The sequence below is a fragment of the Macaca nemestrina genome, chromosome 17 (genome assembly GCF_043159975.1).
Source record: "Macaca nemestrina isolate mMacNem1 chromosome 17, mMacNem.hap1, whole genome shotgun sequence".
NCBI lineage: Eukaryota > Metazoa > Chordata > Mammalia > Primates > Cercopithecidae > Macaca > Macaca nemestrina.
In genome coordinates this window covers 66601759-66885689 of record NC_092141.1, presented here as the reverse complement: position 1 = coordinate 66885689, position 283931 = coordinate 66601759, and the positions used below count along the sequence as shown (strand labels likewise).

Below are 283931 nucleotides of genomic sequence, written 5' to 3'. Positions count from 1 at the left end.
CTCTTTTTCAGGCTGTATAGCCTCATTTCCGGGCTGTGTAGATGGAAGGTGGGGGGCCCTGTAGCAGGGCTGAGGAAAGATAGGAGGGTCCGGCCACGACGACGGCTGTGGATAGTATATTTCGGTTGGATTCTGCTGGTTGGGGGCGAGGACATCATTTGAAAGTTCATCGTAAAGTGATGATGGGGGCACGGCAGGCTCTGGTGTGGGCGGCGGGGCCCAAGGAATGTCAGAATGGAGGTCCGTCTGTAGAATCACGGCCTCAATCTGTGCAGTATCCTCAGGGGAAAGAGAACTGAGAATTTCCTCAACCTCCTCAGAGGAGAGGAAAGAGGGATCAGCCTCCACGTTGTCCACCCGAGTCTGCAAGGAGTCTAGGACAGAGCGAACCGAAGCCCAGACTGGCCAAATAGTGGGCGGAATAACGTGTCCCCCTTTATGAGCAATTTTAAATTGTCGGCCAATTTCATCCCAATGTTTGAGTTCTGAAGTTCCCTCAGTAGCAAACCAAGGGGAAAGGAGATCTACGACCTCGAACTGGTTTAATTCACTTATTAGTAGAAACTTTTACACCTCCGTCTTTAAGCAGAGTCTTTATAACATTTAAATAAGCCGAGTACTTGGTACCGGCCTGTCCCATGGTGTCCCCGGGATACTCTGAGTGCCCAAGCTTACCGCCCAGCCTATTGACCGCAAGCCTCAGGAATCTGTCGTCGGTAGTCCCCCGCTGAGTTCCGCGCTCAAAGTGCACCTTCACACAGCGAGAGAGAAATCCTCGTTGGGTGCCAGATGTAGGGTCCAGCCCTACGGGGCCTGTGGGTTTTCTCTTCGTGTGCGGAGACGAGAGATCGTAGAAATAAAGACACAAGACACAGAGACAGGATGAAAGACAGCTGGGCCCGGGGGACCACTGCCACCAAGCGCGGAGACCGGTAGTGGCCCCGAATGCCTGGACGGGCTGCTATTTATTGTATTCGAGGCAAGGGGGCAGGGTAAGGGGTGTGAGTCATCTCAAATGATTGAGAGGTCACGCGAGTCACGTGTCCACTGGACAGGGGGTCTTTCCCTTTGTGATAGCCGAGGCGGAGAGGGAGGACGGCATAGGTCAGCATTTCTTCTACGCACTTATCAGAAGGATCAAAGACTTTAGTACTTTTACTAATTCTGCTACTGCTATCTTCTAAGAACTTAAAAGGAGGAGCCAGGTGTACAGGCGGAACGTGAAAGTGAACAAGGAGCGTGACCACTGAATGAAGCACAGCATCACAGGGAGACGGTCCAGCCTCCGGACGACTGAGGGCGGGCCTGGCTAATGTCAGGCCTCCCACAAGAGGTGCCGGAGCAGAGTGTTCTCCATCTCCCCTGGAGAAAGGGAGATTCCCTTTCCCGGTGTGCTAAGTAACGGGTGCCCTCCCGGGCACTGGCGTTTTACCGCTAGACCAAGGTCTGTTAAGTAACGAGGGCCTTCCCAGGCACTGGCGTTACCGCTAGACCAAGGAGCCCTCGAGCGGCCCTTATCCGGGCGTGACCGAGGGCTCACACGCTTGTCTTCTGGTCACCTCTCACCGTGTCCCTCCAGCTGCTAACTCTCTATGGCCCGGTTTTCCCTAGGTTAAAACAACAGAACAGAGATTCTTACAGTAATAGAACAAAGAGTAATGCTGCAAACTAATGATTAGTAATAGTCATATATAATCATATCTGTATCCTATTTCTGGTATAACCTTTCTTATTCTGATTATTTTCTTTATTATACTGTAACAGCTTGTGCCTTCAGTCTCTTGCCTCGGCCCCTGGGTGGCTTCCCGCCCACAAGGTAAGATACATTGCATTGAACCATAGTTTGTGTTGATTGCCGAAGGGTTTGGGGCGGGGGGGGGCACCCCCTGAAATTCCGCCCTGGAGGAGTGGCCTCACCCTAACCCCGGCCGTGGCTAATGATAAGGCCCACCTCTTACGGCCTTCGGCCGTCGAGTGAAATAAATGTTGGAGGTAATGCGCCTAAAGCCCTCAGCCCTCAGCTCTCCGCCGAAGTTGGGTTAGGAAGGAGGAAGGGAGAGGTAAATGCTGACCCCGCAGGCGGCAGTCTGTGCCTCGGAGAGAAACTTTATCGCAACCTTGCCGGGGGCCTTGACGCCCATCCTCCCGCAAGAGCACCCCGGCAGTCACCCCTGCCCTCTGGTGTCCTGCCACCCCGAGCCCGACCTTCCCCCTTTACCCCCGCGCGGGGCCAGTAACCTCCTAACTGCGTCTTCTCTGTTTCGGGCTGTCGTGCTCATCACGTTTGCGTCGTTTCTTCGCTCCACAAACGTTTACTGAGCGCCTTCCACACGCCAGGCACCAGACTATCGCCGCCGGGAAACGGGGATAAGTTCTGAGGAGGGGTCCCAGCCCTCAGTGATGGGATTTCAGAGGGGGAGATAAAGGATTGCCCAGAAGGGTGGTGAGTGGAATAGTTGATATAAACAACGGGGGTGCGACGAAATACAAAGGAGGGCTGCTCGTCACGTATGGGGTGGGTGCCCAGGGCCCTTAATTAAGGGAGGCTTCCTGGACGGGTGACACCCAAGCGGAGTCCTGACAACCTGCGTCAGGAGTAGCCAGGCGAGGAGGAGGTGAAAGGAATCCACGTCCCGGGCAGAGAGGCAGCTTTCCCTGCACAGCACAGGACACGGTCCGTGCACAGAAGCCACAGGAGACGCAGGCACAGGGGCTGGGGAGAATCCTTGCCGGGCCCTCGCCATCCACGCGCCGCCTCCCTCTGCCGGGTGTCTGGTGTCAGCCTCCCGCCCGGCAGAGGAACTCCAGCCCCTGCTCCCGGAAGCGCCTCCAGGCCGTCGGCTTCCCCGACTCCCTGAATGGGCCCCTCGTCCGGCGGGTACGAGGCCGGTCTCCCCGCCCGCTGGTGCCGAAGTAAAGGCCCGGCGCCGCCCGGGCTCCTGCCCTGGGACCTCGTCTTTCTCCAGGAAAACGTGGACGGCTCTCCGCCGAGCGGTCTCTTCCACAGACCCCTCTCGCCTTCGCCCCCAGTCTCCTTCGGTTCTGTCTTCGCGCCGGCTGGATAGAAACCAGGAAGTCGCCCCCAGCGGAGCCCCGGCTCCCCCACGCAGAGGCGGCCCCCGGGGGCGGAGTCAACCGCGGAGGCCGCGCCCTCCGTGAAAGGGCGGGGTATGCAAATTGGAAATGAAAGCCCGGGAACGCCGGATCCAAGCACGGGTGTAAGATTTCCCTTTTCAAAGGTGGAGAATAAGAAATGAGCCCGAGTGTGTAACGGCGTCCATAGTGGGGTGGACGAGACAGAGGGGATGGGGCAAGGAGCGCGGGTGGGGCTCTCACCGCGACTTGAATGTGGATGAGAGTGGGACGGTGACGGCGGGCGCGAAGGCGACGGCATCGCTTCTCGGCCTTTTGGCTAAGATCAAGTGTAGTATCTGTTCTTATCAGTTTAATATCTGATACGTCCTCTATCCGAGGACAATATATTAAATGGATTTTTGGAGCAGGGAGATGGAATAGGAGCTTGCTCCGTCCACTCCACGCATCGACCTGGTATTGCAGTACCTCCAGGAACGGTGCACCCCCTCCGGGGATACAACGCGTTTGCTAAAAGTAGAAGGGGCGAGAGAGAGAGAAAGAGAGCATGGGCGGGGCGGCTTGCACGCCAAGCGTCTGTGATACGCCGTCTTGCCGGCTCGGCTCAACTGCTCGTTGGAGTACCGTGGGGTTTCTGACCTGCGGGCGGCAGACGGTAGGCCTTGCGGCACGCTTCCATTTACGCTGTGACGGCAGCGCTTTGGGAAGGCTACGACCCCCCCGCAGCCGACTGACTACTCCCTTGGAGGTCGTTAGATCTCAGCTTGGCAGTCGAGTGGTGGTGACCTTTTAAGGGAATGGGATCCACCCGGAATTGAACTCACTCCCTTCCTTCCTCTCTCTCTCTCTCTCTCACTGTCTCTCTCTCTCTCTCTCTCTCTCTCTCTCTCTCTCTCTCTCTCTCTGTCTCTCTCTCTCTCTCTCTCTCTGTCTCCCCCCCTCCTTTTTGGTATCCCCCCTCCGCCCCCCCACAAGTTCTGGGGTACATGTGCAGGACGTGCACGTTTGGAACATAGGTGTACGTGTGCCACGGTGCTCTGCTGCACCTATCAACCAGTCATCTAGGTTTGAAGCCCTGCATGCGTTGGGTATTTGTTCGAATGCTCTCTCTCCCCTTGCACCCCACGCCCCGCCAGGGCCCGGTGTGTGATGTTCCCCTTCCTGTGTCCATGTGTTCTCACCGTTCAACTCCCACTTAGGAGTGAGAACGTGCGGTGTTTGGGTTTCGGTTCCTGTGTCGGTCTGCTGAGAATGAAGGACATGAACTCATCCTTTTTTATGGCTGCCTAGTAATTCCATGGTGTATACGTGCCACGTTTTCCTTATCCAGCCTATCGTTGATGGGCATTCGAGTTGGTTCCAAGTCTTTGCTACTGTAAATCAACATACGTGTCCATGTGTCCTTCTAGTAGGAACTTCTTCCTCTTCGGCCCGCTGAGTAGCTGGCACTTGAAGGCAGGTGCCAACGCACCGGCGACACGCTTCCGTGTTTGCCCAGGAAAAACTGCGGTGCAGGTAATATAAGCCATGTATCGGGGAACGCACAGGAGCAGAACTCGAGTCCAAGCATCGTGGCTCCGCCGTTCATGCTTGATGCATCTGTAGGCTCCGTTCTAGGTATGCACATCGTTTACGGGATCAGCCACCGGCAGTTGCCTTGCAACCGTGATGACAAATCTCTGCCGGCTCTTTTGGGTCTCATCCCTGTATCTATAAATTGCATCCCAACATAAAGATCGGAATGTTCCTTTTGCTGGCCCAATCTCTCACCCTTTCCAAACTCCAGAAATCTTGTCTGTCCTCCGCAAAACTCCCCCTGCTTCTTTCTCTGAAGGCGGTCTTCAGGCCGGGCACACTGGGAGGATCGCCGGAGCCCGGAAGGCCGCAGCGAGGTGAGGTGAGATCACACCATTGCACTGCAGCCCCGGCTGCAGAGCCGGAGCCCCGTCTCGAAACAAACAAACAAACAAACACACAAAAAGAAAGAGCCCAGGCAACCTAGTGAAACCCTGTTCGGGCTGGGGCGTATCTGCACCCCAGCTATTCCAGAGGCTGAGGCAGGAGGATGGATGGAGGCTGGGAGGTGGGTGCTGCACTGAGCAGTGACTGCACCGCTGCACTCCAGCCTGGGTGACAGAGCCAGACCCCATCCCAAATCAATAAACATAAAAATAAAGGAACCAGTTTGTAGAAAGCGGGAGAGGGTCCCATTGAACTTGAAGCCTTCAGGCTACAGCTGCGGCTGGACAGGTTGGAGCAGCAGGCTGGAGCAGTGGCCATCTTGGCAGGGATCATTGACCCTGATCTATCATCGGGAGGAGGAAGAGCTGATCTCATGCAGGGAGGGCAGGTGGACTACGTGTGGACTCTGGTGATCTGTTTGGGTGCCAGGTGTTGCTCCCAGGGCCACCTGTAACTGTGAATGTGCGGGAACCCTGACTTGAGAAGGGCGTGGCCACGGCGAGCCTCGGCCCCTCAGGGATGAGAGTTTGGTTCACGGTACCCAGGGAAACCACCAGCATCGGCAGAGGTGATAGCTGAGGAGGAGGGGGGATTTGGAGGAGAGACACAGGATGAGTAGCAGGGGCAGCCCTGTGATCAACAACTGCTGCAAGAGGGGCCGTTTGTTCGACTCACTAGTCTTCTGCGGCTCTATGCAGTACTGAAGAGCAGAAGACAGAAGACACAAAGACCACAAAAATTAGCCGGGCGTGGTGCTGTGCGTCCATAATCCCAGCTACTCGGGAGGCTGAGACAGGAGAATCGCTTGAACCCGGGCGGCGGAAGTTTCAGCGAGCCTAGATCACGCCATTCCAGTCCAACCTGAGCATTCGAGCGAGACTCTTATCTCAGAAAATAAAGACAGAATTAAAGAGCCCGGTGCGGTGGCTTACATCTGTGATCCCAGCGCTTTGGGAGGCCCAGGCGGGCGGATCGCCTGAGGTCAGGAGCTCGAGACCAGCCTGGCCAACGTGGCGAAAGCCCCGGAAAAAATACAAAAATCAGCCAGGCGTGGTGGCCTACACCTGTAATCCCAGTTACCCGGGAGGCTGACGCAGGAGAATCGCTGGAACCCGGGAGGTAGAGGCTGCACTGAGCTGAGATCGTGCCACTGCACTCCAGGCTGAGTGACAGAGCAAGACTTTGTCTCAAGAAAACACAAGACAAAACAAAACAAAACAAAACAAAACAAAAACAAACAGCAACAAAAAACCCGGGCGCGGTGGCTCACGCCTGTAATCCCAACACTTTGGGAGGCGGCAGCTGGGCAGATCACCAGAGGTAGGGAGTTGGAGACCAGCCTGACCAACATGGAGAAAGCCCGTCTGTACTAAAAGTACAAACTTAGCCGGGCGTGGTGGCGCATGCCTGTAGTCCCAGCTACTCGGGAGGCTGAGGCAGGAGAATCGCCTGAACCCGGGAGGCGGAGGGTGCGGTGAGCCCAGATCGCGCCATTGGACTCCAGCCTGGGTAACAAGAGCGGAACCTCCGTCAGAAAAAAGAAAAAAAAAAGGAAAAAAAAAATTGTGAGAGTTGTACTCATCCTGTCTTCAAAATCCCATGTGTATTTGACACTTACGGCACAGCTCCGTTAGAACTGACCACATTTCCAGGGCTCCCTAGATACCTGTGGCTAGCGGCTGCCATAGTGCACTGCGCTGGGCAGTAGAATGGGGGATGACAAGACAGGGCGGCGGAGATTGGGATGGCGTGAAATGAGGGAAACACTCGCCGGTGGGAGAAAGCAAAATAGTAAGGGGGCACCGAAAGATTCAGTAGTCCACGTGAATATCTTGATTATCTTATAATCGAGATAATGTGGGGTCCAGCTCTACCGGGTCTGTGGGTTTTCTCTTCGTGTGCGGAGACGAGAGATCGTAGAAATAAAGACGCAAGACAAAGAGATAGGAAGAAAGACAGCTGGGCCCGGGAGACCACTGCCACCAAAGCGCGGAGACCGTAGTGGCCCCCAATGCCTGGACGGCGCTGCTATTTATTGTATTCAAGGCAAGGGGGCAGGGTAAGGAGTGTGAGTCATCTCAGATGATTGATTGATAGGTCACGCGAGTCACGTGTCCACGGGACAGGGGGGCCTTTCCCTTTGTGGTAGCCGAGGTGGAGAGGGAGGACAGCAAACGTCAGCATTTCTTCTATGCACTTATCAGAAAGATCAAAGACTTTAGTCCTTTTACTAATTCTGCCACTGCTCTCTTCTAAGAACTCAAAAGGAGGAGCCAGGTGTACAGGCGGAACGTGAAAGTGAACACGGAGCGTGACCACTGAAGCACAGCATCACAGGGAGACGTTTAAGCCTCCGGACGACTGCGGGCACGCCTGGCTAATGTCAGGCCCTCCCACAAGAGGTGGTGGAGCAGAGTGTTCTCTAACTCCCCTGGAGAAACGGAGATTCCCTTTCCCGGTGTGCTAAGTAACGGGTGCCTTCCCAGGCACTGGCGCTACCGCTACACCAAGGAGCCCTCAAGCGGCTTTTATCTGGGCGTGACCGAGGGCTCACACTCTTGTCTTCTGGTCACCTCTCACTGTGTCCCTTCCGCTCCTAACTCTGTATGGCCTGGTTTTTCCTAGGTTATAATAAGAGAACGGAGATTATTGTAATCACAGAACAGAGAGTCATACTACAAACTAATGATTAACACTGTTCACATATAATCATATCTGTATCCTATTTCTAGTATCACTTTTCTTATTCTAATTATTTTCTTTATTATACTGGAACAGCTTGTGGCTTCAGCCTCTTGCCTCGGCACCTGGCTGTCTTACCGCCCCCATCGCCCCCCTTTTTATTGACCAGGATCGTCACTGCCATCATTGCTTGTCCTTGACTTCAGACTTGTCCTCGGACCCCTCGGAGACATCTGCAGACTAAAAGCGGCCAACATAAACGTACCGACGTTAATAATGGCAAAGACAACAGTGGTCTTCTGAGGGGTTTGATCCATTTAAAGGGATTTGGATCAGATAACCCTTTGGTTATTCCTTCAAAGATGTCTGATCCAGGAATGGTAGTTAAGTGAGCCTGCGAGTCCTCAAAAATTTGTTCTCTAAGTTTTGAGAGGCCGGGCGCGGTGGCCCAAGCCTGTAATCCCAGCACTTTGGGAGGCCGAGACCGGCGGATCACGAGGTCAGGAGATCGAGACCATCCTGGCTAATATGGTGAAACCCCGTCTCTACTAAAAATACAAAAAACTAGCCGGGCGAGGTGGTGGGCGCCTGTAGTCCCAGCTACTAGGGAGGCTGAGGCAGGAGAATGGCGTAAGCCCGGGAGGCGGAGCTTACAGTGAGCTGAGATCCGGCCACTGCACTCCAGCCTGGGCGACAAAGCGAGACTCCGTCTCAAAAAAAAAAAAAAAAAAAAGTTTTGAGATACCTAACGTTAGGTTATCATCCCAGGCTTTTAAATTTAAGTCTCACGACTTTTTCCAGCTATGCTGATCTTTATTATAAGCATAAGGCCTTATGTAATAATCAGAAGTATTCCAATCACATTGTAATTGCATACGGTGTTCCAAATTCATAACTCTATCTCCCAGCCATATCATACTCTGGCGGAGATCGTTAATTTGATTAGCCAATTTTTGATCAGCCTGAGCCTGAGAATTCCGGAGTCTAGTGGAGTTTTTCTGCCATGCTTCCACATATTGAGCGGTCTGGACAGAATTGTGGATAGCAAGTCCAGCGGCCGCTGCCGTGGCAGTAACCGCAATTAATCCCGCAATGACTGATGACTGCAGTAAGAGTAAAGATGAACCTCTTAGTTGTCTGAAGGGTACGTCTAAGAACTTCATTGACTATGTGAATAGAGGGAGAAGACTCCCATGGACGGTGTAAGGAAACTGGTATCCATACCCCCTCCCTAGCCCTCACCAGGAGAATACTTGTTCTGGGATCAAAAGGGGCATCAATACATGTGAAGAGTTTGCAATCATCACATTCTATAGTTTGTCTATTGGGAGTGACATTTATAATTCCAACTAACAGCATATAAGGGGGTTATCCCTTATAGGCTCCTGATAGGTATTACCTGTTCTGACATTACAGTGACTTTAAATATGGGTGTTTTGGTATTGGTGGGAGAGATTTGGTAGGTAGCGTCCCATAGTCTGATTCCGGTCGTGGCCGCAGCTAATTTCCGTAATCGAGGATGTTCTGGGGTAACAATAGGATGAATCGTTTTTGGTCTAGGAGGAACGATTCCTGAGTCCATCCATTTGAATGGGTAAGGAGACACCCATTCCCTCAACCTGCAGGACTGCCATCCGTCTCGTACGCGATGTATCAAATAATTGAACTCAGAGCAGTGGGTATTTTGGCCGGAGTAGTTCCGCCAATAATACCCTCTTGGAGCCCAGTCCATAACAGCTCCTGTAACTAGGCTCCGTAACACTACGTACGGCTTTTGGAGCATTACAGTCATTCCATATGATTGAGTTCCCTAAACAAGTTCCCTTGGTAGGCTCTCTTGAACAGTCTGGCAGTCCTTTTGTTGTATTATTTTTGGTGGTGACGGGAACTCTCCATTCCTCATGAGGATTAAGTTCAACAGCCATGATCTGAAAAGAATTACTACTGAACGCATTATGTACTTCATAAGAATCATTACTAGAGGATGGTACGGTCCACATCCAATTTTGATTAGAGCAAGCCAAGCAGCCAGGTGACATTGCTATGCACAATGGCGGGAATTTATATCCAATTGACAAATTAAACTGCATACCCTTTTCCTCTGGTTGAGCGGGAAACCTGTCATCGTTAGGGACTGGTATAAGTGCGCTATTACTAGTATACAGGCAGCATTTGCGAAGCTGTGGAATGACCTCATCATTTAGTATAGTTTGATTTGTAGTTGCAGGCCATTGCCCCCTTCCCAATAACTGGTCAGCTGCAACATTAACAGGAGGATTAGAGCCTTGATTAAGCTGAACTCGATCCTGGACAGCATCGACCCACCAAGTCCCGAATTGTAAATATTGGGATTTAGATAATACCGATTTTGCTAGAATTTACCAATCATAAGGCACCAAACTGCTGTTTATCTTCTGCGAGGGCTTTTAATGTGGACCGGACAAAAGGGGAGTTGGTGCCGTATTGCTTCACTGATTCTTTGAAATCTTTGAGGAATTTAGAAGAAAAACTTTCCCAAGAAGCAGGGCGTAGCTGGACCTGGCCTGGATGAAGAGGATCTGGTTGGACTACTGCCCGGACTGCAGGTATACCTGGAACTGGCTGCGCCGCAGGCAGTTGTGGAGCCTGCTGATTTGCCTGAGGAGCCTGACTGTCAGGCTGCGGAGCTTGAGGAGCCTGAGGAGCCGCGGGCTCAGCCACCTGCTGGGCAGGATCAGCGGGCTGTGGCTGATCCTGTGCCTCAGGGACGGGGGCGGCAGGCATCGGAGGTTGTAAAATTACAGGAAATTGCCAGGCTTCGGGATCCCCGTATTCCCTTGCCTGAGAGATGGCCCTCATAAGAGGAGTATCATTTTAAGGAATGTATGTGATTTGTTGCTCGTGAGCGGCCATGGTGGTGGCGGCAACCGCAGTGGTGACCGGACCAGAAGCAGAAAAGAAATGAGGGTTTTGAATAGAGGAAGAATTGAGAACCTGTAAGCCAGGTGGAGGCGCGAGTACCTGCTGAGCAGGTCTTTCAGGGGCCTGAAGTCCAGGCTGCCGGCGGTAACTGCAGGACAGGCTTCAAGCGAGCCTGATACTCCGAAGGAGAAGCAGAAGTGAGAGATGGATAACCGGGTTGAGTAGGGATAGGGTTGAGGGCCTCGTTACCGGGCCGAACGGGCGGAAGGTGGAGAGGCCTGCGGCAGGGCTGAACAGAGACAGTGTTGAGAGCCTCACTGGCGGGCTGAACAGGCGGAAGGTGGAGGGCCCTGCGGCAGGGCTGAACAGAGACAGTGTTGAGGGCCTCATTCGCGGGCTGAGAATTGAGAGCCTCCGTACCAGGCTGCATAGAAACGTAGTTTAGAGCCTCTTTTTCAGGCTGTATAGCCTCATTTCCGGGCTGTGTAGATGGAAGGTGGGGGGCCCTGTAGCAGGGCTGAGGAAAGATAGGAGGGTCCGGCCACGACGACGGCTGTGGATAGTATATTTCGGTTGGATTCTGCTGGTTGGGGGCGAGGACATCATTTGAAAGTTCATCGTAAAGTGATGATGGGGGCACGGCAGGCTCTGGTGTGGGCGGCGGGGCCCAAGGAATGTCAGAATGGAGGTCCGTCTGTAGAATCACGGCCTCAATCTGTGCAGTATCCTCAGGGGAAAGAGAACTGAGAATTTCCTCAACCTCCTCAGAGGAGAGGAAAGAGGGATCAGCCTCCACGTTGTCCACCCGAGTCTGCAAGGAGTCTAGGACAGAGCGAACCGAAGCCCAGACTGGCCAAATAGTGGGCGGAATAACGTGTCCCCCTTTATGAGCAATTTTAAATTGTCGGCCAATTTCATCCCAATGTTTGAGTTCTGAAGTTCCCTCAGTAGCAAACCAAGGGGAAAGGAGATCTACGACCTCGAACTGGTTTAATTCACTTATTAGTAGAAACTTTTACACCTCCGTCTTTAAGCAGAGTCTTTATAACATTTAAATAAGCCGAGTACTTGGTACCGGCCTGTCCCATGGTGTCCCCGGGATACTCTGAGTGCCCAAGCTTACCGCCCAGCCTATTGACCGCAAGCCTCAGGAATCTGTCGTCGGTAGTCCCCCGCTGAGTTCCGCGCTCAAAGTGCACCTTCACACAGCGAGAGAGAAATCCTCGTTGGGTGCCAGATGTAGGGTCCAGCCCTACGGGGCCTGTGGGTTTTCTCTTCGTGTGCGGAGACGAGAGATCGTAGAAATAAAGACACAAGACACAGAGACAGGATGAAAGACAGCTGGGCCCGGGGGACCACTGCCACCAAGCGCGGAGACCGGTAGTGGCCCCGAATGCCTGGACGGGCTGCTATTTATTGTATTCGAGGCAAGGGGGCAGGGTAAGGGGTGTGAGTCATCTCAAATGATTGAGAGGTCACGCGAGTCACGTGTCCACTGGACAGGGGGTCTTTCCCTTTGTGATAGCCGAGGCGGAGAGGGAGGACGGCATAGGTCAGCATTTCTTCTACGCACTTATCAGAAGGATCAAAGACTTTAGTACTTTTACTAATTCTGCTACTGCTATCTTCTAAGAACTTAAAAGGAGGAGCCAGGTGTACAGGCGGAACGTGAAAGTGAACAAGGAGCGTGACCACTGAATGAAGCACAGCATCACAGGGAGACGGTCCAGCCTCCGGACGACTGAGGGCGGGCCTGGCTAATGTCAGGCCTCCCACAAGAGGTGCCGGAGCAGAGTGTTCTCCATCTCCCCTGGAGAAAGGGAGATTCCCTTTCCCGGTGTGCTAAGTAACGGGTGCCCTCCCGGGCACTGGCGTTTTACCGCTAGACCAAGGTCTGTTAAGTAACGAGGGCCTTCCCAGGCACTGGCGTTACCGCTAGACCAAGGAGCCCTCGAGCGGCCCTTATCCGGGCGTGACCGAGGGCTCACACGCTTGTCTTCTGGTCACCTCTCACCGTGTCCCTCCAGCTGCTAACTCTCTATGGCCCGGTTTTCCCTAGGTTAAAACAACAGAACAGAGATTCTTACAGTAATAGAACAAAGAGTAATGCTGCAAACTAATGATTAGTAATAGTCATATATAATCATATCTGTATCCTATTTCTGGTATAACCTTTCTTATTCTGATTATTTTCTTTATTATACTGTAACAGCTTGTGCCTTCAGTCTCTTGCCTCGGCCCCTGGGTGGCTTCCCGCCCACAAGGTAAGATACATTGCATTGAACCATAGTTTGTGTTGATTGCCGAAGGGTTTGGGGCGGGGGGGGGCACCCCCTGAAATTCCGCCCTGGAGGAGTGGCCTCACCCTAACCCCGGCCGTGGCTAATGATAAGGCCCACCTCTTACGGCCTTCGGCCGTCGAGTGAAATAAATGTTGGAGGTAATGCGCCTAAAGCCCTCAGCCCTCAGCTCTCCGCCGAAGTTGGGTTAGGAAGGAGGAAGGGAGAGGTAAATGCTGACCCCGCAGGCGGCAGTCTGTGCCTCGGAGAGAAACTTTATCGCAACCTTGCCGGGGGCCTTGACGCCCATCCTCCCGCAAGAGCACCCCGGCAGTCACCCCTGCCCTCTGGTGTCCTGCCACCCCGAGCCCGACCTTCCCCCTTTACCCCCGCGCGGGGCCAGTAACCTCCTAACTGCGTCTTCTCTGTTTCGGGCTGTCGTGCTCATCACGTTTGCGTCGTTTCTTCGCTCCACAAACGTTTACTGAGCGCCTTCCACACGCCAGGCACCAGACTATCGCCGCCGGGAAACGGGGATAAGTTCTGAGGAGGGGTCCCAGCCCTCAGTGATGGGATTTCAGAGGGGGAGATAAAGGATTGCCCAGAAGGGTGGTGAGTGGAATAGTTGATATAAACAACGGGGGTGCGACGAAATACAAAGGAGGGCTGCTCGTCACGTATGGGGTGGGTGCCCAGGGCCCTTAATTAAGGGAGGCTTCCTGGACGGGTGACACCCAAGCGGAGTCCTGACAACCTGCGTCAGGAGTAGCCAGGCGAGGAGGAGGTGAAAGGAATCCACGTCCCGGGCAGAGAGGCAGCTTTCCCTGCACAGCACAGGACACGGTCCGTGCACAGAAGCCACAGGAGACGCAGGCACAGGGGCTGGGGAGAATCCTTGCCGGGCCCTCGCCATCCACGCGCCGCCTCCCTCTGCCGGGTGTCTGGTGTCAGCCTCCCGCCCGGCAGAGGAACTCCAGCCCCTGCTCCCGGAAGCCCCTCCAGGCCTTCGGCTTCCCCGACTCCCTGAATGGGCCCCACGTCCGGCGGGTACGAGGCCGGTCTCCCCGCCCGCTGGTGCCGAAGTAAAGGCCCGGCGCCGCCCGGGCTCCTGCCCTGGGACCTCGTCTTTCTCCAGGAAAACGTGGACGGCTCTCCGCCGAGCGGTCTCTTCCACAGACCCCTCTCGCCTTCGCCCCCAGTCTCCTTCGGTTCTGTCTTCGCGCCGGCTGGATAGAAACCAGGAAGTCGCCCCCAGCGGAGCCCCGGCTCCCCCACGCAGAGGCGGCCCCCGGGGGCGGAGTCAACCGCGGAGGCCGCGCCCTCCCTGAAAGGGCGGGGCATGTAAATTCGAAATGAAAGCCCGGGAACGCCGGATCCAAGCACGGGTGTGAGGTCATACCTCACACCCGTGCTTGGAGGTCGTAACTACAAAGGTCTTTCCTGAAGGGGAGTGTAAATTCCTTCTGTGTCTAACAGTGCTTATCACCCCTTGGCTATAGTTGAGGACAATAGCTCGATAGCTCCGTGGAGTGAATCATCCTGAGGTCCTAGCCCCACCCTACAGCCATTAAATTAGAATCTTTGGGACAGGGCCTAAGGCTGTTGTACTTCACAGCTTCCGGGGTATTTCCCTGGGACCAAAAGCACCTCTTAGAAATGTCCAGTGAAGACAGTAGTGAGCTTGGTCTGGAACAACGAATTTTCCCCGGAAGTGAAAGTGTTCAACAGGAGGCACTCAGTAACCAGTGTGTGTAAATGAGAGAGTAGCAAATCCCTTGGTTTTGTCACTGACAAGAGGCCACCCAGTCCAGTGAGGAGGCTTTTCCACCCAAATTGGAATATGTGCACAGCAAGTCCGACAGCTTCTGTGCTGTTCCCACTCTGCAGAACTAGATGGACCCCACCGCCACTACTGACCGAAAATTTATTTTGGAAATTGAGACTGGTGACACCACACAGGGACCGAGAAGGCGTGAAAGGCTTATAACTCACAAAATGAGGTGTTCTGGGAGATCAGAGTGGCTCCCAGGCAGGTCGGAAAACGACTTGAGAGCGAGGAGACTGGGTTGGTGTTTTGATGGGGGTTTGGGAAGGGGCAGGATGGAGGGCTCTGGGAGCGGGGGCTGGTGCTGCCTGCTGGGTGCCAGTGGGGGGAGCACCCGAGTTTTGTCGTCAGCTTGTTATCCCCACTCATAGAATGGGAGCCTCTTGTCATCTCCACTGAGATTGTCGGGACCTATTAATACACTTGGCTCTAAGAGGAGGAGGGCTGTGAAGGAACGCTAATGCCTACAGCGCCTTGGTCATTTAGGCTGAGGTTAAGTGCGGGACTTGCACTGTCAGTTACCGTTATTTCGCATTACATCAGCAAAGGAGATCTCTAAACGCTGTCTGCTGACAAGGTGGAATGGGAGGTTCTTTCGTTACCTCCACGCGTTTGCATTGGATCGTCGGGGCCTGTTAGCACACTTGTGTGTATATAAGTCAGCAGCGTGTACTTTGGAGAGTGTGGCTGCTTTAGATTTCACTTGGTTTAGTCACATGCGGTGTGACGATCGTTGGATTAAAGGTTACCGCACCTACATCAGTATCCGTGTTCTGACTGGTCTCTGCTATTACTTGGCACACTCAGATGCGATATTCGGATCGTTATGTTTAAGTTTAGCGCCCCTACTTTACGAAGCGGGATGGTTTTTTTTTTTCATTTACGTGTCTCTATCCGAGGCAGTATAAACATCTTTCCATTCGAGTTTACCGCATGTGTTTCACCATCCAGAGTCGGACTGCTTTTCGATTTACGTGGCTGTGTGGGATGCGGTATGAAGATCGTTGCATTCAAGTTTGCTTTAAAGATAGTAATATGGGACTGGGTGCCGTGCCTCAGGCTTGTAATCCCAGCACTTTGGGAGGCCGAGGTGGGTAGATCACCTGAGGTCAGGAGTTGGAGACCAGCCTGGCCAACATGTTGAAACCCTGTCTCTACTAAAAACAAACAAACAAAAACAAAAACAAAAACAAAAATTAGCCAGGCGTGGTGGCGCGCTCCTGTAATCCCAGCTACTCGGGAGACTGAGGCAGGAGAATTACTTGAACCCGGCAGGCGGAAGTTGTGATGAGCCGAGATCGCTCCATTGCACTCCAGCCTGGGCCAACAAGAGCAAAAACTCTTTTCGTGTGTATTTCCTGTTTCTTTAACTCTTCCAGGGGCCCCTTTCCCAAGGCTCCGCCCAGCCCTGGAACCAGTCAGAGCATGTGCTCCCCCGGGGGCTGCACCCTGGCCTCTTCGAAAACTTGCCGGACCAGACAGTTGAGAAAGGGCTAGAGGGACGAGACCTGAGTACCTGTCTCCATGTGTGCAGCTATAGAAAATATGCAATTACGTGTCTGTAACACATAATAAAGCAAGTACAGCAAGATGACTTTAGGTGATGGGCATACGGGTGTTCACCAAACAATTCTCTCAACGTATGTGTGAATAAAAGTTTAAAGAAATGTCGGATGCCGGCTAGGTGAGGACGAGAGGGGGAGGAGGAGGGAGAGGGAGGCGAAGGGAAGAAGGAGGGAGGGAGAGGGGAGGGGAGGAGGGAGGGGGAGGAAAGAATAGCCCCATAGAGTTCTTCGTGTCTTTTTCGTTCTGGGTTTTTCCTCCTGAAGGGCAATGAAGCCGAAGGAGCGTTCCCAAGATCCCAGTGATTTACAGGCTCTTTTCTGTTCAGCAGTTGGCAGGCAGGGCACGGCGCGTCTGGGGCGGGGCGTGCAAATTTTAAATGGCTGTTTCTCTCGGGAGTTATGGGAGCAAAAAAGGAAAGTGAATGTCCTCCGAAATAGTAACAATATTACTCAGGCAAGTTTTAAAATTTGGATAAAGATACACAGTTTCAACGTAGGAGAGAGAGTTATTGAGGGTGATATCTGTCACCCTGAGCTGAGGATGTGTGGAGAAGGAGTGCAGTGGACGATAGGTTCAATTCTACGGAGCCTGCTCTGACGCCATTTACGCTGTAAGGTTCCCAACGCCCTTTACCCCATAAACGCCATCATCTTCCTCGCCCCCGAACGCCTTCTGCGCCATAAACGCCGTAAGGCTCTCGTGGACAGTCTTCGAGCCTGTTTCACGCCGTTTGTGCCGTAAGGCTCACAACGCCGCGTACGCCATAGGCTCGCATCGACGGTCCCAGAGCCTGCTTTATGCCATTTACGCTCTAAGGCTCCCAACGCCCTTTACGCCATAAACGCCATCATCCCCCCAACGCCTCCTGCGCCATAAACGCCGTAAGGCTCACGTCGACTGTCTTCGAGCCTGTTTTACGCCGTTTGTGCCGTAAGGCTCACAACGCCGCGTAGGCCATAGGCTCGCATCGACAGTCCCAGAGCCTGCTTTACGCCATTTACGCTCTAAGGCTCCCAACGCCCTTTACGCCATAAAGGCCATCATCCTCCCAACGCCCTCTACGCGATAAACGCCGTAAGGCTCACGTCGACAGTCTTCGAGCCTGTTTTACGCCATTTACGCCGTAAGGCTCACATCAACAGTCTTCGAGCCTGTTTTACACCGTTTGTGCCGTAAAGCTCACAACGCCGTTTACGCCCTAAGGCTCGCCTGGACAGTCCCAACGCCGTTTACGCCATAAGGCTCGCATCGACAGTCCCAGAGCCTGCTTTACGCCATTTACACTATTAAGGCTCACATCGACAGTCTCCGAACCTGCTTCACGCCCTTTACGCCATAAGGCTCACAACGCCGCCTCTGTTTTTACATTGGCCGCCTGTGCTTTGGAGAGCTTAGTTGCTTTCGGTTTCACTTGGTTGCGGCGTGACGATCATTGAGCTAAAGATTACTGCACTCACATCGGTCTCCATCATTCTCCGTAATCTGACTGCTCTTTGCTATTACTTGGTTTACTCACATACAGTATGCAGATTGTTCCATTTAAGTTCAGCGCCCGTACTTCACTATCCCGAGTGGGACTGCTTTTTCATTTACGTGTCTCCATCCAAGGCAGTCTAAACATTTTTCTATTCAAGTTTGCCGCATGTGTTTCACTATCCAGAGCCGGACTGCTTTTCGATTTACGTGGCTTTGTGGGATGCGGTAGGAAGATGGTTGCATTCAAGTTTGCCGCCTCCACTTAACTGTGCAGAATCTGACTGCAGTCAGATCTGTATGACAGATGTTGCACTCGTTTTCTGCGGGTACGTCACTATCCAGTCTACTTTTTCCATCAACGTGGCTGAGTCATATGTAGTATGACTGTCAGAGGCGTTGGAACCCGAAGCGACCCCATTTTGAGTGAGGGCTAGAAAAATGAGGCCGGGATTTACGGGCGTGCATTCTCTGAAGGATATTCCTAGCTGTCAGATGTTTACGGTTAAGGGAACAAATTAATGTTTACTAAGGAGACCCGAGTGTCCAGATAGCTGGATATCTGGAGAACAAAGACGTTCCTAATTTTGCTTTAAAGATAGTAATAGGGATTCTTGCACAATATAATAATTAAAATTAATCCTTTATCACAAACCCTTGTAGCAGAGCACCTCTCCCCATGTGTACACGCATTGTACCTAGGGTGGATACGTTCCGTCTCTTAGTTTCGGGAACGTCCTACTCTGTCTTTGGAGTAGCTGTTGTTTCACTTTACTTTCTTAATAAACTTGCTTTTATTTTGCACCGCGGACTTGCCCTGAATTATTTCTTGCGCGAGATCCAAGAACCCTCTCTTGGGGTCTGGATCGGGGCCCTTTTCCTGTGACATATTTCTGGCGACCACAGATGGGACGGTAGTGCTTTGGGTAAGTGTTGGGGCCCTATAACATATTTCTGGCGAACGACGGAAGGGAGGATACTGAAGAAACTCACCCAACCCAAAGGAAGTAGATTGCAGCACTGATTGGACGACTTTGGGTAAGGGGTGGAGTGCCCGGGTAAAGAATGGGATTGGGTTAGAGACCCAACTTAGTGGAGTTAGAGTCTTTCCTAAAAGAGAGTGGGTTAGAGGCCCCTCTTAATAAAAGGCAAGGATGCTTGACCTCGGGTTAGAGGCCCAACCTAGGAGGGTTAGAGTCCCTTCTAAGATTTAGGGGGTTAGAGGCCCCTCAGTGAAGTCCCTCTCGGCTAAAAAATAGGTTTCACACCGCAAGCTATGCTCTTGGTATTAATCTGCCTCGTCCTCCTTGTCTTGGTTGCTGTCTCCGTTTCACTGTCATTTGCAGGAGACTTCATTTAACTGGTCTTAGGGATTTTACCTTATTCTTCTCCTGTGTCCTTCCCGATTTCTCTCCGTTTGCTTGTGAAACACTGAGAACAACAAGCATTGGAGGATCCGTCTCTAAAATTGCTGATTGAGATTTGGTATTTAACAACTATGAGCAATAAGATTAGATAGATATGGTTCTGTTTTGTTGCTGCTATGCTAAGTGTGATTGAGAAGCATTACGATGGAAATCAGGGGACTTTTCTCCTTGCTGTTTTGTTTCATTTTGCACACTAAAAAAGCTCCTTCATGGCCAAGTGCGGGGTCTCACGCCTGTAATCCCAGCACTTTGGGAGGCTGAGGTGGGCCAATCACCTGAAGTCAGGAGTTCAAGACCGTCCTGTCTAACACGGTGAAACCCCGTCTCTACTAAAAATACAAACACTACTCGGGTGTGGTGGTGCACGTCTGTAATCCCGGCTTCTTGGGAGGCCGAGGCAGGAGAATCGCTTGAACCTGGGAGGCGGAGTTTGCAGTGAGCCGAGATTGCACCACTGCACTCCAGCAGCCTTAACAACAGAGCGAGACTGTCTCAAAACAAAAACAAAAAAAACTTCCCTTTCCTGGGTTCGGGCAAACCGGCTTCGCTTTGCTTTTCCAATCCATACTGCTGCTATTGCTTGCTCTGGTTGTTCTTATCTAAATCCTCTTCATTTATTGTGCCTTATTTGACATTTTTGTCGAAGTCCATGTTGTGGTTTATCTAAGATTCATGGCTCAGCTCACTTATGTTATTTGGATAATGTGAATCATGTTTGATGAGAGGAAAAGAAGAAAAAGATCTAGACATACTAGGTGATCCTTTAATGCAAGCCCCGCCGTGGTTCAGCGGGCATTTTTGGGTGGAGCAGAACCTCCTTCTGTCAGTTCCGAAGGTTCAGATGTATCAGTTCTTTCTCCCTCTAGTCCACCTGAAAGTTTCTGAGAACCCTTCGTCCCTTCTCCTTACCCAGCTAGTCCCACTCTATACCTACCACTCCCCACGGAACTCAACCCAGCGAGTACTACTCATAGTGGGGCCTCCTATCATCCTATCAACCTCCAAGGGGAAATCTTTGTCCACTTAGAGAAGTGGCAAACTGGGAAGAGGGCACTGTGAGAGTACATGTTCCCTTTTCTACGTCTGATTTGCCTCTATATGTAGAGAAGGTTGGTAATTTCTCTGAAGATCCAGGACAATTTATAGATAGGTTTGAGAAATCAACTCTGACCTATAGTTTAACTTGGTAGGATCCGCATGTTTTGTTGTCTCTGTGTTGTACAGTGGAAGAGAAACAATGCATTTTGGGGACAGCTAGGACCCATGCAGATGAGGTATTGGCTCGCGACCCGAACCATATGATATATCAGGCAGGAAGTATAGCAGTTCTAGATCAAGATGCAGAGTGGAACTATCAAAGGGGCAGTGAGGACTTGGGGAGGAGAGATCATATGGTCACTTGTTTGTTGGAAGGGATGAAGAAATGGATGAAAAAGCCTATTAACTATGAACAGGTTAAGGAAGATTCTCAGGATAAAGATGAGAATCCAGCTTTATTTCGAGGGCATTTAGTTGAAGGAATTAGGAAGTATATCACTGATCCTGCCTCAAAGAAAGGACAAACCCTTTTGGGAGGATATTGTATAACCCAGTCTGCCCCTGATATCCACAGGAAACTACAAAAAGCAGCTGTGGAGGCCGGGCACGGTGGCTCAAGCCTGTAATCCCAGCACTTTGGGAGGCCGAGACGGGCGGATCACGAGGTCAGGAGATCGAGACCAGCCTGGCTAACACGGTGAAACCCCGTCTCTACTAAAAATACAAAAAACTAGCCGGGCGAGGTGGCGGGCGCCTGTAGTCCCAGCTATTTGGGAGGCTGAGGCAGGAGAATGGCGTAAACCTGGGAGGCAGAGCTTGTAGTGAGCTGAGATCCGGCCACTGCACTCCAGCCTGGGTGACAGAGCGAGACTCTGTCTCAAAAAAAAAAAAAAAAAAAAAAAAAAAAAAGCAGCTGTGGGAGCCGGTGTGGTGGCTGAAGCCTGTAATCACAGCACTTTGGGAGGCTGAGGCGGTGGATCACTTGAGGTCAGGAGTTCAAGACCAGCCTGGCCAACATGGCGAAACCCCGTCTCTATTAAAAATACAAAAATTAGCCGGGCGTGGTGACAAGTGCCTGTAATCCCAGCTACTTGGGAGGCTGAGGCAGGGGAATTGCTTGAACCCATGAGGTGGAGGTTACAGTGAGCCCAGATTGCGCCATTGTACTCCAGCCTGGGAGACAGAGCAAGACTCTGTCTCAAAAAAAAAAAAAAAAAAAAAAAAACCCACTATGTGGCTATGTGTCCCTAGACTCCTACGAAACAGCTTTTGGATATGGCATCTTTAGCTTTTAATAACAGGGGCAAAGCAGAGACTCTCCTTTGCAGCACTATAGAAAGGATATTACCTCTATTTGACAGATGAGAAGTGATTTTCCCTAGTGCTCACATAAGGCTTTCCTTCCTCTAGGCCTGGCATTTCCACAAGAAGCTTCCCAACTACCCAAATCAGAGAGGTGTCATCCTTATGCCCACGCTACGATTGCAAACCATGAGACTGCATATGGTTAACAGGTGGCTTGGGTTCAAATGCTGACCTTGCTTCCTTTTAGGCAAGTTGCTTAGCCTCTCTGAGTGTCACTCTACACAGTGCTGTTCCCTAGAAATATGAACCTCACATGTAACTTTAAATGTTGCAGTAGCCGTATTTTTGAAATAAAATAAGAACAAACAAGGAAATTAAGTCTAATTTCATTTAACTCAGCATATACAAAATATCACTTCGACAGGTAACGAACAGCTTTGGAAGGCCGGGGCAGGAGTATCACTTGAGGCCAAGAGTTCCAGGCAAAACTAGGCAACATAGGAAGACCGTGTCTCCATAAGAATTAAAAAACGGGTCAGGCGCAGTGGCTCATGACCGTAAGCCCAGCACTTTGGGAGGCCCAGGCAGGAGGTCAGGAGTTAGAGACCAGCCTGGCCAACATGGTGAAACCACATCTCTACTATAAATAGAAAAAATTAGCCATGCATGGTGGCACGTGCCTGTAATCCCAGCTACTCGGGAGGCTGAGGCAGCAGAATTGTGTGAACCCGGGAGGCAGAGGTTGCAGTGAGCCGAGATCACACCACTACATGCCAGCCTACGTGACACAGCAAGACTCTGTCTCACAAAAAAATAAATAAATAAAACACTTAGTTCGGGAACAGTGGCTCAGGACTGTAATCCCAGCATGTTGGCAGGCCGAGGCAGGTGGATCACTTGAGGTCAGGAGTTCAAGACCAGCCTAACCAACAAGATGAAAGCCAACCAGTACTAAAAATACATGAATTAACTGGGTCTGGTGACCCGCACCTATAATCCTAGCTACTCGAGAGGTTGTGGCAAGAGAATCGCTTGAAACTGGGAGGCGGAGGTTGAAATGAGCCCAGATCGCCCCATCGTACTTCAGACTGGGCAACAAGAGTGAAATTCCGTCTCAAAAAAAAAAAAAAAAAAGGCTCACGCCTGTAATCCCAGCACTTTGGGAGGCCGAGGCGGGCGGATCACAAGGTCAGGAGATCGAGACCATCCTGGCTAACACAGTGAAACACCGTCTCTACTAAAAATAAAAAAAAATTAGCTGGGCGTGGTGGCGGGCGCCTGTTGTCCCAGCTACTCGGGAGGCTGAGGCAGGAGAATGGCGTGGGCCCAGGAGGCGGAGCTTGCAGTGAGCCAAGATCGCGCCACTGCACTGCAGCCTGGGCGACAGAGCGAGACTCTGTCTCAAAAAACAAAAAGCAAAAAAATCTTAGTATGGGTACAGTGGCTCATGATTGTCATCTCAGCACTTTGGGAGGCCGAGGTGGATGGATCACTTGAGGTCAGCAGTTCCGGACCAGCCTGGCCAACAAGGTGAAACCCAATCTGTACTAAAAATACAAGAATTGGATGGGTGTGGTGACCTGTTCCTGCGTCCCCAGCTATTAAAGAGGCTGTGGCACCAGAATCATTTGAACCCGGGAGGCAGAATTTGCAATGAGCCGAGATCTCATCACTGAACTCCACCCTGGGCCACAGAGCATGGCTATATCTAAAAAAAAAAAAAGAAAAAAAAAATAGGCCAGGTGCAGTGGCCCACGCATGTAATCTCAACACTTTGGGAGGCTGAGGCGGGCAGATCACCTGAGGTCGGGAGTTTGAGACCAGCCTGACCAACATATAGAAACCCCATATCTCATAGAAATACAAAATCAGCCGGGCATAGTGGCCCATGCCTATAATCCCAGCTACTGGGAAGGCTGAGGCAGGAGAATCACGGAAACCCAGAAGGTGGAGGATGCGGTGAGCTGAGATGGCTCCATTGCGCTCCAGTCTGGGCAGCAACAGCAAAACTGTCTCAAAAAAACAAAACGAAAACAAACCAAAAAGGCCGGGCACAGTGGCTCAGGTCCATAATCCCAACACTTTGGGAGGCTGAGGCGAGTGGATCACCTAGGGTCAGGAGTTCGAGACCAGCCTGACCAACATGGTGAAAGCCCATCTCTATTAAGAATGCAAAAACATTATCAGGGCGTGGTGGTGGGCGCCTGTTATCCTAGCTACCAAGAAGGCTGAGGGAGGAGAATAACTTGAAACCGGTAGGCAGAGATGGCAGTGAGCCAAAACTGCGCCATTGCACTCCAGCCAGGGCGACAGAGCAACAATCCATTTGAAAAAACCAAATATATATATATATATATATATATATATATGATATACGTATATATATGTATACATACAATATATACACATATATGTCACATATAAAGATAAAATTAGCCAGGCATGGTGGGAGGCTGAGGGAGGAGAATTGCTTGAGCTCAGGAGTGGAAGGTTTCAGTGAACTGGAATCCCTCAACTACACTCTAACCTGGGCAAACGGGTGAGTCGCTGTCAAAAAGGAAAACAATAGTAAACAACATAAAATTTATTTTTGAGAGTTTTAATCATTTTATATTGTTTTCTAAATCCCATGTGTATTTTAAACTTACAACACAGAACCATTAGAATTGACCAACATTCGAGATAATGCGCCTAAAGCCCTCAGCCCTCAGCTCTCCGCCGAAGTTGGGTTAGGAAGGAGGAAGGGAGAGGTAAATGCTGACCCCGCAGGCGGCAGTCTGTGCCTCGGAGAGAAACTTTATCGCAACCTTGCCGGGGGCCTTGACGCCCATCCTCCCGCAAGAGCACCCCGGCAGTCACCCCTGCCCTCTGGTGTCCTGCCACCCCGAGCCCGACCTTCCCCCTTTACCCCCGCGCGGGGCCAGTAACCTCCTAACTGCGTCTTCTCTGTTTCGGGCTGTCGTGCTCATCACGTTTGCGTCGTTTCTTCGCTCCACAAACGTTTACTGAGCGCCTTCCACACGCCAGGCACCAGACTAGCGCCGGCAAACGGGGATAAGTACTGGGGAGGGGTCCCAGCCCTCAGTGATGGGATTTCAGAGGGGGAGATAAAGGATTGCCCAGAAGGGTGGTGAGTGGAATAGTTGATATAAACAACGGGGGTGCGACGAAATACATAGGAGGGCTGCTAGTCACGTATGGGGTGAGTGCCCAGGGCCCTTAATTAAGGGAGGCTTCCTGGACGGGTGACACCCAAGCGGAGTCCTGACAACCTGCGTCAGGAGTAGCCAGGCGAGGAGGAGGTGAAAGGAATCCACGTCCCGGGCAGAGAGGCAGCTTTCCCTGCACAGCACAGGACACAGTCCGTGCACAGAAGCCACAGGAGACGCAGGCACAGGGGCTGGGGAGAATCCTTGCCGGGCCCTCGCCATCCACGCGCCGCCTCCCTCTGCCGGGTGTCTGGTGTCAGCCTCCCGCCCGGCAGAGGAACTCCAGCCCCTGCTCCCGGAAGCGCCTCCAGGCCTTCGGCTTCCCTGACTCGGAATGGGCCCCTCGTCCGGCGGGTACGAGGCCGGTCTCCCCGCCCGCTGGTGACGAAGTAAAGGCCCGGCGCCGCCCGGGCTCCTGCCCTGGGACCTCGTCTTTCTCCAGGAAAAGGTGGACCGCTCTCCGCCGAGCGGTCTCTTCCACAGACCCCTCTCGCCTTCGCCCCCAGTCTCCTTCGGTTCTGTCTTCGCGCTGGCTGGGTACAAACCAGGAAGTCGCCCCCAGCGGAGCCCCGGCTCCCCGAGGCAGAGGCGGCCCCGCCCCGGGGGCGGAGTCAACCGCGGAGGCCGCGCCCTCCGTGAAAGGGCGGGGTATGCAAATTGGAAATGAAAGCCCGGGAACGCCGGATCCAAGCACGGGTGTAAGATTTCCCTTTTCAAAGGTGGAGAATAAGAAATGAGCCCGAGTGTGTAACGGCGTCCATAGTGGGGTGGACGAGACAGAGGGGATGGGGCAAGGAGCGCGGGTGGGGCTCTCACCGCGACTTGAATGTGGATGAGAGTGGGACGGTGACGGCGGGCGCGAAGGCGACGGCATCGCTTCTCGGCCTTTTGGCTAAGATCAAGTGTAGTATCTGTTCTTATCAGTTTAATATCTGATACGTCCTCTATCCGAGGACAATATATTAAATGGATTTTTGGAGCAGGGAGATGGAATAGGAGCTTGCTCCGTCCACTCCACGCATCGACCTGGTATTGCAGTACCTCCAGGAACGGTGCACCCCCTCCGGGGATACAACGCGTTTGCTAAAAGTAGAAGGGGCGAGAGAGACAGAGACAGAGAGAGAAAGAGAGCATGGGCGGGGCGGCTTGCACGCCAAGCGTCTGTGATACGCCGTCTTGCCGGCTCGGCTCAACTGCTCGTTGGAGTACCGTGGGGTTTCTGACCTGCGGGCGGCAGACGGTAGGCCTTGCGGCACGCTTCCATTTACGCTGTGACGGCAGCGCTTTGGGAAGGCTACGACCCCCCCGCAGCCGACTGACTACTCCCTTGGAGGTCGTTAGATCTCAGCTTGGCAGTCGAGTGGTGGTGACCTTTTAAGGGAATGGGATCCACCCGGAATTGAACTCACTCCCTTCCTTCCTCTCTCTCTCTCTCTCTCACTGTCTCTCTCTCTCTCTCTCTCTCTCTCTCTCTCTCTCTCTCTCTCTCTCTCTCTCTCTGTCTCTCTGTCTCTCTCTCTCTCTCTGTCTCCCCCCCTCCTTTTTGGTATCCCCCCTCCGCCCCCCCACAAGTTCTGGGGTACATGTGCAGGACGTGCACGTTTGGAACATAGGTGTACGTGTGCCACGGTGCTCTGCTGCACCTATCAACCAGTCATCTAGGTTTGAAGCCCTGCATGCGTTGGGTATTTGTTCGAATGCTCTCTCTCCCCTTGCACCCCACGCCCCGCCAGGGCCCGGTGTGTGATGTTCCCCTTCCTGTGTCCATGTGTTCTCACCGTTCAACTCCCACTTAGGAGTGAGAACGTGCGGTGTTTGGGTTTCGGTTCCTGTGTCGGTCTGCTGAGAATGAAGGACATGAACTCATCCTTTTTTATGGCTGCCTAGTAATTCCATGGTGTATACGTGCCACGTTTTCCTTATCCAGCCTATCGTTGATGGGCATTCGAGTTGGTTCCAAGTCTTTGCTACTGTAAATCAACATACGTGTCCATGTGTCCTTCTAGTAGGAACTTCTTCCTCTTCGGCCCGCTGAGTAGCTGGCACTTGAAGGCAGGTGCCAACGCACCGGCGACACGCTTCCGTGTTTGCCCAGGAAAAACTGCGGTGCAGGTAATATAAGCCATGTATCGGGGAACGCACAGGAGCAGAACTCGAGTCCAAGCATCGTGGCTCCGCCGTTCATGCTTGATGCATCTGTAGGCTCCGTTCTAGGTATGCACATCGTTTACGGGATCAGCCACCGGCAGTTGCCTTGCAACCGTGATGACAAATCTCTGCCGGCTCTTTTGGGTCTCATCCCTGTATCTATAAATTGCATCCCAACATAAAGATCGGAATGTTCCTTTTGCTGGCCCAATCTCTCACCCTTTCCAAACTCCAGAAATCTTGTCTGTCCTCCGCAAAACTCCCCCTGCTTCTTTCTCTGAAGGCGGTCTTCAGGCCGGGCACACTGGGAGGATCGCCGGAGCCCGGAAGGCCGCAGCGAGGTGAGGTGAGATCACACCATTGCACTGCAGCCCCGGCTGCAGAGCCGGAGCCCCGTCTCGAAACAAACAAACAAACAAACACACAAAAAGAAAGAGCCCAGGCAACCTAGTGAAACCCTGTTCGGGCTGGGGCGTATCTGCACCCCAGCTATTCCAGAGGCTGAGGCAGGAGGATGGATGGAGGCTGGGAGGTGGGTGCTGCACTGAGCAGTGACTGCACCGCTGCACTCCAGCCTGGGTGACAGAGCCAGACCCCATCCCAAATCAATAAACATAAAAATAAAGGAACCAGTTTGTAGAAAGCGGGAGAGGGTCCCATTGAACTTGAAGCCTTCAGGCTACAGCTGCGGCTGGACAGGTTGGAGCAGCAGGCTGGAGCAGTGGCCATCTTGGCAGGGATCATTGACCCTGATCTATCATCGGGAGGAGGAAGAGCTGATCTCATGCAGGGAGGGCAGGTGGACTACGTGTGGACTCTGGTGATCTGTTTGGGTGCCAGGTGTTGCTCCCAGGGCCACCTGTAACTGTGAATGTGCGGGAACCCTGACTTGAGAAGGGCGTGGCCACGGCGAGCCTCGGCCCCTCAGGGATGAGAGTTTGGTTCACGGTACCCAGGGAAACCACCAGCATCGGCAGAGGTGATAGCTGAGGAGGAGGGGGGATTTGGAGGAGAGACACAGGATGAGTAGCAGGGGCAGCCCTGTGATCAACAACTGCTGCAAGAGGGGCCGTTTGTTCGACTCACTAGTCTTCTGCGGCTCTATGCAGTACTGAAGAGCAGAAGACAGAAGACACAAAGACCACAAAAATTAGCCGGGCGTGGTGCTGTGCGTCCATAATCCCAGCTACTCGGGAGGCTGAGACAGGAGAATCGCTTGAACCCGGGCGGCGGAAGTTTCAGCGAGCCTAGATCACGCCATTCCAGTCCAACCTGAGCATTCGAGCGAGACTCTTATCTCAGAAAATAAAGACAGAATTAAAGAGCCCGGTGCGGTGGCTTACATCTGTGATCCCAGCGCTTTGGGAGGCCCAGGCGGGCGGATCGCCTGAGGTCAGGAGCTCGAGACCAGCCTGGCCAACGTGGCGAAAGCCCCGGAAAAAATACAAAAATCAGCCAGGCGTGGTGGCCTACACCTGTAATCCCAGTTACCCGGGAGGCTGACGCAGGAGAATCGCTGGAACCCGGGAGGTAGAGGCTGCACTGAGCTGAGATCGTGCCACTGCACTCCAGGCTGAGTGACAGAGCAAGACTTTGTCTCAAGAAAACACAAGACAAAACAAAACAAAACAAAACAAAAACAAACAAACAGCAACAAAAAACCCGGGCGCGGTGGCTCACGCCTGTAATCCCAACACTTTGGGAGGCGGCAGCTGGGCAGATCACCAGAGGTAGGGAGTTGGAGACCAGCCTGACCAACATGGAGAAAGCCCGTCTGTACTAAAAGTACAAACTTAGCCGGGCGTGGTGGCGCATGCCTGTAGTCCCAGCTACTCGGGAGGCTGAGGCAGGAGAATCGCCTGAACCCGGGAGGCGGAGGGTGCGGTGAGCCCAGATCGCGCCATTGGACTCCAGCCTGGGTAACAAGAGCGGAACCTCCGTCAGAAAAAAGAAAAAAAAAAGGAAAAAAAAAATTGTGAGAGTTGTACTCATCCTGTCTTCAAAATCCCATGTGTATTTGACACTTACGGCACAGCTCCGTTAGAACTGACCACATTTCCAGGGCTCCCTAGATACCTGTGGCTAGCGGCTGCCATAGTGCACTGCGCTGGGCAGTAGAATGGGGGATGACAAGACAGGGCGGCGGAGATTGGGATGGCGTGAAATGAGGGAAACACTCGCCGGTGGGAGAAAGCAAAATAGTAAGGGGGCACCGAAAGATTCAGTAGTCCACGTGAATATCTTGATTATCTTATAATCGAGATAATGTGGGGTCCAGCTCTACCGGGTCTGTGGGTTTTCTCTTCGTGTGCGGAGACGAGAGATCGTAGAAATAAAGACGCAAGACAAAGAGATAGGAAGAAAGACAGCTGGGCCCGGGAGACCACTGCCACCAAAGCGCGGAGACCGTAGTGGCCCCCAATGCCTGGACGGCGCTGCTATTTATTGTATTCAAGGCAAGGGGGCAGGGTAAGGAGTGTGAGTCATCTCAGATGATTGATTGATAGGTCACGCGAGTCACGTGTCCACGGGACAGGGGGGCCTTTCCCTTTGTGGTAGCCGAGGTGGAGAGGGAGGACAGCAAACGTCAGCATTTCTTCTATGCACTTATCAGAAAGATCAAAGACTTTAGTCCTTTTACTAATTCTGCCACTGCTCTCTTCTAAGAACTCAAAAGGAGGAGCCAGGTGTACAGGCGGAACGTGAAAGTGAACACGGAGCGTGACCACTGAAGCACAGCATCACAGGGAGACGTTTAAGCCTCCGGACGACTGCGGGCACGCCTGGCTAATGTCAGGCCCTCCCACAAGAGGTGGTGGAGCAGAGTGTTCTCTAACTCCCCTGGAGAAACGGAGATTCCCTTTCCCGGCGTGCTAAGTAACGGGTGCCTTCCCAGGCACTGGCGCTACCGCTACACCAAGGAGCCCTCAAGCGGCTTTTATCTGGGCGTGACCGAGGGCTCACACTCTTGTCTTCTGGTCACCTCTCACTGTGTCCCTTCCGCTCCTAACTGTATGGCCTGGTTTTTCCTAGGTTATAATAAGAGAACGGAGAGTATTGTAATCACAGAACAGAGAGTCATACTACAAACTAATGATTAACACTGTTCACATATAATCATATCTGTATCCTATTTCTAGTATCACTTTTCTTATTCTAATTATTTTCTTTATTATACTGGAACAGCTTGTGGCTTCAGCCTCTTGCCTCGGCACCTGGCTGTCTTACCGCCCCCATCGCCCCCCTTTTTATTGACCAGGATCGTCACTGCCATCATTGCTTGTCCTTGACTTCAGACTTGTCCTCGGACCCCTCGGAGACATCTGCAGACTAAAAGCGGCCAACATAAACGTACCGACGTTAATAATGGCAAAGACAACAGTGGTCTTCTGAGGGGTTTGATCCATTTAAAGGGATTTGGATCAGATAACCCTTTGGTTATTCCTTCAAAGATGTCTGATCCAGGAATGGTAGTTAAGTGAGCCTGCGAGTCCTCAAAAATTTGTTCTCTAAGTTTTGAGAGGCCGGGCGCGGTGGCTCAAGCCTGTAATCCCAGCACTTTGGGAGGCCGAGACCGGCGGATCACGAGGTCAGGAGATCGAGACCATCCTGGCTAATATGGTGAAACCCCGTCTCTACTAAAAATACAAAAAACTAGCCGGGCGAGGTGGTGGGTGCCTGTAGTCCCAGCTACTAGGGAGGCTGAGGCAGGAGAATGGCGTAAGCCCGGGAGGCGGAGCTTACAGTGAGCTGAGATCCGGCCACTGCACTCCAGCCTGGGCGACAAAGCGAGACTCCGTCTCAAAAAAAAAAAAAAAAAAAAGTTTTGAGATACCTAACGTTAGGTTATCATCCCAGGCTTTTAAATTTAAGTCTCATGACTTTTTCCAGCTATGCTGATCTTTATTATAAGCATAAGGCCTTATGTAATAATCAGAAGTATTCCAATCACATTGTAATTGCATACGGTGTTCCAAATTCATAACTCTATCTCCCAGCCATATCATACTCTGGCGGAGATCGTTAATTTGATTAGCCAATTTTTGATCAGCCTGAGCCTGAGAATTCCGGAGTCTAGTGGAGTTTTTCTGCCATGCTTCCACATATTGAGCGGTCTGGACAGAATTGTGGATAGCAAGTCCAGCGGCCGCTGCCGTGGCAGTAACCGCAATTAATCCCGCAATGACTGATGACTGCAGTAAGAGTAAAGATGAACCTCTTAGTTGTCTGAAGGGTACGTCTAAGAACTTCATTGACTATGTGAATAGAGGGAGAAGACTCCCATGGACGGTGTAAGGAAACTGGTATCCATACCCCCTCCCTAGCCCTCACCAGGAGAATACTTGTTCTGGGATCAAAAGGGGCATCAATACATGTGAAGAGTTTGCAATCATCACATTCTATAGTTTGTCTATTGGGAGTGACATTTATAATTCCAACTAACAGCATATAAGGGGGTTATCCCTTATAGGCTCCTGATAGGTATTACCTGTTCTGACATTACAGTGACTTTAAATATGGGTGTTTTGGTATTGGTGGGAGAGATTTGGTAGGTAGCGTCCCATAGTCTGATTCCGGTCGTGGCCGCAGCTAATTTCCGTAATCGAGGATGTTCTGGGGTAACAATAGGATGAATCGTTTTTGGTCTAGGAGGAACGATTCCTGAGTCCATCCATTTGAATGGGTAAGGAGACACCCATTCCCTCAACCTGCAGGACTGCCATCCGTCTCGTACGCGATGTATCAAATAATTGAACTCAGAGCAGTGGGTATTTTGGCCGGAGTAGTTCCGCCAATAATACCCTCTTGGAGCCCAGTCCATAACAGCTCCTGTAACTAGGCTCCGTAACACTACGTACGGCTTTTGGAGCATTACAGTCATTCCATATGATTGAGTTCCCTAAACAAGTTCCCTTGGTAGGCTCTCTTGAACAGTCTGGCAGTCCTTTTGTTGTATTATTTTTGGTGGTGACGGGAACTCTCCATTCCTCATGAGGATTAAGTTCAACAGCCATGATCTGAAAAGAATTACTACTGAACGCATTATGTACTTCATAAGAATCATTACTAGAGGATGGTACGGTCCACATCCAATTTTGATTAGAGCAAGCCAAGCAGCCAGGTGACATTGCTATGCACAATGGCGGGAATTTATATCCAATTGACAAATTAAACTGCATACCCTTTTCCTCTGGTTGAGCGGGAAACCTGTCATCGTTAGGGACTGGTATAAGTGCGCTATTACTAGTATACAGGCAACATTTGCGAAGCTGTGGAATGACCTCATCATTTAGTATAGTTTGATTTGTAGTTGCAGGCCATTGCCCCCTTCCCAATAACTGGTCAGCTGCAACATTAACAGGAGGATTAGAGCCTTGATTAAGCTGAACTCGATCCTGGACAGCATCGACCCACCAAGTCCCGAATTGTAAATATTGGGATTTAGATAATACCGATTTTGCTAGAATTTACCAATCATAAGGCACCAAACTGCTGTTTATCTTCTGCGAGGGCTTTTAATGTGGACCGGACAAAAGGGGAGTTGGTGCCGTATTGCTTCACTGATTCTTTGAAATCTTTGAGGAATTTAGAAGAAAAACTTTCCCAAGAAGCAGGGCGTAGCTGGACCTGGCCTGGATGAAGAGGATCTGGTTGGACTACTGCCCGGACTGCAGGTATACCTGGAACTGGCTGCGCCGCAGGCAGTTGTGGAGCCTGCTGATTTGCCTGAGGAGCCTGACTGTCAGGCTGCGGAGCTTGAGGAGCCTGAGGAGCCGCGGGCTCAGCCACCTGCTGGGCAGGATCAGCGGGCTGTGGCTGATCCTGTGCCTCAGGGACGGGGGCGGCAGGCATCGGAGGTTGTAAAATTACAGGAAATTGCCAGGCTTCGGGATCCCCGTATTCCCTTGCCTGAGAGATGGCCCTCATAAGAGGAGTATCATTTTAAGGAATGTATGTGATTTGTTGCTCGTGAGCGGCCATGGTGGTGGCGGCAACCGCAGTGGTGACCGGACCAGAAGCAGAAAAGAAATGAGGGTTTTGAATAGAGGAAGAATTGAGAACCTGTAAGCCAGGTGGAGGCGCGAGTACCTGCTGAGCAGGTCTTTCAGGGGCCTGAAGTCCAGGCTGCCGGCGGTAACTGCAGGACAGGCTTCAAGCGAGCCTGATACTCCGAAGGAGAAGCAGAAGTGAGAGATGGATAACCGGGTTGAGTAGGGATAGGGTTGAGGGCCTCGTTACCGGGCCGAACGGGCGGAAGGTGGAGAGGCCTGCGGCAGGGCTGAACAGAGACAGTGTTGAGAGCCTCACTGGCGGGCTGAACAGGCGGAAGGTGGAGGGCCCTGCGGCAGGGCTGAACAGAGACAGTGTTGAGGGCCTCATTCGCGGGCTGAGAATTGAGAGCCTCCGTACCAGGCTGCATAGAAACGTAGTTTAGAGCCTCTTTTTCAGGCTGTATAGCCTCATTTCCGGGCTGTGTAGATGGAAGGTGGGGGGCCCTGTAGCAGGGCTGAGGAAAGATAGGAGGGTCCGGCCACGACGACGGCTGTGGATAGTATATTTCGGTTGGATTCTGCTGGTTGGGGGCGAGGACATCATTTGAAAGTTCATCGTAAAGTGATGATGGGGGCACGGCAGGCTCTGGTGTGGGCGGCGGGGCCCAAGGAATGTCAGAATGGAGGTCCGTCTGTAGAATCACGGCCTCAATCTGTGCAGTATCCTCAGGGGAAAGAGAACTGAGAATTTCCTCAACCTCCTCAGAGGAGAGGAAAGAGGGATCAGCCTCCACGTTGTCCACCCGAGTCTGCAAGGAGTCTAGGACAGAGCGAACCGAAGCCCAGACTGGCCAAATAGTGGGCGGAATAACGTGTCCCCCTTTATGAGCAATTTTAAATTGTCGGCCAATTTCATCCCAATGTTTGAGTTCTGAAGTTCCCTCAGTAGCAAACCAAGGGGAAAGGAGATCTACGACCTCGAACTGGTTTAATTCACTTATTAGTAGAAACTTTTACACCTCCGTCTTTAAGCAGAGTCTTTATAACATTTAAATAAGCCGAGTACTTGGTACCGGCCTGTCCCATGGTGTCCCCGGGATACTCTGAGTGCCCAAGCTTACCGCCCAGCCTATTGACCGCAAGCCTCAGGAATCTGTCGTCGGTAGTCCCCCGCTGAGTTCCGCGCTCAAAGTGCACCTTCACACAGCGAGAGAGAAATCCTCGTTGGGTGCCAGATGTAGGGTCCAGCCCTACGGGGCCTGTGGGTTTTCTCTTCGTGTGCGGAGACGAGAGATCGTAGAAATAAAGACACAAGACACAGAGACAGGATGAAAGACAGCTGGGCCCGGGGGACCACTGCCACCAAGCGCGGAGACCGGTAGTGGCCCCGAATGCCTGGACGGGCTGCTATTTATTGTATTCGAGGCAAGGGGGCAGGGTAAGGGGTGTGAGTCATCTCAAATGATTGAGAGGTCACGCGAGTCACGTGTCCACTGGACAGGGGGTCTTTCCCTTTGTGATAGCCGAGGCGGAGAGGGAGGACGGCATAGGTCAGCATTTCTTCTACGCACTTATCAGAAGGATCAAAGACTTTAGTACTTTTACTAATTCTGCTACTGCTATCTTCTAAGAACTTAAAAGGAGGAGCCAGGTGTACAGGCGGAACGTGAAAGTGAACAAGGAGCGTGACCACTGAATGAAGCACAGCATCACAGGGAGACGGTCCAGCCTCCGGACGACTGAGGGCGGGCCTGGCTAATGTCAGGCCTCCCACAAGAGGTGCCGGAGCAGAGTGTTCTCCATCTCCCCTGGAGAAAGGGAGATTCCCTTTCCCGGTGTGCTAAGTAACGGGTGCCCTCCCGGGCACTGGCGTTTTACCGCTAGACCAAGGTCTGTTAAGTAACGAGGGCCTTCCCAGGCACTGGCGTTACCGCTAGACCAAGGAGCCCTCGAGCGGCCCTTATCCGGGCGTGACCGAGGGCTCACACGCTTGTCTTCTGGTCACCTCTCACCGTGTCCCTCCAGCTGCTAACTCTCTATGGCCCGGTTTTCCCTAGGTTAAAACAACAGAACAGAGATTCTTACAGTAATAGAACAAAGAGTAATGCTGCAAACTAATGATTAGTAATAGTCATATATAATCATATCTGTATCCTATTTCTGGTATAACCTTTCTTATTCTGATTATTTTCTTTATTATACTGTAACAGCTTGTGCCTTCAGTCTCTTGCCTCGGCCCCTGGGTGGCTTCCCGCCCACAAGGTAAGATACATTGCATTGAACCATAGTTTGTGTTGATTGCCGAAGGGTTTGGGGCGGGGGGGGGCACCCCCTGAAATTCCGCCCTGGAGGAGTGGCCTCACCCTAACCCCGGCCGTGGCTAATGATAAGGCCCACCTCTTACGGCCTTCGGCCGTCGAGTGAAATAAATGTTGGAGGTAATGCGCCTAAAGCCCTCAGCCCTCAGCTCTCCGCCGAAGTTGGGTTAGGAAGGAGGAAGGGAGAGGTAAATGCTGACCCCGCAGGCGGCAGTCTGTGCCTCGGAGAGAAACTTTATCGCAACCTTGCCGGGGGCCTTGACGCCCATCCTCCCGCAAGAGCACCCCGGCAGTCACCCCTGCCCTCTGGTGTCCTGCCACCCCGAGCCCGACCTTCCCCCTTTACCCCCGCGCGGGGCCAGTAACCTCCTAACTGCGTCTTCTCTGTTTCGGGCTGTCGTGCTCATCACGTTTGCGTCGTTTCTTCGCTCCACAAACGTTTACTGAGCGCCTTCCACACGCCAGGCACCAGACTATCGCCGCCGGGAAACGGGGATAAGTTCTGAGGAGGGGTCCCAGCCCTCAGTGATGGGATTTCAGAGGGGGAGATAAAGGATTGCCCAGAAGGGTGGTGAGTGGAATAGTTGATATAAACAACGGGGGTGCGACGAAATACAAAGGAGGGCTGCTCGTCACGTATGGGGTGGGTGCCCAGGGCCCTTAATTAAGGGAGGCTTCCTGGACGGGTGACACCCAAGCGGAGTCCTGACAACCTGCGTCAGGAGTAGCCAGGCGAGGAGGAGGTGAAAGGAATCCACGTCCCGGGCAGAGAGGCAGCTTTCCCTGCACAGCACAGGACACGGTCCGTGCACAGAAGCCACAGGAGACGCAGGCACAGGGGCTGGGGAGAATCCTTGCCGGGCCCTCGCCATCCACGCGCCGCCTCCCTCTGCCGGGTGTCTGGTGTCAGCCTCCCGCCCGGCAGAGGAACTCCAGCCCCTGCTCCCGGAAGCCCCTCCAGGCCTTCGGCTTCCCCGACTCCCTGAATGGGCCCCACGTCCGGCGGGTACGAGGCCGGTCTCCCCGCCCGCTGGTGCCGAAGTAAAGGCCCGGCGCCGCCCGGGCTCCTGCCCTGGGACCTCGTCTTTCTCCAGGAAAACGTGGACGGCTCTCCGCCGAGCGGTCTCTTCCACAGACCCCTCTCGCCTTCGCCCCCAGTCTCCTTCGGTTCTGTCTTCGCGCCGGCTGGATAGAAACCAGGAAGTCGCCCCCAGCGGAGCCCCGGCTCCCCCACGCAGAGGCGGCCCCCGGGGGCGGAGTCAACCGCGGAGGCCGCGCCCTCCGTGAAAGGGCGGGGTATGCAAATTGGAAATGAAAGCCCGGGAACGCCGGATCCAAGCACGGGTGTAAGATTTCCCTTTTCAAAGGTGGAGAATAAGAAATGAGCCCGAGTGTGTAACGGCGTCCATAGTGGGGTGGACGAGACAGAGGGGATGGGGCAAGGAGCGCGGGTGGGGCTCTCACCGCGACTTGAATGTGGATGAGAGTGGGACGGTGACGGCGGGCGCGAAGGCGACGGCATCGCTTCTCGGCCTTTTGGCTAAGATCAAGTGTAGTATCTGTTCTTATCAGTTTAATATCTGATACGTCCTCTATCCGAGGACAATATATTAAATGGATTTTTGGAGCAGGGAGATGGAATAGGAGCTTGCTCCGTCCACTCCACGCATCGACCTGGTATTGCAGTACCTCCAGGAACGGTGCACCCCCTCCGGGGATACAACGCGTTTGCTAAAAGTAGAAGGGGCGAGAGAGACAGAGACAGAGAGAGAAAGAGAGCATGGGCGGGGCGGCTTGCACGCCAAGCGTCTGTGATACGCCGTCTTGCCGGCTCGGCTCAACTGCTCGTTGGAGTACCGTGGGGTTTCTGACCTGCGGGCGGCAGACGGTAGGCCTTGCGGCACGCTTCCATTTACGCTGTGACGGCAGCGCTTTGGGAAGGCTACGACCCCCCCGCAGCCGACTGACTACTCCCTTGGAGGTCGTTAGATCTCAGCTTGGCAGTCGAGTGGTGGTGACCTTTTAAGGGAATGGGATCCACCCGGAATTGAACTCACTCCCTTCCTTCCTCTCTCTCTCTCTCTCTCACTGTCTCTCTCTCTCTCTCTCTCTCTCTCTCTCTCTCTCTCTCTCTCTCTCTCTCTGTCTCTCTCTCTCTCTCTGTCTCCCCCCCTCCTTTTTGGTATCCCCCCTCCGCCCCCCCACAAGTTCTGGGGTACATGTGCAGGACGTGCACGTTTGGAACATAGGTGTACGTGTGCCACGGTGCTCTGCTGCACCTATCAACCAGTCATCTAGGTTTGAAGCCCTGCATGCGTTGGGTATTTGTTCGAATGCTCTCTCTCCCCTTGCACCCCACGCCCCGCCAGGGCCCGGTGTGTGATGTTCCCCTTCCTGTGTCCATGTGTTCTCACCGTTCAACTCCCACTTAGGAGTGAGAACGTGCGGTGTTTGGGTTTCGGTTCCTGTGTCGGTCTGCTGAGAATGAAGGACATGAACTCATCCTTTTTTATGGCTGCCTAGTAATTCCATGGTGTATACGTGCCACGTTTTCCTTATCCAGCCTATCGTTGATGGGCATTCGAGTTGGTTCCAAGTCTTTGCTACTGTAAATCAACATACGTGTCCATGTGTCCTTCTAGTAGGAACTTCTTCCTCTTCGGCCCGCTGAGTAGCTGGCACTTGAAGGCAGGTGCCAACGCACCGGCGACACGCTTCCGTGTTTGCCCAGGAAAAACTGCGGTGCAGGTAATATAAGCCATGTATCGGGGAACGCACAGGAGCAGAACTCGAGTCCAAGCATCGTGGCTCCGCCGTTCATGCTTGATGCATCTGTAGGCTCCGTTCTAGGTATGCACATCGTTTACGGGATCAGCCACCGGCAGTTGCCTTGCAACCGTGATGACAAATCTCTGCCGGCTCTTTTGGGTCTCATCCCTGTATCTATAAATTGCATCCCAACATAAAGATCGGAATGTTCCTTTTGCTGGCCCAATCTCTCACCCTTTCCAAACTCCAGAAATCTTGTCTGTCCTCCGCAAAACTCCCCCTGCTTCTTTCTCTGAAGGCGGTCTTCAGGCCGGGCACACTGGGAGGATCGCCGGAGCCCGGAAGGCCGCAGCGAGGTGAGGTGAGATCACACCATTGCACTGCAGCCCCGGCTGCAGAGCCGGAGCCCCGTCTCGAAACAAACAAACAAACAAACACACAAAAAGAAAGAGCCCAGGCAACCTAGTGAAACCCTGTTCGGGCTGGGGCGTATCTGCACCCCAGCTATTCCAGAGGCTGAGGCAGGAGGATGGATGGAGGCTGGGAGGTGGGTGCTGCACTGAGCAGTGACTGCACCGCTGCACTCCAGCCTGGGTGACAGAGCCAGACCCCATCCCAAATCAATAAACATAAAAATAAAGGAACCAGTTTGTAGAAAGCGGGAGAGGGTCCCATTGAACTTGAAGCCTTCAGGCTACAGCTGCGGCTGGACAGGTTGGAGCAGCAGGCTGGAGCAGTGGCCATCTTGGCAGGGATCATTGACCCTGATCTATCATCGGGAGGAGGAAGAGCTGATCTCATGCAGGGAGGGCAGGTGGACTACGTGTGGACTCTGGTGATCTGTTTGGGTGCCAGGTGTTGCTCCCAGGGCCACCTGTAACTGTGAATGTGCGGGAACCCTGACTTGAGAAGGGCGTGGCCACGGCGAGCCTCGGCCCCTCAGGGATGAGAGTTTGGTTCACGGTACCCAGGGAAACCACCAGCATCGGCAGAGGTGATAGCTGAGGAGGAGGGGGGATTTGGAGGAGAGACACAGGATGAGTAGCAGGGGCAGCCCTGTGATCAACAACTGCTGCAAGAGGGGCCGTTTGTTCGACTCACTAGTCTTCTGCGGCTCTATGCAGTACTGAAGAGCAGAAGACAGAAGACACAAAGACCACAAAAATTAGCCGGGCGTGGTGCTGTGCGTCCATAATCCCAGCTACTCGGGAGGCTGAGACAGGAGAATCGCTTGAACCCGGGCGGCGGAAGTTTCAGCGAGCCTAGATCACGCCATTCCAGTCCAACCTGAGCATTCGAGCGAGACTCTTATCTCAGAAAATAAAGACAGAATTAAAGAGCCCGGTGCGGTGGCTTACATCTGTGATCCCAGCGCTTTGGGAGGCCCAGGCGGGCGGATCGCCTGAGGTCAGGAGCTCGAGACCAGCCTGGCCAACGTGGCGAAAGCCCCGGAAAAAATACAAAAATCAGCCAGGCGTGGTGGCCTACACCTGTAATCCCAGTTACCCGGGAGGCTGACGCAGGAGAATCGCTGGAACCCGGGAGGTAGAGGCTGCACTGAGCTGAGATCGTGCCACTGCACTCCAGGCTGAGTGACAGAGCAAGACTTTGTCTCAAGAAAACACAAGACAAAACAAAACAAAACAAAACAAAAACAAACAAACAGCAACAAAAAACCCGGGCGCGGTGGCTCACGCCTGTAATCCCAACACTTTGGGAGGCGGCAGCTGGGCAGATCACCAGAGGTAGGGAGTTGGAGACCAGCCTGACCAACATGGAGAAAGCCCGTCTGTACTAAAAGTACAAACTTAGCCGGGCGTGGTGGCGCATGCCTGTAGTCCCAGCTACTCGGGAGGCTGAGGCAGGAGAATCGCCTGAACCCGGGAGGCGGAGGGTGCGGTGAGCCCAGATCGCGCCATTGGACTCCAGCCTGGGTAACAAGAGCGGAACCTCCGTCAGAAAAAAGAAAAAAAAAAGGAAAAAAAAAATTGTGAGAGTTGTACTCATCCTGTCTTCAAAATCCCATGTGTATTTGACACTTACGGCACAGCTCCGTTAGAACTGACCACATTTCCAGGGCTCCCTAGATACCTGTGGCTAGCGGCTGCCATAGTGCACTGCGCTGGGCAGTAGAATGGGGGATGACAAGACAGGGCGGCGGAGATTGGGATGGCGTGAAATGAGGGAAACACTCGCCGGTGGGAGAAAGCAAAATAGTAAGGGGGCACCGAAAGATTCAGTAGTCCACGTGAATATCTTGATTATCTTATAATCGAGATAATGTGGGGTCCAGCTCTACCGGGTCTGTGGGTTTTCTCTTCGTGTGCGGAGACGAGAGATCGTAGAAATAAAGACGCAAGACAAAGAGATAGGAAGAAAGACAGCTGGGCCCGGGAGACCACTGCCACCAAAGCGCGGAGACCGTAGTGGCCCCCAATGCCTGGACGGCGCTGCTATTTATTGTATTCAAGGCAAGGGGGCAGGGTAAGGAGTGTGAGTCATCTCAGATGATTGATTGATAGGTCACGCGAGTCACGTGTCCACGGGACAGGGGGGCCTTTCCCTTTGTGGTAGCCGAGGTGGAGAGGGAGGACAGCAAACGTCAGCATTTCTTCTATGCACTTATCAGAAAGATCAAAGACTTTAGTCCTTTTACTAATTCTGCCACTGCTCTCTTCTAAGAACTCAAAAGGAGGAGCCAGGTGTACAGGCGGAACGTGAAAGTGAACACGGAGCGTGACCACTGAAGCACAGCATCACAGGGAGACGTTTAAGCCTCCGGACGACTGCGGGCACGCCTGGCTAATGTCAGGCCCTCCCACAAGAGGTGGTGGAGCAGAGTGTTCTCTAACTCCCCTGGAGAAACGGAGATTCCCTTTCCCGGCGTGCTAAGTAACGGGTGCCTTCCCAGGCACTGGCGCTACCGCTACACCAAGGAGCCCTCAAGCGGCTTTTATCTGGGCGTGACCGAGGGCTCACACTCTTGTCTTCTGGTCACCTCTCACTGTGTCCCTTCCGCTCCTAACTCTGTATGGCCTGGTTTTTCCTAGGTTATAATAAGAGAACGGAGATTATTGTAATCACAGAACAGAGAGTCATACTACAAACTAATGATTAACACTGTTCACATATAATCATATCTGTATCCTATTTCTAGTATCACTTTTCTTATTCTAATTATTTTCTTTATTATACTGGAACAGCTTGTGGCTTCAGCCTCTTGCCTCGGCACCTGGCTGTCTTACCGCCCCCATCGCCCCCCTTTTTATTGACCAGGATCGTCACTGCCATCATTGCTTGTCCTTGACTTCAGACTTGTCCTCGGACCCCTCGGAGACATCTGCAGACTAAAAGCGGCCAACATAAACGTACCGACGTTAATAATGGCAAAGACAACAGTGGTCTTCTGAGGGGTTTGATCCATTTAAAGGGATTTGGATCAGATAACCCTTTGGTTATTCCTTCAAAGATGTCTGATCCAGGAATGGTAGTTAAGTGAGCCTGCGAGTCCTCAAAAATTTGTTCTCTAAGTTTTGAGAGGCCGGGCGCGGTGGCCCAAGCCTGTAATCCCAGCACTTTGGGAGGCCGAGACCGGCGGATCACGAGGTCAGGAGATCGAGACCATCCTGGCTAATATGGTGAAACCCCGTCTCTACTAAAAATACAAAAAACTAGCCGGGCGAGGTGGTGGGCGCCTGTAGTCCCAGCTACTAGGGAGGCTGAGGCAGGAGAATGGCGTAAGCCCGGGAGGCGGAGCTTACAGTGAGCTGAGATCCGGCCACTGCACTCCAGCCTGGGCGACAAAGCGAGACTCCGTCTCAAAAAAAAAAAAAAAAAAAAAGTTTTGAGATACCTAACGTTAGGTTATCATCCCAGGCTTTTAAATTTAAGTCTCACGACTTTTTCCAGCTATGCTGATCTTTATTATAAGCATAAGGCCTTATGTAATAATCAGAAGTATTCCAATCACATTGTAATTGCATACGGTGTTCCAAATTCATAACTCTATCTCCCAGCCATATCATACTCTGGCGGAGATCGTTAATTTGATTAGCCAATTTTTGATCAGCCTGAGCCTGAGAATTCCGGAGTCTAGTGGAGTTTTTCTGCCATGCTTCCACATATTGAGCGGTCTGGACAGAATTGTGGATAGCAAGTCCAGCGGCCGCTGCCGTGGCAGTAACCGCAATTAATCCCGCAATGACTGATGACTGCAGTAAGAGTAAAGATGAACCTCTTAGTTGTCTGAAGGGTACGTCTAAGAACTTCATTGACTATGTGAATAGAGGGAGAAGACTCCCATGGACGGTGTAAGGAAACTGGTATCCATACCCCCTCCCTAGCCCTCACCAGGAGAATACTTGTTCTGGGATCAAAAGGGGCATCAATACATGTGAAGAGTTTGCAATCATCACATTCTATAGTTTGTCTATTGGGAGTGACATTTATAATTCCAACTAACAGCATATAAGGGGGTTATCCCTTATAGGCTCCTGATAGGTATTACCTGTTCTGACATTACAGTGACTTTAAATATGGGTGTTTTGGTATTGGTGGGAGAGATTTGGTAGGTAGCGTCCCATAGTCTGATTCCGGTCGTGGCCGGAATCAGCTAATTTCCGTAATCGAGGATGTTCTGGGGTAACAATAGGATGAATCGTTTTTGGTCTAGGTGGAACGATTCCTGAGTCCATCCATTTGAATGGGTAAGGAGACACCCATTCCCTCAACCTGCAGGACTGCCATCCGTCTCGTACGCGATGTATCAAATAATTGAACTCAGAGCAGTGGGTATTTTGGCCGGAGTAGTTCCGCCAATAATACCCTCTTGGAGCCCAGTCCATAACAGCTCCTGTAACTAGGCTCCGTAACACTACGTACGGCTTTTGGAGCATTACAGTCATTCCATATGATTGAGTTCCCTAAACAAGTTCCCTTGGTAGGCTCTCTTGAACAGTCTGGCAGTCCTTTTGTTGTATTATTTTTGGTGGTGACGGGAACTCTCCATTCCTCATGAGGATTAAGTTCAACAGCCATGATCTGAAAAGAATTACTACTGAACGCATTATGTACTTCATAAGAATCATTACTAGAGGATGGTACGGTCCACATCCAATTTTGATTAGAGCAAGCCAAGCAGCCAGGTGACATTGCTATGCACAATGGCGGGAATTTATATCCAATTGACAAATTAAACTGCATACCCTTTTCCTCTGGTTGAGCGGGAAACCTGTCATCGTTAGGGACTGGTATAAGTGCGCTATTACTAGTATACAGGCAGCATTTGCGAAGCTGTGGAATGACCTCATCATTTAGTATAGTTTGATTTGTAGTTGCAGGCCATTGCCCCCTTCCCAATAACTGGTCAGCTGCAACATTAACAGGAGGATTAGAGCCTTGATTAAGCTGAACTCGATCCTGGACAGCATCGACCCACCAAGTCCCGAATTGTAAATATTGGGATTTAGATAATACCGATTTTGCTAGAATTTACCAATCATAAGGCACCAAACTGCTGTTTATCTTCTGCGAGGGCTTTTAATGTGGACCGGACAAAAGGGGAGTTGGTGCCGTATTGCTTCACTGATTCTTTGAAATCTTTGAGGAATTTAGAAGAAAAACTTTCCCAAGAAGCAGGGCGTAGCTGGACCTGGCCTGGATGAAGAGGATCTGGTTGGACTACTGCCCGGACTGCAGGTATACCTGGAACTGGCTGCGCCGCAGGCAGTTGTGGAGCCTGCTGATTTGCCTGAGGAGCCTGACTGTCAGGCTGCGGAGCTTGAGGAGCCTGAGGAGCCGCGGGCTCAGCCACCTGCTGGGCAGGATCAGCGGGCTGTGGCTGATCCTGTGCCTCAGGGACGGGGGCGGCAGGCATCGGAGGTTGTAAAATTACAGGAAATTGCCAGGCTTCGGGATCCCCGTATTCCCTTGCCTGAGAGATGGCCCTCATAAGAGGAGTATCATTTTAAGGAATGTATGTGATTTGTTGCTCGTGAGCGGCCATGGTGGTGGCGGCAACCGCAGTGGTGACCGGACCAGAAGCAGAAAAGAAATGAGGGTTTTGAATAGAGGAAGAATTGAGAACCTGTAAGCCAGGTGGAGGCGCGAGTACCTGCTGAGCAGGTCTTTCAGGGGCCTGAAGTCCAGGCTGCCGGCGGTAACTGCAGGACAGGCTTCAAGCGAGCCTGATACTCCGAAGGAGAAGCAGAAGTGAGAGATGGATAACCGGGTTGAGTAGGGATAGGGTTGAGGGCCTCGTTACCGGGCCGAACGGGCGGAAGGTGGAGAGGCCTGCGGCAGGGCTGAACAGAGACAGTGTTGAGAGCCTCACTGGCGGGCTGAACAGGCGGAAGGTGGAGGGCCCTGCGGCAGGGCTGAACAGAGACAGTGTTGAGAGCCTCATTCGCGGGCTGAGAATTGAGAGCCTCCGTACCAGGCTGCATAGAAACGTAGTTTAGAGCCTCTTTTTCAGGCTGTATAGCCTCATTTCCGGGCTGTGTAGATGGAAGGTGGGGGGCCCTGTAGCAGGGCTGAGGAAAGATAGGAGGGTCCGGCCACGACGACGGCTGTGGATAGTATATTTCGGTTGGATTCTGCTGGTTGGGGGCGAGGACATCATTTGAAAGTTCATCGTAAAGTGATGATGGGGGCACGGCAGGCTCTGGTGTGGGCGGCGGGGCCCAAGGAATGTCAGAATGGAGGTCCGTCTGTAGAATCACGGCCTCAATCTGTGCAGTATCCTCAGGGGAAAGAGAACTGAGAATTTCCTCAACCTCCTCAGAGGAGAGGAAAGAGGGATCAGCCTCCACGTTGTCCACCCGAGTCTGCAAGGAGTCTAGGACAGAGCGAACCGAAGCCCAGACTGGCCAAATAGTGGGCGGAATAACGTGTCCCCCTTTATGAGCAATTTTAAATTGTCGGCCAATTTCATCCCAATGTTTGAGTTCTGAAGTTCCCTCAGTAGCAAACCAAGGGGAAAGGAGATCTACGACCTCGAACTGGTTTAATTCACTTATTAGTAGAAACTTTTACACCTCCGTCTTTAAGCAGAGTCTTTATAACATTTAAATAAGCCGAGTACTTGGTACCGGCCTGTCCCATGGTGTCCCCGGGATACTCTGAGTGCCCAAGCTTACCGCCCAGCCTATTGACCGCAAGCCTCAGGAATCTGTCGTCGGTAGTCCCCCGCTGAGTTCCGCGCTCAAAGTGCACCTTCACACAGCGAGAGAGAAATCCTCGTTGGGTGCCAGATGTAGGGTCCAGCCCTACGGGGCCTGTGGGTTTTCTCTTCGTGTGCGGAGACGAGAGATCGTAGAAATAAAGACACAAGACACAGAGACAGGATGAAAGACAGCTGGGCCCGGGGGACCACTGCCACCAAGCGCGGAGACCGGTAGTGGCCCCGAATGCCTGGACGGGCTGCTATTTATTGTATTCGAGGCAAGGGGGCAGGGTAAGGGGTGTGAGTCATCTCAAATGATTGAGAGGTCACGCGAGTCACGTGTCCACTGGACAGGGGGTCTTTCCCTTTGTGATAGCCGAGGCGGAGAGGGAGGACGGCATAGGTCAGCATTTCTTCTACGCACTTATCAGAAGGATCAAAGACTTTAGTACTTTTACTAATTCTGCTACTGCTATCTTCTAAGAACTTAAAAGGAGGAGCCAGGTGTACAGGCGGAACGTGAAAGTGAACAAGGAGCGTGACCACTGAATGAAGCACAGCATCACAGGGAGACGGTCCAGCCTCCGGACGACTGAGGGCGGGCCTGGCTAATGTCAGGCCTCCCACAAGAGGTGCCGGAGCAGAGTGTTCTCCATCTCCCCTGGAGAAAGGGAGATTCCCTTTCCCGGTGTGCTAAGTAACGGGTGCCCTCCCGGGCACTGGCGTTTTACCGCTAGACCAAGGTCTGTTAAGTAACGAGGGCCTTCCCAGGCACTGGCGTTACCGCTAGACCAAGGAGCCCTCGAGCGGCCCTTATCCGGGCGTGACCGAGGGCTCACACGCTTGTCTTCTGGTCACCTCTCACCGTGTCCCTCCAGCTGCTAACTCTCTATGGCCCGGTTTTCCCTAGGTTAAAACAACAGAACAGAGATTCTTACAGTAATAGAACAAAGAGTAATGCTGCAAACTAATGATTAGTAATAGTCATATATAATCATATCTGTATCCTATTTCTGGTATAACCTTTCTTATTCTGATTATTTTCTTTATTATACTGTAACAGCTTGTGCCTTCAGTCTCTTGCCTCGGCCCCTGGGTGGCTTCCCGCCCACAAGGTAAGATACATTGCATTGAACCATAGTTTGTGTTGATTGCCGAAGGGTTTGGGGCGGGGGGGGGCACCCCCTGAAATTCCGCCCTGGAGGAGTGGCCTCACCCTAACCCCGGCCGTGGCTAATGATAAGGCCCACCTCTTACGGCCTTCGGCCGTCGAGTGAAATAAATGTTGGAGGTAATGCGCCTAAAGCCCTCAGCCCTCAGCTCTCCGCCGAAGTTGGGTTAGGAAGGAGGAAGGGAGAGGTAAATGCTGACCCCGCAGGCGGCAGTCTGTGCCTCGGAGAGAAACTTTATCGCAACCTTGCCGGGGGCCTTGACGCCCATCCTCCCGCAAGAGCACCCCGGCAGTCACCCCTGCCCTCTGGTGTCCTGCCACCCCGAGCCCGACCTTCCCCCTTTACCCCCGCGCGGGGCCAGTAACCTCCTAACTGCGTCTTCTCTGTTTCGGGCTGTCGTGCTCATCACGTTTGCGTCGTTTCTTCGCTCCACAAACGTTTACTGAGCGCCTTCCACACGCCAGGCACCAGACTATCGCCGCCGGGAAACGGGGATAAGTTCTGAGGAGGGGTCCCAGCCCTCAGTGATGGGATTTCAGAGGGGGAGATAAAGGATTGCCCAGAAGGGTGGTGAGTGGAATAGTTGATATAAACAACGGGGGTGCGACGAAATACAAAGGAGGGCTGCTCGTCACGTATGGGGTGGGTGCCCAGGGCCCTTAATTAAGGGAGGCTTCCTGGACGGGTGACACCCAAGCGGAGTCCTGACAACCTGCGTCAGGAGTAGCCAGGCGAGGAGGAGGTGAAAGGAATCCACGTCCCGGGCAGAGAGGCAGCTTTCCCTGCACAGCACAGGACACGGTCCGTGCACAGAAGCCACAGGAGACGCAGGCACAGGGGCTGGGGAGAATCCTTGCCGGGCCCTCGCCATCCACGCGCCGCCTCCCTCTGCCGGGTGTCTGGTGTCAGCCTCCCGCCCGGCAGAGGAACTCCAGCCCCTGCTCCCGGAAGCCCCTCCAGGCCTTCGGCTTCCCCGACTCCCTGAATGGGCCCCACGTCCGGCGGGTACGAGGCCGGTCTCCCCGCCCGCTGGTGCCGAAGTAAAGGCCCGGCGCCGCCCGGGCTCCTGCCCTGGGACCTCGTCTTTCTCCAGGAAAACGTGGACGGCTCTCCGCCGAGCGGTCTCTTCCACAGACCCCTCTCGCCTTCGCCCCCAGTCTCCTTCGGTTCTGTCTTCGCGCCGGCTGGATAGAAACCAGGAAGTCGCCCCCAGCGGAGCCCCGGCTCCCCCACGCAGAGGCGGCCCCCGGGGGCGGAGTCAACCGCGGAGGCCGCGCCCTCCCTGAAAGGGCGGGGCATGTAAATTCGAAATGAAAGCCCGGGAACGCCGGATCCAAGCACGGGTGTGAGGTCATACCTCACACCCGTGCTTGGAGGTCGTAACTACAAAGGTCTTTCCTGAAGGGGAGTGTAAATTCCTTCTGTGTCTAACAGTGCTTATCACCCCTTGGCTATAGTTGAGGACAATAGCTCGATAGCTCCGTGGAGTGAATCATCCTGAGGTCCTAGCCCCACCCTACAGCCATTAAATTAGAATCTTTGGGACAGGGCCTAAGGCTGTTGTACTTCACAGCTTCCGGGGTATTTCCCTGGGACCAAAAGCACCTCTTAGAAATGTCCAGTGAAGACAGTAGTGAGCTTGGTCTGGAACAACGAATTTTCCCCGGAAGTGAAAGTGTTCAACAGGAGGCACTCAGTAACCAGTGTGTGTAAATGAGAGAGTAGCAAATCCCTTGGTTTTGTCACTGACAAGAGGCCACCCAGTCCAGTGAGGAGGCTTTTCCACCCAAATTGGAATATGTGCACAGCAAGTCCGACAGCTTCTGTGCTGTTCCCACTCTGCAGAACTAGATGGACCCCACCGCCACTACTGACCGAAAATTTATTTTGGAAATTGAGACTGGTGACACCACACAGGGACCGAGAAGGCGTGAAAGGCTTATAACTCACAAAATGAGGTGTTCTGGGAGATCAGAGTGGCTCCCAGGCAGGTCGGAAAACGACTTGAGAGCGAGGAGACTGGGTTGGTGTTTTGATGGGGGTTTGGGAAGGGGCAGGATGGAGGGCTCTGGGAGCGGGGGCTGGTGCTGCCTGCTGGGTGCCAGTGGGGGGAGCACCCGAGTTTTGTCGTCAGCTTGTTATCCCCACTCATAGAATGGGAGCCTCTTGTCATCTCCACTGAGATTGTCGGGACCTATTAATACACTTGGCTCTAAGAGGAGGAGGGCTGTGAAGGAACGCTAATGCCTACAGCGCCTTGGTCATTTAGGCTGAGGTTAAGTGCGGGACTTGCACTGTCAGTTACCGTTATTTCGCATTACATCAGCAAAGGAGATCTCTAAACGCTGTCTGCTGACAAGGTGGAATGGGAGGTTCTTTCGTTACCTCCACGCGTTTGCATTGGATCGTCGGGGCCTGTTAGCACACTTGTGTGTATATAAGTCAGCAGCGTGTACTTTGGAGAGTGTGGCTGCTTTAGATTTCACTTGGTTTAGTCACATGCGGTGTGACGATCGTTGGATTAAAGGTTACCGCACCTACATCAGTATCCGTGTTCTGACTGGTCTCTGCTATTACTTGGCACACTCAGATGCGATATTCGGATCGTTATGTTTAAGTTTAGCGCCCCTACTTTACGAAGCGGGATGGTTTTTTTTTTTCATTTACGTGTCTCTATCCGAGGCAGTATAAACATCTTTCCATTCGAGTTTACCGCATGTGTTTCACCATCCAGAGTCGGACTGCTTTTCGATTTACGTGGCTGTGTGGGATGCGGTATGAAGATCGTTGCATTCAAGTTTGCTTTAAAGATAGTAATATGGGACTGGGTGCCGTGCCTCAGGCTTGTAATCCCAGCACTTTGGGAGGCCGAGGTGGGTAGATCACCTGAGGTCAGGAGTTGGAGACCAGCCTGGCCAACATGTTGAAACCCTGTCTCTACTAAAAACAAACAAACAAAAACAAAAACAAAAACAAAAATTAGCCAGGCGTGGTGGCGCGCTCCTGTAATCCCAGCTACTCGGGAGACTGAGGCAGGAGAATTACTTGAACCCGGCAGGCGGAAGTTGTGATGAGCCGAGATCGCTCCATTGCACTCCAGCCTGGGCCAACAAGAGCAAAAACTCTTTTCGTGTGTATTTCCTGTTTCTTTAACTCTTCCAGGGGCCCCTTTCCCAAGGCTCCGCCCAGCCCTGGAACCAGTCAGAGCATGTGCTCCCCCGGGGGCTGCACCCTGGCCTCTTCGAAAACTTGCCGGACCAGACAGTTGAGAAAGGGCTAGAGGGACGAGACCTGAGTACCTGTCTCCATGTGTGCAGCTATAGAAAATATGCAATTACGTGTCTGTAACACATAATAAAGCAAGTACAGCAAGATGACTTTAGGTGATGGGCATACGGGTGTTCACCAAACAATTCTCTCAACGTATGTGTGAATAAAAGTTTAAAGAAATGTCGGATGCCGGCTAGGTGAGGACGAGAGGGGGAGGAGGAGGGAGAGGGAGGCGAAGGGAAGAAGGAGGGAGGGAGAGGGGAGGGGAGGAGGGAGGGGGAGGAAAGAATAGCCCCATAGAGTTCTTCGTGTCTTTTTCGTTCTGGGTTTTTCCTCCTGAAGGGCAATGAAGCCGAAGGAGCGTTCCCAAGATCCCAGTGATTTACAGGCTCTTTTCTGTTCAGCAGTTGGCAGGCAGGGCACGGCGCGTCTGGGGCGGGGCGTGCAAATTTTAAATGGCTGTTTCTCTCGGGAGTTATGGGAGCAAAAAAGGAAAGTGAATGTCCTCCGAAATAGTAACAATATTACTCAGGCAAGTTTTAAAATTTGGATAAAGATACACAGTTTCAACGTAGGAGAGAGAGTTATTGAGGGTGATATCTGTCACCCTGAGCTGAGGATGTGTGGAGAAGGAGTGCAGTGGACGATAGGTTCAATTCTACGGAGCCTGCTCTGACGCCATTTACGCTGTAAGGTTCCCAACGCCCTTTACCCCATAAACGCCATCATCTTCCTCGCCCCCGAACGCCTTCTGCGCCATAAACGCCGTAAGGCTCTCGTGGACAGTCTTCGAGCCTGTTTCACGCCGTTTGTGCCGTAAGGCTCACAACGCCGCGTACGCCATAGGCTCGCATCGACGGTCCCAGAGCCTGCTTTATGCCATTTACGCTCTAAGGCTCCCAACGCCCTTTACGCCATAAACGCCATCATCCCCCCAACGCCTCCTGCGCCATAAACGCCGTAAGGCTCACGTCGACTGTCTTCGAGCCTGTTTTACGCCGTTTGTGCCGTAAGGCTCACAACGCCGCGTAGGCCATAGGCTCGCATCGACAGTCCCAGAGCCTGCTTTACGCCATTTACGCTCTAAGGCTCCCAACGCCCTTTACGCCATAAAGGCCATCATCCTCCCAACGCCCTCTACGCGATAAACGCCGTAAGGCTCACGTCGACAGTCTTCGAGCCTGTTTTACGCCATTTACGCCGTAAGGCTCACATCAACAGTCTTCGAGCCTGTTTTACACCGTTTGTGCCGTAAAGCTCACAACGCCGTTTACGCCCTAAGGCTCGCCTGGACAGTCCCAACGCCGTTTACGCCATAAGGCTCGCATCGACAGTCCCAGAGCCTGCTTTACGCCATTTACACTATTAAGGCTCACATCGACAGTCTCCGAACCTGCTTCACGCCCTTTACGCCATAAGGCTCACAACGCCGCCTCTGTTTTTACATTGGCCGCCTGTGCTTTGGAGAGCTTAGTTGCTTTCGGTTTCACTTGGTTGCGGCGTGACGATCATTGAGCTAAAGATTACTGCACTCACATCGGTCTCCATCATTCTCCGTAATCTGACTGCTCTTTGCTATTACTTGGTTTACTCACATACAGTATGCAGATTGTTCCATTTAAGTTCAGCGCCCGTACTTCACTATCCCGAGTGGGACTGCTTTTTCATTTACGTGTCTCCATCCAAGGCAGTCTAAACATTTTTCTATTCAAGTTTGCCGCATGTGTTTCACTATCCAGAGCCGGACTGCTTTTCGATTTACGTGGCTTTGTGGGATGCGGTAGGAAGATGGTTGCATTCAAGTTTGCCGCCTCCACTTAACTGTGCAGAATCTGACTGCAGTCAGATCTGTATGACAGATGTTGCACTCGTTTTCTGCGGGTACGTCACTATCCAGTCTACTTTTTCCATCAACGTGGCTGAGTCATATGTAGTATGACTGTCAGAGGCGTTGGAACCCGAAGCGACCCCATTTTGAGTGAGGGCTAGAAAAATGAGGCCGGGATTTACGGGCGTGCATTCTCTGAAGGATATTCCTAGCTGTCAGATGTTTACGGTTAAGGGAACAAATTAATGTTTACTAAGGAGACCCGAGTGTCCAGATAGCTGGATATCTGGAGAACAAAGACGTTCCTAATTTTGCTTTAAAGATAGTAATAGGGATTCTTGCACAATATAATAATTAAAATTAATCCTTTATCACAAACCCTTGTAGCAGAGCACCTCTCCCCATGTGTACACGCATTGTACCTAGGGTGGATACGTTCCGTCTCTTAGTTTCGGGAACGTCCTACTCTGTCTTTGGAGTAGCTGTTGTTTCACTTTACTTTCTTAATAAACTTGCTTTTATTTTGCACCGCGGACTTGCCCTGAATTATTTCTTGCGCGAGATCCAAGAACCCTCTCTTGGGGTCTGGATCGGGGCCCTTTTCCTGTGACATATTTCTGGCGACCACAGATGGGACGGTAGTGCTTTGGGTAAGTGTTGGGGCCCTATAACATATTTCTGGCGAACGACGGAAGGGAGGATACTGAAGAAACTCACCCAACCCAAAGGAAGTAGATTGCAGCACTGATTGGACGACTTTGGGTAAGGGGTGGAGTGCCCGGGTAAAGAATGGGATTGGGTTAGAGACCCAACTTAGTGGAGTTAGAGTCTTTCCTAAAAGAGAGTGGGTTAGAGGCCCCTCTTAATAAAAGGCAAGGATGCTTGACCTCGGGTTAGAGGCCCAACCTAGGAGGGTTAGAGTCCCTTCTAAGATTTAGGGGGTTAGAGGCCCCTCAGTGAAGTCCCTCTCGGCTAAAAAATAGGTTTCACACCGCAAGCTATGCTCTTGGTATTAATCTGCCTCGTCCTCCTTGTCTTGGTTGCTGTCTCCGTTTCACTGTCATTTGCAGGAGACTTCATTTAACTGGTCTTAGGGATTTTACCTTATTCTTCTCCTGTGTCCTTCCCGATTTCTCTCCGTTTGCTTGTGAAACACTGAGAACAACAAGCATTGGAGGATCCGTCTCTAAAATTGCTGATTGAGATTTGGTATTTAACAACTATGAGCAATAAGATTAGATAGATATGGTTCTGTTTTGTTGCTGCTATGCTAAGTGTGATTGAGAAGCATTACGATGGAAATCAGGGGACTTTTCTCCTTGCTGTTTTGTTTCATTTTGCACACTAAAAAAGCTCCTTCATGGCCAAGTGCGGGGTCTCACGCCTGTAATCCCAGCACTTTGGGAGGCTGAGGTGGGCCAATCACCTGAAGTCAGGAGTTCAAGACCGTCCTGTCTAACACGGTGAAACCCCGTCTCTACTAAAAATACAAACACTACTCGGGTGTGGTGGTGCACGTCTGTAATCCCGGCTTCTTGGGAGGCCGAGGCAGGAGAATCGCTTGAACCTGGGAGGCGGAGTTTGCAGTGAGCCGAGATTGCACCACTGCACTCCAGCAGCCTTAACAACAGAGCGAGACTGTCTCAAAACAAAAACAAAAAAAACTTCCCTTTCCTGGGTTCGGGCAAACCGGCTTCGCTTTGCTTTTCCAATCCATACTGCTGCTATTGCTTGCTCTGGTTGTTCTTATCTAAATCCTCTTCATTTATTGTGCCTTATTTGACATTTTTGTCGAAGTCCATGTTGTGGTTTATCTAAGATTCATGGCTCAGCTCACTTATGTTATTTGGATAATGTGAATCATGTTTGATGAGAGGAAAAGAAGAAAAAGATCTAGACATACTAGGTGATCCTTTAATGCAAGCCCCGCCGTGGTTCAGCGGGCATTTTTGGGTGGAGCAGAACCTCCTTCTGTCAGTTCCGAAGGTTCAGATGTATCAGTTCTTTCTCCCTCTAGTCCACCTGAAAGTTTCTGAGAACCCTTCGTCCCTTCTCCTTACCCAGCTAGTCCCACTCTATACCTACCACTCCCCACGGAACTCAACCCAGCGAGTACTACTCATAGTGGGGCCTCCTATCATCCTATCAACCTCCAAGGGGAAATCTTTGTCCACTTAGAGAAGTGGCAAACTGGGAAGAGGGCACTGTGAGAGTACATGTTCCCTTTTCTACGTCTGATTTGCCTCTATATGTAGAGAAGGTTGGTAATTTCTCTGAAGATCCAGGACAATTTATAGATAGGTTTGAGAAATCAACTCTGACCTATAGTTTAACTTGGTAGGATCCGCATGTTTTGTTGTCTCTGTGTTGTACAGTGGAAGAGAAACAATGCATTTTGGGGACAGCTAGGACCCATGCAGATGAGGTATTGGCTCGCGACCCGAACCATATGATATATCAGGCAGGAAGTATAGCAGTTCTAGATCAAGATGCAGAGTGGAACTATCAAAGGGGCAGTGAGGACTTGGGGAGGAGAGATCATATGGTCACTTGTTTGTTGGAAGGGATGAAGAAATGGATGAAAAAGCCTATTAACTATGAACAGGTTAAGGAAGATTCTCAGGATAAAGATGAGAATCCAGCTTTATTTCGAGGGCATTTAGTTGAAGGAATTAGGAAGTATATCACTGATCCTGCCTCAAAGAAAGGACAAACCCTTTTGGGAGGATATTGTATAACCCAGTCTGCCCCTGATATCCACAGGAAACTACAAAAAGCAGCTGTGGAGGCCGGGCACGGTGGCTCAAGCCTGTAATCCCAGCACTTTGGGAGGCCGAGACGGGCGGATCACGAGGTCAGGAGATCGAGACCAGCCTGGCTAACACGGTGAAACCCCGTCTCTACTAAAAATACAAAAAACTAGCCGGGCGAGGTGGCGGGCGCCTGTAGTCCCAGCTATTTGGGAGGCTGAGGCAGGAGAATGGCGTAAACCTGGGAGGCAGAGCTTGTAGTGAGCTGAGATCCGGCCACTGCACTCCAGCCTGGGTGACAGAGCGAGACTCTGTCTCAAAAAAAAAAAAAAAAAAAAAAAAAAAAAAGCAGCTGTGGGAGCCGGTGTGGTGGCTGAAGCCTGTAATCACAGCACTTTGGGAGGCTGAGGCGGTGGATCACTTGAGGTCAGGAGTTCAAGACCAGCCTGGCCAACATGGCGAAACCCCGTCTCTATTAAAAATACAAAAATTAGCCGGGCGTGGTGACAAGTGCCTGTAATCCCAGCTACTTGGGAGGCTGAGGCAGGGGAATTGCTTGAACCCATGAGGTGGAGGTTACAGTGAGCCCAGATTGCGCCATTGTACTCCAGCCTGGGAGACAGAGCAAGACTCTGTCTCAAAAAAAAAAAAAAAAAAAAAAAAACCCACTATGTGGCTATGTGTCCCTAGACTCCTACGAAACAGCTTTTGGATATGGCATCTTTAGCTTTTAATAACAGGGGCAAAGCAGAGACTCTCCTTTGCAGCACTATAGAAAGGATATTACCTCTATTTGACAGATGAGAAGTGATTTTCCCTAGTGCTCACATAAGGCTTTCCTTCCTCTAGGCCTGGCATTTCCACAAGAAGCTTCCCAACTACCCAAATCAGAGAGGTGTCATCCTTATGCCCACGCTACGATTGCAAACCATGAGACTGCATATGGTTAACAGGTGGCTTGGGTTCAAATGCTGACCTTGCTTCCTTTTAGGCAAGTTGCTTAGCCTCTCTGAGTGTCACTCTACACAGTGCTGTTCCCTAGAAATATGAACCTCACATGTAACTTTAAATGTTGCAGTAGCCGTATTTTTGAAATAAAATAAGAACAAACAAGGAAATTAAGTCTAATTTCATTTAACTCAGCATATACAAAATATCACTTCGACAGGTAACGAACAGCTTTGGAAGGCCGGGGCAGGAGTATCACTTGAGGCCAAGAGTTCCAGGCAAAACTAGGCAACATAGGAAGACCGTGTCTCCATAAGAATTAAAAAACGGGTCAGGCGCAGTGGCTCATGACCGTAAGCCCAGCACTTTGGGAGGCCCAGGCAGGAGGTCAGGAGTTAGAGACCAGCCTGGCCAACATGGTGAAACCACATCTCTACTATAAATAGAAAAAATTAGCCATGCATGGTGGCACGTGCCTGTAATCCCAGCTACTCGGGAGGCTGAGGCAGCAGAATTGTGTGAACCCGGGAGGCAGAGGTTGCAGTGAGCCGAGATCACACCACTACATGCCAGCCTACGTGACACAGCAAGACTCTGTCTCACAAAAAAATAAATAAATAAAACACTTAGTTCGGGAACAGTGGCTCAGGACTGTAATCCCAGCATGTTGGCAGGCCGAGGCAGGTGGATCACTTGAGGTCAGGAGTTCAAGACCAGCCTAACCAACAAGATGAAAGCCAACCAGTACTAAAAATACATGAATTAACTGGGTCTGGTGACCCGCACCTATAATCCTAGCTACTCGAGAGGTTGTGGCAAGAGAATCGCTTGAAACTGGGAGGCGGAGGTTGAAATGAGCCCAGATCGCCCCATCGTACTTCAGACTGGGCAACAAGAGTGAAATTCCGTCTCAAAAAAAAAAAAAAAAAAGGCTCACGCCTGTAATCCCAGCACTTTGGGAGGCCGAGGCGGGCGGATCACAAGGTCAGGAGATCGAGACCATCCTGGCTAACACAGTGAAACACCGTCTCTACTAAAAATAAAAAAAAATTAGCTGGGCGTGGTGGCGGGCGCCTGTTGTCCCAGCTACTCGGGAGGCTGAGGCAGGAGAATGGCGTGGGCCCAGGAGGCGGAGCTTGCAGTGAGCCAAGATCGCGCCACTGCACTGCAGCCTGGGCGACAGAGCGAGACTCTGTCTCAAAAAACAAAAAGCAAAAAAATCTTAGTATGGGTACAGTGGCTCATGATTGTCATCTCAGCACTTTGGGAGGCCGAGGTGGATGGATCACTTGAGGTCAGCAGTTCCGGACCAGCCTGGCCAACAAGGTGAAACCCAATCTGTACTAAAAATACAAGAATTGGATGGGTGTGGTGACCTGTTCCTGCGTCCCCAGCTATTAAAGAGGCTGTGGCACCAGAATCATTTGAACCCGGGAGGCAGAATTTGCAATGAGCCGAGATCTCATCACTGAACTCCACCCTGGGCCACAGAGCATGGCTATATCTAAAAAAAAAAAAAGAAAAAAAAAATAGGCCAGGTGCAGTGGCCCACGCATGTAATCTCAACACTTTGGGAGGCTGAGGCGGGCAGATCACCTGAGGTCGGGAGTTTGAGACCAGCCTGACCAACATATAGAAACCCCATATCTCATAGAAATACAAAATCAGCCGGGCATAGTGGCCCATGCCTATAATCCCAGCTACTGGGAAGGCTGAGGCAGGAGAATCACGGAAACCCAGAAGGTGGAGGATGCGGTGAGCTGAGATGGCTCCATTGCGCTCCAGTCTGGGCAGCAACAGCAAAACTGTCTCAAAAAAACAAAACGAAAACAAACCAAAAAGGCCGGGCACAGTGGCTCAGGTCCATAATCCCAACACTTTGGGAGGCTGAGGCGAGTGGATCACCTAGGGTCAGGAGTTCGAGACCAGCCTGACCAACATGGTGAAAGCCCATCTCTATTAAGAATGCAAAAACATTATCAGGGCGTGGTGGTGGGCGCCTGTTATCCTAGCTACCAAGAAGGCTGAGGGAGGAGAATAACTTGAAACCGGTAGGCAGAGATGGCAGTGAGCCAAAACTGCGCCATTGCACTCCAGCCAGGGCGACAGAGCAACAATCCATTTGAAAAAACCAAATATATATATATATATATATATATATATATATGATATACGTATATATATGTATACATACAATATATACACATATATGTCACATATAAAGATAAAATTAGCCAGGCATGGTGGGAGGCTGAGGGAGGAGAATTGCTTGAGCTCAGGAGTGGAAGGTTTCAGTGAACTGGAATCCCTCAACTACACTCTAACCTGGGCAAACGGGTGAGTCGCTGTCAAAAAGGAAAACAATAGTAAACAACATAAAATTTATTTTTGAGAGTTTTAATCATTTTATATTGTTTTCTAAATCCCATGTGTATTTTAAACTTACAACACAGAACCATTAGAATTGACCAACATTCGAGATAATGCGCCTAAAGCCCTCAGCCCTCAGCTCTCCGCCGAAGTTGGGTTAGGAAGGAGGAAGGGAGAGGTAAATGCTGACCCCGCAGGCGGCAGTCTGTGCCTCGGAGAGAAACTTTATCGCAACCTTGCCGGGGGCCTTGACGCCCATCCTCCCGCAAGAGCACCCCGGCAGTCACCCCTGCCCTCTGGTGTCCTGCCACCCCGAGCCCGACCTTCCCCCTTTACCCCCGCGCGGGGCCAGTAACCTCCTAACTGCGTCTTCTCTGTTTCGGGCTGTCGTGCTCATCACGTTTGCGTCGTTTCTTCGCTCCACAAACGTTTACTGAGCGCCTTCCACACGCCAGGCACCAGACTAGCGCCGGCAAACGGGGATAAGTACTGGGGAGGGGTCCCAGCCCTCAGTGATGGGATTTCAGAGGGGGAGATAAAGGATTGCCCAGAAGGGTGGTGAGTGGAATAGTTGATATAAACAACGGGGGTGCGACGAAATACATAGGAGGGCTGCTAGTCACGTATGGGGTGAGTGCCCAGGGCCCTTAATTAAGGGAGGCTTCCTGGACGGGTGACACCCAAGCGGAGTCCTGACAACCTGCGTCAGGAGTAGCCAGGCGAGGAGGAGGTGAAAGGAATCCACGTCCCGGGCAGAGAGGCAGCTTTCCCTGCACAGCACAGGACACGGTCCGTGCACAGAAGCCACAGGAGACGCAGGCACAGGGGCTGGGGAGAATCCTTGCCGGGCCCTCGCCATCCACGCGCCGCCTCCCTCTGCCGGGTGTCTGGTGTCAGCCTCCCGCCCGGCAGAGGAACTCCAGCCCCTGCTCCCGGAAGCGCCTCCAGGCCTTCGGCTTCCCTGACTCGGAATGGGCCCCTCGTCCGGCGGGTACGAGGCCGGTCTCCCCGCCCGCTGGTGACGAAGTAAAGGCCCGGCGCCGCCCGGGCTCCTGCCCTGGGACCTCGTCTTTCTCCAGGAAAAGGTGGACCGCTCTCCGCCGAGCGGTCTCTTCCACAGACCCCTCTCGCCTTCGCCCCCAGTCTCCTTCGGTTCTGTCTTCGCGCTGGCTGGGTACAAACCAGGAAGTCGCCCCCAGCGGAGCCCCGGCTCCCCGAGGCAGAGGCGGCCCCGCCCCGGGGGCGGAGTCAACCGCGGAGGCCGCGCCCTCCGTGAAAGGGCGGGGTATGCAAATTGGAAATGAAAGCCCGGGAACGCCGGATCCAAGCACGGGTGTAAGATTTCCCTTTTCAAAGGTGGAGAATAAGAAATGAGCCCGAGTGTGTAACGGCGTCCATAGTGGGGTGGACGAGACAGAGGGGATGGGGCAAGGAGCGCGGGTGGGGCTCTCACCGCGACTTGAATGTGGATGAGAGTGGGACGGTGACGGCGGGCGCGAAGGCGACGGCATCGCTTCTCGGCCTTTTGGCTAAGATCAAGTGTAGTATCTGTTCTTATCAGTTTAATATCTGATACGTCCTCTATCCGAGGACAATATATTAAATGGATTTTTGGAGCAGGGAGATGGAATAGGAGCTTGCTCCGTCCACTCCACGCATCGACCTGGTATTGCAGTACCTCCAGGAACGGTGCACCCCCTCCGGGGATACAACGCGTTTGCTAAAAGTAGAAGGGGCGAGAGAGACAGAGACAGAGAGAGAAAGAGAGCATGGGCGGGGCGGCTTGCACGCCAAGCGTCTGTGATACGCCGTCTTGCCGGCTCGGCTCAACTGCTCGTTGGAGTACCGTGGGGTTTCTGACCTGCGGGCGGCAGACGGTAGGCCTTGCGGCACGCTTCCATTTACGCTGTGACGGCAGCGCTTTGGGAAGGCTACGACCCCCCCGCAGCCGACTGACTACTCCCTTGGAGGTCGTTAGATCTCAGCTTGGCAGTCGAGTGGTGGTGACCTTTTAAGGGAATGGGATCCACCCGGAATTGAACTCACTCCCTTCCTTCCTCTCTCTCTCTCTCTCTCACTGTCTCTCTCTCTCTCTCTCTCTCTCTCTCTCTCTCTCTCTCTCTCTCTCTCTCTCTCTGTCTCTCTGTCTCTCTCTCTCTCTCTGTCTCCCCCCCTCCTTTTTGGTATCCCCCCTCCGCCCCCCCACAAGTTCTGGGGTACATGTGCAGGACGTGCACGTTTGGAACATAGGTGTACGTGTGCCACGGTGCTCTGCTGCACCTATCAACCAGTCATCTAGGTTTGAAGCCCTGCATGCGTTGGGTATTTGTTCGAATGCTCTCTCTCCCCTTGCACCCCACGCCCCGCCAGGGCCCGGTGTGTGATGTTCCCCTTCCTGTGTCCATGTGTTCTCACCGTTCAACTCCCACTTAGGAGTGAGAACGTGCGGTGTTTGGGTTTCGGTTCCTGTGTCGGTCTGCTGAGAATGAAGGACATGAACTCATCCTTTTTTATGGCTGCCTAGTAATTCCATGGTGTATACGTGCCACGTTTTCCTTATCCAGCCTATCGTTGATGGGCATTCGAGTTGGTTCCAAGTCTTTGCTACTGTAAATCAACATACGTGTCCATGTGTCCTTCTAGTAGGAACTTCTTCCTCTTCGGCCCGCTGAGTAGCTGGCACTTGAAGGCAGGTGCCAACGCACCGGCGACACGCTTCCGTGTTTGCCCAGGAAAAACTGCGGTGCAGGTAATATAAGCCATGTATCGGGGAACGCACAGGAGCAGAACTCGAGTCCAAGCATCGTGGCTCCGCCGTTCATGCTTGATGCATCTGTAGGCTCCGTTCTAGGTATGCACATCGTTTACGGGATCAGCCACCGGCAGTTGCCTTGCAACCGTGATGACAAATCTCTGCCGGCTCTTTTGGGTCTCATCCCTGTATCTATAAATTGCATCCCAACATAAAGATCGGAATGTTCCTTTTGCTGGCCCAATCTCTCACCCTTTCCAAACTCCAGAAATCTTGTCTGTCCTCCGCAAAACTCCCCCTGCTTCTTTCTCTGAAGGCGGTCTTCAGGCCGGGCACACTGGGAGGATCGCCGGAGCCCGGAAGGCCGCAGCGAGGTGAGGTGAGATCACACCATTGCACTGCAGCCCCGGCTGCAGAGCCGGAGCCCCGTCTCGAAACAAACAAACAAACAAACACACAAAAAGAAAGAGCCCAGGCAACCTAGTGAAACCCTGTTCGGGCTGGGGCGTATCTGCACCCCAGCTATTCCAGAGGCTGAGGCAGGAGGATGGATGGAGGCTGGGAGGTGGGTGCTGCACTGAGCAGTGACTGCACCGCTGCACTCCAGCCTGGGTGACAGAGCCAGACCCCATCCCAAATCAATAAACATAAAAATAAAGGAACCAGTTTGTAGAAAGCGGGAGAGGGTCCCATTGAACTTGAAGCCTTCAGGCTACAGCTGCGGCTGGACAGGTTGGAGCAGCAGGCTGGAGCAGTGGCCATCTTGGCAGGGATCATTGACCCTGATCTATCATCGGGAGGAGGAAGAGCTGATCTCATGCAGGGAGGGCAGGTGGACTACGTGTGGACTCTGGTGATCTGTTTGGGTGCCAGGTGTTGCTCCCAGGGCCACCTGTAACTGTGAATGTGCGGGAACCCTGACTTGAGAAGGGCGTGGCCACGGCGAGCCTCGGCCCCTCAGGGATGAGAGTTTGGTTCACGGTACCCAGGGAAACCACCAGCATCGGCAGAGGTGATAGCTGAGGAGGAGGGGGGATTTGGAGGAGAGACACAGGATGAGTAGCAGGGGCAGCCCTGTGATCAACAACTGCTGCAAGAGGGGCCGTTTGTTCGACTCACTAGTCTTCTGCGGCTCTATGCAGTACTGAAGAGCAGAAGACAGAAGACACAAAGACCACAAAAATTAGCCGGGCGTGGTGCTGTGCGTCCATAATCCCAGCTACTCGGGAGGCTGAGACAGGAGAATCGCTTGAACCCGGGCGGCGGAAGTTTCAGCGAGCCTAGATCACGCCATTCCAGTCCAACCTGAGCATTCGAGCGAGACTCTTATCTCAGAAAATAAAGACAGAATTAAAGAGCCCGGTGCGGTGGCTTACATCTGTGATCCCAGCGCTTTGGGAGGCCCAGGCGGGCGGATCGCCTGAGGTCAGGAGCTCGAGACCAGCCTGGCCAACGTGGCGAAAGCCCCGGAAAAAATACAAAAATCAGCCAGGCGTGGTGGCCTACACCTGTAATCCCAGTTACCCGGGAGGCTGACGCAGGAGAATCGCTGGAACCCGGGAGGTAGAGGCTGCACTGAGCTGAGATCGTGCCACTGCACTCCAGGCTGAGTGACAGAGCAAGACTTTGTCTCAAGAAAACACAAGACAAAACAAAACAAAACAAAACAAAAACAAACAAACAGCAACAAAAAACCCGGGCGCGGTGGCTCACGCCTGTAATCCCAACACTTTGGGAGGCGGCAGCTGGGCAGATCACCAGAGGTAGGGAGTTGGAGACCAGCCTGACCAACATGGAGAAAGCCCGTCTGTACTAAAAGTACAAACTTAGCCGGGCGTGGTGGCGCATGCCTGTAGTCCCAGCTACTCGGGAGGCTGAGGCAGGAGAATCGCCTGAACCCGGGAGGCGGAGGGTGCGGTGAGCCCAGATCGCGCCATTGGACTCCAGCCTGGGTAACAAGAGCGGAACCTCCGTCAGAAAAAAGAAAAAAAAAAGGAAAAAAAAAATTGTGAGAGTTGTACTCATCCTGTCTTCAAAATCCCATGTGTATTTGACACTTACGGCACAGCTCCGTTAGAACTGACCACATTTCCAGGGCTCCCTAGATACCTGTGGCTAGCGGCTGCCATAGTGCACTGCGCTGGGCAGTAGAATGGGGGATGACAAGACAGGGCGGCGGAGATTGGGATGGCGTGAAATGAGGGAAACACTCGCCGGTGGGAGAAAGCAAAATAGTAAGGGGGCACCGAAAGATTCAGTAGTCCACGTGAATATCTTGATTATCTTATAATCGAGATAATGTGGGGTCCAGCTCTACCGGGTCTGTGGGTTTTCTCTTCGTGTGCGGAGACGAGAGATCGTAGAAATAAAGACGCAAGACAAAGAGATAGGAAGAAAGACAGCTGGGCCCGGGAGACCACTGCCACCAAAGCGCGGAGACCGTAGTGGCCCCCAATGCCTGGACGGCGCTGCTATTTATTGTATTCAAGGCAAGGGGGCAGGGTAAGGAGTGTGAGTCATCTCAGATGATTGATTGATAGGTCACGCGAGTCACGTGTCCACGGGACAGGGGGGCCTTTCCCTTTGTGGTAGCCGAGGTGGAGAGGGAGGACAGCAAACGTCAGCATTTCTTCTATGCACTTATCAGAAAGATCAAAGACTTTAGTCCTTTTACTAATTCTGCCACTGCTCTCTTCTAAGAACTCAAAAGGAGGAGCCAGGTGTACAGGCGGAACGTGAAAGTGAACACGGAGCGTGACCACTGAAGCACAGCATCACAGGGAGACGTTTAAGCCTCCGGACGACTGCGGGCACGCCTGGCTAATGTCAGGCCCTCCCACAAGAGGTGGTGGAGCAGAGTGTTCTCTAACTCCCCTGGAGAAACGGAGATTCCCTTTCCCGGCGTGCTAAGTAACGGGTGCCTTCCCAGGCACTGGCGCTACCGCTACACCAAGGAGCCCTCAAGCGGCTTTTATCTGGGCGTGACCGAGGGCTCACACTCTTGTCTTCTGGTCACCTCTCACTGTGTCCCTTCCGCTCCTAACTCTGTATGGCCTGGTTTTTCCTAGGTTATAATAAGAGAACGGAGATTATTGTAATCACAGAACAGAGAGTCATACTACAAACTAATGATTAACACTGTTCACATATAATCATATCTGTATCCTATTTCTAGTATCACTTTTCTTATTCTAATTATTTTCTTTATTATACTGGAACAGCTTGTGGCTTCAGCCTCTTGCCTCGGCACCTGGCTGTCTTACCGCCCCCATCGCCCCCCTTTTTATTGACCAGGATCGTCACTGCCATCATTGCTTGTCCTTGACTTCAGACTTGTCCTCGGACCCCTCGGAGACATCTGCAGACTAAAAGCGGCCAACATAAACGTACCGACGTTAATAATGGCAAAGACAACAGTGGTCTTCTGAGGGGTTTGATCCATTTAAAGGGATTTGGATCAGATAACCCTTTGGTTATTCCTTCAAAGATGTCTGATCCAGGAATGGTAGTTAAGTGAGCCTGCGAGTCCTCAAAAATTTGTTCTCTAAGTTTTGAGAGGCCGGGCGCGGTGGCTCAAGCCTGTAATCCCAGCACTTTGGGAGGCCGAGACCGGCGGATCACGAGGTCAGGAGATCGAGACCATCCTGGCTAATATGGTGAAACCCCGTCTCTACTAAAAATACAAAAAACTAGCCGGGCGAGGTGGTGGGTGCCTGTAGTCCCAGCTACTAGGGAGGCTGAGGCAGGAGAATGGCGTAAGCCCGGGAGGCGGAGCTTACAGTGAGCTGAGATCCGGCCACTGCACTCCAGCCTGGGCGACAAAGCGAGACTCCGTCTCAAAAAAAAAAAAAAAAAAAAGTTTTGAGATACCTAACGTTAGGTTATCATCCCAGGCTTTTAAATTTAAGTCTCATGACTTTTTCCAGCTATGCTGATCTTTATTATAAGCATAAGGCCTTATGTAATAATCAGAAGTATTCCAATCACATTGTAATTGCATACGGTGTTCCAAATTCATAACTCTATCTCCCAGCCATATCATACTCTGGCGGAGATCGTTAATTTGATTAGCCAATTTTTGATCAGCCTGAGCCTGAGAATTCCGGAGTCTAGTGGAGTTTTTCTGCCATGCTTCCACATATTGAGCGGTCTGGACAGAATTGTGGATAGCAAGTCCAGCGGCCGCTGCCGTGGCAGTAACCGCAATTAATCCCGCAATGACTGATGACTGCAGTAAGAGTAAAGATGAACCTCTTAGTTGTCTGAAGGGTACGTCTAAGAACTTCATTGACTATGTGAATAGAGGGAGAAGACTCCCATGGACGGTGTAAGGAAACTGGTATCCATACCCCCTCCCTAGCCCTCACCAGGAGAATACTTGTTCTGGGATCAAAAGGGGCATCAATACATGTGAAGAGTTTGCAATCATCACATTCTATAGTTTGTCTATTGGGAGTGACATTTATAATTCCAACTAACAGCATATAAGGGGGTTATCCCTTATAGGCTCCTGATAGGTATTACCTGTTCTGACATTACAGTGACTTTAAATATGGGTGTTTTGGTATTGGTGGGAGAGATTTGGTAGGTAGCGTCCCATAGTCTGATTCCGGTCGTGGCCGCAGCTAATTTCCGTAATCGAGGATGTTCTGGGGTAACAATAGGATGAATCGTTTTTGGTCTAGGAGGAACGATTCCTGAGTCCATCCATTTGAATGGGTAAGGAGACACCCATTCCCTCAACCTGCAGGACTGCCATCCGTCTCGTACGCGATGTATCAAATAATTGAACTCAGAGCAGTGGGTATTTTGGCCGGAGTAGTTCCGCCAATAATACCCTCTTGGAGCCCAGTCCATAACAGCTCCTGTAACTAGGCTCCGTAACACTACGTATGGCTTTTGGAGCATTACAGTCATTCCATATGATTGAGTTCCCTAAACAAGTTCCCTTGGTAGGCTCTCTTGAACAGTCTGGCAGTCCTTTTGTTGTATTATTTTTGGTGGTGACGGGAACTCTCCATTCCTCATGAGGATTAAGTTCAACAGCCATGATCTGAAAAGAATTACTACTGAACGCATTATGTACTTCATAAGAATCATTACTAGAGGATGGTACGGTCCACATCCAATTTTGATTAGAGCAAGCCAAGCAGCCAGGTGACATTGCTATGCACAATGGCGGGAATTTATATCCAATTGACAAATTAAACTGCATACCCTTTTCCTCTGGTTGAGCGGGAAACCTGTCATCGTTAGGGACTGGTATAAGTGCGCTATTACTAGTATACAGGCAGCATTTGCGAAGCTGTGGAATGACCTCATCATTTAGTATAGTTTGATTTGTAGTTGCAGGCCATTGCCCCCTTCCCAATAACTGGTCAGCTGCAACATTAACAGGAGGATTAGAGCCTTGATTAAGCTGAACTCGATCCTGGACAGCATCGACCCACCAAGTCCCGAATTGTAAATATTGGGATTTAGATAATACCGATTTTGCTAGAATTTACCAATCATAAGGCACCAAACTGCTGTTTATCTTCTGCGAGGGCTTTTAATGTGGACCGGACAAAAGGGGAGTTGGTGCCGTATTGCTTCACTGATTCTTTGAAATCTTTGAGGAATTTAGAAGAAAAACTTTCCCAAGAAGCAGGGCGTAGCTGGACCTGGCCTGGATGAAGAGGATCTGGTTGGACTACTGCCCGGACTGCAGGTATACCTGGAACTGGCTGCGCCGCAGGCAGTTGTGGAGCCTGCTGATTTGCCTGAGGAGCCTGACTGTCAGGCTGCGGAGCTTGAGGAGCCTGAGGAGCCGCGGGCTCAGCCACCTGCTGGGCAGGATCAGCGGGCTGTGGCTGATCCTGTGCCTCAGGGACGGGGGCGGCAGGCATCGGAGGTTGTAAAATTACAGGAAATTGCCAGGCTTCGGGATCCCCGTATTCCCTTGCCTGAGAGATGGCCCTCATAAGAGGAGTATCATTTTAAGGAATGTATGTGATTTGTTGCTCGTGAGCGGCCATGGTGGTGGCGGCAACCGCAGTGGTGACCGGACCAGAAGCAGAAAAGAAATGAGGGTTTTGAATAGAGGAAGAATTGAGAACCTGTAAGCCAGGTGGAGGCGCGAGTACCTGCTGAGCAGGTCTTTCAGGGGCCTGAAGTCCAGGCTGCCGGCGGTAACTGCAGGACAGGCTTCAAGCGAGCCTGATACTCCGAAGGAGAAGCAGAAGTGAGAGATGGATAACCGGGTTGAGTAGGGATAGGGTTGAGGGCCTCGTTACCGGGCCGAACGGGCGGAAGGTGGAGAGGCCTGCGGCAGGGCTGAACAGAGACAGTGTTGAGAGCCTCACTGGCGGGCTGAACAGGCGGAAGGTGGAGGGCCCTGCGGCAGGGCTGAACAGAGACAGTGTTGAGGGCCTCATTCGCGGGCTGAGAATTGAGAGCCTCCGTACCAGGCTGCATAGAAACGTAGTTTAGAGCCTCTTTTTCAGGCTGTATAGCCTCATTTCCGGGCTGTGTAGATGGAAGGTGGGGGGCCCTGTAGCAGGGCTGAGGAAAGATAGGAGGGTCCGGCCACGACGACGGCTGTGGATAGTATATTTCGGTTGGATTCTGCTGGTTGGGGGCGAGGACATCATTTGAAAGTTCATCGTAAAGTGATGATGGGGGCACGGCAGGCTCTGGTGTGGGCGGCGGGGCCCAAGGAATGTCAGAATGGAGGTCCGTCTGTAGAATCACGGCCTCAATCTGTGCAGTATCCTCAGGGGAAAGAGAACTGAGAATTTCCTCAACCTCCTCAGAGGAGAGGAAAGAGGGATCAGCCTCCACGTTGTCCACCCGAGTCTGCAAGGAGTCTAGGACAGAGCGAACCGAAGCCCAGACTGGCCAAATAGTGGGCGGAATAACGTGTCCCCCTTTATGAGCAATTTTAAATTGTCGGCCAATTTCATCCCAATGTTTGAGTTCTGAAGTTCCCTCAGTAGCAAACCAAGGGGAAAGGAGATCTACGACCTCGAACTGGTTTAATTCACTTATTAGTAGAAACTTTTACACCTCCGTCTTTAAGCAGAGTCTTTATAACATTTAAATAAGCCGAGTACTTGGTACCGGCCTGTCCCATGGTGTCCCCGGGATACTCTGAGTGCCCAAGCTTACCGCCCAGCCTATTGACCGCAAGCCTCAGGAATCTGTCGTCGGTAGTCCCCCGCTGAGTTCCGCGCTCAAAGTGCACCTTCACACAGCGAGAGAGAAATCCTCGTTGGGTGCCAGATGTAGGGTCCAGCCCTACGGGGCCTGTGGGTTTTCTCTTCGTGTGCGGAGACGAGAGATCGTAGAAATAAAGACACAAGACACAGAGACAGGATGAAAGACAGCTGGGCCCGGGGGACCACTGCCACCAAGCGCGGAGACCGGTAGTGGCCCCGAATGCCTGGACGGGCTGCTATTTATTGTATTCGAGGCAAGGGGGCAGGGTAAGGGGTGTGAGTCATCTCAAATGATTGAGAGGTCACGCGAGTCACGTGTCCACTGGACAGGGGGTCTTTCCCTTTGTGATAGCCGAGGCGGAGAGGGAGGACGGCATAGGTCAGCATTTCTTCTACGCACTTATCAGAAGGATCAAAGACTTTAGTACTTTTACTAATTCTGCTACTGCTATCTTCTAAGAACTTAAAAGGAGGAGCCAGGTGTACAGGCGGAACGTGAAAGTGAACAAGGAGCGTGACCACTGAATGAAGCACAGCATCACAGGGAGACGGTCCAGCCTCCGGACGACTGAGGGCGGGCCTGGCTAATGTCAGGCCTCCCACAAGAGGTGCCGGAGCAGAGTGTTCTCCATCTCCCCTGGAGAAAGGGAGATTCCCTTTCCCGGTGTGCTAAGTAACGGGTGCCCTCCCGGGCACTGGCGTTTTACCGCTAGACCAAGGTCTGTTAAGTAACGAGGGCCTTCCCAGGCACTGGCGTTACCGCTAGACCAAGGAGCCCTCGAGCGGCCCTTATCCGGGCGTGACCGAGGGCTCACACGCTTGTCTTCTGGTCACCTCTCACCGTGTCCCTCCAGCTGCTAACTCTCTATGGCCCGGTTTTCCCTAGGTTAAAACAACAGAACAGAGATTCTTACAGTAATAGAACAAAGAGTAATGCTGCAAACTAATGATTAGTAATAGTCATATATAATCATATCTGTATCCTATTTCTGGTATAACCTTTCTTATTCTGATTATTTTCTTTATTATACTGTAACAGCTTGTGCCTTCAGTCTCTTGCCTCGGCCCCTGGGTGGCTTCCCGCCCACAAGGTAAGATACATTGCATTGAACCATAGTTTGTGTTGATTGCCGAAGGGTTTGGGGCGGGGGGGGGCACCCCCTGAAATTCCGCCCTGGAGGAGTGGCCTCACCCTAACCCCGGCCGTGGCTAATGATAAGGCCCACCTCTTACGGCCTTCGGCCGTCGAGTGAAATAAATGTTGGAGGTAATGCGCCTAAAGCCCTCAGCCCTCAGCTCTCCGCCGAAGTTGGGTTAGGAAGGAGGAAGGGAGAGGTAAATGCTGACCCCGCAGGCGGCAGTCTGTGCCTCGGAGAGAAACTTTATCGCAACCTTGCCGGGGGCCTTGACGCCCATCCTCCCGCAAGAGCACCCCGGCAGTCACCCCTGCCCTCTGGTGTCCTGCCACCCCGAGCCCGACCTTCCCCCTTTACCCCCGCGCGGGGCCAGTAACCTCCTAACTGCGTCTTCTCTGTTTCGGGCTGTCGTGCTCATCACGTTTGCGTCGTTTCTTCGCTCCACAAACGTTTACTGAGCGCCTTCCACACGCCAGGCACCAGACTAGCGCCGCCGGGAAACGGGGATAAGTTCTGAGGAGGGGTCCCAGCCCTCAGTGATGGGATTTCAGAGGGGGAGATAAAGGATTGCCCAGAAGGGTGGTGAGTGGAATAGTTGATATAAACAACGGGGGTGCGACGAAATACAAAGGAGGGCTGCTAGTCACGTATGGGGTGGGTGCCCAGGGCCCTTAATTAAGGGAGGCTTCCTGGACGGGTGACACCCAAGCGGAGTCCTGACAACCTGCGTCAGGAGTAGCCAGGCGAGGAGGAGGTGAAAGGAATCCACGTCCCGGGCAGAGAGGCAGCTTTCCCTGCACAGCACAGGACACGGTCCGTGCACAGAAGCCACAGGAGACGCAGGCACAGGGGCTGGGGAGAATCCTTGCCGGGCCCTCGCCATCCACGCGCCGCCTCCCTCTGCCGGGTGTCTGGTGTCAGCCTCCCGCCCGGCAGAGGAACTCCAGCCCCTGCTCCCGGAAGCGCCTCCAGGCCTTCGGCTTCCCCGACTCCCTGAATGGGCCCCTCGTCCGGCGGGTACGAGGCCGGTCTCCCCGCCCGCTGGTGCCGAAGTAAAGGCCCGGCGCCGCCCGGGCTCCTGCCCTGGGACCTCGTCTTTCTCCAGGAAAACGTGGACGGCTCTCCGCCGAGCGGTCTCTTCCACAGACCCCTCTCGCCTTCGCCCCCAGTCTCCTTCGGTTCTGTCTTCGCGCCGGCTGGATAGAAACCAGGAAGTCGCCCCCAGCGGAGCCCCGGCTCCCCCACGCAGAGGCGGCCCCCGGGGGCGGAGTCAACCGCGGAGGCCGCGCCCTCCGTGAAAGGGCGGGGTATGCAAATTGGAAATGAAAGCCCGGGAACGCCGGATCCAAGCACGGGTGTAAGATTTCCCTTTTCAAAGGTGGAGAATAAGAAATGAGCCCGAGTGTGTAACGGCGTCCATAGTGGGGTGGACGAGACAGAGGGGATGGGGCAAGGAGCGCGGGTGGGGCTCTCACCGCGACTTGAATGTGGATGAGAGTGGGACGGTGACGGCGGGCGCGAAGGCGACGGCATCGCTTCTCGGCCTTTTGGCTAAGATCAAGTGTAGTATCTGTTCTTATCAGTTTAATATCTGATACGTCCTCTATCCGAGGACAATATATTAAATGGATTTTTGGAGCAGGGAGATGGAATAGGAGCTTGCTCCGTCCACTCCACGCATCGACCTGGTATTGCAGTACCTCCAGGAACGGTGCACCCCCTCCGGGGATACAACGCGTTTGCTAAAAGTAGAAGGGACGAGAGAGACGGAGACAGAGAGAGAAAGAGAGCATGGGCGGGGCGGCTTGCACGCCAAGCGTCTGTGATACGCCGTCTTGCCGGCTCGGCTCAACTGCTCGTTGGAGTACCGTGGGGTTTCTGACCTGCGGGCGGCAGACGGTAGGCCTTGCGGCACGCTTCCATTTACGCTGTGACGGCAGCGCTTTGGGAAGGCTACGACCCCCCCGCAGCCGACTGACTACTCCCTTGGAGGTCGTTAGATCTCAGCTTGGCAGTCGAGTGGTGGTGACCTTTTAAGGGAATGGGATCCACCCGGAATTGAACTCACTCCCTTCCTTCCTCTCTCTCTCTCTCTCTCACTGTCTCTCTCTCTCTCTCTCTCTCTCTCTCTCTCTCTCTCTCTCTCTCTCTCTCTCTCTGTCTCTCTCTCTCTCTCTCTCTCTGTCTCCCCCCCTCCTTTTTGGTATCCCCCCTCCGCCCCCCCACAAGTTCTGGGGTACATGTGCAGGACGTGCACGTTTGGAACATAGGTGTACGTGTGCCACGGTGCTCTGCTGCACCTATCAACCAGTCATCTAGGTTTGAAGCCCTGCATGCGTTGGGTATTTGTTCGAATGCTCTCTCTCCCCTTGCACCCCACGCCCCGCCAGGGCCCGGTGTGTGATGTTCCCCTTCCTGTGTCCATGTGTTCTCACCGTTCAACTCCCACTTAGGAGTGAGAACGTGCGGTGTTTGGGTTTCGGTTCCTGTGTCGGTCTGCTGAGAATGAAGGACATGAACTCATCCTTTTTTATGGCTGCCTAGTAATTCCATGGTGTATACGTGCCACGTTTTCCTTATCCAGCCTATCGTTGATGGGCATTCGAGTTGGTTCCAAGTCTTTGCTACTGTAAATCAACATACGTGTCCATGTGTCCTTCTAGTAGGAACTTCTTCCTCTTCGGCCCGCTGAGTAGCTGGCACTTGAAGGCAGGTGCCAACGCACCGGCGACACGCTTCCGTGTTTGCCCAGGAAAAACTGCGGTGCAGGTAATATAAGCCATGTATCGGGGAACGCACAGGAGCAGAACTCGAGTCCAAGCATCGTGGCTCCGCCGTTCATGCTTGATGCATCTGTAGGCTCCGTTCTAGGTATGCACATCGTTTACGGGATCAGCCACCGGCAGTTGCCTTGCAACCGTGATGACAAATCTCTGCCGGCTCTTTTGGGTCTCATCCCTGTATCTATAAATTGCATCCCAACATAAAGATCGGAATGTTCCTTTTGCTGGCCCAATCTCTCACCCTTTCCAAACTCCAGAAATCTTGTCTGTCCTCCGCAAAACTCCCCCTGCTTCTTTCTCTGAAGGCGGTCTTCAGGCCGGGCACACTGGGAGGATCGCCGGAGCCCGGAAGGCCGCAGCGAGGTGAGGTGAGATCACACCATTGCACTGCAGCCCCGGCTGCAGAGCCGGAGCCCCGTCTCGAAACAAACAAACAAACAAACACACAAAAAGAAAGAGCCCAGGCAACCTAGTGAAACCCTGTTCGGGCTGGGGCGTATCTGCACCCCAGCTATTCCAGAGGCTGAGGCAGGAGGATGGATGGAGGCTGGGAGGTGGGTGCTGCACTGAGCAGTGACTGCACCGCTGCACTCCAGCCTGGGTGACAGAGCCAGACCCCATCCCAAATCAATAAACATAAAAATAAAGGAACCAGTTTGTAGAAAGCGGGAGAGGGTCCCATTGAACTTGAAGCCTTCAGGCTACAGCTGCGGCTGGACAGGTTGGAGCAGCAGGCTGGAGCAGTGGCCATCTTGGCAGGGATCATTGACCCTGATCTATCATCGGGAGGAGGAAGAGCTGATCTCATGCAGGGAGGGCAGGTGGACTACGTGTGGACTCTGGTGATCTGTTTGGGTGCCAGGTGTTGCTCCCAGGGCCACCTGTAACTGTGAATGTGCGGGAACCCTGACTTGAGAAGGGCGTGGCCACGGCGAGCCTCGGCCCCTCAGGGATGAGAGTTTGGTTCACGGTACCCAGGGAAACCACCAGCATCGGCAGAGGTGATAGCTGAGGAGGAGGGGGGATTTGGAGGAGAGACACAGGATGAGTAGCAGGGGCAGCCCTGTGATCAACAACTGCTGCAAGAGGGGCCGTTTGTTCGACTCACTAGTCTTCTGCGGCTCTATGCAGTACTGAAGAGCAGAAGACAGAAGACACAAAGACCACAAAAATTAGCCGGGCGTGGTGCTGTGCGTCCATAATCCCAGCTACTCGGGAGGCTGAGACAGGAGAATCGCTTGAACCCGGGCGGCGGAAGTTTCAGCGAGCCTAGATCACGCCATTCCAGTCCAACCTGAGCATTCGAGCGAGACTCTTATCTCAGAAAATAAAGACAGAATTAAAGAGCCCGGTGCGGTGGCTTACATCTGTGATCCCAGCGCTTTGGGAGGCCCAGGCGGGCGGATCGCCTGAGGTCAGGAGCTCGAGACCAGCCTGGCCAACGTGGCGAAAGCCCCGGAAAAAATACAAAAATCAGCCAGGCGTGGTGGCCTACACCTGTAATCCCAGTTACCCGGGAGGCTGACGCAGGAGAATCGCTGGAACCCGGGAGGTAGAGGCTGCACTGAGCTGAGATCGTGCCACTGCACTCCAGGCTGAGTGACAGAGCAAGACTTTGTCTCAAGAAAACACAAGACAAAACAAAACAAAACAAAACAAAACAAAAACAAACAAACAGCAACAAAAAACCCGGGCGCGGTGGCTCACGCCTGTAATCCCAACACTTTGGGAGGCGGCAGCTGGGCAGATCACCAGAGGTAGGGAGTTGGAGACCAGCCTGACCAACATGGAGAAAGCCCGTCTGTACTAAAAGTACAAACTTAGCCGGGCGTGGTGGCGCATGCCTGTAGTCCCAGCTACTCGGGAGGCTGAGGCAGGAGAATCGCCTGAACCCGGGAGGCGGAGGGTGCGGTGAGCCCAGATCGCGCCATTGGACTCCAGCCTGGGTAACAAGAGCGGAACCTCCGTCAGAAAAAAGAAAAAAAAAAGGAAAAAAAAAATTGTGAGAGTTGTACTCATCCTGTCTTCAAAATCCCATGTGTATTTGACACTTACGGCACAGCTCCGTTAGAACTGACCACATTTCCAGGGCTCCCTAGATACCTGTGGCTAGCGGCTGCCATAGTGCACTGCGCTGGGCAGTAGAATGGGGGATGACAAGACAGGGCGGCGGAGATTGGGATGGCGTGAAATGAGGGAAACACTCGCCGGTGGGAGAAAGCAAAATAGTAAGGGGGCACCGAAAGATTCAGTAGTCCACGTGAATATCTTGATTATCTTATAATCGAGATAATGTGGGGTCCAGCTCTACCGGGTCTGTGGGTTTTCTCTTCGTGTGCGGAGACGAGAGATCGTAGAAATAAAGACGCAAGACAAAGAGATAGGAAGAAAGACAGCTGGGCCCGGGAGACCACTGCCACCAAAGCGCGGAGACCGTAGTGGCCCCCAATGCCTGGACGGCGCTGCTATTTATTGTATTCAAGGCAAGGGGGCAGGGTAAGGAGTGTGAGTCATCTCAGATGATTGATTGATAGGTCACGCGAGTCACGTGTCCACGGGACAGGGGGGCCTTTCCCTTTGTGGTAGCCGAGGTGGAGAGGGAGGACAGCAAACGTCAGCATTTCTTCTATGCACTTATCAGAAAGATCAAAGACTTTAGTCCTTTTACTAATTCTGCCACTGCTCTCTTCTAAGAACTCAAAAGGAGGAGCCAGGTGTACAGGCGGAACGTGAAAGTGAACACGGAGCGTGACCACTGAAGCACAGCATCACAGGGAGACGTTTAAGCCTCCGGACGACTGCGGGCACGCCTGGCTAATGTCAGGCCCTCCCACAAGAGGTGGTGGAGCAGAGTGTTCTCTAACTCCCCTGGAGAAACGGAGATTCCCTTTCCCGGCGTGCTAAGTAACGGGTGCCTTCCCAGGCACTGGCGCTACCGCTACACCAAGGAGCCCTCAAGCGGCTTTTATCTGGGCGTGACCGAGGGCTCACACTCTTGTCTTCTGGTCACCTCTCACTGTGTCCCTTCCGCTCCTAACTGTATGGCCTGGTTTTTCCTAGGTTATAATAAGAGAACGGAGAGTATTGTAATCACAGAACAGAGAGTCATACTACAAACTAATGATTAACACTGTTCACATATAATCATATCTGTATCCTATTTCTAGTATCACTTTTCTTATTCTAATTATTTTCTTTATTATACTGGAACAGCTTGTGGCTTCAGCCTCTTGCCTCGGCACCTGGCTGTCTTACCGCCCCCATCGCCCCCCTTTTTATTGACCAGGATCGTCACTGCCATCATTGCTTGTCCTTGACTTCAGACTTGTCCTCGGACCCCTCGGAGACATCTGCAGACTAAAAGCGGCCAACATAAACGTACCGACGTTAATAATGGCAAAGACAACAGTGGTCTTCTGAGGGGTTTGATCCATTTAAAGGGATTTGGATCAGATAACCCTTTGGTTATTCCTTCAAAGATGTCTGATCCAGGAATGGTAGTTAAGTGAGCCTGCGAGTCCTCAAAAATTTGTTCTCTAAGTTTTGAGAGGCCGGGCGCGGTGGCCCAAGCCTGTAATCCCAGCACTTTGGGAGGCCGAGACCGGCGGATCACGAGGTCAGGAGATCGAGACCATCCTGGCTAATATGGTGAAACCCCGTCTCTACTAAAAATACAAAAAACTAGCCGGGCGAGGTGGTGGGCGCCTGTAGTCCCAGCTACTAGGGAGGCTGAGGCAGGAGAATGGCGTAAGCCCGGGAGGCGGAGCTTACAGTGAGCTGAGATCCGGCCACTGCACTCCAGCCTGGGCGACAAAGCGAGACTCCGTCTCAAAAAAAAAAAAAAAAAAAAAGTTTTGAGATACCTAACGTTAGGTTATCATCCCAGGCTTTTAAATTTAAGTCTCACGACTTTTTCCAGCTATGCTGATCTTTATTATAAGCATAAGGCCTTATGTAATAATCAGAAGTATTCCAATCACATTGTAATTGCATACGGTGTTCCAAATTCATAACTCTATCTCCCAGCCATATCATACTCTGGCGGAGATCGTTAATTTGATTAGCCAATTTTTGATCAGCCTGAGCCTGAGAATTCCGGAGTCTAGTGGAGTTTTTCTGCCATGCTTCCACATATTGAGCGGTCTGGACAGAATTGTGGATAGCAAGTCCAGCGGCCGCTGCCGTGGCAGTAACCGCAATTAATCCCGCAATGACTGATGACTGCAGTAAGAGTAAAGATGAACCTCTTAGTTGTCTGAAGGGTACGTCTAAGAACTTCATTGACTATGTGAATAGAGGGAGAAGACTCCCATGGACGGTGTAAGGAAACTGGTATCCATACCCCCTCCCTAGCCCTCACCAGGAGAATACTTGTTCTGGGATCAAAAGGGGCATCAATACATGTGAAGAGTTTGCAATCATCACATTCTATAGTTTGTCTATTGGGAGTGACATTTATAATTCCAACTAACAGCATATAAGGGGGTTATCCCTTATAGGCTCCTGATAGGTATTACCTGTTCTGACATTACAGTGACTTTAAATATGGGTGTTTTGGTATTGGTGGGAGAGATTTGGTAGGTAGCGTCCCATAGTCTGATTCCGGTCGTGGCCGGAATCAGCTAATTTCCGTAATCGAGGATGTTCTGGGGTAACAATAGGATGAATCGTTTTTGGTCTAGGTGGAACGATTCCTGAGTCCATCCATTTGAATGGGTAAGGAGACACCCATTCCCTCAACCTGCAGGACTGCCATCCGTCTCGTACGCGATGTATCAAATAATTGAACTCAGAGCAGTGGGTATTTTGGCCGGAGTAGTTCCGCCAATAATACCCTCTTGGAGCCCAGTCCATAACAGCTCCTGTAACTAGGCTCCGTAACACTACGTACGGCTTTTGGAGCATTACAGTCATTCCATATGATTGAGTTCCCTAAACAAGTTCCCTTGGTAGGCTCTCTTGAACAGTCTGGCAGTCCTTTTGTTGTATTATTTTTGGTGGTGACGGGAACTCTCCATTCCTCATGAGGATTAAGTTCAACAGCCATGATCTGAAAAGAATTACTACTGAACGCATTATGTACTTCATAAGAATCATTACTAGAGGATGGTACGGTCCACATCCAATTTTGATTAGAGCAAGCCAAGCAGCCAGGTGACATTGCTATGCACAATGGCGGGAATTTATATCCAATTGACAAATTAAACTGCATACCCTTTTCCTCTGGTTGAGCGGGAAACCTGTCATCGTTAGGGACTGGTATAAGTGCGCTATTACTAGTATACAGGCAGCATTTGCGAAGCTGTGGAATGACCTCATCATTTAGTATAGTTTGATTTGTAGTTGCAGGCCATTGCCCCCTTCCCAATAACTGGTCAGCTGCAACATTAACAGGAGGATTAGAGCCTTGATTAAGCTGAACTCGATCCTGGACAGCATCGACCCACCAAGTCCCGAATTGTAAATATTGGGATTTAGATAATACCGATTTTGCTAGAATTTACCAATCATAAGGCACCAAACTGCTGTTTATCTTCTGCGAGGGCTTTTAATGTGGACCGGACAAAAGGGGAGTTGGTGCCGTATTGCTTCACTGATTCTTTGAAATCTTTGAGGAATTTAGAAGAAAAACTTTCCCAAGAAGCAGGGCGTAGCTGGACCTGGCCTGGATGAAGAGGATCTGGTTGGACTACTGCCCGGACTGCAGGTATACCTGGAACTGGCTGCGCCGCAGGCAGTTGTGGAGCCTGCTGATTTGCCTGAGGAGCCTGACTGTCAGGCTGCGGAGCTTGAGGAGCCTGAGGAGCCGCGGGCTCAGCCACCTGCTGGGCAGGATCAGCGGGCTGTGGCTGATCCTGTGCCTCAGGGACGGGGGCGGCAGGCATCGGAGGTTGTAAAATTACAGGAAATTGCCAGGCTTCGGGATCCCCGTATTCCCTTGCCTGAGAGATGGCCCTCATAAGAGGAGTATCATTTTAAGGAATGTATGTGATTTGTTGCTCGTGAGCGGCCATGGTGGTGGCGGCAACCGCAGTGGTGACCGGACCAGAAGCAGAAAAGAAATGAGGGTTTTGAATAGAGGAAGAATTGAGAACCTGTAAGCCAGGTGGAGGCGCGAGTACCTGCTGAGCAGGTCTTTCAGGGGCCTGAAGTCCAGGCTGCCGGCGGTAACTGCAGGACAGGCTTCAAGCGAGCCTGATACTCCGAAGGAGAAGCAGAAGTGAGAGATGGATAACCGGGTTGAGTAGGGATAGGGTTGAGGGCCTCGTTACCGGGCCGAACGGGCGGAAGGTGGAGAGGCCTGCGGCAGGGCTGAACAGAGACAGTGTTGAGAGCCTCACTGGCGGGCTGAACAGGCGGAAGGTGGAGGGCCCTGCGGCAGGGCTGAACAGAGACAGTGTTGAGAGCCTCATTCGCGGGCTGAGAATTGAGAGCCTCCGTACCAGGCTGCATAGAAACGTAGTTTAGAGCCTCTTTTTCAGGCTGTATAGCCTCATTTCCGGGCTGTGTAGATGGAAGGTGGGGGGCCCTGTAGCAGGGCTGAGGAAAGATAGGAGGGTCCGGCCACGACGACGGCTGTGGATAGTATATTTCGGTTGGATTCTGCTGGTTGGGGGCGAGGACATCATTTGAAAGTTCATCGTAAAGTGATGATGGGGGCACGGCAGGCTCTGGTGTGGGCGGCGGGGCCCAAGGAATGTCAGAATGGAGGTCCGTCTGTAGAATCACGGCCTCAATCTGTGCAGTATCCTCAGGGGAAAGAGAACTGAGAATTTCCTCAACCTCCTCAGAGGAGAGGAAAGAGGGATCAGCCTCCACGTTGTCCACCCGAGTCTGCAAGGAGTCTAGGACAGAGCGAACCGAAGCCCAGACTGGCCAAATAGTGGGCGGAATAACGTGTCCCCCTTTATGAGCAATTTTAAATTGTCGGCCAATTTCATCCCAATGTTTGAGTTCTAAAGTTCCCTCAGTAGCAAACCAAGGGGAAAGGAGATCTACGACCTCGAACTGGTTTAATTCACTTATTAGTAGAAACTTTTACACCTCCGTCTTTAAGCAGAGTCTTTATAACATTTAAATAAGCCGAGTACTTGGTACCGGCCTGTCCCATGGTGTCCCCGGGATACTCTGAGTGCCCAAGCTTACCGCCCAGCCTATTGACCGCAAGCCTCAGGAATCTGTCGTCGGTAGTCCTCCGCTGAGTTCCGCGCTCAAAGTGCACCTTCACACAGCGAGAGAGAAATCCTCGTTGGGTGCCAGATGTAGGGTCCAGCCCTACGGGGCCTGTGGGTTTTCTCTTCGTGTGCGGAGACGAGAGATCGTAGAAATAAAGACACAAGACACAGAGACAGGATGAAAGACAGCTGGGCCCGGGGGACCACTGCCACCAAGCGCGGAGACCGGTAGTGGCCCCGAATGCCTGGACGGGCTGCTATTTATTGTATTCGAGGCAAGGGGGCAGGGTAAGGGGTGTGAGTCATCTCAAATGATTGAGAGGTCACGCGAGTCACGTGTCCACTGGACAGGGGGTCTTTCCCTTTGTGATAGCCGAGGCGGAGAGGGAGGACGGCATAGGTCAGCATTTCTTCTACGCACTTATCAGAAGGATCAAAGACTTTAGTACTTTTACTAATTCTGCTACTGCTATCTTCTAAGAACTTAAAAGGAGGAGCCAGGTGTACAGGCGGAACGTGAAAGTGAACAAGGAGCGTGACCACTGAATGAAGCACAGCATCACAGGGAGACGGTCCAGCCTCCGGACGACTGAGGGCGGGCCTGGCTAATGTCAGGCCTCCCACAAGAGGTGCCGGAGCAGAGTGTTCTCCATCTCCCCTGGAGAAAGGGAGATTCCCTTTCCCGGTGTGCTAAGTAACGGGTGCCCTCCCGGGCACTGGCGTTTTACCGCTAGACCAAGGTCTGTTAAGTAACGAGGGCCTTCCCAGGCACTGGCGTTACCGCTAGACCAAGGAGCCCTCGAGCGGCCCTTATCCGGGCGTGACCGAGGGCTCACACGCTTGTCTTCTGGTCACCTCTCACCGTGTCCCTCCAGCTGCTAACTCTCTATGGCCCGGTTTTCCCTAGGTTAAAACAACAGAACAGAGATTCTTACAGTAATAGAACAAAGAGTAATGCTGCAAACTAATGATTAGTAATAGTCATATATAATCATATCTGTATCCTATTTCTGGTATAACCTTTCTTATTCTGATTATTTTCTTTATTATACTGTAACAGCTTGTGCCTTCAGTCTCTTGCCTCGGCCCCTGGGTGGCTTCCCGCCCACAAGGTAAGATACATTGCATTGAACCATAGTTTGTGTTGATTGCCGAAGGGTTTGGGGCGGGGGGGGGCACCCCCTGAAATTCCGCCCTGGAGGAGTGGCCTCACCCTAACCCCGGCCGTGGCTAATGATAAGGCCCACCTCTTACGGCCTTCGGCCGTCGAGTGAAATAAATGTTGGAGGTAATGCGCCTAAAGCCCTCAGCCCTCAGCTCTCCGCCGAAGTTGGGTTAGGAAGGAGGAAGGGAGAGGTAAATGCTGACCCCGCAGGCGGCAGTCTGTGCCTCGGAGAGAAACTTTATCGCAACCTTGCCGGGGGCCTTGACGCCCATCCTCCCGCAAGAGCACCCCGGCAGTCACCCCTGCCCTCTGGTGTCCTGCCACCCCGAGCCCGACCTTCCCCCTTTACCCCCGCGCGGGGCCAGTAACCTCCTAACTGCGTCTTCTCTGTTTCGGGCTGTCGTGCTCATCACGTTTGCGTCGTTTCTTCGCTCCACAAACGTTTACTGAGCGCCTTCCACACGCCAGGCACCAGACTATCGCCGCCGGGAAACGGGGATAAGTTCTGAGGAGGGGTCCCAGCCCTCAGTGATGGGATTTCAGAGGGGGAGATAAAGGATTGCCCAGAAGGGTGGTGAGTGGAATAGTTGATATAAACAACGGGGGTGCGACGAAATACAAAGGAGGGCTGCTCGTCACGTATGGGGTGGGTGCCCAGGGCCCTTAATTAAGGGAGGCTTCCTGGACGGGTGACACCCAAGCGGAGTCCTGACAACCTGCGTCAGGAGTAGCCAGGCGAGGAGGAGGTGAAAGGAATCCACGTCCCGGGCAGAGAGGCAGCTTTCCCTGCACAGCACAGGACACGGTCCGTGCACAGAAGCCACAGGAGACGCAGGCACAGGGGCTGGGGAGAATCCTTGCCGGGCCCTCGCCATCCACGCGCCGCCTCCCTCTGCCGGGTGTCTGGTGTCAGCCTCCCGCCCGGCAGAGGAACTCCAGCCCCTGCTCCCGGAAGCCCCTCCAGGCCTTCGGCTTCCCCGACTCCCTGAATGGGCCCCACGTCCGGCGGGTACGAGGCCGGTCTCCCCGCCCGCTGGTGCCGAAGTAAAGGCCCGGCGCCGCCCGGGCTCCTGCCCTGGGACCTCGTCTTTCTCCAGGAAAACGTGGACGGCTCTCCGCCGAGCGGTCTCTTCCACAGACCCCTCTCGCCTTCGCCCCCAGTCTCCTTCGGTTCTGTCTTCGCGCCGGCTGGATAGAAACCAGGAAGTCGCCCCCAGCGGAGCCCCGGCTCCCCCACGCAGAGGCGGCCCCCGGGGGCGGAGTCAACCGCGGAGGCCGCGCCCTCCCTGAAAGGGCGGGGCATGTAAATTCGAAATGAAAGCCCGGGAACGCCGGATCCAAGCACGGGTGTGAGGTCATACCTCACACTCGTGCTTGGAGGTCGTAACTACAAAGGTCTTTCCTGAAGGGGAGTGTAAATTCCTTCTGTGTCTAACAGTGCTTATCACCCCTTGGCTATAGTTGAGGACAATAGCTCGATAGCTCCGTGGAGTGAATCATCCTGAGGTCCTAGCCCCACCCTACAGCCATTAAATTAGAATCTTTGGGACAGGGCCTAAGGCTGTTGTACTTCACAGCTTCCGGGGTATTTCCCTGGGACCAAAAGCACCTCTTAGAAATGTCCAGTGAAGACAGTAGTGAGCTTGGTCTGGAACAACGAATTTTCCCCGGAAGTGAAAGTGTTCAACAGGAGGCACTCAGTAACCAGTGTGTGTAAATGAGAGAGTAGCAAATCCCTTGGTTTTGTCACTGACAAGAGGCCACCCAGTCCAGTGAGGAGGCTTTTCCACCCAAATTGGAATATGTGCACAGCAAGTCCGACAGCTTCTGTGCTGTTCCCACTCTGCAGAACTAGATGGACCCCACCGCCACTACTGACCGAAAATTTATTTTGGAAATTGAGACTGGTGACACCACACAGGGACCGAGAAGGCGTGAAAGGCTTATAACTCACAAAATGAGGTGTTCTGGGAGATCAGAGTGGCTCCCAGGCAGGTCGGAAAACGACTTGAGAGCGAGGAGACTGGGTTGGTGTTTTGATGGGGGTTTGGGAAGGGGCAGGATGGAGGGCTCTGGGAGCGGGGGCTGGTGCTGCCTGCTGGGTGCCAGTGGGGGGAGCACCCGAGTTTTGTCGTCAGCTTGTTATCCCCACTCATAGAATGGGAGCCTCTTGTCATCTCCACTGAGATTGTCGGGACCTATTAATACACTTGGCTCTAAGAGGAGGAGGGCTGTGAAGGAACGCTAATGCCTACAGCGCCTTGGTCATTTAGGCTGAGGTTAAGTGCGGGACTTGCACTGTCAGTTACCGTTATTTCGCATTACATCAGCAAAGGAGATCTCTAAACGCTGTCTGCTGACAAGGTGGAATGGGAGGTTCTTTCGTTACCTCCACGCGTTTGCATTGGATCGTCGGGGCCTGTTAGCACACTTGTGTGTATATAAGTCAGCAGCGTGTACTTTGGAGAGTGTGGCTGCTTTAGATTTCACTTGGTTTAGTCACATGCGGTGTGACGATCGTTGGATTAAAGGTTACCGCACCTACATCAGTATCCGTGTTCTGACTGGTCTCTGCTATTACTTGGCACACTCAGATGCGATATTCGGATCGTTATGTTTAAGTTTAGCGCCCCTACTTTACGAAGCGGGATGGTTTTTTTTTTTTCATTTACGTGTCTCTATCCGAGGCAGTATAAACATCTTTCCATTCGAGTTTACCGCATGTGTTTCACCATCCAGAGTCGGACTGCTTTTCGATTTACGTGGCTGTGTGGGATGCGGTATGAAGATCGTTGCATTCAAGTTTGCTTTAAAGATAGTAATATGGGACTGGGTGCCGTGCCTCAGGCTTGTAATCCCAGCACTTTGGGAGGCCGAGGTGGGTAGATCACCTGAGGTCAGGAGTTGGAGACCAGCCTGGCCAACATGTTGAAACCCTGTCTCTACTAAAAACAAACAAACAAAAACAAAAACAAAAACAAAAATTAGCCAGGCGTGGTGGCGCGCTCCTGTAATCCCAGCTACTCGGGAGACTGAGGCAGGAGAATTACTTGAACCCGGCAGGCGGAAGTTGTGATGAGCCGAGATCGCTCCATTGCACTCCAGCCTGGGCCAACAAGAGCAAAAACTCTTTTCGTGTGTATTTCCTGTTTCTTTAACTCTTCCAGGGGCCCCTTTCCCAAGGCTCCGCCCAGCCCTGGAACCAGTCAGAGCATGTGCTCCCCCGGGGGCTGCACCCTGGCCTCTTCGAAAACTTGCCGGACCAGACAGTTGAGAAAGGGCTAGAGGGACGAGACCTGAGTACCTGTCTCCATGTGTGCAGCTATAGAAAATATGCAATTACGTGTCTGTAACACATAATAAAGCAAGTACAGCAAGATGACTTTAGGTGATGGGCATACGGGTGTTCACCAAACAATTCTCTCAACGTATGTGTGAATAAAAGTTTAAAGAAATGTCGGATGCCGGCTAGGTGAGGACGAGAGGGGGAGGAGGAGGGAGAGGGAGGCGAAGGGAAGAAGGAGGGAGGGAGAGGGGAGGGGAGGAGGGAGGGGGAGGAAAGAATAGCCCCATAGAGTTCTTCGTGTCTTTTTCGTTCTGGGTTTTTCCTCCTGAAGGGCAATGAAGCCGAAGGAGCGTTCCCAAGATCCCAGTGATTTACAGGCTCTTTTCTGTTCAGCAGTTGGCAGGCAGGGCACGGCGCGTCTGGGGCGGGGCGTGCAAATTTTAAATGGCTGTTTCTCTCGGGAGTTATGGGAGCAAAAAAGGAAAGTGAATGTCCTCCGAAATAGTAACAATATTACTCAGGCAAGTTTTAAAATTTGGATAAAGATACACAGTTTCAACGTAGGAGAGAGAGTTATTGAGGGTGATATCTGTCACCCTGAGCTGAGGATGTGTGGAGAAGGAGTGCAGTGGACGATAGGTTCAATTCTACGGAGCCTGCTCTGACGCCATTTACGCTGTAAGGTTCCCAACGCCCTTTACCCCATAAACGCCATCATCTTCCTCGCCCCCGAACGCCTTCTGCGCCATAAACGCCGTAAGGCTCTCGTGGACAGTCTTCGAGCCTGTTTCACGCCGTTTGTGCCGTAAGGCTCACAACGCCGCGTACGCCATAGGCTCGCATCGACGGTCCCAGAGCCTGCTTTATGCCATTTACGCTCTAAGGCTCCCAACGCCCTTTACGCCATAAACGCCATCATCCCCCCAACGCCTCCTGCGCCATAAACGCCGTAAGGCTCACGTCGACTGTCTTCGAGCCTGTTTTACGCCGTTTGTGCCGTAAGGCTCACAACGCCGCGTAGGCCATAGGCTCGCATCGACAGTCCCAGAGCCTGCTTTACGCCATTTACGCTCTAAGGCTCCCAACGCCCTTTACGCCATAAAGGCCATCATCCTCCCAACGCCCTCTACGCGATAAACGCCGTAAGGCTCACGTCGACAGTCTTCGAGCCTGTTTTACGCCATTTACGCCGTAAGGCTCACATCAACAGTCTTCGAGCCTGTTTTACACCGTTTGTGCCGTAAAGCTCACAACGCCGTTTACGCCCTAAGGCTCGCCTGGACAGTCCCAACGCCGTTTACGCCATAAGGCTCGCATCGACAGTCCCAGAGCCTGCTTTACGCCATTTACACTATTAAGGCTCACATCGACAGTCTCCGAACCTGCTTCACGCCCTTTACGCCATAAGGCTCACAACGCCGCCTCTGTTTTTACATTGGCCGCCTGTGCTTTGGAGAGCTTAGTTGCTTTCGGTTTCACTTGGTTGCGGCGTGACGATCATTGAGCTAAAGATTACTGCACTCACATCGGTCTCCATCATTCTCCGTAATCTGACTGCTCTTTGCTATTACTTGGTTTACTCACATACAGTATGCAGATTGTTCCATTTAAGTTCAGCGCCCGTACTTCACTATCCCGAGTGGGACTGCTTTTTCATTTACGTGTCTCCATCCAAGGCAGTCTAAACATTTTTCTATTCAAGTTTGCCGCATGTGTTTCACTATCCAGAGCCGGACTGCTTTTCGATTTACGTGGCTTTGTGGGATGCGGTAGGAAGATGGTTGCATTCAAGTTTGCCGCCTCCACTTAACTGTGCAGAATCTGACTGCAGTCAGATCTGTATGACAGATGTTGCACTCGTTTTCTGCGGGTACGTCACTATCCAGTCTACTTTTTCCATCAACGTGGCTGAGTCATATGTAGTATGACTGTCAGAGGCGTTGGAACCCGAAGCGACCCCATTTTGAGTGAGGGCTAGAAAAATGAGGCCGGGATTTACGGGCGTGCATTCTCTGAAGGATATTCCTAGCTGTCAGATGTTTACGGTTAAGGGAACAAATTAATGTTTACTAAGGAGACCCGAGTGTCCAGATAGCTGGATATCTGGAGAACAAAGACGTTCCTAATTTTGCTTTAAAGATAGTAATAGGGATTCTTGCACAATATAATAATTAAAATTAATCCTTTATCACAAACCCTTGTAGCAGAGCACCTCTCCCCATGTGTACACGCATTGTACCTAGGGTGGATACGTTCCGTCTCTTAGTTTCGGGAACGTCCTACTCTGTCTTTGGAGTAGCTGTTGTTTCACTTTACTTTCTTAATAAACTTGCTTTTATTTTGCACCGCGGACTTGCCCTGAATTATTTCTTGCGCGAGATCCAAGAACCCTCTCTTGGGGTCTGGATCGGGGCCCTTTTCCTGTGACATATTTCTGGCGACCACAGATGGGACGGTAGTGCTTTGGGTAAGTGTTGGGGCCCTATAACATATTTCTGGCGAACGACGGAAGGGAGGATACTGAAGAAACTCACCCAACCCAAAGGAAGTAGATTGCAGCACTGATTGGACGACTTTGGGTAAGGGGTGGAGTGCCCGGGTAAAGAATGGGATTGGGTTAGAGACCCAACTTAGTGGAGTTAGAGTCTTTCCTAAAAGAGAGTGGGTTAGAGGCCCCTCTTAATAAAAGGCAAGGATGCTTGACCTCGGGTTAGAGGCCCAACCTAGGAGGGTTAGAGTCCCTTCTAAGATTTAGGGGGTTAGAGGCCCCTCAGTGAAGTCCCTCTCGGCTAAAAAATAGGTTTCACACCGCAAGCTATGCTCTTGGTATTAATCTGCCTCGTCCTCCTTGTCTTGGTTGCTGTCTCCGTTTCACTGTCATTTGCAGGAGACTTCATTTAACTGGTCTTAGGGATTTTACCTTATTCTTCTCCTGTGTCCTTCCCGATTTCTCTCCGTTTGCTTGTGAAACACTGAGAACAACAAGCATTGGAGGATCCGTCTCTAAAATTGCTGATTGAGATTTGGTATTTAACAACTATGAGCAATAAGATTAGATAGATATGGTTCTGTTTTGTTGCTGCTATGCTAAGTGTGATTGAGAAGCATTACGATGGAAATCAGGGGACTTTTCTCCTTGCTGTTTTGTTTCATTTTGCACACTAAAAAAGCTCCTTCATGGCCAAGTGCGGGGTCTCACGCCTGTAATCCCAGCACTTTGGGAGGCTGAGGTGGGCCAATCACCTGAAGTCAGGAGTTCAAGACCGTCCTGTCTAACACGGTGAAACCCCGTCTCTACTAAAAATACAAACACTACTCGGGTGTGGTGGTGCACGTCTGTAATCCCGGCTTCTTGGGAGGCCGAGGCAGGAGAATCGCTTGAACCTGGGAGGCGGAGTTTGCAGTGAGCCGAGATTGCACCACTGCACTCCAGCAGCCTTAACAACAGAGCGAGACTGTCTCAAAACAAAAACAAAAAAAACTTCCCTTTCCTGGGTTCGGGCAAACCGGCTTCGCTTTGCTTTTCCAATCCATACTGCTGCTATTGCTTGCTCTGGTTGTTCTTATCTAAATCCTCTTCATTTATTGTGCCTTATTTGACATTTTTGTCGAAGTCCATGTTGTGGTTTATCTAAGATTCATGGCTCAGCTCACTTATGTTATTTGGATAATGTGAATCATGTTTGATGAGAGGAAAAGAAGAAAAAGATCTAGACATACTAGGTGATCCTTTAATGCAAGCCCCGCCGTGGTTCAGCGGGCATTTTTGGGTGGAGCAGAACCTCCTTCTGTCAGTTCCGAAGGTTCAGATGTATCAGTTCTTTCTCCCTCTAGTCCACCTGAAAGTTTCTGAGAACCCTTCGTCCCTTCTCCTTACCCAGCTAGTCCCACTCTATACCTACCACTCCCCACGGAACTCAACCCAGCGAGTACTACTCATAGTGGGGCCTCCTATCATCCTATCAACCTCCAAGGGGAAATCTTTGTCCACTTAGAGAAGTGGCAAACTGGGAAGAGGGCACTGTGAGAGTACATGTTCCCTTTTCTACGTCTGATTTGCCTCTATATGTAGAGAAGGTTGGTAATTTCTCTGAAGATCCAGGACAATTTATAGATAGGTTTGAGAAATCAACTCTGACCTATAGTTTAACTTGGTAGGATCCGCATGTTTTGTTGTCTCTGTGTTGTACAGTGGAAGAGAAACAATGCATTTTGGGGACAGCTAGGACCCATGCAGATGAGGTATTGGCTCGCGACCCGAACCATATGATATATCAGGCAGGAAGTATAGCAGTTCTAGATCAAGATGCAGAGTGGAACTATCAAAGGGGCAGTGAGGACTTGGGGAGGAGAGATCATATGGTCACTTGTTTGTTGGAAGGGATGAAGAAATGGATGAAAAAGCCTATTAACTATGAACAGGTTAAGGAAGATTCTCAGGATAAAGATGAGAATCCAGCTTTATTTCGAGGGCATTTAGTTGAAGGAATTAGGAAGTATATCACTGATCCTGCCTCAAAGAAAGGACAAACCCTTTTGGGAGGATATTGTATAACCCAGTCTGCCCCTGATATCCACAGGAAACTACAAAAAGCAGCTGTGGAGGCCGGGCACGGTGGCTCAAGCCTGTAATCCCAGCACTTTGGGAGGCCGAGACGGGCGGATCACGAGGTCAGGAGATCGAGACCAGCCTGGCTAACACGGTGAAACCCCGTCTCTACTAAAAATACAAAAAACTAGCCGGGCGAGGTGGCGGGCGCCTGTAGTCCCAGCTATTTGGGAGGCTGAGGCAGGAGAATGGCGTAAACCTGGGAGGCAGAGCTTGTAGTGAGCTGAGATCCGGCCACTGCACTCCAGCCTGGGTGACAGAGCGAGACTCTGTCTCAAAAAAAAAAAAAAAAAAAAAAAAAAAAAAAGCAGCTGTGGGAGCCGGTGTGGTGGCTGAAGCCTGTAATCACAGCACTTTGGGAGGCTGAGGCGGTGGATCACTTGAGGTCAGGAGTTCAAGACCAGCCTGGCCAACATGGCGAAACCCCGTCTCTATTAAAAATACAAAAATTAGCCGGGCGTGGTGACAAGTGCCTGTAATCCCAGCTACTTGGGAGGCTGAGGCAGGGGAATTGCTTGAACCCATGAGGTGGAGGTTACAGTGAGCCCAGATTGCGCCATTGTACTCCAGCCTGGGAGACAGAGCAAGACTCTGTCTCAAAAAAAAAAAAAAAAAAAAAAAAAAACCCACTATGTGGCTATGTGTCCCTAGACTCCTACGAAACAGCTTTTGGATATGGCATCTTTAGCTTTTAATAACAGGGGCAAAGCAGAGACTCTCCTTTGCAGCACTATAGAAAGGATATTACCTCTATTTGACAGATGAGAAGTGATTTTCCCTAGTGCTCACATAAGGCTTTCCTTCCTCTAGGCCTGGCATTTCCACAAGAAGCTTCCCAACTACCCAAATCAGAGAGGTGTCATCCTTATGCCCACGCTACGATTGCAAACCATGAGACTGCATATGGTTAACAGGTGGCTTGGGTTCAAATGCTGACCTTGCTTCCTTTTAGGCAAGTTGCTTAGCCTCTCTGAGTGTCACTCTACACAGTGCTGTTCCCTAGAAATATGAACCTCACATGTAACTTTAAATGTTGCAGTAGCCGTATTTTTGAAATAAAATAAGAACAAACAAGGAAATTAAGTCTAATTTCATTTAACTCAGCATATACAAAATATCACTTCGACAGGTAACAAACAGCTTTGGAAGGCCGGGGCAGGAGTATCACTTGAGGCCAAGAGTTCCAGGCAAAACTAGGCAACATAGGAAGACCGTGTCTCCATAAGAATTAAAAAACGGGTCAGGCGCAGTGGCTCATGACCGTAAGCCCAGCACTTTGGGAGGCCCAGGCAGGAGGTCAGGAGTTAGAGACCAGCCTGGCCAACATGGTGAAACCACATCTCTACTATAAATAGAAAAAATTAGCCATGCATGGTGGCACGTGCCTGTAATCCCAGCTACTCGGGAGGCTGAGGCAGCAGAATTGTGTGAACCCGGGAGGCAGAGGTTGCAGTGAGCCGAGATCACACCACTACATGCCAGCCTACGTGACACAGCAAGACTCTGTCTCACAAAAAAATAAATAAATAAAACACTTAGTTCGGGAACAGTGGCTCAGGACTGTAATCCCAGCATGTTGGCAGGCCGAGGCAGGTGGATCACTTGAGGTCAGGAGTTCAAGACCAGCCTAACCAACAAGATGAAAGCCAACCAGTACTAAAAATACATGAATTAACTGGGTCTGGTGACCCGCACCTATAATCCTAGCTACTCGAGAGGTTGTGGCAAGAGAATCGCTTGAAACTGGGAGGCGGAGGTTGAAATGAGCCCAGATCGCCCCATCGTACTTCAGACTGGGCAACAAGAGTGAAATTCCGTCTCAAAAAAAAAAAAAAAAAAGGCTCACGCCTGTAATCCCAGCACTTTGGGAGGCCGAGGCGGGCGGATCACAAGGTCAGGAGATCGAGACCATCCTGGCTAACACAGTGAAACACCGTCTCTACTAAAAATAAAAAAAAATTAGCTGGGCGTGGTGGCGGGCGCCTGTTGTCCCAGCTACTCGGGAGGCTGAGGCAGGAGAATGGCGTGGGCCCAGGAGGCGGAGCTTGCAGTGAGCCAAGATCGCGCCACTGCACTGCAGCCTGGGCGACAGAGCGAGACTCTGTCTCAAAAAACAAAAAGCAAAAAAATCTTAGTATGGGTACAGTGGCTCATGATTGTCATCTCAGCACTTTGGGAGGCCGAGGTGGATGGATCACTTGAGGTCAGCAGTTCCGGACCAGCCTGGCCAACAAGGTGAAACCCAATCTGTACTAAAAATACAAGAATTGGATGGGTGTGGTGACCTGTTCCTGCGTCCCCAGCTATTAAAGAGGCTGTGGCACCAGAATCATTTGAACCCGGGAGGCAGAATTTGCAATGAGCCGAGATCTCATCACTGAACTCCACCCTGGGCCACAGAGCATGGCTATATCTAAAAAAAAAAAAAGAAAAAAAAAATAGGCCAGGTGCAGTGGCCCACGCATGTAATCTCAACACTTTGGGAGGCTGAGGCGGGCAGATCACCTGAGGTCGGGAGTTTGAGACCAGCCTGACCAACATATAGAAACCCCATATCTCATAGAAATACAAAATCAGCCGGGCATAGTGGCCCATGCCTATAATCCCAGCTACTGGGAAGGCTGAGGCAGGAGAATCACGGAAACCCAGAAGGTGGAGGATGCGGTGAGCTGAGATGGCTCCATTGCGCTCCAGTCTGGGCAGCAACAGCAAAACTGTCTCAAAAAAACAAAACGAAAACAAACCAAAAAGGCCGGGCACAGTGGCTCAGGTCCATAATCCCAACACTTTGGGAGGCTGAGGCGAGTGGATCACCTAGGGTCAGGAGTTCGAGACCAGCCTGACCAACATGGTGAAAGCCCATCTCTATTAAGAATGCAAAAACATTATCAGGGCGTGGTGGTGGGCGCCTGTTATCCTAGCTACCAAGAAGGCTGAGGGAGGAGAATAACTTGAAACCGGTAGGCAGAGATGGCAGTGAGCCAAAACTGCGCCATTGCACTCCAGCCAGGGCGACAGAGCAACAATCCATTTGAAAAAACCAAATATATATATATATATATATATATATGATATACGTATATATATGTATACATACAATATATACACATATATGTCACATATAAAGATAAAATTAGCCAGGCATGGTGGGAGGCTGAGGGAGGAGAATTGCTTGAGCTCAGGAGTGGAAGGTTTCAGTGAACTGGAATCCCTCAACTACACTCTAACCTGGGCAAACGGGTGAGTCGCTGTCAAAAAGGAAAACAATAGTAAACAACATAAAATTTATTTTTGAGAGTTTTAATCATTTTATATTGTTTTCTAAATCCCATGTGTATTTTAAACTTACAACACAGAACCATTAGAATTGACCAACATTCGAGATAATGCGCCTAAAGCCCTCAGCCCTCAGCTCTCCGCCGAAGTTGGGTTAGGAAGGAGGAAGGGAGAGGTAAATGCTGACCCCGCAGGCGGCAGTCTGTGCCTCGGAGAGAAACTTTATCGCAACCTTGCCGGGGGCCTTGACGCCCATCCTCCCGCAAGAGCACCCCGGCAGTCACCCCTGCCCTCTGGTGTCCTGCCACCCCGAGCCCGACCTTCCCCCTTTACCCCCGCGCGGGGCCAGTAACCTCCTAACTGCGTCTTCTCTGTTTCGGGCTGTCGTGCTCATCACGTTTGCGTCGTTTCTTCGCTCCACAAACGTTTACTGAGCGCCTTCCACACGCCAGGCACCAGACTAGCGCCGGCAAACGGGGATAAGTACTGGGGAGGGGTCCCAGCCCTCAGTGATGGGATTTCAGAGGGGGAGATAAAGGATTGCCCAGAAGGGTGGTGAGTGGAATAGTTGATATAAACAACGGGGGTGCGACGAAATACATAGGAGGGCTGCTAGTCACGTATGGGGTGAGTGCCCAGGGCCCTTAATTAAGGGAGGCTTCCTGGACGGGTGACACCCAAGCGGAGTCCTGACAACCTGCGTCAGGAGTAGCCAGGCGAGGAGGAGGTGAAAGGAATCCACGTCCCGGGCAGAGAGGCAGCTTTCCCTGCACAGCACAGGACACGGTCCGTGCACAGAAGCCACAGGAGACGCAGGCACAGGGGCTGGGGAGAATCCTTGCCGGGCCCTCGCCATCCACGCGCCGCCTCCCTCTGCCGGGTGTCTGGTGTCAGCCTCCCGCCCGGCAGAGGAACTCCAGCCCCTGCTCCCGGAAGCGCCTCCAGGCCTTCGGCTTCCCTGACTCGGAATGGGCCCCTCGTCCGGCGGGTACGAGGCCGGTCTCCCCGCCCGCTGGTGACGAAGTAAAGGCCCGGCGCCGCCCGGGCTCCTGCCCTGGGACCTCGTCTTTCTCCAGGAAAAGGTGGACCGCTCTCCGCCGAGCGGTCTCTTCCACAGACCCCTCTCGCCTTCGCCCCCAGTCTCCTTCGGTTCTGTCTTCGCGCTGGCTGGGTACAAACCAGGAAGTCGCCCCCAGCGGAGCCCCGGCTCCCCGAGGCAGAGGCGGCCCCGCCCCGGGGGCGGAGTCAACCGCGGAGGCCGCGCCCTCCGTGAAAGGGCGGGGTATGCAAATTGGAAATGAAAGCCCGGGAACGCCGGATCCAAGCACGGGTGTAAGATTTCCCTTTTCAAAGGTGGAGAATAAGAAATGAGCCCGAGTGTGTAACGGCGTCCATAGTGGGGTGGACGAGACAGAGGGGATGGGGCAAGGAGCGCGGGTGGGGCTCTCACCGCGACTTGAATGTGGATGAGAGTGGGACGGTGACGGCGGGCGCGAAGGCGACGGCATCGCTTCTCGGCCTTTTGGCTAAGATCAAGTGTAGTATCTGTTCTTATCAGTTTAATATCTGATACGTCCTCTATCCGAGGACAATATATTAAATGGATTTTTGGAGCAGGGAGATGGAATAGGAGCTTGCTCCGTCCACTCCACGCATCGACCTGGTATTGCAGTACCTCCAGGAACGGTGCACCCCCTCCGGGGATACAACGCGTTTGCTAAAAGTAGAAGGGGCGAGAGAGACAGAGAGAGAAAGAGAGCATGGGCGGGGCGGCTTGCACGCCAAGCGTCTGTGATACGCCGTCTTGCCGGCTCAACTGCTCGTTGGAGTACCGTGGGGTTTCTGACCTGCGGGCGGCAGACGGTAGGCCTTGCGGCACGCTTCCATTTACGCTGTGACGGCAGCGCTTTGGGAAGGCTACGACCCCCCCGCAGCCGACTGACTACTCCCTTGGAGGTCGTTAGATCTCAGCTTGGCAGTCGAGTGGTGGTGACCTTTTAAGGGAATGGGATCCACCCGGAATTGAACTCACTCCCTTCCTTCCTCTCTCTCTCTCTCTCTCACTGTCTCTCTCTCTCTCTCTCTCTCTCTCTCTCTCTCTCTCTCTCTCTCTCTCTCTCTCTCTCTCTCTCTGTCTCTCTGTCTCTCTCTCTCTCTCTGTCTCCCCCCCTCCTTTTTGGTATCCCCCCTCCGCCCCCCCACAAGTTCTGGGGTACATGTGCAGGACGTGCACGTTTGGAACATAGGTGTACGTGTGCCACGGTGCTCTGCTGCACCTATCAACCAGTCATCTAGGTTTGAAGCCCTGCATGCGTTGGGTATTTGTTCGAATGCTCTCTCTCCCCTTGCACCCCACGCCCCGCCAGGGCCCGGTGTGTGATGTTCCCCTTCCTGTGTCCATGTGTTCTCACCGTTCAACTCCCACTTAGGAGTGAGAACGTGCGGTGTTTGGGTTTCGGTTCCTGTGTCGGTCTGCTGAGAATGAAGGACATGAACTCATCCTTTTTTATGGCTGCCTAGTAATTCCATGGTGTATACGTGCCACGTTTTCCTTATCCAGCCTATCGTTGATGGGCATTCGAGTTGGTTCCAAGTCTTTGCTACTGTAAATCAACATACGTGTCCATGTGTCCTTCTAGTAGGAACTTCTTCCTCTTCGGCCCGCTGAGTAGCTGGCACTTGAAGGCAGGTGCCAACGCACCGGCGACACGCTTCCGTGTTTGCCCAGGAAAAACTGCGGTGCAGGTAATATAAGCCATGTATCGGGGAACGCACAGGAGCAGAACTCGAGTCCAAGCATCGTGGCTCCGCCGTTCATGCTTGATGCATCTGTAGGCTCCGTTCTAGGTATGCACATCGTTTACGGGATCAGCCACCGGCAGTTGCCTTGCAACCGTGATGACAAATCTCTGCCGGCTCTTTTGGGTCTCATCCCTGTATCTATAAATTGCATCCCAACATAAAGATCGGAATGTTCCTTTTGCTGGCCCAATCTCTCACCCTTTCCAAACTCCAGAAATCTTGTCTGTCCTCCGCAAAACTCCCCCTGCTTCTTTCTCTGAAGGCGGTCTTCAGGCCGGGCACACTGGGAGGATCGCCGGAGCCCGGAAGGCCGCAGTGAGGTGAGGTGAGATCACACCATTGCACTGCAGCCCTGGCTGCAGAGCCGGAGCCCCGTCTCGAAACAAACAAACAAACAAACACACAAAAAGAAAGAGCCCAGGCAACCTAGTGAAACCCTGTTCGGGCTGGGGCTTATCTGCACCCCAGCTATTCCAGGGGCTGAGGCAGGAGGATGGATGGAGGTTGGGAGGTGGATGCTGCGCTGAGCAGTGACTGCACCGCTGCACTCCAGCCTGGGTGACAGAGCCAGACCCCATTCCAAATCAATAAACATAAAAATAAAGGAACCAGTTTGTAGAAAGCGGAAGAGGGACCCTTTGAACTTCAAGCCTTCAATCTACAGCTGGGGATGGACGGGTTGGAGCAGCAGGCTAGAGCAGTGACCATCTTTGCAGGGATTCACGACCCTGATCTATCATCTGGCGAAAGAAGACGTGATCTCTTGCAGGGAGGGCAGGTGGACTACGTGTGAACTCTTATCGTTTGTTTAAGTTTTAGGTGTCATTCTGAGGGTTACGTGTAACCGTGAATGTGCAGCCTTTCTCCCTTGAGAAGGGCCTGGCCCTTTTGGTTACTCATTGATTCTCATGAACCGGTACTCTCTTCTCTAGTTTCACATACTTTTCTTTTTTGTAATTAGTAATGTTGCATCAGTAAGACTGTTTCAAGTTTGTGGGAATATTCACATTCAATTTTAATTCCCATAGTTCCTGGGAGAGGCAGCCATTTTGAATTTGCATGCCCCGCCCCAGAGAACCGGAGCTCTCTCCTCCCTGTCCGCCGGTCAGCCACTGAATAGAAACGCCCTGGTAAATCACCGCAACCGCGGGGAAGTTCTCTCCTCTTCGTTGCTGTTCAACAGGAAAAGCTTAGAACGAAAGAGACGAAGAGTTCTGTGAGGCTTTTCTTTCCTTCTCTCTCTCTTTCTCTGTTTTTCTTTTTTCTTTTTTTCTTTTCCGTTTTCTTTTCCCTTTTTTTTTTTTTTTTTTTTTTTTTTGAGACGGAGTTTTGCCCTTGATTCCCTTGCTGGAGTGCAGTGGCACCATCTCGACTCACTGCAACCTCCGCCTCCCGGCTTCAAGCGATTCTCCTGCCTCAGTCTCTGGAGTAGCTGGAATTACAGGCCTGCGCCACCACGCCCAGGTAATTTTGTATTTTTATAGAGAAACTGGAGTTTCGCCATGTTAGGCAGGCTGTTCTCGGACTCAGGTGATCTGCCTGTCTGGGCCTCCCAAAGTGCTGGGATTACAGGCCTGAGCCACTGTGCCCGGTGGTTACAGAAGTTCTTTTTTTCTTTTCTTGCTTTTTTTTTTTTTTTTTCCGTACGGAGTTTCGCTCCTATTGAGCAGGCTGGGGTGCAATGGCCCGATCTCGGCTAACCCCAAAGTCCGCCTCCCGGGTTTCAAGCGATTCTCCTGCCTCAGCCTCCCGAGAAGCTGGGATTACAGGCATGTGCCCCCACGCTCGGCTGATTTTGTATTTTTAGGAGAGACCGGGTTTCTCCATGTTGATTAGGCTGGTCTCAAACTCCTGCCCTCAGGTGATCCTCCCGCCTCAGCCTCCCAAAGTGTTGAGATTACAGGCGTCAGCCACTGCGCCCGGCGGTTACAGAATTTCTAAGCTGCAAAGCATTTAAGAGGTGATTTGGGTGTTAAAAGCATACAGGTTTTTGTTGTTGTTGCTGCTGTTGTTTTTATTTTTTTGAGACAGTCTCGCTCTGTCGCCGAGGCTGGCATGCAGTGGCAAGGTCTTGGCTCACAGCAACCTCTGCCTCTCGGGTTCAAGTGATTCTCATGCCTCAGTCTCCTGAGTAGCTGGGATTACAGGTGCCTGCCACCCCACCCGGCTAAAAATTGTCTTTTTATTAGAGATGGGGTTTCACCATGTAGGCCAGGCTGGTCTCAAACTACTGATGTCAGGTGATCAGCCCGCCTCAGCCTCCCAAAGTGGTGGGATTACAGGCATGAGCCATCGTGCCCAGTAGCATTCAGTTGTTTGTTTGTTTGTTTTAGATGGAGTCTCCCTGTGTCGTCCAGGCTGGAGTGCAGTGGCACAATCTCAGCTCACTGCAATCTTCATCTCCCGGGTTCAAACAATTCTCCCACCTCAGCCTCCCAAGTAGCTGGGACCACAGGCACCTGCCACCACGCCAGGCTCATTTTTGTATTTTTAGTAGAGATAAGGTTTCACCATATTGGCCAGGCTGGTCTCAAACTCCTGACGTCGTGATCTACCTGCCTAGGCCTCCCAGAGTGCTGGGATTACAGGCATGAGTCACAACATCTGGCCAGCATTCAGTTGTAAAAGTGAAACAAGCCAGGAGCAGTGGCTCATGCCTCTTGTCCCAGCCCTTTGGGAGGCCGAACAGATCACAAGGTCAGTAGTTCAAGACCAGCCTGGCGTAGATGGTGAAGCCCCATCTCTACTAAAAATACAAAAATTAACAGGGCATTGTGGCGGGCTCCTGTAATTCCAGCTACTTGGGAGGCTGAGGCAGAGAACTGCTTGAATCTGGGAGACAGAAGTTGCAATGAGCCGAGATCACACCACTGCACTGCGGCCTGGTCACAGAGCAAGACTCCATTAAAAAAAAAAAAAGCCAGGCGTGGTGGCTCATGCCGGTAATCCCAGCACTTTAGGAGGCCGAGGTGGGTCAATCACGAGGTCAGGGGATTGAGACCATCCTGAGTAACAGGGTGAAACCCCGTCTCTACTAAAAATACAAAAAATTAGCTGAGCGTGGTAGTGGGTACCTGTAGTTCCAGCTACTCGGGAGGCTGAGGTGGGAGAATGGCATGAACCTGGGAGTTGGAGCTTGCAGTGAGCCAAGATGGTGCCACTGCACTCCAACTTGGGCGACAGAGCGAGACTCTGTCTCAAAAAAAACAAAACAAAACAAAAAAAAACACGTTAAAATGAGTATACAATTTCAAAAAATGTGCAGCCTGCAATGCAGTAGAAAAGAAAAACCCAGGCCGGGTGCAGTGCCTCATGCCTGTAATCCCAGTACTTTGGGAGGCTGAGGCAGGCAGATCACAAAGTCAAGAGATTGAGACCATCCTGTCCAACCTGGTGAAACCCGGTCTCTACTGAAAATACAAAAATTAGCTGGGCGTTGTGGCACACCCCTGTAGTCCCAGCTACTCAGGAGCCTGAGACAGGAGAATTGCTTGAACCTGGGAGGTGGAGGTTGCAATGAGCTGAGATTGTGCCAGTGCACTCCAGCCTGGCAACAGAGCAAGACTCCATCTCAAAAAAAAAAAAAAGAAAGAAAGAAAGAAAGAAAGAAAAATCTGAGGAGAAATTCAGGCTGGCCTCAGAAATTTGCATAAGTAACTAAGAGTCATGAAGTTAATCATGAAGACAATGGGGGGAAGTTTCTCCAGGTTATGTCAGAGACCTTCCTGTGGCAGACCCTCCCATCACAGGCTCAGAGGCCTAGGAGGAAAAAATGGTTGCATGGGCTGTGCCCAGGGCCCCCCTGCTCTGTGCAGCCTGGGGACTTTGTCCCTTCTATCCCAGCTGCTCCAACCATGACTAAAAGGGGCCTAGGTACACCTCAGGCTGTGGCTTCAGAGAGTGCAAACCCTAGGCCATGGCAGCTTTCATGTGGTGTTGTGCCTGAGAGTGTACAGAAGTCAGGAACTGAGGCTTGGGAACCTCTGCCAAGATTTCAGAGGATGTGTGGAAATGACTGGATGTCCAGGTAGAGGTGTGCTGCAGGGGTGGAGCCCTCATGGAGAAGGACTGCTAGGGCGGTGTGAAAGGATATTGTGGGGTGCAAGCCCTGACACAGACTCCCAACTGGGGCAGTGCCTAGTGGAGCTGCAACTGCAAGAAAAGGGTCACTGTCCTCCAGACCCCAGAATGGTAGATCCACTGACAGCTTGCACCTTGCTCCTGGAAAAGCCACAGATACTCAAGGCCAGCCTGTGAAAGCAGCCGGGAGTGGGGGCTATATCCTGCAAAGTCACAGGGCAGAGCTGCCAAGGCCATGGGGGCCCATCTCTTGCATCAGTGTGACCTGGGCATGAGACATGGAGTCAAAGGAAATCATTTTGGGGCTTTAAGATTTGACTGCTGCCAGGCATGGTGGCTCACTCCTGTAATTCCAGCACTTTGGGAGGCCAAGGTGGGAGGGTCACTTGAGGTCAGGAGTTCAAGACTAGCCTGGCCAACATGGTGAAACTCCATCTCTACTAAAAATACAAAAAAAAATTAGCCAGGCATTGTGGCATGTGCCTGTAATCCCAGCTACTCTGGAAGCTGAGGCAGGAGAATTGCTTGAACCCGGGAGGTGGAGGTTGCAGTGAGCCGAGATCGTGCCACTGCACTCCAGCCTGGCCAACAGAGCAAGACTCCATCTCAAAAAAAAAAAAAATTTTTTTTTTTATTGCTCCACTGGACTTCAGACTTGCATAGGGTCTGTAACCCTTTATTTTGGCCAATTTCTCCCATTTTGAACAGCTGTATTTACTCAGTGCCTGTACCGCCATTGTATCTAGGAAGTAACAAACTTGCTTTTTTTTTTTTTTTTTTTTTTGAGACAAAGTCTCACTCTGTCACCCAGGCTGGAGTGCAGTGCCATGATCTTGGCTTACTGCAACCTCTGCCTCCTGAGTTCAAGCGATTCTCCTGCTTCAGCCTCCCGAGTAGCTGGGATTACAGGCCCATGCCATCACACCCGGCTAATTGTTTTGTATTTTTAGTAGAGACGGGGTTTCACTATGCTGGCCAGGCTAGTCTTAAACTCCCAAACTCAGATGATCTGCCTGCCTTGGCCTCCCAAAGTGCTGGAATCACAGGTGTGAGCCACCATGCCCGACCCTAACTTGCTTTTGATTTTACAGGCTGGTAGGCGGAAGGGACTTGCCTTGTCTCAGATGAGACTTTGGACTGTAGACTTTTTAGTTAATGCTGAAATAAGACTCTGGAAGACTGTTGGGAAGGCATGATAGGTTTTGAAATGTGAGAACATGAGATTTGGGAGGGGCCAGAACAAAATGATATGGTTTGGCTGTGTCCCCACCCAAGTCTCATCTTGAATTGTAGCTCCCATAATTCCCACGTGTCATGGGTGGGACCCAGTGGGAGGTAATTGAATCATGGGGCCAGGACTTTCCCATATTGTTCTCATGACAGTGAATAAGTCTCACAAGATCTGATGGTTTTATAAAGGGGAGTTCCACCGCACAAGTTGTCTCTTGCTTTCCACCATGTAAGACATGCCTTTCATCTTCCACCATGATTGTGAGGCTTCCCCAGACACGTGGAGTTGTGAGTCCATTAAACCTCTTTTTCTTTATAAATTACCCAGTCTCAGGTATGTTTTTATTAGCAGCATGAGAACACACTAGTGCAGACCTATTGGACCCCAGGTAGCAAATGTAGATGTCTATTTTCCCCCAGCATGCCCAGGGTTAAGGTGAGCCCAGTCAGCTTCCACCAGTTACACTCAGTGGCACAGGTGCAGTTTGTTAGAGTTAGTGCAATTAGATTAGTTAGAGGTGGGCCCAAGGACTTTGGGGATGTGGGTTGAGGGGGTGGGGAGTGGGGTGACAGGTACCAAAGGGTAGCAGAGGGAGGGATGGTAGAGGTGATTGGAGAGTGTGACCCTCAAAGTGGATGGGGTTATGGCAATCGACAATGACAAGACCTAGGGTTAGACCAGGTAAGTGAGTGGCTGGGGTAGTCAAGGCTGAGGTCAAGGAACTGGGGAACTAGGGTGTCGATTGATGACAGGAGTTATGCTGGAGAGACAGTGCTCCAGGAGCTAAAACCTTCAAGGAATAAAGTAAATGTTGGCATGGAGTGACCAGCAGCCAGGAAAGACAACAGCAACAAGGAGGGGTAGTGGGCAGCACAGGTGAAAGGCACAATGGAATGAGAGGTGGGGAGAGCAAACAGAAAGAGGAAAGCAAGCAATGTCCTCAGGGGGAGGATAGAGCAAATGAAGAAAGGGGGGGCCGGGCACTATGGCTCACACCTGTAATCCCAGCACTTTGAGAGGCCGAGGTAGGTGGATCACCTGAGGTCGGGAGTTTAAGACCAGCCTGACCATGATGGAGAAACCCCGTCTCTACCAAAAATACAAAAAAATTTAGCCAGGCATGGTGGCACATGCCTGTAATCCCAGCTACTCCAGAGGCTGAGGCAGGAGAATCGCTTGAACCCAGGAGGTGGAGGTTGCAGTGATCTGAGATCACACTATTGCACTCTAGCCTGGGCAACAAGAGCGGAACTCCATCTCAAAAAAAAAAAAGAAGAAGAAAAGAAAAAGAAGAAGAAGAAAAGAAGAAAAAGAAGAAGGAGGAGGAGGAAGAGGAAGAGGAAGAAAGAAGAGGAAGAAGAGGAAGAAGAAGGAAGAAGAAGGGGAGGAAGAAGGAAGAAGAAGAGGAAGAAGAAGAGGAGGAAGAAGAAGAAGAGGAAGAAGAAGAAAGAAGAGGAAGAAAGAAGAAGAGGAAGAAGAAGGAAGAAGAAGAGAAAGAAGGAGAAGAAGAAGAAAGAAGAAGAGGAAGAGGAAGAAGAAGAGGAAGAGGAAGAAAAGAAGAAGAGGAAGAAGAAGGAAGAAGAAGAGGAGGAAGAAGAAGAGGAAGAAGAAGAAGAAAAGAAGGTGTAGTAACTCAGGCCTGTAACCCCAGCACTTTGGGAGGCCCAAATGGGCGGATCACTTTGAGGTCAGGTGTTTGAGACCAAGCTGACCAACATGGCAAAACCCCATCTCTACTAAAAATGCAAAAAATTAGCCAGTCGTGGTGGGCACATGCATGCAATCCCAGCTACTCAGGAGGCTGAAGCACAAGAATCGCCTGAACCTAGGAGGCAGAGGTTGCAGTAAGCCCAAATCTGGTGAAACCCCGTCTCTACTACAAAAAAATACAAAAAAACTAGCTGGGGGAGGTGGCAGACGCCTGTAGTCCCAGCTACTCGGGAGGCTGAGGCAGGAGAGTGGCATAAAACCCGGGAGGCGGAGCTTGCAGTGAGCCAAGATCCAGTCACTGCACTCCAGCCTGGGTGACGGATCGAGACTCCAGCTCAAAAAAAAAAAAAAAAAAAAGGAAATGGAGACTAGCCACGGACCCAAAAAAAAACTAGCAAGAGTATAAAGCCTACTTTTGGCAATTGTGCATGTGGAGAGGAATGAATGCAGCGTTCTTGAAATCATTGAAATATTAGATCAGGAAGCTGAAGTGGGAGAACCATTTGAGTCTGGGAAGTCGAGTTCATAGTTCTGAAGCCAGTAAAAGTATAAAGAAGCCTTAAATAAAAACTCAACTACAGTTGCATAATATAATGCAATAGAAACATGAATATAACAAACTAATATTTGAAACACAACACTCAGTCACCCAAAAAACAAAAGTTAACCTTCGCTAGAAGTACTATATAACCTTCTATTCTAACTCTCATATTCCAAAGGCCCATTTGACATAGCATCCTTGGATAGAAAAGGTACATAAACAGTAGGCTAGCATAAACACAAAATTACACATGACATGAACTAAAAGGCCGGAAAATTTTAGTAATGCTAGCATTTTGGCTGGCGCCGTTACCGCCCTCCTGTCACGCATATTACACTCACGTCACAGTGAGCCACGACAGGGGCAATTGAGAACTCCCTTTGTTTCTCAACAGGCCTGCTGAAAACAGCAAGCTGTTGGGCATGGTTTATTGTTGGCTACATTTTCAAGTGAATTCTCAGATCGGTTTTTGCCCCATGGCTGAAGCGCCATTTCTAATTTGCATGTCTCGCCCTTTCCCGCGTGGGTAGGCGTGGCTACAGCGGTCTGAGTCCCAGCTGCGGTCCAGCTCTGCTGGCAGGGGCCGAAGGGGGTCTAGACAGTGGTCAGGGGGAAATGGGTGTGGGCACTGTTAAGCAGGAATCTAGACCCAACATGGCGGCATTACCCGGCGTAGCAGGCCTTTTGTTAAAGACTCCCTTCACCCTTGTACACACCTGCAGACTTACATGCGTCAGAGTTCTGGCTGGGCAACCACACTCCACAGCTCACCTGCATTCTACAAGTTCATAAACAGCAGTTTTGGTTGACAGTTTCCAAAGACCCCTTCCTCATGACCCTTACTCAACTCCTGCCCTACTAGTTTCAAGACTCCCCAGGCCCTATTTGCACAACCAGCTTCCCTACCTCTCGGGCTATAAAAAGCCCCTACCCTCCTCCCTCAGCGTGACTTCCTTGGCCCTCACCTTTGGACCGAGGAACCTCGTCCGCGAGTCCTAATAAAGGCTATTCTCACTGCCATTTGCCTTGTGTCTTTGTTCCCAGTTCGGCTCCAGCCTCACTTTACCTTTACAGGCATCACTAGCAGTCTGTGGGAGGGAGTTGGAGGAGAGTGGTCCAAGTTCTTTTGAGGAAAGCCATCGGGTCATCACCGTAAAGACTGGAGCATCCCACGGCCTGGCCGGGTCCGAAGCGAAGGCGGAGCCAAAGGCCCCCTGCCACCCCTCACCCCCTTCCTGGGACCACAGAGAGAAATTGGGCCACGAGACCGCACCCTGAGGGGGCTGCTGCCCTGGGAGTCACAGCCCCATCCCCGTGCCTTGCCCTGTCGGCAAACCACTTAACCTCCTGACTCTGTTTCCCCAGCTGGAAAGCAGAAACACCAATGCCTACCTCGTGGAGTGGAGGGAGCAGAAATGGAGCCGAGGAAGGGACGTGGCTCAGTAGTCTACAATGTGAGTCAGAGTGTCCCACGGGCTTCCCGGGAAGGGGTCATGACTGTGAAATGACTGAGCAACTGTGTTGCCTGAAGACAGTAATATAGGAAGCATTTACTGCTTGGCTTAGTCTCTGTGTTAAGTGCCCTCCTCATTACAAACTTGTGAAAGTTACATACAGATGCAGAAGTTGAGGCAGAGAGGGTAAGCAGCTTGCCCAAGACCACAGGGAGGTAGGATTTGAACCTACCTGTGTGCACTGGCCACAGCATCTTCCCCATCACTCCATCCACCTGTGAAGCAGAGAGCCTAGAGCCAAAAATGGATACCTAGAGAAAGATAATTTGTTCTTGTGTGTCCAGCACTCTATGAGACAAAGCATTGAGCCTGAGACACAAGTCTTCTGTCTGCAAAGAGGCAGGAACCAAGCTGTTTGCTGCAGCAGTTGAGAAGAGCCTTGGCCCTGGCATGGTGGCTTGTGCCTGTAATCCCAACACTTTGGGAGGACGAAATGGGAGGTTCACTTGAGCCCAGGAGTTCAAGACCAGCCTTGGCAACAGAGTGAGAGCCCCATCTCTACAAAAAAAAAAAAAAGTATATATATACAGAAAATGTGCTGGGCGTGGTGGAGCAGGCTTGTAGTTCCAGTGACTGGGGAGACTGAGCTTGAGGGACCACTTGAGGCCTGGGAGGACCACTTGAGCCCTGGGAAAACAGCTTGAGCCCCAGGAGGCCAAAGCAGCAATGAGCTGTGATCAGGCCACTGCACTCCACTCCAACCTGGGGGACCGATTGAGACCCTATCTAAAAAAAAAATAAAAGGGCAGGCAGGGTGGCTCACACCTGTAATCCCAGCACTTTGGGAGGCCTAGGCGGGTGGATCATCTGAGGTCAGGAGTTCGAGACCAGCCTGGCCAACATGGTGAAACCTCATCTGTACCAAAAATACAAAAAATTAGCCAGGCATGGTGGCTGGCACCTCTAATCCCAGCTACTTGGGAGGCTGAGCTGGGAGAATCGCTTGAACCCAGAGGTGGAGGTTGCAGTGAGCCATGATGGCACCATCGCACTCCAGCCTGGGAGACAGAGCAAGACTCCATCTCAAAAAATAAATAAATAAATAAATAAGTCGGGCATGGTGGCAGGTGCTTGTAATCCCAGCTAATCAGGAGGCTGAAGCAGGAGAATCGCTTGAGCCTGGGAGGCAGAGATTGCAGTGAGCCGAGACCATGCCACCCACTGCACTCCAGCCTGGGCAACAGAGCGAGACGCCATATCCAAGAAAAAAAAAGGCAAGGGAAAGTAGCTTAGGCAACTCTGAGGCTTTTTTTTTTTTTTTCCTTTATAAAACAGGAATCTTAAAATCTAGCCTGTAGTCCTGGTGTTCTCTACCCTCATCCACACAGGATCTCTGTTCTCTTTTACCTGGCTTTATTTTACTCAATGGCCCCTGTCACCCAATGTGTTTATTGCATTTTAGCATAGTAGAATGTAAGCTCGAGAGCAGGAATCTTTGTCACTTGTTCATTTTTATATGACTAGCACCCTGAACAATGTCTGGCATATAGTAGCCACTCATATATTTTTTGAATGAATGAATATTAAATATATTAGTATTTCCTAAAATAGAAAGTGATTAGTAAATCTCCTGGCTTGTGGTAAGTATCATGACCCTGCTGGGCTCACTATTTTACTGCCTCTGTGCTCATTTTCATGTCTATCAGGCCATCTTTTGCTTACTAATTTGGTTTCCCAGGTACTGCTTTTTTTTTTATTTTTTGTTTTTTGGTAGAGATGGCTTCTCACTATGTTGCCCAGGCTGATCTCAAACTCCTGAGCTCAAGCAATCATCCTTCCTCAGCCTCCCAAAGTACTGGGGTTACAGGCATGAGCCACCATTCCCGGCCCCCAGTATTGTTTTGAGTACTTAGGGGAACCAAGGGGAAATTTCCCTTCTTTGCCCCCTGAAGATTCAGTGAAAAATCACTGGCACGAGGCAGGAGAAAAGGCATATGATTTTGTTTTTAATGTGTATACATGAGAGTCTTCAGAACAAAGACCCAAAGATACAGAAAAAATTGTCCATTTTAATGCTTATGGTCAATAGAGTATGGAAGGCCATATAGCAATATGAGTGGACAAGACGGCATGCTGTAAGGAGAGTACAATGAGTGGGGAAATCCCTAAGGCCCCTGTCTGTCCAGGTATTTTTTTTTTTTTTTTTTTTTGGCAACACAGTCTCACTCTATTGCCCAGACTGGAGTGCAGTGGTGTGATCATACCTCACGGTAACCTGAAACTCCTAGGCTCAAGAGATCCTCCTATCTCAACCTCTTGGAGTAGCTAGGACTACAGGTGTGTGCCACCACACCCAGCAAAGTTTGTTAAGTTTTTAATTTTTTGTAGAAACAGGGTCTTGCCTTTTGAGACTCAAATTGGAAATTTTTTGAAGCCTTTTTCATGTCTTTCTCCTCAGCCACATGACGAGCTGTTGCTGTCTGTCTCTTTCTCCTTTAGACTTTTGCCACATAGAGGATCTTGAACTCCTGGCCTCAAGCAATCCTCCCGCCTTGGCCTCCTACAGTGTGGAAATTACAGGCATGGGCCACCATGCCTGACCTGTCCACATCCTTGTTGGCTTCTCTGAGCATACATTCCTTCCTTCTGGATATGGGGCAGGATGCTCTGTGGAATGGGGGTCTTACGACCTACAGTCAAACACAGTAGGTCAGGTAATTTCTTTGTGGCCAGTTTTTACAGATAGGACAGAGGGAAAAACAGAGTAATATTTTTAGGCTTGTAGGTTGGCTTTGGAGAAAAGGGCTTCTGGTTTCTATGACCTGCCTCAGGGAAGAGGGATTTTCGTGTCTATGGCTAGCCTCAGGGGAAAATGGGACTGAGAGACAGGAGGAGAGAGTCGGAGAAAAACTTTTTACTTCTGAGGCTGCTGCTGAGGCCTTCATTTTAGGGTATTGTTTTCTGAGCTCACTGTATGCCAGAGTATCTAAGTTTTCTTTTCGGTCTTTTTTTTTTTTTTTTTTTTTTTTGAGACGGAGTCTCACGCTGTTGCCCAGGCTGGAGTGCAGTGGCGCGATCTCGGCTCACTGCAAGCTCCGCCTCCTGGGTTCACGCCATTCTCCTGCCTCAGCCTCCTGAGTAGCTGGGACTACAGGCGCCCGCCACCGCGCCCGGCTAATTTTTTGTATTTTTAGTAGAGACGGGGTTTCACTGTGGTCTCGATCTCCTGACCTTGTGATCCGCCCACCTCGGCCTCCCAAAGTGCTGGGATTACAGGCTTGAGCCACCGCGCCCGGCCTTCTTTTCGGTCTTTCAATAATCCCGAATGCAGCCAGGTATAGTGGCTTACACTTGTAATCCCAGCACTTTAGGAGGCAAAGTGGGAGGATCACTTGAGCTTAGCAGTTTGAGACCTCATCTCTAGAAATAATAATAATAAAAATAAGGCCAGTTACAGTGGCTCACACCTGTAATCCTAGCACTTTGGGAGGCCAAGGCAGGAGGATCACTTAAGCTCAGGAGTTCAAGACCAGCTTGGGCAACATAGTGAGACCTCATCTCTATTAAAAATAGTAATAATAAATAAAATAAAAGTTAGCTGGGCATGGTAGTGCATGCCTGTGGTGCCAGCAAGTTGGGAGGCTGAGGCAAGAGCATCACTTGAGCCCAAGAGGTCAAGACTACAGCGAGCCGTGATTGGACCAGCACACTCTAGGCTGGGCGACAGAAAAAAAAAATCCCAAATGCAACGTTATTTATCACATTTTATACTTGATGAAATTGAGGCTTCTCAACATCCTCAGCCTTCTTCTTCTTCCTCCTGCCAGAGTATAAAGGGGCCCCCCACTCTTGGCTGGCAATTTTATATCTTTATTATCAGTGGATCTTTATTCTCATTCACCTTAGAGGAAAGTGGGTCAGGTTTATAATCTCCATTGAACAGATGAGAAGGCTGAGTTTCAGGAAGGAAATTCGAGCTAACCAAATCTTCCAAGAGATTGACTTAGTTCTGTGATACATATTCAAGAAGGTGGAAACCTGGATGCTGAGGATGGAATGTGAAGAGCCTGACACAATGATTAAGATCACAAGAGGGCCCATGTGGAGTGGCTCATGCCTGTAATCCCAGCAAAACTTTGGGAGGCCCAGGTGGGAGGATCGCTTGAGCCCAGGAGTTTGAGACCAGCCTGGGCAACACACTGAGACCCCATCTTTTTTGGTTTTTTTTGTAGACCGAGTCTCACTCTGTCGCCCAGGCTGGAATGCAGTGGCGCGACCTCTGCCTCCTGGGTTCACGCCATTCTCCTGCCTCAGCCTCCCAAGTAGCTGGGACTACAGGTGCCTGCCACCACACCCAGCTAATTTTTTTGTATTTTTAGTGGAGACGGGGTTTCACCATGTTAGCCAGGATGGTCTCAATCTCCTGACCTTGTGATCCGCCCATCTCGGCCTCCCAAAGAGCTGGGATTACAGGCGTGAGCCACTGCGCTCGGCCAGTGAGACCCCATCTTTACAAAAAACAAAAATATTAGCCAGGTGTAGTGGCACACACCTGTAGTCCCACCTATTCAGGAGGCTGAGATGGGAGAATCGCTTGAGTCCAGGCGTTTGAGGTTACAGTGAGCTGTGATCACGCTACTGCTCTCCATCCTGGACAACACAGTGAGATGCTGTCTCAAAAAAAAAAAAAAAATCACAAGGGTATTGGGTATCAGGGATCAGCCTGCTGCACTCTATCACCCCTAGGAGTGCTGGGTCATCCCCAAGATCCGGTTCTCTCCTTGCTGCAGCAGGGGACAGCAGGGAGCAGCAAAGCAGCCCTTACCTCTCAGTGTGTTATGGCCTCCAAGCAGGCCAGAGGAAACTCATCCATTCTGTGCTTATTTGGTCCATGAGAAAATTCAGGCCCACAGAGGGAAAGTTCAAGGTCTTCCAGGTGATGGATGACACCAAGGGTCAAGGTCCAGGCTTCCAAGTGACCACACTCCGTGATGGTGCCTGATTTCACTTATTTTTGAGACAGGATCTCACTCTGTCCCCAGGTATCAAGCAATGCTCCTACCTCAGCCTCCTGGGAAGTGAGAAGCTGAGACTACAGGTATGCGCCACCGCACCTGACTACTTTTTAAACTTTTTGTCAAGGCAGGGATTTCCCTATGTTGCCCAGGCTGGTCTTGAACTCCTGCGTCAAATGATCTACCACCTTGGTCTTCCAAAGTGCTGAGATTACAGGTGTGAGCTACCACGCCTGGATGATTTCATTTATTCAGAGAGCACATTTTTGTTCCATATTTTTATACCTCAGAAACCAGGATGCAACTTACATCCAATGCCAGGAGAAAGCACTACAGCTGTTTAAATGTCAGCATCTTTTTTTTTTTTCCTTTCTTCCTTTCTTTCTGAGGGGTACATAAAATAATGGTGCCTCTCACAATCCATGACATCTTAAACATCATGAAATACTACGATAGAAGCCTCTGTTTATTAAACCTTGTGCTTGACATGGATTACTGCTTTTTTTTTTTTTTTTTTGAGACAGAGTCTTGCTCTATTGCCAAGCTGGACTGTAGATGCGCCATCTCCTTCGGCTCACTGCAACCTCCACCTCTCAGGTTCAAGCGATTCTCCTGCCTCAGCTTCCCAAGTAGCTGGGTTTACAGGCATCAGCCACCACACCCAGCTAATTTTTGTATTTTTAGTAGAAACAGGGTTTTGCCGTATTGGCCAGGCTGGTCTTGAACTCCTGACCTCAGGTGATCTGCCTGCCTTGGCCTCTCAAAGTGCTGAGATTACAAGTGTGAGCTACTACACCTGGCCGAATTACTTCTTTTAATATACCAATACCTCTAGGATGGAGGTATTATTACCCCTACTTTGCTGGTGAGTGAACTGATAATAGAGGTAGAGCAATTGATCATATCTGTACAATTAACAATGCAGCTGATTTTTTTTTGTTTTCGTTGAGACGGAGATTTGTTCTTGTTGCCCAGACTGGAGTGCAGTAGTGCGATCTCGGCTCATCGCAACCTCCACCTCTCAGGTTCAAGCGATTCTCCTGCCTCAGCCTCTCGAGTAGCTGGGATTGCAGGCATGTGCCACCACGCCTGACTAATTTTGTATTTTTAGTAGAAATGGGGTTTTTCCATATTGGCCAGGCTGGTCTTGAACTCCCGACCTCAGGTGATCCGCCTACCTCAGCCTCCCAAAGTGGAGCCATCACGCCTGGCTTTTTTTTTTTTTTAAGACTGAGTCTCTATTGCACAGGCTAGAGTGCAGTAGCGTGATCTCAGCTCACTGCAACCTCTGCCTTCTCGGTTCAAGCAATTCTCCTGCTTCAGCCTCCAGAGTAGCTGGGAATACAGGCACCTGCCACCATGCCTGGCTAATTTTTTTTGTAATTTTAGTAGAGACGGCATTTCACCATGTTGGCCAGGATGGTCTCTAACTCCTGACCTTAAGTGATTCACCTGCCTCGGCATCCCAAAGTCCTAGGATTACAGGCATGAGCCACCATGCCCAGCCTATTGTTTTCTTTTCTTTTTTTTTTTTGAGACAGAGTCTCGCTATGTTGTCCAGGCTGGAGTGCAGAGGGCGATATCAGCTCACTGCAACCTCTGCCTCCCAGGTTCAAGCAATTCTCCTGCCTCAGCCTCCTGAGTAGCTGGGATTATAGGCGCTGGCCACCATGCCGGGCTCATTTTTTTATTATTAGTAGAGGCGGGGTTCCACCATGTTGGACAGGCTGGCCCCGAACTCCTGACCTCAAGTGATCTGCCTGCCTTGGTCTCCCAAAGTGCTGGGATTACAGGTGTGAGCTACTGTGCCCGGCCCTGCAGCTGATATTTCACAGGACTCATCTGCTTGTGCTTCTTTGTGTGTGTGTGTGTGTGTGTGTGTGTGTGTGTGTGTGTGTGTGTGTGTGTTTTGAGATGGAGTTTTGCTCTTTCGCGCAGGCTGGAGTGCAGTGGCGCCATCTCGGCCCACCACAACCTCTGCCTCCCAGATTCAAGCAATTCTCCTGCTTCAGCCTCTCGAGTAGCTGGGATTACAGGCATCCGCCACCACACCCAGCTAATTTTTTTGTATTTTTAGTAGAGACGGGGTTTCACTATGTTGGCCTGGCTGGTCTTGGTCTCTTGACCTCAGGTGACCCGCCTGCCTCGGCCTCCCAAAGTGCTGGAATTACAGGCAAGAGCCACCGTGCCCGGCCCTGTTTGTGCTTCTAAACACACTTTGCTTCTTCCAAAACAGAATATTCTGGGTCTTGAATAACAACAAACTTGCTTTATTTTATTTTTTGTAGAGATGGGGGTTGGGAAATGGTGGGGTGGGGGTGCCAGTTGATATGTCTTGTCTATGTTGCCCAGGCTAGTCTGGAACTCTTGGGCTCAGAAAATCTTCCCACCTTGGCCTCCAAAAGTGCTGGGATTACACGCATGAGCCAGTGCCCCAGCCTACAGGCTTCATTTGTTTGTTTGTTTGTTTGTTTGACAGAGTCTCTCTCTGTCACCCAGGCTGGAGTACAGTGGCACTATCTTAGCTCACTGCAACCTCTGCCTCCCAGGTTCAAGCAATTCTCCTGCCTCAGCCTCCTGAGTAGATGGGACTACAGGCACATGCCACCACACTGGGCTAATTTTTTGTATTTTTAGTAGAAACGGGGTTTTACTGTGTTAGCCAAGATGGTCTCGATCTCCTGACCTCGTGATCCGCCCGCCTCGGCCTCCCAAAGTGCTGGGATGACAGGCGTGCGCCATTGCTCCAGGCCCTGGCTAATTTTTTGTATTTTTAGTAGAGGCGGTGTTTCACCATGTTGCCCAGGATGGTTTCGAACTCCCAAGCTCAGGCAATCCGCCCGCCTTGGCCTCCCAAAGTGCTGGGATTACAGTATGAACCACCCAGCCCAGGCTTTATTTTAAATTGCAAATGTGCAAATCGTTAAAAAATTAGTGACAGCATGGTGCCCTGAGGACCAATGTGAGTTAAAATCCAGATTGTAAGGGAGAGTAGAATGTGGTGCAGACCCCTAGAGGTGGAGCTGGGAGAGGCAGTGTGCACATGGGAGGCAGGAGGGGCTCAAAAAGGGAGATGAGGCTGGGTGTGATGGCTCTTGCCTATAATTCCAGCATTTTGGGAGGCTAAGGCTGGAGGATCAATCGTTTGAGCCCAAGAGTTTGGATCACCTTGGGCAACATGGTGAGACCCTGTCTTTACAAACAAAAAGGGCACAGGTGGGGAGATGAGGAGGAGGGAACGATTTTGGTAGAATCACTCTGAAAATCCTCTGGCAAGAGGACTGGCTTAGAGGGTTGGAGACTTTTCCCCAAATTCAGCCCAAGCCCCCTCCTCCACCCTAAGTATCCATCTGATCTCTGTTCCTTCCAGGGTAGGAGGAAAGAGGGAAAGAGAGAGGAAGAGATGCCAAAAATAGCCACTTCCTCCTTTGCCCATTTAATTATTGAGACTGTTGAAGTGCCTTTCTTTCCCTCCTATCATTGTTTTCTATCTAAATATGTTTAGATATATAATAAGATAAATATGCTATGAAGATAAATGTCTAGTGACAAGCCTCAATGACATCTTTTGCATCTGGAAACCCTCCTGTACCTACAGTTACAGAAGACAATCTCTCAGTGCTGGGAGAAGGAACTAGCACTCCTTTTTATAAGAGAAAGACATCCAGCAAACCTTAGTGCCCCCAGCAGCAGAGCTGGGACGTCCCTACCACCTGGTCATAGCTGGGTGCCCCACTGTGAGGGCAGCCACTTTCAAGGTATTCTCTGGGGTCTTCCGACAACCTTAACAAGGAGAGAGGCCTTGGATACACTGAGCGCCTGACTGGCCTGTCCAGGTACCCCCAGCTAGTAGGCATGCAGGGTCCTCCAGTTTCTCCTGCTTTCATCCTGTGTCCTGACCATAAAGCAGAATGCTTTGCCTGCTTTTTGACTCAGCCCACTGCAAGTTTTCCCCAAAAGTCTTGAATCCAAACCATGGCCTTGAACAGCCATTGACAAAGATATATAGGTTTAGGAGGAAAAAAAACAGTGCTGAGCCAAATTCTTCAAACTTTTATATACACTTCACACCCTGACCCTTCACTGCCGACACAGCGAGGTAGAACATCACTTTTCTCTCGCTGTCCATCTGGAGGATTGCTGCAGCACATCGTGTGCAGAAAAGTTCCCCTAAAACATGCTTTGGACCAATCACCTCGGTGTTGAGTGCTTTCTTTGGATTCCCCGCTCAGGACAGTTTGGGGCACTCCTTTGTGGGAACTCCAGCTGCAGTTTGGCAGGATGAAACAAGGTGACACAGCCAGGATTGAACCTGAGTCTGATTCCAAAGCCCAAGCTGACTCCACAACACTGGTTGCTGGAATTGACAGGCTCTCCTGGAATCCGTTTTTTTTTTCCCAAATGTCTCAGCAGAATCATTAGACCTGTTCTGATTCAAGGGCTGCTCCCCACCCCAATCCCCACCACACTAGAGGCTGGATTTGAAGCATCCTTTTCACCTACACCCTTTCCTTGCCCCCAGCCCTGAAGCTGGACTTGGGCTCACTGCTTTCAGAAAGATTTATACCTCTGGGTAAAAGTGTGTGTATACATAGGAGATAGGTCAATGGTCTACTTGGGGAGATTTTTTTTTTTCTTTTGAGACGGAGTCTTGCTTTGTTGCCCAGGCTGAAGTGCAATGGCACAATCTGCAATCGCCGCCTCCTGGGTTCAAAGCCATTCTCCTGCCTCAGCCTCCCGAGTAGCTAGGACTAGAGGCACGTGCCACCATGCTTGACTAATTTTTTTGTATTTTTAGTAGAGACGGGGTTTCACCATGTTAGCCAGGATGGTTTCGATATCCTGACCTCGTGAGCTGCCTGCGTTGGCCTCCTAATGTGCTGGGATTACAGGCGTGAGCCACCTCGCCCAGCCACTTGGGGTGATCTTAAATGCACAGTCCCAGGCTGGGCGCAGTGGCTCACGCCTGTAATCCCAGCACTTTGGTGGATCACTTGCAAGAGTCACTTGAACCCGGGAGGCGGAGGTTGCGGTGAGCCTAGATAGTGTCATTGCACTCCAGCCTGGGAAACAAGAGTGAAACTCCGTCTCAAAAAACAAAAAATAAAATTAAAATTAAATTAAAAAGTTAAAAAATTAAATGCACAGACTCTATCCCCAAAAGCCTTCCTGGGCTTCCGAGAATAATCCTCTCACCTGTTCACTCCACCTACTGAGGACGCAGTCCTTGGAAGGGTCAGGTAGGATAATACCAACCTGTAGCTAAACAATTTTATACTTTTATTTCCCATCCATTATTCTATTTGATCCTTATAACAGCTATGTGAAAGAAGGTAACAAGCTATCACTTCTTCTTTAGGCAAGGAAACTGAGGTCCAGACAGATTAGGTAGGGTCTCCAGGATTATAGGAAGAGGTGGTGTGAGGCCCCAGATGGAGGTGGGGACAAGCAGAGCCCACTGCTCCCACCACCTCTGTCTCTTCCCACTCAGACCCCTCTGCCTGTAACTGGAACCACCTCACAATGTGGTTACTGCCAGGGCAACTGGGCAGGCCCTGCCTGCTTTGTTGAGGAAGGGAGGTATTTTTCCCAAGGCTCTCAGGGAACATCTGCAAAGTACCTTTCTCTCCTGGGTGCTGAGCAGATGGAAGACCTTCCCACCTTAGCTTTGAGTCTCAGTGGGCCCCATGGAAAATTCAGCAGTAAAGTCTTTTCTCTCTGGCTTCTTTCCCCCACTCTCCCTCAGGGGCTTTTTAATACAGATGGGGTTTCTCCATGTTGGTCAGGCTGGTCTCCAACTCCCAACCTCTGGTGATCCACCCGCCTGCCGCCTCCCAGAGTGCTGGGATTACAGGTGTGAGCCACTGGCCCAGGCTTTTTTTTTTTTTTTTTTTTTTTTTTGAGATGGAGTCTTGCTCTGTCACACAGGCTGGAGTGCAGTGGTGCATCACCATCTCAGCTCACTGCAAGCTCCGCCTCCCAGGTTCCCGCCATTCTCCTGCCTCAGCCTCCCAAGTAGCTGGGACGACAGGCGCCCGCCACCATGCCCTGCTAATTTTTTTGTACTTTTAGTAGAGACGGGTTTTCACCATGTTAGCCAGGATGGTCTTGATCTCCTGACCTCATGATCTGCCCGCCTCGGCCTCCCAAAGTGCTGGGATTACAGGCGTGAGCCACCGCACCCACTTTTTTTTTTTTTTTTCAGACAAAGTCTTGCTCTGTCACTCAGGCTGGAGTGCAGTGGTGCGATCTCAGCTCACTGCAGCCTCTACCTCCCGGGTTCCAGCAATTCTCCTGCCTCAGCCTCCTTGGGTAGTTGGGATTACAGGCATACACCACCACGCCTGGTTAATTTTTGTATTTTTTGGGGGGGGGGGGGGTTTCGCCATGTGGGCCAGGCTGGTCTCGAACTCCTGACCTCAGGCAATCCGCCCGCCTGGGCCTTCCAAAGCGCTGGGATCACAGATGTAAGCCACCGCGCCGGACTCTTTAATTCTGTCTTTATTTTCTGACATAGAGTCTCGCTCGAATGCTCAGGTTGGACTGCAATGGTGTGATTTCAGCTTACTGAAACTTCCGCCTCCCGGGTTCAAGCGATTCTCCTGTCTCAGCCTCCCGAGTAGCTGGGATTATGGACGCACAGCACCACGCCCGGCTAATTTTTGTGGTCTTTGTGTCTTCTGTCTTCTGCTCTTCAGTACTGCATAGAGCCGCAGAAGACTAGTGAGTCGAACAAACAGCCCCTCTTGCAGCAGTTGTTGATCACAGGGCTGCCCCTGCTACTCATCCTGCCTCTCTCCTCCAAATCCCCCCTCCTCCTCAGCTATCACCTCTGCCGATGCTGGTGGTTTCCCTGGGTACCGTGAACCAAACTCTCATCCCTGAGGGGCCGAGGCTCGCCGTGGCCACGCCCTTCTCAAGTCAGGGTTCCCGCACATTCACAGTTACAGGTGGCCCTGGGAGCAACACCTGGCACCCAAACAGATCACCAGAGTCCACACGTAGTCCACCTGCCCTCCCTGCATGAGATCAGCTCTTCCTCCTCCCGATGATAGATCAGAGTCAATGATCCCTGCCAAGATGGCCACTGCTCCAGCCTGCTGCTCCAACCTGTCCAGCCACAGCTGTAGATTGAAGGCTAGAAGTTCAATGGGACCCTCTCCTGCTTTCTACAAACTGGTTCCTTTATTTTTATGTTTATTGATTTGGGATGGGGTCTGGCTCTGTCACCCAGGCTGGAGTGCAGCGGTGCAGTCACTGCTCAGTGCAGCACCCACCTCCCAGCCTCCATCCATCCTCCTGCCTCAGCCTCTGGAATAGCTGGGGTGCAGATACGCCCCAGCCCGAACAGGGTTTCACTAGGTTGCCTGGGCTCTTTCTTTTTGCTTGCTTGAACCCGGGAGGTGGAGGCCACTGCACCCAGCCGCTTCGGATGATCTTAAATGCACAGTCTGAGGCCAGGCATGGTGGCTCACACCTGTAATCCCAGCTCTTTGGGAGGCCGAGTGGGGCGGATCACCTGAGGTCGGGAGTTTGAGATCAGCCTAACATGGAGAAACCCCGTCCCTACTAAAAATACAAAAATTATCTGGGTGTGGTGGTATATGCCTGTAATCCTAGCTACTTGGGAGGCTGAGGCAGGAGAATCTCTTGAACCTGGGAGGCACAGGTTGCAGTGAGTCAAAATTGCGCCATTGCACTCCAGTCTGAGCAACAAGAGTGAAACTCCGTCTCAAAAAATAAAAATAAAAAAATGAAAATACAATTAAGAGGTAGACGCTAGGCTTGAGTTCAGCATTAGAAATCTCCAGAGCTAGGGTGTCTTCTAAGAAATCCCTTTGCATTCTGGGGTCTCAGACCTCAGTGAGGCTTAGTAGGATTTTGTATTTTCTTTCATTCTGACTCAGCACAGACATTTATGGGGGAGATGGGGAGAGGAGAGATTAAGGAGAAAAAGGTAATTCCGGAGACCTAAGGGGGGAGGGATGAGCAGAGGGGAGTCAGATGATGCTGGAAGCCTCTGAGGAAGAGTCGGGGAAAGAAACCAGAGAGAAAAGACTTTACTGCTGAATTTTCCATGGGGCCCACTGAGACTCAAAGCTAAGGTGGGAAGGTCTTCCATCTGCTCAGCACCCAGGAGAGAAAGGTACTTTGCAGATGTTCCCTGAGAGCCTTGGGAAAAACGCCTCCCTTCCTCAACAAAGCAGGTGGGGCCTGCCCAGTTGCCCTGGCAGTAACCACATTGTGAGGTGGTTCCAGTTACAGGCAGAGGGGTCTGAGTGGGAAGAGACAGAGGTGGTGGGAGCAGTGGGCTCTGCTTGTCCCCACCCCCACCTGGGGCCTCACACCATCCCACTATCATGGGTAGTGCCTACCACTGGGAGGCCCGGCGCCGGCAGATGGCTTTGGACCGAAGGAGGTGGCTGATGGCCCAGCAGCAGCAGGAGCTGCAGCAGAAAGAACAGGTGCATGGGATAGGCTGGGTTCTTCAGCGTCCTTTCTGGAGTAGGAAGGCAATGGAGAATGGAGACAGAACCCTAGGAAGCTGCCTACTATTTGGTGAATGTTGTTTGCTGGGGGTAGAAGGAAAGCAAGGTCATTTGGCGTTCTCTCAGATAGACTGTGTCTGTGTTGGGGAGAACACTACAAGCTAACTCAATTTCCCTGTTGTAATAGATTGGGGGAGGGCAAGTGTACTAGGCCTGGGAGGTTTAAAGATGTTCTGTCCAATAGGGTAACCCCCAGCCTGTGTGCTATATTGAGCTTTGGAGTGTGACTGAGAAACTAATTTTTTTTTTTTTTTTTTTTTGAGACGGAGTTTTGCTCTTGTTGCCCAGGCTTGAGTGCGATGGTGCGATCTCGGCTCACCGCAACCTCCGCCTCCCAGGTTCAAGTGATTTTCCTGCCTCAGCCTCCCAAGTAGCTGGTATTACAGGCATGCACCACCACGACTGGATGATTTTGTATTTTTAGTAGAGATGGGGTTTCTCCATGTTGGTCAGGCTAGTCTCGAACTCCTGACCTCAGGTGATCCGCCTGCCTCAGCCTCCCAAAGTGCTGGGATTGCAGGCATGAGCCACCATGCCCGGTCAGTTTTATATAAATTTAATTTAGTTTTTAAAAATGTTATTTTGGCTGGGCGTGGTGGCTCACACCTGTAATCCAGCACTTTGGGAGGCTTAGGCCAGTGGATCACTTGAGGTCAGGAGTTCAAGACCAGCCTGGCCAACATGACGAAACCCGGTCTCTACTAAAAGTACAAAAAGTAGCTACGCATGGTGACGCATCCCTGTAATTCCAGCTACTTGCAGAGGCTGAGGCAGGAGAATCACTTGAACCAGTGAGGTGGAGATTGCAGTGAGCCAAGATGGTACCACTGCACTCTGGCCTGGGTGAAAGAATGAGACCCTGTCTCAAAAAAAAAAAAAAAAAAAAAATTAAAAATTTTATTTTATTATTGTAATAGAGACAGGGTCTCACTTTGTTGCCCAGGCTGGTCTGGAACTCCTGGACTCAAGCAATCCTCCTACCTCAGCCTCCCAAACTGTTGACAGGTGTGAACCACCATGCCTGGCCTTGAATTAATTAATTCACTTATTTATTTATTTTTTTTTTTAAGACGGAGTCTTGCTCTAGTCTTGCTCCCAGCCGGGCATGGTGGCTCACACCTGTAATCCCAGCACTTTGGGAGGCTGAGGCAGGTGGATCACCTGTGGTCAAGAGTTCGAGACCAGCCTGACCAACATGGTGAAACTCCATCCCTACTAAAAATACAAAAATTAGCTGGGCGTGGTGGCATGCACCTGTAATCCCAGCTACTCGGGAGGCTGAGGCAGGGGGATTGCCTGAACCTGGGAGGCGGAGGTTTCAGTGAGCCAAGATCACGCCATTGTACTCCAGCCTGGGCAACAAGAGCAAAACTCCATCTTAAAAAACAACAATGGCCGGGCGTGGTGGCTCACGCCTGTAATCCCAACACTTTGGGACTTTTGAAGACTTAGTATGAAAACAAAGAATATAAAATACTTCATTGATATGTTCATATTGATGTTTTGGATGCATGGGGTTAAGTAAAATACATTATTAGGTCGGGCGCAGTGGCTCATGCCTGTAATCCCAGCACTTTGGGAGGCCAAGGCGGGCTGATCGTTTGAGCCCAGGAGTTTCAGACCAGCCTGGTATCATGGTGAAATCCATCTCTAAAACAAATACAAAAATTAGCCAGGCATGGTGGTGTGCACCCCTAGTCCCAGCTACTGGGGAGACTGCGGTGGGAGAATCACTTGAGCCCGGGAGGTCGGGCTGCAGTAAGCCTTGTGACAACGCCACTACATTCCAGCCTGCGTGACAAAGTGAGACCCTGTCGCACACAATAAATAAATAAATAAAAGTAATTAAAATTAGTTTCACTTGTTTTTTCTTCTTTTTTTGAGACAAGGTCTTCCTCTGTCACCAAACCTGGAGTGCGATGGCCCATTCATAGCTCACTGCAGCGTGATCTCCTGGGCTTAAGCCATCCTCCAGCCTCAGCCTCCAGAGTAGCTGGGACTACAGGCATGCACCACCATGCCTAGCTAATTTTTTGTAAAGACCAGGTCTCACTATGTTGCCCAGGCTGGCCTCAAACTCCTAGCCTGAAACAATCCTCCCATCTCAGTGCCACAAAGTGTGAATTACAGGCATGTGCCAGTGCACCTGGCCCTATTTCTTCTTCTATGTGGCTATTAGAAAATTTAGTGGCTAGGTGTGGTGGCTCATGCCTGTAATCCTAGCACTTTGGGAGACCAAGGCAGGCAGATCACAAGGTCAGGAGTTCAAGACCATCCTGGCCAACATGATAAAACCCTGTCTGTACTAAAAATACAAAAATTAGCTGGGTGTGGTGGCACATGCCTGTAATCCCAGCTACTCGGGAGGCTGAGGCAGGACAATCACTTGAACTCAGGAGGCAGAGGTTGCAATGAGCCAGATCAGGCCATTGCACTCCAGCCTGGGGGACAGAGCAAGACTCTGTCTCAAAAAAAAAAAAAAGAAAGAAAATTTAAAATTACACGTGGCATGCTATATATATTATATAAGCATATTATCTATTATATATAAGCATATATATATATATATATATATATTTTTTTTTTTTTTTTTTTTTTTTTTTTGAGACAGAGTCTTGCTCTGTCACCCAGGCTGGAATGCAGTGGCATGAACCCAGCTCATTGCCACCTCCGCCTCCCGGGTTCAAGTGATTCTCCTGCCTCAGCCTCCTGAGTAGCTAGGATTACAGGCGCCTGCCACCACGCCCAGCTAATTTTTGTATTTTTAGTAGAGACGGGGTTTCATCATGTTGGTCAGGCTGGTCTCGAACTCCTGACCTTGTGATCCGCCCGCCTCGGCCTCCCAAAGTGCTGGGAAGACAGGTGTGAGCCACGGTGCCCAGCCCGGCATGCATTTTATATATATATATATATATATATATTTTTTTTTTTTTTTTTGAGACAGAGTCTTGGTCTGTCGCCCAGGCTGGAGTGCAGTGGCCAGATCTCAGCTCACTGCAAGCTCCGCCTCCCGGGTTCACGCCATTCTCCTGCCTCAGCCTCCCGAATAGCTGGGACTACAGGCGCCCGCCACCTCGCCCGGCTAGTTTTTTTTTTTTTTTGTATTTTTTTAGTAGAGACAGGGTTTCACCGTGTTAGCCAGGATGGTCTTGATCTCCTGACCTCGTGATCCGCCCGTCTCGGCCTCCCAAAGTGCTGGGATTACAGGCTTGAGCCACCGCGCCCGGCCTATATTTTTATTTGACACTGCTATTTCAAAGCACTTGTAAGGTTAGAAGCACCCTTGGGCTATTAGAAAAATTACTCTGGGAGGCTGAGGTGGGAGGACTGCTAGAAGTTCCAAACCAACCTAGGCAACATAGGAGGACCCTGTCTCTACAGAAAATTTAAAAATTAGCAAGGCATGGTGGTGCGTGCATTTGGTCCAAGCTATTCAGGAGGCTGAGGTGGAAGGATTGCTTGAGCCTGGGAGGTTGAGGCAGCAGTGAGCCAAGATTGCACCACTTACTGCACTCCAGCCTGGGCAACATAATGAGACCCTGACTCTATTTAAAAAAAAAAATTAACTGGTCATGGTGGTGTGCACCTGTAGTTCTAGCTACTTGCAAAGTTGAGGCAGGAGAATCACTTGAGCCCAGTAGTTCCAGATTACAGTGAGTCATAATCATGCCACTGTACTCCAGCCTGGGTGACAGAGTGGGAACCTGTCTCTAAAAAACAAAACACAACACAGGACATTTGCAGGGAATTATTCTTTATCCTCCAGCACTAAAAACTGCTTTCCGTGCTGAGCTCTCAAGTAAGGAAGCAGGTGCTCGAAGACCGTGCTATTTCCTGGGCTGGGGCTGTGCTACGGGTGCTGTCACCCAGAAATCATTCTTGGGTGTTACAGTGGGTGAGGGAGATAGCGTAGGCCCAATTTCAGCCTGCAGCTCTAGGGAACAGAGACCACTGCCACCTATACTTCTCTACTCACTTGCCTTGTTCCCTGAAGTTTCTCTGGCAGATGGGTGATTGGGTGGGGAGAGGAGGATGCCACTTGCCCGGGGGCTTCTTGCCAGGAACTGAAGAAACACCAGGAAGAAGAACAACAATCGGAGAAAAAGCTCCAGCCACCTAAGAAGTCAAATGTGCCGCAACCACCAGTGGCGAAATTGTGGACATCACGGGAGCAACGACGGCCATCACAGCAGCAGCCATCGGTGCAGCCAGCATCGCAGCCACCACCACAGCCATCACCACAGCCATCACCATTGCCACAGGCACAGGCGCAGGCGCAGGCACAGGCGTGGCCAGGGCCACAACCACCACAACCACAGCCACCACCTCAGCCAACACAACCAAGTGCTCAAGCCCGTTGTACTCAGCACGCCTCCAAATGCAATCTCCAAGATTCCCAAAGGCCAGGTCACCAGCCTACTTCAGTGGGAATCTATTAAGCTGGAGGGCAATCTCTGTATGAACAACAGATTCCAGGGTGGGCAGAAAATCCTTACAGACTCTGGACTGGAGCCTGGGAGTGGGAGGTGGTGAGAGGAGCCCTTTGCTTCCATCCCAGCCCTGTAGTGCAGAATCCGTATCCACTACCCTACCCTCTCTGACTCTCCCAAGTACCGTCGGCCTTTAATGCCTTGCTAGTCAACTCCCTCTGGGTGGGTTTATGCCAACCTACAGCTGCAAAGGAGCCTTCCAACTTCTGCAGAGAGTGGCTGAGAAAGTTGTTGGCCCCTCTTCCAGAGTGAGTGTGACAGAGGAGGTGGCGGTGATCAGAGGGTGGGACAGGAGTTGTAGGCTTATTAACAGATATATTGAGCCCCGTGAGGTCTGGAACAGGGAACCACAGCACAGCTTCCTAGTTGAGAATCTTCAGGAAGGGCTCAGTCTGTACCCTGTCCCAGGTAGGAGCCTGTCCTCACCGTACCCCCATCACCCCCTGGGTCACCAGACACAAGCAGTCCAGGCTTGTAGTGTTCCATCCTTGGAAAACTGCTGGATGAGTAACCTGTACTTTGTTTCATCATCAGGTCTCATGAACCCATGCCAATCTAGCCCCATCAAAAACACTGGGTATTCACAACTCAAGGTAAGATAGAGACACAGACCCTGAAAGACAGACTCTGGGTGACTGAGTGTGTGTGTGTGTGTGTGTGTGTGTAGCCCAGAGAAACCTCCTTAGCAGGAGTAAGGGTAGGAAATTAGAATTATTTCACATTACTTCTGGACGGTCTATTCCTCTATTCTTTGCCCCCATTAAAAATGTTTTGGTAGGAAGCTGGGTGCAGTAGTCCTGGCTACTTGGGAAGCTGAGACAGTAGTACTGCTTGAGCCCAGGAGTTCAGGTTCAGACTGGACAATATAGTGAGATCCCATCTCAAAAAAAAAATGAAAAAAATGAAAGAAAGCCAAGTGTGTGGTGGCTCATGCCTATAATCCCAGCACTTTGGGAGATCAAGGTGAGAGGATCGCTTGAGCCAAGGAGTTTGAGTCCAGCCTGGGCAACAGAGTGAGACTCGGTCTCAATAACAACAAAAATTTTTAAAAACTAGCTGGGCAGCCGGGCACGGTGGCTCACGCCTGTAATCCCAGCACTTTGAGGCAGGCGGATCATGAGGTCAAGAGATCAAGACCATCCTGGCCAACATGGTGAAACCCCATCTCTACTAAAAATACAAAAATTAGCTGGGTGTGGTGGCACGTGCCTGTAGTCCCAGATACTCGGGAGGCTGAGGCTGGAGAATTGCTTGAACCCAGGAGGAGGAGGTTGCAGTGAGCTGAGATCGCGTCACTGCACTCCAACCTGGTGACAGAGTGAGACTTCGTTTAAAAAAAAAAAAAAATAGCTGGGCATGGTGGCACACACCTGGAGCCCAAGCTACTTGGGAGGCTAAGGTGAAGACTGCTTGAGCCCCAAAGGGTGAGGCTGCCGTGAGTGGTGATCACACCACTGCACTCCAGCCTGTGCAACAGAGTGAGACCCTCCCTGAAAAAAAAAGAAAAAGAAAAAATGCCTGGGTATGGATGGCCTATTGCTCAGCGCTATCCATAAAATGAGAATAATAGATGATACAACTTCCTCAACAGAGGGTCATGCGGACTGAATATGGCAATTATTAGTAAAGGAAAGGGGCCAGGCGCAGGGGCTCACGCCTGAAATCTCAGCACTTTGGGAGGCCGAAGTGAGCAGATTGCCTGAGCTCAGGAATTTGAGACCAGCCGGGCAATATGCTGAGATGCCATCCTACTAAAAATACAAAAAAAATTAGCTGGCTGTGGTAGGGCGCATCTGTAGTCCCAGCTATTTGGGAGACTGAGGCAGAAGAATCACTTGACCCCTGGAAGTGGAGGTTGCAGTGAGCCAGGATCACACCACTGCACTCCAGCCTGGGTAAAAGAGCGATAAAAATAAATAAATAAATAAATAAATAGATAGATAGATAGATAGATAGATAGATAGATAGATAGATAGATAAAGGAAAGAGCACTAAAAGCACTTAGCTTGGAGTCCAGCTCACTGTAGGCCATCAAACTCAGGATGACAATTTTTTTTTTTTTTTTTTTTTTTTTGAGACAGAGTCTGACTCTGTTACCCAGGCTAGATCTCAGCTGCACTCCACCTGCAACCTCCACCTCCTGGGTTCAAAGGATACTCCTGCCTCAGCCTCCCGAGTAGCTAGGATTACAGGCATGTACCACCACGCCTGGGTAGTTTTTGTATTTTTTAGTAGAGATGGGGTTTCGCTATTTGGCCAGGCTGGTCTCAAGTGATCTACCCGTCTCGGCCTGCCAAAGTGCTGGGATTACAGGTGTGAGCCACCACGCCTGGCCTGGATGGCAACTCTTAACAAGAATATATAATTGTGCAAGGCGTTAGAAAGGTGTCTCTGACAGAGGTGCAACAGATGAAAGAACCTGATGCTAGCACTTCTAGGATGAGGACTGGGCTGCTACATTTCACTTTGATTCCTCTGGCCTCACAGGATTTCACACAGTGTTCTGAAACCAGAAGCTGCTAACTTGTTTTGTTTCCCGTCTCTTCCTCTTCTCAGTCTACCAACTACATACAGCAGTGGTGACCCAGAGATTGAATCCGAGACCCCAGTGGCCATCCCCAAAATGCAGATGAGCAGCCACATCTTCTCAGCATCCAGCAACATCTCCACTTCAAAAGCCACCCACTCTAGAAGAGGTGGCTGCCAGGAATAAAACGTAATTCTTTTCCTGGGAGGAATCACAGCACTGGTCAGCTTTATGAGACAGGGATGAGAGGAAGCAGGCAGGAGGACTCACGAAGGGGATGGAGAGGGTGGAAAGAGAGTGGAAGACAAGTTTATGCTTCTCTAGGCAAAGCCAATGGGAGAACTGGGTCTTGGGTCCCCTGCAAGTATGCAACTCCTACTACTATCACTACCTGCCCTCATTCAGCAGTGATAAGTCTGTCAGGGGTTTCAGTTTGTGACTGTCACTGGAGCCATCACTCATTCCCCCAAGCCCATGCTTACTGAGATACAGCCTGGGGAAGGAGGGGTCACATCACATCAGAGCAGGCCTGCAGCAGCAGAAAGTGGTTGCAGGCAGTGATGCTCCCCACCTCCAAGCCCAGTGCAATGTCTGGCCTACAGTGGGCACTCAGCCGTCAAATGGACGATGGGGGCAGGGATGGAGAGAAAGAGCTTGGAGGAAAGTGGGGGCTATAGCCTCAGGAACATGACACTTGACCCTGGGACGGGGAGGGAGGTTTGCCTTCTAAAACCCACAGCCCTCTTCCTTCCTGGCTCTCAGCCTCTCCATCTAGCGACAACCAAGAGATTCACCAGCCCAAGGTGAAGGAGTGGGTAGGACTGGGAGACCCTGGGTGTTAGACTTCAGGAAGGTGCAAGCCCTGGGAAGGCCTTTCTTCCTCCATGCTGAGAAAGGCTGCCTCAGTCACCTCAATCACAAGCCCCATCCAAGGGATTAGCTGGGTATTTCATTGTAGCCTACATAGCATTGCCTTTGGTCTGAAGGGGCCATTTCAGTGCAACCCACGAAATTTCCTGATGAGAGCAGCTGGGGAAGATAACGGGATGGTGGGGAAGATAACAGCACAGAACAGGAATAGTAAAATTGGAAGAGACTTTAGAGATACACAATGGGAGCAAGAGGAAGAGAGTGAGATCCTGTGAGCAATCTCATGGAAAACAGAAGGGCAGGACATATCATCAGCGGCCCAGAGGCCGCTGTCCGTTAGAACATTACAGTTTCGGCCAGGTGCAGTGGCTCATGCCTGTAATCCCAGTACTCTGGGAGGCCAAGGCGGGTGGATCACTTGAGGCCAGGAGTTTCAGACCAGCGTGGCCAACATGATGAAACCCTGTCTCTACTAAAAATACAAAAATTAGCTGGGTGTGGTGGTGCATGTCTGTAACCAAAACTACTCAGGGAGTCGAGGCACGAGAATTGCTTGAACACAGGAGGCAGAGGTTGCACTGAGCCAAGATCACGCCACTGCACTCCAGCCTGGGTAACAGAGTGAAACTGTCTCAAAAAAAAAAAAAAAAAAGAAAAGTTTGTGAAATAAGGAGTATCCTAGGGAGTATTCACTAGTGCCCTTCCCACTCCCAGGAGACTTTTTTGAACATTCTTAAGTATAGTTTATTGAATACAATATAAATACTCCACATTTGGCAGTCTATACACAGCAGCTCCAGCCTGGCTTCCCTGGACTTTTGCGCTCTTGCCAGCACCACCTTGACCTCAGCTTGGAGACAGCACAGTCTCCTTCCTTCCCCTTGTTCCCCTAGTTACCAAGTTCTGTCACCACTTCTCCCTATTTCCATGCATCCTACTTCAAATTTAGCTTTCCCTGCTCATCTTTTTTTTTTTTTTTTTTTTAAGAGAGTCTCTCTCTTGTTGCCCAGGCTAGAGTGCAGTGGTGCGATCTTGGCTCACTGCAACCTCCGCCTCCCGGGTTGAAGTGATTCTCCTGCCTCAGCCTCCTGAGTAGCTGGGATTACAGGTGCATGCCACTATGCCCAGCTTCTTTTTTTTTTAAACAGGGTCTTGCTAATGTTGCTGCTCTTGTAAGAGTTGAACTCCTGGGCTCCAGAGATCCTCCCACCTCAGCTTCCTGAGTAGCTGGGACTACAGGTGTATACCACTGCACCCAGCTGTAAGACCAAGCCACCTTTAATGAGCAAATATCCTTCCTGTTCTGCTAAAGTACAGAAACCTTTCTACTAGGAGCCAGTGGGAAACCAGGGGTTATCTGGGGCTTAGCCCTAGCTGAGTGACAGGAAAGGGAGGGTCTAGACCAGTCCCTGCCGACGTGCTGCTCCACATTGTCAAAGCCCAAGGAAGGATGAGGCCTCTGGGACCAGAGTGGGCCCTGGTGCTAAGGTGGTGGTGGAACAGAACCCAGCAGCCTCAGCTGGATACTGACAGCTTCATCTCCTGCAGGCTTTCAGATGAGAGCAGCTGGGCCCACCGTTTGACCTGCCTGTGTCTACTCACATGGGCTCAGGATGTGGACTTACAGGTTCTCCTTCAACAAATATCTTATACAATGAATCTGACTTTGGCTCTTTTTTTCCTGTGCAGACCCACAGAATGCCAGGTGCCTCCCTCCCCTCCTCTACTATTTTGGCTCCCGCTATGAAAAGAATAGTGAAACTGCTTTATAGAGAGGAGAAGCTTTAGCTGGAGAACAGCTGTCTTCCTAGGAACCAGGGACAGTCAATAACCAGAAAGGACAGAGGGCTAAGGGGCCTTGGCTCATCTCTCAGATGGGTGGCAGACAAGTTACCAGAGAGAGAGAGAGACTGTCACTTTTTCACATGGTCAAAGCAGACAGGCACAGGAAAGCATCTATGATCCCCAGAAAGTCCTTGGAGATGGCACTGGATGTCCCCAAATTTTCTTATCAGAGAGTAGAAAACTTGAAAAGGGTCTCTTTTTTTTTTTTTTTTTTTTTTTTTTTGGAGACAGAGTTTTGCTCTTTTGCCCAGGCTGGAGTGCAGTGGCATGATCTTGGCTCACTGCAACTTCTGCCTTCCGGTTTCAAGTGATTCTCCTGCCTCAGCCTCCGGAGTAGCTGAGATTACAGGCGCGCGCCACCACACCCGGCTAATTTTTGCATTTTCAGTAGAGACAAGGTTTCACCATGTTGGCCAGGCTGGTCATGAACTCCTGACCTCAAGTGATCCACCCGCTTCGGCCTCCCGAAGTGCTGGGATTACAGGCGTAAGCCACTGCGCCCAGCCGGCAGGTCTATGTTTTAAAAGCCAGATAAAACTACAGCTCTCTCCCCATTCAGACAGGACGGCCAGCCCTGATGGAGCTGGGGTGAAATGGCCCCTTCAGACTCACCAGGTGCTCAGTACAGAAAGGCCAGGTGCCACTCCAGGGAATCTAAGGTGCCTCAAGAAGATGCCAGGTCAGATTTTCCTGAAGAAAGACCAGCCAGGCACAGTGGCTCACATCTGTAATCCAAGTGCTTTGGGAGGCCAAGAAGGGAAGATCGCTTGAGCCCAGGAGTTCAAGACCAACCTGGGCCAACAGTGAGACTCTGTCTCTACTGGGAAAAAAAAAAAAAAAAAAAAAAAAAAGACTAACCAAGGGCAGAATCTGATGGCAGCCCCTGAAAGAATCTGGGGGAAATTGGAGGATATGAGTGTGTGTGTATGAAGTTAACTTCAAAGCAAGCTTCCTGAGCGGGTGGGAGGTTAAGGGTGTGATGAAGCAGGGCTTCTCCTTTGGCAAAGCCTCTGTAGTCCTTCCTTAGTCACCAGGGAGTTGTGGGAGATAAAGACCAGGGTTGCAGGTGCCTGGAGTACAGGGACAGCAGACAGGTCATGGTGGGTGAGGGGTCAGCTGGGGGGGCACCGATGCGTTTCCTCGGCAGTCCACATACTCATAGCTCTGGAAGACCAGCTGCTCTGAATGGCTCAGGTATGAGCAGGTCAGGGTGCCCCTGGAGAGGAAGCAGGCCTTGTTGCCATGGCTGGAAGGAAAATGAAAGCTCCGGCCCCATTATACTGTCTGGGGGTGGAGAGTTGGGGGCTCCCTCATTTTTCCCTTCCCTCTAGCTCCCCACTCTGCCAAGGTACCTGGGACAGCTGCCCCACCTGTTTTCCAGCAGCTTCCAGACAGCCCTATGCCTGTTGCCCCTAATAGTTTATAGGCAAGGTGAGACTTAGAAAAGGGGCTAGACTTGCTATTCCCAAGAGCCAACAAAGATTCATGGGGTCAGCTTGCATGACTCTGCCCAGAAGGTGGAGCTGAGTGAAACTGAAGTCAGAAGTGAGAGCAGGGACACCAGAGCTCCAAGCTCTACTTACTGGATGTGCAAAAGCACATGGTGGACTTTGATTTCCAGCCAGGTACAGATTTTGCTGAGAGAGAAGAAAAGACAACGTGGGACCACATGTCACATGGAGCAACCTGTCAGCTTAGAAGATGCCTGCAGGTCCCAGTTTCCTTACCCCACACAACCCCTTCCTTCCATCAGGTGCCCCCAATATGCCACTTCCACCCTTTCCCACCCTTCAGGTCAGTGTGGCAGCGTGGCTGCACTATCACTCTGACCTCCACTCACTTGGCCCAGGCACATGCTGGACCCCGCCTCAGGAGAAAAACAAAACATTCATCTTCCTCAGCAATGCAGGCTGAAGAGCCCAAGGTCACATATTGTAGAGATTAACCAAATTCCAGCCTGTTTTTCATTCTAATCAAGGTCCAAACAAGCAGAGACTGGGGACCCTGAACCCTTGCTTATTACATCCTTGGCCATGGGAGGGCAGTCCAGATGCTGGCTGAAGAATCTGCTAAGCAATCAGGAAAGCTGGTGGGTATTAAGTGGGTTCCTAAGCCAGGCAAGCGGCTAGGGAAGAAGAGATCAAGGGGTACTCACTATGTGTTTTCATCCGGTATCTTGGTGGCTACTGCGTAAAACATCTGTCAACCAAATGGGCACAGGGTTAGCCCCGACTCCAGTTGCCCCTTTCCCACCACCACACATCCATACGCTGGTGGGCAGGGCTGGCCAGGGAGAGGGGAGTCACCTGTTCACTGGTCAAAGGGCCAATGTGTAGGAGAAGGTTGTTGGAAACCTGCCCCACCACGAGGGATAGGTGCAGAACCTCGAGGGTCAGCTGTGTCACCGTAATGGGGTAGTAGTTGCCATTGGAGATGTTTAAGACATTCTGGGGATGAAGACAAGGGAAAGGAGGACTGAAGATGGCCCATCCTTAGGAAAAGCCAAACAGTTGCAAAAGCCTGGCTGTCTGGCCTAAGCCCCATCTACCATGACAAGCTTCAGGTGCAGAGGACCAAAACCAGGAGCCCCATGGAGGGGCACTGAATGGTGAGGGATCTTTACGAAGTTAAGCTGGCTCAGGATCCAGGCCCACCCTGTATGACTTCTTACCATTCAGTCCTGTCCATCCAGAGAGTCTCAGGCACTGTCACCCCACTCCACCCCTATGATTTATCTATCTGGTCCAGATTCTGACCCCTTACTGTGTAGAGTCCCAACCTTTACGATCTGTCATGGAGCTCATGGTTGCTCCTACTTCTCTTCAGGCTCCCAACACCTGAAGGGTGCCATAAGATCCCTGGCTTCCCATGCCCAGGGTCACAACGCTGGACAAAGGTTACAGTGAAGTATTGCTGGGAAGGAGGGGTTGGAGCCCAAGGGCACCCACCCACCGTTATGTTGAGGTAGATATCAGCCTCATCAAAGGCCACCGTGGAGGAGTTGAGGCCTGCAGGCTGCACAACGACGGACCGGGGAAACAGGAAAAAGATGATGAAGGAGGAGGTCACCAGGCAGATGAGCACGGCCAGGAACACAAAGAGCTTCCTGTGTGAAAGCAGGATCCAGGATGGAGGAATGGAAAAGTCTGAACACCAATGAAACTTGGGGAGGAGGTTCAGACACTCCTCTCCATACACCAGGCTTTCCCCTGCACACTACCCCAACATCATTTAGCTCCCCAGATGTGGCCCGGAATGAGTAGGGGCACAGGATTGGCAGGCAGGCAGCCTGGTTTCCACTCCAGCTCTCTGTTCCCATTGACCCAATAACATGGAGCAGCCCACTTAATCTCCTTAAGTCTCAGTTTCCTTGTTGGTAAAAGGCAGATAATTGTACTGACCTCATAGAATTTGTTATCGGCTAATATATGAAAAAATACTAATCACAGGTCCCTGCACATGGCAAAAGCATGATGAATGCTAGTTATTATCACTAGAAGAAATAAGTCCATATTTGGAAGTTCTGAATTTTAACATTCAGAACAGGACACTATCCATCCATCTAATTCAAAATTCAGATACGCATTAAAGAGATAAGTACTTTGTTAGTATCTTATGATGGGCACGGCTAATTTCTTTTTTTTCTTTTTTTTTTTTTGAGATGGAGTCTTGCTCCGTCACCCAGGCTAGAGTGCAGTGGCGCGATCAACATCCTGGGTTGAAGGGATTCTCCTGCCTCAGCCTCCCAAGTAGCTGGGATTACAGGCACCTGCCACTGTGCTCAGCTAATTTTTGTATTTTTTAGTAGAGATGGGGTTTTGCCATGTTGGTCAGGCTGGTCTCAAACTCCTAACCTCAGGTAATCCTCCTGTCTTGGCCTCCCCAAACTGCTGGAATTATAGGCATGAACCACCACACCCAGCCTGATTTCTTTTTTTTTTTTTTGAGATGGAGTCTTGTTCTGTCACCCAGGCTAGAGTGCAGTGGCGTGATCTCAGCTCACTGCAAGCTCCGCCTCCCGGATTCACACCATTCTCCTGCCTCAGCCTCCCGAGTAACTGGGACCACAGTCGTCCGCCACCATGCCCAGTTAATTTTCTTGTATTTTTAGTAGAGACGGGGTTTCCCCATGTTGGCCAGGATGGTCTCGATCTCCTGACCTCGTGATCCGCCCACCTCGGCCTCCCAAAGTGCTGGAATTACAGGTGTGAGCCACCGTGCCCGGCCATGCCCAGCCTGATTTCTAATTCTGGTATAGTGGGGTGGCGGAGAGGGTTCGGCTTGGTGGTGACTCCCAGGTTGACACCAGGACCTTAGGAGGAGGTTGAGGGAGTTCCATGTCAGATAGACTCAGATCACAAACACAGTAGGCCCCAGGGCTGCCTGAGGTTCTGAAGTATCCCAGAACAGCAGAAAATAGGTTTTTCACCTCTACTGGGAGAAGAACAAGCAAGTCTGAACTGCCTCAGCAAGGGAGCTGCTTAAGAAAAATAATGTTTCCAAATCAATTGCAGCCAGGGCCACATGCTTGTTCCCTCCTTCCTGGGAGGACTTGCAGAGCTACCAGATCCTTCCTGTCTTGGAGAGGGTGCCATGTTTCCTGGGAGCAGTGATGCTTAAGGAAGGCCACCTGGTGTCCTCAAGTGACATCTGCTGCTGCTGCTGCTACTTTTTTCTTTTTTTTTTTTTTTTTGGTAGAGATGGGGTTTCACCATGTTGCCCAGGCTGGTCTTGAACTCCTGAGCTCAAGTGATCTGCCTGCCTTGGTCTCCCAAAGTGCTGGGATTACAGGTATGAGCCACCACACCCGGTCCAGGAGCTTCTAAATCAGGAAAAAATTCTTGGACATAAGGAGGTGGTATCTCTGAGGCTCAGGCTTTCTATGGAAGAACTAATAGGAATATATTAGGGGGGATCAAAACAGGGGAGACAAAGGGAGCAGCCCCCATGGGCAATGGCTTGTGGAGCTGAGGGAGGAAGAGGGGCTTACGTGTGCTTGGGCTTCAGCCTCTGGTCCCCATAGGGGATGAGAGCCACCAACTGCTTCTCCAGCTCTAGAGAGAGAGAAGGTGAGAGGGAGGGCAAAGATGCAACTGTGACAAATATTTCCTGTGCCAGCCTCCCAGAAGCATGCCTCCACCCACACCATAGAGCAATGTTTTTTTGTTGTTTTTTTGTTTTTTTTTTGAGACGGAGTCTCGCTCTGTTGCCCAGGCTGGAGTGCAGTGGCCGGATTTCAGCTCACTGCAAGCTCTGCTTCCCAGGTTTACACCATTCTCCTGCCTCAGCCTCCCGAGTAGCTGGGACTACAGGCGCCCGCCACCTCGCCCAGCTAGTTTTTTGTATTTTTAAGTAGAGACGGGGTTTCACCATGTTAGCCAGGATGGTCTCCATCTCCTGATCTCGTGATCCGCCCGTCTCGGCCTCCCAAAGCGCTGGGATTACAGGCTTGAGCCACCGCGCCCGGCCGGAGCAATGTTAGAAGCATGCCGCCTCTGCCCCAGAGCAGAACTGGAAGCACTGGACTCTGCTACCAAAGTTGGCAGGTCAGCTTTGCCATCTCTAGAATGGAAGTGAGATTTCCACTAATAGGTATGAAGAATCTCTGAAAGTCACCAGCAAATCAGAGATGCCCAGGATCTTTGGAAAGGTAATTTCTAACTTCCTGAACTGAATGAATCCTAAGACATACAGTGTTGCTTAGGAGCACAGTGGCTAGAACCCCTCTTTCCCACAAGGGGCTGGGGAATACAACCAGGGAAGGAGGGCAGGTTTTTGCAGGGAACCCAAAGATAGTTAAGTATCTCCCTGGCCAGCCTGAGACTGGGAGGTCAAGAGCTGGGAGCAGATCTAACCCCATCCAAGGAGATTCAGAGGGGCTGCCCCAGGCCAATAGGCTAAGAACTTTCCCTGGACTCCAGGGTATTTCCAGAGCCGTGGGCCACTCACCTTGGGGAATCTTGCCACTGCCCTGGCAGGTGGGACAAGTCACAAAGCTGGCACCAGCAGTTCTTTCACAAGGCACACAGGAACAAAGAGACTTGCTGCTACCGGTGCTGAAGTAGCTGACAGCCTGGCTGCCAATGGCTGGATTGGAGGGCAGGATTGACTTGTTCTCGTCCTCCCGCCAAGAGCCCAACTGTGAAAACGTCTTACCCATTCTTCGGAGGCAGGGGTTTCACTAATGAGAAAAGACCAAAGTTCAGTGCTAAGCACTGACGCCAAATGTAATTTTGGTTTGAGGTTCTCAAGACTGACAAGGAGCCCCACCACAGTTTAAGCAAGCTCAAGTCTAAGGAAGATAGGGTGTGAAAAATTGGGTGGTTACACGGGACTTTCAGAAGTCTCAACGCATTTCAACTCCTTTCATTATTTTAAAAGAGACCAATCTGCCTACAAAAGAGAAAACAAAAGAAAAGCAGAAGTTATTTCACTTTAAGGAACTTCCATAAATGATTGGCAGAGCATTTAATTTTTCTCTGGAAAAGTTGCTGAGCTGTCGCCGGGCGCGGTGGCTCAAGCCTGTAATCCCAGCACTTTGGGAGGCTGAGACGGGCGGATCACAAGGTCAGGAGATCGAGACCATCCTGGCTAACACGGTGAAACCCCATCTCTACTAAAAAATACAAAAAACTAGCCGGGCGAGGTGGCGGGCGCCTGTGGTCCCAGGTACTCCGGAGGCTGAGGCAGGAGAATGGCGTAAACCCAGGAGGCGGAGCTTGCAGTGAGCTGAGATCTGGCCACTGCACTCCAGCCTGGGCGACAAAGCCAGACTCAGTCTCAAAAAAAAAAAAAAAAAAAAAAAAAAAAAAAAAAAAAAAAAAGTTGCTGAGCTGTCATTCAGTTCAAGGGAAGGAAGTTGGATAGGGCAGAAAAGAGATTCTTTGAAACAAGCAGAGAAGAGGCCAGACTGGTCACAGGTGTGGTTAAGACCCCTATCTAAAGAAGCCCTGGGAGAAAGCAGACACCTCACTGCTTTCTGAGGCGGGGTAAGAAAGCCTGAGGAGGTCATAGTGATACCAGAGTCTGTCTTTCACTAGGAAAAGTCAAGGCTAAATCTGGACTGTGTGTGGCAGAAGGAGGCCGGCAAGTGAGCCACACAGATCTTTCTGGGCTAAAATATTGCGAGGCTCACCTGGTTCAGGTCTGGGACCCCAGGCTCCTCAGCTGCACAAGGGCGAGACTTTTGACGTGCGTCTTTGGGGAGAAGGGCCTCTAACGGCAGAGTGGACTGGACTGGGCTGAGCTGGGCGGTGGTGGGGAGGAGAAACACGGCGTGGGGCCGGCAACCGGCCGGAGTCCTAGGGGAGCGAATGTGCCGCACTGGAGAGTGGGGATAGCGAAGACGCTGACCTCCCCGAAGGGCCAAGCCGATTCCTGGGCTACATGGGGGCTCTGCCACAGGCCGACCCGGTGGGCGCGGACGGAGAAGGTGTGACTTCATTAAGGGAGGATTTCAAGTCCCACCACACACACCGAGAGGCCGTTAGTCAAGCTTACTACGCGTGCAGGGGGCGCCTGTGTGTTGGGCGAGGCGGCGGCAACAGGAGGTGTCTTGACCTCCGAAAGATAAAGTAAGTAAATAGAGTGTCTAGGGAGGGTCTTACCCGCGGACGACTGCAGCGACAGAAACGGCAGCAAGCAGAATCGAAAGTGCGGGAGCGGACACTCCCCTCAAGCTTTGACTCAGTGCCCAGGGAAGTCCCGCCCCAGCCCCTAAGGGCCCACCCCCTCGTCCCCCGGACTGCCCCTTCGCCACGCAGCAGCCAGAGACGCTCCCAGCTCTTCAAACGTTACCCGAGGGCCCGGACGCTGCTTCCGCAAGGACTGGCCAGTCCGGATAGGAATTTCGAAGAACATTTATTTCACCATTCTTTAGGTGGTTATGTACAAGTGCAACGGAGAGGACAACCCGGGCCCTCCTGGCCCTCGACTATAAAGCTCCGATGGTCAAGACAGGTCCCGCCCATCAATCCAGTTACACACACCCTGCCGCTCCACCTTCTGCCCGGAAGCCCCGATTAAAATGTTTTAAATAATGAACGGCCTGGTTGGCTTGCAGTTTGAATCCTGGTTTATTTAAGTAGCATTCAGGAGTTATACTGTAAATAAACATCATTATGGCTAATGACTAATTAAAATCACCATTCATTACAAATACCAACCAGGTTAGATAATACTATTTTAACTATCTTTTCCCCTTCGGTCTGGAATTCATATTCTTCCTTTCCTGGAAGTCATTTTCATGGATAAAATATTTAGCATTTTTTGTTACCTCTTCCTTCACCAACTGTACTCAACTCCCTTCTGTAAACAGAGTGAGAACCTGGGTCCATGGACAAGCTCCTTCCCACTTATCTTGGGGTTAAACCAAAACTTTTTCAGCAACTTTGCCCCCATCCAAGTTTTGCACAATACCAGCTGCCTCTTCCTGTTCTAGGCTTTCTAGGGCTGGATACCTCTGAACGGACTTCAAGCATTAAAGAAGTCATCAGCATTTCCTATACCTCACACACACTCATTTGCCCACCCTGAACTTTACTGACATTAATTTAGGAGCCTGCCTTTTGCCTTTCACATGTTTCTATTTCCCCCACTGTACTGTAAAATAAGATCTGCCCTGACATTAAGAAAAAAGGTAACTGTTAAATTTACTTTTCCCTTTAAATAACAGAAGGATTTTTTCCTTTTCTACGAGATTAGCAAAATATTTCACACTACCTAAATTTTTTCCCTTAAATAAAAATGTATGCAAAATTACTATAATAGACATTGCTCAATAGGTGCTGGTGGGTTTATCAGCACACTCTTCCTCCTTTCATTGAAATGCAGAGATTCCCTTGAAGTTGGGTACTCTTGAATGCACCACGGAGTCTTTAGAAAGCAACGGTGCCAACTATTAAGTCTTGCAGGAAAATTACTTTCTCCTTGAGAGAGGAAGAGTAACAACATTTCTATCATGCTCTGGGTGTTATTTTAATGCCAAATAGCTATGAAGCTTGAGCTGGGTTACAGAAATTATGAGAATAATTCTTTTTTTTTTTTTTTTTTTTTTTTTGAGATGGAGTCTCGCTCTGCCGCCCAGGCTGGAGTGCAGTGGCCGGATCTCAGCTCACTGCAAGCTCCGCCTCCCGGGTTCACGCCATTCTCCTGCCTCAGCCTCCCGAGTAGCTGGGACTACAGGCGCCCGCCACCTCGCCCGGCTAGTTTTTTGTATTTTTTTTTAAAGTAGAGACGGGGTTTCACCGTGTCAGCCAGGATGGTCTCGATCTCCTGACCTCGTGATCCGCCCGTCTCGGCCTCCCAAAGTGCTAGGATTACAGGCTTGAGCCACCGCGCCTGGCTGAGAATAATTCTTAAAAACAACTTACGAGGTTAATGTCTTTCAAAACCTGAAAATTAACAGATATCCCCATAAAAAATCCACATTAATCAAAGAAAAACACTCAACTTCAATAAAAGAAAAATGGTTCTATATGAAGTTGAAGTTATACTTGTCAATGCACTAAAATAGTTTTATCCAAATCAACTGAAAAACTGTCTTCATACTATTCATCCAATGTCTAAAGTGAAAATTTAAGTTCTGGTCTTTAACTTGCTCCCCAAAACACTATAATAGGTATTGTCTTGGTAACTCAACAATGGGCTCTACACAGATTCATCAGATTAAAAATAAGCAAGGGCTTCTACCCCATACCCCAATGACAGAATAAAGATCATCTCTGAGCAGCAGGCAGTTATTTAATACAAGGTCACTCCTCAATAGCGTTCGCTGTACCAGTCATTGTTGTTTATCTGAAGAAGTTCCGTTACAACCTGCAGGATATTGTAATTGTGTTTCTTCAGCAGCCGTAGGTTCAGCTGCCTGTCACAGAATCCCATTTCAAAGAGATGGGCCATCAGGGCTGCTGTCTGATCTTCAGAAACTATTGGCTGTGTAGAGACAAGCAAAGCAAAAAAAAAAAAAAAACTGTATAATTTAAATGTTTATTTTATACATTTGTATCATCTTGTAAGCATACCAGACTTTCCAGATTTATTCAAAGTACTAGGTAATTAGATTCAAGGCTATGGCACTCCTGTGTACTTGATACCAACGGTTCCGACTGGGAAGACCCTGTTTTAGATTAGTTATGTGTGTACTTGAAGGAGGAGAAAAGGGAAACCGGGGAGCTAATGAACTACTTAGAACTAGGAGAATGCTTCATGGGGAACTTTCAGGAAGAAGCATGTTTCGGCCAGATGAAGGAATGACAGCAAGCCCCGGAGACCCTGTGAACATAAATGTCATTGTGATGATGGGGCAAGTATGAGCAAGATAAAAGTGTTACTGAAAGATGCTATGGGAAATTTTGTCAGATATGCAGAGGAGCTGTACAAAAAAAAAACCGCTTGGGAAATTACAACCTGGGAAGGCTTCTTGATTTTTTCTCCTCCAAAAGAATAGGTAAGAAGGGCTGGGCGCAGTGGCTCACGCCTGTAATCCTAGCACTTTGGGAGGCCGAGGCAGGCAGATCACGAGGTCAGGAGATCGAGACCATCCTGGCTAACATGGTGAAACCCTGTCTCTACTAAAAATACAAAAAATTAGCCAGGCATGGTGGTAGGCGCCTGTATTCCCAGCTACTCGGAAGGCTGAGGCAGGAGAATGGCGTGAACCCGGGAAGTGGGGCTTGCAGTGAGCTGAGATTGCGCCACTGCACTCCAGCCTGGGCAACAGAGTGAGACTCTGTCTCAAAAAAAAAAAAAAAAAAAAAGAATAGGTAAGAGGAAGTTAACATTCATTCATTCAAGCCCTATGGTGGAAGCATTACCTTTCTAAATCCTTAAACGCTTGTTTTTTTGTTTTTGAGACAGGGTGTCACTCTGTTCCCCAGGCTGGTGTGCAGTGGTGTGAACACAGTTTATTACAGCCTCAACCTCCTGGGCTCAAATGAACCTCCTGCCTCAGCCTTCCAAGTAGCTGGGACCACTGGTCCGCGCTACCACACCTGGCAAATTTTTAAATTTTTTACTAGAGATGAGGTCTGCCCTATGTTGCCCAGGCTGGTCTTGAACTTCTGGGCGCAAGTGATCCTTGAACTCTGGTCTCCCAAAAGCTGGGATTATAGATGTGAGCCACCTCGCCTGGCCTCTGGTTCTGTTATCATAATTTCACAGTCTGGGGATACTGAAGCTGTATAGCAGAAAGATTATTAACTTTGGAGACAGACAGGCTTAGACTCAAACCCTAATCTTCCATTTACTAACCAACTGTGCTACTGATTACTTTATGAACTGAAGATATCTCATACCTCCTACTTTGCAGGGTTGTTGAGAAAGTATGTAAAGATGAGAACAGTATGCAAACATGTTAAGCATTTCCCTCCACATCTGATTCCACTGTTCCCTTCTACCTTCTTATTTCAGAATAGATTATCCATCCTCCTTTGCAGATTAATGGAATGTACCTTGCATTGTATCTCATTACCTCTCACCACTTCAAAAATCTTTCTCCATCTCCAATCTGTCTCTCATCTTTATTGTTAACCTCTTTCACTACTGGCTTGCCCATCTCTAAAGTCTCACCCAACTTTAAAAATGTTTCCTCTTGTCTTATGTATCCTAGCTTCTGCCTGCTGTAGCCTAGCTATTTGAAAGTGTGGCATACTTCCACTCACCACCGGTTCACATCTCTCTGTAGCATCTAACGCTGTTGACCATGTCCTCCTCGTTAAAACAACCTTCCCTAAGTTCCAGTATAGAACTCTCTCTTCATTTTCCCCCTAGTTCCCAGTTTTCTTTCAGAGTATTCCTTTCCCTGATCCTTAAAGGTTGCTTCTTGCTTTCCCCATTATTCCTGCAACACCTCATCCCATCAGATGGCTCCTGCTATAATCTGTAGGCAAGTGACTCTCAAGCCTGTATCACCAGGCCAAATCCCTCCCCTGTGATCTCGATGGATACAGCTGGCCTGCCATATCTGTGGGTTCCTCATCTATGGATCAATCAACTAAGAACTGAAAATACTTGGGGAGAAAAAAAGGAACACGTACAGACTTTTTTGTCATTATTCCCTAAACAATACAGTATAACAACTATTTATATAGCATTTACATTGTATTGGGTATTGTAAGTAATGCAGAGATGAAGTATATGAGATGGGCTGGATGCAGTGGCTCAAGCCTGTCATCCCAGTACTTTGGGAGGCTGAAGTGGGAGGATTGTTTTGAGGCCAGGAGTTAGTTGCCCTGGGCAACATAGTGAAACCCCATCTCTTCAAAAATATTTTTAAAAAACTAGCCAGGAATGGTGGTGCCCACCTGTAGTCCCTACTACTCAAGAGGCTGAGGTGAGAGGATTGCTTGAACCCAAGAGTTCTAGGCTGCACTCCAGCCTGGACAACAGAGCAAGACCCTGTCTCTAAAAAACTAAAACTAAACAAGTAAGCAAGAAGATATGCCTAGGTTATATATAAATACTACACTATTTTATATAAGGGACTTAAGCATCTATGGATTTCAGTATCCCATGGGGGGTCCTGGAGTCAACCCCCATAGATACTGAGGGACAACTATACATCCAGCTGCACTCTGGATATCTTTACCTTTACCTGGATATGCCACAAACTCAACACTGTCCAGCAAAACTGACCTAGTTCTCTTCTGCTCAAATACATCCTTCCCAGCATGTCTTATCTTAATAAATGGTACTAAACCAGAAATTTGGGATTTATCCTTGACTTCCCCTACCCCACCCCAAGATAGTGTCTGGCTTTGTTGCCCAGGCTGGAGTGCAATGGCATGATCTCAGCTCATTGCAACCTCTGCCTCTGGGGCTCAAGCTATTCACCCACCTAAGTCCCCCGAGTAGCTGGGACTACAGGTGTGCACCACCAAGTCTGGCTAATTTTTTTGTATTTTTTGTAGAGATAGAGTTTCACTATGTTGCCCAGGCTGGTCTTGAACTCCTGAGCTCAAGTGATCTGCCCACCTTGGCCTCCCAAAGTGCTGAAATTACAGATGTGAGCCACTGTGCCTAGCCTATCCTTGACTTCTTTTTAGCCACTTAATCATCATCTCAAAGTTATGCCATTTTCATCTCTTAATTATCTTTTCTACCCTTCCTTTCCACCAACATGTGGATTCTCTTAGGGATTTCCTTTTTTTTTTGTTTTTTTTGAGACGGAGTCTCGCTCTGTCATCCAGACTGGAGTGCAGTGGCGCAATCTCGGCTCACTGCAACCTCCGCCTCCCAGGTTCAAGCGATTCTCCTGTCTCAGCCTCCTGAGTAGCTGGGATTACAGGCAAGTCACCACGCCCAGCTAATTTTTGTATTTTTAGTATAGATAGGGTTTCACTATGTGGGTCAGGCTGGTCTCGAACTCCTGACCTCATGATCCACCTGTCTCAGCCTCCCAAAGTGTTAGGATTACAAGTGTGAGCCACCACGCCCGGCCTTTTATTTGGAGACAGGGTCTCACTCTGTCGCCCATACTGGAGTTCAGTGGTGCGATCTCAGCTCACTGCAACCTCTGCCTCCCGGGCTGGAGTGATCCTCCCACCTCGGCCTCTTGAGTATGTGGGACCACAGGCGTATACCACCATGCCCAGCTAATTTTTTATAGTTTTAGTAGAGACAGGGTTTTGCCCTGTTGCCCAAACTGGTCTTGAACTCTTGGACGCAAATAATGTACCCGCTTCGGCCTCCCAACCTGCTGGGATTACAGGTGTGAGCCACCAAGCCCAGCTGGTCTTTTTTCGTCTTACTCTTCTTCTCAGACCAGATTCACACTCCATGCTCACATTTCCAAGTCGTTTTTACTGGCTACACTGTCTATAATGATCTTTCTCTCCCTCTTTCCTGATGAACATTTACTCTGTCATTTAGGACTCAGTTCAGGCATCATTTACCAGAAAGCCTTAGTTGGGCACACCAGGCTGAAGTGTTTCATCTGTCTGATAGCACAGGCATAGTATCTTTTTTTTTTTTTTGAGATGGAGTCTCGCTCTGTTGCCCAGGCTGGAGTGCAGTGGCACGATCTCACTGCAACCTCCACCTCCCGGGTTCAAGTGATTCTCCCGCCTCAGCCTCCCAAGTAGCTGAGATTACAGGCACATATCACCGTGCCCAGCTAATTTTTGTATTTTTAGTAGAGATGGGGTTTCATCATGTTGGCCGGGATGGTCTCGATCTCCTGACCTTGTGATCCGCCCGCCTCAGCCTTCCAAAGTGCTGGGATTACAGGCGTGAGCCACCGCGCCCAGCCAACATAGTATCTTTATGTACTTCATGTACTTTAAGTATCCATGCACCTCACTTGTTTCCCATAGTTTTTAGGCAAGACTCAGAGTCTTTTTTTTTTTTTTTGAGACGGAGTCTCACTCTGGTCCCCCAGGCTGGAGTGCAATGGCACAATCTTGGCTCACCGCAACCTCCGCCTCCTGGGTTCAAGTGATTCTCCTGCCTTAGCCTCCTGAGTAGCTGGGATTACAGGCGCCTGCCACCACGCGTGGCTAATTTTTGTATTTTTAGTAGAGACAGGGTTTCACCATGTTGGTCAGGCTGGTCTCAAACTCCTGACCTCAGATGATCTGCCCGCCTCGGCCTCCCAAAGTGCTGGGATTACAGGCTTGAGTCACCGCTCCCGGCCTGTTGTTGTTTTTTGAGACAGGGTCTCCCTCTGTCACCCAAGCTGGAGTGCAGTGGCTCCACTGTGGCTCACCATGGCAGCCTCAACCTCTTGGGCTCAAGTGATCCTCCCACCTTAGTTTCCCAAGTAACTGGGACTACAGGTGCATGCCATCATACTTATCTTTTTCTTTTTTTGAGATGGAGTCTCACTCTGTCACCAGGCTGGAGTGCTGTGGCGCCATCTCGACTCACTGCAAGCTCTGACTCCCTGGATCAAGCAATTCTCCTGCCTCAGCCTCCTGAGTAGCTGGGATTACAGGCACGCGCCACCATGCCCAGCTAATTTTTGTATTTTTAGTGCAGACAGGGTTTCACCATGTTGGCCAAGATGGTCTCAATCTCCTGACCTCGTGATCTGCCCGCCTCGGCTTCCCAAAGTGCTGGGATTACAGGCATGAGCCACCGCACCTGGCCATACTTATCTAATTTTTGAATTTTTTGTAGAGATGGGGGTCTCACTATGTTGGCCAGGCTGGTCTCAAACTCCTGGGCTCAAGCAATCCTTCCACCTTGGTCTCCCAAAGTGCTAGGATTACAGGTAAGAGCCACCATACCTGGCCAAGAACTGGTGTTTTATTCATGCCATAGTGCCAACACCTGGAACAGCTTCTCTCTATAGAAAATATTAATAGATCATCAACAATAGATTCTTCTCTTTCTTTCCCGTAAGTAACTTGGCTAAAGTCATATAGTTAGAAAGTGGCAGAGTTGGCCGGGTGTGGTGGCTCACGCCTGTAATCCCAGCACTTTGGGAGGCCGAGGCGGGCAGATCATGAGGTCAGGAGATTGAGACCATCCTGGCTAACACGGTGAAACACCGTCTCTACTAAAAAAATACAAAAAATTAGCCGGGTGGCAGGCGCCTGTAGTCTCGACTACTTGGGAGGCTGAGGCAGGAGAATGGCGTGAACCAGGAGGCGGAGCTTACAGTAAGCTGAGATTGTGCCACTGCACTCTAGCCTGGGCGACAGAGCAAGACCGCGTCTCAAAAAAAAAAAAAAAAAAGAAAGTGGCAGAGTTGTGTGTTAACCAAAGACTAAATCTAAAGCCTATGCCCTTTCCACAATGCCATGTTATTCTTCAACCCAGATGCCACCACTTTCACTGGTGACATGGAGTTGAGATTCAGGAAAATAAAACAGACACACACACTGACCTGTGCAGTGACGGGTGGCCCAGCAAACAGGGCCTTGTATGCAGAGGCAGCAACAGACAAAGCCCCCTTCACCAGTCCTCCAGCAATGCTACTCCCATGATGGTGCCTGTAGAAGAAAACCAAATTATCTCCCCAAAGAGACACAAATCATTACCTTTTTACAAGATAATCTGGGCTCTAATCCTTGAAAGAAAATAAGATTTCCTTAAGAGAGAAAAATCAGATGTAAAAAGAGAACACGATTGCTTTCATATCAGCTTTATAGCTACAGATCATGGTTTGATGGAGGGCCCAGCTCTACTGGTGCAAGATATGGGCACTGCAGGAAACGCACGACTCTGGTAACCATGACGGCTCTCACTCCTAGCTGAAAATTAATGTGATTGAGGACACACCAGGATATCAACAGTTTGTCTGCTCAGTTATTCTCTCAGAGAAAACACCTTGCATAGGAAATGTGATTTTCTGGACACTGGCCTAATATGAGTGGGAACAGAGAACCAGGTAGGTCCAAGAAAAAATTATTTAGATGTATACTGGGCTTAACCTTTCTACCTTTTCCCCTGTGCTAAGGGTGAGATAATTTGGGGACATTACTTTCTTGTCTGGAACATAAAACACTCTTTTTTTTTTTTTTTCAGACGTCATTTCACTTGTCAGCCAGGCTGGAGTGCAATGGCGCGATCTAAGCTCAGTGCAACCGCCGCCTCCTGGGTTCAAGCAATTCTCCCGTCTCAGCTTCCTGAGTAGCTGGGATTACAGGCACCCGCCACCATGCCTAGCTAATTTTTGTATTTTTAGTAGAGACGGGGTTTCGCTATGTTGGCCAGGCTGATCTCGAACTCCTGACCTCATGATCCACCTGCCTCGGCCTCTCAAATAGAACACTCTTAAACATCAGCCTTAGCCCTTTGTTTAGTGTTGCTCAAAGGCTTAAGAAGAAATAAGAACAAGAAGGAACGAGGGTTCCCCTTCTCTGCCCTCTGAAGATGGGTATATGCTGTGAAGGGCTATTTTAAGCAGAAGGAATACTAGGATATCCACCTGCTTCTGAAAGAGACTGTACAAGGTTGTTACCTTGAGTGGTCATAGCTCTTCTGTCTGCTGTTTACAAGTCCTGATGAGCCTCTGGGCTCTAAAAGCAAAAGAGCTATTGGTTAGATGTAGCATCCATAAGCACCTAGTGTTTCCTAACTCAAGCAAGGCTATTACTGAGGCAGGTGGCAATCAGATCAGTGTTTGAAGTCTTTTTTTTTTTTTTTTTTTTTTTTAAGTATTTGGGAAGTTTTAAGGGTAGTTTAAGTGATAAGGAGAAACTGTCCAGAAATGCAATGCAAGATGACTGTTTATTGAATCAGAAAAATCAACTCTATAATCCCAATGCACTGATATATTTTGTAGTAAGAAAACAGACTCACAGCCATTAGAAACCTGCTGAACTGCTAGTCAGGAAAGGTGGAGATAGAGCTGGAACTTAGATTAGTTTGGCACAAAGCCTGTGTTCTTTCCACTGCCTCTGTGAGGTCTAACAATATATTCAACCAGAGAATAGAAATTATCGAGTATGCAGGAGGATCATGGAGAGTGAAGGGCAAGTTGTTTTTTCTTTTTGTTTTTTGATGGAATCTCGCATTGTTGCCTGGGCTAGAGCAATGGTGCGATCTCGGCTCACTCCAACCTCCGCCTCCAAGTAGCAGGGATTACAGGCACCCACAACCATGCCCGGCTAATTTTTGCTATTTTTTAGTAGAGACAGGGTTTCACTATGTTGGCCAGGCTGGTCTCAAACTCCTGACCTTGTGATCTGCCTGCCTTGGTCTCCCAAAGTGTTGGGATTACAGGTGTGAGCCACCATGCTCAGCCTGTGAAGGGCAAGTTTCTAAAAACCGCCAAGAATCACGAAGACAGAGAGGCTATTTATACCTGGTTTCCATTAGACAGGAACAGAGAAAAAGAGAAAAAGCTTAGGCTGATCATTACCTCCTCTGATCTGATCAGGGACTGAAGAAACTTCTGATACGGTAACTGGTAAATCCACTCCTGGGGAACCATGATGATGTACACAAGGAGGGCTCCTTTCAGAAAGACACAATATGGAAAGTAAATTGAAAAGACACTTACGGCATTAGTGGAGAAATAGTAAACACAGCACAGCAGTGCCAAATTCTCTACAGAGGCTTCACATTTCTGATCTAAATCACGTCTGGATTTAGCGTTCCGTCATAAGGGCTACATTGTACCCCGTTTCCCTCTTTAGCCACAGCCAAGCTAGAAATGTTGGCTTCAGTCTGTTCATGTCCCTACCTACATCAAGTGGTGTAAATAAATGGAAATGTCTAGCTTTTGGGGAGAATGGTTTACATTATAGGCAAGGCTCCAGCATTTTCCCTACTATTAGGATAAGAATGATTCAGATAGATTCACCAGGGAATTGAAAACAATTTGTTTGGTTTTTTAGTGTTTTTTCCCATAATGGATTTAACTTCCTAATTATGGCTGTTTGGGTAGAGTTTTTGCTGCCTTTACTGAAGAGTCAATAAAACAAGGAGGGAAGGTCCAGGGATGTTTGTGTTTACAAACTGGCTCTCAGCCAGGCATAGTGGCTCACATCTGTAATCCCAGCATTTTGGGAGACCCAGGCGGGTGGATTGCTTGAGGCTGGAGTTCACGACCAGCCTGGGCACATGGCAAAACCCCACTTCTACAATAAATACAAAAATCAGCTGGGTATCATGGCCCATGCCTATAGTCCCAGCTACTCAGGGGGCTGAGGTGGGAGGATTGCTTGAGCCTCAGAGGCAGAGGTGGCAGTGAGCCAAGATTGTGCCACAGAACTCCAGTCTGGGCAACAGTGAGACCCTGTCTCAAAAACAACAACAACAACAACAACAACAAAAAAAAAAAAAAAAAAAAAAAAAAAAAAAAAAAAACCAGCTCTCAGTAATCAAAATATAAGCAGACAGACTATACTCAGATAATTTAAGGCCAACTAAAACAAATATTTCTTTAAATCCAGAATCCACAAATACTGGGAAATACAACCTTTATTCATCTAAATTCAGACTTTACTATGGAAAATAGTCTCTTCCCATACTGAGGAAAAAACAGGTTTTTGAGATCAGGTCGGTTCCTCTCACTCTTTATTTCACCTCTGAAGAACACCCCAGCTGAGGGGGCTGTGAGTGGTACCTGGGCAGTGGTGGTGGAAGCTCCACTACCTCTGGGATTAGGGGCACTGTTTCCAGAGTCTGTGAGGACATGAGGATGTCACTTATGCTGTGCTCCTGTGGCTGGTTCTCCCCTCCAGGAAGTCTCTCCCCAGCCTCAGCTGGTTCCTGCCCAGCCTCAACCCCAGGCTCGCCTTCAGCACCTCGCTCCAGGCCTGGCTGTGAGAGTGCAGAGCTGTACATGGAATCCCCCAGGGGGCGGCTGGTATCAAAGCACTCAGGCAGGATGATGATGTAATCCTCTGAGGAAGCAGAGGACTGACTCTGAACTTCATCTTTGAGCTCCTCCTCCTCCTCCTCTTCCTCCTCCTCCTCCATGACAGCTTCTTCCTCAGTGATATGGACAATCTCCTCCCTCTCATCTCCAAGTGGTCCTTCCTCAGGCAAGGCAAATTTCACTAAAGGATGAAAGCAACCAATTTTAAGGTGGAAGCTAAAAGCAGGCCTAAGTACTATCCTTACTTGGTAAAGCCTTGTGGATCATGAGATAGAATTATGAAAGCCAGAGGAGAGGGAAGAACTAGCGAGAAGGGCTGGTTCTGGAACTATGACCACATTCTAAGGTTGAAGACTATGCAAAACAAAATAGAATCAAAGCTCACAGAAACAAGGTAGGCAGAAACACCCAGGCTTCCAAAAAGTTCTATGAATCACAAAAGGAGGCAGCTCCATCCCTTCCCTTTTCCTTTTCATGTGATGGTTAATACACTGAGGTAGAGTTTAAACCAAAATGGATACACTAACTAACAATGCTATAAAAAGAGAAAAAGTTAGGAGACTAGTATTGCAGGATTACATGCCTATTCTCCTCCTCTTCTTTACAAAGATGATGCAATCATGGGAGAAAACTGGCCAATCATGTTTGAGGGGGTAAGAAAGGGTATAAAAAAGCTACCCAGGGCCAGGCGTGGTGGCTCATGCTTGTAATCCCAGCACTTTGGGACGCCGAGGTGGGCGGATCACGAGGTTGGAAGATCAAGGCCATCCTGGCTAACATGTTGAAATCCCATCTCTACTAAAAATACAAAAAAATTAGCCGGGTGTGGTGGCAGGCACCTGTAGTCCCAGCTACTCGGCTGGCTGAGGCAGGGGGATGGCATGAACCTGGGAAGTGGAGGTTGTAGTCAGCCGAGATTGCGACACTGCACTCTAGCCTGGGTGACAGAGAGACTCTGTCTCAAAAAAAAAAAAAAAAAAAAAAAAGCTATCCAGGCCAGGTGTGGTGGCTTACGCCTAAAATTCCAGCACCTGGGGAGGCCAAGGTGGGCAGACTGCTTGAGCTCAGGAGTTCGGGACCAGCCTGGGCAATGTGGCGAAATCCCATCTTTAAAAAAAAAAAAATTTAGCTCAGTGTGGTGGCATGTGGCTGTGGTCCCAGTTGCTTGGGAAACTGAGGTGGGGGGAGCCCAGAACGTTGTGGCTGTAATGAGCCATAAACTTGCTACCCGCACTTCAGCCTGGGTGAGAGTGAGACTTTATCTCAAAAAAAAAAAAAAAATTACCCATAAATCCTATCAGAATAACAGCTGTGAATATTTTGGTATTGTGTTTCCAGACCATTTTGTTATGTATTTGTACACACATGTGGAAAAACATATAAAGATATGCACAATTGATTGATTGCTTGATTGACTGATTAATTTGAGACAGTCTCACTCTGTTGCCCAGGCTGAAGTGCAATGGCTTGATCTTGGTTCAATGTAAGCTGCGCCTCCCGCGTTCACGCCATTCTCCTGCCTCAGCCTCCTGATTAGGTGGGACTACAGGCACCTGCCACCATGCCTGGCTTATTTTTTGTATTTTTAGTAGAGACGGGGTTTCACTGTGCTAGGATGGTCTCGATCTCCGGACCTTGTGATCCACCCACCTCAGCCTCCCAAAGTGCTGGGATTACAGGCATGAGCCACTGTCTTATTATAATTTTTTTAGATGGAGTCTCGCTCTGTCACCCAGGCTGGAGTGCAGTGGCGCAATCTCGGTTCACTGCAACCTCTGCTTCCCAGGTTCAAACAATTCTCCTGCCTCAGCCTCTTGAGTAGCTGGATCACAGGTACACGCCACCACGCCCAGCTAATTTTTGTACTTTTAGTAGAGATGGGGTTTCACCCTGTTGGTCAGGCTGGTCTTGAACTCCTGAGCTCGTGATCTGCCCAACTCAGCCTCCCAAAGTGCTGGGATTACAGGTGTGAGCCACTGCGCCTGGCCTTACATGTGTATTTTAAACAAAAGTAAGATAAATAATATTTAAAGATATAGGTCAAATTTCATTATAACAGATAAAGAGATTCTCCAATATTATTTTGACACAGTATTATTTGAATTTTTGGATACTTCTTAAAATATATGCTATTGGTTCTATTTGATACCTAGAAGTTTCTGTTATAAAGGTATTTATTCCTTTTTCTTTTTTTTTGAGATGGAGTTTCACTCTTGTTGCCCAGGCTGGAGTACAACTGCGCAATCTCAGCTAACCACAGCCTTTGCCTCCCGGGTTAAAGTGATTCTCCTGCCTCAGCCTCCCGAGTACCTGGGATTACAGGCATGTAATCCCTGGCATGTAGCCACCACGCCCGGCTAATTTTTTGTATTTTTAGTAGAGATGGGGTTTCTCCATGTTGGTCAGGCTGGTCTCGAACTCCCGACCTTAGGTGATCCACCCACCTCAGCCTCCTAAAAGTGCTGGGATTAGAAGCGTGAGCCACTGTGCCCGGCCTATAAAGGCATTTATTACAGCAGAATTTAACCTTGAGAAACTTTGTTTGGTACTCCTGTTTCTATCCACTGTTTCTGGGACTGCTGCCCTTGGAGAAAGCAGACAACTCAGCTACCCAGAGGGGTCTTTGCTAAGGAGCTCTGTCAAATTACAGGAAGATTCCTTACTGCAGAATCCAGGCAGCACAACTGGCTGCTATTCCACTGTGGAGTGCAGCTGTAATTCTGCCCGAGAAGACGGAAAAAGGAGTATGGTGGCTTCTTTGCTCCTGATGCTCTAATTAGAACAGTCAGGTAGCATATGTAGAGTCTAAAGACACAAACAAGATCAGAATTTCTAACAAAGATTCACTCTCCTTTCACTCTCAGTGAAGAAGAGCACATCTAACTCATCAAGTCTGGCAGTCACGATTCAGGTGTCACCCTGCTAGGTGGGGGAAATGCAAGGACACTCACTCTGCAAGGTTTTCTGTCTGCAAGGAGGGTTGTGGTCTGGGGCAGCATCCAAGGTAAGGGATCGGATTACTGTCTCACACACAAACTGGGTCCCACTCAGGTCTTCTTCTGCTTCCTCCACAGAAGCAATGTTCTGAGTCTTTCTCTTTACTGACACTGTAGAATCTGAAAGACATATGAACCTTGTCTGCACTTAGTGTTTAAAGTGCTGAGGAATGTTCACCAGTCATTACTCATGCTAAAACTAAACCAAGGAATAGCTGCTATCTGTGCCACGTGAAGGTGAGGCAAAACATGAGATGCTATAGAAAGAAAGCCCATTTACATGCTAAGTAAGGTCAGTAGGGGATAGCTGTAAAATAGAGTATGGTATGGAAAGGAAGGATGTAAATACTTTACAAATATTTAATCCCTTACCAGGAAGTGCTTTAAATCCTGTCCCTTCACTCTCTTCCTCTATCTGCCCCAAGCCTGGCTTCTCTATTAAAGGACTGTCATGTGGCAGAGGAGACATGCAGGGAGTCATATCTGGAGAATGAAGAGAGGAGAACCATCAATCAAGAGAAAGCATCATATCATCAATAGTCAGTGTCCAGAAGTAGCACTTAGCAGGCTTCTTGCCTCCTGCAGAACTAAAATAAACCAAGATATGCTTTGAGGTCTCTTACAGAAAATTTCTCCAGACCAATAAGTATGCAAAATATCTCAGATCAATCAATGCAGAAAGAATCACAGTTATTTAGCCTGGAAAGCTGTGGCCAAGATACAAAACCATGAATATAAAGGAACAAAAGGACAAAATGTCTAGAGAAAAAAAGAGAAGAATATAAAGGAACAAAAGGACAAAATGTCTAGAGAAAAAAAGAGAAGAGGATTCCTTTACAGTGGAAAAGCCTTGCACAAACTTGTATCATTGCTTCTTTTTTTTTTTTTTTTTTTTGAAATGGAGTCTTGCTCTGTCACCCAGGCTAGAATGCAGTGGCAAGATCTCGGCTCACTGCAACCTCTGCCTCCTGGGTTCACGCAACTCTCTGCCTCAGCCTCCCGAGTAGCTGGGATTACAGGCACCTGCCACCATGCCCGGCTAATTTTTGTATTTTTAGTAGAGATGGGGTTTCACTATCTTGGCCAGGCTGGTCTTGAACTTCTGACCTTGTGATCCACCCGCCTTGGCCTCCCAAAGTGCTGGGATTATAGGCGTGAGCCACCATGCCTGGCTATGCCCAACTAATTTTTTTTTTTTTTTTTTTTTTTTTGAGACAGAGTCTCGCTTAGTCGCCCAGGCTGGAGTGCAATGGCGCGATCTCGGCTCACTGCAAGCTCCGCCTCCCGGGTTCATGCCATTCTCCTGCCTCAGCCTCCCGAGTAGCTGGGACTACAGGCGCCCGCCGCCTCGCCCGGCTAATTTTTTGCTTTTATTTATTTATTTATTTATTTGTTTTTTTGAGACGGAGTCTCGCGCTGTTGCCCGGGCTGGAGTGCAGTGGCCGGATCTCAGCTCACTGCAAGCTCCGCCTCCCGGGTTTACGCCATTCTCCTGCCTCAGCCTCCCGAGTAACTGGGATTACAGGCGCCCGCCAACTCACCCGGCTAGTTTTTTGTATTTTTTTTAGTAGAGACGGGGTTTCACCGTGTTTGCCAGGATGGTCTCGATCTCCTGACCTCGTGATCCACCCGTCTCGGCCTCCCAAAGTGCTGGGATTACAGGCTTGAGCCACCGCGCCCGGCCATTTTTTGCATTTTTAGTAGAGACGGGGTTTCACCGTGTTAGCCAGGATGGTCTCGATCTCCTGACCTCGTGATCCGCCTGCCTCGGCCTCCCAAAGTGCTGGGATTACAGGCGTGAGCCACCGCGCCTGGCCAATTTTTTAAAGTAATTTTTGTAGAGATGGGGGTTTCACCATGTTGCCCAGGCTGGTCTCAAACCCTGGCCTCAAGTGATCCTCCTGCCTTGGCCTCCCAAAGAGCTGGGATTATAGACACCAGCCACCATGCCCAGCATATTGTTGCTTTTGAGAAAGGACAGGAAAGAAGGAAAACGGATCCATGATTGCTGCTTTACTGTCCTACTGAGGGAGAATTCCTTGCCATTTCCTCAGAATAAAACACTACCAGCGTCTAGGCTGTGGTATTGTGTGCCTATTAGTAAGATGAACAAGATGAAATGAGTGACATTCTTACCCACAGGGGTGTTATGGGGCACTCTCTCCAACTCTTGAACAATGTTTATATCCAACAGCTCAAACGACAGCAGGTCCTATAAAAAAAGACAGACAATGTTAGGCTGTTTGGAGTGCATGCTGGAGCCACGTCTTGATGGGATCTGTAGACCATTTCCACATCGTCTTGTATTCAACTCTGTTCAAATTCATGCCTGTCTGCAGACAAGTGAAAAAAGGAAGAGTTAAATAGGAATTAGGTGTTGAAATAACCAAATGGCAGGAAAGAGAAAATGCAGCAGGTAAAAAGGAGAATCAGCTAGGCCAAAGTGAAGAGGCCACTAAAGGGAGTTTGTGGGGAAGTACAGGATTGAGTTCCCAATTCAAAGAGGAAACATCTAGTTTACAAATTTGCTTCCATGGGTGATCTCCTTCCCATTAAATATACCGCACTAGATCAAAGTGGGCATATCTCTGATTTCCTGATTACCGCCTATGGCTCTACCACCTTCTCTCCTGTGCTCTCTCCCTCTGTCCCTTGCCCTACAAAGTGCTGAATCTTCCACCTGGGCAGTCAGAAGATCCACAGATGGGATGTAGAGCTCCCTCTCACTGGCAACATTTTTTGCCTTCTGTGGGATGCAGGCTGCTGTCCCTTCTGTCTGCTCAGTCACTTCACCAAGTTGTCTTTCTTCTTTAGCCAGAAGAAAAGCTTCCTATAGAGACAAACCATTGAGACAAATTTTAGGCCTTCAACAGAACTGAAGAGGCAGGCTGACAATGCCCCCAAAAATAAAAACTCTGCTGTACCTCTGTATCTTAAAAAACTTAAGAAATGTTTTTGATATATTTTTACAGTTATAGAAAAGCTGTAAAAACAGCAGAGAGAATTCACATTCACCCAGCTTCCCCTAATGACAACTTACATTAACTATAATAGTCAAAACCAGAAAATTAACATTGGGTAACTTTAAGCAGTAAACACTCTGCCCGACTAATACAAAGAAATTGCATTAAAAAACTGTGCACTAAGTAGCAACCAGGGCAAGACTTCATTAGTATTTAGGAAACATACACACAGTATTTCAGGAGAGATGGATATTAAGGAGAAAAGCTATCAGTTCAGCAGTTCCATAGGCTAGGCCAGGCCAGGCCAGGCGCCCCTTTTTCCCTTGTGCAGCCAACAGGCTGACCATGCAACATTACAAAGAAGTATTCAGGGACCGCCTGCGGCAAGACCCTAAAGATACTAAAACAAAGACACTAAAACAAACACCCTAAGGAAGAGGCCAAATATCAGCACAGAAATGTGTTGGGGGCGGGGGGAGATGCTAACCTTTCAAGGTTTCTGGAAAACAACTAGCTATGAGTGGGTTCTTTTAGTTTTAGCCATGTCCTTTCTAACTATGATTTGGATACTGGGCCAAAGCCTGTCAGTCAATGCTCACCTCTTGCTGGCAGGTGAGATCATCAGTTTTGCTTGAGCTGATCATGCCCTTTTCAATGTTATCAGGGCTCTCTTCGGAGGGGAAAGGATCCACTATGATACTGCACCAGACTCGAGGCCCAAATTGCTGGCCTTTGTGAGAAAGACGCCAATGGGAAGTATACGTTCCCTCCAAGGCTGGGGCAATGAACTCCACAGATACAACTCCCACATGGCCGGCCTTGAGGCAAGGAACCAAAACATCCTTCTTTTCTGTGGAAGCCAAAGTCAGGTTTCCCCACATGAACTTGAGCTGAAAAAAACAGTAAGAAGAGAAAGCAAGCTTGTCAGCTGAGCACTCTGCCACTTCAAATCACCTCATCTTCATATTTTGTGGGAAAAATTACCTTTGTGTCTGCACTCCACTTCACATTTCCTGTATTCTTCATCCTCCAGTGTTTGATAAACTTGGTTCCTGGCTGAAGGTGAGTCCCATCAGGCAAATTCTCATCCACAAATGCTGCACTGAGCATTGGCATAACGGGGGTATAGGGTTGCAAAGGGAGCCTGAACAGAAATTCAGATGCTTAGTCACTTGCTGTTGGGTGTGAAGTCTTCAGAATATCTCGCACTGGCTTGAGAGTCTGGCTGTGACTCTTGAAAATGTACTAACCCATTTGCCTTAAAAATAATACTAATATTACTAGTATAGGACCACATATCATAAACAATAAATTTTCTGACAAACTTAAAACAATAAAACAAAACAGAGGATAGGTCTCACTCCTGAGCTAAAAAAGTCATGGTAAGAGTAATTAAAAGGGCCCATAAATACAACACCTAGAGAGTCAGGCTTTTAAAATATTTGTTCCTTTTGCTTCAATTCCAGACTGCCTCCAATGAAGAGAGGGACCCCACCATTCTGAACTTTAGTGGTTTCTATCTTTCTGAAGAAGGAAACAAAACAAGTGTCAAAAATAACTACCAAATGTGGCCGGGCACAGTGGCTCACGCCTGTAATCCCAGCACTTTGGGAGGTCAAGGCGGGCGGATCACGGTATCAGGAGATCGAGACCATCCTGGCTAACATGGTGAAACCCTGTCTCTACTAAAAAATACAAAAAAATTAGCTGGGCATGGTGGCGGGCACCTGTAGTCCCAGCTACTTGGGAGGCTGAGGCAGGAGAATGGTGTGAACACAGGAGGCGGAGCTTGCAGTGAGCTGAGATCGTGCCACTGCCCTCCAGTCTGGGCGACAGTGTGAGACTCCGAGACTCTGTCTCAAAAAAAAAAAAAAAAAAAACTACCAAACTACCCTTTAATAATACTAACACCAGACCAGGCACAGTGGCTCACGCCTGTAATCTCAGCACTTTGGGAGGCCAAGGCGGGCGGATCCTGAGGTCAGGAATTCGAGGACAGTCTGACCAACATGGTGAAACCCCGTCTCTATTGAAAAAAATACAAAACTTAGCCAGGCATGGTGGCATGCGCCTGTAACCCTAGCTACTCAGGAGGCTGAGGCAGGAGAATCACTTGAACCCGGGAGGCGGAGGTTGCAGTGAGCCGAGATCACACCACTGCACTCCACCCTGGGTGACAGAGCGAGACTCCGTCTCAAAAAAAAAAAAAAAAAAAAAAAAAAAAAAAAAAAAAAGCTGGGCGCAGTGGCTCACTCCTGTAATCCCAGCACCTTGAGAGGCCAAGGCGGGTGGATCACAAGGTCAGGAGATCAAGACCATCCTGGCCAACACAGTGAAAGCCTGTCTCTACTAAAAATACAAAAAATTAGCCAGGCCCGTGGTGGCGGGTGCTTGTAGTCCCAGCTACTCGGGAGGCTGAGGCAGGAGAATGGCGTGAATCCAGAAGGCAGAGCTTGCAGTGAGCCAAGATCATGCCACTGCACTCCAGCCTGGGCAACAGAGAGAGACTCCGTCTCAAAAAACAAAAACAAACAAAAAAGCCAATAACAAAAAAACTAAGACCAGATAATCGGAATTTTTAAGGATTTGGGTGTTAAGGGTTACCAATAAATAAGACGGAAGTTGGTTGAAGTTCCAGTTTCAGAGAGCTGGGCCTAAAGTTTTGGCTCCCACCCCAGCCCTGGGCTTACATCAGGGTATTAGACTGGAGCAAGCTCTCAGGTCGGCCTAAAGGAGACTTGGGGCTCTGGAGTCCATGGATTGAATTCCACAGGTGAATTTTCCTATGGAGTTTAAGTTGCTTTTTAAGTTCCTTGACCTCTGCTTTACGTTGTTTCTTCTCAGCTCGCAATCTTTGCTTTTCTGCTTTAAGAAAGTTCTTATCAACCTGTTTCTGGAGCCTGTGAGATAATAAAAGCAAGTCTTAAAAGAAAGTCACAAATAAATTCTGAAGTTACGTGGAGCCAATTGCAATCTCCATCAGTGTCAGCTTCTAGTTGAATTTCTTTTTTTGTTTCAGAATCAGGGTCTCACTCTGTCATGTAGGCTGGAGTACAGTGGTATAATCATGGCTCCCTTCCACCTCATATTCCTGGGCTCAAGCAATCTGCTCACCTCAGACTCCCAAGTAGCTGAAACTATAGGTATGTACCACCATGCCTGGCTAATGTAAATGATTTTTTTTGTAGAGGCGGGATCTTGCTATGTTGCCCAGGCTGGTCTCATATATTTGGCTTCAAGCGATCCACCCACCTTGGCCCCTCAAGTTGCCGATAAAACAGTTATGGGCCATTGTGCCCAGCCTACTTTAGTTTCTTAATTTCTTTTTATAGTTATTATTTCTATTTCATTAACTTTGGATAACTGTCTTCATTATTGCACATCAACTGAAAATGAGCAGAACTAAGGAGACTATCTGCAGTTTTGTGATTCACACCTTGTCACCAGAACCAAGAAGTCAATCAGAGAATAAGCATCTCCATGTAGAGGGTTTTACCTGACTTGTTCCAGAGCAGCAGGAAGACGAGGAGTAGAGTATTTTGAGTGAGAGAATGGTTCAGAGGAGCCCACAACAGGTCTCCGCAACTTCAGCAGGACATGGTTAGTGTCGTGGCTATATGGCCCAGCTTCACAATCTTCACAGATATTGTAGGATGGGCATAGGCTGTGGGTAAAGAATGGCACAATACACAAGGGCAGAATAGGAAGTACCTGGGGTAGGGAGATATAAAACCATACTTCTATGTTTGCTCCAGTACCAACTAGCTGGTAACCTGAGCATGTCATCTGACTATGCCATGCCTCAATTTTCTTCATTAATAAAATGAAGATTGCCAGGCGCGGTGGCTCACGCCTGTAATCCCAGCACTTTGGGAGGCTGAGGTGGGCGTATCACAAGGTCAGGAGATCGAGACCACAGTGAAACCCCGTCTCTACTAAAAATACAAAAAATTAGCCGGGCGCGGTGGCGGGCGCCTGTAGTCCCAGCTACTCGGGAGGCTGAGGCAGGAGAATGGCGTGAACCCGGGAGGCGGAGCTTGCAGTGAGCCAAGATCGCGCCACTGCACTCCAGCCTGGGAGACAGAGCGAGACTCCGTCTCAATAAATAAATAAATAAATAAATAAATAAATAAAATGAGGATAATAACACTTAACCCATATCCATTTTAAAGGAAAATCTATGGGAGGAAGGTAAGATGTGAAAGTATATGGGGCCAGGCACAGTGGCTCATGTCTATAATCCCAGCACTTTGGGAGGCCATGGAGAGGAGGATCATTTGAGTCCAGGAGTTTGAGACCAGCCTAGGCAATATAGGGAGACCCCGTCTCTAAAAAAAATTTTAAAAAATATGAGGCAGGAATGGTGGCCCATGTCTGCAGCCCCAGCTACTTAGCAGGCTGCAGTGGGAGGACTGTCTGAGCGTGCGAGGGTGAGGTTGCAGTGAACCGTGATTGCACCCTGTACTCCAGCCTGGGTGACAGAGACGCTGTCACCAGAAAAAAAAAAAAGAAAAAGAAAAAGAAAAAAGAAAACAAAAAGGCATTTGGAATAACCGAGGAACTACCCTTAGTGATCTAATTTTGTGTGTTCAGGGGAACATAATTTTGCCTGGCTTTGCTAATCCAAATGCACATTTGAACAAAACAATCTGAATAGCACAACCCACAAAGCATGTGGGTGAAGAGTAGCTTGTGCTTCCAACTCACAGCTATGACATCTAATGCTCAGAAACAGGGCACAATCAATTTCCCTTCACCTACACAGAAAGCCAGGGAGATAAATGCTGTAAGGTCTATCACTAGCTAGCTACTCCCAAGCAACTGCTTACCTACACTGGTAGCGGACACCAACAATCCTTCTTTGGCAGTTGTTGCAAGCAATATGCCAGCTGAACTGGTTTTCTGGCAAAAACAATGTTTCCTCTGAAGTAGGCATTGAGACTTCTGAGGGATAAGAACCCAAAGATGGGTTCTGGAGGACAAGCTTTTCATGTAATTTCTGTTCAAGCTTCTCAACCGTTTCTTTAACCACTTGTTCTCTGAACTAGAATATGGAGCAGAAGGTGGGGAAAAAACTCAGTTCCAATACTGGAAAAAAGTGTGAAGATATCAATAGATCTGAAACCTAACTGTCTCTGGTATAACACAAAAACACAACAACCAACTGCTACTGAATAGACAGAAACATAGCAAAAGGTCTTTTCCTTCTAGAGCCAAACTGGTTCGAAGAAAATACCAAAAAATCCTTTTGATAAGTAAATTTCTAACTTTTTCTCAAGCAGAGATTTGTCCCTCTCCCTTACATGCTTAGAATTAGACTCCCTCTTTTTCTGGCACTTCACTGCAAAGGTTAGAGCTTTCTTGACTGGAACGGTTCTAAGTTTGGAAATTATAAGCTACCACTCTTCACGTGTACCAGAGGCAGCAGCCATCTGGGTTCAGTTTTCTATTTCTTCCACATTCCACCTGTGCCAACACCGCAGTTAAAACCCAAGCGAGAGAGAACACTCACTGTCTCCAGGTAGCTTGTGAACCAGTCTGGGGGCTTGTCCTGAGGCTGGTCTGTGTCACATGGAGCAAGTGGCAACGACTGGGAGAAAACACAAGCCGAGATGTTAGAGGTTACTTTTTCTATTTAAAATACTTTTCCCTGAGTGTATTATTTTGAGGTTTCTTTTGTGAAATCATACAAGTATATAATTTTTTAAAAAGTCACAGTATGAAGGCGTACTAAAGGTAAACAAAGTCTCCAGCCTGCTCTCCTTCTACAGAAGTAAAGGATTACCAGTTTCAAAAGTCAGAGATAGAGAGGAACACAATAATTCCCAAATCTCTGATAAATATGCAAATCTTACAACAAAGACAATGAGAAATAAATCTAGAAAGTGGATAGACTGAAACAGGCAATGGGGAAAGGATTCCCTATTTAATAAATGGTGTTGGGAAAACTGGCTAGCCATATGCAGAAAAATGAAACTGGACCCCTTCCTTACACCTTATACAAAAATTAACTCAAGATGGATTAAAAACTTAAACATAAGATCTAAAACCATAAAAACCCTAGAAGAAAACCTAGGCAATATCATTCAGGACATAGGCAGGGGCAAAGACTTCATGACTAAAACACCAAAAGCAATGACAACAAAAGCCAAAATTGACAAATGGGATCTAATTAAACTCAAGAGCTTCTGCACAGCAAAAGAAACTACCATCAGAGTGAACAGGCAACCTACAGAATGGGAGAAAATTTTTATAATCTATCCATCTGACAAAGGGCTAATATCCAGCATCTATAAGGAACTTAAACAAATTTACAAGAAAAAAACGACCCCATCAAAAAGTGGGTAAAGGACCATTTTTTTTGAACAGACACTTCTCAAAAGAAGACGTTTATGAGGCCAACAAACCTATGAAAAAAAGCTCATCATCACTGGTCATTAGAGAAATGCAATGAGATACCATCTCAAGCCAGTTAGAATGGCAATCATTAAAAAGTCAGGAAACAGGGCTGGGCTTGGTGGCTCACGCCTGTCATCCCAGCACTTTGGGAGGCTGAGGAGGGTGGATCACAAAGTCAGGAGTTCGAGACCAGTCTGACCAACATACTGAAACCCTGTCACTACTAAAAATACAAAAAATTCGCCAGGTGTGGTGGTGTGCGCCTGTAATCCCAGCAACTCCGGAGCCTGAGGCAGGAGAATCGCGTGAATCTGGGAGGTGGAGGGTGCAGTGAGCTGAGATCGTGCCATTGCACTCCAGCCAGGGTGACAGTGCAAGACTCTGACTCAAAAAAAAAGAAAAAAAAAAAGTCAGGAAACAATAGATGCTGGAGAGGATGTGGAGAAACTGAACGCTTTTACACTGTTGGTGGGGGTGTAAATTATTTCAACCATTGTTGAAGACAGTGTGGCGATTCCTCAAGGATCCAGAACCAGAAATACCATTTGACCCAGCAATCCCATTACTGGGTATATACCCAAAGCGTTAAAAATCATTCTGCTATAAAGACACATGCAAACATATGTTTACTGCAGCACTATTCACAATAGCAAAGACTTGGAACCAACCCAAATGCCTATTTTTTGTTTGTTTGTTTGTTTGTTTTGAGACGGAGTCTCGCTCTGCCGCCCAGGCTGGAGTGCAGTGGCCGGATCTCAGCTCACTGCAAGCTCCGCCTCCCGGGTTTATGCCATCCCCCTGCCTCAGCCTCCCGAGTAGCTGGGACTACAGGCGCCCACCACCTCGCCCGGCTAGGTTTTTGTATTTTTTTAGTAGAGACGGGGTTTCACTGTGTTAGCCAGGATGGTCTTGATCTCCTGACCTCGTGATCCGCCTGCCTCGGCCTCCCAAAGTGCTGGGATTACAGGCTTGAGCCACCGCGCCCGGCCCCAAATGCCTATTAATAATAGATTGGATAAAGACAATGAGGCACACATACACTGTGGGATACTATGCAGCCATAAAAAAGGATAAGTTCATGTCTTTTGCAGGGACACAGATGAAGCTGGAAACCATCATTCTCAGCAAACTAACTCAGGAACAGAAAACCAAACACAGCATGTTCTCACTCATAAGTGGGAGTTGAACAATGAGAACACATGGACACAGGGAGAGGAACATCACATGGGGCCTGTCGGAGGGTGGGATGGTAGGGGAGGGATAGCATTAGGAGAAATACCTAAGGTAGATGATGGGTTGATGGGTGCAGCAAACCATCATGGCTCGTGTATACCTATGTAACAAACCTGCACATTCTGCACACGTATCTCAGAACTTAAAGTATAATAAAAAGGGCTGGGCACGGTGGCTCACACCTGTAATCTCAGCACTTTGGGAGGCCGAGGCCGGCGGATCACGAGGTCAGGAGATCGAGACCTTCCTGGCGAACATGGTGAAACCCTGTCTCTACTAAAAATACAAAAAAATTAGCCGGGCATGGTGGCGGGCGCCTGTAGTCCCAGATTCTCGGGAGGCTGAGGCAGGAGAATGGCATGAACCCGAGAGGCAGCGGAGCTTGTAGTGAGCCAAGATCGCGCCACTGCACTTCAGCCTGGGCGAGACAGCGAGACTCCGTCTCAAAAAAAAATAAAAAGATAAAATAAAGAAACCTATTCAGCTTTATTTAAAAAAAAAAGAAAAGATATTGGATAGACTGGGCCATACCCTTCATACCTGCACTGCAGGATCCTCTGGGGTCTTCTTCATGTCTGATCCCAAGACTCTCACCAGTGAAGAGTAATGTGCAAGTGGCTTCTTCCCTGCCCTGGCAGCTAGTCGTTTTGCTCCTACAACTGGGGGCGGGGCTTCATCAACAACATGGTGCCCTTCGTGGACTTGCATCTGCAGTTGGTTTCCCTGTTTAACTGCCATCTAAGAGCATACATTATGAAACAAAAACATACGACGTGATTCTCCTCTCCTAAATAACATTTCAAAGACATCAAAACAGAAGAATGTGGTAAATTATGCTAGAAAATACTGGGATTGCCGGGCGCGGTGGCTCAAGCCTGTAATCCCAGCACTTTGGGAGGCCGAGACGGGCGGATCACAAGGTCAGGAGATCGAGACCACAGTGAAACCCCGTCTCTACTAAAAATACAAAAAATTAGCCAGGCGCGGTGGCGGGCGCCTGTAGTCCTAGCTACTCAGGAGGCTGAGGCAGGAGAATGGCGTGAACCCAGGAGGCGGAGCTTGCAGTGAGCCGAGATCGCGCCACTGCACTCCAGCCTGGGCAACAGCATGAGACTCCGTCTCAAAAAAAAAAAAAAAAAAAAAGAAAATACTGGGATTTGTGTTTGCTTTATTAAATCCAACAACAAATATAATGTTTACACTCAATTTGCTATTTCTTTGCTAAGAATGTTAACTAGAAATTTATTTATTTATTTATTTATTTTTGAGACAGAGTTTTGCTCTTGTTGCCCAGGCTGGAGTGTAATGGCATGGTCTTGGCTCACTGCAACCTTCGCCTCCTGGGTTCAAACAATTCTCCTGCCTAAGCTTCCCAAGTAGCTGGGATTACATACAGGTGCCAACCACCATACCCGGCTAATTTTTGTACTTTTAGTAGAGATGGGGTTTCACTATGTTGGCTAGGCTGGTCTCGAAATACTGACCTCAGGTGATCCACCCACCTCAGCTTCCCAAAGTGCTGAGATTACAGGTGTGAGCCACTGTGCCTGGCCTAGAAATTTATTTTTATTTTTTTGAGATGGCAATTTGCTCTGTCGCCCATGTTGGAATGCAGTGCGTGGCTCACTCCAGCCTGTCTCCTGGGCTCAAGCGATCTTCCCCACCTCAGCCTCCCGAGTAGCTGGGATTACAGGCACATGTTACCACACCTGGCTAAGGTTTTTGTTTTTGTTGGAGACAGGAGTCTCACTGTGTTGCCCAGACTGATCTTGGACACCTGAGTTCAAACTATCCTCCCACCTCAGCCTCCTGAGTAACTGGGACTACAGGTGCGTACAACCACACCTGGCTAATTTTTGTACTTTTCTAGAGGTGGAATTTCATGATGTTGCCCAGGCTAGTCTCGAACTCCCGGGCTCAAGCAATCCACCCACCTCGGCTTCCCAAAGTGCTCAGGTTACAGGTTTGGGTCACTATGCCTGTTGGCTAATTTAAAAAATTTTTTGTCATATGTTATCCAGGCCGGTCATGAACTTTTGTTATTAAAACCACAAAAGTACTGTGTTGCTTTATTCCACAAAAACAAACAAAAAACCCCGTAAAACTAGGTTTTAAGATGGCAAATTAGGTAAGATTTTCCTTGACTGGGTTACTATTTTTCTGTTTGTTTCTTTTTCTTTTTTTTTTTTTTTTGAGATACAGTCTTGCTCTGTCACCAGGCTGGAATGCGGTGGTGTGATCTCGGCTCACTGCAAACTCTCCCGGGTTCAAGCGATTGTCCTACCTCAGCCTCCTGAGTAGCTGGGACTATAGGCATGCGCCACCACACCCAGCTAATTTTTGTAGTTTTAGTAGAGACGGGGTTTCACTATGTTAGCCAAGATGGTCTCGACCGCTTGACCTCATCATCTGCCTGCCTCAGCCTCCCAAAGTGCTGGGATTACAGGAGTGAGCCACTGCGCCCGGTCTAATTGGTTTTTAAATAAGACATCACTTACAGAATCTTAACCCAGGTTTCCAAAAAAGTTAATTCTAGACTAACAAAACTCAAAAAACTTAAAGATATGTCCTATAATTAAGCATTTACTTTTCCAATAAAAATAGTATTTTGGGGCCAGGCGTGGTGGCTCATGCCTGTAATCCCAGCACTTTGGGAGTCTGAGCCGAGCAGATCACCTGAGGTCCGGAGTTCAAGACCAGTCCGTCCAACATGGTGAAACCTCATCTCTACTAAAAATACGAAAATTGGCCGGGCATGGTGGCGTGCACCTGTAATCCCAGCTACTAGGGAGGCTGAGACAGGAGAATTGCTTGAACCCAGGAGGCAGAGGTTGCAATGAGCTGAGATGGCACCACTGCACTCTAGCCTGGGCAACAAAGTGAGACTTTGTCTCAAAAAAAAAAAAAGAATAGTATTTTGGGGCAGTGAGAGGTGGTTCATGCCTATAATCCCAGCACTTTGGGAGGCCAAGGCAAGAGGATCACCTGAGGTCAAGAGTTCGAGATGAACCTGGCCAACATGGTGAAATGCCATCTCTACTAAAAATACAAAAATTAGCCGGGCACGGTAGCGCGCACACCTGTAATCCCAGCTATTAGGAAGGCTGAAGCAGGAACACTTGAACCTGGGAGGCGGAGACTGCTTTCAGCCAAGATCGCACCACGGCACTCCAGCCTGAGCAACAGGGCGAGACACCGTCTCAAAAAAAAAAAAAAGAAAAAAGGATTCAATGTGTAACTACATCTGAGGTGATGGATATATTAATTAGCTTGATTGTGGTAATCATTTCAAAACATATACATATTTCGAAACATCACATTTTATACCTTAAACACATACAAATTTTTAAAAATCAGAAACTAAAAACAAAAAAAAAGCATTCCATGTCCAAAAAGTGGCTATCACCTCTGCCTTAAACATAAGATTGTATGGGCTGTAAAGAACAGAGTGAGGTAGGCTGGGTACAGTGGCTCACGCCTGTGATCCCAGCACTTTGGGAGGCCGAGGCAGGCGGATCACTTGAGGTAAGGAGTTTAAGACCAGCCTGCCAAACATGGCGAAACTCTGTCTCTACTAAAAACTACAAAATAAATTAGCTGGGTATGGTGGCACACACCTGTAATCCCAGCTACTTGGGAAGTTGAGGTATGAGAATCACTTGAACCCCAGAGGTGGAGGTTGTAGTGAGCCAAGATTGCACCACTGCACTCCAGCCTAAGCAACAGAGACTCTGTCTCAAAGGAAAAAAAAAGGAGAGAACAGAGTGAGGGAAAGAGGTGAAAAATGTGAACCAGAAAACATAGTTCTAGACCAGGCATGGTGGTGCACACCCATAGTCCCAGTTACTTGGGAGGCTGAGGCAGCAGGATCACTTGAGCGCAGGAGTTCAAGGCTGGCCTGGGTAACATAGCAAGACCCAGTCTCTTTAGGAAAAAAAAAAAAAAAAAAAAAAAAAAATGGCATCAAGGCACAGTTCTAGAGAGTTTTTGTTTTGTTTGAGATGGAGTTTCCCTCTTGTTGCCCAGGCTAGAGTGCAATGGCGTGACCTCAGCTCATTGCAACCTCCGCCTCCCAGGTTCAAATGATTCTCCTGACTTGGCCTCACAAGTAGCTGGGATTATAGGCATGCGCCACCACACTTGGCTAATTTTTTGTATTTAGTAGAGATGGGGTTTCACCATGATGGTCAGGCTGGTCTTGAACTGCTGACCTCGGGTGATCTGCCCGCCTCAGTCTCCCAAAGCGCTGGGAGTGCAGGTGTGAGCCACCGCGCCCGGCCAAGATATTTGTATTTTTAAACACTAGAACAGTAGCACAAAGACCAGTAAAGAGATGGGACTATAACTGAGAAGGACCTTTTTATTATGAATTGCCTTTTGCTGAGTGTCTCCCTCATCAGTCTCCCTAAAAATAGGTTTCATGGTGTTTATACTTATTAGTCTCTGCCCATAACTAATGGAATTCAGGTTTGAGTTTCAGTCAATAAATATTTTAGGCCAGGCGCAGTGGCTCATACCTATAATCCCAGCACTTGGGAGGCCAAGGCTGGCAGATTGCTTTAGCCCAAGAGTTCTAGATCAGCCTGGGAAACATGGCAAAACCCTGTCTCTACAAAAAATATAAAAAGTTAGCCGGGCGTGGTGACATGTGTCTGCAGTTCCAGCTATTCAGGAGGCTGAGGAGGAAGGGTCACTTAAGCCTGGGAGGTGGAGGTTGCAGCAACCCCAGATTGTGCCACTGCACACCAGCCTGGATGACACAGCATAACCTCGTCTCAAAAACAAAAAAACAAAAAAACAAACCCATAATAATATTTTTTACATTATTTGAATATGAGACTAAATACTCATTACCTTAAGCGCTTCTTCATATTCTCCTAAAAGGACAAAAAATATACAACATGATATTTCTTCACACACCCCAAAAGATTCTATTATTTTTAAATTATTTTTACTTCGTACACATCCATTCATTCATTCAAGAACCAAAAATTCTATAAGAGTAAGTATAGCCAATCCTAAAGATGAACTGTACAACATGAGGAACATATTATAGTTAAATAATCGTATATTCATGATTTTTGCTAAATAAGTAGATTATGGCTGGTTTCTGGGGAGGGCTCAGGGCACCACAGGGCCACTATAATGAGATGATGGATATGTTAATTTGCTTCACTATAGTAACCACTGCCACGTAACATTGTGGTCAACCACATGTATGATGGTGATCCCATAAGACTATAATGACACATTTTTACTGTACCTTTTCTATGTTTAGATATGCAAATACCATTGTGTTCTAACTGTTTATAGTATTCAGTACAATAACATGCTCTGCAGGTTTGCAGCCTAGGAGCAATAGGTTACACCGTATCTCCTAGGTGTGTAGTAGGCTATACCATCTAGGTTTGTGTAAGTATACTCTGTGATGTCCATATAATGACAAAATCACCTAATTGATGCATTTCTCAGTATATATCCCTGTCATTAAGTGATGCATTACTGTATATGTATTTCATAACATCATGTTGCACACCTTCAATATATACAATAAAATTTTTTTAAACATAGAGCCAATCCTGACATTAAAGAATTCTTAGCTTATTGTTTATGAACAGCAACTATCTTTTGCTGACAAACTCTCTTCTTCTTGCAAACAGAATCTACTGTAGATCAGTTCTTCCCCTTAAATCCCTCTCTCATCACTACTGGGAGTCTTCCAGTTACAAAATCTCAAGCCAGGTCCCTCACGTTTAGGCACTGTGATGCTCAGGACTCAAGAGAGTTCAGTGTTAATACTATCATTTCACCTGATTAAAGTAAGATTTTAGGGGCTATCCTGGGAAACTAATTTTCAACTATAACATGGTTCCTATGGGAAAATGCACTCCAAGCTCTGAACATCTGATAAATAAACTTTTGGAATACCACTTGTTTGTAAGTTCATATTAACATATATACAAAGTCAGAAACAAATGCAATACCATGGGAATACTTATATGTATTGAACTGGGAGGCATATTAATTTCAGAGGACTGGCATCTTAAATATGAGAACCTCCCGTTAAAGCTGTCCTTAGGGTCCATTCAAAGGCATCATCCTATACACAAAAAACTGCTATACAATAAAATCCCCTATGTAACTAATGTCCATCAGTGCAATGTCAATTTATAGTATACCAAATTCCAAACTCTAAAATTAATACTGCAATAAGGTTTGAGTACAAATAGAAATGCCTCAATGAGCAGATTAAGGCTTTTAAATAAGGCTGAACAGACTCTCTCAGGGACTCACCTTGACTGTTGATGGATACCTACAAAAGGAAAAAAAACAACAGCGAATTATAAGTGTCTCATCAATTGAGCATTTCTGTTACTAGGACCAGCCCCATAGGACAGACAAAAACTCAGGCCAAGCCTTCAGCTTTTCCGTATCACTTGCTAGTCATGAATAATACTTAAGAAATTTTAAGGCTGGGCACGGTGGCTCACGCCTGTGATCCTAGCACTTTGGGAGGCCGAGGTGGGCGGATCATGAGGTCAGGAGATCGAGACCATGCTGGCTAACACGGTGAAACCCCGTCTCTACTAAAAATACAAAAAATTAGCTGGGCGTGGTGGTGGGCACCTGTAGTACCAGCTACTTGGTAGGCTGAGGCAGGAGAATGGCGTGAACCCAAGAGTTGGAGCTTGCAGTGAGCCAAGATAACACCACTGCACTCCAGCGTGGGCGACAGAGCGAGACTCCGTCTCAAAAAAAAATAAAGAAATGTTATTGCTTATCTACCTGTGCCCTCCTTTATTTCAGATACATTAAGAGGCAGTGCAATATAACGGTTAGGAGCTTGAGTTCTACAGCCAGAGGGTATGGACTGAACCACTACTTTACTACTTCCAAGTTTTTGTGCGTTTGGACAAGTTATTTTCACCTCTGTGCCTCAGTTTCCTCATGGGTAAAACAGTGATGATAATAATGTACTCAATACATGGTATTGTTGCTAGTCTGCCACACTGTAACCACTCAATAAAGCTTAGCCATTAGCCTGGGCAATGAAGTGAGACCCCATCTCTCCAAAGAATTAAAAAATTTTGCCGGATGCAGAGGCATGTCCTAGGTACCCAGAAGGCTGAGATGGGAGGATTCCTTGAACCCAGGAGCTCTAGGTTGCAATGAGCTATGATCATGCCAATGCACTCCAGCCTGGGCAACAGAGTGAGACTCTGTCTCTTTAAAAAAAAAAAAAAAGCTTAGTCATTATATTTGTATTATTATAAACTAAGTGGTAGCTTATGCTATATGTTAACTTAAGGTCACTATATAATTTTAAAAGTTATCTTGGCCAGGTGTGGTAACTCACGACTGTAATGCCAGCACTTTGGGAGGCCAAGACGGGCCAATGGCTTGAGCCCAGGAGATCAAGACCAGCTTGGCCAACATGGTGAAATCCCGTCTCTACTAAAAATACAAAAATTAGCCAGGCGTGGTGGTATAAACCTGTAATCCCAGCTACTCAGGAGGCTGAGACAGAAGAATCACTTGAACCCAGGAACTGGAGGTTGCAGAGAGCTAAGATCGCACCACTGCACTCCAGCCTAGGCGACGGAGTGAGGCTCTGTCTCAGGGGAAAAAAAAAAAAAAAGTTATCTCAGGCCAGGCATGGTGTCTCACACCTATAATCCCAGCACTTTGGGAGGCTGAGGTGGAAGGACTGCTTGAGTCCAGGAGTTCAAGACTGGCCTCAGCAACATAGTGAGACCCCATTTCCTTTTTTTTTTTTTTTTAAAGTGAAAGTTATCTCAGATATTCTTCAATGTTACTTCTCCATTTCTCAATTCCATCTCAGATGCTGCAAGTCTTCTTAGAATATTCAATTATCAAATATATTTAAACCACCACACAAATGAGCTAAACACTATTTTGAATTATTAAAGCCCATATCACTGGAGAAATAAGATTGCTATTCTGAACACCTAGCAATAAGTACCATAATATACTTTACCTCTTCATTTTCCTCATCCAGGTATTTTATTTGAATAGTATTCAGATCAAATGAAACTTTTACCTACAAAAGAAATACACATTTAAAGGCAGGTTATAATGTATGCAGAAGTCAAAGGATGAGCTGGGCATATTTCATTACATATTAAATATTTTATACAGTTAAAAAAATCCACAAAATCAAAAGACAAACAACAAACAACCATAACAACCCATAACAAAGGGTTAGTATCTGCGACACACCCAGAGCATCAGCAAAACTGCTAATGATACAATTAACAACCCAGGTAAAAATATACATAAAATTCAGAGAAGAGGAGATCAGAACACCTAACAAGCACATCAGAAGACTTTCAAACTTTCTGGTGGTCAGAACAATGCAAATTGAAGCAATGAGATGACATCTCATCAGAATAGCAAATTGTGTGTGTGTGTGTTTGTGTGTGTGTCTGTTTGTGTGTCTGTGTGTGTGTGTGTTTTGAGGGGGGAGTGGGGTAGGGAAGAGCAAACGTTTTTTAAAGTCATAACATCCAGTGTTGTCAAAAATTCAGGACATTGTCATGTATTTCTGTGTGCTGCTACGATTGTTCTGCAAAGCATTTGGCAGAATCTATTAAAATTCCAAATAAAAGGCTTTGTGACCCATTAATCTCACATTTGTAACAGGACAGAGTTTATCCTGTAGAACAGTGTATAAGTTATGTGTATAGATGGATACCTCCTGAAGTTTCATGATAAGAGGAAAAAAAACAAAAAGCATCTTTTGGTTTTTTTTTTTTTTTTGAGACGGGTCTCACTCTGTGGCTCAGACTGGAGTGCAGTGGCTCGATCTTGGCTCACCGCAGCCTCAACCTCCAGCACTCAAGCAATTCGTCCACCTCAGCCTCCAGAGTAGCTGGGACCACAGGGGCCTGCTACCACGCCCAGCTAATTTTTGTATTTTTTAAATAGAGATGGGGTTTTACCATGTCGCCCAGTCTGGTCTCAAACTCTTGAGCTCAAGTGGTCCACCCGCCAGGGCCTCCCAAAGTGCTGGGATTCCAGGCATGAGCCACTGTGCCCGGCCAAATAATGTTTATAATATGATCCTAGTATGTTATCTGCATGAACATGGAAAATGTAAAGTACATACAGGGCTGTTAATATTGGTTACCCAAAAGAGGTGGGAGTAACAGATGAGGGGAGGGAGAGTGGAGGGCTATTAACTGCTTGAGATGGTTTCTCTTCTTAAAATGGGCATGTATTATACTTTTACACTTAAAATTTACAATAAAGAAAAAAGGCAAGCTCTCAGCTCATTTAACTACTAGGAAAAGAAAGATAACTGTGATTTTCACATCTTTTCACAAACAAGATCTAACTTCTTTCTGAATCCAATATTTTTTTTTTTTTGAGATGGGTCTCACTGTCACTGTTAGGATTCAGGTATTTGCTGGAAGGCAGACAACTACTTTAGATCATCTTTCAAGATCTACCATTTCTTTCCCTTTTTAGTTACCATCAGATATATAACCAGGTAAACGTAGAGTTTTACCAAAGGGAAAAACTCTTTCAGTAGAGAAACACATCAACACAGGAAGTAAAACATTCACCACTGCAAACTGAACAAAAACAGAAGAGTACAAAGGGCAAACCAACAGGAGGAAAAGCCTTAGCAAAAAAACAGAACAGATGAACTGCTGTCTAAGCAGGTATGAAAGTTTTTCCTGCTCAACTTTGAGATACTCATCCTCTGACCCAGCAATAAAAACAATCGATAGGTTCTTGCAAAACACAAGTTATATCCTCACTCACGCAAGAGAACATTTCCTTGGGACCTGGTTGGGGTGGAGCCCACAGCAATTCATTCCTCATACTGTTTCTAAAATTAAAAGGTTTTCTAAATCCTATCTCACTAAAAACAATTTTACCTTCCCTTTCTAAAATGTTCAAAAGGAAACTTATTTGTTGGTTCCCTTTATTGGGGCACATCTCATATATGAATACTGAACTCCTATCAAAAGCAATTTTCCAAAAGGCCCAGAAATGGTAACTATGACAGACTTTACAGCTATGAAACAACACTACTAAAAATAGCTACCTTTGGAAAAAATAACCACGCTTAAACCAAGGAGAAACAAAATAAAGTAACACTCACCATAGCCTCAATATCAGCCCAAGTTGTATTTTCTGGATCAGAAACCAGAAAGCTTTGAATTTCATTTTTAAAAGTCACATTTAGAGTAACCTGTGGTTCCATGCTGTGGGGCTAGGGTTGAGAAGGTTGGTAGGAAAGAGAGAAAAACACATTAGAAAAGGTTCTATAAGTTGCATTAAAAGTTCACTCAGCAAAACTTGTGAGGACCCAATATGGGCTGGGCTTAGGAGACATAGGACAAAAGAAACACTGTCCCTGCTCTTACCGAACTTACCATCACTGTTAAATAGGAATTGTTTCAGGAAAGAGAGATAGGCTAAAACCATGCCATAAAGACTTGTACTTAAGTCACAAAAATTATTCTTGAAGCTATCAGGAACTTCCACATTAGAAACAGAAGTATGCTGAAAGTATTTAAATTTTGACCAAATTCCCAGAAATCCTCTAGCATTTGTAAAATCCTTAAATATTTTATGGTACTTTATGATGACTGGTTAATTAAACAAATCCTTACTAGTAGCAGGACATACCAACATGGATAAGAGATAAGGTCTCTGTCCTCAGGGAACTTGTATTCTTGTATGACTTGAGAGTGACATTCTACATTTTTCTTGCAGAAGGAGGGTTGTCATAACTTGAGAACCTAGGTTTTCTTTCAGTTTTAAGAACTTACAGGCCGGTCGGGCGCGGTGGCTCAAGCCTGTAATCCCAGCACTTTGGGAGGCCGAGACGGGCGGATCACAAGGTCAGGAGATCGAGACCATCCTGGCTAACACGGTGAAACCCCGTCTCTACTAAAAAAAAATACAAAAAAACTAGCTGGGCGAGGTGGCGGGCGCCTGTAGTCCCAGCTACTTGGGAGGCTGAGGCAGGAGAATGGCATAAACCCAGGAGGCGGAGATTGCAGTGAGCTGAGATCCGGCCACTGCACTCCAGCCTGGGCGACAGAGCGAGACCCTGTCTCAAAAAAAAAAAAAAAAAAAAAAAAAGGAACTTACAGGCCAAAACACTAGCCAAGAAACTACACAGAGGTAGCATTCAACGCCCTCCATCCAAGTTACTATGTTTTTACAATCTACTGATTTTTTAAATTAATTAATTATTTATTTCTGAGACAGAGTCTTGCTCTGTTGCCCAGGCTGGAGTGCAGTGGCGAGATCTCAGCTCACTGCAACCTCCACCTCCTGGGTTCACGCCATTCTCCTGCCTCAGCCTCCCAAGTAGCTGGGACTACAGGTGCCTGCCACCACGTCTGATTTTTTTTTTTTTTTTTTTGTCTTCTTAGTAGAGACGGGGTTTCACTGTGTTAGGCAGGATGGTCTCGATCTCTTGACCTCATGATCCACCCGCCTCGGCCTTCCAAAGTGCTAGGATTACAGGCATGAGCCACCGTGCCTGGCCTTGTACTGATTTTTTAAGTGGGGGATTTCAAACATATATAAAAGTGGAGAGTAATAAACACTTAGTTAAACCAATAATCAACTCAAGGCTATCCTCATTTGACATATACCCCTGCATTCCCCACTTCTGCCCCAACAAGTAACTGACAGTAGTCAACTAATGTTTTAACCAAACTATAATAATCTAATTATTTTATATTATTGTATTTATCTATTTTGAGATGGAGTCTCGCTCTGTCGCCCAGGCTCAAGTGCAGTGGCACGATCTTGGCTCACTGCAACCTCTGCCTTCTGGGTTCAAGCGATTCTCTCATCTCAGCCTTCCGAGTAGCTAGGACTACAGGTGCCTGCCACCACGCCTGGCTAATTTTTTTGTATTTTTAGTAGAGATGGGGTTTCACCATGTTAGCCAGGATGGTCTCAATCTCCTGACCTCATGATCCGCCTGCCTTGGCCTCCCAAAGTGCTGTGATTACAGGCGTGAGCCACCATGCTTGGCCTATTATTTTTAATATATAGACATATTTTTGAGACAGAGTCTCATTCTGTTACCCAGGCTGGAATACAGTGGCATGATCTCGCCTCACTGCAACCTCTGCTTCCCTTTGTTCAAGCGATTCTCCTGCCTCAGCCTCTGGAGTAGCTGGGACTGTTACAGGCGCGTGCCACCACGCCCAGCTAATTTTTGTACTTTTAGTAGAGAAGGGGTTTCACCATGTTGGCCAGGCTGGTCTCGAACTCCCGGCCCACCTCAGCCTCCCAAAGTGCTGGGATTACAGGCGTGAGCCACCGCACCCAGACTATTTTTTAAAGTATTTTTATGGGAAAATTTAAATCTATACAAAAGTAGAGAGAATATAATGAATCCCTATGGACCTATGAACTAGCTTCTTCCACAATTATCAACTCAGGACCAATTTGCTGTAACCAAAGGTTTACAGCAATACTGTTTCCCTACTAGATTATTTTGACAGACATTCATCCTTTTACCCATTAATAATTGAGTATGTACCTCTAAAAGATAAAAAGTTTTTAAAAAACAGTGTAGATATCATTATAATGTCTAACAAGTTAACAATTCCTTAATCGAATTTCTATTCTGATCATTATGTTTTTAATTAAGGATTTTGTTTACTGATGAATGGTTACGTTTAATTGGTTTTTATGACTTTATGAAAAAATAGCTTAGGTTGAGAGAAACAAGATTAAGTCCCAGGGATTTACAGTGTGGTCTGTGGGGCCAGGGCCAGAGGCTGGGAGGGAGGCGGAGGAGCATACAAACTGGGAAGACTTAGTTTGCAGACATAGTTCTGGCCCATTACTAGACATAAAACTGTGAGCAGGTCAATTTACCTTTGAGCTTCATTCTTTAATCTATAACAGGTCTAATATGTCTGCTCTGCCTATCTCACAGTGTTACCATAAGGATCAAATTAAAAATGTATACACAAGTTCTTTCAAAATGTCATTCAAATATAAAAAATATTATAATAAAGGTCAGGCACAGTGGCTCATGTCTGTAATCCCAGCACTTTGGGAAGCAGAGGCAGGCAGATCGTTTGAGTCCAGCAGTTTGAGACCAACCTAGCCAACATAGTGAAACCTCATCTCTACAAAAATACAAAAATTAGCTGTGTGTAGTGGCGCAGGTCTGTAATCCCAGCTACTCAGGAGGCTGAGGCAGGAGAATTGCTTGAACCTGGGAGGCAAGATTGCAGTGAGCCAAGCTCATGTCACTGCACTTCCGCCTGGGTGATAGAGCTAGACTCTGTCTCAAAAATAAAATAAAATAAAAAACTGGCTAGGTGTGGTGGCTGATGCTGGTGATCCTAGCACTTAGGGAGGCTGAGGCAGAAGGATCATGAGCCTAGGAGTTCCAAGACCAGCCTGGGCAACAAAGCCAGACTCCATCTCCTTAAAAAAATTAAGTTCAATTAAACATTCTAAAAGATAATAAACCAGTCTTTAGAACCATAAACCTGTAGTGTTTTCCACAATGTAACGCACTGCCCGGTAAAACACTCCAATTAAGACTGTCATTTAAAGGACCCTGAACTCTGTCAAGATCAGGCACTTTTTTGAAACCCTAAGACAATTATCCCCCAATTTTCTCCATTCTTTGTTTCTACCAAGAACCAAGTTCACCAGCAAAATAATACTAGTCTCTTAACAACAATCCTGCTGACATCTAGTATTCATTCATACGACATGTAATTATTGGGGTCTTTAAAATTTGAACAGAACCTTTGTCAATTCCCCAAGACCTTAGGCAAAAAATCAGGGAAACGAAGTAACTCTGTCTGCCAGAAGTGGATATTCTGAAACATCACTTTCCAGCTTCAAGAAACACACTTCCCTGCTTGTGAAGGAAATGAATCTTCCTCTCTTTTTCTCAAATTACACAATTGGAAATCAATTTAGATACTCTGGAGCTCCTCCAGCTAGTGGGCCAACTAAGAGAAAACAGGAAGTCAGAGATTCTAGCTTAGCTGGATCATATCCAGGTCTTCATAAGGAACTCTCTTCCGCTGACATGTAAAAAAATTCTTTCAGCAAGAGCGTTAATCTTGAACGTGTGTAAACACCAAAGCTATGGTTAACCCTATCTCACCCTTAGGTCTAAAGCCAGTATAGTCAGAGAGCTGGGTCCTAGGCCTTCAGCTTTCATAACTGGCATTATTGTAAGTCCACGCCACTGACTCACCTTTGCTTGGCACGAGTTAACTTTTCCTCCACGTCGATTTTTTTTTCACCCTCAACAAAATCCCTTTAATGAAACAGACCTGGCAACCTGAGCTTTGATTTCTGTCTCCACCAGAGGTCTGTACAAGCCAAGTTATCCAAGCTTTAAAATGTGTGATTTGAGGCTGGGAGTGGTGGCTCATGCCTGTAATACCAGCACTTTGGAAGGCCGAGGCAGGAGGATCGCTTGAGCTCAGGAGTTCACGACCAGCCTGGGCTGGTCTTTCTCTGAGAAAGCAAGACTCTGTCTCAAAAAAAAAAAAAAAAAAAAAAAAAAAAGTGTGCTCTAAAAGCTGGGTGTTTGACAAAAAGGAAAAACAGTGCCTTTCCAAAACCGAAGGTCCCTAACCAAGGAGATCTCTTTCAGGTCTCGAAAAAAGGAGGATGGAATGAAAAGGATGTGTAAGTAGTGTCATTTTTTAACTTGCAGAGTTCATCCTAGTCTTCCAGCTATCGTTTCATAGCACTCAATGTTCCCAAGACAGTGTCACCACCCCGACTTTCTCTCGTTTTCTTTGCCCAGGCCCTCATTCCACTGGGGAGTCGCGGCCTTCCATCGGTAGAAGCCGATGTTCTGAACCACGGACTCTCCAACTCTCCGGCGCTTTTCGCCCACTCGGTCCCTCTGAACACGAAGGGCTCTCTCATCCTGTCACTAAAAACATTAACTGTCCCGAGACACGGAAAAAGTCGCCCCTCTTCTTTGCAGGATTCCTCCCTTGAACTTCCCCAAACCCTCTCAGTGTGACGTGACCCCACCCCTAAGTAACCTCAGCCGCTTCCTTACCAGCTTCCCGCCCCCGGGGGGCGCCTGCCGTAGGCCAAGGCAAGGACCGTCCGCTGCCAGCTCTGCCGCTATCCCTGTGGGGTGAATCTAACATGGCGGATAAAGACAGTAACTAGTCCCCTGTTTCGCCGAGTTTTCGCCAAGATGATTGGCTCTTACCACTTGTCCCTCAAAACGACCACCCCATCGATTGGTGGAGATTGCGTCGACGGGGCGGGGCAGAAGAAACCTGAAGCCGAACAACAATAACAAACATTGGGGCCGAGGGGCGGAACTACGAGTGCGCAGACGTGAGCCAGAGCGGATTTCCCCTTCCCTAGGCAAATTCGGCGCCTACTGCGTCCCCCGCAGGTCACTGACCTTACGGGACGACTTGCCCAAGACTCGTGGGGCTGGATGGGAATTGTAGTCTTTCTAGGAGTTGTCGGTATCTCTTTGGCCTAGTCTCTGCTCTCAAGATACGAAAACATAACAACACTCCAATCCACAACTGTTGACATGTATAAGCGCGCGGAGGTCTCCAATCTATCCACTGGATTTCCGTGAGAATTGTGCCCGCTTCGGTATTGGATGTTCCTCTCCATAAGACTACAGTTTCCAAGGAACAGCGTGGCGAAGGCCTTTCATTCCGCAACGCATGCTGGAAATAGTAGTTCTTTCCCTCCACCCCCAACAATCCTTTTATTTACCTAAACTGGAGACCTCCATTAGGGCGGAAAGAGTGGGGGAATGGGACCTCTTCCTACGACTGCTTTGAACACTATCTTACACTCATATTCAGGCCTCGGGTAGCGATTCTGATCTTTGTACAGCGATTACTGTGACGTAATAAGTCGCAACTGGCAGCGTAAAGGCGAGAGGGCGGGCGCTTTATGGCAAACTCAGGTAGAATTCTTCCTCTTCCGTCTCTTTCTTTTTACGTCACCCGGGGCAGACTGGGTGGCCAATCCAGAGCCCCGAGAGACGATAGGCTCTTTCTGTCCCGCCCTTCCTCTGTGTCTTGATTTCCTATTCTGAGAGGCTGTTGCTCAGCGGTTTCCGTGGCAACGGTAAAGCGTGGGAATTACAGGTAAATTAAAACTGTGGAACCCCTTTCCTCGCTGCCGCCAAGGTGCTCGGTCCTTCCGAGGAAGTTAAGGCCGCGTTGGGGTGAGGCCCTCACCTCTTCCGGCAACTAGCACCCCGTCTGGCGGCCCCAGCCCCACACTCGCCCGCGCCATGGCCTACGTCTCCGAGCTCGCTTGCATCTACTCTGCCTTCATTCTGCCCGACGATGAGGTGACCGTCACGGAGAGTAAGATCAATGCCCTCATTTAAGCAGCCGGTGTAAATGTTGAACATTTTTGGCCTGGCTTGTTTGCAAAGCCCCTGGCCAACGTCAACACTGGGAGCCTCATCTGCAATGTAGGAAAAACAAAAACGTGACTGAGCGGCGTGAGCTCGCTGAGACTTTCTGGACGGGGGACAGGCCGTGGGGTTTCTCAGATAACTGGGCCCCTGGGCTCAGGAGGCCTGCACCCTCTGCTCTGGGTATAGGTAGAAGAGCCCCGGAAAAGGGACAGGGGCCCAAGAGATGCTCCGGGGGACAGGCGGGGGAGAGTGAACTTCCGAAGCAGGCAGATGGGTATTCTTTAGGCGGGGTGGGGGGCGCGGAACCTGAGAGGCGTAAGGAGTTGTGAACCCCCTGGGGAAGGGGGCAATTTGTAGGTCGCGAGGGAAGCACTAAGGATCAGGTAGGGGGCACCGTGTGTCCGAGGGGGAATCCTCGGGATAGGAACTGAAATGTGCCTTGAGGGGGACACCATGTGTATAAGAACATCAGCTGGTTGCCGGGGACGGTGCCTCATGCCTGTAATCCCAGCACTTTGAGAGGCCAAGGCGGACGGATCACGAGGTCAGGAGTTCGAGACCAGCCTGACCAACATGGTGAAACCCCGTCTCTACTAAAAATACAAAAATTACCCGGGCGTGGTGGTGCGCGCCAGCTACTCAGGAGGCTGAGGCAGGAGAATCGCTTGAACCCGGGAAGCGGAGGTTGCGGTGAGCCGAGATCGCGCCATTGCACTCCAGCCTCGGCGACAGAACAACACTCTGTCTCAAAAACAAACAAACAAACACCGGCTAGTATTTATGAGAGGATGGGCCCTTGCGGAAGAAGAGGTGCTAGGAATATGTCTGGGACGGGGAGGAGACAGGATTTTGTGGGAGGGAGAACTTAAGAACTGGATCCATTTGCACTATTGAGGGAATAGCCAACAGGGAAGTAGAGGAGCCTCAGTAGTAACAGATGCTGCCGGCAGGGATGTGCTTGAGGAGGATCCTGAGATGAGAGCAGGTCACTGGGAAGGGTTAGGGGCGGGGCGGTGTTGATTGGTGTTGGTTTCAGTTTTATGCATGAGAAAGAAAACAGCCAGAAGCATTGGAGAAAGCTAAGGCAAACCACCACTTACCCAGTCACTCCCCTGTAGCTTTCTCTTTCTTGGAGAAAGGAAAAGACCCAAAGAGTTGGAAGCGATATGTGAAAAAATACAGAGTTTATGTTGTCTAATTACAAAAAGCAACTTCTAGAACCTTTAAAAATAAAGGATTTTGTATTCGAAACCTTCCAAATCTTAAATTTATTTTATTTTATTTATTTTTGAGATGGAGTTTCTCACTTGTTGCCCAGGCTGGAGTGTAATGGCGTGATTTGGGCTCGCCGCAACCTCTGACTCGTGGGTTCAAGCGATTCTCCTGCCTTAGCCTCCCAAGTAGCTGGGATTGCAGGCATGCACCACCATGCCTGGCTCGTGTTTTTGTATTTTTAGTAGAAACGAGGGTTCTCCATGTTGGTCAGGCTGGTCTTGAACTCCCGACCTCAGGTCATCCGCCCGTCTCGGCCTCCCAAAGTGCTGTGATTACAGGCGTGAGCCACCACGCCCAGCCCTATTTACCTTATTTTAAAATGATAAAATGAAGTTGTCATTTTATAAACCTTTTAAAAAGATACATGTTTTTCTAATGTGTTAAAGTTCATTGGAACAGAAAGAAATAGATTTACCTGCTGTTCGCGTTTAAGAAGTACAAAATGTCCTTAATGCAGAAAATCTTAGAGTGTCCAATCTGGTAAGTCACCACAAGAGGGTATTAATTTGAGATTCCTATAGATTATCTCCTATGCAAATGAACAGAATTGACCTTACATAGTAGGGAGGAAAAGTCATGTCTAGTAAGATTAGGCTATTGTAATTGCTGATTTTCTTAACTGAAGAACTTTAAAAATGTAGAAAATGACTCCTTGTTCTCCATCCACTCTTCCTCTCCCACTCCTCTTCTCTTCAAAACAAATCCTGTGGTCTGGGAAAGACAGGGACCCTGTCTTGATTGGTTCTGCACTGGGGCAGAAATCTAGTTTAGATTAACTGGCATTTTGGTTTTCTTCTAGCTCTAAAACCAGCTTCATCACTTGAAGTGGCAAAATAAATCATGAATGAGGCCGTAGGCAGTGGCTCATGCCTGTAATCCCAGCACTTTGGGAGGCCGAGGTGGGAGAATCATGAAGTTGGGAGATCGAGACCATCCTAGCCAACATGGTGAAACCCCTTCTCTGCTAAAAATAGAAAAATCAGCTGGGTGTAGCCGCGCATGCCTGTAATCCCAGCTACTCATGAGGCTGAGGCAGGAGAATCACTTGAACCGGGTGGCAGATGTTGCAGTGAGCCAATATCATACCACTGAACTCTAGCCTGGCGACAGAGCCAAACTCCATCTCAAAAGTAAAAATAAATAATAAATAATCGGCCGGGTGCGGTGGCCCATGCCTGTAATCCCAGGACTTTGGGAGGCCAAGGTGGGCAGATCACAAGGTCAGGAGATGGAGACCATCCTGGCTAACGTGGTGAAACCCCGTCTCTACTAAAAATACAAAAAATTAGCCGGGCATCGTGGCGGGCGCCTGTAGTCCCAGCTACTCGGGAGGCTGAGGCAGGAGAATGGCATAAACCTGGAGGTGGAGCTTGCAGTGAGCCAAGATCTCAGAACTGCACTCCAGCCTGCCACTCCAGCCTGAGCGACAGAGTGAGACTCTGTCTCAAAAAAAAAAAAAAAAAAAAAAGGCCGGGCGCGGTGGCTCAAGCCTGTAATCCCAGCACTTTGGGAGGCGGAGACGGGCGGATCACGAGGTCAGGAGATCGAGAGCATCCTGGCTAACCCGGTGAAACCCCGTCTCTACTAAAAAATACAAAAAAACTAGCCAGGCGTGGTGGCGGGCGCCTGTAGTCCTAGTTACTCGGGAGGCTGAGGCAGGAGAATGGCGTAAACCCGGGAGGCGGAGCTTGCAGTGAGCCAAGATCCGGCCACTGCACTCCAGCCTGAGCAACAGAGCAGGACTCCGTCTCAAAAACAAAAACAAAAACAAAAAAAAACAAAACAAACAAAAAACCATGGATGATTGGTGTCGTTTAGGGGATAAGTCTTTGAAAGAACCTTCCTCTGAAACTGGCTCTGTACATTTAAATAAGAATACTGCAAGTCATCAAAGCCTTTAGCAAGTCTGACTCTTGGAGTGAGCTTTTGTTTTTCTTGGTCTATAAAAGGAAAAGGGGACTATACTATTCACATTTTGCTTTTGAATTGAGGTATAATTTACATACAATGAAATGCAGAGGTTTTTTTATACAGGATCTCTGGTGCTATCACAGCTCACTGCAGCCTCAACATCGCCAGGCTCAAGCGATTCTCCCACCCCAGCCCTCCAGAGTAGCAGGGACTACAGGTGTGCACCACCATGCCCAACTAATTTTTGTATTTTTTTTTTTGTAGAGATAGGGTTTTGCCATGTTGGTCACGCTGGTCTCAAACTCCTGACCTCAAATGATCTACCCACCTTGGCCTCTCAAAGTGCTGGGATTACAGGTGTGAGCCTCTGCACCCAGCCATGGTCTGAAAATCTTGATTGAAATACCACCTTTTCACTTCCAGACAGCGCTATTTAAAATTACAACACCCTCAAGACACACTTGATCCTCCATTCCTGCTGCTTCTCCATAACATTTATGACTAGCTGACATTCTATGTAATGTATCCATCCTTTATATGACTAGCTGACATTCTATGTAATGTATCCATCCTTTATTTCGAGTACCACAGAACGTAAACTCCAGGATGGCAGCAGAGATTTTTGTTTTGTTTATGTACATCTGTATCTTCAGTAGTTAGAACAGTACTTGGGACCTAGTTGCCACTCAATAAACATTTGTTGAATACATTAAATAATAAACTAAACTACATTAGTTCTTCGATTAATTTTTTAAAATATGGTCATTAGTAGTGAGTAACATTCAAAAAATAACTTGAAAATGTGTACTTATTGCCTGTTACCCACAATAAAAAAGGGTAAATTCAAGGAAATTTTCTTTTGTGCTTTATGAAAATTGTTTTTCATATTTGGAGCCATGTCAATCAGATTAAGGAAAATGCAAGTTTTGTTTTCAGAGAGATAACAAGATTTATAAATAACCATCCTCTCCCTTGCCCTTCAACATTTTAGCTAAACAAAAATAAGAGGAAAACAAGATTTATAATTTATCAATTTATTGAAAATCAGAGCCAGAGAAGCAGGAAATGACATTGTAGGAAAAAACTGCTTTTGAAAAAGCACAAAACTGCCGGGCGCGGTGGCTCAAGCCTGTAATCCCAGCACTTTGGGAGGCTGAGACGGGCGGATCACGAGGTCAGGAAATCGAGACCATCCTGGCTAACACGGTGAAACCCCGTCTCTACTAAAAAATACAAAAAACTAGCCGGGCGCAGTGGCGGGCGCCTGTAGTCCCAACTACTCGGGAGGCTGAGGCAGGAGAATGGCGTGAACCCAGGAGGCGGAGCTTGCAGTGAGCTGAGATCCGGCCACTGCACTCCAGCCTGGGCGGCAGAGCAAGACTCCGTCTCAAAAAAAAAAAAAAAAAGAAAAAGCACAAAACTTACTCATGACAATCAGAGTGATCAAAAAAATCCTCAATAGTGTGGCATTTGGATCCCTTTCTCTTTACATTTCCATGGAACAGAGTCATAAAAATAGGATGTTCTTTCTCATTCTGGCAAATTAAACCATCAATTAAAAACTCAGATACATAAAAATTAAAGATGTAAGAATGAAAGTTAATGCTAAATTTTTATTTTCAGTCAGCTATTGTATGTTTTCTAGTTTTTCATTGCTTTTTTCCTGTTTTCTGTTAGATTACTTTTTTTTTTTTTTAGACGGAGTTTAGCTCTTGTTGCCCAGTCTGGAGTACAGTGGCGCCATCTTGGTTCACTGCAACCTTTGCTTCCCAGATTCTAGTGCTTCTCCTACCTCAGCCTCCTGAGTAGCTGGGATTACCGGCGCATGCTACCATGCCTGCCTAATTTTGTATTCTTTTTTTTTTTTTTTTTTTTGAGACGGAGTCTCGCTCTGTCGCCCAGGCTGGAGTGCAGTGGCGCAATCTCGGCTCACTGCAAGCTCCGCCTCCCGGGTTCACGCCATTCTCCTGCCTCAGCCTCCCGAGTAGCTGGGACTACAGGCGCCCACCCCTGCGCCCGGCTAATTTTTTCTATTTTTAGTAGAGACGGGGTTTCACCATGGTCTCGATCTCCTGACCTTGTGATCCGCCCACCTCGGCCTCCCAAAGTGCTGGGATTACAGGCGTGAGCCACCACGCCCGGCCTTAATTTTGTATTCTTAGTAGAGATACGGTTTCACCATGTTGGTCAGGCTGGTCTCGAACTCCTGACCTCATGATTCGCCCGCCTCGGCCTCCCAAAGTGCTGGGATTACAGATGTGAGCCACCACACCTGGTCTAGATTAATTTTTAATGGTTTTTTAGACTCATATGTATGGAAAGCTCTAGGATGGGGATCATATTTCACTTCCTTTTAATACAGTACCCAGTATAGCACAATTTGCAGTTATGTCTTAATATGTGATTCCTGATCATGACTGGAAACAGTGTTATTTGTGGTAGCTATAGGGTAAGTAAGGATTTCATCCTCCTTTAGGTTTCTTGAACTAAAATTCCTTCTGCTGGCCTCTAAGTCAGCATTGGCAGTTGTTTCCGATAATTGGTAGTTCTCTGTAACTTTTTACCTATGACTATAACATTTTTGACTTTCAGAAGAATTTGCTAAAATGTGTACACCAGTGGGTTGTTGTTTTTCAACCTAAACCTAGCTGCTTTTTCCAGTCACTTATCCGTATTGGAAGCTCAAAATGCAAATATACAGTAGGCCTAAAATATTGCCTGGTTTGAAAAGTGCTTAAAATATTTGAATCATTTTTATAGTAAACATTTACTCTCATCAGGACCTAGAAGAGGAACATTTTAATTTTTTTCGTATTCCCTTTTCACAGTCTTCCTTGAGCATTCATTACCTTTTTACATATTGGAGTTTTCATCTGTTCAAAGTTTGTGTTTACAGTGTGTTTATATAGTTTAGATTATAATTACCATACTGAAATATAATTATTTCAGAATTGAGTCAGTGGTGAGAATGAAAGCCATCTGGTATGATAACTGAATCCAATTTTTCTTTTACGGAGAATTTCTTTGAAATGTAGCTTATCTCAGAAATAGGGATTTAGTAACAAATCAGTTTTCTTTGTCAAGGTTGTTTCTCTTTTTTTTTTTTTTTTTTGAGACGGAGTCTTGCTCTGTCACCCAGGCTAGAGTGCAGTGGCGTGATCTCGGCTCACTGCAAGCTCCGCCTCCCGGGTTCACACCATTCTCCTGCCTCAGCTTCCCAGGTAGCTGGGACTACAGGTGCCCGCCACGCCCAGCTAATTTTTTGTATTTTTTTTTTTGAGACGGAGTCTCGCTCTGTCGCCTGGGCTGGAGTGCAGTGGCACGATCTCGGCTTGGCTCACTGCAAGCTCTGCCTGCCGGGTTCACGCCATTCTCCTGCCTCAGCCTCCCGAGTAGCTGGGACTACAGGTTCCCGCCACCACACCCGGCTAATTTTTTGTATTTTTTTTAGTAGATACAGGGTTTCACCGTGTTAGCCAGGATGGTCTCAATCTCCTGACCTCGTGATCCACCCGCCTCGGCCTCCCAAAGTGCTGGGATTACAGGCGTGAGCCACCGCGCCCGGCCATTTTTTGTATTTTTAATATAGATGGGGTTTCACCGTGTTTGCCAGGATGGTCTCGATCACTTAAGCCTGGGAGGTGGAGGTTGCAGCAATCCCAGATTGTGCCACTGCACGCCAGCCTGGATGACAGAGCATAACCCTGTTTAAAAAAAAAAAAAACCCATAATATTAAATTATTTGAAAATGAGATTAAATAATCATTACCTTAAGTGCTTCTTCATATTCTCCTAAAAGGACAAAAAATATACACCATGATAGTTCTTCACACACCCCAAAAGATTCTATTATTTTAAAATTATTTTTATTTTGTACACATCCATTCATTCATTCAAGAATCTATAAGATTAAGTGTAGCCAATTCTAAAGATGGACTGTATAACATGAGGAATGTATTATAGTTAATCATATATTTATGATTTTTGCTAAATGAGTAGATTATGGCTGGTTTCTGGGGAGGGCTCAGGGCACCACAGGGCCACTATAATGAGATGATGGATATGTTAATTTGCTTCACTATAGTAACCACTGCCACGTAACATTGTGGTCAACCACGTGTATGATGGTGATCCCGTAAGATTATAATGTCCATTTTTACTGTACCTACTGTACAAATGCAACACTGTGGGAATACTTTTATGTCTTGAACTGGGAGGCATGTTAATCTCAGAGGACTGGCATGTTAAATATGAAAACCTCCCAATAAAGCTGTCCTTAGGGTCCATTCAAAGGCATCATCCTATACACAAAAAACTGCTATACAATAAAATCCCCTATGTAACTAATGTCCATCAGTGCAATGTTAATTTGTAGTATACCAAATTCCAAACTCTAAAATTAATACTGCAATAAGGTTTGAGTACAAATAGAAATGCCTCAATGAGCAGATTAAGGCTTTTAAATAAGGCTGAACAGACTCTCTCAGGGACTCACCTTGACTGTTGATGGATACCTATAAAAGGAAAAAAAACAACAGTGAATTATATGTGTCTCATCAATTGAGCATTTCTGTTACTAGGACCAGCCCCATAGGACAGACAAAAACTCAGGCCAAGCCTTCAGCTTTTCTGTATCACTTGCTAGTCATGAATAATACTTAAGAAATGTTATTGCTTATCTACTGTGCCCTCCTTTATTTCAGATACATTAAGAGGCAGTGCAATATAACGGTTAGGAGCTTGAGTTCTATAGCTAGAGGGTATAGACTGAACCCTGACTTTACTACTTCCAAGTTTTTGTGCGTTTAGGCAAGTTATTTCACCTCTCTGTGCCTCAGTTTCCTCATGAGTAAAATAGTGATGATAATAATGTACTCAATAAATGGCATTGTTGCTAGTCTGCCACACTGTAACCACTCAATAAAGCTTAGTCATTAACCTGGGCAACAAAGTGAGACCCCATCTCTCCAAAGAATTAAAAAATTTTGCCAGATGCAGAGGCATGTCCTAGCTACCCATAAGGCTGAGATGGGAGGATTCCTTGAACCCAGGAGCTCTAGGTTGCAGTGAGCTATGATCATTCCAATGCACTCCAGTCTGGGTGACAGAGTAAGACCGTGTCTCTTTAAAAAAAAAAAAAAAAAAAAAGCCTTAGCTATTATATTTGTATTATTATAAACTGAATGGCTTGCACTATATGTGAATTTAAGGTCACTACATAATTTTTTTTTTTTTTTTTTTTTCTGAGACGGAGTCTCGCTTCGTCGCCCAGGCTGGAGTGCAGTGGCGCAATCTCGGCTCACTGCAAGCTCTGCCTCCCGGGTTCATGCCATTCTCCTGCCTCAGCCTCCCCAGTAGCTGGGACTACAGGCGCTCACCACCACACCCGGCTAATATTTTGTATTTTTAGTAGAGACGGGGTTTCACCGTGTTAGCCAGGATGGTCTCGATCTCCTGACCTCATGATCCGCCCGCCTCGGCCTCCCAAAGTGCTGGGATTACAGGCATGAGCCACCACGCCTGGCCACTACATAATTTTAAAAGTTATCTTGGCCAGGTGTGGTAGCTCACGCCTGTAATCCCAGCACTTTGGGAGGTCGAGGCGGGCCGACTGCTTGGGCCCAGGAGTTTGAGACCAGCTTGGCCAACATGGTGAAATCCCATCTCTACTAAAAATACAAAAATTAGCCAGGCATGGTGGTATAAACTTGTAATCCCAGCTACTCGGGAGGCTGAGACAGAAGAATCACTTGAACCCAGGAACTGGAGATTGTAGTGAGCAGAGACTGCACCACTGCACTCCAGCCTAGGCGACGGAGTGAGGCTCCGTCTCAAAAAAAAAAAAAAAAAAAAAAAGTTATCTCAGGCCAGGCATGGTGTCTCACACCTGTAATATTACCCAGCACCTTGGGAGGCTGAGGTGGGAGGACTGCTTAGGCCCAGGAGTTCTAGACTGGCCTCAGCAACATAGTGAGACCCCATTTCCTTTTTTTTTTTTTTTAAAGTGAAAGTTATCTCTGAGCTATTCTTCAATGTTGCTTCTCCGTTTCTCAACTCTATCTCAGATGCTGCAAGTCTTCTTAGAATATTCAATTATCAAATATATTTAAACCACCACACAAATGAGCTAAACACTATTTTGAATTATTAAAGCCCATATCACTGGAGAAATAAGATTGCTATTCTGAACACCTAGCAATAGGTACCATAATATACTTTACCTCTTCATTTTCCTCATCCAGGTATTTTATTTGAATAGTATCCAGATCAAATGAAACTTTTACCTACAAAAGAAATACACATTTAAAGGCAGGTTATAATGTATGCAGAAGTCAAAAGATGAGCTGTGCACATTTCATTACATATTAAATATTTTATACAGTTAAAAAAATCCACAAAATCAAAAGACAAACAACAAACAACCGTAACAACCCATAACAAAGGGTTAGTATCTGCGACACACCCAGAGCATCAGCAAAACTGCTAATGATACAATTAACAACTCAGGTAAAAATATACATAAAATTCAGAGAAGAGGAAATCAAAACACCTAACAAGCACATCAGAAGATTTTCAAACTTTCTGGTGGTCAGAACAATGCAAACTGAAGCAATGAGATGCCATCTCATCTGAACAGCAAATTTTGTGTGTGTGTGCGCGTGTGGGAGCACAAAAAATGGGAAGACTTGGGTTCCAGACACAGCTCTGGCCCATTACTAGACATAAAACTGTGAGCAGGTCAGTTCACCTTTAAGATTCAGTTTTTAATCTTTAATCTATAAAAAAGGTCTAATATGTCTGCTCTGCCTGTCTCACAGTGTTACCATAAGGATCAAATTAAAAATGTATATGCAAGTTCTTTCAAAATGTCACTCAAATATAAAAAATATAATAAAGGCCAGGCACAGTGGCTCATGTCTGTAATCCCAGCACTTTGGGAAGCAGAGGCTGGCAGATAGCTTGAGTCCAGGAGTTCCATACCAGCCGAACCAACATGGTGAAACTTCGTCTGTACCAAAAATACAAAAATTAGCTGCATGTAGTGGTACAGGCCTGTAATCTCAGCTACTCAGGAGGCTGAGGCAGGAGAATTGCTTGAACCTCGGAGGCAAGGTTGCAGTGAGCCAAGATCATGCCTGTGCACTCCCGCCTGGGTGATATAGCGAGACTCTGTCTCAAAAATAAAATAAAAAATTGGCCCGGTATGGTGGCTCATGACTGTAATCCTAGCACTTTGGGAGGCTGAGGCGGAAGGATCATGAGCCTAGGAGTTCAAGACCAGCAACCCCATCTCCTTAAAAAAATTAAGTTAAATTAAACATTTTTTAAAATAATAAACCAGTCTTTAGAACCATAAACCTGTACTGTTTTCGACAATATAATGCACTGCCCTGTCAAACACTCCAATTAAGACTGTTATTTTAAGGATCCTGAACTCTGTGAAGATCACGCACTTTTTTGAAACCCTAAGACAATTATCCCCCAATTTTCTCCATTCTTTGTTTCTACCTAGAACCAAGTGCACCACAAAAATACTACTACTCTCTTAATAACAATCCTGCTGACATCTACTATTCATTCATATGAAATGTAATTATTGGGGTCCTTAAAATTTGGGCAGAATCTTTGTCAATTCCCCAGGACCTCAGGCAAAAAATCAGGGAAATGAAGTGACTGACTTAGTCTGCCAAAAGCAGATGTTCAGAAATACCACTTTCCAACTTCAAGAAACACACTTCCTGCCAGGCGCGGTGGCTCACGCCTATAATGCCAGAATTTTGGGAGGCCGAGGCGGGTAGATCATGAGGTCAGAAGATAGAGGCCATCCTAGCTAACACGGTGAAACCCCCGTCTCTACTAAAACCACAAAAAAATTAGCTGGGCGGGGTGGCGGGCGCCTATAGTCCCAGCTACTCAGGAGGCTGAGGAGGCAGGAGAACGGCGTGAACCCGGGAGGCGGATCTTGCAGTGAGCCGATATCGCGTCACTGCACTCCAGCCTAGGGGACAGAGGGAGACTCCGTCTCAAAAAAAAAAAAAAAAAAAAAGAAAAGAAAAAAAAAAAACACACTTCCCTACTTGTGAAGGAAATTAATCTTCGCATCTTTTTCTCAAATTACACAATTGGAAATTAATTTAAATACTCTGGAGCTCCTCCAGCTGGTGGGCCAACTAAGAGAAAACAGGAAGTGGGAGATTATAGCTTTGGCTGACAAAAAAAATTCTTTCAGCAAAAGCATTAATCTTGAACGTGTGTAAACACCAAAGTTATGGTTAATCCTATCTGCCCCTTAGGTCTACGGCCAGTATAGTCAGATAGCTGGGACCTAGGCCTTCAGCTTGCTTGCTTTTTTTTTTTTTTTTTTTTTTTTTTTTGAGACGGAGGTGTGTTTTTTTCTTTTTCTTTTCTTTTCTTTTCTTTTTTTTTTTTTTTTGAGACGGAGTTTTGCTCTTGCTGCCCAGGCTGTAGTGCAATGGCGCGATCTCGGCTCACCGCAACCTCTGCCTCCCAGGTTCAAGCGATTCTCCTGCCTCAGCCTCCCTAGTAGCTGGGATTACAGGCGTGTGCCACCACGCCCGGCTAATTTTGTATTTTCAGTAGAGACGGAGTTTCTCCATGTTGGTCAGGCTGCTCTGGAACTCCCGACCTCAGGTGATCCGCCCGCCTCAGCCTCCCAAAGTGCTGGGATTACTGGCATGAGCCACCGCGCCCGGCCTGGCCTTCAGCTTTCATAACTGGCATGACTTTAAGTCCATGCCACTGACGCACCTTGGCTTGGCACAAGTTAACTTTTCCTCTACGTCTTTTTTTTTTTTTTTTTTCCTCAGCCTTAACAAAATCCCTTTAATGAAACAGACCTGGCAACCTGAGCTTTGATTACTGTCTCCACCAGAGGCCTGTACAAGACAAGTTATTCAAACTTTAAAATGTGCGACCCGAGGCCGGGAGCAGTGGCTCATGCCTGTAATCCCAGCACTTTGGGAGGCCGAGGCAGGAAGATCGCTTGAGCTCAGGAGTTCAAGACCAGCCTGGGCTGGTGTTTGAGACAGTAAGACTCTGTCTCAAAAAAAAAAAAAAAAGTGTGGCCTGAAAGCTGGATGTTTGACAAAAAGGAAAAAGAGTGCCTTTCCAACACCGAAGGTCCCTAACCAAGGAGAGCTCTTTAACAGGGTCTCGAAAAAAGGAGGATGGGATGAGAAAGATGTGTAGGTAGTGTCATTTTTTTTACTTGCAGAGTTCATCCTAGTCTTCCAGTTATCGTTTCCTAGCACTTAATGTTCCCAAGACAGTGTCACCACCCCGAGGACTCTCTCTCATTTTCTTTGCCTGGGCCCTCTTTCCACTGGGGAGTCGTGGCCTTCCATCAGCAGAAGCCGATGTTCTCAACCACATACTCTACAACTCTCCGGCGCTTTTCGCCCACTCGGTCCCTCTGAACACGAAGGGCTCTCTCATCCTGTCACTAAAAAGATTAGCTGTCCCGAGACACGGGAAAAGTCGCCCCTCTTCTTTGCAGGATTCCTCCCTTGAACTTCTCCAAACCCTCTTACGGTGACGTGACCCCACCCCTAGGTAACCGAGGCTGCTTCCTTACCCGCTTCCCGCTCCAGTGAGGCGCCCGGCGGAGGCCAAAGCCAGAACCGTCCGCTGCCAGCTCTGCCACTATCCCTGTGGGGTGAATCTAACAAGGCGCATAAAGACTAACTAGTCCCGTTACTCCCAGTTTTCGCCAAGATGATTGGCTCTTACCACTTGTCCCTCAAAACGACCACCCCCATTGATTGGTGGAGATTGCGTCGACGGGGCGGGGCAGAAGAAACCGGAGCCGGACAACAATAACAAACATTGGGGCCGAGGGGCGGAACTACGAGTGCGCAGACGTGAGCCAGAGCGGATTTCCCCTTCCCCAGACAAATTCGGCGCCCACTGGGTCGCCACAGGTCGCTGACCTTAGAGGACTGTTTGCCCGAGACTCGTGGGGCTGGATGGGAATTGTAGTCTTCCTAAGAGTTGTAGGTATTTTTTTTAGGCCTAGTTTTTCCTTTCAAGATACGAAAACATAACAACACTCCAATCCATAACTGTTGACGTGTATAAGCGCGTGGAGGTCTCCAATCTATCCGCTGGATTTCCGTGAGAATTGTGCCCGCTTCGCTATTGGATGTTTCTCTCCATAAGACTACACTTTCCACAAGGAACACTGTGGCAACGACCTTTCATTCCGCAGCGAATGCTGGAAATAGTTCTTTCCGTCCACCCCCCCCCCCCCAACAATCCTTATTCCTTGTATTTACCTAAACTAGAGACCTCCATTAGGGCGGAAAGAGTGGGGGAATGGGACCTTTTTTTACGACTGCTTTGGACACTAGGTAGCGATTCTGACTCTCGTACAGCAATTACTGTGACGTAATAAGCCGCAACTGGACGCGTAGAGGTCAGAGGGCCGGCACTTTAGGGCAAACTAGGGTAGAATTCTTCCTCTCCCGTCTCTTTCGTTTTACGTTATCTGGGGGCAGACTGGGTGGCCAATCCAGAGGCCCGAGAGAGACTTGGCTTCTTCTGTCCCGCCCTTCCTCTGATTGTGCCTTGATTTCGTATTCTGAGCAGCTGTTGCTTAGCGGTAGCCGGCTGGTTTCCGTGGCAACGGAAAAGCGCGGGAATTACAGATAAATTAAAACTGCGACTGCGCGGCGTGGGCTCGCTGAGACTTTCTGGACGGGGAACAGGCCGTGGGGTTTCTCAGATAACTGGGCCCCTGGGCCCCAGAGGCCTGCACCCTCTGCTCTGGGTAAAGGTAGTAGAGTCCCGGGTCCAAGTGATGCTTTGGGGGACTGGCGTGGGAGAGAGAGTGGGTATTCTTTTCGGGGGGGGCGGTGGCGGAAGCTGAGAGGCGTAAGGAGTTGTGAACCCTGGGGAAGGGGCAGTTTGTAGGTCGCGAGGGAAGCTCTGAGGATCAGGAAGGGGGCACGGTGTGTCCGAGGGGGAATCATCGTGATAGGAACTGAAATATGCCTTGAGGGGGACACCACGTCTATAAAAACATCGGCTGGTCACGAGGTCAGGACTTCCAGACCAGCCTGACCAACATGGTGGAACTCCGTCTCTACTAAAAATACAGAAATTAGCCGGGCGTAGTGGCGCTCCAGCTACTCAGGAGGCTGAGGCAGGAGAATCGCTAGAACCCGGGAGGCGGAGGTAGCAGTGAGCCGAGATCGCGCCATTGCCCTCCAGCCTGGGCGACAGAGCGAGACTCTGTCTCAAAAAAACAGACAAAAACACCGGCTGGTATGTATGAGTGGATGGGACCTTGCGGAAGAAGAGATGCCAGGAATACGTCTGGGAAGGGGAGGAGACAGGGTTTTGTGGGAGGGAGAACTTAAGAACTGGATCCAATTGCGCTATTGAGAAAAAGCAAGAGGGAAGTAGAGGAGCGTCAGTAGTAACAGATGCTGCCGGCAGGAATGTGCTTGAGGAGGATCCTGAGATGAGAGCAGGTCACTGGGAAGGGTTAGGGGCGGGGAGGTGCTGATTGGTGTTGGTTTTGTCGTTGATTTTGGTTTTATGCAAGAAAAAGAAAGCAGCCAGAAACATTGGAGAAACCTAAGGTGACCACCACTTACCCGGTCAGCCACTCCTCTGTAGCTTTCTCTTTCTTGGAGAAAGGAAAAGACCCAAGGGCTTGGCAACAATATGTGAAGAATTACAGAATGTATGTTGTTTAATTACAAAGAGCCACTTCTAGAACCTTTAAAAAAATAAAGGATTTTGTCATTAGCTCTATGGTTTGTATTCTAAAACCTTCAAAATCTTAAATTTACCTTATTGTAAAATGATAAAATGAAGTTGTCATTTTATAAACCTTTTTTCAAACTATATATATGTATATATATATTTTTTCTAATGTGTTTAAGTTCATTGGAACAGAAAGAAATGGATTTATCTGCTGTTCGCGTTGAAGAAGTACAAAATGTCATTAATGCTATGCAGAAAATCTTAGAGTGTCCAATCTGGTAAGTCAGCACAAGAGGGTATTAATTTGGGATTTCTGTATGATTATCTGCTATGCAAATGAACAGAATTGACCTTACATAGTAGGGAGGAAAACATATGTCTAGTAAGATTAGGCTATTGTAATTGCTGATTTTCTTAACTGAAGAACTTTAAAAATATAGAAAATGATTCCTTGTTCTCCATCCACTCTGGCTCTCCCACTCCTCTCCTGTTCAACACAAAGCCTGTGGTCCGGGAAAGACAGGGACTCTCTCTTGATTGGTTCTGCACTGGGGCAGGAATCGAGTTTAGATTAACTGGCATTTTGGCTTTTCTTCCAGCTCTAAAACCAGCTCCATCACTTGAAATGGCGAAATAAAATCATGGATGAGGCCAGGGACGGTGGCTTAACACTTGTAATCCCAGCACTTTGGGAGGCCAGGGTGGGAGATCACAAGGTCAGGAGATAGACACTGGCCTAGCCAACATGGTGAAACCCCCTCTCCACTAAAAATACAAAAATTAGCTGGGCATAGCGGCGCGGGCCTGTAATTCCAGCTACTCAGGAGGCTGAGGCAGGAGAATCACTTGAACCGGGAGGCAGATGTTGCAGTGAGCCAGTATCACACCACTGAACTCCAGTGACAGAGCTAAACTCCATCTAAAAAAAAAAAGAGATCATGGATGATTGGTGTCCTTAAGGGGATAAGTATTTGGAAGAACCTTTGTCTGAAACTGGCTCTGTACATACAATGAAATTACATACTCATTTACATACAATGAAATGCAGAGGTTTTTTTTATACAGGATTTGTGTCAAGAAGCTGGAGTGCAGTGGTGCTATCACAGCTCACTGCAGCCTCAACCTTGTCAGGCTCAAGCAATCCTCCTGCCTCAGCTTCCAGAGTAGCAGGGACTATAGGTGCACACTACCATGCCCAGCTAATTTTTTTTTTTTTTTTTTTTTGTAGAGATAGGGTTTTGCCATGTTGGCCATGCTGGTCTCAAACTCCTGACCTCAAGTGAGGCCTCGGCCTCTCAAAGTGTTGGGATTACAGGCGTGAGCCATTGCACCCAGCCATGGTCTGAAAATCTTGATTGAAATACCACCTTTTCATTTCCAGACACTGCTATTTAAAATTACAACTCCCCCAACACACACTTTATCCTCCATTCCTGCTGCTTCTCCATAACACTTATGATTAGCTGACATTCTATGTAATGTATCCATCCTTTAGTCCCATAGAATGTAAACTCCAGGACGGAGAGATTTTTGTTTTGTTTTCGTACATCTGTATATTCAGTAGTTAGAACGGTACTTGGGACCTAGTTGCCACTCAATAAACATTTGTCAAATACATTAAATAATAAACTAAACTAAATTAGTTCTTTAATTTTTTAAAATATGGTGATGGTTAGTAGTGAGTAACATTCAAAAAATAAGTTGAAAACTTGTACTTATTGCCTCTTACCCACAATAAAAAAGGGTAAATTCAAGGAAATTTTCTTTTGTGCTTTATGAAAGTTGTTTTTCATATTTGAAGTCAAGTTAATCAGATTAAGGAAAATGCAAGTTGTGTTTTCAGAGAGATAACAAGATTTATAAATAACCATCCTCTCCCTTGCCCTTCAGCATTTTAGCTAAACAAAAATAAGAGGAAAACAAGATTTACAATTTATCAATTTATTGAAAATCAGAGCCAGAGAAGCAGGAAATGACATTGTAGGAAAAAACTGCTTTTGAAAAAGCACAAAACTTACTCATGACAATCAGAGTGATCAAAAAAATCCTCAATAGTGTGGCATTTGGATCCCTTTCTCTTTACATTTCCATGGAACAGAGTCATAAAAATAGGATGTTCTTTCTCATTCTGGCAAATTAAACCATCAATTAAAAACTCAGATACATAAAAATTAAAAATGTAAGAATGAAAATGCTAAATTTTTATTTTCAGTCAACTCTTGTATGTTTTCTAGCTTTTCATTGCTTTTTTCCTGTTTCCTGTTAGATTAGTTTTTTTTGGTTTTTTTTTGAGGTGGAGTCTCGTTCTGTTGCCCAGGCTGGAGTGCGTGCAATGGTGCGATCTCAGCTCACTGCAGCCTCCACCTCCCAGGTACCAGCGATTGTCCTGCCTCAGCCTGCCAAGTAGCTGCGACTACAGGCGGGCGCCACCACACCCAGATAATTTTTGTATTTTTAGTGGATACGGGGTTTCACGATGTTAGCCAGGGTGGTCTCAGTTTCCTGATCTCGTGATCCGCCTGCCTTGGCCCCCCAAAATGGTGGGATTACAGGCATGAGCCACCACCCTGCCTAATTTTTTTTTTTTTTTTTTTTTTTTTTTTTTTTTTTGAGACGAAGTTTCGCTCTTGTTGCCCAGACTGGAGTGCAATGGTGGGATCTCAGCTCACCACAACCTCTACCTCCCCGGTTCAAGCGATTCTCCTGCCTCAGCCTCCGGAGTAGCTGGGATTGCAGGCATGTGCCATCACGCCAGCTAATTTTGTATTTTATAGTAGAGACAGGGTTTCTCCATGTTGGTGCAGTTGGTCTGGAACTCCTGTCCTCAGGTGATCTGCCCGCCTCAGCCTACCAAAGTGCTGAGATTACAGGCGTGACCACCACGCCCAGACTTTTTTTTTTTTTTTTTTTTTTTGAGATGGAGTCACACTCTGTCACCCAGTCTGGAGTGCAGTGGCTCCATCTTGGTTCACTGCAACCTCCGCCTCCCAGGTCCAGGCGCTTCCTCTGCCTCAGCCTTTTGAGTACCTGGGATTACAGGCGTGCACCACCGTGGCCGGCTAATTTTGTATTTTTAGTAGCGATATGGTTTCACCATGTTGGTCAGGCTAGTTTTGAACTCCTGACCTCGTGATCTGCCAGCCTTGGCCTCCCAAAGTGCTGGGATTACAGGCGTGAGCCACTGGGCCTGGGTTAAGATAAATTTTTAATGATTTTTTAGACTCATTTTTATAGAAAGTTCTAGGATGGGGATCATATTTCACTTCCTTTAAATACAGTACAGTATAGCACAATTTGCAGTTATGTCTTAATATATGATTCTTGATCATGACTGGAAACAGTGTTATTTGTGGTAGCTATAGGGTAGGTAAGATTTTCAGCCTTTTTTAGGTTTCTTGAACTAAAATTCCTTCTGCTGACTTCTAAGTTGCTATTTGGCAGCTGTTTCTGACAATTGGTAGTTCTCTGTAACTTTTTACCTATAACATTTTTGACTTTCAGAAGAATTTGCTAAAATGTGTACACCAGTGGGTTGTTGTTTTTCAACCTAAACCTAGCTGCTTTTTCCAGTCACTTATCCGTATTGGAAGCTCAAAATGCAAATGTACAGTACGCCTAAAATATTGCCTAGTTTGAAAAGTGCTTAAAATATTTGAATCATTTTTATAGTAAACATTTACTCTCATCAGGACCTAGAAGAGGAACATTTTAATTTTTTTCGTATTCCCTTTTCACAGTCTTCCTTGAGCATTCATTACCTTTTTACATATTGGAGTTTTCATCTGTTCAAAGTTTGTGTTTACAGTGTGTTTATATAGTTTAGATTATAATTACCATACTGAAATATAATTATTTCAGAATTGAGTCAGTGGTGAGAATGAAAGCCATCTGGTATGATAACTGAATCCAATTTTTCTTTTACGGAGAATTTCTTTGAAATGTAGCTTATCTCAGAAATAGGGATTTAGGGCCGGGCGCGGTGGCTCAAGCCTGTAATCCCAGCACTTTGGGAGGCCAAGACGGGCGGATCACAAGGTCAGGAGATCGAGACCAGCCTGGCTAATACAGTGAAACCCCGTCTCTACTAAAAAATACAAAAAACTAGCCGGGTGAGGTGGCGGGCGCCTGTAGTCCCAGCTACTCGGGAGGCTGAGGCAGGAGAATGGCGTAGACCGGGGAGGTGGAGCTTGCAGTGAGCTGAGATGCGGCCACTGCACTCCAGCCTGGGCGACAGAGCGAGACTCCGTCTCAAAAAAAAAAAAAAAGAAATAGGGATTTAGTAACAAATCAGTTTTCTTTGTCAAGGTTGTTTTTCTTTTTAAAGTCACATTTGGTCCCAGTAATAACACCAACATTGGTACAAGTCATCTCAGGTTTTGAAGCATTTTCCCAAGTGGCATTTTATTTTGTTCTTGCAATAGCCCAAGGAGACTGGCAGGGTGAATGACAGAGAAGGAAACTGCGGTTTAGGCAGAGTGGTTAGCTCAAGGTGGCTCTGCTTATATACACAACTGGTAGTAGAAACCCAGCCTTCTGACTTAGTTCAGTGTTTTTGTTTTCACTGCCCTGTGCTGCATCGGAAATTACATGATTACAAGAATTGTATTACCAAACCCTTTACAATAAGATTACTGTCCCCGAGCTTTTCTTGTGATCCTTTTCTTTTTTTTTTAAATTTTTTTGAGATGGAGTCTCTGTCGCACAGGCTGACCCGCCTCAGCCTCCCAAAGTGCTGGGATTACAGCGTGAGCCACTGCACCTGGCCCTTGTGATCCTTTTCTAAAAAGTTAAATATTTAATGAAAATAACCACATTCTTGTCACACTACCAGGTTACTTGTTCTTTGATGTCCTGCCTGGACTTTACCCAAAAAGTTCGTTTCAAAAGTTTACATTTGGCCGGGCGCGGTGGCTCACGCCTGTAATCCCAGCACTTTGGGAGGCCGAGGCGGGCGGATCACAAGGTCAGGAGATCGAGACCATGGTGAAACCCCGTCTCTACTAAAAATACAAAAAATGAGCCGGGCGCGGTGGCGGGCGCCTGTAGTCCCAGCTACTCGGGAGGCTGAGGCAGGAGAATGGCGTGAACCCGGGAGGCGGAGCCTGCAGTGAGCTGAGATCCGGCCACTGCACTCCAGCCTGGGCGGCAGAGCGAGACTCCGTCTCAAAAAAAAAAAAAAAAAAAGTTTACATTTAGGGCTAAGTGTAGTGGCTCATGCCTGTAATCCCAGCCAAGGCAGGTGGATCACTTGAGGTCAGGACTTCAAGACCAGCCTGGGCAACATGGTGAAACCCTTTCCCTACCAAAAATACAAAAAAATTAGCTGAGCGTAGCAGCACGCGCCTGTAGTCCCGAAGACTGAGGCACAAGAATCACTTCAATCGGAGAGGCAGAGGTTGCAGTGAGCCGAGACCGCATCACTGCACTCCAGCTTGAGCCGTAGAGTGAGTGAGACTCCATCTCCCCACCCCACCCAAAAAAAAAGATTCACATTCAGAAGAAAGCTAAAGACCAGGTACAGTAGCTCACACTTGTAATCCCAGCACTTTGGGAAGCCGAAGCAGGAAGATTGCTTGAGGCCAGGCATTCAAGACCAGCATGGGCAACACAGTGAGATCCTGTCTCTACAAAAATTAATTAACATTAAATTTTTTTTTTTTTTTTTTTTTTTTTTTTGAGACAGAGTGTTGCTCTGTCACCCAGGCTGGAGTGCAGTAGCGTGATCTCCACTCACTGCAAGCTCCGCATCCTGGGTTCACGCCATTCTCCTGCCTCAGCCTCCCGTAACATTAAAGATTTTAAAAATGGCCGGGCATGGTGGCTCACTCCTGTAATCCCAGTACTTTGGGAGGCCGAGGCATGGTGGTGTGTGCCTGCAGTCCCAGCTACTCGGGAGGCTGAGGCAGGAGAATCATTTGAACCCATGAGACGGAGGTCACAGAGAGCCGAGATCGAGCCACTGCACTCCAGCCTGGGAGACAAAATGAGACTCTGTCAGAAAAAAAAAATGAAAAAGACCAAAATAAAGCTGAAGATTTTTTTTTTTTTTTTGAGACGGAGTCTTACTCTGTCGCCCAGGCTGGAGTGCAGTGGCCGGATCTCAGCTCACTGCAAGCTCAGCCTCCCGAGTAGCTGGGACTACAGGCGCCCACCACCTCGCCCGGCGAGTTTTTTGTATTTTTTAGTAGAGACGGGGTTTCACTGTGTTAGCCAGGATGGTCTCGATCTCCTGACCTCGTGATCCGCCCGTCTCGGCCTCCCAAAGTGCTGGGATTACAGTCTTGAGCCACCGCGCCCGGCCAAAGCTGAAGATTTAAAATAGCCTGCAGGTTCCTACCAGGAGTTACCAACTACCTCTCTGATGGTCTTTCCCTACAATATCCCGCTGGATTATTATGTTTTAGCACCTTGACCTATCTGATGTCCTGCATACATAGGCATGGTCCTGCTTAGGGTTTGCCTTCTCTGCTCCCTCTTTCCTGGAACGCTCTCCCCCTAATTGTTGCATAGTGTGTTTCTTTACATTATTAAGCTGTTCTCTAGTCTCACCTCAGTGACACTTTCCTGACTCCCTCCATGTACATCTCACCCCCACATATATATTGAACTACCTGTTTCCCCTTACCCTGCTTAATTTTTCTCTTTAATATACTTATTCCCATGTATTCTTTAATTCTGCATCAACTGTCTACCACACTAGAATGTGAGCTCTATGAGAGCAGGCTTTATTTTGTAAACTGCTGTATTTCTATCTCCTAAAATAGTACTTGAGTATAGTAGTAGATACTTAATAAACACTTGTTGTATTAGTATAATAAATGAATTAATCTCAGGAAGGCCTTGGTTTTGTGGATAGACAGGTAGGGATGGGAACTTGGGTGATGTATTTTCTAAAGTTTTAATTTTTTAAGCTTATTATTATTATTTTATTATTATTTTGAGACAGAGTCTAGCTCTATTGTCCAGGCTGGCGTGCAGTGGTGCGATCTTGGCTCACTGTAACCTGCACCTCCCGGGTTCAAGCGATTCTCCTGCCTCAGCCTCCCAAGTAGCTAGGATTACAGGTGCCTGCCACCCTGCCCAGTTAGTTTTTGTATTTTTAGTAGAGACAGGGTTTCACTGTGTTGACCAGGCTGGTCTCGAAATCCTGACCTTGTGATCCGCCCTCCTCGGCCTCCCAAAGTGCTGGGATTACAAGAATGAGCCCCTGCATCTGGCCTTATTTTCTTTTTCTTTTTTTTTGAGACAGAGTCTTCCTCTGTCACCTAGGTTGGAGTGCAGTGGCGCGATATTGGCTCACTCTGCAACCTCCACCTCTGGGATTCAAGTGATCCTTCTACCTTAGCCTCCAAAGTAGCTGGGACCACAGGCATGCCCCACCATGCCTAATTTTTGTATTTTTAGTGTAGACGGGGTTGCACCATGTTGCCCAGGATGATCTGGAACTCTTGAGCTCAGGTAATCCACCCACCTCAGCCTCCCAAAGTGCTAGGATTACAGGCATGAGACCAGGCCTGGCCTTAAGTTTATTATTTTCTAAATTTCCTTTGGTGAGTACTTTTTACACTGTTTTTACAAAGTAATCACAAACCAAACACCATGCCTCTTCTGAAGTGATCTAATAAGAGTACACAGTACCATCTGTAAAGTCTTCTTGCCAAAAAGTTGAACCTGAATTTGATTAAGTGTATAAGTCTAGTTTACAGGAAATAAGGCTAGCGATACAAGTTAAACCTCACCATGGGGTTATACAATCAGCAAAATCCAGAATGTGATAAACTCCACAAGTCAAATGACCTAATTTTAAAAATAAATGTTAAGGGAGGAAAAGTATGGGACACCTGTAGATTAGAAGACACTCGGGACTGGGCATGGTGGCTCACGCCTGTAATCCCAGCACTTTAGGAGGCCAAGGCAGGTGGATCACCTGAGGTCAGGAGTTCGAGACCAGCCTGGCCAACATGGTGAAACCCCATCTCTACTAAAAATACAAAAAATTAGCTTGGTGTTGTGGCGCATGCCTGTAGTTCCAACTACTTGGGAGGCTGAGGCAGGAGAATCACTTGAACCCGGGAGGCAGAGGTTGCAGTGGGCCAAGATCGCACCATTGCATTCCAGTCTGGGCTACAAAAGCGAAACTCCATCGCAAAACAAAGAAGACACTTGGATTGGGTGTGTTGGCTCTTGCCTGTAAACCCAGTGCTGGGAGGATTGCTTGAGCCCAGGAGTTCAAGGCTGCAGTGAGCTGTATTTGCACCAGTGCACTCCAGCCTAGGTGACAGAGTGAGACCTCATCTTAAAAGTAATAATAATTAAAATAATCTGGGGTGGGGTGGATATGGATGAAACAACTTGGCCATGAGTTGAAGATTGTTGAAACAGGGTGATGGTCCATATAGTCCATTTTATTATTTTATTTACTTGAAATTTTGAAATACTTAAAATTTTCCATATTGATTTAAAAATGCATTTACAAGGCTGGGCGCGGTGGCTCAAGCCTGTAATCCCAGCACTTTGGGAGGCCGAGACGGGCGGATCACGAGGTCAGGAGATCGAGACCATCCTGGCGAATACGGTGAAACCCCGTCTCTACTAAAAAATACAAAAAAACTAGCCGGGCGAGGTGGCGGGCGCCTGTAGTCCCAGCTACTCCGGAGGCTGAGGCAGGAGAATGGCGTAAACCCGGGAGGCGGAGCTTGCAGTGAGCTGAGATCCGGCCACTGCACTCCAGCCTGGGCGACAGAGCCAGACTCCATCTCAAAAAAAAAAAAAAAAAAAAGACATTTACAGTAAAATTTTAAAAAAAGGGCTAGGAAGGAATTCAAAAGAAATATAAGCAGAAAATTTTGTCTTTATGGAGCTTAGAGTTAAGATTTGAGATGGGCACCCACAGTGATAGTGCAGAAAAATATATCACTGAAAATGAATTTGTACCAACTATTATCATGTAATCTTTTAAATGCTGATGATAGTATAGAGTATTGAAGGGATCAATATAATTCTGTTTTGATGTCTGAAAGCTCACTGAAGGTAAGGATCGTATTCTCTGCTGTATTCTTAGTTCCTGGCACAGCAGACATTTAATAAATATTGAATGAACTTGAAGCCTTATGTTGACTCAGTAATAACAGCCCAGAGTTGAACTTATTCATGAAGAATATCTTTATTTTTAAATAAATTATTGAGTCTCATTTTTTTTCTTTTTTTTCCTCCCTTCCCTACTAGTCTGGAGTTGATCAAGGAACCTGTCTCCACAAAGTGTGACCACATATTTTGCAGGTAAGTTTGAATGTGTTATGTGGCTCCATTATTAGCTTTTGTTTTTGTCCTTCATAACCCAGGGAACACCGAACTTTATAGAAGCTTTAGTTTCTTCAATTAAGTGAGAATGAAAAATCCAACTCTATTTCATTCTTTCTCAGTATACAGTCATCAAAAGTTGGTTGTAATCATAGTTCCTGGTAAAGTTTTGACATAGATTATCTTTTTTTTTTTTTTTTTTTTTTTTTGAGACAAAGTCTCACTCTGTCACCCAGGCTGAAATGCAGTGGCACGATCTTGGCTCACTGCAACCTCTAGCCCCCAAGTTCAAGCAGTTCTACCTCAGCCTCCCGAGTAGCTGGGACTACAGGTGCCTGCCACCACGCTTGGCTAATTTTTGTACTTTTAGTAGAGACGGGGTTTCACCATATTGGCCAGGCTGGTCTCGAACTCCTGACCTTATGATCCACCCTCCTCGGCCTCCCAAAGCTCTGGGATTACAGGCGTAAACCACGACACCCGACTGACATATATTATCTATTAGGATGTAATATCATTTTGAACAGTGTTTTGTATTTTTTGTGTCCACCAGTGAAAGCAAACTGTAAGCAGTTGTGAAATAAGCAAATTGTGTTTGAGCCTTCTCAGTTTCTCCTTTCTGTTCATTCTGCATATCTTTATGCATTCCCCCTTTTAAGGGTCAGTGTTTGCCTGCTTCATAATCCTTGCGAAGACAGTAAAGGACCTGAGACTAGTATCTATTTAGGCCGAAATTCATTTATAGTGGTGATTCAAGTTATATTTACGTATTTGATTATCTTGACCTTTGAAATGAAAATGTTTGTTTCTTAATAAAAGAATTTCAGAAAAAGTAGAGTAGGTAATTTAGTAGAATAAGTGGGCTTTCTCCTTTTCTTTATGTTAAGCTATGGCTCACAGCTTACCTTAAATGTCAACTAATTTATTTTTAAGTATTTATGTACCTGGTACATTACCTGGTAGCAGGTACAAACTATGTACTTGGTAAAAAGTTTATTGGCACAAAAAGGTATATGATGCAAAGTATATTTCCCTCTTACCCTACAATCCCTGCCTCCCTGTTCCCTGCCCAGACAACCACAATGATCAATTTCTTATGTATCCTTTGAGGAATTTTTGAATTCCAGAGTTCTTAACTTGGGGTTTATGAATAGTCCTTATGAATTTCCTAGAATTATATTTAAATTGTGTTAAAAACTATGGCCATGTACATTTTTCTGGGAAGGTAGTCCATAATTTTCATCAGATTATTAGGATGTTTCCATAAGCTAAAAAAGGGAACAGCTGCTTCTCTAAGGATAATGAGGGCTGGCTGAAGCTGAAGGAAACCTGTTCCCTTTGGAGAGAGACCCTGTGAACACAAGTCTGCCAGCTGGCTGGTGCCTTCCTCTGAATTCTGTCTTTTTCTTCCCATTCTTCTGTCCCAGTAAGAATTCAGAAGCTCATTTTCACTGTCTTTTCCCTGTGCCATGTCATGCCACTGGCCTAAATCTGTTCCCAGCAGTTTCCATCTGATTCCGCAGTCCCTGGTCCCTGGACATGTGCCAAGACAACACAGCTTTATCTCTCTACTTCAGGAATTTTTAGTATAGCCTGGCGCGGTGGCTCACGACTGTAATCCCAGCACTCTGGGAGGCCGAGGCAGGTGGATTATGACGTCAGGAGTTCAAGACCAGCCTGACCAACATGGTGAAACCCTGTCTCTACTGCAAATACAAAAATTAGCAGGGCATGGTGGTGCAGCCCTGTAATCCTAGCTACTTGGGAGGCCGAGGCAGGAGAATCGCTTGAACCCGGGACGCGGAGGTTGCAGTGAGCCGAGAGCCAAGATCGCACCAATGCACACTGCACTCCAGCCTGGGCAACAGAATGAGACTCCGTCTAAAAAAAAAAAAGCAAATAATTTTTAGTTTAATAATTTTGTGGCCTCTACAGCAGTACTTCTCAAACTGCCTATGGTGTAGGACCAATTTCTTCACAGGTCAGTACTTCCGAAAAAGAAGGCCAGGCGTGGTGGCTCCAGCCTGTAATCCCAGCACTTTGGGGGGTTGAGGTGGACAGATCACTTGAAGTCAGGAGTTCGACACCAACCTGGCTAACATGAACATGGTGAAACCCCATCTCTACTAAAAATACAAAAATTAGCCGGGCATGGTGGTGCGCACCTGTAGTCCCAGCTACTCGGGAGGCTGAGGCAGGAGAATCACTTCAACCCGGGAGATGGAGGTTGCAGTGAGCTGAGATCATGCCACTATACTCCAGCCTGGGGGAAAAATGAAGTTTAAAAGTCCCATTATTGGCCAGGTGCAATGGCTGAGGCCTATAATCCCAGCACTTTTGGAGGCTGAGGCAGGTGGATCACCTGAGGTCAGGAGTTCGAGACCAGCCTGGTCAACTTGGTGAAACCTCATCTTTACTAAAAATACAAAAGTAGCTGGGCGTGGTGGCGCATGCCTGTAATCGCAGCTACTCAGGAGGCTGAGGCAGGAGAATCTCTTGAACCCTGAGGGTGGATGTTGCAGTGAGCTGAGATCATGCCACTGCATTCCAGCCTGGGTGACAAGAGGGAAACTCCAAAAAAAAAAAAAAAAAGTCCTAGTATTTACTATAGATAGCTAAAGATTAACCTTATAAGTGCTGGGGCTTTCAATTTCTCTGGATGAGACTCTTTCTGGAATGAACTGTATGTTTTCTTGTCACCTTGAGTAACAAATGCTGAACATACTATATTATTACAATGACTTAAGAAAAGATTAAGGGTCCAGTGTGGTAGCTCCTGCCTATAACCCCAGCACTCTAGGAGGCCAAGGCAGGAGGATTACTCGAGGCCAGGAGTTCGAAGCTGTAGTGAGCTATGATCACACCACTACACTCCAGCCTAGATGACAGAGTGAGACCCTGTCTTTTTTTTTCTCTTTTTTTTTTTTGGAGACGGTGTTTCACTCTATTGCCCTGGCTGGAGTGCAGTGGTGCCATGTCAGCTCACTGCAACCGCTGCCTTATGGGTTCAAGCAATTCTCCTGCCTCAGCCTCTCAAGTAGCTGGGATTACAGGTGTCTGCCACCACACCTGGCTAATTTTTGTATTTTTAGTCAAGATGGGGTTTCACCATGTTGGCCAGGCTGCTCTTACTCCTGACCTCAGCCACCTTGGCCTTCCAAAGTGTTGGGATTACAGGTGTGAGCCACTGCGCCAGGCTGACCCTGTCTCTTAAAAAAAAAAAAGAGAGTGATTAAATTATGAACATTAGTTGCTTTTGAGAACTTGAGAAGAAGGAAATTATAGGCTGATAGAAATGTACAAAGAAACGAAAATAGAGGCCGGGCGCAGTGACTCACACTTGTAATCCCAGCACTTTGGGAGGTCGAGGTGGGCGGATCACGAGGTCAGGTAATCAAGACCATCCTGGCCAAAATGGTGAAACCCTGTCTCTAGTAAAACACAAAAAAAACTAGCCTGGCATAGTGCACGCACCTGTAGTCCCAGCTATTTGGTAGGCTGAGGAAGGGGAATCACTTGAACCTGGGAGGCAGAGGTTGCCCTGAGCCGAGATCATGACACCGCACTCCACCCTGACGACAGAGTGAGACTCCATCTCAAGAAAAAGAAAAAGAAAATAGATTACATCCATGAAAAAGAAACTAACTTTGCATATGTGTATAGGAGTTGTGTTAGAAAAGGAAGAAGCCCTCAAAAATGGGGAAGATGTTTGCAAGAAAGAGAAGGTCCAAGAGGAGACAGAAGGGATTGGAAATAGAAAATGGATGTAAGAAAGAGTTAATTATTACTCATAAACAGTAATGAAGGAAAAGGAAAGTAATTCTACAGGAAGATGCTGAGGTGCTTTGAGCCCAGTGACGTAGGAGGTAAAGACAACTGTTGAGATTGAGAGGGTTAGAGTTGGCAACTGGAGAAGAGTGAGAAGCTTGAAACCCCTAATAATGAAGATTGTGATAATCAGTAAAGAACCAATCATATAGATATATATGTGTGTATACATATATATTATAGAAATATGTTATATATACGTGTGTGATACATATATATGTTTGTTTGTTTGAGACAGTGTCTCCCTCTGACACCCAGGCTGGAGTTCAGTGGTGTGATCATAGTTCACTTTTACCTTGCACTCCTGGGCTCAAGCAATCCTCTCATCTTAGCCCCCCAAGTAGCTAGGACTACAGGTACATGGCATTTGCCCAGCTAATTTTTTAAGTTTCTTGCAGACATGGGCCAGCCATATTTTAAATTGTGTTTTGAATGTTATATTAAAAGTCCAAAGCCGGGCGTGGTAGCTCATGCCTGTAATCCCAGCACTTTGGGAGGCCAAGGCAGGCGGATCACGAGGTCAGGAGTTTGAGACCAGCCTGGCCAATATGGTAACCCCATCTCTGCTAACAATACAAAAATTAGCCAGGCGTGGTGGCGCACGCCTGTCGTCCCAGCTACCTGGGAGGCTGAGGCAGAGGAATCGCTTGAACCCGGGAGGCAGAGGCTTTAGTGAGTTGAGATCTTGCCACTGCATTCTAGCCTGGGCAACAGAGCAAGATTCAGTCTCAAAAAAAAAAAAAAGTCCAGTATAATGCCCACGTGCTAGATTGACTTTTTCATGATATTACTTCTGTAATGTCAATATAATCTGAATAATACTTTGATCTATATGATGAGAAAGCTGGGAGCCTGGGAGCGATACCCCCATGCTTTGATTGTATTAATTGTATTTTCGACGGATAAACTCTAACTGCTAAAAATAAAACAACTTTTTTGACCCAAGCAAGCCTAAAGTTCTGAAATCTTTTTTTGTTTGTTTGTTTTTTGGGTTTTGTTTTGTTTTGTTTTGAGACAGTCTCGCTCTGTCGCCCAGGCTGGAGTGCAGTGGTGCAGTCTTGGCTCACTGCAAGATCTGCCTCCTGGGTTCTTTTCATTCTCCTGCCTCAGCCTCCCGAGTAGCTGGGACTACAGGTGCCCGCCACCACGCCCAGCTAATTTTTTTGTATTTTTGGTAGAGACAGAGTTTCACTGTGTTAGCCAGGATGGTCTCGATCTCCTGACCTTGTGATCCGCCCGCCTCGGCCTACTAAAGTGCTGGGATTACAAGCGTGAGCCACTGCGCCTGGCTGTTTTGTTTTGTTTTTTGTTTTTTTGGAGATGGAGTCTCACTGTGTCGCCCTGACTAGAGTGCAGTGGCATGATCTCAGCTCACTGCCACCTCCACCTCCTGGGTTTAAGCGAGTCTCCTGCCTCAGCCTCCTGAGTAGCTGGGACTACAGGCATGTCCCACCATGCCCAGCTAATTTGTATTTTTAGTAGAGACAGGGTTTCACTATGTAGGCCAGGCTAGTCCCGAACTCCTGACCTCAGGTGATCTGCTTGCCTTGGCCTCCCAGAGTGCCTCCCAAGGTGGCTCACAGGCATGAGCCACCTTGCCCAGCCAGTTCTAAAATCTTTTATGAAGCATACAAAAAAAGATAATAATATCAATCTAGAAAAAATTTCTTAAGGCATTCATGCATTAGTTTGAACTTTCCAAGCAAAAGATGCAATGTGTAATACTTTTTTCTTTTTCTTTTTCTTTTTCTTTTTTTGAGATAGGATCTTGTTCTGTTGCCCAGGCTGGAGTGCAGTGGCACAATCTCAGCTTACTGCAGCCTCCGCCTCCCTGGTTCAAGCGATGCTCCTGCCTCAGACTCCCAAGTAGCTGGGCTTACAGGTGTGAACCACCATGCACGGCTAATTTTTGTATTTTTAGTAGAGACAAGGTTTCACCATGTTGACCAGGCTGGTCTCAAACTCCTGACCACCTCAGCCTCCCAAAGTGCTGGGATTGCAGCCACCACGCCCAGCCTTGTACTTTTAGTAGAGACTGTGTTTCAGCATGTTGACCAAGCTGGTCTTGAACTGACCTCAAGTGATCTGCCCACCTCCACCTCCAAAAATGCTGGGATTATAGGCATGAGCCACCACACTCAGCCTGTAATACTTTTTTGAAGATCTAGAATCACATTGTTCAAAGAGATAGAAAGTGAGCCATAAATGTAACTTAAATTTTTCAACAGCTACTTTTTTTTTTTTTTTTTTTTGAGACAGGGTCTCACTCTGTTGTCCAAGCTGGAGTGCAGTGGTATGATCATGAGGCTTACTGTAGCCTTGACCTCCCAGGCTCAAGTGATCTTATCACCTCAGCCTCCCAAGTAGCTGGGACTATAAGTGCACACCACCATGTCAAGCTAAATGTTGTGTTTTCTGTACAGACGGGGTTTCGCCATGTTGCCCAGGCTGGTCTTGAACTTTGGGCTTAACCCATCTGCCCACCTCGGCATCCCAAAGTGCTAGGATTACAGGTGTGAGTCATGCCTAGCCAGTATTTTAGTTCGCTCAGTCTTTTCAAGTCATATACAAGTTCATTTTCTTTTGAGTTTAGTTAACAACCTTTATACACGTGTTCTTTTTCTAGCACAAAGAAAGATTTGAATCCCTATCTTGGTTGATTTCTGCATACCTAGTTCCGTTGCATTATTTATATTATTGTGTAGACTACAGCACAAGACAGCTTAGCTTGTCACTCTACTGTACTATATTCTGCAGTACAATCATAAGGGAATTTCCTCTCTTCCCCTGCTCTGAATTGTTCAATTGTACTATTTGCTGGAGTAATGCTCGATGCCTCTGTGATCCATTATACTAGAGTATATGTAGTATTTGTAGATTCTGAAGGAGCGGGAGCCTCTATTCTGAGTTTTAAAGGTACTTATGTACAGTGGAGGTAGCTTTTTGACAGCCTCATCTTCCAAACTATAGAGTCATTGTTTTGTTGAGTGCAATATGGTACTTGAAGCATCTATATCGGCAAAGAAGGACCCGAGTCTCCTTGACCTTACCTACTATATTCACTTTCTCTAGTAGGAAGATTGTGGGTGCCTCTCCCCAGACTTAGTTTCCCTGTCAAAAAAGAAAAAAGGAAGATTGTGGGCTTTGCTACAATCCAATTCTGGATCCAATATAACCTTCACTGCTTAATTACTGTGTGTTCTGGGACAAGCCTCTACTCTATAAAAATGAAGATAAGGCCAGGCGTGATGGCTCATGCCTGTAATCCCAGCACTTTGGGATGCCAAGGCGGGAGGATCACTTGAGGCTAGGAATTCGAGACAGACTGGGCAATATAGCGAAACCACATCTGTACAAAAATAAAAATAAAATGTAGCCCGGCGCAATGGCTCACACCTGTAATCCCAGCACTTTGGGAGGCTAAAGCAGGCGGATCACTTGAGGTCAGGAGTTCAAGACTATAGAAAGACAGAAAGAAAGAGAGATGGGTTTTTTTATTTGTTTGTTTGTTTGTTTGTTTGTTTGTTTTTGAGATGGAGTTTCGCTCTTTTTGCCCAGGCTGGAGTGCAATGGTGCGATCTCAGCTTACCGCAATCTCTGCCTCCCGGGTTCAAGAGATTCTCTTGCCTCAACCTCCAGAGTAGCCAGGATTACAGGCACATGGCACCATGCCCGGCTAATTTTTGTATTTTTAGTAGAGACGGGGTTTCTCCGTGTTGGTCAGGCTGGTCTCTCCCAAAGTGTTGGGATTACAGGGGTGAGCCACCATGCCTGGCCTTTTTTTTTTTTTTTTGAGACAGAGTCTTCCTCTGTTGCCCAGGGTGGAGTACAGTGGTACTCTCCCAGCTCACTGCAACCTCTGCCTTCCTGGATTTCAGTGATTCTCATGCCTCAGCCTCCCAAGTAGCTGGGATTCAGGCGTGTGCTCACCATGCCTGGCTAATTTTTTTGTATTTCTAGTAGAGATGGGGTTTCACCACGTTAGCCAGGCTGGTCTCAAACTCGGCCTCAAGTGATCTGCCTGCCTCGGCCTCCTGGGATTGCAGACATGAGCCACTGCACCCGGCCAAGAGAGGGTAATAAATGTTAAATTACCTGACTAGTAAAAAATATTCTCTAAGTGTCTTCTCTCACAATTCCCAATGCCTTTTTTTTTTTTTTTTTTTTTTTTTTTTTTGAGGCAGAGTCTCACTCTGTCGCCCAGGCTGGGGTGCAGTGGTGCAATATTGGCTCACTGTAACCCCCACCTCCCAGGTTCAAATGATTCTCATGCCTCAGCCTCCCAAGTAGCTAGGACTACAGGTGTACCACCACCACAGCCAGCTAATTTTTGTATATTTAGTAGAGACAGGGTTTCACCACATTGGCCAGGCTGGTCTTGAACTCCTGGCCTCAAGTGATTCACCCACCTCCTAAAGTGCTGGGATTACAGGTGTGGACCACTGTGCACGGCCCTAGTCTCAACACTGTTTTTTGTAATTTTTTTTAGCCCCTTAATCTTTTCTTTCCTGGGTCTCTTCATTGTCAGTGTCAGCTATTTACTCCCTACCTAGTCACCCCCTTCACCAGTATATTATGTCCTTTATGTTTTATTTTTCAGGATCTTATTTTGCTTTTCTATTAATCCCCTCCATCTATAATAGTACTAGACATAGTAAATATTGGTTGTATGAGTGAATCGCTGCTTTTAATTATCATCACCATTACTCTCTCTACTTCTGGTCTATGATCCACTTTGAGTTAACTTTGGTTATTTGGTGTGAGATAGGAGTATAACTTCATTCTTTTGTGTGTGTGTGTGTGTGTGTGTGTGTGTCACAGAGATTTACTCTCATTGCCCAGGCTAGAGTGCAATGGCGCGATTTTGGCTCATTGCATCCTCCGCCTCCCAGGTTCAAGCGATTCTCCTGCCTCAGCCTCCCGAGTAGCTGGGATTACAGGTATGTGCCACCACGCCCAGCTAATTTTGTATTTTTAGTAGAGAGGGTGTTTCACTGTGTTGCCCAGGCTGATCTCGAACTCCTGACCTCAGGTGATCTGCCCGCCTCAGTCTTCCAAAGTGCTGGGATTACAGGCGTGAGCCACTGTGCCCGGCCAAGAGTATAACTTCATTCTTTTACATGTGGGTATATTCTTGTCCCAACACTATTTGTTAAAAAAACAAAAAGTATTATTTTCCCATTTAATCATCTATGGACTGGGTACGGTGGCTCATGCCTGTAATCCCAGCACTCTGGGAGGCCAAGGCAGGTGGATCAATTTGAGGCCAGGAGTTCAAGACTAGCCTGGCCAACATGGTATAACTAAAAATATAAAAAATTAGCTTGGCGTGGTGGTACATGTCTGTAATCCCAGCTACTCGGGAGGCTGAGGTACGAGAATTGCTTGAGCCTGCAGTGAGCCGAGATTGTGTCACTACCCTTCAGCCTGGGTGATAGAGCTAGACCCTGTCTCAAAAAAAAAACTAAGAATATAAAAATCGTCTGGTATTTATTATTGTTGAAAATTACTTGATCACAAATGTATGTATGAGTTTATTTCTATACTGTCAATTCTATTTTATTGACGTATGTGTCTATTCTTATGCTATTACCACACTGTCTTGATTACTGTAGCTTTGTGGTGAGGTGTTGAGATTTTAAACTAATTATAAGCATCTTACATGAACTACTTACCATTTATATTTGATTATGCAACATGAAATAATGAATATATCATTAAATATGTCATATTAAGTTTTATGTGATCATAACAGTAAGCCATATGCATGTAAGTTCAGTTTTCATAGATCATTGCTTATGTAGTTTAGGCTTTTGCTTATGCAGCAGCATCTAAAAACAATTAGGAAACTATAGCTTGTAATTCACCTGCCATTACTTTTTAAATGGCTCTTTTTTTTTTTTTTTTTTTTTTTTTTTTTGGACGGAGTCTTGCTCTGTCGCCCAGGCTGGAGTGCAGTGGCCAGATCTCAGCTCACTGCAAGCTCCGTCTCCCGGGTTCCTGCCATTCTCCTGCCTCAGCCTCCCGAGTAGCTGGGACTACAGGCGCCGCCACCTCGCCCGGCTAATTTTTTGTGTTTTTAGTAGAGACGGGGTTTCGCCGTGTTAGCCAGGATGGTCTCGATCTCCTGACCTTGTGATCTGCCTGTCTCGGCCTCCCAAAGTGCTGGGATTACAGGCTTGAGCCACCGCGCCCGGCCTTAAATGGCTCTTAAGGGCACTTGTGAGATTATCTTTTCATGGCTATTTGCCTTTTGAGTAATCTCTCTATAAAAGGAAGTAACTTAAATTGTTCTTTCTTTCTTTATAATTTATAGATTTTGCATGCTGAAACTTCTCAACCAGAAGAAAGGGCCTTCACAGTGTCCTTTGTGTAAGAATGATATAACCAAAAGGTATATAATTTGGTAATGATGCTAGGTTGGGAGCAACAACAGTAGGAAAAAGTAGAAATTATTTAATAACATAGCTAACGTTCCTATAAAACCATTCATCAGTAGAGAAATTTATAAAAGAGTTTTTAGCAGACAATAAATTATTTCCAAAGTTATTTTCCTGAAAGTTTTATAGGACATCTGTCTTATACAGATATTAGAAACTTACTGCCTTTCTCTAATGCTTCTAAATACCGTAAAAACTTACAGACTTACGTAAAGTAGGGCTGTATCGCTGTGCCCCCATTGTCTGCTAATCTTGTTTTTATTTCTTCATTGTGCTTCCTTTTCTTTTTTCTTTGAGACGGAGTCTCGCTCTATTGCCCAGGCTAGAGTGCAGTGGCACGATCTCAGCTCACTGCAAGCTGTGCCTCCTGGGTTCACGCCATTCTGCCTCAGCCTCCCGAGTAGCTGGGACTACAGGCACCCGCCACCACGCCCGGCTAATTTTTTGTATTTTTAGTAGAGACGGGGTTTCACCATGTTAGCCAGGATGTTCTCGATCTGCTGACCTCTTGATCCGCCCGCCTCGCCCTCCCAGAGTGCTGGGATTACAGGCGTGAGCCACCACACCCAGCCTTTTTTTTTTTTTTTTTTTTTTTTTTTCAAGACAGGGTCTTGCTCTGTCACTGAGGCTGGAGTGTAGGGGCATGATCTTGGCTCACTGGAGCCTCCGCCTTGAGCCTCCTCCTGCCTTAGCCTCCCAAGTAGCTGGGACTACAGACACATGCTACCATGTCTGGCCAATTTTTGTATTTTTTGTAGACATGAGGTATCGCCATGTTGCCCAGGCTGGTAACTTCAGAGCTCAGGTGATCTGCCCACCTTGGCCTCCCAAAGTGATGGGGTTACAGGTGTGTGTTTATTTCTATCTAATTATTTACATAAACACAATGTATTTTTATATTGTGTATCTCTTCTGCTACAATGTAAATTCTATGAGAGTAGTAACTTTGTCTGTCTCAACACTGTTTTTCGTAATTTGGTGCATAGTAGGCACTCAGATGCTTAAAGGAATGAATGGTGTTTTAATTCCACTTTCCTAAACCCAGATCTCCCTTTGGACATTGTTATCTATGTGTTTTCAAAGAAATGTAATCATAATTTGACAGAAATCCTTGAGAGGCCGAACTAACAGTGAGGGATTGGGCAGGGTTCAGATGTTAAGAACAGTAAGCTCAGCAGGATGTGATTGTTTATGCCTATAACCCTAGCACTCCAGGAGGCTGAGGTGGGATGATTGCTTGAGGCCAAGAGTTTGAGATCAGCCTGGGCAACATAGTGAGACCTCATCACTACCAACAAAAATAAGTAAATATACATGGTGGCATATGCCCATAGTCCTAGCTACTTGGGAGGCTGTAGTGGGAGGATAGCTTGAGTACAGAAGTTTGAGACTGCAGTGAGCTATGACTGTGGCATTGCATGTTAGCCTGGGCAATACAGCAAGACCCTGTCTCTAAATTAAAAAAAAAAAAAGTACTCTAGTTTTCTATGCAATGGATTATATCTCCTGTGGATTTAGAGCAGTATTGTATCACAATTTTAGGCATTTGGTAGACTTAAACGAATGACAAAAAGTTACTAAATCACTGTCACACAGTTTATACAGATGTCAGTGATGTATTGATTATAGAGGTTTTCTACTGTTGCTGCATCTTATTTTTATTTGTTTACATGTCTTTTCTTATTTTAGTGTCTTTAAAAGGTTGATAATCACTGCTGAGTGTGTTTCTCAAACAATTTAATTTCAGAAGCCTACAAGAAAGTACAAGATTTAGTCAACTTGTTGAAGAGCTATCGAAAATCATTCATGCTTTTCAGCTTGACACAGGTTTGCAGTGTAAGTGTTGAATATCCCACGAATGACACTCAAGTGCTGTCCATAAAAACTCAGGAAGTTTGCACAATTACTTTCTGTGACGTGATAAGACCTTTTAGTCTAGGTTAATTTTAGTTCTGTATCTGTAATCTGTTTTAAAAAAATTACTCCCACTGGAATCACACCTTATTTTATCAATTGTAAGGTGCACATTTTTCACATCTTAACGTCTCTGAAATTGGGAGCATTTTACTATTGATGGTGTGTCATTTGTTTAATTTGAGTGCTTGCTTTCTTAGTGATACAGAAAATAATAGTGCAGCTTACATTGTTGGTATCTTAACTTTAGTGAAATACAGTATTGATAGGCAGATTTCTTAGTGTTAAGGTGGAAGACAAGGACTCTAAGTAAGTTTGATGGTCTTGTATTTGTTTTTGTTTCCTAGGAGTAAAATTTCCAGTTGATTTTTTAAAATTTGATTTTTCAAAAAATCACAGGTAACCTTAATGCATTGTCTTAACACAACAAAGAGCATACATAGGATTTCTCTTGGTTTCTTTGATTATAATTCATACATTTTTCTCTAACTGCAAACATAATGTTTTTCCCTTGTAATTTACAGTTGCAAACAGTTATAATTTTGCAAAAAAGGAAAATCACTCTCCTGAACATCTAAAAGATGAAGTTTCTATCATCCAAAGTATGGGCTACAGAAACCGTGCCAAAAGACTTCTACAGAGTGAACCCGAAAATCCTTCCTTGGTAAAACCATTTGTTTTCTTCTTCTTCTTCTTTTTTTCTTTTTTTTTTTTTTTTTTTTTGAGACGGAGTCTTGCTCTGTGGCCCAGGTTGGAAGCAGTCCTCCTGCCTCAGCCCCTCTAGTAGCTGGGATTACAGGCATGCGCCACCATGCCCAGCTAATTTTTGTATTTTTAGTAGAGACGGGGTTTCATCATGTTGGCCAGGCTGGTCTCAAACTCCTGACCTCAGGTGATCCACCCACCTCGGCCACCCAGAGTGCTGGGATTACAGGTGTGAGCCACTGTGCCTGGCCGGTAAACCCATTTTCATTTATTCTGGCACCATCTCTTTATTGAGCATTGTGAGTATGTTAGTATATGTGCTAGATGCTCATAGATTTATATAAAAAGTTAATGAAGAAGGAAAGATGGTATATTCAGTGGTTAGACAAGTGTTCGAATCAGTTAGAGTTCAGAGAAGGTCAGGGTACCTGGTATGATCAAGAGAGAGACCTTACAGCCAGGTGAGGTGGATGTACCTATAATCCTAGCTACTTGGGAAGCTGAAATGGGAGGATCACTTGAGCCCAGGTTTGAGACCATCCCAGGCAACATAGCAAAATCCCCATCAGATACACCAAAAAGACAGATTTTTTTTTTTTTTTTTAATTTTTTTGAGACAGAGTCTCACTCTGTCACCCAGGTGCCCAGGCTGGAGTGCAGTGACACGATGTCAGTTCACTGCAACCTCTGCCTCCCAGGTTCAAGCAATTCTCCTGCCTCAGCCTCCTGAGTAGCTGGGACTACAGGGGCATGCCACCAGACCTGGCTAATTTTTGTAATTTTAGTAGAAACGGGGTTTCACCATATTGGTCAGGCTGGTCTTGAATTCCTGACCTCAGGTGATCCACCCACCTTGGCCTCTCAAAGTGCTGGGATTACAGGCATGAGCCACCACGCCCAGCCAAAAAAGAGAGCTATTATAGGCCCTTCCTTGCTTTGGAGCTTTATCTGCTCTGTGATGCTTATCTAAAATAGCTGTAAGTTCACTGATATTTTTAAGCATTTGGAAATTACTTCAGCTGGGTGTCATGGCTCATGATTGTAATCCCAACACTTTGGGAGGCTGAGGTAGGAAGTCCTTTGAGCCCAGTGTAGGCAACACAGTGAGACACTGTCTCTACAATTTAAAAAAAAAAAAGCCGGGTGCCATGGCTCACGCCTGTAATCCCAGCACTGGGAGGCTTGAGGATTGCCTGAGCTCAGGAGTTCAAGATCAGTTTGGGCAATATAGCAAGTCCTTGTCTATTTTAAAAGTGTATTTAAATTATCCGGGCATGGTGGTGTGTGCCTGTAGTCACAGCTACTTGGGAAGCTGAGATAGGAGGATCACTTGAGTTCAGGAGATGTAGACTACTGTGAGCTATGATCACTCCACCACGCAGCGACAAAGCAAGACCTAGTTGCAAAAAAAAAAAAAAACCTGGCCGGGCACAGTGGCTCACAGTGCTGTAATCCCAGCACTTTGGGAGGCCAAGGCCGGCGGATCACGAGGTCAGGAGATCAAGACCATCCGGGCTAACACGGTGAAACTCGTCTGTACTAAAAAAATACAAAAAAATTAGCCGGGCGTGCTGGCGGGGGCCTGTAGTCCCAGCTGCTCTGGAGGCTAAGGCAAGAGAATGGTGTGAACCTGGGAGGCGGAGCTTGCAGTGAGCCAAGATTGCGTCACTGCACTCCAGCCTGGGTGACAGATCGAGACTCCAGATCGAGACTCCATCTCAAAAAAAAAGAGAGAGAAAATTACTTCAACTTAAAAGGTGTAACTGTTAAAGACAATGTAGTGATTTGCTCTGTTGTTACTTATATGTGCATGAATGATGGAGATCTTAAAAGTATTCATGGCTGGGCGTGGTGGCTCACGCCTGTAATCCCAGCACTTTGGGAGGCCGAGGCGGGCGGATCACGAGGTCAGGGAATTGAGACCATCCTAGCTAACACAGTGAAACCCCATCTCTACTAAAAATACAAAAAATTGGCCGGGCACGGTGGCTCAAGCCTGTAATCCCAGCACTTTGGGAGGCCGAGACGGGCGGATCACGAGGTCAGGAGATCAAGACCATCCTGGCTAACACGGTGAAACCCCATCTCTACTAAAAAAAAAAATAACAAAAACTAGCCGGACGAGGTGGCGGGCACCTGTAGTACCAGCTACTCGGGAGGCTGAGGCAGGGGAATGGCATGAACCCGGGAGGCAGAGCTTGCAGTGAGCCAAGATCGCACCACTGCACTCCATCCAGCCTGGGCAACAAAGCCAGACTCCGTATCAAAAAAAAAAAAAAAGTATTCATTCTGGGGCTGGGCGTAGTAGCTTGCACCTTTAATCCCAGCACTTTGGGAGGCTGAGGCGGGCAGATCATTTGAGGTCGGGAGTTTGAGACCAGCCTAGCCAACACGGTGAAACCCCGTCTCTACTAAAAATACAAAAATTAGCTGGGTGTGGTGGCACGTGCCTGTAATCCCAGCTACTCGGGAGGCTGAGGCACAAGAATTGCTTGAACCTAGGACCCGGAGGTTGCAGCGAGCCGAGATCACGCTACTGCAATCCAGCCTGGGCGACAGTGAGACTCTGTCTCAAAAAAGAAAAAAAATATAAGTGTTCTGGCTGGGCAGGGTGGCTCATGCCTGTAATCCCAGCACTTTGGGAGGCCGAGGCCGGCGGATCACGAGGTCAGGAGATCGAGACCATCCCATCCCAGCTCACACAGTGAAACCCCGTCTCTACTAAAAATGCAAAAAACTAGCCGGGCGTGATGGCGGGCGCCTGTAGTCCCAGCTACTCGGGAGGCTGAGGCAGGAGAATGGCGTAAACCCGGGAGGCGGAGCTTGCAGTGAGCCGAGATCACGCCACTGCACTCCAGCCTGGGTGACAAAGCCAGACTCCATCTCAAAAAAAAAAAAAAAAGACCAGCCTGGGCAATGTGGCGAAACCCCATCTTGACAAAAAATACAAAAATTAGCCAGGCATGGTGGCGTGCGTGTGTAGTCCCAGCTCCTTGGGAGGCTGAGGTGGGAGGATCTCTTGAACCCAGGAGACAGAGGTTGCAGTGAACCGAGATCACACCACCACGCTCCAGCCTAGGCAACAGAGCAAGACTCTGTCTAAAAAAATACAAATAAAATAAAAGTAGTTCTTATAGTACCAGCCTTCATTTTTCAAAAGCTACAGAAAGGCTAAAAAGGAAGAAAAAAAGAGTAATGTTGGGCTTTTAGTTCCTATACTGAATGTTCTTAGGAGTGCTGGGGTTTTATTGTCATGATTTATCCTTTTTAAAAATGTTATTGGCTGGGCACGGTTGGCTCATGGCTGTAATCCCAGCGCTTTGGGAGGCCGAGGCGGGCAGATCATTTGAGGTCAGGAGTTTGAGACCAGCCTGGCTGACACTGCAAAGCCCCGTCTCTACTAAAAATACAAAAATTAACTAGGCATGGTGGTGCGCGCCTGTAGTCCCAGCTACTCGGGAGGCTGAGGCAGGAGAATCAATTAAACCCGGGAGGCGGAGGTTGCAGTGTGCCAAGATCGTGCCACTGCACTCCAGCCTGGCAACAGAGCAAGACTCTCTCAAAACAACAACAAAAATATATATATGTATGCAAAAATTAGCTAGGCATAGTGGCACGTGCTTGTAGTCCCAGCTACTCAGGAGGCTAAGGCAGGAGAATCTCTTGAACTCAGGAGGCGGAGGTTGCAGTGAGCTGAGTTTGCGCCACTGCACTCCAGCCTGGGTGACAGAGCAGGACTCTGTCCCCCCCTCCACAGAGAAATGTTATCAGGTGTGATTGGAATGTATATCAAGTATCAGCTTCAAAATATGCTATATTAATACTTCAAAAAATCACACAAATAATCAGTTTTGAAAAATTTAAGACAACAGAAAGAAAAAATATTCAAATCACATGTATCCCAGACATTTTTTTTATTACTACTACTACTATTTGTAGAGACTGGGTCTCACTCTGTTGCTTACTCTGGTCTTGAACTCCTGGCCTTAAGCAGTCCTGCTGCCCCAGCCTCCCAAAGTGCTGTGATTATGGGCATGAGCTACCACTCCCAACCACTGAGATTTTAGTGTGTAAATTTCCAGGCATTTTTTTCCAGGCATCATACATGTTAGCTGACTGATGATGGTCAATTTATTTTGTCCATGGTGTCAAGTTTCTCTTCAGGAGGAAAAGCACAGAACCAGCCAACAATTGCTTGACCATTCTTTACCATACTGTTTAGCAGGAAACCAGTCTCAGTGTCCCACTCTCTAACCTTGGAATTGTGAGAACTCTGAGGACAAAGCAGCAGATACAACCTCAAAAGAAGTCTGTCTACATTGAACTGGGTAAGGATCTCAGATTTCTTAAGTATTTAATAATAATTGCTGGATTGCTTGTTATCATTTTGCAAAAAATCTTGGTCATAATTTACATTTGTGGTAGGCAGCTTTGGGAAGTGAATTTTATGAGCCCTATGGTGAGTTATAAATAATGTAAAAGATGCAGTTCCCACCTTGAAGCATCTTACTTTAAAAAGGGAGCAAAAGAGGCTGGGCACGGTGGCTCACGCCTGTAATCCCACCACTTTGGGAGGCCGAGGCGGGCGGATCACCTGAGGTTGGGAATTCAAGACCAGACTGGCCAACATGGAGAAATCCTGTCTCTACCAAAAAGTACAAAATTAGCCAGATGTGGTGGCACATGCCCGTAATCTCAGCTACTCGGGAGGGTGAGGCAGGAGAATCACTTGAACCCGGGAGGCGGAGGTTGAGGTAAGCTGAGATTGCACCATTGCCCTCCAGCCTGGGCAAGAAGAGCGAAACTCCATCTGAAAAAAGAAAAGGGAGCAAAAGAAAGAATATCTGGTTTTAAATATGTGTAAATATGTTTTGGAAAGATGGAGAGTAGCAGTAAGAAAAAACATGATGGATTGCTACAGTATTTAGTTCCAAGATAAATTGTACTGGATGAGGAAGCCTTTTAAGAAGAGCTGAATTGTCGGGCACAGTGGCTCATGCCTGTAATCCCAGCACTTTGGGAGGCCGAGGCAGGTGGATCACCTGAGGTCGGGAGTTCAAGACCAGCCTGACCAACGTGGAGAAACCCCGTCTCTACTTAAAAAAAAAAAAAAAAAAAAAAAATACAAAATTAGCCGGGGTGGTGGCACATTCCTGTAATCCCAGCTACTCGGGAGGCTGAAGCAGGAGAATCACTTAAACTCAGGAGGCGGACATTGTGGTGAGCCAAGATCGCGCCATTGCACTCTGGCCTGGGCCACAAGAGTGAAACTCGGTCTCAAAAAAAAAAAAAAAGAGCTGTATCTTGGCTGGGCAGGATGGCTCATGCCTGTAATCCTAACACTTTGGAAGGCCGAGACAGAAGGACTGGAGTCCAGGAGTTTAAGACCAGCCTGGCCAACATAGGGAAACCCTGTCTCTATTTTTAAAATAATAATACATTTTGGCCAGGTGCAGTGGCTCATGCCTGTAATCCCAACACTTTGGGAGGCTGAGGCAGGTAGACCACCTGAGGTCAGAGTTCAAGACCAGCCTGGATAACATGGTAAAACCCTTCTTTACTAAAAATACAAAAAAAAAAAAAATTAACTGGGTGTGGTGGTGCACACGTGTAATCCCAGCTACTCAGGAGGCTGAGGCAGGAGAATTGCTTGAACCAGGATGGCGGAGGTTGCAATGAGCTGACACCATGTCTCTGCACTCCAGCCTGGGCAATAGAGTGAGACTCCATCTCAAAAAAAAAAAAAAATGTTTTTTTAATAATAAATTTTTTTAAGCTTATAAAAAGAAATAAAAAGAAGAGTTGAGGCCAGCATACTATCTAACACTTGTAATCTCAGCAGTGGCAGAGGATTGCTTGAAGCCAGGAGTTTGAGACCAGCCTGGGCAACATAGCAAGACCTCATCGCTAAAAAAAAAATTTTTTTTTAAATTAGCTGGGTGTGGTGGTGTGTATCTGTAGTCCCAGCTACTCAGGAGGCATAGGTGAGCAGGTAGATTGAATCCAGGGGTTTGAGGTTATAGTGAGCTATGATCATGCCACTGTACTCCAACCTGGGTGACAGAGCAAGACCCCATCTTGAAAAAAAAAAAAAAAAAGAAGAGCTGCTGAGCTCAGAATTCAAACTGGGCTCTCTAATTGGGTTATTTTTTTAGAATATATTTATAATTAAAAAGGGTAGCTGTCTTTTGAGCTCCCAGGCACCACCATCTATTTATCATAACACTTACTGTTTTCCCCCCTTACGATCATAAATTCCTAGACAACAGGCATTGTAAAAATAGTTATAGTAGTTAATATTTAGGAGCACTTAACTATATTCCAGGCACTATTGTGTTTTTCTTGTATAACTCATTTAGATGCATGTCAGACCTCTGAGATTGTTCCTATTATACTTATTTTACAGATGAGGAAATTAAGGCACAGAGAGGTTATGAAATTTTTCCAAGGTAGTAAACCTAGTAAGTGGCTGAGCCATGATTCAAACCTAGGAAGTTAGATGTCAGAGCCTGTGCTTTTTGTTTTTGTTTTTGTTTTCAGTAGGAACAGGGTCTCACCTTGCTGGCCAGGCTGGTCTCAAACTCCTAAGCTCAAATAATCCACCCATCTCGGCCTCCTAAAGTGCTGGGATTACAGGTGAGAGCCACTGTGCCTGGCCAAGCCCGTGTTTTTAACCACTTCTCTGTATTACACACTGGCTTAACTAGCGTTGTACCTGCCACATACTAGATGCTCAATAAATATTTCTAGTTGAATATCTGTTTTTCAACAAGTACATTTTTTGTTTAACCCTTTTAATTAAGAAATCTTTTATTGATTTTTTTTGGGGGGAAATTTTTTAGGATCTGATTCTTCTGAAGATACGGTTAATAAGGCAACTTATTGCAGGTGAGTCAAAGAGAACCTTTGCCTATGAAGCTGGTATTTTCCTATTTAGTTAATATTAAGGATTGATGTATCTTTCTTTTTAAAATATTTTAACTTTTATTTTAGGTTCAGAGATGTATGTGCAGTTTGTTATATAGGTAAACACACGATTTGGGATTTGGCATACAGTTTTTTTTCATCATCCAGTTATTATTAAGCATACCCCACAGTTTTTTGTTTCCTTCCTTTCTGAATTTCTCCCTCCTCCCACCTTCCTCCCTCAAGTAGGCTGGTGTTTCTCTAGACTAGAATCATGGTATTGGAAGAAACCTTAGAGATCATCTAGTTTAGTCCTCTCTTTTTATAGTGGAGGAAATACCCTTTTTGTTTGTTAGATTTAGTTATTAATACTGTCCAAAGGAATTTAGGATAACAGAACTCTGCACATGCTTGCTTCTAGCAGATTGTTGTTCTTTAAGTTCCTCATATACAGTAATATTGACACAGCGGTAATTGTGACTGATGAAAATGCTCAAGGACTTCATTTTCAACTCTTTCTTTCCTCTGTTCCTTATTTCCACATATCTCTCAAGCTTTGTCTGTATGTTATATAGTAATCTACAAGCAGCCCCAACTATGTTACCTACCTTCCTTAGGAATTATTGCTTGACCCTAAGTATTTTTTTTTCTTTTTTCTTTTTTTTTTTTGGAGACGGGGTCTTGCCCTGTTTCCAGGCTGGAGTGCAGTGGCGCCATCTCGGCTTACTGCAATCTCCAACTCCCTGGTTCAAGTGATTCTCCTGTCTCAGCCTTCCAAGTAGCTAGGATTACAGGCACATGCCACCACACCCAGCTAATTTTTGTATTTTTAGTAGAGACAGGGTTTCACCATGTTGGCCAGCCTGTTCTCAAACTCATGAGCTCAAGTGATCCACCCACCTCAACCTCCCAAAGTGCTGGGATTACAGGCATGAGCTACCATGCCCGGCTGACCCTGTCTAAGATCTAGTCTGAACTATAATGGCGATATTGTCAGTTTTTGTTTGTAAATGACTTCCCTAATCTCACGATTGGAAGGAAATGACTTTTAGACTGAAAAGCAGCACAGAAAGTAGTGTAGCAAAGTGGTGTTCTGTTGGATTATCTGCAATCCTACTGTTCCCTTTGTTTAGATATCCTTGCTCCTGCCTTCTCATTAAGATACACTTTTAAGTGTTTTTAAAAGCTATCTTTTGGCTGTCACTTAAATGTTGGCTTTCATTTGCAAGTCCATAAAGTAATGTTCCTGGTCTGATTTTTTTTTTTTTTTTGAGACGGAGTCTCGCTCTATCACCCGGGCTGGAGTGCAGTGGCCGGATCTCAGCTCACTGCAAGCTCCGCCTCCCGGGTTCATGCCATTCTCCTGCCTCAGCCTCCCGAGTAGCTGGGACTACAGGCGCCCGCCACCTCGCCCAGCTAGCTTTTTGTATTTTTTTAGTAGAGACGGGGTTTCACCGTGTTAGCCAGGATGGTCTCGATCTTCTGACCTTGTGATCCGCCCGTCTCAGCCTCCCAAAGTGCTGGGATTACAGGCTTCAGCCACCGCGCCCGGCTCCTGGTCTGATTTTTGTGGCTGTGCGTCCTCGGTCTTTGACCATTCCATTTCTCTCTTTTTTTTTTTTTGAGACAGAGTCTTACTCTGCCGCCCCAGGCTGGAGTGCAGTGGTGTGATCTCGGCTCACTGCAACCTCCGCCTCCCAGGGTCAAGCGATTCTCCTGTCTCAGCCTCACAAGTAGCTGGGACTACAGGTGTACACCACCACCCAGCTAATTGACCATTCCATTTCTTTAATTTTTTTTTTTTTTGAGACAGAGTCTTGCTCTGTTGCCCAGGCTGGAGTACAGTGGTGTGATCTCACGTTTCCGCAACCTCTGCCTCCCGGGTTCAAGCCGTACTCCTGCCTCAGCCTCTCAAGTAGCTGGGACTACAGGTGCACACCACCACACCCGGCTAATTTTTGTATTTTTAGTAGAGACAGGGGTTCACCTTGTTGGCCAGGCTGGCTTGAACTCATGATCTCAAGTGATCCACCCGCCTCGGCCTTCCAAAGTGCTGGAATTACAGGCGTGAGCCACCGTGCCCAGCAACCATTCCATTTCAACTAGAAGTTTCTAAAGGAGAGAGCAGCTTTCGCTAACTCAATAAGATTGGTCAACTTTCTGTAACTGAAAAAGCTAAAATATTTGATCTTGGTCATTTGACAGTTCTGCATAAGTATAACTAGTGTTTCTCATTAGGACTCTGTCTTTTCCCTATAGTGTGGGAGATCAAGAATTGTTACAAATCACCCCTCAAGGAACCAGGGATGAAACCAGTTTGGATTCTGCAAAAAAGGGTAATGGCAAAGTTTCCCAATTTAACAGAGTGGGTAGATACAGTACTGTAATTAGATTATTCTGAAGACCATTTGGGACCTTTACAATCCACAAAATCTCTTGGCAGAGTTAGAGTATCATTCTTTGTCAAATGTCATGGTATGATCTGATAGATTTAAATGGTACTAGACTAATGTAGCTATAATAATAAGACTTTCTGTAACTGATTGTTGCCCTTTTGTTTTTTGTTTTTTGTTATTTGTTTTTTGTTTTTGAGATGGGGTCTCACTCTGTTGCCCAGGTTGGAGTGCAATGAAGCAATCTTGGCTCACTGCAACCTCCACCACACGGGCTCAAGCTATCCTCCCACCTCAGCCTCCTGAGTAGCTGGGACTACAGGCACACGTCACCACACCCGGCTAATTTTTTGTGGTTTTATAGAGACAGAGTTTCACCATGTTTCCAAGGCTGGTCTCAAACTCCTGGACTCAAGCAGTCTGCCCACTTCAGCCTCCCAAAGTGCTGCAGTTACAGGCTTGAGCCACTGTGCCTGGCCTGCCCTTTACTTTTAATTGATGTATTTGTGTTTCATCTTTTGCCTACTGGTTTTTAAATATAGGGAATGGTAAGTCTGTAGATAGAACAGAGTATTAAGTAGACTTAATGGCCAGTGATCTTTAGAGTACATCAGAACTGGTTTTCTGATGGCCAGTCTGCTTTTAATTCACTCTTAGACGTTAGAGAAATAGGAGGTGTGGTTTCTGCATAGGGAAAATTCTGAAATTAAAAATTTAATGGATCCTAAGTGGAAATAACCTAAGTAAATAGGAATTAAATGAAAGAGTATGAGCTACATCTTCAGTATACTTGGTAGTTTAAGAGGTTAGTTTCTCTAAATATAGCCAATTGGTTGATTTCCACCTCCAAGGTGTATGAAGTATGTATTTTTTTAATGACAATTCAGTTTTTGAGTACCTTGTTATTTTTGTGTATTTTCAGCTGCTTGTGAATTTTCTGAGAAGGATATAACAAATACTGAACATCATCAGTCCAGTAATAATGATTTGAACACCACTGAGAAACATGCAACTGAGAGGCATCCAGAAAAGTATCAGGGTAGTTCTGTTTCAAACTTGCATGTGGAGCCATGTGGCACAAATACTCATGCCAGCTCATTACAGCATGAGAACAGTTTGTTACTCACTAAAGACAGAATGAATGTAGAAAAGGCTGAATTCTGTAATAAAAGCAAACAGCCTGGCTTGGCAAGGAGCCAACATAACAGATGGACTGGAAGTAAGGAAACATGTAATGATAGGCAGACTCCCAGCACAGAGAAAAAGGTAGATCTGAATGCTAATGCCCTGTATGAGAGAAAAGAATGGAATAAGCAAAAACTGCCATGCTCTGAGAATCCTAGAGACACTGAAGATGTTCCTTGGATAACACTAAATAGCAGCATTCAGAAAGTTAATGAGTGGTTTTCCAGAAGTGATGAACTGTTAAGTTCTGATGACTCACATGATGGGGGGTCTGAATCAAATGCCAAAGTAGCTGATGTATTGGACGTTCTAAATGAGGTAGATGAATATTCTGGTTCTTCAGAGAAAATAGACTTACTGGCCAGTGATCCTCATGAGCCTTTAATATGTAAAAGTGAAAGAGTTCACTCCAGTTCAGTAGAGAGTAATATTAAAGACAAAATATTTGGGAAAACCTATCGGAGGAAGGCAAACCTTCCCAATTTAAGCCATGTAACTGAAAATCTAATTATAGGAGCACTTGTTACTGAGTCACAGATAATGCAAGAGCGTCCCCTCACAAATAAATTAAAGCGTAAAAGGAGAACTACATCAGGTCTTCATCCTGAGGATTTTATAAAGAAAGCAGATTTGGCAGTTCAAAAGACTCCTGAAATAATAAATCAGGGAACTAACCAAATGGAGCAGAATGGTCAAGTGATGAATATTACTAATAGTGCTCATGAGAATAAAACAAAAGGTGATTCTATTCAGAATGAGAAAAATCCTAACCCAATAGAATCACTGGAAGAAGAATCTGCTTTCAAAACTAAAGCTGAACCTATAAGCAGCAGTATAAACAATATGGAACTAGAATTAAATATCCACAATTCAAAAGCACCTAAAAAAAATAGGCTGAGGAGGAAGTCTTCTACCAGGCATATTCATGCGCTTGAACTAGTAGTCAGTAGAAATCTAAGCCCACCTAATTGTACTGAACTACAAATTGATAGTTGTTCTAGCAGTGAAGAGATAAAGAAAAAAAATTACAACCAAATGCCAGTCAGGCACAGCAGAAACCTACAACTCATGGAAGATAAAGAATCTGCAACTGGAGCCAAGAAGAGTAACAAGCCAAATGAACAGACAAGTAAAAGACATGCCAGTGATACTTTCCCAGAACTGAAGTTAACAAAGGTACCTGGTTCTTTTACTAACTGTTCAAATACTAGTGAACTTAAAGAATTTGTCAATCCTAGCCTTTCAAGAGAAGAAAAAGAAGAGAAACTAGAAACAGTTAAAGTGTCTAATAATGCCAAAGACCCCAAAGATCTCATCTTAAGTGGAGAAAGGGTTTTACAAACTGAAAGATCTGTAGAGAGTAGCAGTATTTCATTGGTACCTGGTACCGATTATGGCACTCAGGAAAGTATCTCATTACTGGAAGTTAGCACTCTAGGGAAGGCAAAAACAGAACGAAATAAATGTATGAGTCAGTGTGCAGCATTTGAAAACCCCAAGGAACTAATTCATGGTTGTTCTGAAGATACTAGAAATGACACAGAAGGCTTTAAGTATCCATTGGGAAGTGAAGTTAACCACAGTCAGGAAACAAGCATAGAAATAGAAGAAAGTGAACTTGATACTCAGTATTTGCAGAATACATTCAAGGTTTCAAAGCGCCAGTCCTTTGCTCTGTTTTCAAATCCAGGAAATCCAGAAGAGGAATGTGCAACATTCTCTGCCCACTCTAGGTCCTTAAAGAAACAAAGTCCAAAAGTTACTTCTGAATGTGAACAAAAGGAAGAAAATCAAGGAAAGAAACAGTCTAATATCAAGCCTGTACAGACAGTTAATATCACTGCAGGCTTTTCTGTGGTTTGTCAGAAAGATAAGCCAGTTGATAATGCCAAATGTAGTATCAAAGGAGGCTCTAGGTTTTGTCTATCATCTCAGTTCAGAGGCAACGAAACTGGACTCATTACTCCAAATAAACATGGACTGTTACAAAACCCATACCATATACCACCACTTTTTCCTGTCAAGTCATTTGTTAAAACTAAATGTAACAAAAACCTGCTAGAGGAAAACTCTGAGGAACATTCAGTGTCACCTGAAAGAGCAGTGGGAAACGAGAACATCATTCCAAGTACAGTGAGCACAATTAGCCATAATAACATTAGAGAAAATGCTTTTAAAGAAGCCAGCTCGAGCAATATTAATGAAGTAGGTTCCAGTACTAATGAAGTGGGCTCCAGTATTAATGAAGTAGGTTCCAGTGATGAAAACATTCAAGCAGAACTAGGTAGAAACAGAGGGCCAAAATTGAATGCTGTGCTTAGATTAGGGCTTTTGCAACCTGAGGTCTGTAAACAAAGTCTTCCTATAAGTAATTGTAAGCATCCTGAAATAAAAAAGCAAGAACATGAAGAATTAGTTCAGACTGTTAATACAGACTTCTCTCCATGTCTGATTTCAGATAACCTAGAACAGCCTATGGGAAGTAGTCATGCGTCTGAGGTTTGTTCTGAGACTCCTGATGATCTGTTAGATGATGGTGAAATAAAGGAAGATACTAGTTTTGCTGAAAATGACATTAAGGAGAGTTCTGCTGTTTTTAGCAAAAGCATCCAGAGAGGAGAGCTCAGCAGGAGCCCTAGCCCTTTCACCCATACACATTTAGCTCAGGGTTACCGAAAAGAGGCCAAGAAATTAGAGTCCTCAGAAGAGAACTTATCTAGTGAGGATGAAGAGCTTCCCTGCTTCCAACACTTGTTATTTGGTAAAGTAAGCAATATACCTTCTCAGACTACTAGGCATAGCACTGTTGCTACCGAGTGTCTGTCTAAGAACACAGAGGAGAATTTATTATCATTGAAGAATAGCTTAACTGACTGTAGTAACCAGGTAATATTGGCAAAGGCATCCCAGGAACATCACCTTAGTGAGGAAACAAAATGTTCTGGTAGCTTGTTTTCTTCACAGTGCAGTGAACTGGAAGACTTGACTGCAAATACAAACACCCAGGATCCTTTCTTGATTGGTTCTTCCAAACGAATGAGGCATCAGTCTGAAAGCCAGGGAGTTGGTCTGAGTGACAAGGAATTGGTTTCAGATGATGAAGAAAGGGGAACGGGCTTGGAAGAAGATAATCAAGAAGAGCAAAGTGTGGATTCAAACTTAGGTATTGGAACCAGATTTTGTGTTTGCCCCAGTCTATTTATAGAAATGAGCTAAATGTTTATGCCTTTTGGGGAGCACATTTTACAAATTTCCAAGAATAGTTGAAGGAACTGCTTCTTAAACTTGAATCGCGTTCCTCCTAAGGTGCTTTTCATAGAAAAAAGTCCTTCACCCAGCTAGGATGTCATCTCTGACTGAATGAGCTTTAACATCCTAGTTATTGGTGGACTTACTTCTGGTTTCATTTTGTAAAAGGAAATCCCGGTGTCCCAAAGCAAGGAGTTTAATCATTTTGTGTGACATGAAAGTAAATCCAGTCCTGCCAATGAGAAGAAAAAGACACAGCAAGTTGCAGTGTTTATAGTCGGCTTTTACATCTGAACCTCTGTTTTGATTGTTACTTAAGGTGAAGCAGCATCCGGGTATGAGAGTGAAACAAGCGTCTCTGAAGACTGCTCAAGGCTCTCCTCTCAGAGCGAAATTTTAACCACTCAGGTAAAAAGCGTGTGTGTGTGTGGTGTCCTTTGCATTCAGTAGTCTGTATCCCACATTCTTAGGTTTGCTGACATCATCTCTTTGAATTAATGGCACAACAATTGTTTGTGGTTCATTGTCTCCTTAAATTAGACTGTAAGTACCTTGATGGAACTCATACTACCTTTTATTTCACATGTGCGTGCACACACACACACACACACACACACACACACACTGCCTAGCTCATTGTAGTATACTAAATACTGATTTTAATGAATAAGCTAAACCTTTGAAACCCATTTGCTAATCCCAGCACTTTGGGAGGCCAAGGTGGGTGGATCACCTCAGGTCAGAAGTTTGAGACCAGCCTGGCCAATATGGTGAAATCCCACATCTACTAAAAATACAAAAATTAGCTGGGCATGGTGGCCAATGCCTATAATCTCAGCTACTCTGGAGGCTGAGACAGGAGAATCACCTGAACCTGGGAGGCGGAGGTTGCAGTGAACAGGGATTGTACTACTGCATTCCAGCCTGGGTGACAGAGTGAGACTCTATCTCAAAAACAAACAAAAACACATCATCTCCCCTGTAACAAAAATATGACATTCTTATTGTATCAAGAGAGGTGAGAAAAAGAAGCCACGGCAGGATGATTCAAGGGGGTCTGCATAGCTCCTTTTTAAGAATATGCCTATTGCAGGTCAGAGAAGGTAAGCAAACTGCCTAAGGCCACACAGCCAGGTACAGAACTCTCACCAATATTATTGCCAGCAATTGCAATTTTGGTGTTTATTCTTGGTACCAAGTTGGAGACTATAGGATTCTCTTCCTAATAGAGACCATCTAGCCTTTCACTGTTTTGTCGATACTTCTGTTCTTTTTTTTTTCCCCCCTTTTAAAATCTAGTTATTTTTTCTTTTTGGTTTCTTTGATACAGGGTCTCTTACTCTGTCGCTCAGGCTGGAATGGAGTGGTGCAGTCATGGTTCTCTGTGGCTTTGACTTCTGGGCTCAAGCGATCCTCCTACCTCAGCTTCCCGAGTACCTGGTACCACAGGTGCTCACCAACACATCCAGCTAATTTTTAAATTTTTACGAGAGACAGTGTCACTATGTTGCCCAAGCTGTTCTCAAACTCCTGGGCTCAAGTGATCCTCCCACCTCAGCCTCCCAAAATGCTGGGATTACAAGCATGTGCAACCACGCCTGGCCTAATTTTTTTTTAATTGCTCATAAGTCATCTTTTCTTTGAAAAAGACAGATGGGAGGCTAAAGCATGAGAATCACCTGAACCCAGAAGGTGGAGGTTGCAGTGAGCTGAAATCATGCTGCTGCTCTCCAGCCTGGGCAATAAGAGTGAAACTCCATCTCAAAAAAAAGAAAGTACACAATTTTACTTTCTGGACCTAATGGTCAAGGCCAATAATTTGGTCACTTATGAAGTAAATAAAAGCTTTACCATATATATGACCATTTGGTAATGTGAATGTTTATGTACTAAAGGCAGAATAGTCTAGAAAAAACATTCTGTATCACAGCATCTAAAAATTAACATCGTCTTCATCAAAGAACCAGGCTCTGTCTCCTAATTTTTTTTCTTGAGATGGAGTTTTGCTCTGTCACCCTGGCTGTAGTGCAGTGGCACAATCTTGGCTCACTGCAACCTTCGCCTCCCAGGTTCAGGTTCAAGTGATTCTCGTGCCTCAGCCTCCTAAGTAGCTGGAATTACAGGTGCCTGCCACCATGCCCAGCTCATTTTTTTGTATTTTTTTAGTAGAGAGAGGGTTTCACCATGTTGGCCAGGCTCATCCTGAACTCCTGACCTCAAATGATCGGCCAGCCACAGCCTCCCAGAGTGCTGAGATTACAGGCATGAGCCACCAGGCCTGGCCTTCTAATTTTCATTTGGCACCAAAATTTTCCAAGTTCTCATGCAAAAATTCAGGCTCATCTCAGTTGATTTTTTTCATTTATTTATCTCCCACTAGATTGACAACTTCTAATAGTTAGATTGATTCTTTGTATTCCTAGCACAGGGTTCTATGAAGGATACACACAGCAGTTGCTGGCGGTAATATTGGTGAGAGTTCTATACTGGGCTTTGTGATCTTAGACAGTTTGCTTATGTTCTCTGACCTGCCATAGGCACGTTCTTAAAATGAAGCTGTTCAGATCCCCTGGAATCATCCTGCTGTGGCTTCTTTTTCCCACCTAAATGAAATACCCTTTTAGCTGCTAGTAAGTGAATGATGTTTTTTTGTGAACTTTCTGAAGTTAGATTAGATGAAGTTGAGAAAAGCCTGATATTCTTATAAAGTTATATATGTGTATCATGGAAAACTTAGAAAATACAAATAAACAAAAATCATCCATGGATGAACCTTGAAGACATTGTATTAACTGAAATAAACTGGACACCAAAAGACACATGTTATATGCTTCCACTTATATGATATACCTAGTATAGTTAAATTTGGTTACTCTGGGCACATTGCCTATAGATAAGCCTTGCTCCACAAGGAGCATTAAAAAAGAAAAAAAAGGTAAATTCATAGGACAGAAGGTAGAATAGTGGTTACTAGAGACTTGGGGAGGGAGAAATGGGGAGTTACTGTTTGATGAGTACAGATTTCAGTTTGGGATGATGAAAAAGTTCTGGAGATGGATAGTGACAATGGTAATACAACAGTGTGAAAATACTTAATGCCACTGAACTGTACACTTACAGTGATTAAAATGGTAAGCTAGTTGCAATTTGTGTTATCCAGAAATGGTTACCAATTTATTGGTGTATATTCTTTTAGTATTCCTGTGTATGCACAGGGGTGCTTTGTATATACTTTATCTTTAAAATATATCCAGGAGGCCTGGCACAGTGGCTCACACCTGTAATCCCAGCACTTTACGAGGCTGAGGCAGGAAGATTGCCTGAGCCCCAGAGGTCAAGGCCACAGTAAGTTGTGATCATGCCACTGCACTCCGTTCTGGGCAACCCCTGTCTGGAAAAAAACATTAGTGAGGCTTAGTGGTGCACACCCGTAGTCTCAGCTACTTGAGAGACTCGGGTAGGATTGCTTGATCCCAGCAAGTTGAGGCTGTGATGAGCCATGATGGTGCCATTGTACTCCAGCCTGAGTGATACGGTGAGACCCTGTCTCAAAAAAAAGAAATCCAGATAATTCTGTACGTAATCTAGCTTTTACTGGATGATTAAAATCCTTTATTTTTATTTTTTATTTATTTGGTTTTTTTCTGAGATGTAGTTTCGCTCTTGTTGCCCAGGCTGAAGTGCAATGGCACGACCTCGGCTCACTGCAACCTCTGCCTCCCAGGTTCAACCGATTCTCCTGCCTCAGCCTCCCGAGTAGCTGGGATTACAGGCATGTGCCACCATGCCCAGCTAATTTTGTATTTTTAGTAGAGACAGGGTTTCTCCATTTTGGTCAAGCTGGTCTCAAACTCCTGACCTCAAGTGATCCACCCACCTCAGCCTCCCAAAGTGCTGGGATTACAGGCATGAGCCACTGTACCTGGCCTGGGTTGTTAAAATTCTTAAATGACTTCATTTTTAATTACTATATGAGATTCTATCTTTCCAGTGTATCATGATTTATTTGACCTATTGCTGAATGTTGAAGGTTTCAGGGTAAGAGGCACAGTTTGCTATTATGTACTTTACTGTAGTAGCAGCCTGGTAGCTAAATATTTGCCTACATCTCTGATTATTTCCTTAGTATAAATTCCTAGGACTAGGATTTTCGTGTTTGATACATGTTGCTAAATTGTTCTTTAGAAAGATTAAACCAGTTTGTGATCTTCCAGCCCCTGTGGTAAATGATAGTTCCCATTTTCCTGTACCTTGCCAACATTGGGTGATATCCAGTTTTAAAATCTTCTAAATCTTGCATTGCTATGAGAACTACAATTAGAGAGGGCTTATCTTCTACTGCCCATTCTCTGTACAGAGCAAATCCCTCTAGACCTGAAGCCCCTTGGAGTTGTCAAGAAACCTTTGAGATGACTCCCCACTCTGTATCTGAGCTGTCACTAGTATTCTCCACTTCTTCAGGATTGCCATGGCAACTAAATTGATGAAAAGATTTAGGAGGCCTTTTCTCTGTTTGCAATTACTATGATCCTTTTTGGATGTGTGTTTGGGACTCTGTCAATATACCCATTGTCTAATTCTGTCCATTGTGTTTTAAAGTTTAAGACTGCAATTTCTAAGGCCGGGCGCGGTGGCTCAAGCCTGTAATCCCAGCACTTTGGGAGGCCGAGATGGGCGGATCACGAGGTCAGGAGATCGAGACCATCCTGGCTAACACAGTGAAACCCCGTCTCTACTAAAAAATACAAAAAATTAGCCTGGTGAGGTGGCGGGCGCCTGTAGTCCCAGCTACTCAGGAGGCTGAGGCAGGAGAATGGCGTAAACCCGGGAGGCGGAGCTTGCAGTGAGCTGAGATCTAGCCACTGCACTCCAGCCTGGGCGACAGAGCAAGACTCCATCTCAAACAAACAAACAAAAAAAAGGCCGGGCGCGGTGGCTCAAGCCTGTAATCCCAGCACTTTGGGAGGCCGAGACGGGCGGATCACGAGGTCAGGAGATCGAGACCATCCTGGCTAACACGGTGAAACCCCATCTCTACTAAAAAATACAAAAAACTAGCCGGGCGAGGTGGCGGGCGCCTGTAGTCCCAGCTACTCGGGAGACTGAGGCAGGAGAATGGCGTGAACCCGGGAGGCGGAGCTTGCAGTGAGCTGAGATCCGGCCACTGCTCTCCAGCCTGGGCGACAGAGCGAGACTCCGTCTCAAAAAAAAAAAAAAAAAAAAAAAAAGATTGCAATTTCTGATTACATCTGCCTTAGCCATACTGTATTATGTTTGACATTCAATATACAATGTCCTTGTTTTTCTGTATTTCTGATCTTATTCCCAGAGATTTGTCTATTTGTTCAGGATTCATTTTGCAAAGTGTTTTACTAAGCATCTACCCAAAACAGCTGAAGTCAGATTTCAGGCTATCTTACATCTAAAGTAGCACAGGCAGGAAAAACTGTTGAAGTGGAATTTTTTTCCCTGTTTGTACTGAACCGAGAAAAAGCATATAGATGATAGAGAATTCCTAATTTGGTGTCATTGGTATCTGGGTATTTGTTTGCTTTTACAGAAGACTGATTAACTATACTTATTCATTAATTTATCTTCTCATTAATAAACACTTGCTGAGTGCTTACTGTCTGCTAGGCATTAGGGAGACAAAAATGATTAAGCCAAGATTCCTTCTATCAAGGTCATGTGTTCCATTTGGGTATACTAATGCATTAGCAATGTAAATCAAGTAGTGAGAGATCATCTGTTCCTGATAGGAGATGGATTATTGGTGGGGACTTCTGTGTGTGTGCGTGTGTGTGTATGTGATAAAGTAAATATAGGAAATGTTAGTTATAGATTCTACATAGTAGATATGGAAACATTCATTGCAAAGTTGCTTCAAGTTTTCTGTATATTTGAAAATATTCACAACATGTCAACAAAACTAGCATGATAAAGCCTCTATTTGTGCTAAGACTTCAGCTTGTATTTGGATTAGGCTTATTATGTAGTAGTAGGAACAGTAGAAATAATTTTTTTTTTTTTTTTTTGAGACGGAGACTCGCTCTGTCGCCCAGGCTGGAGTGCAGTGGCCAGATCTCGGCTCACTGCAAGCTCCGCCTGCCGAGTTTACGCCATTCTCCTGCCTCAGCCTCCCGAGTAGCTGGGACTACAGGCGCCCACCACCTCGCCCGGCTAGTTTTTTATATTTTTTAGTAGATACGGGGTTTCACCGTGTTAGCCAGGATGGTCTCGATTTCCTGACCTCGTGATCCACCCGTCTCGGCCTCCCAAAGTGCTGGGATTACAGGCTTGAGCCACCGTGCCCGGCCAGAAATAATTTTAACTCATTAAATACACATGTTTTATGGGAAGGTTATATATATATTTACATGTAATGAATGTGAACAAACAAGGGTCTGCTTCCCTCCAGACCAGTTCCGGCTGCTGTACTGCACATTTCAGGAGTCTTACTAGAATTAGCCACATTCTGCCCACTTGCCCTTCTCGTATTTCACGACTCCTCCTGGTGGGGACTTAAGGAGACATTCAAGCTAGGCCTTGAAAGATGAGAAGAATTTTTTCAAGTGGAAAAAGAGGAGTGGCAGCAAGTAAGGTAAAGGTAGAGAGTCATGGAATTCCCAGGAAATATAAAGTTGTCCTGTGTTATGGGAAAACAACTTGTGTGAGGCGTGTTGGGAGAAATGAGAGATAATTACCAGGGTGTAAAGGGCCTTTTAAATGCTATGTTTAGGAATTTGGACTTTATCCTAATGGCAATAATGACTAACAATTATATAGTGTTCAAAAAGTATAACTCAGCCGTGGTATATCCCTAAGGTTTTTTTGTTTGTTTTGTTTTTTGTTTGTTTGTTTGTTTGTTTTTGTTTTTGTTTTTGTTTTTGTTTTTGTTTTTTGAGACAGAGTCTTGCTCTGTTCCCCAGGCTGGAGTGCTGTGGTGCGATCTTGGCTCACTGCAACCTCCACCACCCGGGTTCAAGCAATTCTCCTGCTTCAGCTGGGGTTTCACTGTGATGGCCAGGCTGGAGCACTAAGGGTCTTTATAGAAGAAAAAGACATGATAAACAAGGCTTTTAGGGAACTTCTACAGTAATGTAGCAGTGTTAAAAGTATAGATCAGAGCAGCATAGTAGAAACAGAAGACTAGAGCTAATTGAAGGAGCACTTCAGAATTAGAATCAAGAAGTCTTAGAAACCTATTGGTTTTATTCTCCCTAATGTATTTGACCACTTGCCTGCTGGGGAATTTGTCTAAGTTATAAAAAATAATTCCTTTGGGAAACCCAAAGGAAAGTTATCTGTTAATAATTACCCCACTACTATTTTTTCTGATTTATGTGATGGCCACATAGAGGTTAGATGTGATAGTTGTGACAGCAGTGACTAATATAGCCTATGAAGCATTTTGGTCAGATATCTATGTGCTTTCATTCCAGGTTTACTGAGGCAGACCTTGGCTAGGATTTGATCAGTGATGTAACTACTCATGAGTACCACGTGGTGGCAATGGCGTTGCTGCAGACCTTGGCAGCAAAGCAGTGTTAGAGTAGCAGTGGAAACCTTTGTGAAGCTAGGAATACATTTTCTGGTCATAAAAACCTCCTGAAAATTATGAACTCAGCACAGCAGGAGAAAGAAGATGGCTTGGTTTTAGTAAAGGGCAAAGTCATTTTTAAGGATCGGAAGAAGAAGAAATGGAGAGTGAAACAGTGTGTTCCTGCCCACACTCCCACACTGGACTTTTTAGCAACCATTGATGTTCCTTCTCAAAGTGATTTTTAAACATGTATATTTTGAAGCCAGTCATGGTGGCTCATGCCTGTAATCCCAGCACTTTGGGAGGCCAAGGCAGGCCGTTCACCTGAGGTCAGGAGTTCAAGACCAGCCTGGCCAACATGGTGAAACTCCGTCTCTACTAAAAATACAAAAATTAGGCTGGGCACAGTGGCTCACGCCTGTAATCCCAGCACTTTGGGAGGCTGAGGCAGGCGGATCACGAGGTCAGGAGATGGAGACCATCCTGGCTAACACAGTGAAACCCCGTCTCTACTAAAAATGTGGCAGGCGCCTGTAGTCCCAGCTACTCGGGAGGCTGAAGCAGAAGAATGGCTTGAACCTGGGAGGTGGAGCTTGCAGTGAGCCTAGATTACGCCACTGCACTCCAGCCTGGGCAACAAAGTGAGACTCTGTCTCAGAAAAAAAAATTGGTTGGGCATGGTAACAGGTGCCTATAATGCCAGTTACTTGGGAGGCTGAGGCAGGCAGAATTGCTTGAACCGGGTAGGCAGAGGTTGCAGTGAGCTGAGATTGTGCCATTGCACTCTAGCCTGGGCGACAGAGTGAAACTCCATCTCAAAAATAAATAAATAAAATAAAATAAATTTTTAAAAAGGATATTTTGGAAAACTCCTTACATACCGAAATTCTTTTTTTATCAAATATTTGGACTTAGCACATTCTTCTTTGAAATGGACCAATAAACAACAGGAGCCCATAAGCAAGAAGAACCCATTATTTTAACAGTAACTATCCTTACAGGCTTTCTTAGGGCTCTTTCTGTTGAATCCTTCCCTCTCACAGGTCCTTGCTAATGATATCTAGGTGGACACATTCTAGATAAGATGTCCCTGTCTAGAATGGCAGCACCATTAGGACTGTATCCTCAATACTAGGACAGTGCCTGGTGCTTAATAGATAGTAAATAGTTGTCTAATTAACTGAGCAAACAGATAGACTCATAAATTAGCTTTCTGCTTTTTCCGTTAGAAACTAAAGGTTCAGGTCGGGCACAATGGCTCATGTCTGTAATCCCAGCACTTTGGGAGGCCAAGGCGGATGCATCACTTGAGGTCGGGGGTTCAAGACCGGCCTGGCCAACATAGTAAAACCCTGTCTCTCCTAAAATTACCAAAATTAGCCGGGCATCATGGCAAGCACCTGTAATCCCAGCTACTGGAGAGACTGAGGTGGGAGAATCGCCTGAACCTGGAGGAAGAGGTTGCAGTGAGCTGAGATGGTGCCAGCCTGGGTGACAGAGGGAGACTTAAAAAAGAAAAAAAGAAAAGAAACTAAAGGTTCAGAGCATCCCAGAAAAGGAAGAGTCCTCACAAGCCAGTAATCTAGGCAGGATTACTGATAGTATTTTTCTGTTTGTTGTATTTTTATAAAATGCCATAGATAGGGGGCTTTTTTGACATTACATTAGTCTAAAAATCACACATTTTTATATGAACTAACCTAAATGTCTGATGAATCTCACAACACCAAGTCTTTGAAATGTGCCTGTATAAATAAAATATTAATAGATTCAGGCTAATATTAAATATCGATAATGTTTAAATACCTTAATTATTTTTTCACTCCCTAGCTTTAAAAGAAAATAACCAACCTCAAAAGGACATCACAATAAATCAAGTCTATTTGGGGGAGTTGGAGGATTTTTTTCCCTCACTAGCATCATTTGGAAATAATTTCATGGGCATTAATTGCATGAATGTGGTTAGATTAAAAGGTGTTCAGCCAGAACTTATAGTTCCATACTAGGTGATTTCAATTCCTGTGCTAAAACTAATTTGTGTGACATATTTTCATTTAATGGAAAACTTCTCAAAGTATTTCATTTTCTTGGTACCATTTATCGTTTTTGCAGCAGAGGGATACCATGCAAGATAACCTAATAAAGCTCCAGCAGGAAATGGCTGAACTAGAAGCTGTGTTAGAACAGCACGGAAGCCAGCCTTCTAACAGCTACCCTTCCATCATAACTGACTCTTCTGCCCTTGAGGACCTGCGAAATCCAGAACAAAGCACATCAGAAAAAGGTGTGTAATGTTGGCCAAACACTGATATCTTAAGCAAAATTCTTTCCTTCCCCTTTATCTCCTTCTGAAAAATAAGGACTTAGCTCCAACATTTTATGATCCTTGCTCAGCACATGGGTAATTGTGGAACCTTGGTTCTTGTCCCTGCTTACAACTAACATACCAGTCAGAGGGACTCAGGGCAGTCATTCGTGTTGTCATCTGAGTACCTACAACAAGTAGATGCTATGGGGAGCCCATGGAATATAGATGGTATACAATATAGCTCTTGCTCTATTGGAAGCTAAGTGGAGTAGAAGAAATTGGTGACAGGCAACCCCATAATTTCAGAAAGCTATGAAAAAATACTCAGACATATTCCTTATTACACTGGTGTCACATCACAAAGACCTATTTAATATGCTTCTGATTTATAGGAAGAGACATCCTATACTTCAGGAACCGCACTTTGATCCACAGAAAGCCTAGTGATGTAGAGCTCCTGTTAGTTCAAAAGGAAAGAACACAGAAAGCCTAATTTTATGCAGCAGAGTCAAGTGCTTTATAGCAATGTTACAGTTACCAGAAAAAATCCGGATGGACCTCTGAGAGGATGCCATTGGAGTAACCAGGCAGGTGCAGTTGATCAGAGCTAACTTCCTAGAAGAAGCGAGCACTGAGCTGAGGAATAATAGCATAAATGAAGGAAAGTGAGATGGAAATTTGAGTTTTTAATTGGAAAGACAACACATCAGGCAGGTTTTTAAACAGGGGCAAACACTAGACACTTAGGAGAGGCTGGGCATGGGGTCCCCACCAGGATGCTGCTTAGAAACATTCAGGGGTGGTGAGTTCTCTCAAAGTACACTTCATTCCTATCTCAGTGATTCTTATCTGAGTGTTAAAGTTCCTTCTTCAGCACCCTGTTCCACAGTCCAACTGGGGACTTTAAGGCCTTTCTTTGAGTCTTTCTAGGAACTCAAGTCTGTTACTTACACAGAACAGTGGCCTTGGTCCTCAGTTGTGCCTTGCAGTATTTTTGTGTTCAGGAACAAACAGTAGCTCTTGGATAAAGAAGCTAGCTAGAAACTCTGTTGCTATGGCAGTGCTTCAAAATGTATTTCCTTAAATGCTTTCATTGTAATTATCTTCATTTAGTTCATCTCTCAGATAATGAGAGTTCAGAGTCCCTTCCCTAGTATAATACTCTTCTTTGGGGTGCTTTCACCATCTTCAGTCTAAACACAGACTAGACTTTCAATTGTAATGTGTAAGACATAAAATGTTATTATTGTGTGACTTTGAATATCTGTGTAAATCTATCTCCTCTTTGGTGTATATGTGTGTTTATTTTTTTCTGCAGATCTGTAACTGAAATGCTTCATTTCTGAATCATTTTGGATATCACAGCTTAATACCAGCATAAGTTTTGAGCCTTTTCCTCCCTAAATCTGGTTGAGTCTAACTGAAACTCAAATGAACTTTTTAAAAATAATTTTTTTCTTTAATTTTTTTTTAAGTAGAGACAGGGACGCACTGTTAACTAGGCTGGTCTTGAACTCCTGATTTTGAGCAATCCTCCCACACCTCAGCCTCACCTTTTTAGAGAGGGTCTTGCTCTGTTGCCCAAGCTGGAGGGCAGTGGTATAGTCACAGCTCACTGCAGCCTCTCAAACTCCTCAAGAGATCCTCCTGCCTTAGCCTCCCAAGTAGCTGGGACTATAGGCATCCACCACCATATCCAGGTAATTTTTTTTTTTTTTAATTTTTTGTAGAGACAAGATCTCCCTATGTTGCCCAAGTAGGTCTCAAACTCCTGAACTCAGGCAGTCTTCTCATCTCAGCCTCCCAAAGTGCTGGGGTTACAGGTATGAGCCATGGCACCTGGCCAGAACTTCTATGACGGACACAGTGGCTCATGCCTGTAATCCCAGCACTTTGGGAGGCCGAGGCGGGTGGATCACCTGAGTCGGGAGTTCGAGACCAACCTGATCAACACAGAGAAACTGCGTGTCTACTAAAAATACAAAAAATTAGCCAGGTGTGGTGGCACATGCCTGTAATCCCAGCTACTCGGGAGCCATGGTGCCCGGCCTAGTTTATTATTTCTTAATATCTGTTGTCTTCCAGTGTCTTCCTTAATTCTTCACAATACCCTGTATAATGCTTAGCACACAGTGGGCAGTCAGTAAGTTTATTAAATGTTTGGTGTGGCCCATATTTCCTACCCACGAAGAATGTAACATGTTAAGACATCTAGATGAGGGAATGATTTAAGAGGAACTACAATACTATTCTGAAACTTGGGCTCTGGATCTCTGCATTTGTACTTCCCTAAACCAGCCAGCAAGTAGATCATCATGTCACAAGGCCTAGATTGGGCTTGCTGTTCAGAGAATGAAATAAGAATTAAGGAAGAAAAAAAGGAGAAAGGTTTTGCTCTGTTTTTCAGGTTCTACTGAGTTATTGACGTCTGACTTAACTTGTCTTATCTTCTTCATAGCATGTAGTAAGAAGATGAATTTATACGCTAAATGTTGCGGTGATGGAATGACTTTTTTTTTTTAAACACCTATTATGCCATGAATTCATAGGGAATAGGTTCCAGCTGCTCAGGCTCCTTCCCACTGGTTCTCACAAAGTATGCTTCTCTGGGTGGAGCAGGCTGGCGCTTCAGTTGAACCCACATACCTTTCTCTTTGGCTTCTTTCTTTTTCTGATCATTTTCCTTCACGCGTTTCAGGAAGCTATCTTGGCTCTTAGAGTGCTTAATATTCTCAATATGCACATTAATTCTCTTGGCAAGAATCTTGCCCTTAACTTGTTTGTTTACAGTGCCAACAGCATGCTAGGTCACGTTGTAGACTCTTCCAGTTTTGCCATGGTAACACTTGTGGGGCATTCCTTTTTGAACAGTACCCATTCCCTTGATGTCTACAATATCACCTTTCTTATAGATTCACATATACGTGGCCAAAGGAACAATTCCATGTTTTCTAAAAGGCCTAGAGAACATATATCGGGTGCCTCTCCTCTTTCCCTTTGTGTTCGTCATTTTGGTGAATTACTGGAAGATTGCGGTTCTGGCCGAAAGCAGGAATGACTTTTTAATAGCTGTGTTTGTATCTGAGCCTTCTCTCTGCATTTCACTTTTTTTGTTGTTGTTGTTTTTTTGTGTATTTTGTGGTTTTTTTTTTGAGACTAAGTTTCACTCTTGTTGCCCAGGCTGGAATGCAGTGGCGCGATTTCGGCTCACTACAATGTCCGCCTCAGCCTCCCGAGTAGCTGGGATTACAGGCGCCTGCCACCACGCCCAGCTAATTTTTGTATTTTTAGTAGAGACAGGGTTTCACCATGTTGGCCAGGCTGGTCTCAAACTCCTGACCTCAGGTGATCTGCCCACCTCGACCTCCCAAAGTGCTGGGATTATAGGCGTGAGCCACCTCACCCGGCCACTTTTTTTTTTTTTTTTTTAACTCTTTCCAGTGGTTAATTCTGTTTGATATGATTCCTTGGAACTTGCACATTACCCTTTATCAATTATCACCCTGTATTGGGGGTGGAGAGGATGATACCTCTCTTCATAGTTAGATCCTGCTTACTTTCAACAGAGTTCTAAATGACCCTGGAAACTCACAGGTCCAGAAAAGACAAGCATAAAGGAAACTATAAATAATGCATTTGAAGACTAACTCAGGAAATCAATGATTATTCCCCCCCTAGGCTACCCAGTGTCTTAAAAACCAGTTTAATTAATATAATCTTTTGTTTCAATTTTCTGCCTATATTTATGACTTTTAGCTTTTCTAATAAAAGCTCAAAATCAGTGACTTTTTAATGAATAGAAGACATTTGCAATTTTTAACTATTTGTTTTTACTTATGAAATATTTCCACCTTGGCCGGGCATGGTATCTCACGCCTGTAATCCCAGCACTGTGAGATGCCAAGGCAGGAGGATCACTTGAGCTTAAGAATTTGAGACCAGGCTGGGTGTGGTGGCTTATGCCTATAATCCCAGCACTTTGGGAGGCCAATTTTGGCGGATTACCTGAGGTCAGGAGTTCAAGACCAGCCTGGCCAACATGGTAAAACCCCATCTCTACAAAAAATACAAAAACTAGCCAGGGGGTGGTGGCGGGCACCTATAATCCCATCTTCTTGGGAGGCTAAGGCAGGAGAATCACTTGAACCTGGAGGCAGAAGTTGCAATGAACTGAGATCACACCACTGTATTCCAGCCTAGGCAACAGAGCAAGACTCCATCTCAAAAAAAAAGAGTTTGAGACCAGCCTGGTCAACACAGCAAGACACCCATCTCTTTAAAAAATTAAATAACGGTCGGGCACAGTGGTTCACGCCTGTAATCCCAGTACTTTGGGAGGCTAAAGCAGGCGGATCACCTGAGGTCAGGAGTTCGAGACCAGCCTAACCAACATGGAGAAACCCCATCTCTACTAAAAATATAAAATTAGTTGGGCATGGTGGCTCATGCCTGTAATCCCAGCTACTTGGGAGGCTGAGGCAGGAGAATAACTTGAACCCAGGAGGCAGAGAGGTTGCAGTGAGCCAAGATCACGCCATTGCACTGCAACCTGGGCAACAAGAGTGAAACTCCATCTCAAAAAATAAATAAATAAATAAAGGCTGGGCGCGGTGGCTCACACCTGTAATCCCAGCACTTTGGAAGGCCGAGGCGGGCAGATCATGAGGTCAAGAGATTGAGACCATCCTGGCTAACATGGTGAAACCCTGTCTCTACTAAAAATACAAAAAAAAAAAATTAGCTGGGCATGGTGGCGGGCACCTGTAGTCCCATCTACTACTCAGGAGACTGATCCAGGAGAATGGCGTGAACCTGGGAGGCGGAGCTTGCAGTAAGCTGAGATCGTACTGCTGCACTCCAGCCTGGGCTACAGAGGGAGACTCTGTCTCAAAAATAAATAAATGAATGAATGAATAAATAAATAAATACTTTTGCCTTTAAGCCATTTCCTAGAAGGCAGTGGCACAAAGTGATACATTTGGAGGAATTAATATATTACAAAATGAATTAGGCCGGGCACAGTGGTACATGTCTAACCCCTGCACTTTGGGAGGCCAAGGCGGGTGGATCACTTGAGGTCAGGAGTTCGAGACTAGCCTGACCAACATAGTGAAACCCTGTCTCTACTAAAAATACCAAAAAAACTAACTGGGCATGGTGGCGGGTACCTGTAGTCTCAGCTACTAGGGAGGCTGAGGCAGGAGAATTGCATGAACCCAGGAGGCGGAGGTTGCAGTGAGCCAAGATTGCACCATTGCACTCCAGCTTGGGTGACAGAGTGAGACTCCGTCTCAAAAAAAAAAAAAAAAAAAATGAACTAACGTGCCAGAACTTTGCCTTCAGTATGTTTTGTGTTTTTTCCCTTCTGTGGCATTTCATCATTAGTTCCATGTATTATTTAAGATTTCTTATTGGCCAGGCACGGTGGCTCAAGCCTGTAATCCCAGCACTTTGGGAGGCCGAGACGGGCGGATCACGAGGTCAGGAGATCGAGACCATCCTGGCTAACACAGTGAAACCCCGTCTCTACTAAAAATACAAAAAAAAATAAGCCGGGCGAGGTGGCGGGCGCCTGTAGTCCCAGCTGCTCGGGAGGCTGAGGCAGGAGAATTGCGCGAACCCTGAGGCGGAGCTTGCAGTGAGCGGAGATCTGGCCACTGCACTCCAGCCTGGGCGACAGAGCCAGACTCCGTCTCAAAAAAAAAAAAAAAAAAAAAAAAAAGATTTCTTACTAACCAGCACCTTGGGGTTTTTTTTGTGTATGTGTTGGTTTAGGGGGTTTATTTGTTTTTTTTTTTTTTTCTTTTTTTTTTTTCAGTAATTGAAAATGTGAAGCAAAATGTCACCTGTTTTTTCTTTCTTGTCTGACACACATGTCTTGTTTACCCCCCACATGCAGAAGCTGAAACCCCCATTTCACACAGTCTTTAATGTGGAGGCAGTGGGGATGGAGAAAAATGTACTTTGTGCTTTCCAGTACTCTTTCTTTCCTATTGTCTGAGAGGAATTTGGGCATAATTTATTTGCTGCAGAAATAAAAAATTGTTATATATATATTTTTATCATTCAGGGCCAAGGAATATAAATTTTTTTTCAGCCTTGTCTCAGCTGGGTGTCTTTATTTGCCCTGTCTTAAAGTGTTCCTTTTATTACCATTATTATTTTTTAATCATTGAATTCCATCTAGTGCTAGCATCTGGCTGTTGCGTTACTTGTTTATAAAATTCTGCCTGATATACTTGTTTAAAAACCAATTTGTGTATCATAGATTGATGCTTTTGAAAAAAGTCAATATTCTAACCTGAATTATCACTATCAGAACAAAACAATAAAGTAGATTTGTTTTCTCATTCCATTTAAAGCAGTATTAACTTCACAGAAAAGTAGTGAGTATCCTATAAACCAGAATCCAGAAGGCCTTTCTGCTGACAAGTTCGAGGTATCTGCAGATAGTTCTACCAGTAAAAATAAAGAACCAGGAGTGGAAAGGTAAGAAACATCAGTGTAAAGATGCTGTGGTATCTGACATCTTTATTTATATTGAACTCTAATTGTTAATTTTTTTCACCATACTTTCTCCAGTTTTTTGTATACAGACATTTATAAACTTTTATTGCTCTAGGATACTTCTTTTTTTTTTTTTTTTTTTTTGAGACGGAGTCTCGCTCTGTCGCCCCTGCTGGAGCGCAGTGGCCGGATCTCAGCTCACTGCAAGCTCCGCCTTCCGGGTTTTACGCCATTCTCCTGCCTCAGCCTCCCGAGTAGCTGGGACTACAGGCGCCTGCCACCTCCTCCGGCTGGTTTTTTGTTATTATTTAGTAGAGACAGGGTTTCACCGGGTTAGCCAGGATGGTCTCGATCTCCTGACCTTGTGATCCACCCGTCTCAGCCTCCCAAAGTGCTGGGATTACAGGCTTGAGCCACCGCGCCCGGCCAGGAGACTTTTTTTGTTTAATTGTATATAGGCTTTTTGAACCTATAACATAAACTACAACATGAGAAATGTGCAGTTAGATAGATGTGTCCCTTCTAAAGGTCAGAAAAAAATATAATGGAGCTAAAACCTGAACAAGCTTGGCAGCTAATGGTAGATTTCTTCAAGGCAGCCCTTGCCCTAATTAAAATTCTTGTCTTTCTAGAAAAAGTCTAGCTCTTGCCGGGCGCCGTGGCTCACGCCTGTAATCCCAGCACTTTGGGAGGCCGAGGCGGGCGGATCACAAGGTCAGGAGATCGAGACCACGGTGAAACCCCGTCGCTACTAAAAATACAAAAAATTAGCCGGGCGCGGTTGTGGGCGCCTGTAGTCCCAGCTACTCGGGAGGCTGAGGCAGGAGAATGGCGTGAACCCGGGAGGCGGAGCTTGCAGTGAGCCGAGATCGCGCCACTGCACTCCAGCCTGGGCGACAGAGTGAGACTCCGTCTCAAAAAAAAAAAAAAAAGAAAAAGTCTAGCTCTTGATTTACCACAGATAATAATAGTAATTATTATTATTATTATTTAACACAGGGTCTCCCTCTGTCACCTAGATTGCAGTGGCGCAATCATGGCTCACTGCATCCTCTGTTTTTCAGGCTCACGCAATCCTCCCACCTTAGCCTCCTAAGTAGCTGGGTCCACAAGCATGCACCACCACGCCCATTAAGTTTTTGTATTTTTTGGCCCGGCGCGGTGGCTCAAGCCTGTAATCCCAGCACTTTGGGAGGCCGAGACGGGCGGATCACGAGGTCAGGAGATCGAGACCATCCTGGCTAACACGGTGAAATCCCGTCTCTAATAAAAAATACAAAAAAAAAAACTAGCCGGGCGAGGTGGCGGGTGCCTGTAGTCCCAGCTACTCGGGAGGCTGAGGCAGGAGAATGGCGTGAACCCGGGAGGCGGAGCTTGCAGTGAGCCGAGATCTGGCCATTGCACTCCAGCCTGGGTGACACAGCAAGACTCCGTCTCAAAAAAAAAAAAAAAAAAGTTTTTGTTTTTTTGGTAGAGAGGGAGTTTTACCTTGTTGCCCAGGCTGGTCTCAAATTCCTGGACTCAAGTGGTCCACCCACCTTGCCCTCCCAAAGCCAGAAAACATTTAGAATATCTTTTAGAGATGTGTATTTACACCACTATTAATACAGGACTATATAGCAGTCCGGTACTGGACTATGTAGTCCAGTACCATTCTTTTCCTTACTGGAGGACCAGGTATGGTGGCAGGTGCCTATAATCCCAGCTATACAGGAGGCTGAGGCAGGAGAATCGCTTGAACCTGGGAGGCAGAGGTTGCAGTGAGCCGAGACCGTGCCATTGCACTCCAGCCTGGGCGACAGAACAAGACTCCGTCTCAAAAAAAAAAAAAAAAAAAAAAAGAGCAGTAATTCAGTTCGCACTCATCTTCAGTCCAGGGGGCCTAGCCTTAGTATTTGACCCATAGTAAGCACCCAATAATTGTTTAAATTAATTAACCTCTGAGGCCCTTTAAATCTATTGATAAGTATCTTATTTTGCAAAATCCTAAGCACTTGGAAGACTAGAGGAACTATTTACTGGGTGTGTATGCTTTTCTAACAATATTTTATAGCTGGCTTTTGTTTTTAGAATGAATTTGGACATTGAAAAGGCAGGCAATAGTGGCTGGGCACAGTGGCTCACGCCTGTAATCCCAGCACTTTGGGAGGCCAAGTCTGTTGGATCACAAGGTCAGGAGATCGAGACCATCCTGACCAACATGGTGAAACCCCACCTGTACTAAAAATACAAAAATTAGCTGGACGTGGTGGCATGTCCCTATAGTCCCAGCTACTTGGGAGGCTAAGGCAGGAGAATCACTTGAACCCGAGAGGCGAGAGGCAAGGTTGCAGTGAGCCGAGATCGAGCCACTGCACTCCAGCCTGGGTGACAGAGCTTGAGACTCCATCTCAAAAAAAAAACAAAAAAGGAAAAGGCAGGCAATAGGGATGATTCTGTAATTCTGCTAAAACTGAGTAGAAATAATGAGTGTAGAGATGTTGACATTGATCAACGTTCTATCTTCATAAGAGATCTGATTCTAACATATCCATTTGGACTCAAGTAGAATATTGTGTATAGAGTGAGTGGCAGTGAGTAATTTGGTAAAAATTTGCTGACCTACTTGCTTGCCTGCTTTTTATTTTTTCTTTTCTTTTCTTTCTTTTCCTTCCTTCCTTCCTTTCTTTTTCTTTCTCTCTCTTCCTTTCTTTCTTTCTCTTCCGTTCTTTCTCTTCCTTTCTTTCTTTCTCTTTCTTCCTTTCTTCCTTTCTTTCTTGACAGAGTCTTGCTCTGTCACCCAGGCTGGAGTGCAGTGGCGCAATCTTGGGATCTCAGCTCACTGCAACCTCTGCCTCCCGGGTTCAAGCAGTTTTCCTACCTCAGCCTCCCGAGTAGCTGAGAATACGGGCGACAGCCACCACACCCAGATACTGACCTGCTTTTAACAGCTAGGAGATACAGTGCCTCAGACCAACCCAACCCCTCGGGGGAGATGTTATATGTCAACCCTGACATATTGGCAGGCAACATGAATCCAGACTTCTAGGCTGTCACGTGGGCTCTTTTTTGCTAGTCATTTTTGATCTCTCTGACATGAGCTGTTTCATTTATGCTTTGGCTACCCAGGAAGTGTGATTTGTCTTTTCACAATTGGTGGCGATGGTTTTCTCCTTCCATTTATCTTTCTAGGTCATCCCCTTCTAAATGCCAGTCATTAGAGGATAGGTGGTATGTGCACAGTAGCTCTGGGAGTCTTCAGAATGGAAATTACCCATCTCAAGAGGAGCTCATTAAGGTTGTTGATGTGGAGACGCAACAACTGGAAAAGTCTGGGCCACACGATTTGATGGAACCATCTTACTTGCCAAGGCAAGATCTAGGTAATATTTCATCTGCTCTAATGGAACAAACACTTTGATTTTACTCTGAATCCTGCATAAAGATATTCTGGTTAACCAACTTTTAGATGTACTAGTCTATCATGGACACTTTTGTTATACTTAAGCCCATTTTAGAAAAATAGCTCAAGTGTTAAGGTTTACTTGAAAATTGTTGAAACTGTTAATCCATCTATATTTTAATTAATGGTTTAACTAATGATTTTGAGGATGAGGGAATCTTGGTGTACTCTAAATATATTATTTCAGGCCAGGCATAGTGGCTCATGCCTGTAATCCCAGTACTCCAGGAGGCCGAGGCAGGTGGATCAACTGAAGTCAGTTAGAGACCAGCCTGGCCAACATGGTGAAACCCTGTTTCTACTAAAAATACAAAAAAATTAACTGGGTTTGCTAGTGCGTGCCTGTAATCCTAGCTTCTCTAGAGGCCAAGGCAGCAGAATCGCTTGAACCCGGGAGGCGGAGTTTGCAGTGAGCCAAGATCATGCCACTGCACTCTAGTCTGGTTGATAGAGCAAGACTCCATCTCAAAAATATATATGTATATATTTTATTTCAACTGTTAGACAAGAGTCCTAAGGCCAAAGAATAAAGTTTTAGGCCAGTCCTTTATTAGAAAGTGAGTCAAATCTCAAAGCAAGCTCTTCTTTTATGAGTTAATTAATATAAATGATTATATATTTTATGCCTTAAAAATCACTTTTAATGAATGGTGTTTTATGGCTTGTAAATCAGAGTTTTAATCAGTAAAGAAAGTTTTTAATTAATCCTCAAAAACACATTATCATAAAAGACACTGGCGTCAAATGTGGTATTTGGCCATGTTCATTAGGGTCATTTTAGGAATCTCATATATTCCACTTAGCTATGCTTAATTCCTGATAGCATGGCATTTTCTGAAATGTTTCGAGGATGACATCTCTGCTGTTTTTAATTTGGTAATGATACCTGCTGATTTATTAAGTGAGAAAAGTAATGGTGTCATTACCTTGGATGAAGAAACAAAAATAAAGCATTTGCCACATTTGTCAACTTTTTTTTCCTTTCTTACAAAATTACTATATGCTCATTGCTCCCAAACTGGACAATATAGGGAATAAATAAGATAATTTGGGGCGGGGTTGGAGACGGCATCTTGCTATGTTGCCCAGGCTGGTCTCTAACTCCTGGCCTTATGCAATCTTCCTGCCTTGGCCTCCCAAAGTGCTGGGATTATAGGCGTGAGCCACTTCACCAAGCTGAGATGCCACCTTGTAAAAGATAAAATAAGGACAGATGCAGTGGCTCATGCCTGTAATCTCAGTACTTTGGGAGGCCAAGGTGGGAGGATTGTTCAAGGCCAAGAGTTCAAGACCAGCCTGGGCAGTGTTGCAAGACGTGATCTCTACAAAGTTTAAAAAAAAAAAAAAAAAGTAAAGAAAACTAGCTGGGGCCAGGCATGGTGGCTCATGCCTGTAATCCCAGCACTTTGGGAGGCCGAGGCAGGCAGATGGCCTGAGGTCAGGAGTTCGAGACCAGTCTGACCAGCGTGGTGAAACCCCGTCTCCACTAAAAATACAAAAATGAGCCAGGCATGGTGGCACATGCCTGTAATCCCAGCACTTTGGGAGGCCAAGACAGACAGATCACCTGAGGGCAGGAGTTCGAGACCAGCCTGACCAACATGGAGAAACCCCGTCTCTACTAAAAATACAAAATTAGCCAGGCTTGGTGGCACATGCCTGTAGTCCCAGCTACTTGGGAGGCTGAGGCAGTAGAATTGCTTGAACCCAGAAGGCAGAGGTTGCAGTGAGCCAAGATCACACCATTGCACTCTAGCCTGGGCAACAAGAGCGAAACTCCATCTCAAAAAAAAAAAAAAAATTAGCTGGAAGGTGGCAAACACCTGTGGTCCCAGCTACTCAGGAGGCTGAGGCAGGAAGATCACTTGAGTCCAGGAGGTCAAGGCTGCAGATGAGCCATGTTTGTGCCACTGCACCGCAGCCTGGGTGACAGACGAAGACCCTTCTCAAAAAAATAAAATTACTTGTACTCTTTTTTTTGAGACGGAGTTTCACTCTTGTTGCCCAGGCTGGAGTGCAATGGTGTGATCTCGGCTCAGTGCAACCTCCGCCTGAAGCAATTCTCCTGCTTCAACCTCCTGAGTAGCTGGGATTACAGGCATGCACCACCACGCCCGGCTAATTTTTTGTATTTTTAGTAAAGATGGGGTTTCTCCATGTTCATCAGACTGGTCTCGAACTCCTGACCTCAGGTGATCCACCCACCTCGGCCTCCCAAAGTGCTGAGATTACAGGCCTAAGCCATCGCACCCGGCCTGTACTCTTATTCTTTAATAATAAAATATTTGTGTTTCTTTAGTCATTTTACATAAACTTTTATTTTTAAAATAATGTCATGATAAATAATATTGCTTAGGTATCTTCTTTAATATATTAGTAACATTTCTGTTTTATTGTACATCAACATTTATATTCAAACTAATGGGTGAAGAGTACTCCATTGGACTAGGTATATCGTAATTTAATCTATTATTGGACTTCTAGATTGCTTCTAAAATTACACTGTTATAAGCAGTGTTACAGTGAACATTCCTATGACTAAACCTTTGCATACATCTTTTGTCTCCCTAGGATATATTTCTAAAACTAGCATTGTTGACTGAAAGTATAAACACAGGTTAAGGTGTTTGCTACATAATGCCATATTTCCTTTTTAGGTAATTAGGCTACTTTGGATTTCCACCAACACTGTATTCATGTACCCATTTTTCTCTTAACCTAACTTCATTGGTCTTTTTAATTCTTAACAGAGACCAGAACTCTGTAATTCAGCATTCATTGTTGTGTAAATTAAACTTCTCCCATTCCTTTCAGAGGGAACCCCTTACCTGGAATCTGGAATCAGTCTCTTCTCTGATGACCCTGAATCTGATCCTTCCGAAGACAGAGCCCCAGAGTCAGCTCATGTTGGCAGCATACCATCTTCAACCTCTGCATTGAAAGTACCCCAGTGGCAAGTTGCAGAATCTGCCCAGAGTCCAGCTGCTGCTCATAATACTAATACTGCTGGGTATAATGCAATGGAAGAAAGTGTGAGCAGGGAGAAGCCGAAATTGACAGCTTCAACAGAAAGGGTCAACAAAAGAATGTCCTTGGTGGTGTCTGGCCTGACCCCAGAAGAATTTGTGAGTGTATCCATATGTATCTCCCTAATGACTAAGACTTAACAACATTCTGGAAACAGTTTTATGTAGGTCCTGGCAATTAATAACCTAGAGGAAGAAATCTAGGAAACAATCACAGTTCTGTGTAATTTAATTTCCATTACTAATTTCTGAAAATTTAGATCTAGATAAAGCTATAGTGTGGATTATTTTATATATATTTACTTGAGAAAATAATTATTAAATATTAGCAGAAAAGCTATACTTCGGTATGATATAGGACTTTTGAATTTGAATTTTCCTTTATATCTGTAAAAGCAAGTAGGTATAGCTTTATTCCCCGGAAGGCATCTTTTTTCCCCCTTGGCTCACATGGGTGAATTTACCAGCATATTTAACTAAATTCAGACTGGTTCCAAACATACTGCCAGACAGAGTAGCATTTCTCTACTGTTTGTTTTTATCCTGGCTTGTAAGACAGTTACTCAATAGCCTGCCCTGCCATGTCTGCCCTGCAACATCCCTTGCTATTAGGATTTTGGCATCACCTTGGGTCCTTAATGCCAGAAATGGGAATTACTTCACACTGTGGAAAAATACTCATTAAAATATTAAGACCAGTAAAACCTCGTTTCTTTTTGGGCTATTTGTGGATTTCAGACATCCTGAGAAGTTTACCACCCCTGTAATTAATTGTCTTTGTCATCACTTCATAATAAAAATAATTCGTGGCCGGGCACGGTGGCTCAAGCCTGTAATCCAAGCACTTTGGGAGGCTAAGGCGGGCAGATCGCCTGAGGTCGGGAGTTCAAGACCAGCCTGACCAACCTAGAGAAACCCCGTCTTCACTAAAAATACAAAATTAGCTGGGCGTGGTGGCCCATGCCTATAAGCCCAGCTACTCGGGAGGCTGAGGCAGGAGAATCGCTTGAACCCAGGAGGCAGAGGTTGCGGTGAGCCGAGATTGCGCCATTGCACTCCAGCCTGGGCAACAAGAGCGAAACTGTGTCTCAAAATAATAATAATAATAATAATAATAATTGCGTGAATATTTCTTTTTTTTTTTTCTTTTTTTTTTTTTTTTTTTTTGAGACGGAGTCTCGCTCTGCCGCCGAGGCTGGAGTGCAGTGGCCGGATCTCAGCTCACTGCAAGCTCCGCCTCCTGGGTTCACGCCATTCTCCTGCCTCAGCCTCCCGAGTAGTTGGGACTACAGGCGCCCGCCACTGCGCCCGGCTAGTTTTTTGTATTTTTTAGTAGAGACGGGGTTTCACCGTGTTAGCCAGGATGGTCTCGATCTCCTGACCTCGTGATCCGCCCGTCTCGGCCTCCCAAAGTGCTGGGATTACAGGCTTGAGCCACCGCGCCCGACGCGTGAATATTTCTTTAAAACTATGATGAGATAACATACCAGATTATCAAATGGATTCAGTAGTGGGTGTGCCATTTATTGCACACTGAGAGATGACCAAATCATTCTGAAATATCTTTCTTAATATATCTTTCCTAGGATTTTTCATCCTAACTTCTCCATAGGTAGTGACTTAGCATAACATCTCTGTGGCCAGATGTATCCCACTACTGAAAGGGCAAAGTAAGCTGTGGCTGCCCTGGTAGATACACTGAGTAAGTGCACAGTGATGGCTATAAATGTTTTCATCTCATAATCCCATGCCCAGACCAGCAATTTGCTCTAAAAGCTTTTACCTGTGTCTGTTTCAATGGCTCTTGATCATTTGCCTGCACATCCGGAATTCCTTACTTATTCATTGAAAATTAGCATTCTTTATCCCTTTGTTTTGCAAGTTCAGCTTTTTAGAGATGGCTAAAATGGTCTAATCTTTCTTGCCAAAGGCAATTCTGAGCTGCAGTTTAGACTACAAGTGGCTTGGGTACGTGTTGTCTTTAAACAAGCAAAGAGGAAAACTTTGAGCTTTATTCAGACTTGGTGAAGTGTGGTAAATTTATGATGAAAGCTACTGACTGTATTACACATGATTAATTCTGAAGCCCATATTAAGATGATCTTTTCATCAGTTCAGCATTGCTCTTCTAACAGAACAGTTTCAAGGCTGGGATTTTAGCAATTAATCAGTTCAGAATTGCTAATGATCCTGGCAGAGGGTGGTGGCAAAAGGGGGAGGATGTCATTAGCTTCTCTAGCCTGCATTTTTTCAGCGCCCTGTGGCAGTATGGAGTAAGGCAACATGAAAGAAAGATGGCCTGACCTTCATGGCAGTATTGTGCAACACGTAAATACTGGTGTGGGTGGCTGTGGCTATGGCTAGTAAATGATGGCCCTTGGTAAACAAAGTTATTTATCAGACAATACCTACCAACTAGGTCAACTGTGCCCATAATGGATCTGGTTAATTTCTTTTGCTATTGATTTTTATTTGGTTGATAGATAATAGCTAGAGGACTCTAAATTTCTTTGGGGAGGAATATGAACCCCTTCTAAGCCTTCTCCTTACAAGAGAATTGATCGCTTTTGCAATGACCTTTAGTAACATCTTGATTTCAGTGTTTTGTAACTATCAGAGGGTTGAGTCTTGGTTTTAAGCCATATATGTCTATAGCATAACTTTCTGTGTAGGGTAGTTATCTCTCAGCTTATAAAGTGTAGGCTGATAAATTTATAGTAGAGTGTCACTATGCAAAGAAACTGTCTTAGGGAATCAGATGATATCAGCTATTAAAGCAAAATTAATATATATTTTTTCTTTTTACTTTTTTTTTTTTTTTTTTTTTAAGACATGCGATCTCACAGTATTGCCCAGGCTGGCCTTGGTCTCAGACTCGTGGGTTCAAGAGTCCCACCTTAGCTTCACAAAGTGCTGGGTTATAGGCATGAGCCACCGTGTCTGGCCCAATGTATATTTTTTTAAGTTTTAAGTTTGTGGTACATAGTAGGTGTATAATACTATTTTCAATCCTTAGTTGTAATTCTATGTCTGCTGATGTGTACATAATTTTTTATTAAACTATTTGAGACTTCAAGTATCTTTTTAGGGCTGGGGATGGAGTCTTGCACTCTTGCCCAAGCTGGAGTGCAGTGGCGCCTTCTCGGCTCACTGCAAGCTCCGCCTCCCGGGTTCACTCCATTCTCCTGTCTCAGCCTCCCAAGTAGCTGGGACTACCACGCCCGGCTAATTTTTTGTATTTTTAATAGACACGGGGTTTCACCGTGTTAGCCAGGATGATCTCCATCTCCTGACTTCATGATCCGCCCGCCTCGGCCTCCCAAAGTGCTGGGATTACAGGCGTGAGCCACCGTGCCCGGCCGAGACTTCAGGTATCTTAGAATTTTTTAAAATGTACCCTTTCTGAGAAAAACAGAGACTTAAAGCTAGGATAACTGGTATTATTATTTTTTCTTTTTTTTTTTAAATTTTACCTCCAGCCTGGGTAACAGAGCAAGACTCTGTCTCAAAAAAAAAAAATTCACCTTAAATAATTCCAGGACACATGTGCAGAACGTGCAGGATTGTTACGTAGGTAAACATATGCCATGGTGGGATAACTAGTATTCTGAGCTGTGTACTAGAGGTAACTCATGATAATGGAATATTTGATTTAATTTCAGATGCTCGTGTACAAGTTTGCCAGAAGATACCACATCGCTTTAACTAATCTAATTAGTGAAGAGACTACTCATGTCGTTATGAAAACAGGTATACCAAGAACCTTTACAGAATACTTTGCATTTGCTGCATAAAATCACATGAGGCCAGGCATGGTGGCTCACGCCTGTAATCGCAACACTTTGGGAGGCCAAGGTGGGCAGATCATGAGGTCAGGAGATCGAGACCATCCTGGCCAGCATGGTGAAACGATGTCTCTACTAAAAAATAAAAAAATTAGCTGGGCATGGTGACGTGCGCCTGTAGTCCCAGCTACTCGTGAGGCTGAGTATCACTTGATACTCAGGGAGATGGAGGTTGCAGTGAGCCAAGATCATGCCATTGCACTCCAGCCTGGTGACAGAGCAAGACTCCATCTTAAAAAAAAAAAAAAAAAATGAAAAAGTAAGAATATTTGTTGAGCATAGCATGGATGATAGTCTTCTAATAGTCGATCAATTACTTTATGAAAGACAAATAATAGTTTTGCTGCTTCCTTACCCCCTTTTGTTTTGGCTTAAGATTTGGAGTGTGGGCCGGCCGTGGTGGCTCACACGTGTAATCCCAGCACTTTGGGAGGCCAAGGCAGGTGGATCACCTGAGGTCAGGAGTTCGAGATCAGCCTGGCCAACATGGTGAAACCCTGTCTCTACTAAAAATACAAAAATTAGCCGGGCGTGGTGGTATGCACCTGTAATCCCAGCTACTTGGGAGGCTGACGCAGAAGAATTGCTTGAACCCTGGAGGCTGAGGTTGCAGTGAGCTGAGATTGTGCCGCTGCCCTCCAGCCTGGCGACAGAGTGAGACTCCGTCTCAACAACAACAAAAACCTGGAGGCAGGTTTTTGAGGAAAAACCTGGAGACCCCAGCTTCATGTAACACCTAGTTTGAGTATGTTGAGAGTTTTTCAGGAAAAAAGTCTGGTAACAGCTCCGAGATAGTCTTAACATATGAAAAACCAAAAAAAGGCCGGGCGCGGTGGCTCAAGCCTGTAATCCCAGCACTTTGGGAGGCCGAGACGGGTGGATCACGAGGTCAGGAGATCGAGACCATCCTGGCTAACACAGTGAAACCCCGTCTCTACTAAAAAATACAAAAAAACTAGCCGGGCGAGGTGGCGGGCGCCTGTAGTCCCAGCTACTCGGGAGGCTGAGGCAGGAGAATGGCCTGAACCCGGGAGGCGGAGCTTGCAGTGAGCTGAGATCCGGCCACTGCACTCCAGCAAGGGGGACAGAGTGAGACTCCGTCTCAAAAAAAAAAAAAGAAAAACCAAAAAAGGAAGGGGACAGATCATTTGTTCTATACCTTTCTTTTTTAAGGTTTTAATTATAACTTGTGTGATACAGGAGACCTCTGGGAGTTTTTAGTTGACTTAAAAACTAAATCTGAGTAAACATTTCAGGGCTGCTAAAAAAGCTTATTTGAAACTGGGCCGTAATAACACAAGCATAGGGTCTGGAGCAAGTGAAGTACAGATCCCGAGCCCCACAGTATTCTCCATTGGAGTGACTGCCTGAAAGCTGATGTCTGTTTTAAGCACCGTGCTTGGTTTTTAACATGGTCACTGACAAACTGGGGAGTGTTTATTCAGAGTTAAATGGTAAAGATGCAGAAAAGTAACTTGAAATAATGTCTTTTGAAGAAGAAATGAGAAGATTTAAGGAAATAAGACACTGTCTTCAAGTATCTGAAGAACCACTACCCGGAAGAGAACTGTTATGTGGAACAAAAGTAAGACTCACTCATGGGGCTCCAGAAAGCAGACGAGTGCATGGAGGACGCAGAAGATGCAGATTGTGTGGCTCAAGTCTAAAATGTTTCTAACAAAGTTGGTTCTCTGGATGTGTTCCAGTCCACTCGATGATGATTTTTTTTTTTTTTTTTTTTTTTTTTTGAAGTGGAGTTTCACTCTTGTTTCCCAGTCTGCCAGAGTGCAATGGCACGATCTTGGCTTGCTGCAACCTCCCCCTCCTGGGTTCAAGCACGTCTCCTGCCTCAGCCTCCTGAGTAGCTAGGATTACAGGCATGTACCACCACACCTAATTTTGTATTTTTAGTAGAGACGGGGTTTTCCATGTTGGTCAGGCTGGTCTTGAACTCCTGACCTCAGGTGATCCACCTGCCTCGGCCTCCCAAAGTGCTGGGATTACAGGCATGAGCCATCGCGCCCAGCCCATGATGATTCTTTTCGGAGAGATACAGGCACTTGAGGAGAGGATGTAAACCCCTTGGATACATTGCCATAGAACTTCTATGATCTTAGGTTTCTACTTACTCATGAAAATTATACCACAGGGTCAGAGGATAGTGCTCATTGGAGCCAGGTGCCAGAAAAAGTTATTACAAACTACTGTTTTAGAGAAAAATATCATTAAAGTTTAATATACCTTAAGCTATAGGTTTGCATCAAAGCTAGTGAAAGGTAAAAAAATTTGACAATGCAAATTAAGGCCAGGTGCGGTGGCTCACACCTGTAATCCCAGCACTTTGGGAGGCCGAGGCCGGCGGATCACGAGGTCAGGAGATCGAGACCATTCTGGCTAACATAGTGAAACCCCATCTCTACTAAAAATACAAAAAATTAGCCGGGCATGGTGGCAGGTGCCTGTAGTCCCAGCTACTTGGGAGGTTGAGGCAGGAGAATGGCGTGAACCTGGGAGGCGTAGCTTGTAGTAAGGCGAGATGACACCACTGCACTCCAGCCTGGGCAACAGAGCAAGACTCCGTCTCAAAAAAAAAAAAAAAAATGCAAATCAAATCTAAAGTAGTTCAGTCTTTAAACTCAAACCTAATACATTTGCTACTTTTGAACTAAAACTGAACTAAAATGTTCAAGTTTAATACATATTATTAAATCAGCTTTTGTAGCAGTTAAACAAAAAACTTCAAAAATTATAAGGAATTCTGTGAGGGAGCATGGCTGCTGCTACTGCTTGCAGATAGCCTGCTTTGTTTAGGATTTAGTTAAATACATTTCTCCTGTTTAAAACTAAATGGTCTTTCCTTAGTTTGCTTAGTTCTTCAGAAGGGCCTTTAAAACACTGGGAAATAAACAAGTGATTCTTTAGCTACTGCTTTCTGAAATACTTATATAGAAGCTCTGCACTGTATTCTCCTATCCCTCTCAGGAGAATATTAGAGGGTTAGAACTCCCCAGGTAGACTTTTTTTTTTTTTTTTTTTGAGACGGAGTCTCGCTCTGTCGCCCACGCTGGAGTGCAGTGGTGCTATCTCCACTCACTGCAAGCTCCACCTCCCAGGTTCACGCCATTCTCCTGCCTCAACCTCCCATGTAGCTGGGACTACAGGTACCCGGCTAATTTTTTTTGTATTTTCAGTAGAGACAGGGTTTCACCATGTTAGCCAGGATGGTCTTGATCTCCTGACCTCGTGATCCACCCGTCTCGGCCTCCCAAAGTGCTGGGATTACAGGCGTGAGCCACCGCACCCGCCCCAGGTAGACATTCTAGGGGTGAAAATTTGTCATTACATTGACATTTCAGATTTAGGTTTTCAACAATACTGTTTTCTTCTCCTTTCACATATTGCCATCTAGTAATATAGATGTTCTCCGTCCACATTAATCAAAACTATTGACATGGATAATTGCTAATTCCTTGAACACTATAATGGAGTTCTATAGCTAGCCTTGGCATCTAGAAGATGGGTGTTGGGGAGAGGGAGTGGACAGACATTCCTCTGGTCTTAACTTTATATCAGCCTTCCCTAGACTTCCAAAGATCCACACCTGCTGGTTATAATTAATGGTGTTTTCAGCCTCTGATTCTGTCACCAGGGGTTTTGGAATCATAAATCTAGATTGATCTTGGGAGTGTAAGAAACTGAGGCTCTTTAGCTTCTTAGGACAGCAATTCCTGATTTTGTTTTCAACTTCTAATCCTTTGAATGTCTTTCATTCTGCAGATGCTGAGTTTGTGTGTGAACGGACGCTGAAATATTTTCTGGGAATTGCGGGAGGAAAATGGGTAGTTAGCTATTTCTGTAAGTATAATACGATTTCTCCCCTCCTCCCTTTAACACCTCAGAATTGCATTTTTACACCTAACATTTAACACCTAAGGTTTTTGCTGATGCTGAGTGTGAGTTACTGAAAGGTCTTTAATTGTAACACTAAACTACCTTTATCTTTAATGCGTATCACTTTGTTCAGATAAACTGGTGATGCTGGGAAAATGGGTCTCTTTTATAACTAATAGGACCTAATCTAGCAATGTTAGCATATGAACTAGGGATTTATTTAATAGTTGGCAGGAATCCATGTGCAGCAGGCAAACTTATAATGTTTAAATTAAACATCAACTGTGTCTCCAGAAAGAAACTGCTGCTACAAGCCTTATTAAAGGGCTGTGGCTTTAGAGGGAAGGGACCTCTCCTCTGTCATTCTTCCTGTGCTCTTTTGTGAATCGCTGACCTCTCCATCTCCATGAAAATAGCACGTTCTTCTGCTGTGTGTAACCTGTCTTTTCTATGATCTCCTTAGGGGTGACCCAGTCTATTAAAGAAAGAAAAATGCTGAATGAGGTAAGTACTTGATATTACAAACTAATCAGAGACATGGTGTCATTCAGTCATATAGTTAAAAATGTATTTGCTTCCTTCCATCAATGCACCACTTTCCTTAATGCACAAATTTTCCATGATTATGGGGATCATCAAGAGTTATGCAGGCCAGGCACGGTGACTCACACCTATAATCCCAGCACTTTGGGAGGCTGAAGTGTTCGGATCACCTGAGGTCGGGAGTTCAAGACCAGCCTGACCAACATGGAGAAACCCCATTTCTACTAAAAATACAAAATTAGCCGGGCATGGTGGCGCATGCCTGTAATCCCAGCTACTCAAGAGGCTGAGGCAGGAGAATCACTTGAACCGGGGAGGTGGGGGTTGCAGTGAGCTGAGATAGCGCCATTGCACTCCAACCTGGGCAACAAGAACAAAACTCCATCAAAAAAAAAAAAAAAGCCAGGTGCGGTGGCTCATGCCTGTAATCCTAACACTTTGGGAGGCCAAGGCAGGTAGATTGCCTGAGCTCAGGAGTTCGAGATCAGCCTGGGCAACATGGTGAAACCCTGTCTCTACTAAAATACAAAAAATTACCCAGGCGTGGGAGCACGTGCCTGTAGTCCCAGCTACTCAGGAGGCTAAGGCAGGAGAATCGCTTGAACCCAGGAGGCAGAAGTTGCAATGAGCCAAGATCACGCCACTGCACTCCAGCCTGGCAACAGAGCAAGACTCCGTCTTAAAAAAAAAAATTTGCAGAGCAAACCAGGATATCCTCTGTTCTCATTTGTTCTAGATTTCAAAAGAAAGTCCTTTCTTTGAGGAAAAGAGAAAGGAAAAGGAGTTTATAAAGGGAAAGAAAACATTCATAAGATAAGAAGTGTGCCCATTTGCATATACCTTTGTAGAAAACTGTTCAGTGTTGTTGAAGAAAACTCTTCATATTAATATGCAGTCCAGGTGCAGTGGCTCAACACTTATAATCTCAGCACTTTGGGAGGCTGAGACAGGAAGATTACTTGAGGCCAGGAGTTTCAAACCAGCCTGGGCAACATAGTGAGACTCTGTCTCCACAAAATTTTTTTTTTAATTAGCCAGGCATGGCAATGTGCACCTGTAGTCTTAGCTACTGAGGAAGCTAAGCCAGAAGAATCACTTGAGCCCAGGAGTTCAAGGCTGCAGTGAGCTATGATCATACCACTGCACTCTTAACACTTGCACAGAGCAAGACCCTATCTCTTAAAAAAAAGTGTGTGTGTGTGCATATGCGTATATACATATATATACACATGCAAATGTATCTTTATAATTCAAATTGCTTCAAAAAGATGTTGCACTTTATGATACTGAGAACAGTGAGAAGTAAATAAGATAGAGTGTAGGAGAAGGAACAATTTTAGAGCAGCCATCTGAGAACTTCTATGACAACAGATCAGGCAAAATAAAATGTGAAAGTAATTTTATAGGCCGGGCGTGGTGGCTCATGCCTGTAATCCCAGCAGTTTGGGTGACTGAGGTGGTTGGATCACTTGAGGTCAGGAGTTCGAGACCAGCCTGGTCAACATGGTAAAACCTTGTCTCTACTGAAAATATAAAAAATTAGCTGAGCACAGTGGCATGTTGGCCAGGCTGAGGCTGGCCTTGAACTCCTGACATCAGGTGATCCACCCACCTTGGCCTCCCAAAGTGCTGGGATTACAGGTGTGAGCCACTGTGCCTGGCCAGATGCGTGAATTTTGAGATGTATACTAGACATCTGGATAGAGAAGTTAAGTAGGCAGTTGGACACATCGTATGAAGCTCAGGAGTACAAGGAGGACTATAAACATGGGAGTCTTCTGAAAAATTTATCACTAGACTCCTCATTCAAGTAACTAGGAAATGTCAGATATTCTTCCCCTAGTAATAGCCGGTGGTTATACTCTTTTTCTTCACAATACTCTTGGCAACACATAAGGCCTTCCCTACAATGTGAGTTTCAGTCAGACTTGTTTCTGAGCATTCTTCCTCAAGTTTCTCCCCAGTCTCATTATTCTTTATTCTCATGTCCATGACTAGTCATAATAGTGATTACGAAAAACCTCTAACTTTCTTTAGTGTATTGAATGTATATCTTATCATTTTGGTTGTGTTAACTGTGTAAATCTCTCAGTGGAAATCTGAAAAGCCTTTATTTCCTTAGATGATAATATGCAATTGATTTAGGAGAAAGGGAATTTTTCAGTTACCTTTATAACAGCAAAATATTAGCAGTTTAATCTAAACGCTAAGTAAATGTTTTGAGAGGAGATAGATGTTGAAAATCAAGATACATTAAGTCCCAAGTGAGGTGAAAAGCTGACTGTTAATTTCTGCACACAAAGATTTGCTTCAGTGAATTGATTTCAACAGCTGAGATACTGATCATTTCACCTGGTCTACCAAAAAGAATGATTTTACTTTCTTTTTTGTCAAATCTCTGCCCAGCAATTCTTTTTTTTTCTTTCGTTTGTTTGTTTGTTTTTAGCCAGGTCTCACTTTGTCACCCAGGCGGGAGTGTGGTGGTATGATCATAGTTCACTGCAGCCTCCAACTCCTGGGCTCAAGTGACCCTCCAGCTTCAGCTTTTCAATAAATTGGGACTACAGGCACATGCAACTATGCCTGACTGAAATTCTATATATCTTTTTTGTAGAGAAGGGATCTCACTGCGTTGCCCAGGTGGATCTCAAGCTCCTGGTCTCAAGCCATCCTCCTGCCTCAGCCTCCCAAAGTGCTAGGGTTATAGGTGTGAGCCATTGGTGTCCAGCTACTACCTGCCTGGCAATTCTGAATGCCTTAATTTTTTTTTTTTTTTTTTTTTTCTTGAGACAGAGTTTCACTCTGTCACCCCAGCTGGAGTGCAGTGGCATGATCTTGGCTCACTGCAACTTCCGCCTCCCGGTTTCAAGCAATTCTCACGCCTCAGCCTCCCAAGTAGCTAGGAAGTAACTGGGACTACAGGCGCACGCCACCACGCCCAGCTAATTTTTGTATTTTTTTTAACTTTATTTTTAATTTTTTGAGATGGAGTCTTGCTCTGTCACCCAGGCTGGAGTGCAGTGGCACCATCTCGACTCACTGCAACCTCCACCTCCTGGGTTCAAAAGATTCTCCTGCCTCAGCCTCCCAAGTAGCTGGGATTACAGGCGCCTGCCACCACACCCAACTAATTTTTTGTATTTGTAGTAGATAGAAGGTTGCACCATGTTGGTCAGACTGGTTTCGAACTCCTGACCTCAAGTAATCTGCCCGCCTCAGCCTCCCAAAGTGCTAGGATTACAGGCGTGAGCCGCTGCACCCAGCCTTGTGTTTTTTTGTTTTTTGGTTTTTTTTAGTTAAGCGGAGTTTCACCATGTTGGCTAGGCTGGTCTCAAACACCTGACCTCAAATGATCCAACCACCTCGGCCTCCCAAAGTGCTGGTATTACAGGCGTGAGCCACTGCCCCTGGCCTGAATGCCTTAAACATGACATGTCTGCTCCACTTCCATTGAAGGAAGCTTCTCTTTCTCTGATCCTGATGGTTTGTGTTTGGTTTCCTTCAGCATGATTTTGAAGTCAGAGGAGATGTGGTCAATGGAAGAAACCACCAAGGTCCAAAGCGAGCAAGAGAATCCCCAGACAGAAAGGTAAAGCTCCCTCCCTCAAGTTGACAAAAATCTTACCACACCACTCTGTATTCCAGTTCCCTTTACAGAGATGGGCCACTTCATCTCGTAAGACTTACTACATACATACACACTGCTTAGATACTTTCATGCAGTTTCTTTTTTCACTCTTCCATTCCAACCACATAAATAAGTATTGTCTCTACTTTATGAATGATAGAACTAAGATATTTAGAGAGGCTGTATAATTTGGATTCCTGTCTGGGGTTCAGATCTCAGCTGATAAGTGGAAGAGCTGAGACTTTAAGCAGATGGGAATCTAAAGCCTTTGCTCTTTTCACTTCACTGGGGTGTCTTTCTCTCTCTCTCTCCGTTTTTTTTTTTTCCCGAGACGGAGTCTCACTCTGTCATCCAGGCTGGAGTGCAGTGGTACGATCTCAGCTCACTGAAAACTCCGCTTCCCAGATTCAAGCAATTGTTCTGCCTCAGCCTCTCAAGTAGCTGGGATTATAGGCATTGCCACCACACTGGGCTCATTTTTTGTATTGTTAGTAGAGACAGGGTTTCACTGTGTTGGCCAGGCTGGTCTCGAACTCCAGATCTCAGGTGATCCCCCCAACTCAGCCTCCCAAAGTGCTAGGATTACAGGCGTGAGCCATCACGCCCAGCCTAGAGTGTCTTTCTCTAAAGCAGTGTGGTAAATGCTGTGAGCAAGCCATACACAGTGCTGTCTGTGGAAGCATAGAAGAGGAAGTGATTAATAATAGCTATTTTTTTTTTTTGAGACGAAATCTCACTCTGTCGCCCAGGCTTGAGTGCAGCGGCACAATCTCAGCTCACTGCAACCTCTGCCGCCTAGGTTCAACCAATTCTCCTGCCTCAGCCTCCCGAGTAGCTGGGATGACAGGCGCCTGCCTCTGCACCCAGCTAATTTTTATAGTTTTTAGTAGAGGCAGGGTTTAACTATCTTGCCCAGGCTGGTCTTGAACCCCTGACCTTGTGATCTACCTGCCTTGGCCTCCCCAAGTGCTGGGATTACAGGCATGAGCCACCGTGCCTGGCTAATAATAGCTAAAATTTATACACTGTTCACTAGGCCAGGCACAGTGGCTCATTCCTGTTAGTTATCCCAGCACTTTGGGAGGCTGAGGCAGGCAGATCGCTTGAGCCAAGGAGTTCGATACCAGCCTGGGCAACATGGCAAAACCCCATTTCTACCAAAAAAAAATATACAAAAATTAGCCAGGCGTGGTGGCATATACCTGCAGTTCCAACTACTTGGAAGGGTGAGTTGAGAGTATCTCTTGATCCCAAGAGGTGGGGGTTGCAGTGAACCGAGATTGCGCCACTGCATTCCAGCCTGGACGACAGAGAGAAGGTCTCAAAAAAAAAAAAAGATCACTTTATGCCAGGGGCTGCTGTAAAGGCCCAACCATGTTTTAAGTAATTAACAATTTTATGACAACTCTATGAGCTATGTACTGTAATTATGCCTATATTACAAATGTGAAAATTTAGGTTCAGAGAGGTTGAATAAGTTGCCCAGAGTCACACAGCTAGTAAGTGATGGAACTAGAAGTTGAACTCAGGGAGTCTAGCTCCAAGTCTAAACTCTTTGTTAATTTATTTTTCGGGCCAGAGTCTTGCTCTGTCACCCAGGCTGGAGTGCAGTGCCGCTATCTCTGCTTACTGAACTTGGGAGGAACTTTTACTTCCCAAGTTCAAGCAATTCTTGTGCCTTGGTCTCCCAAGTAGCTAGGATTACAGGCATGTGCCACCACACCTAGCTAATTTTTTGTCTCATTCTGTTGGCCAGTCTGGAGTGCAGTGGCGCAATCTCAGCTCACTGCAGCCTCCAGCGCAGGTTCAAGTGATTCTTGTGCCTTAGCCTCCCAAATAGCTGGGATTACAGGCACTTGCCACCACACCCAGATAATTTTTTGTATTTTTAGTAGAAACAGGGTTTCAACATGTTAGCCAGGCTGGTCTCAAATTCCTGACCTCAGATGATCTGCCCGCCTCAGGCTCCCGAAGTGCTGGGATTACAGGGGTGAGCCACCATTCCAGCCTTAATTTTTTTTTTTTTTTTTTTTTTTTTTTTTTTTGAGACGGAGTCTCGCTCTGTCGCCCAGCCCAGGCTGGAGTGCAGTGGCGCGATCTCGGCTCACTGCAAGCTCCGCCTCCCGGGTTCACGCCATTCTCCTGCCTCAGCCTCCCGAGTAGCTGGGACTACAGGCACCCACAACCGCGCCCGGCTAATTTTTTGTAATTTTTAGTAGAGACGGGGTTTCACCGTGGTCTCGATCTCCTGACCTTGTGATCCGCCCGCCTCGGCCTCCCAAAGTGCTGGGATTACAGGCGTGAGCCACCGCGCCCGGCCCCCAGCCTTAATTTTTATATTTTTATTAGAGATGGAGTTTTGCCATGTTGGCCAGGCTGGCCTTCATCTCCTGGCCTCCAGTGATCCACCCACCTCGGCCTCCCAAAGTGCTGGGATTACAGGCATGAGCCACTGCACCCGGCCTCCAACTCTAAACTCTTAACAATACCATAGTTTCTTGAAAAGTTATTGAAGGCTTCACAGAGGGAAAAAAAATGGAGCATTCTAACAATTTTGCAGATGAGACCCAAGAAGACTCAATGACTTTCTCCAGATCATATTGTAGCAGATGACATAGTCAGAACTGTGACTTCCTCTCAGGGAGAACTCTGTGCAAGATTTCACACCTACCTGTCAGGCCTGAGCTGGCTGCTTTCTCAGCTCCCTAAGTGCTATGTTCCCAGTTTGCTTTTCTTCCTTTTTCAAGTGTGCACTGCTAGCCATTTCAGAACATCCCAGGCCGGTCACAGTGGCTCATGCCTCTAATCCCAGCACTTTGGGAGCCCAAGGCAGGTGGATCACCTGAGGTCAAGAGTTAGAGACCAGCCTGGCCAACATGGTGAAACCCCATCTCTACTAAAAATACAAATATTAGCTGGGTATGGTGGCAGGCACCTGTAATCCCAGCTCGGGATTACTCAGGAGGCTGAGGCTGGAGAATCGGTTGAACCTGGGAGGCAGAGGTTGCAGTGAGCCAAGATTGCGCCACTGCACTCCAGCCTGGGGACAAGAGGGAGACTTCGTCTCAAAAAAAAAAAAAAAATCCGAGCTGGGTGCAGCGTCTCACGCCTGTAATCCCAGCACTTTAGGAGGCCAAGGCAGGAGGATCACTTGAGCCCAGGAGTTCAAGACTAGCCTGGGCAACATAGTAAGACTCTGTCTCTACAAAAAAATTTAAAAATTAATTGGGTGTTGTAGCACACTCCTGTATTCCCAGCTACTCAGGAGACTGAGGTGAGAAGAATGCTTGAGCCTGGGAGATCGAGGCTGCAGCAAGCCTTGATGGTGCTACTGCACTCCAGCCTAGCCAACATTGTGAGACCTTGTCTCAAAACAAAACAAAACATCCTTCTACTGAGCACTTTCTGTTCTTTTATAGAAACTTAACAGGGAACCAGTAGAGGTAATTTCCTAAGGAAAACTGCTTTGGGACATGATCACAAATCAAGCCTGGAGTTTTGAACTCTTGAGGTCAGCCTGTTTTTACCTTCTGAGCCTATCAAGTAATTGTTCCAGATGCCAAGAAAAGCTGCTGGCCTTATTTCTGCTTCTGCCTTTACCACAGGGGAGCACCATGTGAACCAGTCCTCTGTTTTTCCTCCACTGTATGCTAGGCAGTATTAGCACAAGATTCTTCCTTTCTTTAAAAAGAAATTCTAGTGCTTTGGATTTTTTCCTCTGTGCAGAATAGCAATAATGGAAAGTATGTGGTCAAAGTAATGACATTCTGAGGATACTAAATGTCACCATAGTATTTTTCTCTGGAAGAGAAATGTATGTGTAGAGGTGAAACTTCGCATTTCCTTTTTTTTTTTTTTTTTTTTTTTGTGGGAGGATGAAGTTTTGCTCTTGTTGCCCAGGCTGGAGTACAATGGCGCGATCTCGGCTCACCGCAATCTCTGCCTCCCGGGTTCAAGTGATTCTCCTGCCTCAGCCTCCCAAGTAACTAGGATTACAGGCATATGCCACCACATCCAGCTAATTTTGTATTTTTAGTAGAGATAGGGTTTCTCCATGTTGGTCAGGCTGGTCTTGAACTCCCGACCTCAGGTGATCCACCCACCTCGGCCTCCCAAAGTGCTGGTATTACAGGCCACTGCACTCAGCCTGAAATTTCAAATTTATTTTTTTCCTTTTTCTTTTTTTTAATTTGAGACGGAGTCTCGCTCTGTCACCCAGGCTGGAGTGCAGTGGCGTGGTCTTGGCTCACTACCAGCTCCGCCTTCCAGGTTCACGCCGTTCTCCTGCCTCAGCCTCTTGAGTAGCTGGGACTACAGGCACCCCCCCACCACGCCCGGCTAATTTTTTGTATTTTTAGTAGAGACAGGGGTTTCACTGTGTTAGCCAAGGTGGTCTCAATCTTTTGACCTCGTGATCCGCCTGCCTCAGCCTCCCAAAGTGCTGGGATTACAGGCATGAGCCACCACACCCATCCCAAAACTTCAGATTTCTTGTCTCATAACTAGACATCCTCATCACTGAGTGTTAGCCTGGATATAAGCATTCCTAATATTTTGTACTTTTCATGTCAGCATTTGGCTCCAGCTAGCTGCCTGGAGAGAACTTCTAGCATTATGAACATGCAGGTCCTATCAACAGGTTGGGGGTGCAGTTTATTCATACAGATAGTGAGAGTGGCACAGATGGATGCTGTCCCTTAAAACAAACAGATTTGTCTTTGGGAGGCTGAGGCGGGTGTATCATGAGGTCAGGAGTTCAAGACCAGCCTGGCCAACATAGTGAAACCCCGTCTCTACTAAAAATACAAAGAATTAGCTAGATGTGGCCGGCGTGGTTGCTCACACCTGTAATCCCAGCACTTTGGGAGGCTGAGGCGGACGAAGCACAAGGTCAGGAGATCAAGACCATCCTGGCTAACATGGTGAAACCCGTCTCTACTAAAAATACAAAAAATTAGCCGGGCGTGGTGGCAGGCGCCTGTAGTCCCAGCTACTTGGGAGGCTGAGGCAGGAGAATGGCGTAAACCCGGGAGACAGAACTTTCAGTGAGCCGAGATTGCACCACTGCACTCCAGCCTGGGCTACAGATCAAGACTCTGTCTCAAAAAAAAAAAAAATAGCCAGGATTGGTGGTGTGCACCTATAATCCCAGCTACGTGGGAGGCTGAGGCAGGAGAATTGCTTGAACCCAGGAGGCAGAGGTTGCAGTGAGCTGAGATCACGCCGTTGCACTCCAGCACAGGTGACAGTGCGAGACTCCGTCCCAAAAAAAAAAAAACAGACTTGTCCTGCTGCCCTTTCTTTTCCCTCTGGCAGGAGAGAGAGAGAGAGAGAGAGTGTGTGTGTGTATATGTGTGTCCGTCTGTCCGTCCGTCCGTCCGTCCGTCCATCTGTCTGTCTGTCAAGGGGGAGGGTGACCACTTTCTAAAAGGCCATCTGTGTATTTTTAGCTTCCTGATTTTTTTCTCTATGGCAGTCTCTTTGAAGCCAGGTGAATTTTAGGCCTTGGCAATTTTCTTTTTATTAGAATGGGACCGTCAAGACAATGAGAGTCACCCAAAACATATCCATTCAAATGATACAATTTTAGGGTTTATTTTTAAGTGATACCCAAGTTTTTTGCTAAGAACCTATGCCAGTGTGTATATGAGAATTTGCACTGTCCCACACTGTTGCCACCAGCCACATGGGACTGTTTAAAGTTAAATTTTACAAATCAGCCAGTCGTGGTGGTGTGCACCTGTAGTCCCAGCTACTTAGGAGGCTGAGGCGGGAGGATTGCTTGAGTGCAGGAGTTCAATGCTGCAGCAAGCTATGATCGTGCCACTGTACTCCAGCCTGAGTGACAAAATGAGACCTCATCTCTTCAAAAAAAAAAAAAAAAGAAAAATATGAAGTTTAGTTCTTCATTCACCCTAACCACATCTCCAGGGCCCAATAACTATATGTGACTCATGGCTACCTTATTAGCATAGATATAGAACACTGTGACTATCACAGAAAGTTGTTTTGAACAGTGTTGCCAAACCCTGTAAGTGGAAGAGGTGGTGCAGTGTGATCTGTGTCTTCAGGAAACCAGGCAGTCAGACCAGTTCAATGAGGAGAGGCAGAACATGGCTTCACTTCTAAATTAAAAACTGCTTAGGTGGTCTAAAGATACAATGGCCATTCTCAGAGTAGTGAGAAGGAAGGAACAGATGTTTAGGGGGCTAGAAGAAAGTCAGAGAGGGCCGGACGCAGTGACTCATGCCTGTAATCCCAGCACTTTGGAAGGCCAAGACAGGCAGATAACGAGGTCAGGAGTTCAAAACCAGCCTGACCAACATGGCGAAACCCTGTCTCTACTAAAAATACAAAAATTAGCCAGGCGTGGTGGTGGGCGCCTGTAATCCCAGCTGCTCAGGAGGCTAAGGCAGGAGAATCACTTGAACCTTGGGGGCAGAGGTTGCAGTGAGCCCAGATTGCACCACTTCACTCCAGCCTGAGTGACAGAGTAAGACTCCGTCTCAAAAAGAAGGAAAAAAAAAAAAAGTCAGAGGAGACAAGGAGCATGTACACCTAAAATCAACATAGACCCCTCTGCTGATGGGGTCATGGTGAGTACTTGAGGTACCAAGTCTGGATAAACATCAAACTTCAGCCAATAGCTTTGAGTTTCTAGCCATCCAAGCCTTTTATTAAACATACAGAAGGACCTTTTTTCCCTTACATCTAACAAGTAAAAGCACCTACAAAGAATGCCTATAGAGTGTAGGTCAACTACATATGCACTTCAAAAAGATCTTCCGAAATCCTTTAGTGTTCTGGACATTGGACTGCTTGTCCCTGGGAAGTAGTAGCAGAAATCATCAGGTGGTGAACAGAAGAAAAAAGCTCTTCCTTTTTGAAAGTCTGTTTTTTGGATAAAAGCCAATATTCTTTTATAACTAGATTTCCTTCTCTCCATTCCCCTGTCCCTCTCTCTTCCTCTCTTCCAGATCTTCAGGGGGCTAGAAATCTGTTGTTATGGGCCCTTCACCAACATGCCCACAGGTAAGAGCCTGGGAGAACTGCAGAGTTCCAGCACCAGCCTTTGTCTTACATAGTGGAGTATTATAAGCAAGATCCCCCAATGGGGGTTCCTCAGATTGCTGAGATGTTGTAAAGGCTATTCTATTTCTCTATCACCCTCCAAACAAAACAGCACCTAAATGTTATCCTATGGCAAAAAAAAAAAAAAGCTATACCTTGTCCCCCTTCTCAAGAGCATGAAGGTGGTGAATAGTTAGGATTTAGTATGTTATGTATTCAGATGGCATCGAGCTGCTGTTAGTGCCAACATGTTAGTGAGAAAATACCTTTGGATAGGTAAAACTCAAGAAGTTCTGCTCTTCCTAAACCATTACTTACATAGAAGAAAGCACAGCAGCTGGCCCACCATGGACAGACCCAGAGCAGGGGAAGAATCTTGGTGAACATTTTTTTTTTTTTTTTTTTTTTTTTTTTTTTGAGATGGAGTCTTTGTTGCCCAGGCTGGAGTGCAGTGGCGTGATCTTGGCTCACTGCAACCTCCACCTCCCGAGTTCAAACGATTCTCCTGCCTCAGCCTCCCAAGTAGCTGGGACTACAGGCGTGTGCCACCACGCCCAGCTAATTTTTTGAATTTTTTTTTTTTAGTGGAGACGGGGTTTCACCTTGTTAGCCAGGATGGTCTCGATCTCCTGACCTCATGATCCACCCGCCTCGGCCTCCTGAAGTGCTGGGATTACAGGCCTGAGCCACCGCACCCAGCCCTCTTGGTGAACATTTTCTAATTAAACTTGACACTGAATACAATGTTATACTTAGGACTGCAATAAAGCTCACCTGGAGTTGCGCAGCACAAAGGCCCTGGTGTGTGTATAAATTTGGTTGGTTCTTTTCACAGCAAAAGCTACCCACCTTTGCCTCCTATGCCTGCTTCTGCCCATGGACTTAGGTCCTCTTACACCTTAGAGGAAGGCCTTAGCATCTGGTCACAGGCAGATGAGTGACAGCAAGAAAACCTGGCAGCAATGTAATTTTGTTTCCATCCTCTTTATTAGTTATCAATTGGATTTTTATGAAATTTCCAAGTTCCACTCAAGGATTTCTGTGTTTTTTTACTTTGGTATAGTGCAAACCAGGGTTGCCAGCAAGTACTATTTTGGGGGTGAGTTAGTCAGCCTTCGTTCAGTCAGACAGACAGGAGCACCTCAGCAATTCCCAGAAACAGGCTGATGGGAAAGAGCAACATACATGAATGTCTTGAAGAACACATCCAACAGGGCCCATTGGGCAGTTCTGATTTTCCAGGTACACGGAGAACATCTCCACAGTCTCTTCTGATTTCTTTCCCCCTGAGTATATGGATTCCAGCTCAGCATGTAGCCTTTCCCTGCTGAGTCTCTAACCCGGATGACGTGTATTTTTTTGACTGGATGAATTATCTTCCCATCTCTTGACATTTACAGTAATTACCACCAAGTATGGTATTTTCAGTGGCCATGATTATCAATTACCAACACAGAATTAGGATGAAGGGAGAAAGGGAGGGAAGGAAGGTGGGTGTTTTTTCACACAGTGTCTTAGCCAGCAATTTAGCAAATTAATGGAAATTAGATCTTCGATTTTTTTTTTCTTTCAAGCATTTTATTTGAGAGACTGTCAAACCTTCTACCAAGTGGCCTTATGGAGACTGATAACCAGAGTACATAGCATATCAGTGGCAAATTGACTTAAAATCCATACCCCTGGTATTTTAAGACCATTGTCCTTTGGAGCAGAGAGAGACTCTCCCACTGAGAGGTCTTGCTATAAGCCTTCATCCGGAGAGTGTAGGGTAGAGGACCTGAGTTAAGTACACAGATTACTGCGGTGATTTTACATCTAAATGTCCATTTTAGATCAACTGGAGTGGATGGTACAGCTTTGTGGTGCTTCTGTGGTGAAGGAGCTTTCATCATTCACCCTTGGCACAGTAAGTATTCGCTGCCCTGTCAGAGAGGAAGGGCACAGTATTCTCTCCTGTGATTGAGCAAGACTGGCACCTGTCAGTCCCTATGGACGCCCCTACTGTAGCCTCAGAAGTCTTCTCTGCCCACATACCTGTGCCAGAAGACTCCATCTGTAAGGGATGGGTGAGGATTTGAGAACTGCACATATTAAATATACTGAGGCAAAGCTCTTTCCCTCTAACTCTTTTTGCCATATGCCCCTCCCTCTCCTCTCTGACTGCCCCAGCATACTGTGTTTCAACAAATCATCAAGAAATGACGGGCTCGGCCGGGCACAGTGGCTCAAACCTGTAATCCCAGCACTTTGGGAGGCCGAGACAGGTGGATCACGAGGTCAGGAGATCGAGACCATCCTGACTGACACGGTGAAACCCCGTCTCTACTAAAAAAATACAAAAAAATTAGCCGGGCGAGATGGCGGGCGCCTGTAGTCCCAGCTACTCAGGAGGCTGAGGCAGGAGAATGGCGTGAACCCGGGAGGCGGAGCTTGCAGTGAGCCGAGATCGTGCCACTGCACTCCAGCCCAGGCGACGGAGCAAGACTCCGTCTCAAAAAAAAAAAAAAAAAAAGAAATGATGGGCTGGACGCTGGGCATGGTGGCTCATGCCTGTAATCCCAGCACTTTGGGAGGCCAAGGCAGGTGGATCACTTGTCAGGAGTTTGAGACCAGCCTGGCCAACATGGTGAAACCCCATCTCTGCTAAAAAAAAAAAAAAAAAAAAAAAAATTAGCCAGGCCTGGTGGAGCATGCCTGTAATCCCAGCTACTTGGGAAGCTGAGGTGTAAGAATCGCTTGAACCTGGGAGGCAGAGGTTGCAGTGAGCCAAGATTGCACCACTGCACTCCAGCCTGGGTGACAGAGTGAGGCTTCGTCTAAAAAAAAAGAGAAAAGGCCGGGCGCGGTGGCTCACGCCTGTAATCCCAGCACTTTGAGAGGCCAAGGCGGGCGGATCACGAGGTCAGGAGATAGAGACCATCCTGGCTAACATGGTGAAACCCCATCTCTACTAAAAATACAAAAAATTAGCTGGGCGTGGTGGCGGGTACCTGTAATCCCAGCTACTTGGGAGGCTGAGGCAGGAGAATGGCATGAACCCATGAGGCAGAGCTTGCAGTGAGCCGAGATTGTGCCACTGTGCTCCAGCCTGGAGAATCGCTTGAACCCGGGAGGCAGAGATTGTAGTGAGCTGAGATCACGCCACTGCACTCCAGCCTAGGTGACAGAGCGAGACTCCGTCTCAAAAAAAAAAAAAGAAAAAATGAAAAAATGATGGACTGGGCCTAGTGCCTCACACCTATAATCACAACACTTTGGGAGGCCGAGGTGGGAGAATCGCTTGAGCCTGGGAGCTCAAGACCAGCCTGGGAAATACAGTAGGACTTCATGTCTACAAAAAAATTATTAAAAATTAGCTGAGGCCAGGTGCGGTGGCTCATGCCTGTAATCCCAGTGGAGAAGTTGAGCCCAGGAGTTTGAGACCAGCCTGGGCAACATGGCGAAACCTTGTCTGTACCAAAAATACAAAAAAATTAGCCAGGGGTGGTGGTATGTATCTGTAGTTTCAGCTACTTGGGAGGCTGAAGTGGAAGGATTGCTTGAGCCCAGGAGGCAGAGGTTGCAGTGAGCTGAGATCACACCACTGCACTCCAGCCTGGGTGATGGAGCAAGACCCTGTCTCAAAAAAAAAAAAAAATGATGACGTGACAGTTCCAATAGTCCTGCTCTCACACTCTCAATGCTCTTTCCTTCCTGGGGATCCAGAGTTTCCACCCAATTGTGGTTGTGCAGCCAGATGCCTGGACAGAGGACAATGGCTTCCATGGTAAGGTGCCTGCATGTACCTGTGCTATATGGGGTCCTTTTGCATGGGTTTGGTTTACCACTCATTACCTGGTGCTTGAATAGCACAGTTCTTAGCACATTTTGAATATTTGTTGAATGAATGGCTAAAATGTCTTTTTGATGTTTTTATTGTTTGTTTTATATTGTAAAAGTAAGACATGAACTGTTTCCATAGGGTGGGAGTAAGATATGAATGTAGATCACAAAAATATAAATCAAGGCCGGGGATGGTGGTTCATGCCTATAATTCCAGCACTTTGGGAGGCCAAGATGGAGGCCAAGGTGGGAGTGCAGGAGTTCGAGACCAGCCTGGGCAACATAAGGAGACTTCATCTGTACAACAAATTTAAAAAGTAGCTGGGTCTGGTGGCAGATGCCTGTAGTCGCAGCTACTTGGGAAGCTGAGGTGGGAGGATCACTTGAGCTCAGGAGGTCGATGCTACAGTGAGCCACGATCATACCACTGCACTCCAGCCTGGGCGACACAGCGAGACCGTGTCTCAAAAAGAAAAAAGAAAGTATAAATTTACACAAAAACAATAAAATAATCCCAGTAATTCCACTACTGGGAGATGATCACCATAAAATTCCACCAGGCATATGTGCATATATATACACGGGTGTATTTTATAAAATGTGATCATAATTACACTGTTTTGCTTTTTTCCTTAAGATATCACATACATTTTTCCATATTGTTAAATTACAGTGCTGCTTTCCTGGTGGCTTTCCTTTAACAGATTGAAGTTCATGTTAATACAGTTGCCAGAGGCTGTGGGCTTTCACCAGCTGTCACTCCTTGGGCCTCTTCAGAGCAAGGCCTTATGTCCTGAAGCATTGCTTTTTTTTTTTTTTTTTTTTTGAGGTGGAGTCTCACTCTGTCACCCAGCAGGCTGGTGTACAGTGGCCCAGTCTTGGCTCACTGCAACCTCCACCTCCTGGGTTCAAGTGATTCTTCTGTGTCAGGATCACCTGACATCAGGAGTTTGAGACCAGCCTAGCCAACATGGTGAAACCCCATCTCTATTAAAAATACTAAAAAAAAATTAGCCAGGCATGGTGGCACACGCTTGTAGTCCCAGTTACTTGGGAGACTGAGGCAGGAGAATTGCTTGAACCCGGGAGGTGGAGGTTGCAGTGAGCTGAGATTGCACCATCACAATCCAGCCTGAGTGACAGAGCGAGACTCCATCTCCGAAAGAAAAATATAATTATCCTGGCGTGGTGGCAGGCACCTGTAATCCCTGCTACTTGGGAGGCTGAGGCAGGAGAATCACTTGAACCTGGGAGGTGGAGGTTACAGTGAGTTGAGATCGTGCCATTGCACTCCAGGCTGAGCAACAGGAGCAAGACTGTCTCAAAAAAAAAAAAAAGGCCAGGCGTAGTGGCTCACGCCTGTAATCCCAATACTTTGGGAGGCCAAGGCAGGTGGATCACCTGAGGTCAGGAGTTCAAGCCCAGCCCGGCCAACATCGTGAAAACCCGTCTCTACTAAAAATGCAAAAATTAGCCAGGTGTGGTGGCGTGTGCCTGTAATTCCAGCTACTCGGGAGGTGGAGACAGGAGAATTGCTTGAACCCGGGAGGTGGAGGTTGAATGAGCCAAGATTGCGCCATTGCACTCCAGCCTGGGCAACAGAGCAAGACTCCGTCTCAAAAAAGAATAATAATAATTGGCTTCTACCTCATTAATCCTAAGAATTAATGCAACCAGGACCCTGGAGTCTATTGATTAGAACCTGGTCCAGGAGAATGAATTGACACTAATCTGTGCTTGTGTTCTCTGTCTCTAGCAATTGGGCAGATGTGTGAGGCACCTGTGGTGACCCGAGAGTGGGTGTTGGACAGTGTAGCACTCTACCAGTGCCAGGAGCTGGACACCTACCTGATACCCCAGATCCCCCACAGCCACTACTGATTGCAGCCAGCCACAGGTACAGAGCCACAGGACTCCAAGAATGAGCTTACGAAGTGACCTTTCCAGGCCCTGGGAGCTCCTCTCACTCTTCAGTCCTTCCACTGTCCTGGCTACTAAATATTTTATGTGCATCAGCCTGAAAAGGACTTCTGGCTATGCAAGGGTCCCTTAAAGATTTTCTGCTTCAAGTCTCCCTTTGAAATCTGCCATGAGCACAAAATTTTGGTAATTTTTCACCTGAGAAGATTTTAGACCATTTAAACGCCACCAATTGAGCAAGATGCTGATTCATTATTTATCAGCCCTATTCTTTCTATTTGGGCTGTTGGCTTAGGGCTGGAAGCACGGAGCGGCTTGGCCTCAAGAGAACAGCTGGTTTCCCTAAATTTGCTTCTCTAAAACCCTGTGTTCACAAAGGCAGAGAGTCAGACCCTTCAATAGAAGGAGAGTGCTTGGGATCGATTATGTGACTTAAAATCAGAATAGTCCTTGGGCAGTTCTCAAATGTTGGAGTGGAACACTGGGGAGGAAATTCTGAGGTAGGTATTAGAAATGAAAATGAAACTTGAAGGCTGGGCATGGTGGCTCACGCCTGTAATCCCTGTACCTTGGGAGGGTGAGGCAAGTGGATCACTGGAGGTCAGGAGTTCAAAACCAGCCTGGCCAACATGGTGAAACCCCATCTCTACCAAAAATACAAAAATTAGCCAGGCATGGTGGTGGACACCTGTAATCCCAGCTACTCGGGTGGCTGAAGCAGGAGAATCGCTTGAGCCCGGGAGGTGGAGTGGTTACAATGAGCCAAAATCATACCACAGCACTCCAGCGTGAGTGACACAGTGAGACTGTGGCTCCAAAAAAAAAGAAAGGAAAATGAAACTAGAAGACATTTCTAAAAGTCTGAGGTATATTTGCTAGATTTCTAAAGAATGTGTTCTAAAACAGCAGAAGATTTTCAAGAACCGGTTTCCAAAGACAGTGTTCTAATTCCTCATTAGTAATAAGTAAAATGTTTATTGTTGTAGCTCTGGTATATAACCCATTCCTCTTAAAATATAAGACCTCTGGCATAAATATTTCATGTCTATAAAATGACAGATCCCACCAGGAAGGAAGCTGTTGCTTTCTTTGAGGTAATTTTTTTCCCTTTGCTCCCTATTGCTGAACCACACAGCTTCATAAATAATTTTGCTTGCCAAAGGAAGAAAAAGTGTTTTTCATAAACTCATTATCCAGAACTGTTTATAGCTGTTGGAAGGACTAGGTCTTCCCTAGCCGCCCCCCCGTGTGCAAGGGCAGTGAAGACTTGATTGTACAAAATACCTGTTGTAAATATTGTGCTGTTAACACTGCAAATAAACTTGGTAGTAAACACTTCCACCATGAATGACTGTTCTTGAGACTTAGACCAACTGACTTGTTTCAGAGCCTTTTCACTGTGCTTCAGTCTCCTCCTCTGTAAAATGGGGTTAATGATAGTATCAACCTCTTAGGATTTATTGAGGCAGCTTAAATACCTTTTGTATTTCCTGTTGCTACCAAAACAAATTGTTGCAAGGTCAGAAGTCTGAGGTGGCTCAACTGTTTCTTTGTTTCAGGTTTCATGAGGCCAAAATAAAGGTGTTTGCAGGGCGTGTTCCCTTCTAGAGGCTCTGGGAATAAGTCCTTGCAGTTTTAGAACTAAGATCCCTGTTTCCCACCGGCTGTCGGCTGGGCATCATTCTCAGCTTCTTGAGGTTCCCCACATTCCTAGGCTTCTAGTCCGTCTGCCTCCACCTTCAAAACCAGCAATGGGTGGTCAAGTTTTTCTCACACTGAATCTTGCTGACTGCTCCATCTTTCTAACTCCTGCCAGAGACATGTCTCTGTTTCTAAGGGCTCAAGTGATTAGATTGCACCCACCTGGTAATCCAAAGTGATCTTCATATCTTAAAGTCCATAGCCTTAGCCATAGCTGCAAAGTCCCTTCACAGCAGTACCTAGGTTAGTGTTGGATTGAATAACCAGAAGACAGCAATCAAGGGAAGACATCTTTAGAATTCTGCCTACCACTTGTATTTAACATGCTTAATCCACAGATGACACTCTCTATCATTATTTCCTGGTCCTCACACTGCTCAGAGATTGGAATCCTTTTTGAGCAAAGAGAGTGAAGTCATCACACAATTCAGTCCTGCTGTATTTGCTGGAGACAGTGAAGGAGGATAGAGAAAATGGAGCTAACTGCCAATATTACATTTTATATCAGTCTTCATCATAGCCCTATGAAGCGGGTATTTGTTACCTCATTGGAAAAATGGGAGTTGAATCTCAAGTTCCTTGTTTGTAAGATTTTACTCAGATTTGCACAGCTAATAAATGATTACATGAAGATCCAAAGCCACCTTTCTGTTCCCATCATCAGCTTTCCATCTGCCTCTGTCACTGGACCCTGGGACAGAAGGTTCAAGCCTTAAGGGAATTTGGGGAGAGAACTAGATTTTGAGAGGAACTCGCACTCACTTCCTTTTTGGGCCATGGTAGGAGATAGTAAAAGCAGCCCCATGTCAGGCAAAGGGTCTTACAGTAGTGGATCATGGCTGCTATTTCCACTTCTCTCTGGCCTTCCAGCTTATGACTGTATCTTAGTTGTCAAAGCCTTCCAGTTCATCCTCACCTACAGCTTGACTTCCCTAGGGCCCATGCCAGCTCCCTGTCTACCTGCCAGCGAGTTGATGAGTCTCCGTGTTAGCAGTAAAGTCAGGCAGGAAGCAAGCAGAAGTGCTACTGGGCCTTGAGGCTAAGCCAGGCCTCAGCCTTCTGACCCCATCACTGTTGGGTTAATAGGAAAAGCAGTATCCATCTAGTACAGCCTGCGTTTTCAGGAATAGTGAGTGAAAGCAAAGATGACTAAAATACATTAAAGTTTTCTGTAATTGTCTCTAAGGTCTCCCAACAAATATACACCCCATCTGTTTCAAGTTCTGCATAACCTTTCCCAAAAGTCAAGTTCAGGCCCTGGCCTCATGATGCCTGGCCCAGGTTAAGAGTCTACCTAAGGCCGGGCGCGGTGGCTCACGCCTGTAATCCCAGCACTTTGGGAGGCCGAGGCGGGCGGATCACAAGGTCAGGAGATCGAGACCACGGTGAAACCCCGTCTCTACTAAAAATACAAAAAATTAGCCGGGCGCGGTTGTGGGCGCCTGTAGTCCCAGCTACTCGGGAGGCTGAGGCAGGAGAATGGCGTGAACCCGGGAGGCGGAGCTTGCAGTGAGCCGAGATCGCGCCACTGCATTCCAGCCTAGGCGACAGAGCAAGACTCCGTCTCAAAAAAAAAAAAAAAAAAGAGTCTACCTAAGGGGCCCGGTGCAGTGGCTCACGCCTGTAATCCCAGTACTTTGGGAGGCCAAGGCGGGCGGATCACCTGAGTTCAGGAGTTCGAGATCAGCCTGGGCAATACGGTGAAACCCCATCTCTACTAAAAATACAAAATTAGCCGAGTATGGTGACACTTGCCTGTAATGCCAGCTACTTGGGATGCTGAGGCAGGAGAATCTCTTGAGCTGGGAGGCGGAGGATGCAGTGAGCCGAGATCGTGCCATTGCACTCCAGCCTTTGTAACAAGAGTAAATCTCTGTCTCACCAAAAAAAAAAAAATAGTCCTACCTGAGGAGAGTTAATCCATGTTCCTTTGACCTCTGACTTTAAGATGTCCTCCCACTTTTCCACCCCACAATCTCTAGCCCTCTCTGGGCACAGCAGCACTTGGGAACTGGTTCCTGTACTGCCTTTATCTCATTTTACAAAACAAACTTCTACAAAGAAGCTGGAAAGGAAGGAGAAAGGATTATCATGCAGGCACAGGGAGGGGGCCTAGAGAAGAGCTCTGGCAGATTATGTCCCTCCTAAAAAATGCAACCAGAATCATCAAAAAGTATTGCCTCAAAAACATGCAGGAGAAAAAGAAAGGAATCAGTGTTGGGGTAGTTGGAGCGGAAGGAGCCAAGCTGCCCAGAATGTGTCCTCTGAAGGCTGCGAGGAGCAGATAAGGTCAGCCCCAGAGGCAGACGGCACACAGAGAATGGCAGGATGAGGGGGAGCTGCAGATTTATGCAAAGAAGTCCCAGAGAATGGGGCCAGCTACCCAGGGAATGTGGGGGCTCACTTATCAAAGACTACTGGAAAATGGCTGAGCCGGCAGCCCCCTCCACTATAGTGATGCATGGTTCCCTTGAACACCCAGTAACTGTGCCTGTAACAAGGAGAAAATTAAAGAAACTAATCTGGCCAAATAGAAAATTAAGGAAAACTAGAAACAGCTCCTATGAAGAGCAGGGATTGGGGAGGTGTAGAGGGAGCTGATCCTGAATGTCTGGAGGATCAGGAGAATGTAAGCAATTGTTGAAGGGACTAGAAGGAATCGAGATCTAGAGAGACATCCCCCCGACTCTGGTGGCTGGGGAATATGAGCTGTGGAGACATGGTTTCAAGAACTCAAAATGGGTCGGGCGCGGTGGCTCAAGCCTGTAATCCCAGCACTTTGGGAGGCCGAGACGGGCAGATCACGAGGTCAGGAGATCGAGACCATTCTGGCTAACACGGTGAAACCCCGTCTCTACTAAAAATACAAAAAAAAATTAGCCAGGCGAGGTGGCGGGCACCTGTAGTCCCAGCTACTCGGGAGGCTGAGGCAGGAGAATGGTGTGAATCCAGGAGGCGGAGCTTGCAGTGAGCCGAGATCCAGCCACTGCACTCCAGCCTGGGCGACAGAGCAAGACTCCATCTCAAAAAAAAAAAAAAAAGGCCGGGCGCGGTGGCTCAAGCCTGTAATCCCAGCACTTTGGGAGGCCGAGACGGGCGGATCACGAGGTCAGGAGATCGAGACCATCCTGGCGAACACGGTGAAACCCCGTCTCTACTAAAAAAATACAAAAAACTAGCCGGGCGAGGTGGCGGGCGCCTGTAGTCCCAGCTACACAGGAGGCTGAGGCAGGAGAATGGCGTAAACCCGGGAGGCGGAGCTTGCAGTGAGCTGAGATCCGGCCACTGCGCTCCAGCCCCGGCGACAGAGCGAGACTCCGTCTCAAAAAAAAAAAAAAAAAAACCTCAAAATGATATGTGACAGCTTAACATTACAGTTCAGTGCAAGGTTCTCAAAGCATGATCCCCTGATAGGAGTGTGAGGGGGCAACACCATCACCTAGGAATTTGTTAGATATGCAAATTCCCAGACTCAGTGAATCCCAGACTTAGGTGGGGCCAGCAACCTGTGATTCTGCAACAGGCTCAAGTTTGAGAACAAATGGCTTAGTGTAAGGGGCTGCTAATTGGTATATAAATGTTACCTGTGGTCTATTATTTTGTCTGTAGTGAATCTTGGGCTTGTTAAGGATAAATAAGGTTTGTGGGCTGGTAAGTGGTTCGCTACAAGGTTGCAACAGCTGACTTCAGTTACCTTCAAGAAGGCCCTTTAAGCAAAAACAGTAGTCCCCCCACTTATCCATGGTTTTGATTTCAGTTACTTATGGTCAACCATGGTCCAAAAATATTAAAAGGAAAATTCCGGAAACAAGTCATACGTTTTAAATTGTACACCATTCTGAGTATTGTTTGACTTGTTCTATTTTATTAGTTATTGTTGTTAATCTCTTACTGTGCCCAATTTATAAATTAAATTTTATCATAGGTATGTATGTATAGGGAAAAACATCATATGTACAGGGTTTGGTACTATCTGAGGGTTCAGGCATCCACTTGTCATCTTGGAACATATCCCCTGCAGATAAGGGGGGACTGCTGTACAATGCAAAGGACAAAGATTAAATTATATTAGCAATCTAGGAGCAGAAGGGCAAGACTGCTTTTTTAAAAAACAGCTAAAGGTTTAGGAGGTTTTATTAATATTTAAATTGTATTGAAACCACAGCTGCAGCCTTTGACTCCAGCATAGATATGCAAATGTGGCTTTCAAAAGAAAGGCAATTTCAGACAGCCCTCAAGGTAACAAGAACAAATAAAACAAATGATTTTGTAATTTATCTTTATTGACTGATGGTGCGCAAGGCACAGACACCCATACCCTGTGAGAGTCAGCAACAGCTGAGCTCTCTGAGGAGCGAAGAGAAAGCCAGTCTGGAGGGAGATGCAGGCCGACCCGTGGACGGTAACAGAAAACACACAGAGCAGGCAGATGGGAGAAGAAGACAACTGAGTTAAAAGGGAAGGAAAATGAAAACCCAGCCCTGGATCCTGTAGACCATCTGATCTTGCTGGCTCTCAGCAGCAACAATAATCATTAATGACTATCATTTGCCACACTCCTAAGTGCCACGCACTATTCCCCACATACAAATGAGGAAAATGAAGCTTTGAGAGGTCAAGCAACTTACCCAAGATCACACAACAAAAGGAAGGGGCAGAACCCAGATTCGAACAAAGATTTGTGTGAGAGTGAAGCCCTGTGCTCTTTCCAGTGCATTGCACTGGGAACCAGTCCTGGGAGGCGGTGAATAACAATAAGGTTAATGATTGAGGGGACACTTTGTGCCCGGTTCTGTGGTATTCTGTATGGGCATGCGTGTGTCTGTGTGTGCGTGTATGTGTGTAGCTATGGAAAACAGGGTGAAAAACTCCATTTCTGACCTTCAAATTGGTTACTATCCAATGAGTGAGGTAAGAAAAGAAAGCCAAAGAAAACTTGCAGAATTCTGGTGTAAAAGTTCTTTTGGGGCCATGTGGTGGGGCCAGGCTCTGCCTGTTGTGGGAGACTTCTGGTGGAGGCATCTCAACTGGGCCTTGGGCCTTGAGTAAGATTTAGCCAGTTGAAAACTAAAGCTGGGCCGGGCGCGGTGGCTCAAGCCTGTAATCCCAGCACTTTGGGAGGCCGAGACGGGCGGATCACGAGGCCAGGAGATCGAGAGACGATCCCGGCTAACACGGTGAAACCCCGTCTCTACTAAAAAATACAAAAAAACTAGCCGGGCGAGGTGGCGGGCGCCTGTAGTCCCAGCTACTCGGGAGGCTGAGGCAGGAGAACGGCGTAAACCCGGGATGCGGAGCTTGCAGTGAGCTGAGATCCGGCCACTGCACTCCAGCCTGGGTGACAGAGCAAGACTCCGTCTCAAAAAAAAAAAAAAAAAAAAAAAAAAACGAAAGCTGGAGATTCCACAGGCCCAGGTGAGAGCCTCCAGCTGCTAGAATTGGAGGAAGGAGCACCTGATCCAGAGAGATGAGAAAAGACAAGAGAGTCCTGAAAGGATACATATCTCTGACCCTTTGTCCCTACCCAATCTCCCTAGACCTTCCATCCCAAGCCCAAACCCAACCTTTCCAATTCCTTACCTGCTGCTCCTTTTCAGGCACCCTGGCCACCAAATATAGGAACCCATAAAGTTTGCTCATACTCTATGTTCTACTAGGCAAATCCTGATCTGCCGTCTCCACAGGCCCCAATCCTGCCCCCTCACCCCTACAGAGCCTTCCCTGGGTTTTCTAGGCCAGAATCTCTCCCCAGTTAGAATACTTCAGAAGTTTTGCTTTATTTGTGACACTTTATTCAATCGAAGTTATTTGTGTGCATATTTTATCCTCTCTATTTGACTAGAAGGTCCTTATAATCTCTTATGACCATAATTATTTTATCTTTGGTATAACCCAGTTCTGTAACTAGCAGATACTTTGTTAGGCACCCAGTGAGTTTTTCCTGAATGAATGAAGTAAAGGATGAAAGGAAGTAAAGGATGACTCAGTGCATTGAAGGGCTTATCCAACTACTGGTTCCACTCTCAAGACCTTTGGAAAACTAGCCGTGTTCTGGAATGCTAATTATCTTTAATGCCTTTTGCCCATTTTTCTATGATCCTAACTTACTCCAAAAACAATATAAGGGATCTAAGTGTCCAAGAGTGGCTTCTTCTAAACCCACACCTAAGGATTTTCTTTTTTTTTTTTTTTTTTTTTTCGAGACAGAGTTTTGCTCTTGTTGCCCAGGCTGCAGTGCAATGGTGCGATCTCACTGCAACCTCTGCCTCCAGGGTTCAAGCAATTCTCCCTGTCTCAACCTTCTGAGTAGCTGGGATTACAGGCGCCCGCCACCACGCCAGCTAATTTTTGTATTTTTAGTAGAGACAGGGTTTCACCATATTGACCAGGCTGGTCTTGAACTCCTGACCTCAGGTGATCCACCCACCTCAGCCTCCCAAAGTGCTGGGATTACAGGCGTGAGCTACCACACCTGGCCTCTTTGATTCTCTTTTGCCTATCATGAAGGCTACCCCTTTGTACTTAATTAGACCAATGTCCACCCAGACAGAATAACATTTTCCCCTATCTATCAGCAAGGTCTTCTCCATGATGGACATTCAAGGCAGACAGAGAGACTGCTGCTGCAATAACTGGGGAAATAATTATGGTGTTCATGATGATTTCTTTGCAGGTTCAAAGCATTAGCCCAGCCATTATCTCTCCCACTTCACTAGGATAAAATTGCTAACCGCACTTTATAGGTGCTAAAACAGGTCCAGGGCCTTGTCAAAGGTCACTCAGTGAGCTGGTGGCAGACCTGGAAATAACTAGCCTAGGAGTCCCTGTTCATTAGGCCACAGATGGAAATGCCCTCATTATGCTGTCTGGGCTATGTCTAGGAGAGAGTCAACTAACGACTCCAGTTGAACAGAGATATGCACTGGAAGATAATAGGAAGTTTATGACTATAGAGTGTTTTTCTCTGCAGTGCTGCAGCAGTTGACACTGGTTAATTCCAGAGGGCGTGTGTGTGTGTGTGTGTGTGTGTGTGTGTGTGTGTGTGTGTATTTAAAACATTATTGCACGTCCTAGATGAGGGAATAGAGGGTGAATCCAAGGTAACACAGACACACAGGTAAGCAGATGTTTGCCATCTTCTCTTGAAAGTCATATAAAACCAAATACTAAAAATTAGCCGGGCATGGCAGCATGCACCTGTAGTCCCAGCTGCTGGGGAGGCTGAGGCAGGAGAATGGCGTGAACCCAGGAAGCGGAGCTTGCAGTGAGCTGAGATCACGCCACTGCACTCCAGCCTGGGAGACAGAGCAAGACTGCATCTCAAAAAAAAAAAAAAAAGTCATATAAAATAAAATTACAGTGTATATTAGCAAGAGAAACTCAACTTAGGAGGCTCTTCCCAGCTCTTAGGCTATATGACTCTGGAATAAGCTAGTACACATTAGGTAGAAAGTCTAGGATTGTTCCTAGGGTTCTAGGTGGCAGGAGGTCTTTCCTGGAGGCAAAAGACTGTGGGGCTGTCTCAGGGCCTTCTGCAGCTGCTAAAGTGAGAAGCCTGCCGACGGGATCATCCCCAAGCCCACAGAAGCTCTGAAAGCTATGGAAACCAAGATCTGTACAGAAGCCACTTCTGGTTTCTTTTTTTTTTTTTTTTTTTTTTTTTTGAGACGGAGTCTCACTCTGTCACCCAGGCTGGAGTGCAGTGGCGCGATCTCGGCTCACTGCAAGCTCCGCCTCCCGGGTTCACGCCATTCTCCCGCCTCAGCCTCCGAGTAGCTGGGACTACAGGCGCCCGCCACCGCGCCCGGCTAGTTTTTTGTATTTTTAGTAGAGACAGGGTTTCACCATGTTAGCCAGGATGGTCTCGATCTCCTGACCTCGTGATCCACCCGCCTCGGCCTCCCAAAGTGCTGGGATTACAGGCTTGAGCCACCGCGCCCGGCCGCCACTTCTGGTTTCTAATGCCTGATAAATTAAAATGGAAAAAAAAAAATTCCCAAGGAAATTCAAGAATGCAAGAATGTTCTGGGGCCGGGCGCAGTGGCTCATGCCTATAATCCCAGCACTTTGGGAGGCCGATTGCCTAAGGTCAGAAGTTCAAGACCAGCCTGGTCAACATGGTGAAACCCTGTCTCTACTAAAAATAGAAAGTTAGCCAGGCATGGTGGCGTGCACCTGTAATCCCAGCTACTCAGGAGGCTGAGGCCAGAGAATCACTTGAACCCGGGAGCTGGAGGTTGCAGCAAGCTGAGATCATGCCATTACACTCCACCCCAGGCAATACGAGCAAAACTCCATGTCAAATAAATAAATAAATAAATAAAATAATGTTCTACAATGTGGCCACAGGTCTGTGCTGGCTAAGGCAGTGACGTCCCCCTCCCACCAAAGCCTAAGCCTTCTAACATCATCCTAAAGCATGGGGATCACCTCTTCACCTCAGGCCAGCTCTGGGCTTTTCTCAGCCTATTCACCAGCCTCCATTAGTCCTCAGCTCTGCCCAGTCCCGCTGAAGGCTGTAGGGCATCGAATGGGCAGAGGGCATAAAACCTGAGTCCAGAGGTGGTGGTTGCACAACATTGTG

The 283931-nt window shown here is 47.5% G+C and overlaps 4 protein-coding genes, 4 long non-coding RNA genes, 6 other non-coding genes and 1 pseudogene across 51 annotated transcripts; 10 read left to right on the top strand and 5 right to left on the bottom strand.

The window, feature by feature from the left end:
* Window positions 1-3392: 3392 nt before the first annotated feature.
* LOC139359711 (U2 spliceosomal RNA) lies at window positions 3393-3583 on the top strand. The gene has a single exon (XR_011616077.1). It is a non-coding gene; the product is annotated as a U2 spliceosomal RNA (small nuclear RNA).
* A 22049-nt stretch (window positions 3584-25632) lies between these two features.
* Window positions 25633-25823, top strand: LOC139359710 (U2 spliceosomal RNA). Its single transcript, XR_011616076.1, has one exon. It is a non-coding gene; the product is annotated as a U2 spliceosomal RNA (small nuclear RNA).
* An 8402-nt stretch (window positions 25824-34225) lies between these two features.
* Window positions 34226-35698, bottom strand: LOC139359647 (uncharacterized). The gene is made up of 2 exons (XR_011615881.1): window positions 35566-35698; window positions 34226-34954 (listed from the first exon to the last, which is right to left on the bottom strand). It is a non-coding gene; the product is annotated as an uncharacterized lncRNA (long non-coding RNA).
* Window positions 35699-36739: 1041 nt separating this feature from the next.
* LOC139359709 (U2 spliceosomal RNA) lies at window positions 36740-36930 on the top strand. The gene has a single exon (XR_011616075.1). It is a non-coding gene; the product is annotated as a U2 spliceosomal RNA (small nuclear RNA).
* Window positions 36931-58997: 22067 nt separating this feature from the next.
* LOC139359708 (U2 spliceosomal RNA) lies at window positions 58998-59188 on the top strand. Its single transcript, XR_011616073.1, has one exon. It is a non-coding gene; the product is annotated as a U2 spliceosomal RNA (small nuclear RNA).
* Window positions 59189-70106: 10918 nt separating this feature from the next.
* Window positions 70107-70297, top strand: LOC139359706 (U2 spliceosomal RNA). Its single transcript, XR_011616070.1, has one exon. It is a non-coding gene; the product is annotated as a U2 spliceosomal RNA (small nuclear RNA).
* An 8410-nt stretch (window positions 70298-78707) lies between these two features.
* Window positions 78708-80180, bottom strand: LOC139359645 (uncharacterized). Its single transcript, XR_011615879.1, has 2 exons — window positions 80048-80180; window positions 78708-79436 (listed from the first exon to the last, which is right to left on the bottom strand). It is a non-coding gene; the product is annotated as an uncharacterized lncRNA (long non-coding RNA).
* Window positions 80181-92357: 12177 nt separating this feature from the next.
* Window positions 92358-125797, top strand: LOC105472073 (coiled-coil domain containing 200). Of its 7 annotated transcripts, XR_011615863.1 has the most exons (7): window positions 92358-92732; window positions 102599-102687; window positions 120313-120658; window positions 121276-121334; window positions 123298-123457; window positions 125287-125377; window positions 125687-125797. XR_011615863.1 is itself a non-coding variant. In XM_071083210.1 (5 exons), exons 1-5 carry the CDS (start codon window positions 92630-92632, stop codon window positions 123322-123324), a joined length of 624 nt encoding a protein of 207 aa, XP_070939311.1. In that variant the 5' UTR covers window positions 92358-92629; the 3' UTR covers window positions 123325-125797. The 7 variants fall into 7 exon arrangements, 2 of the variants coding, with proteins under 2 accessions (XP_070939311.1, XP_011723301.2); XR_011615861.1 differs by lacking the exon at window positions 125287-125377; XR_011615860.1 differs by having other exon boundaries at window positions 125287-125797.
* On the top strand, window positions 92376-92566 carry LOC139359703 (U2 spliceosomal RNA). The gene has a single exon (XR_011616064.1). It is a non-coding gene; the product is annotated as a U2 spliceosomal RNA (small nuclear RNA).
* Window positions 108611-133694, bottom strand: LOC105472071 (transmembrane protein 106A). Of its 8 annotated transcripts, XM_071083206.1 has the most exons (9): window positions 133119-133252; window positions 131933-132164; window positions 130974-131037; window positions 128936-129089; window positions 128290-128430; window positions 128139-128182; window positions 127567-127620; window positions 126596-126803; window positions 114285-114402 (listed from the first exon to the last, which is right to left on the bottom strand). In XM_071083206.1, exons 2-8 carry the CDS (start codon window positions 132141-132143, stop codon window positions 126638-126640), a joined length of 834 nt encoding a protein of 277 aa, XP_070939307.1. In that variant the 5' UTR covers window positions 132144-132164; window positions 133119-133252; the 3' UTR covers window positions 114285-114402; window positions 126596-126637. The 8 variants fall into 8 exon arrangements, with proteins under 8 accessions (XP_070939309.1, XP_070939307.1, XP_070939308.1 ...); XM_071083208.1 differs by lacking the exon at window positions 126596-126803 and having other exon boundaries at window positions 108611-114402; XM_071083207.1 differs by lacking the exons at window positions 114285-114402; window positions 133119-133252 and adding an exon at window positions 133591-133694 and having other exon boundaries at window positions 125946-126803.
* LOC105472070 (uncharacterized) lies at window positions 133420-134026 on the top strand. The gene is made up of 2 exons (XR_981443.3): window positions 133420-133557; window positions 133863-134026. It is a non-coding gene; the product is annotated as an uncharacterized lncRNA (long non-coding RNA).
* Window positions 134027-135706: 1680 nt separating this feature from the next.
* On the bottom strand, window positions 135707-188183 carry LOC105472076 (NBR1 autophagy cargo receptor). 9 transcript variants are annotated; one of them, XM_071083200.1, is made up of 24 exons: window positions 188043-188183; window positions 184669-184731; window positions 182943-182961; window positions 182217-182239; window positions 168983-169093; window positions 166847-166909; window positions 165142-165160; window positions 163702-163724; window positions 159388-159585; window positions 156728-156805; window positions 156045-156259; window positions 154712-154879; window positions 153906-154115; window positions 152200-152359; window positions 151815-152105; window positions 150933-151082; window positions 150389-150464; window positions 148625-148735; window positions 148208-148372; window positions 145002-145437; window positions 143793-143887; window positions 142890-142962; window positions 141813-141918; window positions 135707-135916 (listed from the first exon to the last, which is right to left on the bottom strand). In XM_071083200.1, exons 5-24 carry the CDS (start codon window positions 169082-169084, stop codon window positions 135743-135745), a joined length of 2913 nt encoding a protein of 970 aa, XP_070939301.1. In that variant the 5' UTR covers window positions 169085-169093; window positions 182217-182239; window positions 182943-182961; window positions 184669-184731; window positions 188043-188183; the 3' UTR covers window positions 135707-135742. The 9 variants fall into 9 exon arrangements, with proteins under 9 accessions (XP_070939301.1, XP_070939302.1, XP_070939300.1 ...); XM_071083201.1 differs by lacking the exons at window positions 182217-182239; window positions 182943-182961; window positions 184669-184731; window positions 188043-188183 and adding an exon at window positions 174601-174727; XM_071083199.1 differs by lacking the exons at window positions 182217-182239; window positions 182943-182961; window positions 184669-184731; window positions 188043-188183 and adding an exon at window positions 174272-174719.
* Window positions 174853-179858, top strand: LOC139359648 (uncharacterized). The gene is made up of 2 exons (XR_011615882.1): window positions 174853-174980; window positions 177336-179858. It is a non-coding gene; the product is annotated as an uncharacterized lncRNA (long non-coding RNA).
* A 19-nt stretch (window positions 188184-188202) lies between the features above and the next one.
* Window positions 188203-274981, top strand: LOC105472075 (BRCA1 DNA repair associated). 17 transcript variants are annotated; one of them, XM_011725004.3, is made up of 23 exons: window positions 188203-188460; window positions 190360-190458; window positions 199406-199459; window positions 209625-209702; window positions 211496-211584; window positions 212187-212326; window positions 216590-216695; window positions 219210-219255; window positions 221533-221609; window positions 222589-226014; window positions 226420-226508; window positions 235756-235927; window positions 242314-242440; window positions 245630-245820; window positions 248715-249025; window positions 252589-252676; window positions 256549-256626; window positions 257126-257166; window positions 260711-260794; window positions 267811-267865; window positions 269737-269810; window positions 271610-271670; window positions 273483-274981. In XM_011725004.3, the coding sequence occupies exons 2-23, from the start codon at window positions 190379-190381 to the stop codon at window positions 273605-273607; spliced, it is 5592 nt and encodes a 1863-aa protein (XP_011723306.2). In that variant the 5' UTR covers window positions 188203-188460; window positions 190360-190378; the 3' UTR covers window positions 273608-274981. The 17 variants fall into 17 exon arrangements, with proteins under 17 accessions (XP_011723306.2, XP_011723304.2, XP_070939293.1 ...); XM_011725002.3 differs by having other exon boundaries at window positions 188381-189236; XM_071083192.1 differs by having other exon boundaries at window positions 188381-189242; window positions 216593-216695; window positions 242317-242440.
* On the bottom strand, window positions 238482-238964 carry LOC105472074 (large ribosomal subunit protein eL21-like; annotated as a pseudogene).
* Window positions 274982-283931: the final 8950 nt, after the last annotated feature.

Coding starts and splice junctions, on each gene's coding strand:
- LOC105472076 (XM_071083200.1), bottom strand. CDS start 169,084: ATGGAACCACAGGTTACTCTAAATGTGACTTTTAAAAATGAAATTCAA. Junction 150,465..150,932: donor TGGATCTTCTGACTGCCCAG/GTGGAAGATTCA, acceptor CTTTTTTTATAG/GACCTGCTGTCGTTTGAGCT. Junction 141,919..142,889: donor AAGAGCTATGACCACTCAAG/GTAACAACCTTG, acceptor TTTCTTCTACAG/GCACCATCATGGGAGTAGCA.
- LOC105472073 (XM_071083210.1), top strand. CDS start 92,630: ATGGGCGGGGCGGCTTGCACGCCAAGCGTCTGTGATACGCCGTCTTGC. Junction 102,688..120,312: donor GTGGCTCAGTAGTCTACAAT/GTGAGTCAGAGT, acceptor GCTTCTTGCCAG/GAACTGAAGAAACACCAGGA. Junction 120,659..121,275: donor CCAAGATTCCCAAAGGCCAG/GTCACCAGCCTA, acceptor TTTCATCATCAG/GTCTCATGAACCCATGCCAA.
- LOC105472071 (XM_071083207.1), bottom strand. CDS start 132,143: ATGGGTAAGACGTTTTCACAGTTGGGCTCTTGGCGGGAGGACGAGAAC. Junction 128,431..128,935: donor ATATCTACCTCAACATAACG/GTGGGTGGGTGC, acceptor CTTCATCCCCAG/AATGTCTTAAACATCTCCAA. Junction 128,183..128,289: donor GCCCTTTGACCAGTGAACAG/GTGACTCCCCTC, acceptor TTTGGTTGACAG/ATGTTTTACGCAGTAGCCAC.
- LOC105472075 (XM_011725004.3), top strand. CDS start 190,379: ATGGATTTATCTGCTGTTCGCGTTGAAGAAGTACAAAATGTCATTAAT. Junction 257,167..260,710: donor AAAGAAAAATGCTGAATGAG/GTAAGTACTTGA, acceptor GGTTTCCTTCAG/CATGATTTTGAAGTCAGAGG. Junction 271,671..273,482: donor AGAGGACAATGGCTTCCATG/GTAAGGTGCCTG, acceptor CTCTGTCTCTAG/CAATTGGGCAGATGTGTGAG.